The sequence below is a fragment of the Peromyscus maniculatus genome, chromosome 6 (assembly GCF_049852395.1).
Source record: "Peromyscus maniculatus bairdii isolate BWxNUB_F1_BW_parent chromosome 6, HU_Pman_BW_mat_3.1, whole genome shotgun sequence".
Classification (NCBI taxonomy): domain Eukaryota; kingdom Metazoa; phylum Chordata; class Mammalia; order Rodentia; family Cricetidae; genus Peromyscus; species Peromyscus maniculatus.
Genome location: NC_134857.1, coordinates 56,110,976 through 56,328,344, shown reverse-complemented (window position 1 = coordinate 56,328,344; position 217,369 = coordinate 56,110,976). Strand labels below are relative to the sequence as shown.

The 217,369-nt window shown below is 38.4% G+C and overlaps 2 protein-coding genes and 1 pseudogene across 3 annotated transcripts; 2 read left to right on the top strand and 1 right to left on the bottom strand.

Moving 5' to 3' along the window:
- Positions 1-13,696: 13,696 nt before the first annotated feature.
- Wdr49 (WD repeat domain 49) lies at positions 13,697-165,917 on the top strand. 2 transcript variants are annotated; one of them, XM_015990193.3, is made up of 18 exons: positions 13,697-14,094; positions 50,406-50,846; positions 51,386-51,562; positions 52,383-52,557; positions 64,590-64,757; positions 66,504-66,652; positions 87,708-87,941; positions 100,762-100,926; positions 107,896-108,011; positions 115,714-115,844; positions 117,986-118,084; positions 120,434-120,595; positions 122,415-122,602; positions 123,591-123,788; positions 129,688-129,863; positions 151,300-151,409; positions 152,749-152,895; positions 164,249-165,917. In XM_015990193.3, the coding sequence occupies exons 1-18, from the start codon at positions 13,906-13,908 to the stop codon at positions 164,377-164,379; spliced, it is 3,156 nt and encodes a 1,051-aa protein (XP_015845679.2). In that variant the 5' UTR covers positions 13,697-13,905; the 3' UTR covers positions 164,380-165,917. The 2 variants fall into 2 exon arrangements, with proteins under 2 accessions (XP_015845679.2, XP_076430384.1); XM_076574269.1 differs by lacking the exon at positions 13,697-14,094 and adding an exon at positions 49,898-50,259.
- On the bottom strand, positions 128,788-128,870 carry LOC121830678 (small nucleolar RNA U3; annotated as a pseudogene).
- Positions 165,918-171,851: 5,934 nt separating the features above from the next.
- Serpini2 (serpin family I member 2) lies at positions 171,852-196,629 on the top strand. The gene is made up of 8 exons (XM_006972659.2): positions 171,852-172,318; positions 179,094-179,324; positions 180,616-180,810; positions 180,889-181,081; positions 184,570-184,667; positions 188,581-188,667; positions 192,031-192,120; positions 196,251-196,629. The coding sequence occupies exons 1-8, from the start codon at positions 172,072-172,074 to the stop codon at positions 196,325-196,327; spliced, it is 1,218 nt and encodes a 405-aa protein (XP_006972721.1). The 5' UTR covers positions 171,852-172,071; the 3' UTR covers positions 196,328-196,629.
- Positions 196,630-217,369: the final 20,740 nt, after the last annotated feature.

Here is a 217,369-nt window from a genome sequence, read left to right as displayed (position 1 = left end):
TTGAATCAATTATTAATAAAGGTGGTTGTAAAATAATGATTTCCTAGCTCAACACTTTACTAAGAAAATGCCCACAGAAACCAAAACAAGGGACGCAGCTCTGAGATACAGTGCTTGCTTGCCTATGAGAGTGTACATTGCTCTTCAGGCATGCACAGTAGAGTAGTTAGGCTAAGGCCATGGTGTCCGTTTCATCATGCTTCCATTCCTCTTTTTTATTCCTTACTATCAATTCAGATTCCCTTCAGTTTAGTAGTCTGAGCTGTTTACACACAAGAAACATGTAACATGCTTCAAAACTGCTCATGTCTGAAATCCACCTGCAGGGATAGATTTTAAGTAATTGTTCTAGATGGGGTTAAACATGAGATTTTTCAAAACTGCCTCAATCATTTATAAATCTACCTAGAATTGAACTGCTGGGAAACCAATGGCCAATTCAATCTTTCAAATGCTTAGCATCATATTACATTCCAAATTTGAAAACTTCTGAAGTCCCAGTGTTACCTCAGTGAGTACTCACAGACAACAACACAGTGGGTGTAATTCCAGGCCAGATTTCCTCTCCAATCAGTCTTGTCTTTTTCAATTTCTCACCTGAACATCTTCCTCATTCTAAAATGCTACCTAAAGGTCACCACTTTTGTCCCCAGGCATGTATCATGAAAACTCTCATCTCTATAACCTAGCATAGATCATTTCCTCTGTTTAATTGTTCTTTCTTCTGGATTTGATCTACCCACTACCTAATCATCATTTGAGTGCTGTCATAGGTAAAGCTCACTCAATGTATCTTCCTCTCCTAGCCTTTCAACTGTAGACTAGGAGCCCCTGTGCACTCTTCCTTAGACACAACCTCACTGTGTTCTTGTAACAATGTACAGCAATCCCCAGCTTATCTCATTTGGTAGACTGTACCTCTCATGAAAACAAAGGCCAGCTTATTTGAATGAATCTTCAATCAATGTATAAAGAAATGAATGACTGATGAATAACCAAATAACTAATCCGTTCACTACGACTTAGAGCTGAAATGCCACCAAACTTCCAACACCAGAAGCAGGGAGTGCAGGGCTGAGTGTGGCTGAGCTAACAGATGCTTGAGTGACAGATTCATGCTTGGTCTATGTTATGATTTCATCCACTATCTTTAAAAAGTTCTGGCATTGTTTAGTTATGCTTTTTTATACTTCAGGGGTTCATGCAATGCCATGACACAGAACACAGCAGCTTTTCTTATCAGACAGAGCTCATTACATTCTTGAGCTCCCTCCTCCATGATTTATAATGGAAGTGCTTGGAGGAGCCTTAGTGATCCTCTGATTTAATTCTTTCATTTTCAATGAGAAGATTCTGAAGCCAGAAATATTAAATGACTCCCTTAAGCTCCTGCAGTTGGTTCCTGTCAGAGCTGTGCACCCCTCACTTAATTATCTTACTTTCTTAAATCTAATATCCCACTTGGTAAGTCTATAAGGCACATATCTCCCCTACTAAATTTTCTCAATAGATGGATGAGCTTGTTGCTGAGCTAACAGCCCCCTCCATCTGCAGTGGAGATGAAAATGTCATTAGCGCTCCTGTCGTCGTCGGCATCAAACATGTATGTCTCCCTACCTAACTTCGGAGTGTGTTTTTAAGGCCCTCCCAAAAGAAGCTCATGTTTCTTTAGACAGTGGTAAGAGTTTATCTTGAAAAGTAGAAAACTTAAATGCGTTGAGTAATCGAGATGCATTTTCTGTGGCAGCATTTGGCTGAGGCCGTGATTATGAAGCACCATCTGCACTTCGGTAGATGACTTCTCTGGGTACACTCACAACAATTGGATTTCGGGTGGGTTTCCAATATTAATTTTACAATTGCTGTTCCTGCTGGGAAGAAATAGAGCCCCGGTCCTCTGGGCATTTAATTAGAAACACTGTGTTCAGGAGCACCATGTTCTGGAAGAAGTATTTATTGTGGTGTTTTTCCCTCCTGGGACTACAGCTTTCAATCTTTTAAAGTGCAGTTTGCCTCAGAACTTTGGTTTTTACAAGTTTTGAATTCCATTTTATTGCCCCCTTTTTCTTTTCTTTCCTACACAGAATTTCTTGCCATAAACAAAGGTGAAATGGCAGCATTTTTCACATGAGTGTGAGCTGATGCAATTTTTGCTCTTCTTTTTCTTATAGTAAGTGGGGAGGAAAGCAAAACAGAAAACAAAGGACATGAAACAAAGGATGAGAAATAGATTTAAAGGATATATATATATATATATATATATATATATATATATATATATATATACATATACATATATATATATATATGATGGCAATCTACTGCTCTTTCTGTAACCTTTTTATACTGAAATTGCATTCAGTAAATAATCTTTCTATTTTTGTGTGTATACATGCTGTGTGTGGTGTGTGTTTATGTCTCTCTGTCTCTGTATCATACATCATTTCTATTTCAGTATGTTTTCACTTGAGTCTGCTCCATTTAGTGAATCCATGTGGAATTAAATTCCACATCTAATAAATATGAAAAGAGTATCAGATTTGAGTGATTCTAGACATTTAGGAAATCTAGATTCTAGGAAATTCTAGGAATTTGTACATTCTAGGAATCTAACAGGGTCACACTCTATCTGCCTATATTTATAATATTCTAAACATCTTGTTATTAAAAAATTAGACAGGGCCAAAAAAAATGTAAGAGCCAAATAACAGGGAAGAAGTCTATGAAACACTGCCTTATGGGTATGGCATGGCCAGGGTGCTCAACACCTTTCAGCAGCTGTGGTTGTCAGCATAGACCTTGTATAAGACTGAGGCAGTAAATAGTTATTGATGGGGGAGAGGCTTATGAGGCTACACCACACATAAGGAAGCTCAAGGCAATTTAGGGCTGCTGCAGAAGAAGAAAATCATTGTCTTCAGTGCTGTAGCTACTGTCCAGTTAGTTACTCATGCTCCAGTGGATGGTTTCATACAAATGCCATGTGAGAGTTCCGGGTGACTGTGAAAGCCAGAAGGCCCTGGGTGAACATTTTTCAGACAATAAGAGAGCACAAATACCAGACCAGACTACTATATCCAGCAAAATTTCCAACCCCCATAGATGGAGAAAGCAAGCTATTCCATGACAAAATAAGTTAAAAAAAATACCTATCTATAAATCCAGCCCTACAGAAAGTACTAGAAGGAAAACCAATGGACTCAATTTGCCTATAAAAATACACAGGCTAACAGAATGGGGATAAAAACAGGATCTATCCTTTTGCTGCACACAAGAAACACATCTCAACTTCAAAGGCAGACACTACCTCAGAGTAAAGGGTTGAGAAAAGATTTTTCCAATCAAATGAACCTAAGAAACAAGATAGTGTAGCTATCCTAATATCTAACAAAATAGACTTCAAACTAAAATTAATCAAAAGAGATGGAGAAGAACATTTCATATTCATTACAGGGAAAATCCATCAAGATGACATCTTGATTCTGAACATTTATGCCTCAAACACAAGGGTACCCACATTTGTAAAAGAAACTTTACTAAAGATTAAATCACACATCATACCCCACACATCAATAATGGGAGACTTCAACACCCCACTCTCACCAATGGACAGATCTGCCAGATATAAACTTAACAGAGAAATAAGGGAACTAACAGATGTTATGACTCAAATGGACTTAGATATCTCTAGAACATTTCATTCAAAGACAAAATAATATACTTTGTTCTCAGCACCTCATGGAAGCTTCTCTAAAAATTGACCACATACTCAGTCACAAAGCAAATATCAACATATACAAAAAAATTGGAATAACCCCCAGTATCTTAGCAGATCACCAGGGCTTAAAGTTAGAATTCAACAACAACACAAAGTACAGAAAAACAACAAACTCATGGAAACTGAGCAATGCTCAACTGAGTCACCACTGGGTCAAGGAAGAAATAAAGAAAGAAATTAAGGACTTCCTAGAATTCAATAAAAATGAATCCACAACATACCCAAACTTATGGGAAACAATGAAAGCAGTGCTAAGAGGAAAGTTCATAGTACCCCCATAAATAATTTGGAGAAATTTTATACTAGTGACGTAATAGCACACCTAAAAGCTCTGTGACAACAACAATAAAAAGCAAATTCACCCAGGAGGAGTAGATGGCAGAAAATAATCAAACTTTGGGCTGAAATCAATAAATTACAAACAAAGAGAACAATACAAAGAATCAATGAAACAAAGAGTTGATCTTTGAGAAAATCAACAAGATAGACAAACCCTTATCCAAACTAACCAAAAGGCAGAAAGAGAATATCCAAATTAAGAAAATCAGGAATGAAAAGGGGGATATAACAATAGACACTGAGGAAATCCAGAGACCATTAGGTCATGCATCAAAGACTTGTACTCTACAAAATTGAAAAATCCAAAGTAAATGGACAATTTTCTGGATAGGTACCACATACCAAAATTAAATCAAGACCAGATAAATAATTTAAATTGACCTATAAGCCCTAAGGGCATAGAAGCAGCCATTGAAAATCTCTTAACCTAAAAAGGTCCAGGGCTAGCGTGTTTCAGTGCAGAATTCTACCAGAATTTCAAAGAAGAGCTATTACCAATATTCCTCAAATTGTTCCACACAATAGAAACAGAAGAAACACTGCCAAACTCTTTTATGAGGCCACAGTTACTCTGATTCCCAAACTATACCAAGACACAACAAAGAAAGAGAATTGCAGAACAATCTCTCTCATAAACACTGATGTAAAAATACTAAATAAAATACTAGCAAACCGAGTCCAAGAACACATAAAAGAATCATCCACCATGATCAAATAGACTTCATAGCAGAGGTGCAAGGATGGTTCAACATACAAAAATATGTCAATGAAATCCACCAAAGAAAAAAACCCCACATGATCATTTCATTAGATGCTGAAAAGCCTTTGGAAAAAAAAAAATCCAACACCTTATCATGATAAAGGTCTTAGAGGGATCAGGGATAAAAAAAAAAAGTCCCTAAACACAATAAAGGCGATATAAAGCAAGCCAACAGCCAACATCAAACTAAATGGAGAAAAACCTCAAAGTGATTCCACTAAAATCAGGAACAAGACAAAGCTGTCCATTCTCTCCATATCTATTCAATATAGTACTAGCTAAAGCAATAAGACAACAAAATGAGATCAAAGGGATACAAACTGGAAAGGAAGAAGCCAAACTTTTGCTATTTGAAGATAATATGATAATATACATAAGTGATCCCAAAAATTCTACCAGAGAACTCTTACAGCTGATAAACAACTTCAGTAATGTGGCAGGATACAAGATTAATTAAAAAAATCAGTAGCCCACCTATATTCAAATGATAAACGGGCCAAGAAAGAAATCAGAGAAACATCACCCTTTGTAATATCCACAAATAATGTAAAAAAAGCTAGGATAACTCTAACCAAACAAATTAAATACCTGTATGACAAGAACTTTACCTTTTTGAAGAAAGAAATTGAAGAAGATATCAGAAAATGGAAAGATCTCCCATGCTCATAAACAGGTAGGATCAACATTGTAAAAATGGCAATCTCACCAAAAGCAATCTACAGATTCAATTCAATCCCCATTAAAACTCCAACAAAATTCTTCACAGACCTTGAAAGAACAATACTCAACTTCATATTCAAAATCAAAGAACTCAGGATAGCCAAAACAATTTTGTACAACAGAGGAACTGTAGGTGGAAGTTTCTGTCCCACCAGCAATTCCCAAATATCTCTCAGCTGATTCCCAAATAATTGACTTAGAGGCTTAATATTACTTATAAATGATAAGCTAGTAGCTCAGGCTTATTACTAACTAGCTCTTACACATAAATTAACCCATAATTCTTATCTATGGTTAGCCATATGACTTGGTACTTTTTCTCAGTGTGGCATTTTCATCTTGCTTCCTCTGTATCCGACTGGAGACTCCTGACTCTGCCCTTCCTCTTCTCAGAATTTTCCTAGTCTGGTTGTCCCACCTATACTTTCTGCCTGGCTACTGGCCAATCAGTGTTTTATTAAAACAATTTTGTAGTGGGCAGCCATTCCAGCTTTGATCTGGAAGTTCCAACCCCCATTGAGGCTTCGGTAACTGTCACACCTACAAGATGCACCACCCTCTCTTGGTTCCTAGACCCTGGACGCTAGAGGTAGACCGAGCAGAGTTCTCCAGAGAACACCTCCAGACTGTGCTATGTCTTCCTCAGACCCTGCAACCTATCTATCCCTTCATTTGTAAGTTACACCACTAAATAAACCTCCTTTTAACTACATGGAGTGGCCTTAATAATTTCACCAATATCTGGCGCTCATGTGGGGCAAATTCCAAAGGCCTGGGTGGCTCCCACCCTCAACCTCCTCCACGGCTGGCAGGTATCTAAACACCCCTCCCTGCAAAGTTCCATATAACCAGGGAATGCCTATAGTTTCACCAATACAATTTGAGTGACAAATCTTTACAGTGTACAAGCACATCCCACAGCATTTTGTAGTTTTCCTTGTTGACAGATTCAGAAAAGAAACTCATTAAGAGGTGTAAAATATATAGGGTGGAGAGATATTAAAAGATAATTTTGGTAATGCAAATTTGAATAGAAAATGAACTAGGCACAACCTTTTGTTCTCACCAGGATCTGTGGAGTATTTTCTCTGAATTTGTCAATTGTTAATAGACTAAACATTGTTGATGTAATTATTTCCTGTATATATTATATGTAGTTATTGTATGCATTGTATATAGTTTTCTTATATTAGTCATAACCTTCTTTTGTATTTTAGACAAAAAAAGGAGAAATGTGGTGATATTTTATTTGTGCTCTAACAAATAAAGCTTGCCTGAAGATCAGAGGTTGAAAATAGCCATTAGTTAACCATAGAGGTCTAGAGGTCTGTACAGAAAGACAAGAAGTGATATTGCTTGGTGGAGAGAGGAATATAAGGCAGGAGAAGACAGGGGCTTGGCCTCTTTTCAGTGGAGGATTTCATGGAGCTAGTGGCTGGCTGCTCTGCCTCTATGATCTTTCAGCTCCTAATATCGGCTTCTATGTTTAAATTATCAAGCTCATGCACTACAGGGTGGCATCACCATCCCTGAATTCAAGCTCTACTAATAGAGCTATAGTAATAAAAACAGTTTAGCATTGGCATAAAAACAGACGTCTGGATCAATAGAATCAAATTGAAAACCATGACATTAATCCACACACCTATAAACACCTGATTTTTGACAAAACCAAAATTGTACAATGGAATAAAGACAACATCTTCAACAAATAGTGCTGGCATAACTGGATGTTGACATGAAGAAGAATGCAAATATATTCATATCTATTGCCATGCACAAAACTCAAGTCCAAGTGAATCAAATACCTCAACATAAATCCAGATACACTGAACCTGATAGAAGAGAAAGTGGGAAGTAGCCTTGAAAGCATTGGCACAGGAGATTACTTCCTTAATATAACACCAGTAGCACAGACACTGAGAGCAACAATTAATAAATGGGACCTTCTGAAACAGAAGCTTCTGTAAGGCAATGGACACAGTCAAAAAGAAAAAATGTCAGCCTGCAGATTGAGAAAAAAATCTTCACCAACCCCACATCTGACAAAGGGATGATCTCAAATACATAAATAAGTCAAGAAACTAGACCTCAAAATACTAAATAATCTAATTTAAAAAATGAGGTACAGATCTAAACAGAGAATTCACAACAGAAGAATCTGAAATTGCCAAAAGACATTTAAGGAATTATTCAACATCCTCAGTCATCAGGGCAATGCAAATCAAAATGACTCTGAGATACCACCTTACGCCTGTCAGAATGGCTAAGATCAAAAGCACCAGTGACAGCTTATGTTGGACAGGATGTGGAGCAAGGGGAACACTCCTCCACTGCTGGTGGGAGTACAAACTTGTATAACCACTCTGGAAATCAGTATGGTGGGTTCTCAGAAAACTGGGACTTGATCTAGCTCAAGACCCAGCTATACCAGTCTTGGTCATATACTCATAGGATGGTCAATTATACCACAAGGACACTTACTCAGCTATATTTATAGAAGCATTATTCATAATAACCAGAACGTGGAAACAACCTAGATGACCCTCAAAAGAAGAATGGATAAGGAAACTGTGGTACATTGACACAATGGAGTATTGCTCATCATGACATCATAAAATTTGCAGGCAAATGGATGGAACTAGAAAAAATCATCCTGAGTGAGGTAATCAAGACCCCAAAAGACAAATATAATATTTACTCACTCGTAAGTGGATATTAGGTGTAAAGCAAAGGATAATCAGGGTTCAATCCACAACCCCAGAGAAACTAGGTAACAAAGAGGACCCTAAGAAGGACACACATGAATCACCCTGGGAGGAGGAAGTAGATAAGTACTGGGCAAACTGGGAGATGGGAGGGGATGGGGGATGAGAACATCAGGGCAGGGGATGGTCAAGTAGGGGGAGGGATGGAGAGGAAGAGAAATGAAAGAGATACCTTGATAGAGGGTGCTACTATATAGTTAGGGAGAAACCTGATGCTAGGGAAATTCCCAGGAACCCACAAGGATGACACAAGCTAAGACTCCTAGCAATAGTGGAGAGGGTGTCTGAATTGGCCTTCCCTGTAATCAGATTGGCGACTACCCTAGCTGTCATCATAGAGCTTTCATCCAGTGACTGATGGGAACAGATGCAGATCCACAGCTAGACACTGGGTGGAGCATCTGGAGTTCAGTCTAAGAGAGGGAGGAGGGATAAATTTAAAAAATATTCAGTTTAAAACAAATTCAGAGTATCAAGCAGACCACATCTCAGTAAAGACCACTGCAAATGGCCATTAGCTCTGCCTAATGCTAAGGATGAAAATGATTTTACAAAATGATAACTCATTTCACCCCTATACCTCTCATCATTCATTGCATTTTTGACTGATCTTGAAATACTGATATGACATTGCTCTCTGGGATAGCTTTGGACATTAGACCTTCTTAGGAGCAATGAAAACAGTTACAGAATCTCAGTGTAGACATGGCATGCCCTGATATAGATAAATTGGCTTCATTGTAATTTACAATTAAAATGTTCCAGTCCTGTACAAAATCCTACTACATCTCCACAAGGTTTCAGGAGCCTTTTCTTTTTTCTTTTTCCTTTCTTTCTTTCTTTTTTTTTTTTTTTTAAATTTCTCTGTGTAGCTTTGCACCTTTCCTGGAACTCGCTTTGGAGACCAGGCTGGCCTTGAACTCACAGAGATCTGCCTGCCTCTGCCTCCTGAGTGCTGGAATTAAAGGCGTGCACCACCACTGCCTGGCTCAGGAACCTTTTCTTTACGGTTACTAACTTGTGCACATAGTATGTTTCCATTATACATTTCAGTTTTCACTATAGTTTTCCATTAAAGCCTAGAAAATTATTCTATACGTTAAACAGTATTACCATCTTCATTGTATACAACCTAGCTGTGATTATAGGAATGAAAAGAAGAACCAAGACTTGAGCGTGACCTGACTCTGGATCCTAAGCACCTTCCACTTCATTGCCTAGTATCTACTTTCATGTTTCCTTCCTTTTAGTAAAGCTTAGTTCCTAAACTGGAATGGAATTTGCTGTGGCTTTTAGCAGGTTATTCTTTCTGGGAATTTGAAGGAGGAAGTGTATGGACAGGTATTTTGGATTTCATCCAGCCCTGGTGTTTCTTTGTTACTTGATGTGTATCTATGTATGCCTCAGTTTTTTTTTTTTCACTAAAATCTGGTAGTAGTTATCCTGGGCATAGCATGGGGCTTGCAAGAGAACTGGATGAAATGATATTCATAATGTTCTTAGTATCACTGCCCTAGTATGGTATACAATCTGAGGTTATATGTACTGGGATAGGAAAAAGATAAAACATTAAGTATCTTGCAGTAATATCACTAGGCCTACCCCTCACCTTATCTTTCTGAGAATGTCCTACAAGTCCTTCCAGAGGTATATTTTTAAGGTGCTTCTAAATTCTGCCAAGTTGACAGAATTTATGCACAGTCAAGACCAACCATCAAAATGACAGAATCTCAAATATTGTTTGTTTTTTGATCAGATTATGCCTCTTTTTCTGACTCAGTGCTATCTGTGCTCAGGGCCCTTTGCTGATTAGTAGTAACCCATAGGTAAGTTTTGCTTTTGCTCATGCTGTCCAAAGAATTAGCTCACATCACTGCTGTTGTATAACCGATGATCAGCTTTTTGAAGGGCAATGTAAGGTCACAGGCATTCCTGAGGTAAAGTCGTGTTTTCAAGGTGTTTTGCCCTAGTAGGGAAGAGAGACACAGACAGCTATGTTATGATATAGAAAAACACGGTTATTGCTAAAGTAGAAAAATAAAACAAAATGCTGTATTTGCAGAATAGACGGGGCAATTAATTGTACCTAGAAGATGATGAACAGAGGAGTGAAGAAATAAATGTTTACCCAAGGGCTAAAAAGATGAAGTTAACCACATGCTCCACCATGGCCTCTAGGGGGAAGCTGCTTTTAACTGCTTGGTCAGTGTGGTCATGTTGGGAAGGCATAGGTTTGGAAGACAAGAAGCTAGTGGGGAGGTAACTCTCTCCTGGATCAGAGAAGCAACTCTCTCCTGGATCAGAGAAGCAGCAGCAGCCTTGTCTTTGAACCATTTCCAATGAGGAGATGGGAAGAGAATTCTAGGTGAGAGTGAAGAAAGTTAGCTGTAACTCCAGTCCAAAGAAGTGGGCAACAGGGGGCAAGGAAAACAGAGGAGCATAAATTCACCTCCCTCCAGAGTAATTACAGGACAGAAAAAGCAAAGGGATTTGGGTATGGTCTGGAGTGTAAGCATAAAGCCACAGATGGGGCATCTGCTCAGTGGAAAGTCCCAAGATTTTAAAGGAAGCAAAAGCAGGTGGGTGTGTGGGTCCATTTGGCCCTTGGGTGCTCTATTGTGCTGGTGGAGATTGGCCTATCCCTGCAGGAGAAGTGAGCCATTATTAATTTATAAGTCCTTTGCCTTAGCAAAATATCAACACTGGACACATAGACTTCATCCTGTTTTTTCCTTATTGAATTTTAATTGATTCACAGAAAATAGCAAAGGAGGTCAAGTTCAGCAATTAAGAGCTTGGTTATGAATTTTACACGACTAAGAAAATGTAACCTGAAAATTACCCATACGACCATAATGAACATTAGAGCTGTTTAAGACTTTACTATCAAGAATGATTTCTGCTGCCATAATTTTCCAGAAAGACAACTGTGTGAATTGATTAGTTCCTAGCACAATTAGTTAGTTTCTCATTACACATTGCTGTCTTAGCAATGAAAACATTTAGAGATACATCTTTATGGGAGCTAAGTAGGCCAGTCAGCTTAATGGTCTTAGAATAATTAGGGAATTTTGCATCATCAGCCAGTGGGATACCTGCCTCTTCTGGTGTAGCTTTGCGGATGTTTTTTCTTTTCCCTCTTCCCTCCCTCGTTAGTATCTGTTACTGAACAAAGCCCAACTCTATAGAATATCACTATAAAATATTTTACAAACAGACATGGAACTGATCTAGCTGATATAAACCATTGTTAACTTATCCAATAAAGTGGTAGGCAGACAAAATTTGTTCCCATTTGAGATAGCTTAGTGTGGCATACATGATTGCACTCCTAAAAATGTTTTCCTAATGTGTAAGGGAGGCTAATCCAGGAAAGGTACATACTGTGGCTGAGGAGATTATTCCACTGTTAATGTCCTTGCTTTACAAACCTGAAGATTCAAGTTTGATCCTCAGAACCTAAACACAAGTTAGGCGTGGTGCACAAGCTTATCATCCCAATCCTGGATAGGTAGAGACAGGAAACAGAAAGATCCCTAGGTCATGCTGGTCAGCTAGATGACCCTATTTGGGAAGACCAAGCCAGGGAGAGACTTGGTCTTAGTAAAATGAAAGAAAAAACAGGTGGGTGCTTCCTGATGTACACACATATATGTGCACCCACACAAATATGAGCATGCACAAACACACACACAAAAAAGATAAACTTGTAAGTTCTCCCATTTGCCCTTCTGCATCTATGATATATTATCTGTAATCTGTAATGCCATCCTTTCCTCTGCACACATGTCTTCAGAGTCTTTCTGAACACAACACTGTAAGCAGCAAGAGGTTAGATTTGTCTTGAAAAACAAATTAGATAGATAATTGCCCCATTAAACTGTAAGCCTCACAGAAATCAGGCACTAGGTCTAAATAAACCTTATGGATTTTTGAACATATAATAAATATATGAATGAGTGGATGGATGCATGAGTGAATTTTTTTTTAATTTTTATTTGTTTTTATTTTATTGTTAGCTGTCATAGGAAGCTTGCAGAAAACCTCCTCTGTGTTGTGGGAATGGCTCTCAGCATGACCATGCACTGTGGAGCTCATAGACCCTTACAGCTGGACCAGACTCAAGGGAAGCCCTTCTGCCATGTTTTCATTTCAAGAAGATGAAAATAAGATAATAACCATCTGAAATACAAGGGTTGATGCTTGAGAACCACTATGCTGTGGTTCACATCTTACTAATTTCTCTATGTTGTCACATCACTCATAAAGTAGGAATAATGATACTGCATGCTTGGTAAAGTTGTATGGAGTCCAAGTAAAGGAAGGAGTGGAAATTTCCAAGTGTAGTTCCTGGAAAATGGACATGACAACTACTCCCAAACAAACAAAATCCCAAACAACACCAAGAACACAACAAGAAAAACACAACCACAGTAAAACAACCAGCAGTTACTGTTGGGCCCTGACCCCGTTCCTTGGGTAGCTGTTGCCTTGCTTGATGACCTTGATCAGATGTCCTCCCTATGCTAATTCCCTGCCGGTTTCATTTCTTCTAAACAGCTTACTGGAGGTTCCTTTCTTGCGCATCCTGCATATTGGTGTAATGCTAGAATGTAAAACATCTGTAGAGAACTTCTGCCCTCCTAGGTTCTTCCATTGTGCTGTAAGCGTGTATTTAAGGCCTCTTCCTTCTGTCAATAAAGGGCATTCTACTGAGACGAATGACCCTCTGTCTTGTCGCTGTTTTAATCCTCAGCCCCTCGCTAGGATATGGTGAACTGGTAGTAGTGCGGGCGCTACAAGTTACTGTTCCCCACCCCACTTCTCCTTTTCATGTTTATTAGCTGAAATGGGGATGGTAAAGATAGATGTAGCAATGTAGTAAAATTGTCTTTGTTTTCCAAGTAATGATATTTTTTCCTTTCTCTTACAGTTTTAATGAGTTGGAATATTTTCTGAGTTATCCTTACATGTGTACATGAATATTATAACAAAGGGAATATAAGGAGCAGACCTTTATTAATTAAAAATAAGATATTTTGTGAGTGGAAAGTATAAAGTTCTTTAATGTCAAGCTCTGTTCTTTGGCTAATCATATAGCCATGCTTCATAGAAAATATATTTTTCAGCATTGTCTTTAAATAATAGAGGACGTACCTTAATTGAAAATGAGTAAGGTGAACTAGTCTTCTAAAACATAACTTAAAAACGACATCAAACATTCAGACCTTCAGTTCAGGCATTGGTCGGGCACAGGGAGGGAAAGGGAAAGTAAGTTGGCTTAATGTTGGTTGCCAGGAAACACACAAACACACCAGGATAGAGGGAACAAACAACTCCACATTTGTTGGCAAGGTGGCCTTTGGGGGCAAGAACATCACTGGGTGGGTGAGTGGGCAAAATGTTTTTGTTTAAACATTTTGCTTCATTATATAGTTGGAACTTTCATTTTAAATGCTAGTCTAAGCTGGGCCCCTTTCCAAAGGCACCTACTGAAGGACAGAGCAGCAACAAAAGAGACAAACACAGAGGGTTGAAGGATGCTGAGGAAGGGTGAAGCTATCAGGGGTTACCCTGGTGTTGCACTTGAATTAAACAAGGGGCCACAGCCGGAGACAACATGCCTTGAAAAAACAGAAGGTGTTACTGTGAGTGAAGACTATGGCACAGGCCTCCTTGAAAATCAGCTCTGTGTGGAGGATTTCATGAAGATACAACAGGTCTTTGAGGTAAGTGCTAAGCTGACTGACCGGAGGATTTGGGCTGTTCACAAGGGGCAGTATCATAAAATGCACACTTTTGTTTAAAAATCCTTTAATAGCATGTCTGAGAGATAGCTAAGTTAACAGAGGATCAGTAACATAAGTCTGAAGACATGAGTTTGATTCCTAGCATCCATGTGAAAAGCCAGGTGTACAGGTTGCTCACTTAGAATCCCAGTGCTGGGGAACTGGAGACACAGAGTTCTCTGGGCCTCACTGGCCATCTATCCAGTATAGTCAGTGAATCAGCCAGTCCCAGTGAGAGCCCCTGTCTCTAAATATATGGTGGATGTCCCCTGCAGAACGATGCTTGAGACTGATTTATGGCTTCCACATACTTGTACGCATATATGTATATCTGTACACACACACACACACACACACACACACACATTTCAATATATTTAATAGTCAAACAGGGACTTGAATAGGGTCAGGTTCAGGCTTAATTAACATCAAGTGCTCTTGTAGCATTATCTTTCAGTTCTTTGGGACACATACTAACAATTTGAAGTTGATACACAAAAATAACACTATCAAAAAGTACAATTGATTATTGCGTATTTTCTTAGAATTTAATATACTTTGCCAGAAAGTAAAACATATGCTTACGAATGAGAAAAGTCAGATGATTAAATTAACCCTCCTGGTAAATAACTGTCCTTGTATTTGTTAAGAAAATAGAACTAAGAAAATGCAGGCACATATGTCTAGTTTGTGAAGTCTCACTTCTGCCTCCCTCTAAGTGACCCAGCCCGTTTCAGATCTGATATGGGCACTATGTTGGCCTATAATCCTACAGCAAGGGACCCACTTCCCATGCCTCTTGTTCTTTCATGCAATAATGCCCATCAAAGCACAATTTGAGGTTTTTGTTTTCATTCTATATAGAAAATAAACCACATGGTAACCACAAATGAATAATTTCCTCTTCCTTACCTTAGCTAATTAATTTGGAATTCTGCAACTATGTATAATGAATTAACATACTCCAAAGTGAAATTGGAAGTTTCAAATGCAGGAAGAAAGAGTGCCATTCAGTGCTGTGGAATTTAGACAGACATAAACCTCTATCCTTTCTGCTTCATTATGCTTGCTAAGATGTGATCTCGGGGCTCCACAAGCTCTTCTGGGGGTGCTTGAAGTGTCTGTATTCATTGGGAGCAGACATATAATGTTTTGGAGTTCAGTCTTAAAGTTAATAAAACATGAAATCGAGCAATGACACTGAACTCTAATTGGCATAGATTTTAACCTGTAGCTATCACAAGGTGAAAACAGATGTGGTAGCTGGCGAGATGGCTCAACAGCTAAGAGTCCTTTGTAAAGAAAGATCCATCAGAGGACCTGAATTCAGGTCCATGGCAGGCAGCTCATCCTTCTGTAACTCTAACTCCAGAAGGAGTGATGTCTCTGGCCTCTGTGGAGACATGTATATACACACACACACACACACACACACACACACACACACACACACACACACACACACTCAGAGAAAGAGAATTAAAAGTAAAATTAACTTTTAAAAGGCATTTGCTATTGAAAATGTACCCTAATAAACTTATCTGGGGACCAGAGGACAGATCCAGCCACTAGATTAGACACAGAGGCAAGACAGTGGTGGCACTTGCCTTTCATCCCAGCACTTGAGATCTCATGACTTTGCTACCAAGTATTTGGGAAGCATACACCCCTTTAATCCCAGCACTAGGAAGGAAGGAAGGTGGCAGGGTACAGAAAGGTAAATAAGGTGTGAGTAAACAGGAAGTCTTGCTCTGGAGGCTGAGGAGTTGGTAAGGTGAGATTGGCTGTGGCTTTTTCTGTTTCTCTGATCTTTCAGCTTTCTCCCCCCCCCCAACACCCCCCCCCCCCACTCCCAGCCCAAAAGAAAACCTACTTGGTGCTGCTTGGTATAACAATTCAGATTCTACCTGTATAAATATCAATCATTTCTGTGTAACAAAATCTATCATATTCAGCAGCACTGGGAATACTGCATTTTGTTTTTTTAATCTTTGTATATTTGCTATTCGTCTGATCCCATTTGTCTGAAAGATTCCAGTGTGTCCCATGCCCACTGCCCCAGATAAATTTGGCATGTTTTGATAGTCACTGCAAACATTTTGACAGCTTGAGGACAATCAAGAAAATATAACAGTAAATTATGACAGCTTTGGCTCCAGAACGAGTAGAAATGTGGCACAATTGTTCTAATGCTGAGAACACAAAGGATTTGAATACTGGGGTCTGTGAGAGTTAAGGTTTTATACAGTAGGCGTGTCAGGGAAACTGCTACTGAATATTGGGGCTGGGTGATATTTGTAACACATCAGTCTTGGGTGAACCCAAACCAAACCTCAACAGCCAAGGGAAGTTTGAGCACTTGTTTGTGTGGCCCCAAAACTTCAAATGACTGAACATTTATTTTGAAGTTACAAGATGGAGAAACAAGAGTGAATGGACCCAAAAGCATAAGAGCATGAAATTCCAAGCTCCCACAAGCACTGGAAATCTATGACACTTTTCCTTTTAAAATGTGCAGGAAGTTCATTCATCGTTCACACACTCAGTGGACAGGATGGAACCAAGCTGACGGCAGGTTCACAGCCAGGACTGACTGTGAGGAGCAGAGAAGGGGCAATGCAGAGAGGGCGACACATGGGATGGCTTCAGCTGAATCCGTCCTATCCACCTCAGCAGTGGGTCCATATACATACACAGAGGGAGTTGCTCCCAGGCATACCTGCAGCGCAGCACTGTAAAGGCTGGCGCGGAAGGTCCATTCATGGAAGACTAGGTCTCAGAAACATCAGGCTCTGCAACCAGATGCATTTAGCTTGTATTATGTTTGCTTGGTTTTGTTTTTTGTTTTGTTTTGTCTTGTAAACACTGCTTATTTGGAACAGAGAGTTATCACGGATTAGCTAAGATCCAGCTCTTTAAATACAGGCAGTGATTAAATGAAATACAGACTGGAGGCAGTGGTCTGAGGAGGAGAGCATCTGCCTGGCATGTCCAAGGACCTCGGCTGGGTCTCTAAGTACTAGGGGGAAAAATCACATTAAGAACCAGCCTCCATTTATCCTGGTGCTGGAGAAGTTTACACAAGAGCTCCTCAGCTCAGTGCCAGCTTGGGCTACAGAGTGAAGCCCTGTCTCAAAAACAAAGCAAGAGCCAGCGAGATGGCTTAACAAGTAAAGGCACTTGCTTGGAAACCCTAGAGACCTGAGTTTGTTCCCTGAAACTCATGAAAAGTAGAGAGAATCAATTCCACAAAACTGTCCTCTGACCTCCATGTGTGTTCTGTGGTCTATGCCACCCATATGCAGACAGACAGACAGACACACACACACACACACAAACACACACACACACACACAGAGAGAGAGAGACAGAGACAGAGACAGAGACAGACAGAGACAGAGAGAAACAGAGACACAGACAGACACAGACAGAGAGACACAGACAGAGAGAGTGACTGAGAGAGACCGACCAACAGACAGACAGACAACTTTTAAAAATGAAGAAAAAAGAAAAGTATAGCATGTTGTTATTAAATTGGCAGTGAGGCTCTGAGGACATGAGTTTGATCCCTAGTATCTATATAAAATCTGGGAACAGTGAAGCATAGCTGTAATACCAGTGCTGGGAAAGTGGAAACTTAATAAGTAAGGTGGAAAGCAGTTGAGGAAGACATTGGATGTAGATCTCTGACCTTCACGTACAAGTGCACACAGGTGTATGAGCACCTAAAAACACACACACATGCACACACACACACACACACACACACACACACACACACACACAAACAGAGAGAGAGAGAGAGAGAGACAGAGAGACAGAGAGACAGAGAGACAGAGAGACAGAGAGGCTGCTAAGCTGTGCTAAGCTGTTAATATGAATGGACATTGCATATTTTATATCAACTTCTAAGTGAAATATCTTATACCATAGTATTATTTGGTTGTAGTAGTAACATTTAGGGACCAAGTGAGTCATTGTGCCCATTATACAATGGTATAGATGAGTTACAATTATCACAGTGTTTGAGAGCCCACATCAGACCTCCTAGGCAGCTTTGCCACTTACAATGTTACCATGCAACCCAGTATCTCTGTGCCTGTTTCCTTTATCTCTACAATGGAGAAATGGGGGTTTTGTTGTGAGGTATAATTACTAAGACCAGTGCTTGCCTCACAGGAAACGTTCTCAATGAAGACTAGCTGTTATAATTTGATTAACAGAGGTTGAACCACATAACGTCTAACATTGTCTTGATTCTAACTCATGTTTCCTAAAGGAAGTCAAGTTTCTGAATCGGGTACTGTAATTTCCCCATGTTCTTTTCATTTATGATATGAAATGAGAGTTGCATGAACTAATCTTCACAGAGAGTACAAAGCTGTCATTTTCTCTTATTTCACATTTCTATTTGCAGACAAAAGGTTTTAATTGATGTCTTGATCCTCTGTGGAACAAAGAAGTTGAAAAGGTAGAATGACTACAAGGGAGCTTACAGTTTTATTTCCTTTCAAGTAACCACGTCAAATGGCTACACATCAGCCGGAAGGGAGGGAAGCCAGGATTATTCACAGAACTGAAAAAGGCCGTCATTCCAACTTTTCTGCAGAGCTTGCAATGCTTAGAGAAATGAGGTTTTAGGTGGAAACTCGAACTGTTGGGACAGACGCTTATATTATTTAAACTGTTTGACCTAATGGCTCAGGCTTCTTGTTATCTAGTTCTTACATCTTTTTTTTTTTTTTTTTTTTTTTTTTTGGTTTTTCGAGACAGGGTTTCTCTGCGTAGCTTTGCGCCTTTCCTGGAGCTCACTTGGTAGCCCAGGCTGGCCTCGAACTCACGGAGATCCGCCTGGCTCTGCCTCCCGAGTGCTGGGATTAAAGGCGTGCGCCACCACCGCCCGGTAGTTCTTACATCTTAAATTAACCCATTTCTATAAATCTATACCTTGCCACGTGGCACATGGCTTACTTGTTGCTTACTTGTTGCTACTCATGGCGGCTGGCAGTATCTCCTGAATCAGCCTTCCACTTCCCAGAATTCTCCTCTCTTTATCCTGCCTACACTATACTTCCTGCCTGGCTACTGGCCAATCAGCGTTTGATTTATCACTCAATCAGAGCAACACATTTACAGCATCCCCAGCAGCACAGTCTCTGGATATTTATATTATTCTGATATCAACCCATAGTTTGCATTTTCTTTAGAATTTCAAAAGCCAGCAATTGCATGAGAAAGAGTAGCTGTGGCTGCTGGTTCTATAAGAATGGTGAGAGGTGGAGATTACTGTCCAAGGGAATTGAGTTTTTTTTTTTTCTTTGAAAAGCCCAACAGGAACTCCATGTATGTTGAGCTTCCAAGACCTGACTTCAAGATGTCCAAGCACTGCTTTTTCCTGACACTTTCTATTGTGCACCTTGATGTGTCAGGAAGTTCTGCCTCTGCTCACAGCTGCTCCACTATCTGTTTGGTTTGGTGCCACAGTTGATTCAGCACACCTGGCTCCCTGGACTGAGTTCTGAATTCCTTCTATCAGCAACCATGTTTACTTCATCCCTTGGCTCATGCATTCTCGTCCAGGCTTGGTTCCAGTGCCCTACCTATTGTATGTTATTGTTTGCCCATGCCCTGCAACATTTTTAGTCCTTTTTGCCTTTGCATATGTGTATGTATGTATGTGTGTGCATGTTCTAGTGTATGCAGAGGCAAATGTGTGGGCAGGTATGTATGCACAGAGGTACATATAGAGGCCAAGGGACAACTCTGGCTGTCATCTCTTAGTCACTATCAATTTGGTTTTTGACAGTTTCTCAGTGCCCTGGTGCTACGCTGGCTTGCCAGTGAGTCTCAGGCATCCACAAGCCCAAGACAACTTTCTTTTGAGATGGTGCTATAGAGAACTAGATTTAAGTAGGATAAAACCTTCACTCATAAAATAGCATGTTATGTTGAGACTGTACAGGCTCTGTGCTCTTCTAACTTGGAGTCAATGCATAATCTGCAAATAAAAACTCCTACCATCAAATCGCTGCAGAGAAAGGCTTGAAGAATAAAAAGATAAGAATAAGCCATAACATTTTTTATTAGTTTTTCTTTCCTAAAGGCGTCTCAATGGAGACTTTTGAGAAAGTAAACAGGCAAAGCTTAATCTGTAACTCTATTATGTGGCACAAAGTTCATTCAGTAGGCACAATCAATTGTCACCTGCTGAACAAAAGTAGCAGGCCAGAGCCTTCCTCCTCCAGCTCCCTTGGTGGAATCAAATACTTATTTTTGATGGAAGCAGAAAATCAGGCCAGCTCTGCAGGTCCCCCTCCTTAGCACCAAGGTAATAATTTTGGAACAAATCCAACACTCCTACAGCTGGCAATTGAAATTGAAAGTGGCAGAGGAATTCTTTGGTGATTTTTGTCTGACTTGTTAAAATTTATGGGCAATGTTTGTAAATAGTGTCATCACCAAAAAAGTCAGGGAAATAAAGATGTGCCCTGATCTGAATGGAAAAAAAAAATGTGTCTTCTTGAATGCTATGGCCGTTGTATACAACTTGGTGAGGAGCTCTCGCATGGCTGCATCTTTTCCAATTTCTCCCTGTATTTTTGTAAAATAGAGACTTAGGGAGATGAATCTGGAACGGGGGAAGTAATAAAGTGTGTTTTTGGTGGACAAATGTTTTAACCTTGCTCTCTCTCTGGTCAGGCTGGAGTAAAGAAGGTAAGCCGTGGAGAAGTTTCTTAGCCAGGAGCTAGTAAGGAGACTATGGCCATTGCTTTCATTTGTCATGCAACTCAGCTAGACAGCCACATTGACAAATTTTATTAAAATTAAACAACAAAAATGAAGGAAATTGATAAAGAATGGTAACCTGTATAATTTTGATGTTTTATTTTGCTATGTGTTACCAAAGATAGTGTGCCCATAATGATTTAAGGCACTACCTACTCAGAAATAGATAGAAAATAGGAAGCCTTAAGTTGTCCCTTGTGAAATCCCAAAGCTCCACCTCATACTTGTTCAAGTACAAACCCTGAAGGCTTTCTCCCTGTTCATTGTATCAGAAAAGACAGATTGTAACTCTGTTACACAAACAAGGGATTTTAGTAGCCTCAGTCAGTGATGCGGTTCTAACAATGGTGATTTTCCAGGCACTGATGTTCCCTGCTGAAAACTAGCAGGGCCATTGTTTTCCTCGATTCTTCCAGTTGCCTTGTGTGTGGGCATAGTTCTCTAATTATCTTCACATACAACACCAGATTGTTACCCTAGCTTTCCTATAAGTTCTGTACTGCCTAGTTGGTGCAAGTTAGGTGTGGTTGTATACACTAAATAAAATGAAAACTTAATGGAATTAAAACATCAGTTCCATACAAATACTAACAATATTTAAAGTGCTCAGTATCCCCATGTGGCTACTGACTACCATATTGGCTGGTTGGAAATACAGCACATGTTATCACCATGGAAAGTCCTATTGGGTGGTATTGATTGAGTCCCTTCTTCTTTATATTTTCTTGTTCCCTTGATTTGCCTTACTTCTTTCAACATTTATATATCAAAGAGATACTTGTGGTTCTCCAAAATCCTGGAGAATGCAATGGGTCTCCCATGCATTAAATATTATGGGCCATATTGATTCAGGGCCCTAGAGAGACAGAAAGTATTTTCCTCAGTTCTAGTATAAGAACTGTTTCCCCATATTCCTTACCTAGGACAGGAAAGAATAGCATTTCACTTCAGGGGACTCTTCTCTTGCCAGTCAACAGACCTCTCCAACATGCAATACACACACACACTCACTCACTCACTCACTCACTCACTCACTCACTCACTCACTCACTCACAGTTAGTCCGTATTGGTACCTCCAAGGAGTCAGTCACGAAATCATCTGACAGTGGAACATTACTCAAAGTATGGCATGATCTTATTTTATTTAGTTGAATACAGGGCTATCACTGGGCTTACCAAATGCAGGTACTTTAGTTTAGATGATGATGATGATGATTAGTGATCATTATTCTGCATGGAGGGAGGACTGCCTAGCCAAATCTTGGCCATTATTCATCTATAAACATCAAATCTCAAGAACACCTTCTTTTCATACACAGGCTGGATTAGACCTGCCTTCAGATAGTTTCCAATACATTCTTTTTATTACTCTTTTCCTCCCTCTCCCTTCACTCCTGCCAGTTCCTATTGTTTGAATCTTAGATGATCTTTTAATAAAAAACCAAAAGGCAGATATCATGGTGAAAGCTGAAAGATCTGAGAAGCAGAGCAAGCCACAGCCAACCTCGCCTTGCCAACTCCTTAGCTGATCCTGTTTCCATGAATCCTCAGACTGAAAGCCTCTGAGTCCTCACCTGAAGTGGTCTCAGTTGAACTGCCTTAGTTTCTGTCTCTTCACACCTTATATACCATTTTCCACCCAGCTATGTCACTTCCTGGGATTAAAGGCATGTATGCTTCCCAGTACTGGGAAAAAAGGTGTGTGTGACCACTGCCTGGCTCTGTTTCCCGTGTGATCTTGAACTCACAGAGATCCAGATGGATCTTTGCCTCCAGAGTGATAGGATTAGGGTGTGTGCTGCCACTGTCTGGCTTCTATGTCTACTTAGTGGCTAACTCTGTCCTCTGATCCTCAGGCAAGCTTTATCAGGTACACAATATATCACCACATTTCCCCTTTTTTGTCTAAAATAATAATAGGTTATAACAAATATAAGAAAAACTATATACAATAAGTATAACAAGTATATACAAAATATACAATCAAGAGTTACATTAACAATGTCCAGTCTATAAACATTTGACAAATTCAGAGAAAAATACTCCACTATATACCCTATTTTTGTGAGTCCAAAATGTTGCACCTAATTCACTTTCTATCCTAACTTGTATTACCACCTGAAAACTATCTTTTGATATCTTTCAGATTTATGCATTTTACACATTTTTAATGAATTTCTTTTCTGAATTTGTTAACAAGGAAAATTATAACTATCTAGTCTTCAACTTCCTCAGATACCCAAGAAGGATATAATATTAACTGAGTAAGCAGGAAGTACAAACAAGCGACTTCCAAAAAATGTGAGAAATGACAGAAAAGCTGGCTGCCTGGACAGTCACCCAAGATTTCTCTGCAATGTTGGGGTATCCATCTAGCCTATTTGACAGACTCATCTGTGAAACAGGATTTTCTAAAGGACTTTTCTACCTTGTCTTGGCAAGGCTCAGTAGTCCTTTCTTTTGTGTCCTGCTTGTCCACTTTGGACAGCATACTGTCAGCAGTTGAGGCAAAGGTGTTTTTTTGCCCAGTGGCTAACTTTTGCCACAAAGAAAATAAACTCCATATAGCATTTCTTCAATGCCCATCATCTTCTCTGAAGTATATTGGTGCTGTGAGGAGCAGACATGTCTCATAAGAAAAGAATATGTTATTAAAACATTTAAAATGTCATATTCTGTAGATCTCTGAAATGTTGAAGATGACCTGTATATCTAAAATATATATTTGACCTTAAAAACATACCTAGTATGATTACAAGTTTGATTGTAATAGGTGACTAAATACTAACTTGCATTTCTTGATATCCTAATTAGTTGGTAATAATAACGTTCAAGGACTAGCAATTTGCATTACATTGTTAAGTGGGCTGTCTAGGTACAATATCATGAATAAGATTAAAAATATATGTATAGTATTTTCTAACAAAATTAATCTCAAATTTATATCATTATATAAAATTTGTATACAATATACAAAAATCCAATTCAATGTAAAATATTTAAAACTAGTAGCTGCTTTTTAAAAGTAGATTCAATAATCTACCTTTTTATCCTGTCATTTCTATATCCTTTTTTTGTAAAAACAAGAACCCCAAATCTAATTTCTTTTGCTTAGTTTTTTTTCTGACCATTAACAATTAACAATTTATAATCAACCATCATAAACAATGACAATTATCCATAACTCAATGAAAAACCAAAACCCACCAACCCCACCTCTTGGGAATGTGGGCATTGTGTTCTTAAAATTACTTCCTTCTGTCTTGGGGTGAAGGCATCTTTAGGGGATCCTGAAAAGTAAATTTTGGTTTAATTGTCAAGTCCTGGGAGAGTTAACTGTATCATTTGCCTAGTCTCTGCATAATGGGAAAGTGCAAGGCTTGTCTCAAGTGGTGTTTGTGAGATGGTGGCACTATCATAGTCCATGTAGAATCATCATTGTGGGATCACATTGTTTGGGAGCCCCAAACAGCTTGACCACATAGCTGCCATGAGAGGCTTAGAGGCCTAGATACAGTTTCTGGAAGACCCCACCCAGTGGGACCTGTATCTAAGGGGAAATACCTGAGGCCCAGAAACAACTTCTGGCAGGCAACACCTGGACCCAGGAAGAGCCATAAGTTGGCCCCACCCAGTGGGGCCTTCATCTAAGAGGAAATACCTGACATTCCAAACATTCCCATTTTCAGGCTGCTTAATGTATTGTCAAACAGAGTACCAAACGCCTTCCATTGTAAAAATGTTTCTCATTTTCTAATGTGGTAAAAAAACTTTCTTTAATTCTTCTCTTAAGAAATCCCAATTGACTCACCAGGTCTGCTGACAGCAGCAATTCAGATGATGGTGTGGCAGCAGCCCACAGAGAGGGCCCAGAGAAAGCCACGACCCACTGGGATGGGGGAGAATCCAAAGAACCAGCAGTCTGCACAGCAGAGTGTGCAAAAGCAGCTAATTGGGAGTAAAAGAGTTCCAAGAGCAGGCACAAGAGTTAGGGAATCCACTCATTCTCACAGTCAGAAATACCATAAAAATACTAAGCTGATATCTATAATGTATACATAGAGGACTTGGTGCTATCTATGGGTATAGGAGCACATCATTAGTAATTATTACATTGATTTTTGGACCATTAGGTCTCTGGGCTATCTAGTTTCTGGTTCTTAGTTACCCAAGTAGTATCAGGTGTGGGTTCCTTCTTATTAGGTGGGCCTTAGGTCAAATCAGACATTGATTGGCTGATTCCACAAGTTCTGTGCCACCAGTGCCCTAGCATATTTTCTGGCAGTACAGATCACAGGTCAAAGGTTTTGTGGCTGGACTGGTTTCCACATTTCTCTTTCAATGGCCTGAAGAGTAGCTTCCCACACTAAAGAGACTAGAACTTATGGGTGAAGGCTCCATGTAGGTACCAAGTAGACATCTCCATGGTTCATGGGTTTTGTGGGTGTTTTCCTTCCGCAACAGAGCTCTGGTGTCAGTTTGGGGAGAACAATCTTTTGTCTTAGCAATAGCTTGGGTTGTTTGGGTATTTCCATGTGATTGATTCTCTTGGCCAACAAGTCAACTGAATGCAACCCAGTCCTTCAGCTAGAAGCCTCACCCAGCAACAAGAAATGGTCTATTGAAACACCATATCCCCCATTACTAGTACGTATTAGGATCACCTTTATATTTTCCAGGAAGTTTCCACTGCATTAGGTTTTCACACCTTCCCCCCAAAGTCTCCCAGTTCCAGTTGTCTCTCTCCATAGTTTCCCCCTCCACCACAATTCTCCTAGCACCTGATCCCTACCCCCTGCTCCTATCACTACCTGACTCTAGTCAGCCAATAAAATCTATTCTGTGTTCTGCTCCCAGGGACATCCATGAGTTCCCCCAGACCCCTTCTGTTTACCTAGCCTTTCTGAATCTATGGAATCTTTGGGTTGTAGTGAGATTATCATTTATTTAACCAATAATATCCACTTCTAAGTGACTAGGCAACATGGCCATTTTTACCATGTTAATTCTACTGAACCATACATGTCTTTCACTTGCTTGGTAAAAGGTACCCCAAGATATTTTATATTATTTGAGGCTACTGTGAAAAAGGGTTGTTTCCCTGATTTCTTTCTCAGTTCATTTGTCCATTTAATTTGATATTGGCTATAAGCTTGCTGAAAAAATAAAGCCTTTATTATGTTTAGGTATTGTGAGACCAAAATGAGCCATCTTAGAAATAAGACCAAAATGCTTTCACCCTAAAATTAAGGCCTAAGATTTCTCCTTTGGGGAATAGGCCATTAGTTACTGAAACCAGTCAGTTCAGATTCCAGAAACCAGGAAGTGTAAAAGTACAGAGTCACAAGATAGTCACGAGGTAATGCCTGTCAGACTATGGAATGTCCTCTCCCTGGTTTCCAGGGCAACTGACCACAGAAATGCCTCCACCTGAGGGCAGCCAAGGAGAAATGGTGGCGGGCAACCACTCCCTTAGAAGTAATTTCTAGAAGTCCCTAGAAGCGAGCCAATCAGAATTGTACCTGTACTAGCACCCCTAAATGATGTAACCTTGTGACTTTTCCCTTTAAAAACTGAGCTTGCAGACAGGTGGGCACTTCCTCCAGCTTCCACTGCGTTGGATCTGATGGACGAAGTCCCTGCCTAGGCTTGTATTGCATTTGGATATCCACGATTAAACCTTGCTTTTGCATTCCGGCTTGCTCGTCCTTGGTGGTCTCTCTGGGGGTCGTGATCTGGGCACAACAGTATGTCCCTTATATCTCTAATCTCTCCTGGATTTTTGTCAGGAAGGGGTACTGGATCTTGTCAAAGGCCTTTTCTGCATCCAAAGAGATGATCATGTGTGATTTTTTCTTTCAGTTTGTTTATATGGTGCATTACATTAATTTATTTTGCATATTAAACTATCCCTGAATCTCTGGTGTGAAGCCTACTTGATCTCGATGCATAATTTTTTTTATACATTCTTGGATTCAGTTTACAAGTATTTTAATGAATACTTTTGCATCGATGTTCATAAGGGAAATTGGTCTGCAATTCTCTTTCTTTGTTGAGTCTTTATGTGGTTTAGGTATCAGGGTAACTGTGACCTCATAGTATGAATTAGGCAATCTTCCTTCTTTTTGTGCTTTGTGGAATAATTTGAGGAGCATTGGCATTAATCCCATACATAGTGCCTTGGTCTTTGTTTGTTTGTTTGTTTGCCAGGGAGACTCTTAATGATTGCTTCTATTTCACTGGGAGTTATAGGTTTATTTAAATTATTTAAATTTATCATTGTTTATATGATATTGATTTAACTTCAGTAAGTGGTATCTATTGAGAAAATTATCCATTTATCTTAGATTTTCAAATTTGGTGGAGTACAAGTTTTTAATGTATATCCTTATTCTCTGGATTTTCTTGGTGTCTGTTGTAATAGCCCGCTTTTCATTTCTTATTTTGTTAATTTGGATATTTTTCTCTCCGTATTTTAGTTAGTTTGGATAAGGGTTTGCCTATCTTGTTAATTTTTCTCAAAGAACCAACTCTTTGCTTTACCGATTCTTTGTATCATTTTTTTCTATTTTATTGTTTTCAGCCTTGCATGTGATTAAATTATTTCTTGCCATCTACTCTTCTTGGGTGAGATTACTTCTTTTTTTCTAGAGTTTTCAGGTGTGCTGATAAGTTGTTGGCATGAGATCTTTTTTTTTTATGCAGGCACTTAGTGCTATGAAGCTTCCTCTTAGCCCTGCTTTCATTGTGTCTCATAAGTTTGAGTATACTGTGCAATCCTTTTCATTGAATTCTAGGAAGTTTTAATTTCTTTCTTTATTTCTGTCTTGACCCAGTGGTCATTCAGTAAAGAGTTGTTCAGTTTCTATGAGTCTGTAGGCTTTCTGTTCTTTCTTTTGCTGTTGAAATCCAGTTTTAATATGTGGTGGTCTGATAGGTTATGGGTAGTTATTTCAACTATCTTGTATCTGTTGAGACTTGCTTTGTGACCAAATAAGTGGTCAATTTTGGAGAAAGTTCCATGAGGTACAAAGGAAAAGGTATATTATTTTGTGTTTGGGTCAAATTTTCTGTAAATATCTGTTAGGTCCATTTAGTTTATAACTTCTGTTAATTCCAGTTTTTCTTTGTTCAGTTTCTTTCTTGAAAACATGATCATTGGTGAGAATGGGGTATTAAATTCTCCTACTATCAATGTATGAGGGTCATTATGTAATTTAACTTGTATTAATATTTCTTTTATAAATGTAGGTTCCCTTGCGTTTGGGCCATAGATATTAAGAATAAGAATACCTTGGTGGATTTTTCCTTTGATGCATATGTAGTTCTCTTCTCTATCTATTTTGATTAGTTTTGGTTTGAACTCTATTTGTTAGGTTAAATTAAAGTGGCTGCACCAGCTTGCTTCTTAGGTCCATTTGCTTGGTATATCTTTTTTCCACCCTTTACCCTGAGGTAATGTCTATCTCTGATGTTGAGTTGTGTTTCTTGTGTGCAGCAGAAGAGTGGATCCTGCTTCCATATCTGTTTTGTTTGTGAGTTTTATTGGGAAATCCAACCACTGATATTTAGTGATATAAATAACCAGTAATTGTTTGTTGTGTCTGCCTCGATCAGCAAGGAAGATGCAACACCAGGCTCTTCTCCAAGCAGTTTATTCAGGAACCTTGAAACAATCTTCTGACCCTGGGGAAAGCCAACCCACAACCTAAATAGCTTCTGGGTAGCCAACCCCAATCTGCCATGTGGGTACTGCGGATAGGTCCAGGTACACGGAAGCAAGCCAAATCCTTAGCCTTAGCCAAATAAGGAGTTGTTTATCACAGAGAGCACTCACCATCGGGAGGGTGGAAGGCAGGGCCATCTTTGAGGCAAGGCTACACGCAGCTCTCTACAATTGTTGACTCCTATTATTTTGTTGTTGGTAGTTCTGCTTTTGGTGTGTGTGTGTTTCCCTCCTTTTGAGATTTTGCTAGTGTGAGATTATTTATTTTCTGTGTTTCCATGGGTGTAGTAAATCTCCTTAAGTTGTCGTTCCCTTCCAGCACTTTCTGTAGGGCTGGATTTGTACACAGATTTTATTTAAATTTGATTTTATCACAGAATATCTTATTTTCTTCATCTGTGGTGATTGAATTTTTTTTCAGAGAATAGTAGTCTGGACTAGCATCTGTGGTCTCTTAGAATCCATAGCACACCTGTTCAGGCCCTTTTGGCATTTAGAGTCTCCTTTGCGAAGTTGAGTGCTATTCTAATAGGTCTGTCTTTATCTATAATTTTGGTCCTTTTCTATTGCAGCTTTTAATATTTTTTCATTTTTTTCTGTATGTTTAGTGTTTTGACGACCATGTGACAAGGGGTCTTTCTTTGCTGATCCAATCTATTCAGTGTTCTGTAAGCTTCTTGTACCTGAAAGGCATGTCCTTCTTTAGATTAGGTAAAGTTTCTTCTATGAGTTTGTTGAAAATATCTTCCAGGCCTTTGAGCTGGGATACTTTCCCTTCCTCTAGTCTCATCATTCTTAGGTTTAGTCTTTTCATAGTGTCCCAGATTTCCTAGATGTTTTGTGTCATGATTTTTTTTTAGATTTAACATTTTCTTTGATAACTGTATTCATTTCTTCTATAGTATATTCAGTGCCTGAGATTCACTATTCTATCTTTTGTTTTCTGTTGGTGAAGCTTTCCTCTGCTTGAGTACCTACATTTTTCATTCCCTCAGTGTGGGGCATTTACCCACCACCCCCACAATTCCCCCGAGTTTTCTTGAGTGCGAGCAGCAGGAAATATTAGATAGAAGGATTTATTGCGGAGAATATTGCAGAGATAAACAGATAGAAAATAAAGGATAACCTCAAGAGGGCCTGGAACCTATTCCAACAGGCCCTGACTATCTCTGCCCCAGGGTATTTATAGAGACACCAAGGGGTGGAGCAAAAGACCTCCTCCCCCAGCACAGCCAAGTGCAGACCAACTCAGACACCTGCACTCAGGCCCGTGGTCCTAATTATCCTCTATGCGGACCTGCTGGGTAAAGCCATGAGGAACCCGAGAATGGTCTCCCCCACCTCAGTTTGTATTTTCTTCATTGATTCTCATTCTACTTTTAGGTCTTGAACAGTTTTATTTGTTTCCTTCAATTGTTTATGTTTTCTTGGATTTCTTTTAGGGATTTATTCATTTATTCCTAATTTTTGTTTGTTCTATGAGGATTTCATTACGGTATATATTCATTTCCTCTTTGAGGACACTTATCATCTTTATATAGTCAGTCCTAAGGTCTTTTTCTTGTGCTTCAGCTATTTTGGTATATCTAGGTTCTCTTGTGGTAGAATAGTTAGGTTCTAGTAGAGTCATATTTTCCTGACTGTTATTGTGTTTTTATGCTGGCATCTAGTCATCTGGGTTTGGGATGCTTTTATGTCTAAGTTCCGTTTATCCATTTTGGATATTTTGTTCCTTGGTGTCTATTTCCTCTCCAGATTTTCAGCGAGTGTGATGTTTGTTTGTTGCCAGATTTCCTGGTCTGCTCAGCTGGTGTATTCACAGGGAATGTCTGCTGATGTGGGAGGCTGGGATACTGGGATGAGTTGGGGGAGGTAAGGTTGGTGGAGAAAGTCTTTGTAATTTCTTGGGAATGGGGTCAGTGAGGAAAACAAGACAACAACAGGTTTCTTGTAACAGAGATGGGTATAAGATGGGGGACTGGATCTAGAGGAACAGAGGAAGTTCTTTTAGTCATTCTTATCATAGATGTTTTGATTAGGGAAAACACTATTACTTTTATAAATCGATGACTCAAGGTAAAGCAGTCTTTGGTCAGTGTGAGGGGATCTCAGCAAGCATGGGGAAACCATAGGCGAAGATAAAATTACATAACTTGAAGAGAGCGCAGAGTGTCTAAGAATGGACTGCAGGGGAATCGTTAAGGGAGCTGGAAGCAAAACACTGGTATTTTAAAGGAAATCAGAAAGTAGAAGAATGTTCTAGAAATAAAAGGAGGAGCAAAACAAACGAGAAAATAGTGTAAAGATAGATGTGGTAGTACATACAGGCAGTGGCAGTGTTCCTGTGATGAGATGGGAGGCAGGAGTCACTGAAAACTCAGAAGCCAGCTGGCCTAGAGTACACGGCACTGAGAGGGTGGTCTGTCTCAAATGAGGTGGGAAGTGAGAACTGATTATTCAAGGTTATCCTTTGATCATCACACACATGCCATGGCACATACATGCTTGAACTCACTCATAAAATCATGCAGATATATGTATACATATCATAATACAAAAACTAAACAGAACAAGCAAAACAAAAAATGGGCTCTGAAAACATGCATACAATTAACATTATACAGACTCAGCCTGTCATATTTAGGAATATATGTGATATATACATACATACATACATGTAATAATTTTAAAAGAGGTCATAAATTTAGAAAAGAGCAAGGTGGGATATTTGGAAGAGTTTGAATGGAGGAAATGAAAGCGAGAAATGATGTAATTATATTACAATCTTAAAAATGAAAAATGTAGGCCGGGCGGTGGTGGTGCACGCCTTTAATCCCAGCACTCCGGAGGCAGAGCCAGGTGGACCTCTGTGAGTTTGAGGCCAGCCTGGGCTACCAAGTGAGTTCCAGGAAAGGCGCAAAGCTACACAGAGAAACCCTGTCTCAAAAAAAAAAAATGAAAAATGTTAGAAGAAATAAAAGGAATCACAGCATCATTTCTCCTACCTTGGAACACTGTATTTTACTGTATTGCTCCCACTAACTATTCTGAATTCTGCTAATCATTCTTAATTTCCAATAATGATTCTTAATTCTTAGTGTTTCTTATATGTTTCTATCCACATATGTCCATGTAGATATCATATGTAACTTTATTTTACATTTAATGAGTTGTATTCTTTAAGGTAGATTGTTACATAAATAGCTGCTAATCAAGTAAAAAGAAACTAAAAATCATTAGGAACATGTTTTAAAGCTATAATCAGGAAAGAAGACTAGTTTTTAAATACCAAGTCACCAAAGATGACTGTGATGAGCAATATTCACTGTCAATAAAACTCAAGAAGATAGGTACAATTGCTCAAATTTTAAGTTGGCAAAACTTTTTTGTAAGATAATATCTATAGATCTATCTATCCATCTATCTATCTATCTATCTATCTATCTATCTATCTATCTATCATCTATCTATCTATCTATCTATCATCTATCTATCTCACATACAATTTTAGAACCAATGAATATCTATTTATATATAAGATACTCTGAATAAATTGGATATATGCATAGGAAAAGCATGTTCACCAGATTATTGATACACTACTGCTCATAAACTAGAATATTTATAATAATTTTAATCAGTGGATACACAGAGAAATAAATTACACTATACTCATATAATAGGTATAAAAAGAATCAGGCAGATCTATATATTTGTTAATACTTACTAATCAGTGGAAGCCTAGAAATTAACACATAATCATAATATAAAATTTTAAAATGTAAATATTTTTATGTATAGAGGCCTCAACTATGAAAAATACAACTATATTTGTAGTGAGATAAGTATAGCAAATGATTTTGTGGATAATTTGCCTACATCATAGCTCAGTGAAAAAAATGAATGCTACTAAAATGTCAATGCATCTTAATTACTCAAGATTCTGTGATTTCATTGCAGAATGCATATGTAACTTGCTGAATTTAAACTGTGATGAACATAGAGGCAGGGCCTTCTATAGGTACTTTGTCTAATCTTCATCAGCTTCTTTTCACTGAGTTTTAGCATTAAACAAGTGTGGTAATTTGAATGTGCTTGGCTCCCATAAGTTCACAGGGAGTGGCACTATTAGGAAGTATGGCGTTGTTGGAGTAGGTATGCCCTTGCTGGAGGAAGTGTATCTCTCTGGAGGCAAGCTTTGAGGTCTCATATATGAGGTCTCGAGACATGCCCAGTGACTCAGACTACCCCCTGTTGCCTGGGGGTCAAGATGTAGGACTCTCAGCTACTTCTCTGGCATCATGTCTCCCTACATGCCACCATATTGCACCATGATGATACTGGACTAAACTTCTGAAAATGTAAACCACCTCAATTCAATGTTTTTCTTTTATTAGAGTTTCCATGGTCATAGTATCCCTTGACAGCTGTAGAAACCTTAAGACAGAAGTTGGCACGAGGAACTGTGGAATTGTTACGATAGGCCAGATTGTATTTTTCTCTGGAGTAAGATGGACTTTGGGAGTTTGGGTTAGAAAAGCAGTATAATGCTTTAAGCACTGCTTAATGGGCCATACTAGTAGAAGCCTGGATGACAGTGGTGCTAAGAGTTATGTTAACTGTGAGGGCCTGGCCCAAGAAGTTTCAGAGGAGAAGAGTATTAATATGTGGCCTAGGGATCATTCTTGTGATATTTTGGTGAAGAATTGTGGCTGCTCTTTGCCCCTGTCCAAAGAGTCTGCCTAAGGCAAAAGTGAATAGTTTTGGATTAATCCCATTGGCAAAGGAAATCACAGAACAGCCTACTATAGACTCTGCTGTGTGGTTAATAGTGTTAACTCTAATGAAGATTTTAATGAAAAGATACAAGCTGAGCAAGGAAAAACACAAAATGTAAAATTTGAGGAGAAAAGGAGCACTAGGAAGTGAAATGGAGCAAAATTCTGTGTTCAAGGAGATAAGCAGATTAAGAAACAGAATAAAGGGCATGGTAACCTCAGGGCAAGATCCCACTCAGCTAAGTTCCCAAATTGTGAAAAGGAATTTAGTTGAGATCCAGGTGTGGTGGTGCACACCTTTAATCCCACCACTTGGGAGTCAGAGCCTGGTGGATCTCTGAGTTTGAGGCCAGCCTGGTCTACAGAGCAAATTCCAGAACAGCCATGCATAGGCAGTGAAGGTAACCATCAAAATCAGAAATCTGTTGAAGTTGTAATTCAAAGGTCTCTGAGTTCAAAGCCAGGCTGGTTACAGATCCAATTTCAGGTCAGACAAATTTAGGCATGGAAAACATAGCTGGTGAAGATGTAATTGAAAAGGGGGAACTGCAGAACTTTGCAGTTTTGGCCATGTGGTTCTGTTATTAGAGTCAAGAACAGAAGAAAGAAGTTACGAAGTATTCTTCCACTACTAAGAAAAGCTGCTGCGACCAGACAAGTATAAGAGGTGTCCCTGAATGGAGGCCTTGAGAGGTTTTTAAGTGAAGCTGTGAAGTTGAAGTCTGGATTGCCTTGGAGACCCCAAGATGTTGGAGATACCAGAGCCATGGGATACCTCCCAAGGAAAACTGATAACAGGGACCTGAAATAGCTCAATAGAAAGAAGTATGTTGCCGGGCGTTGGTGGCGCACGCCTTTAATCCCAGCACTCGGGAGGCAGAGGCAGGCGGATCTCTGTGAGTTCAAGGCCAGCCTAGGCTACCAAGTGAACTCCAGGAAAGGCGCAAAGCTACACAGAGAAACCCTGTCTTGAAAAACAAAAAACAAAAAAACAAAACAAAAAAAAAAAGAAAGAAAAAAAGAAAGAAGTATGTTGCAGTTGACAAAGCTGAAAGAATTTGGAGATCTGAAGAGCGTTTTGACATCAGACATTGAAATGCAGAATTTAGGGTTTGCACAGCTGGTTTTCAGTCTTTCTTTGGTGCAGTATTTCCTCACTCTGCTCCCTTCCCTGTGTTTCAGAATGGTAATATATATCCTGTGCCATCATATGTTGAAAGTATATGACCTTTTTAAATTTTTATTTTATAGGGGATTACAGTTAAAGAGATTACATGAATCTCAGAAGAAACTTTGAATTTTGGACTTTTAAACATTGTTGAAACTGTGATAGACTATGGGACTTTTGAAATTGGACTAAACACAGTTTGCATTATGGCATTGTTACAAGATTATGGGGGCCAGGGAGTAGAACGTGGTAGTTTGAATGTAATTGGCTTTCATAAGCTCATAGAGAATGACACTATTAGGAGGTGTGGCTTTGTTGGAGTAGGTATGACCTTATTGGAGGAAGTGTGTCACTGTGGAGGCAAGCTTTGAGGTCTCATATATACTCAAGCTATTCCTAATGACTCAGACCATTTCCTGTTGCCCTTGACCAACATGGTCAAGATGTTGGCTCTCACCTCCTTCTCCAGACCCATATCTGCCTACATGCCACCATGTCACACCATTATGATAATGGACTAAACCTCTGAAAATATAAGCTACCCCAGTTCAATGTGTTTTTTTTGGTAAGAGTTGCCATGGTCAAGGTGTCTCTTCATAGCAGTAGAAACCCTAACTAAGACAAAAAGCAACCACAGAGACTGACTTTACTAACTTTATTTAACAAGTGAGGAAACAGATAACCCATGTAAAGGGTTTATTCATATTTACTGGAGTTTTTTGGCTGATCCAGACTATTGCCTCAATTGATCTGATAACCAGCTTTTGTATCTTTCTTTGTAGTAAATATCTCTCATTGTTTCTTTGTTCAAATATATTCCTAATTTTCCACAATTATTTTTTACATTGTTGTTCTATATTCTTTGCCATCATTCTCTACTCTGACTTCTACGCCAAAGTTGTTATTACTGGTGTAATAGTCATCTCTTCTACAGCACATGGGAGAGGTTTATGAGGTACTCATATTCACATATTCTTTTACTCATTCATTTTCTCACACTTACAACTGACATTTATGGAATGGCCTATATGTAGCTATTGAAAAATACTTAAAATAAGGCCTTTCCTCAGTGAGGACTGTAGTGAAAGCAAACTTGTGTTACTTTGTGATTTTTAATTGGATTGAGAAGAAAACAGGATGGGGGATTTACTTGTCACTTTTTAATTACTATGATAGAATACCAGAGAAAATGATGCAAAGAAGGAAATATTTCTTTTGCCTCTCAGTTTCAGAGACATCAGTCCATGCTCACTTGGCTCTGTGTTTCTGGGTCTGTGGTGAAAAAGAAAATCATGGTAGATGGTTATACATGTGAAAGCTAATCACTTACTGATTTCCAGGAAGCAAAGTCTGTAAAACAAGTGTCTAGGGACAATACATTTCCTCGCAGGTGTGCCCACAGTGATCTACATTTTTTAATTAGGCCCCATCTACTAGTTTTCACCACCTCCCAATAATGCCATCAAAGTATGTACTTGTCAATTAATTAAGCTTCAAATGAGGATGAAGCTCCCATGATCCAGCCACTTCCTCAAATCTCATCATATGGCAAAGAATCCCTTTAACACATGAGCCTTTGGGGAACAGTTCAGCCTCAAGCAAGAAAGTACTTTCTCATAACAGAGAGGTCTCTCAGAAGCCTTCCTCAAGTGAGAACTATCCAGGAAGCCATCTGCAGGTATGGACATCATTCATTTAGGTAAAATGGGGGTTAAGAAAATAATTTGATAAAAATAAAAAAATACAAAGCCTTATTTTACCAAGGGACTATGAGGCATTGATAGATTTACTGATTTAAATCATAAATCACAGAATATTGCTGTGTAGCCCAGTTAGCCTTGAAATCCTTGTGTAGCCTGAGCTGGACTCAAACTCTTGACTCTCCTGCCTTAGCTTCCCACATGGTGATGTTGTAGATGTGACACCATATCTTGGCAGTATGGTGTATTTTGCTACCTATTTTCAGGGATCTAGAACTCATCTGCAAAAGAAAAGGTAATAAAAGATGAGACTGGAGGACCAAGCCACAACCACATCAGGAAGGACTTAAGGAACTGTGTTAAAGGGACTGAGCTTTATCTTGGGGGCTGTGAGGAGGCTTAGCACATTTTAATTATGGAAATCACATAATAAGATTGGTAGTTCAGAAACAACTATTAAGCCTGTGTGTTTTTACAATGTTGTGGGAATAGAAGTGGTGTTGGCAGTAGGCATAGAGAAAGAAGAAAGACCATTAGAAAGCTGGTGCAGGGGGTTGGCCACTGTAGAAGGGATTGAAGAGAGATTGAAATGATATTCAAAGCTGTGATGCACAGAACTTGTTGACTGATTGGGCATTCTAAGTAAGGTAGAGTTAGGGAACATAGAAGAAGAAATGGTTAATTGTTCCCTCTGAATTTTCTTTAAAATTTATCAAACACACAGAAAGCATAAAGATAGAAGCACATCTGCAGTAAAACAGTCTTTCATTTAAATTCAACAACTACAACTTTGATGTCTTACTTTTCACTTTATACACTTTTGATGTAAAAGGCTTTACCAAAGTTACCTAAAAGTAACTCAGGCATCCTAAGTAAGCCTTAATTAGCTCAGCATACACCTGCTAGAACACTATAATGCCATTTTGCACCAAGAAAGTTTAACCTCGTATATTACCAAACAAAATCTGTACTAGAATATCCCTACTCATCTTTGCAATATTTTATAGTTTATATGCTATTTTCTTAAACCACAGATCCAATCTAGGATCACACATTTGCTTTAGTTGGTCTGTCTCTGGTTTCCTTTAATCTTCAGGAGTTCTTTCTTTCATCTCTCATGAAATGGATATTTCAAAGAACTTGATCCAGTAGGGTGTTCTAAACTACAATTGGGGTTTGATTATTGCTTCTTCACTGTTAGATTCAGGCCCTCTAATGTTTGTGAAGACACAGCAGAGGATATATTCTGTGTACCTACCTATTGTCTGGCATAAGGAGTAATACCATAAGAGATGGGTAATCTTAGTTGATAACTTGATAAACACCCGGGGGATTAGTGAAGAATCCTCTAGGGGTGTCTGGAATGGCCTTTTCTAGAAACATGGAGATCATAAAGGTTCTCATCTAATGAATGGATCAATATCTAATGAAATTGTTATGTGGTGACATATATTATGGTGGTAACGGCTATGGGGTGGATGCTAATCAGAAGTAAATCATTGAGTGCATGTCCCTAGGGTTATACTTTGCTCTCTTTCTTTTTACTATCCTTTTTCTGCCTTCTGCACAACATGAAGTGAAAAGACTCTGCCACAAAATTCCACCATCAAGAGGTTCTGTCCAAGCATACCGAGCTAAGCAAATATAGATAGACTCGATGTTCAGATACTATGAGCCCAAACAAATTGCTCCTCTTTTTAAGTTTTTCTGTCATGTTTTGGGGCACAGGTTTGCCAAATATAGCATGTCAATCTGTGATTAAAGTGGGTTCACTATTGTTATCTACTACAAACACATCTGTTGGTTGAAACATTCATATTATATTAGGAAATTTTTCAGTAAACTTTCATTGGCCTGATTATTGCTTTATTTTCAATCATCTTTGCTAGAACCAGTGATTAGAAAATGGTGTTTTAAATGTTATCAATCCTTATTTATTCTCACGATGGCATTTGTTTATGACTGACTACTTTATCTCACTCTCTTCCTCTTTCACACTCATTTTATTTTATCTCGAGGAGCACCACAGATGCATGGGCTGACATTTCATATTAATACCTTATTATCCATAACCATCATTACCCTTTGTAATGGGCAACTTGCCTCAAATTTTGACAGTGGTCAGCTCCTGTATCTTTTTTTCTCTTTCTTTTCTCCCCCCCCCCCTTTTTTTTTGTGCGGGGAGGTTTGAGACAGGGTTTCTCCGTGTATCCCTTGCTGTCCTGGAACTCACTGGCCTTGAATGTACAGAGATCCACTTGTCTTTGTCTCTGCAGTGCTGGGATTAAAGGTATGTTCTACCAGTGTCTGGAGCTTTTTTATTCTTTTAATATTTCCTATCAATCTTTTACTTTTATTTTTCCAGCACAAGATGCCATTACTACCCAATACTTGGAGTCTGCCATTTTTATCAAGATGCCAGTTCTGTTTATTGGAGAACAGTATTTAGACAGTTATCATCTGAGACACAGTGTCCTTACCACTACAGGGATGACATTGTTTCTGTGCCTTTTTGTTTGACATAGCTAGAATTTATTTATACTTATTTGTATCAATATCGATACATCATTAATCAATAGATTTAAAAATAATGACTGTATAATATCTTCAGTTCAATTCCAACACCACCTGGTTTATTGTAAACTTGTAAATTATATGCTGGGATTTCAAGGTCCATGTTTTTGCTAGTAAGTGCCTTTTCTTAGATTAAGTGGAAATTGAAACCAACTAAGCCCATTGAATCAGGGGAGAGCTATGAACTTGAGCCAGCTGCATGGTCTCTTCTATCCTGTTGCTCACTTTCTCATGACTGACTGACTGTTCTTGGACAGATGGAAATTACAGGGGATGTTATAAGTGGATGCATCTGTTCCGAAATAACGTATTTTTTCTTCTGCTTCAAAAATGTTCACAGAGTTTAACAGCAAACCCTAATACATATTCATAACCAGCATGGTTTATAACCAAGGGAAATTGAGGCAAGTACAATGGAATGAAGCATGAGAAAGCAGCATGTTAATTTTAAATTTAATTATAGAGATAGAGGATGCATTTTTGATAGTGTCTGTTCACTCAACTGTAGTGGAACATTAACAAAAACTCACACTGACTACCTAACAAAAAATATTAATTTGGTGAAATGCTTTATAAAACTAGTGGGTCTCGAGCAAACAAGATTTAGACACCAATTTTGAACTTTTCATGTAGAGAGAAGACAGCATTGTTGAATCCCAATTGTGTGTAGTAAAAGCAAATAAAAAAATATAAATGTACAGACTACAGAAAAGGTTTCGATCTCTTTAAGACTGGTATTTATATAATGTCATCAAGCTTAAATACCACATGGTGTTTAATAATGAAGAAAAACAATAGAGTGGTGTTTAGGCTTCTACTACTTTTAGCAATTTAGGGAGCATGTGCTCCTCATTATTACTGACATATCTTGGCTTCCACTGAAATGAAAGTATTTGAAGAGAGTTTACCTTGTTTAAAGTTCATTCTGTGTGTTTATAATATTATTTGGCATGAAATGGATATTTAGTATTTGTTGAATGAATAAACAAATTTCTCCTTGATGCCTTATATGGTATATCTATCCTTTCATATTTTCTCTTGAGTGGATGGGTGGAAGAAAATCTTTCATCTAATGTTTTGACCTTTATTTTCAGGTTCTGGTAGCGAATACTCAACAATGAATGGAGATAATGAACCTTCGGCCGGTATCACACTTATCCATTGCCAGGCTTTGGCAGGAGAGAAAATATCTAGATTTTGACCAAACTGTATTATGATTTCCTCATAGATTTAAACTTAATGTGAATTCTAGTCTGTTCAGGTGCAAATTTATAAGCAGGAGAAAAAGTAAGAATTACGTAGTTAGTTATAAAGTATTGCTGTTATTATTACAGGGTCTTTTTCAGAATGTATGTAAATGAGCATAGTTCTAAAAATTATGTTTCATCATTACCTGATGAGTCTTAGTAAGAACAAGTCCCTACTTTGGTGAGGGCCTCAGTATAGATAAACTTAGGTTTTGCTAATAAGAATATAATTTTGTCTAATAATCTGGAAAGAGATTTGGCAAGGAATTTCAAAGACTAAGAATGTGTTAGTTCTATTCTTGGCTTGCCAGAACCTGCCTTCTCTTTAGGCTTTTCCCTCCCTTTAGAACTTGCCATATTCTTTCTGTTCCACTTCAGTGACTTTCCAGCCTCCCTACATGGCCCGGAGACGCAAATAGGTTATGTGTGCCTCCCCTTTTAGGCCCAAGGCTGTCTGCCAAAGGCCATTACTTTCTCCAGGGTCTGCCCCCCCCCTTTGGAACTTGCCAAATCCCAGCCATGGATTTTTCAGCCACCCTGTACTTTCCTCTTGTATTCAACAGAGTACTCCTAGCTTCCTGACTGACACAAGTCATTCCAATCAACCTTGAGTTACAGGAGCAGTTCACACTGCTATGATGAACTTTCTCCAATATCTTTTCCCAAGCCTTTGTCGGCATCAAGCTATGGCTGACATACAGAAGGTTTGGGAAATCAATAGTCTAACTCTGCTCTGAATTTGCTCCTTCCTGAACATTGTAGACACCTATGTTGAAAGAAAAAAGCTTTAAAAAGATAAAACAAAAATTCAACCAACCAATACTAGACATACAAATCCCAACACTGGAATAAAAATAACAGGAAAAATCAAGTAACATATTTCCTCCAAAACCATGAACCCCATAGTAATGGTTGTTAGTGAAAATGCCATCCTGGAAATAGGATTTAGAAGAATGATTATAACTATGTTAAAGCAATTCAAATAAGACACCATAGAAAGATCTAATCTTCAGATTATAAGCATAGAAGGATGCTATCATAGTGAAAGTGTAGAGAATATATATTATTTATTAAATTATCTAGTAAAGTCACAGAAGAAAATTCTCCAAGCTTATAGAAAGAGATGCCCATCCAAGCATATCAAATATAAAACACTGAAGACAGGATCAGAGAAAGGTCAAATCACTTATAAAGTCAGCACCATTAGAATAATACCTGGTAATACAACAGAAATCTTTAAAGCAAGAAGAGCTGAAAGTATATATTTCAAGCTCTGAAAGACAATGATGAACAACTCAGACTATTATACCCAACAAAATTATCCGCTAAAATTAAAGGAGAAATAAATACTGTCTGTGAGAAAAACAGATTAGAGGAATTTGTGAATTCTAAGCCCGTTCAACAGAGGATATCAGAAGAGACACTTCCATCTGAAAAAAAGGAAAAATATCCCCCAAAGGTTTCAGGGAATGAATAAACAATGTCAGGACAGTTAATCAAAAGCATTCTGAGAAAACACCACAAAATCAAGCAAGTGACAGTAATTCATATGCATCTTTAAGTAATGACTGTTATTGGTCTCAATTCCCCCAATAAACACATAGATTAGAACACTGGATTAGAAAGCAGAACTGATCTCTTTGCCGCCTCCAAGAAATATACCTCAATATTAACAATACATATCATCTTTGAGTAAAAAGATGGAAAAAGTTACTTCAAGCAGATAGAACTATGAAATAAGCAAGTGTAACTAGCTATTCTAACATCTCATATATGTGGATGCTAGCCACAAATCTTTAGATAGGTGTGCTTAAGGCGGAGTATTCCTAAAATCATAGAAACTAATAAGGAGCCATTGGGGACAGTTGCATCTCAAATGAAGGGGCATGGACTCAGGTTATCAATATAAAGGGGAAAACAGAACAAAAAGGATCAAATGAGGAGGATGATTAGAAGACTGGGTAGCAGAGGGATTATGAGGAAAGATTATTATTACTAAAACTATTTGAAGAAGTCATAAGGAAACCTAACACTATAGAAGTATCCATATATATATATATATATATATATAAAATCTCCTAATATATATGTTTACACATATCAAAGGAGTTTAAATGTAGGTACCCTATAACAGGGGACAAGTCCTCTCCCAGGTACCTTAGGTTATCAAAAAAAAAAAAAAAAAAACCACACACACACACACAAAACAAAACAAAACAAAAAAAAGCCCTCAGTGCCAGGTATTGGTACCTTTTTTCAAGTTTTTCAAGCAATGGGTTATTGCTATTGTTTACTTTCCAGAACTTGATGGTAAGACACTTTAATCCCAGCACTCGGGAGGCAGAGGCAGGCGGATCTTTGTGAGTTCAAGGCTAGCCTGGTCTACAGAGTGAGATTCAGGAAAGGCACAAAGCTACACAGAGAAACCCTGTCTCGAAAAAACAAAAAACAAACAAACAAACAAAAACAAACAATCAAAAAGACCCTATTGCTGAAAAATGACACATATTTGAGTAATAGAACATAAAAAAATAAAGTTGATGCTAACCTGGAAGCTTCATCCCCACTAGCTAGCTTCCACACTGTTGGGTGGTTGTATGCATATTACCAGGGGAGAAAAGTAATCAACAGCCTTAGTGAGCTGGGAACCCCGTGTGCTACAGTAATGAATGGCCTGGTAACATGTCTACTGGTGCAATAAGGGCACAATTATGGAAGTAACCAACCACTTTCAGCTTAGATTTAAGGTCTACCTTCCAAGATGAAATTCATGCCTTGTATAGAAATTCTGTGACTGCTTAGGTCACAGGGGAGAAGTCAATACTATTATTCTCCTCACTGGCTGTAGAAATAAACTGCCCCCACCAAGTTCTTACCCTTTTATCCAGATATTAGGACATCTCACTTCTCCTCATCAAGGAAGTTTTGTTTTGTAGTAGATCACAATTAATTCAGAGATCCATGACTGGTCAATGTGCAGAGAACAAGAGACTGGGGAGTGTTCAGTTCTAAATGGGCTGTCTATATCACCAGCCCTTCAAGATCAGGGTCATTGCAAAACAAGGCACAGAAAAATTGTCAGAGCCAGAGTAGACATCTGAAATAAATCAGTTTTTGCCAGGCATGACAGGGCTATTGTATACAGGAACTCATAGCTACTGTGACTGCAAGCTCCAAACCTACCAAAAATTAAATCACTCAGAAATCCCGACATGGAAGGGGAAGAACTCATGAAGCCACACCCCTAGCTAATGTTACAATCCTATTATTAGGAGGATAATGGCATTGGATTCTCCCCTATGACATAGGCAATCACTGAATTTCCATACAAGGCATGAATTCGGTTTTATGAGGCAGACCTTAAATCTAATCTGGAAGTGGTTGATTACTCCATAACATTTGTGCCTTTACTGCGTCAGTAGACATGTTACATTCCCAAGTGATGGCTGCTGGCAGAAGAAATGTCAAGATTTTTCAAAAATATGTTCTGAGAGGAACATGTTCCAGTATACTGTCCTACATCCGTGCCTGTAAAGTCAGAACCAAGTGAACTCAGTGGGTATAAAATCAAACAGGAAGTTGGAAGGGAAAAAGCGGGGGTGGGGGTGAGGGGTGGTGGATGGGGGTAGCATTTGGAGGGGACAGATTATGGATTTGATGAAAACCCAATGTGTACATGTAATAAAAATTATCATTTGCTACCAAAAATAATGTATAAATAATTTGTCTCAGAAATTCTGCTTCTAATACATTTTTTTTCCTTAAGAATTAATTACATAATTGATCTAAGATGTATGTATAGGCTTGTTTATATAAAACCAGTACTTTGAAAATAGTAGAAAAGTTTATTAATAAAGGATCCTTAAATTATCTATGTCTCCAAGAATATTGTGGTGGTAAAGATAAGTATACATTTTGGAGGGATAGCTTCAAAATATGAGATAAGTGGAAAAATAAAAATGAAAGATGGTTATCTACATATCTCTATTTGTACATGGCAGGATGCCATTTGTTAAATAAGATGTAATAATTTTGGTTCTTATGTAGAAAAAATGCAGAAAAGTGATCATTACAGGCAAGTTTAATAAGAATTAAAAATACACAATTTTTTCTTAGTGCTAAAAAGGGATGTCAGATTTCTATGGAAGAGAATATTTTAGCCAGGCAGTGGTGATACCTTTTCCAGCACTCAAGAGTCAGAGGCAGAGGCAGGTGAATCTTTGTGAGTTCGATGCCAAACCTGGACTAAGAGTGAGTTCCAGGACAACCAAGGCTACACAGAGAAACCCTTTTTCGAAAACAAAAAACAAACAAGCAAACAAACCAAACCAAACCCAAAAGAGTATTTTTGCAGTTTCACACTGAGGTTCTGAGCTCAGTTTTCATAAATATTAAAATAATATGATATTTATAATGTTCTTTATTGGAGAGATATTCAGTAAGACGATTTTATGAAGTCTAAAATTGTGCTGAGGGAGATAATCAAGAGGCATTCTTGAGTGTATCAGCATGTGTTCTGGGTGTTCTCAGGACAGAAACCAGAGTCAATACCTGGGTGCTTCCTTAGACATGGCAAATAAGTTTAACCATTATGTTGAGCAGAACAACTGTACCCCAATCCCATATAAATTTTATCAGAATTAGAAAATATGTTCTGAGAGACAAGAGCATTAATTTTTTAGTTCAAGAAGGCTTGACCAGATGCTAAAAGGATTAACAAAGATGTGCAAAAAATGTTTTTATTTTTAAACTTAAACCAAACAGGTAATGAGCAAACCATTACTAATGGAACCACCAAGGATGTCATACTTACTTCTATGCATTTTTATCAGGTTCATAAACTGGAGTAATTCTTTTCTTTCCTGAGTGCATGTTGGCATTATCAAATGTACAGAACACTTTTATGCAGCTGTTTTTATTACTTCAGGGAACATAGCTTGTTATTTATGCTAGATTTGTAATTCCATAATTTTGAATACACAACACAAAATTGCCTCTGTATTTATCAGATTTTTTTTTTAGCAATATAATACGGTTACTAGCTTGTAAAACACATACTGAAGGTCTGCTTTAAAGTGGTGTTTAATCAACAAGCAAGCAATATGGACAGGCAGTGAATGCTATTCTGCAGCACAGTGGTTCTCAGCCTTTCTCACACTGCCACCCTTTAATATAGTTCCTCATGCTGTGGTGACCCCAACCATAAAATTATTTTTGTTGCTATTTCATAACTGTAGTTTTGCTACTGATATGAATCATTACGTAAATAATTTTGGAGGCAGAGGTTTGCCAAAGGGGTTGTGACCCCCCCCCCATAGGATGAGAACTACTGCTGTAGCATCTTACAATAAAGATCACAATTGACTTCATTTTTTTTTATTTTATTATTATTATTATTATTATTATTATTTTACAACACCATTCAGTTCAACATAATAGCCACAGAATCCCCTGTTCTCCCCCTCTCGCCCACCCCTCCCCCCAGCCCACCCCCCATTCCCACCTCCTCCAGATCAAGGTCTCCCCCGAGGACCGGGGTTGACCTGGTAGACTCAGTCCAGGCAGGTCCATTCCCCCCTCCCAGACCGAGCCAAGTGTCCCTGCATAAGTCCCAGGATTCAAACAGCCAACTCATGCAACGAGCCCAGGACCTGGCACCAATGCACAGCTGCCTCCCAAACAGATCAAGCCAACTGACTGTCTCACCCGTTCAGGTGGCCTGATCCAGTTGGGGGCCCCTCAGCCTTTGGTTCATAGATCCTGTGCTTCCATTCATTTGGTTATTTGTCCCGGTGCTTTATCCAACCTTGGCTTCAACAATTCTCGCTCATATAAATCCTCTTCTTACTCACTAATTAGACTCCCAGTGCTCCACCAGGGGCCCAGCCATGGATGTCTGCCTTCAGATTCCTCAGTCCTTGGATGGGGTTTATGGCACCACTATTTGGGTGTCTGGCCATCCCATCACCAGAGTAGGTCAGTTCCTGCCGTCTCGCGACCATTGCCAGCAGTCTTTTGAGGGGGTATCTTTGTGGATCTCCGTGGGCCTCCCTAGCTCTCTGCTTCCTCCCCTTCTCACCTTCTCATGTGGTCTTCATTTACCATGGTCTCCTATTCCTTGTTCTCCCTCTCTTTTCTTGATCCAGCTAGGATCTCCCACTCTTTCCCTCGACTGTCGCCCTTCATTGTTCCCACTCATGACCAGGCTATTCATGTAGATCTTGTCCATTTCTCCGTGTCTTTTTTTGGGGTCCCGTTTTCCAGGTAGCCTCACTGGTGATGTGAGTAGCAGTCTAGTCATCCTTGTTCCACATCTAGCATCTTCCTATGAGTGAGTACATACCATATTTGTCTTTCTGAGTCTGGGTTACCTCACTCAGGATGATTTTTTCTAGATCCATCCATTTGCCTGCAAACCGTGTGATGTCGTTGTTTTTCTCTGCTGAGTAGTATTCCATTGTGTATATGTGCCACAATTTATTTATCCATTCTTCAGTTGAAGGGCATCTAGGTTGTTTCCAGGTTTTGGCTATTACAAACAATGCTGATATGAACATAGCTGAGCAAGTGCTCTTGTGGTATGATTGAGCATTCCTTGGGTATATGCCCAGGAGTGGTATAGCTGGATCTTGGGGGAGATTGATTCCCAATTTTCTAAGAAAGCGCCATATTGATTTCCAAAGTGGTTGTACAAGCTTGCATTCCCACCAGCAGTGGAGGAGAGTTCCCCTAGTTCCACATCCTCTCCAGCATAAAGTGTCTTCAGTGTTTTTGATCTTAGCCACTCTGACAGGCGTAAGGTGGTATCTCAGAGTTGTCTTGATTTGCATTTCCCTGATGATTAGGGAAGTTGAGCAATTCCTTAAATGTCTTTCAGCCATTTGGGATTCCTCTGTTGAGAATCCTCTGTTTAGTTCTAAAGCCCATTTCTCAATTGGACTGTTGGTCCTTTTGATGTCTAATTTCTTGAGTTCCTTATATATTCTGGATATCAGTCCTCTGTCAGATGTGGGGTTGGTGAAGATCTTTTCCCATTCTGTAGGCTGTCGCTTTGCCTTGTTGACCGTATCCTTTGCTCTACAAAAGCTTCTCAGTTTCAAGAGGTCCCATTGATTGATTGTTTGTCTCAGTGTCTGCGCTACTGGTGTTATATTTAGGAAGTGATCTCCTATGCCAAGGCGTTCAAGACTATTTCCTACTTTTTCTTCTAGCAGGTTCAGAGTAGCTGGATTTATGTTGAGGTCTTTGATCCACTTGGACTTAAGTTTTGTGCACGGTGACAGATATGGATCTATTTGCAGCCTTCTACACGCTGATATCCAGTTATGCCAGCACCATTTGTTGAAGATGCTTTCTTTTTTCCATTGTACACTTTTGGCTTCTTTGTCAAAAATTATATGTCCATAGGTGTGTGGGTTAATGTCAGGGTCTTCAATTCGATTCCATTGGTCCACATGTCGGTTTTTATGCCAATACCAGGCTGTTTTTATTACTGTAGCTCTATAGTAGAGCTTGAAGTCAGGGATTGTGATGCTTCCAGAAGTTGTTTTATTGTACAGGTTTCTTTTAGCCTTAACTTACCCATTTGTAAAATGGGTGTATCAGTATCAGTCATAGTAGCATCATACCTAAGTTTAATCAAGACCAGATAAACTATTTAAATAGTCCAATAACCCCTATGGAAATAGAAACAGTCATTAAAGGTCTCCCAACCAAAAAAAGCCCAGGACCAGATGGTTTCAGCGCAGAATTCTACCAGATCTTCAAAGAAGAGTTAATACCAATACTCTCTAAATTGTTCCACATAATAGAAACAGAAGGAACATTACCAAACTCCTTCTATGAGGCTACAATTACCCTGATTCCTAAACCAAACAAGGATGCAACAAAGAAAGAGAACTACAGACCGATCTCCCTCATGAACATTGATGCAAAAATACTCAATAAAATACTGGCAAACAGACTCCAAGAACACATCAGAACAATTATCCACCATGATCAAGTAGGCTTCATCCCAGGGATGCAAGGGTGGTTCAACATACGAAAGTCCATTAATGTAATACACCATATAAACAAACTCAAAGAAAAAAACCACATGATCATCTCACTAGATGCAGAAAAGGCATTTGACAAAATCCAACACCCCTTCATGATAAAAGTCTTGGAGCGATCAGGAATACAGGGAACATACCTAAACATAATAAAGGCAATATATAGCAAACCAACAGCCAACATCAAATTAAATGGAGAGAAACTCAAAGCAATTCCACTAAAATCAGGAACGAGACAAGGCTGTCCACTCTCCCCATACTTATTCAATATAGTACTTGAAGTTCTAGCCAGAGCAATAAGACAACATAAGGAGATTAAGGGGATTCAAATTGGAAAGGAAGAAGTCAAGCTTTCCCTATTTGCAGACGACATGATAGTATACTTGAGTGACCCCAAAGAATTGACTTCATTTTTAAAAACAGTTTTCAACTTTGTCTCTGATGGAGTGCACTTAGATCCAGGTATCTTTGTTTATACTAAAAATATGAGCCTTGAAACATTTAATCTATCTAAACTTTTCAGACTAAAAATAATTTAGTGAAGGTAAGATTGATGGGTTACAGCTGTCAAAACACCCACTGTAATTGTTTTTCAGAAAGCTGATTTAGTTAGTTAAATGCCTAAACAAATCTCTACTAACCAACTGATTACCCCAATCTATTCTCATACAATAGCACTTCAGATTATTTTCATAATGATGCTACTATGACTGATACTGATACACCCATTTTACAAATGGGTAAGTTAAGGCTAATCAATGAAGTAATTTGCTGATAATTCTTACACATGAATCAATGAAGTAATTTGCTGATAATTCTTACACATGAATAGATGGGCCCAGAATCAGATGTGCATGGGGGAGGGGAATGCTGAGGGCAAATGGCATTGACCATGGCAAACAAAACATCCATTTGTGTGAGCAGCTGTATTCCTTGATAACTCATACACCAGGTGTATCCTCACACTTTGACTCCCTCGTACGGAAAGGTGATTCCTTCATCACAAATCCCACCACCTGTATTAAGCTCTGTTCTTAATTAATTTACGTGTAGACAGCGGATTTGCCTTCTACCGCAAATTTCTTTGTAAACCACCCATCACTACTCACACGACTTTCCTGGTCCTTCCCAAGAAAGAAGAAGTGTAGAGAGTAGAAAAAACGGTGAGTCTCTTAGACTTATCGACAAGGTCAAGTGAGGTTGCCAGTCTGCTGCCTTCTAGCACCACCACTGCAACACAAGGAAGGGCCGTCTTCTCCATCTCCTGTGGGCCACAGTTTCCACACCCTCACCTGATGACTTGCTGTTTAAAATGGTCCCTGAATCCATTGGGGGAAGTGTTGCTGATATTCCCAAGCTCAAAAAATATTTGGAAATGCCAAAAATGTACCATGGCTTCATTCAAACTTAAATTACAATACTGTTGATCACAAATTCAGTTACGAAGAAGTAACAATAACATTAAATAAGGTGTCTTTCAGTAGAAATACACACCAAGTACAATGATATCATTAACACCTATGTGAATGGAAGTGGATAGATTTGTAGAAACATGACCTTGTCTTTCCTCTGGGAGCCATGCTTTAGTATCTGCTAACTTAGCGTTTGCAGGTACTTTATGGAATATAACTATGGTTACAGTGTCTTTTATAATACTATGTTACAGAGTATAGTTCTTACCATTGAATTGAAATTGTATTATGTTGTAGTTTTCCTGGCTCTATCAAAACTTTTCAAGGGTTCACCCATTCTTCTGTAAGCCACGATATTTGCTTTCTGTTGCTTCTGTAAAAGATTACCACAAACTTAGCTGCTTGCATATGCCATCTTATTGATTTACAGTTTGATGGGCAGAAGTCCAAAATGAGATTTATGGGGCAAACAAAGTTATTCTCAGGATTGCTTTTCCTTCTGAATTGATCCCTTGCCTTTTCCAGCTTCATGGCTAATGTCTCACATCTCTGCAATCCCTGCTTCTATCAACACATAGTCTCTAACTCTCCTGCCTCAACACTGTAATTGAGGATGCAGTTTCTAGCACTATAAATTATTTGTCTCACCTGCCAAAATCCATGTAAGTATAACACCACTCAAAAATGGAAGATGCTTTTCTTCCCATGCTGCAAGAATTGCTGACTAAGTTCAACCCCGATACAGCACAATGCTCTTCTCTGTGTGATGATTTTTCTGTTCTCTTTCTTTTTTTCTTCCCATTTCTAGTCCCAAGATCCAAGACAAACCATTTGTATGGCCAGGGAAGAATTCATACAGAAGATGACAGAGACTGTGGGTTGGGGCACAGAGGAAGAATTTGGAGAACTCTTTGACAAAGTGGATGTGGCCCGAGATGGCTTTGTTGACTGGGACAAGCTGATTTCATTTGTACTGCTATCGCTTTATGAGAGAGAGGAACGGACAAAGGCAACAGTGGTTCCCCAATGGAAGGATCTTGAATTCCTCCCAGGAAAGCACAAGGACACCATTCAGAAAGTAGTTTACTTAAAGAATTCAAGTCGTTATTTGACCATTAGCAAGGAAGGCTTACTAGGAATCTGGGGAGAGAACTTGAAGTTGCAGGAATCACTTCCTATCACGTCAGATGCTACCAAACTCAAACACCTCTGGGTGACAAGTTTGGTTTCTCTGGAAAATGTTAACAAGGTACAAAATCTTTATAAACACACTCTCTACTTATGAAAAAGATGAGAAAATTATGGGGGAAAGCCCCTGGCCAGTATCAAGTGCAACACCAGCAGTGACCAGAGAGCCACATTCATCTTTGGTGCCTCTCATCTTAGCTGGAGGGGATATAAGCAGAAAGTACTTGCCTTCCAAAGCCCTTTGCTTGGGTGTCTTAAAATTATATCACAGATAATGACTCATGTTTTTTTAAAATTTCTTATCTAACTAATTGACAATATTTTTAGGGATGGAGGGTGCTGGTGGATGTAGGATTGAAATGAGAAAAAAAGGGTGCTTGAATGCCTCTCACGATAAAAGTATTTGGTTTTGTTTTGATTTTTGGCTAAAGTCCAATGTTAGAATTAAATACCTCTGTACTATGTATACTTCCATAACACTGCTAACGACTCTCAGAGAACTACATCTCATTTGGAAATTAGATTTGCATGCTTGCTTTGTATAATAATTTCACTAAATCCACCATAAATATCCTTTGATTTTCTGCTTGGCTACTCTAGATTGCAGTGGCTTTTACAAGCAAAGAGATTTGTTTCTATGATCTACTGTCCAAAGAAGAATTTCCTTGTCAGTACAAACTGCAAGGCCTGAGAGGAACTCCCATATGCATGGATTACTGGCATAATCCTCTTGATCCCAAAGAATCCATCCTTTCTTTTGGGGATATAACTGGAAAGGTAAGTGAGAGGATGATAAGACTGCACAATAAGGATTGAATCCTCAAACTGTAGTGGAAAGTAGAAATTGAAATGCCTTGAGTATCACTTTCTATATTATAAACTATGAGGCAATTCTCCGTAGACATAGGAGGAATGAGTGATACTACCATCCCTCCTTTTAGTGATAAAATACAAACCTTCATTATGATATCCTTGTATTTATTCATTGTAACCACATTTCTCTAGTTTAAAAACTTACAAACTTTACATTATAAAATGATTAATGCATTAGATTCTAATATTAATAAATGTTTACTTACTATTAAATGTCTGAACTAACTTTCCATGGCCTTTCAAGTGAATTGTTTTGATTTGGGGGAAGTTTATTATCAGACAGCCAAAAGAGTGTTCATATTCTGTATCACCTAACAAAGGAATCGAGGCATCAAAGATGGAAACATTGAACCTGTGACACTGGACATAGCCATTTCTCCTCCTATTATGTTTCAGTTTAGATGAGAGGAATCATTACTTACTCAATGACACTGGAGTGAGCCTGACACTGAAGAGGCTTGAACGATCAATTCCCTTTCATGATTGTGATAGCTTCCATTCTGACTGTTGTCAATGGCAAGTCCCTTTTAAAATGAAAGCTGTGCTTGGAAACCACTTCCCCGACTGTGTAGTGGTTCTACTGTCACTGCCTGAATGCTTTAAGTAATATTGGAGAACACCTTCCTAACTCATGATCCCTTTCTTGTTAACCGTAAAGGACGCAGAACTGTTGGATAGATAGCACTTACACTGCATATGTTTGTTCCTCTTTCAATGATTCAAGGTTCAAGCAATTGTTTTCACGGCAGCCATGATTTCCCTTTTTGAACGGCCTGCTAATGCCTGTGACGATGAAGAAGCAACAATGACCATCGACTGGGCAGAGCTGCTCTCTGGATGTCACAAATGTTGTCACATATTACAGCACACACTTCATCGTGGAGACTGGGTCAGGCAAGGTACCGAATTTAAACAGCAATACGAGGAGACCGTCATTTTCAACTTCTACATTTATATTCTTTAATGAAAATGGTTCACACAGAATGTTTAATTCTAGAAACCAATAATTGGTTCTCTGGAGGTTTGGGCCTAGACTCACTTTATCCCCTGAATGCTGATGGGAATTACTTCTTTTCTTTCCTCCTAAAATTTATGCTTCATTCAAAGAATTCAGAGGAACTATGCACTCAGAAATCTCAAAAGACGGGAAAGTTGTCATAGAATCTATTCAGCTTCAATTCCACTCTGATCCTACCCTGTGTCAGTCATCTACACGCTGCTCAGGAAAGAATTTAATGAATTCCTCAAAAGGGCTTCTTTTCTTTTCCTCGTTTTTGTATTCTTATGAGAAACACGGTTTGGCTGTCTTCACATGTAATTTTTTCTTTTTCTTTCTTTTTTTACCTTTCATTTAATTTCACTGGCAATTTGTTCTATATATTTTAGACATTACTTTTATTAAATGGACATGTACTTTTAATTTTTTAAATATATTTTTATAAGAAAGCCCACTGTGCTTGCTAGTCTTATGTCAACTTGACACACAAACTAGAGTTATCTGAAAGGAGGGAACCTTGACAAAATGTCTCCATAAGATCCAGCTGTAAGGCATTTTCTTAATTAGTTATTGATGGGGGAAGGCCCAGCCCACTGTGGGTAGTGCCATCCCTGGGCTGCTGATCCTGAGTTCTATAAGACAGCCAGGAGGAGTAAGCCAGTAAGTAGCAGCCCTCCATGGCCTCTGCATCAGCTCCTGCTTCCAGGTTCTTGCCGTGTTTGAGTTCCTGTCCTGACTTCCTTTGATGATGAACAGCAATATGGAAGTGTAAACCAAGTCAACCCTTTCCTTCTCAACTTGCTTTTTGGTCCTCGTGTTTTGTCACAGCAATAGAAACCCTAACTAAGGCAATCACTTCATCATACTCATTTTTTTTTTCTGTTTTCTTTCTTAAGAGAAAGTGTCATTATACAGGACAGGCTGGGACTAGACATGTAGTTCTTCTTTTCTGCCTTCAAATTATAGATAAAGCTTTCTTTGTCTCTGTTGTCTCTGTCTCTATCTCTCTCTCTTCCTCCCTCTCTCTCCCTCCCCCTCCTTTTTTCCCTCACTTTTTCAATTTTTTATAATGTCTGAGTTCTTCTTGTCTAGACTGCATGTGTAGTAGTTCTTTGTGATAGGATTATTTTATAAATCAGCATTTATAGAATACTAGTACTTTCTTAAAACTCAACCATTAATACCATTAATGAGTTAATGATTTCATAAGTACTTTATTTCTTAAAAAATGAATATGATGATTCAGAAGCAAAGTGTATAATATCTGTTCTGATATAAAGAACCATGGTGATTTTTCTCATGCCAAAAATGTCACATTAATGAAAATTCACTCAAAAGAATAGAAATTAGCAATCCAATTGACTTGAATAATATCTAATGAAATTAATATTACCATTCAACTTTTTTTTTTTTTTTTTTTTGGTTTTTCGAGACAGGGTTTCTCTGCGTAGCTTTGCGCCTTTCCTGGAACTCACTTGGTAGCCCAGGCTGGCCTCGAACTCACAGAGATCCGCCTGGCTCTGCCTCCCGAGTGCTGGGATTAAAGGCGTGCGCCACCACCGCCCGGCTACCATTCAACTTTTAACATAATCTAAAGGAGGGATGGTCAAGTGTATCAACTGTTGGCTTCTCCAGCAGCTTTATAAGCTTTGGATCACATGTTCTTGTAACTGATCTTCTACCGTGTGGCCCCAACTCAAGTTCTATACAAGTGATACTATATTATGACTTTTTTCAGTATAAATTATATATTTGGTACATTCTATCCATCCTTTGATTTTGGCAGGATATTAGTTGGTGAAAAACAAAACTGGACATTTCCTGATCATGTCCTATTATGACAGGCATAAAATTATGTGTCAAATTTTTGTGATACTAAAATAAGGATCAAGGTACTAGAGATGAACTAAAGGAAGTTATTGGAGCTGTGTCTGAGTTAAGTACTATATGTTTATAGATAAATGAAAGAATAAATTATAAAAATAAAGCAGTAAGTTCTGAAATCTAATGTAGTGGGTCTTTGAAGTTTAGTGTATTATTTGGATTCCATTATTTAACAGTAACATGGATAAATAAAAATTAGCCTATAGTATGAAGTTTAGTGTATTATTTGAGTTCCATTGTTTTTTTTTTTTTTTTTTCGAGACAGGGTTTCTCTGTGTAGCTTTGCGCCTTTCCTGGAGCTCACTTGGTAGCCCAGGCTGGCCTCGAACTCACAGAGATCCGCCTGGCTCTGCCTCCCGAGTGCTGGGATTAAAGGCGTGCGCCACCACCGCCCGGCTGAGTTCCATTGTTTTATAGTAACATGGGTAAATAAAAAGTAGCCTGTAGTATGATCCTTTTGAAGAGGCTGAGGTTATATCAAGAGTTTCTGCAGATGAGTGATGTTCAAATGTTTTCTTCCTACTCAAGATCTACTGCAAATTCTACCTCAATTTCATTTAAGCATCTTTAAAATAAACCACTGTTAATAGCACAGGACCTTGTCCATGAGTCATTTGTCTCTTTGCTTGCAATACGAGATTGTTCTTCAGGTCAGGGTAAATTTGCTCCTCATCACATTTTCATCATATCATTCTCATCTTTTGATAAAAAATATGGAAGTAAGTCGGAGTGAAGTTTGTATCTAAGACCTAAGAAATCCTGTGTGAGATATGTCTCCTAAAATCACTGTAAACTAGGAACTAGCTACAGAAAAAAATTATGTATGTATATATACATACATATATGCACAGACACATCCCAATAATGGCTTTTTTCACACTGAAGAGACTGATGTTTGGTAGCTTGTCAGTTCAGGAGGCCCAATGTTTCAGCACTTTTGGTCTGGTGGAGAGGATTCCTGGAGAGCTAGTGGTGTTTAGTTCAGGGTTCAAATGTCAGTGAACAGCAGCAACAGTATAATGACTTCAATAGGTGAGATGAACTCACCAACACATAGTTAAACTCTCAGAGAGATATAAAGGCAAACAAGTAAAGCAGGATCTTTCCCTGGGTTCCCCTTATATTTAATGGACACCCACATTCAGGGTGGGTCTTTGTATTTCAGCAAATATAATAAGGAAAATCCCTCACAGGCCTGCCTAGAAATCATTCTAATTTAGATAAGCACTCACAGATATGTCTAGAGGCTTATATTAAGGGTATTCTGGGTCCTGTCAAGTTGCTAATCAGTATTAAACATTAAATATTTATCTATTATCTATTATCTATCTATCATCTATCTATTTATCATCTATCTATCATCTATCTATCTATCTATCTATCTATCTATCTATCTATCTATCTATCTTTATCATCTATCATTATCTATCTGTCTGCCTGTCTATCTACCTATCATCTATCTCTGTGTATAAATATATATATAATCTAATCATGCATAGCTACTCAGTACTAAGGCAAGGGAATCATAATTGCCTGAGCTTTAGAGTGAACTGAAAGCTAGACTGGGAACTTTCTGAGACTCTATCTCAAAATTAAATTGAAAAGAAGGCTGGTTATATAGCTCAGTGGTAAAATAGTTATCTCACTTACACGAGGCCCTAGTGCATCTGGGTATTCACACACAAAGAAACACATACATACACACACACACAGAAACATAATATCTCATGTATATAGGCACACAATTTATCTCACACACAAGCACATGTGCGTGAACACACACACACACACACACACACACACACACACACACACACGTAATTTAAAATTGTTCCCTTATTCAGTTTCTAGGTTTAAAACTCAACTGCCTGTAAACATGGAACTACTTAACTCTTAACCATTGAAAAGGGATCTTCTGAGATGTAACAATGGACACAAGCTTAAATGCGACTTTCTGTTTTCTAAAGCTCAGTTGTTCTAGTATGAGGAGAAGGGAGGAAGAGGAAAATGAAAAGGAAGAGAGGAGAAATGGATGACAGAGCAAACTGTAGCTCACCGGGGTTTGCAGCAGTCAAGGACAATGCTCACTGATTCCGAAGACATGCTCTGCCAAGGGCAGCCCCATGATGGCTGCATGGATTTGATATCCAGCACTGCTGCAGCATGGTTCGATATTCTTACAATTTCTCAGGCATATATTCAGTCATTTTCTTCTTAGGATAAGAGACTATACAAGTAAAAATAGAAACACAACTACAGAAATACATATTTAGCAAAACTAAGGGTAAAATACCTGTTATGTTGAAATGTCAGAGGGGAAATTCAGTTTTAGTTATAAGTATGTTAACATATGCTTTAAAAGGGAGTTAAGATTTTAGTATTAAAATTTTGAAGGAGAAAATAGTTTCATCTTGTCTGAGTGGTTCTATATCATTTAATAAAAAATAATTGCATTCTGAAATGACTACAAAATGAATGTAGATATCTAGGGCAGTAGTGGAGAGACTGTCCTGAATCCCAGAGAATTTCCTTTTTAGGAATGGTCTTCTATAGGGCATGCTTGAGAAGTTATTGTCTGAGAATGTAGCTATTAAGGAAACATGAGCCAGGTAGTGGTGCATGTCTTTAATTCTGGGATTCAATTTCTGAGGAAAGATTATATGTCTAATGTAAGCCTGGGATATACAGACATTTCAAGTTCATCCTGACCCATAAAGCATGATCTTGTTTCAAACAAACAAACAGACAGACAAACAAACAAATAAACAAACAACTAGTTGGGCTGTCACTCAGGGGTTAGTTCTTGCCTAGAAAAACCATAGGCTTTTATCACACCAAAATGTATTCTTCCACTTTGGGTCATAAACAGAAGGTGATAACCACCAGCTTATAATGATAACTAAATCATAATTGTTGCAGTAATTAATAGAGCTGGTGCCAGAGAATTTAAGCACAGACACCAGGTTGTGATTCCTTAGGGAGTCTTCATAATTGATGGGAATTAAGCTAGCAAGAGAAGCTGAATCTAGGGACTTGTGCCTGTGTTGCTCTGCTTCCCAGAACTGAAATCACTTCTAGGTAAAGGAGATTGCATCACTGAGTAGCTAGACCATGCTGTCCTTTTTGCCAGGAGTCATACTGTGTTTAAGGCAGTAGAAATTAGCTGTTAGCTGGTGACCTGTGTCTGAAGAAAACACTCTCTTCCTTCAGCCTGCTTATATTATACACACACTTCTGCCTAACATTCTAGAAATTTCTTATTTTAAAAGGTGCTTAGCAGTATAGATTTTGGTTTTAAAAACACATTTTGACTTTTAATGACAATGTAGACATTTGTTTCTTGTATTTCCTTTTGACATGATTGTTGCTTGGAGTATGAATAACCCTGTGGGTAAAGGGGGAAAGCCTTAGGGAATGGGACTCCAAGGTATGTAAAAAAAAAATGATGCCTCTTTATTAAAAAAAAAATTAAAACTGTCAACTGTCAGGATAACTTGGTGTGTTTACTCACATTACTCAGAATGAAAGCCTGAACCCTGTAGGAATTTTGGATTATGAATGACCCAGGTTTCCGCACTAATTCAGGGTCTGTTGCAAATGTAGAGTGGTGGATTCTGTCTTATCTTAAGGGCATTCAATAGCATTCCCTCACTTTGGGATATTGTTTTTCATTTTCAAATCACTTTCTCACATTAACTAACTGCAACTTTGGGGGGTCATTTTGACAGTACCCAGATAAGGACGAATGGCAGGTTCCCTTGATGCCTTCTTATTGTGTCTTTAATTTTTATTTCAATGTTTTTTTTTTCCAGGCAATTTATTTTGTTCTATTCATTCACAGTTAATACAGAAAATACTTGGAAACATTTCCATATAATGTTTGACACAGAAATCATCAAATAGAAGTATACAATGTTGACAGGAGGCAGTACATTTATAATTTATAACCCCAAATGTATTTATAAATTAGAAATGGAAAGATCTACAAATGAAATTATGAAGGTTCACCAAAGTCATTTAATCTGTCAGTTTCTCATTCATTTTTATGTCTTAATAATATTCTATTGTATGAATAAGCCACATTTTATTTCTCTCCAGTATTTGATAGCTATTTGAATTGTTTTAACTTTTTTACTATTAGCAATATTTCAATGTTTTTATTATTATCATTATCATTATTATTATTATTATTATTTGTTTTTTGAGACAGGGTTTCTCTGTGTAACTTTGCACCTTTCCTGGAGCTCACTCTGTAGCCCAGGCTGGCCTCGAACTCACAGAGATCCGCCTGGCTCTGCCTCCCGAGTGCTGGGATTAAAAGCGTGTGCCACCACAGCCTGGCTTATTTGTATGTTTTTAATTGAAATAGAATTACAACATTTTGCCCTTTTTTTCTTTTCTCCAGCCCCTCCCAGCTATCCATTCTCAACTTCCCCATTCCTCTCTACTCAAGTTGTACACACACACACACACACACACCCTAATGTCAAAAATAAAATAGGAGGCTTTTGTGTCCTTTTAAATCCCTGTGTTGCAAAGAAGTGTGGAACTGTTGAAAGTTAATATCTTATTGGACCAATAAGTAAATACAATAAAAAAACAAAGTTTGTCTTTTATTCTTAAAATGTTACATAAAATTAAAATATTTCTTCTAATTTTCAAACTCACCAGGAGTGTGAAAAACAAATAATTAATTTGTCCAGCTCATCTTATTCTATAGCTTAATGTTCTAGAGAGGTGTTCTTTTTTTTAATTTTATTTTTATCACAGTGTATTATTATCCCTACTACAATTAAAGAAGTGAGGAAAACATTTTTCTTTTTTAGGCAATTTGGTTTTAAAGAAATGGCTCCGTGGCTCTTCTCTCATCTTTCACTCATGTCTTCGCCCAGAGCTTTATAGTTCTACAATTTAATGAGAAACAAGTTATATCTTGATTTAGATGTGAGATGCAGATTGCTGAAGCTCCAGTATGTGACCTTGCCGACCCATAAATGTCACCTAGTAAGCTGCACGTTCAAGTCTTAGAACAATAATTTGAACACTAGAGCAGGATGAAGTTGTGTGCCTTACATGCCCCCCAAAACAACTGGGTGTACTGGGGAACATGTGACAAAGTAATTTTCTGGATAGGAAACTTTATTATAATCACATTATGGAATTTCTGAGGACTTGATGATATGGTTATAGCGCAATGGTTTGTATTTTTGGATCTTACAATATTGATTTTAAGTGCCATGCTATAATAATCTTAAACATTTACCATAAACAAAAGGAATATATCAAGTGAGTCCTTGAATGGTACTTCACACCTGCAGAATTTGTTCTTCTGATATATCTAGAAAAATTACCATCATGCAGCAGGTGAAATGCCCTTGAAATTAACTATTCTCTAACGAAGCTCAAAGCATTCACCTTTACATGAACTGCTTATTCCTTTAGGCCTCCCTCTCTCTCTTCCTCCCTCCCTCTCTACCTTCCCACTTCTCTCCATCAGTATCTCTTTTTTTTTTCTTTCACAAGAAAGAAATACAGTGGATGACAGAAAAGGATGGAGATATTCAGGAAGATAAAGGACGATGGTTCTTGTGGGGACTCAGTAGTAACATGAAGGAGTCAGGAAAGGGAAGACTGAAGTTCAAGTGGGGATTTGTTTGAGAGTGAGGCCACAGGGAACAGAAATGTAGCCTATAGTAAAAATCATCTGAGATGTGGTCCCGGCATATGGTGGCAGTGTGGCTGAATGCAAAGGAAGAATACAATAGAGGAGAAAAGGAGAACTCACAGTCAGTTCACTCTCTTCTCCATTTGTAATTTGCCACATGACCTGGAGCAAATTGAGTTTTGGAATGTCTATTTCCTCATTAGCAAACTTCAAATAACTTACACAATGAAGATTATGATAGACCAAGAGCTCCAGGCATGCTGTCTGGTACATGAGAAGGGTTCAGCAAATTACCTTCATCATTATAAAAATAATCCATAAGGCAAGGAAAATTAATAATAGAGGATGAGTTAGAAACAGACTGGGAACATGGACCCTCTTTTTCAGTAGGATCACTTCTGTGTCATGACATTTCATATCTAGTTATTCTATGTACCAGAGGGTGCTTCCCTTTCTAAAATTCTCTTCTGCATCTTGGCTTCTCTTTGTCTTGGAGAAATTGTGTTCAGTTCAACATCAAAATCTGATTAAATTTATTTGCATTAAATAAGTAAAAGCTAAAATGCAGTATCTATTTTGTGCTTTAATAGATAAAACTAATTAGTAAAATAAACGTTATGAATCACCCGAGGGATGTCAGGTATGATAGTACACACTTGTAATCTCAGCTCGTGGGAGTCTCAGATGCTAGTGTGGTGTGTTAGAGTCTAGACTGAGCCATATAGTGAGTTCCAGGACAACCTGAGGTACCTATCAAAACCCTTTTCCGAAAATCAAAAATGAAGAGCCACATAAAAAAGCAGGTGTGGAATTTTTTTTTCTATTCCAACATTACCTTGTCCTCAGAGGTTCATTGCCTGAGTTTCTCAGCTCTCTCATGCATGAATCATGGTGGGGAGGTTCTTAAAACTCTGGTATCTTATACACCTTTCTGATGGAACTATGGTTTTCATGAGATTTTAACTAAATATTTGCTCTCTGAAATTTAAGAGCTGTTGATTGGTCTTTTAGAGTATGAAGTAATGTCTATACAGAATTCCTTTAGAGTATGAAGTAATGTCTATACAGAATTCTTTCCAGCATCTTGTTATTTTAAGTGTGGTCCTTAGTGAGTATAAAGCAGCAGCATCAAGTACTATGTGAGTGATGCCCAATCTTAGGCTTGCACAGTGAGAATCTGCATTTTCACTCTAATCTCCCAGTGACTCCTTTGCATGCTACAACATGAGATGTCCCCATTGTCAAGGAGTCTGGCTCTGTAGACAGGTTGTATTCTGGCTCTGCCAGAGTCTAGCATTGAGCCTGGATCTGTAATAGTCCATGTTATACACTGGTACTCTGATTAGAGGATTAATACCAGAACTCCAGACCCAAATTTGTCATTTTCTGTCTTTAGCCTTATAATTAAACTTGTTTTGGTGGTTTTTCTTTTTCATTTTTCTTCATTTGTAAAATTAGAAGATAGGTTGAATTTCTGTGGGCTCAAAATTTTGGAATTCATATTTTTCCATTCTCCCATCTCAGAAATGGCATCACAAGTATGCAATGTCATGCAGTTTCCCTTGGGGGATTCTTAATTTTTAAATTAAAAAATAAATATATGTAAGTTTGTGTATCTGGAGTAGGTATGTGCACATGGGTACAGTTGCCCAAGTAGATGAGAAGAGCGTGTCATATCCCATGGATATGGAGTCTTGGTGAGCCATTAGACTTGGATGAAAGGAACTAATCTCAAGTTCTCTGCAAGAGCAGTAGGTACAGTTAAATGATGAGCCCTACCCATAGGTGATACTTAAATGTTCTTTTGCTAAGCATACATAACAGTTGATGCACATAAGAAGTTCCTCATTTAAATTTTGCTCCTTTAATACAAGTGAGGCGATTTGTCCCCTCATCAATAAAATTCTGTCATCAATAGATTGTGAAATGTCTTCAAAACACTGACTCATACATGATGTCTTTCTTTTTACTCACCCATGTACTATTCAATGTAGCAATTTACTATGGGATAAGGTATTGTCTAGTTATTTGATTTACATGTCCCTTTTCCTAAGCTCAGAAACACATGTATAAGGTACAGAGTGAATCTAGTTCTTCAGTCTCTTCATCACACCACAGGTGTTAGCAAATAGCAAGTAATTCTGAAGACTAGATGACATCCTTTGGGAAGGGATATCTGTAGATGGCACTCTAAATAGTTTCAATCTCATTAAATATAAATTGGTCATGTGAGATATTTATTTGCTAGGAAGACAGATATGAAATATATTAAATCAAGCCATTCTCATGTCAATATCAGCTCCTGAATGAATAAATTCTAGCTGCTTTCAGAAATAATTAACTCAATAGAAGAGGTTAGATAGAAAGGACTGTACTAGCTATGGTTCAGATTCCTTGCCTTTAGTAATCATTTGGAAATTTGTTTATATGCATTTATATAAGCCCATATTCTGAATATCTTATAAATAATAGATATTTATTTTTATAGTTCTGAGATTATGCTGTTGGTAGACATGGTGTCTGGAGAATGGCACTTCTTGAATTATAGATGCTATCTTCTCTCTGTGTCCTCTCCGAATAAAAGGAACAAACAAACTCCCTTATATCTCTTATATGAGGACATGAATCCCAGTTCCAAGGTTATAATTCTCTAATCACCACCCAAGGTGAACCCTTCCTATTATTACCTTGAAAGGCAGGATTCAATGTATCAATTTGAGAGGCTACACATACGTAACCATAGCAGTACCTGCTGAGGGTTTTGAAGACTGAGTTTTCATATATTTGAAAACAATTATTTTTATATTCATTTCTTTGTGTGTGACTGACTCTGTGAGTGAATATGCATGGTCTGTGAGTGCACTGTGGCATGAATGTGGCATCATGTGGGTTCTGGGTATTGGGTTCAGGTCATCAGAAGTAGAATCAAGCACCTTGACCTGGATTTAGCTGTCTCGCTGGCTCTTAAGTTCCTTTCAGTTTAGCTATAGAGTAAGTATATCGACTCAAGTATAACCAGTAGTACACTGCTGGAACTGAGCCAACAGAACGACAACTCTTACAGTGACAGATGATATGCACGCCTGTGTCACAGATTAAAAAATTAAATACATATGTAATTCATAGGAAAGCAAGCAGAGTAAGTCTTGACACATTTGCTCCAGGTCCACAAAAGGCACATTTGTGCCTGCACGTGGATGTTTTAGAGAAGAAACCCAGGTGTAGAGAATGTGAGCCTTTTATATGGGCACAGGACATGCATCTCCTTCTGCTCCCGAGAAAACTACTCTGGTTCTTCTGGATAACAGGCATGCCTGCCATTTCCTTCGAAGGGAGACACTATCTCTGCATTTTAAGGCTGTTTGCAGTGCGCATGTCTTTGAAAAGATGATCTTGAGTAAAGGGCAGCCAGTGCTCAGTTTCATTAGATGTACAGAAATGTTCCTGGTCCACTGAGAATTGTCTTCCTAGTCTGCCTCACTTGATTCTACCTAGCAAGCAGCAGGCAGAAAAGGCAGAAAAAAAAACTAATAAAAGCACTTCTGTTTAACAAATTTTACTCTATGTAAGTGACAAAATCCTTTGTGTGATGCAGTAATTTTATCTTGGTTATAAGCCAGAAATCTTGCAATTTTGGATACAGGTAATTATAATCTGAGCAAAAAGCAATAAAGGACCTCTGTGTGAGTAGAAGGTATCATGTTATATGCTGGTCAAGGAGCAGTTACTTGCCTTTGGGAGCTTGTGACTCTGATGAAAAAACAAAGCCCATCATGATACACAGTGTGGCTGGGCCGTTATTACATAGGAAATAGGATTTTGCTCCACAACATCTTACACAGGGTCAGCCATCTTGATCTGAATCTTAGCTTTACTTGGGAATTAGACCAGGTCTGAGTCCTGGCCCATCTACTCTTCAATATTCTAGATTGGTCAAATGTGCATAAATAATTGTTTAACCATGAGCTATAGCAAGCAGGTGCTTGTTAGTTCTTGTTTGTCTGTCTGCCTCAGGTCTGCGAGGAAGAGTAAAAAAGTAATGATCCCTTGCTCATTTTCTGTCTACAGAATACTCCATGATTTTTGTGATGAGTGTTGTTTTCTACTCTATATTCCATAAAAACAAACAAACAAAGCCTTAAGGTATTTCTAATGTAGAGGAAGGCCAGAATGGAGAATACGCTGTGGTTTCTCTTGCTATAAATTCATTGATTGGAGGGGATGGGTGAGTGAGCTGTTCTGAGTGCTGGGATGTATCATCACACTCTGATATTAATTATTATGTATTACTATATATTAAATAATATTTAATACATTATATATTTAAATATTTCTATTTTGCTAATATAAAAATTTCAAGATTCTTTTCTTTTTTTTTTTTCCAGTTACTTACAATGCCTCTTTGGATGCTTTCATTTCCAGTACAACCAGCAGTACCAATACTGTGGTGCTGGCTTGGAGAGAGAAGTCAAAAAAACTCCTTAAAATGACATCTTTCAACATTGCCCAGGGCATTCATGCTTTTGATTACCACTCTCGGCTCAATTTAATTGGTATGTAAAATAAATCATGATAACTATGAGGGCCTCATAAATTGTCTAGGATGCATATTTGTATGCAGGGAAGTGCAGCACCTTGTTGCTTTATTGCCAGGGAGACCAACTTGAGCAGCTCACATTTTATTGCCTGAGAATGTTTGATAATGATGCATATGATGTGCGGTGCGTTTGAATTACACTGGGGTGAAATATGAGAAAGCACCCCGATGCTTTAATGAGTCTTTTTATTGGAATTGGAAGGGGTGGAAGATGATATAGGGAAAGAAGACAGTTTGTACAGCATTTGCTATTCTGCAATCCTTCTCACACCGTCAAATGCTGCCCCCAAACAAATACATCACTTTCATTACTCACACACATGTGAGCACACGCACATGCACACACCCAGCATACACACACCTGCACACACCAGTATAACTGCAAATCCTAGACATTTTTTAGACTACAGTTTCTAATAATTTTTGTGAATTTATAGGCTATCATAGCTTCAATTTATTAAGGAAGTTGATGCAAAAGGTATAGGAAATATAAACTTTTCCAGGTGTTGATCTATTAAATGAAATACCTAGATATTCTGAAAGTTGATAATTTGATATATGCATAGGTAAGTTCAAGCATTATAAAACTGACATGTAGATCTGTTATTGAAAATTAATAGAGTAGTTATACAGACCACATATGGCCTATGGTGTGGGTCATACAAATCCACATCCAGTAGTTAGCATTCACAGGAAAAATGCTGGAGTTCGTTAAGGAAACAGACACTTAAAATAACCAATAATAATAGCTGATATAAAGTATCTTAAGGTAGGCCTGCTGAAAAGCAATGACTTCCACGAATACACTAGATGCACCAGAGAAGGCTGGAGAGGTTAATGAATTAATTTGGCAAGGACCCAAATATCACCTCTTTAACTCACTGGCTGACTAGTTATTCAGTTTCTCTACACTGATCTGTTTGGTACTTGTAGCAGTGCTGGGAAACATAAGTGCAGGTGCATAATCAGCTCAAGACCAAGAAACAACCAGAGAGTTAAATCGCATCCCACATGCTCACATAGTACCTAGCTTGCTCTTGAGATGGTTCTTGAATATAAAGGAGCCATGATCAAAAATGCCTGATCCCACAATAAACCAGAATGGAAGTATTGGTGATGCTTGGTGGCTTGTGCATACTTGATTATTTAAACAGTGGTAAAAATAACATGTTCCTAGTACTTTCACTTATTGACTTGTGAATATTTAGTTCTTTTTTTGTCCCCAATACCTGTCATGCTGTCTAAATTTCTTGTGTCCCAGAAATAGGGAATTTTAGGGCTTGGAAGAGAAAATGAATTCTCTCCAAGGCAGGCTGTGGGTAGATTTCTAAATGAGACAATCTTTTCTGCTTCTTTAGCCTATGCAAATGCCTGCCTCAAGGTCAATGATTCTCAACCTGTGGGTCATGATATCCTGCATATCAGATATGTACATTATGATTAATAATAGCAGCAAAATTAAAGTTATAAAGTAGCAAAGAAAAAGTTTTCTGGTTGGGGGTCCCCATAGTATGAGGAACTATGTTAAAGAGTCGCAGCATTAGGCGAGTTGAGAACCACTGCTCAAGATCAACCCACAATTTAGTTGGATAATGACAAGATTTTTCTTCCTTCAAGACAGGGTGCATTAATGTTCACATGTGACAAACTAATTTCAAAGAGATAATTAAAAACATTTTATTTTTTTTTTAATTCTGATTAGCAACGGCCGGCATTGACAACAAAGTTTGCCTATGGAATCCTTATGTCCTCTCTAAGCCAGTTGGTGTGCTCTGGGGTCACTCAGCTAGTGTCATAGCCGTTCAGTTCTTTGCTGAGAGGAAACAGCTTTTTAGCTTTTCCAGAGACAAAGTAAGTAACTCGACAAATCTAATTTTTCTACCTGCATTCCCAGTTCTTCAGGAAATCTCCACTGGGCTCTGAATCTCTCTGAGAGATGTCACTCATTCATACAAACTGGCTAATCATAACGTCTTGAGGAAATTTGCATTTGGAACAAGTATTGATTGATGGTTACTTCATAAGAATTCTGGGCAACTGGACAAAAAGCATTTCATTACATTTTTGTTCAAATCATGTATTCGTAGGTTTATTTCTTTTTATTTGGCACTCCATATGTCACATCTTAAGAGCATCCAGAGTTTTCATTCATTCTACATGGAAAAGAATGGATGCAGGGGCAAGAAAATGATGTTTGGATAAAATAGTGAAAAGATACAGTTCACTAGTACCACTTTAATATTAAAGAGACTCTTTAAATTATAAACTTAAGCTAATTGGAAATATCAAGTATATGACACATTTCAATTAAACGTCTGTTTGATGATCTTGATGAAATTCTTTTATCTATATTTGGAGATATTAGGGATCTGATTTAAAGCCTCCAACATGCTAAACACACAGTTTACCACTGAGTTATGTTCTCAGGCCTTGATGGGGCATTTTCAACACTGTGGAAAATGACCCAAGAATTATGTAGTCTAAATTGGATTATGAATACATTGTGGTATCTAATTAAGTAAAATTTTTAATCTCCAAAATGTTTGCCTCTTATGTATGGCGTAATTTCCATTTTACATAATTCCAAACTTTAAAGATTCAGTCAAAGCTATAATAGAGTGTTGGCTAGATGGATGGCTCAGTGGTTAAGAGGACAAAGGTTGCTCTTGAAGAGGACTAAGGTTGTGTTCCTTACATCCTCATGGTTGGGTTCACAACCATCCATAGCTCCAGTTTCAGAGGACTAATGCCCTCTTCTGACCTCTGCAGATACCAGACACACATGTGGTACATGTGCCTATGCACAGGCAAATACACACACACACACACACACACACACACACACACACACACACACACAAACACACACACACACACACACACACACACGATAAATTTAAAGATACTTGGTTATGAAGAGATAAGTGGATAATAAGTGGAAATAGTCTCTGAGATTGAGATAACTTTTGTTCTGTGTGAGAAGAATGTATCTGTGTTATAGGTGAAACTATTTGGAAACTTAGAAATTCATCTTCAACTTCTTAGCCGTACCCTAGTCATCCTAATTCTTCTAACTTACTTTTCTTTTTACCTATCATATAAATCCTCTTTCCCCTTAACATTACCACTCATCTACCAGTTCTTGTTTATTTTATCACCATACTCTGTTCATCATCTTGCCTCTTCATCTCAGCTGTCCTTGTTCTAACTTTAAAAATCTTGTCTTTGTTGGGCGTGGTAGTGCATACTTTAAAATCCCAGCACTTAGGAGGCAGAGGCAGGTGGATCATTCATTCAAGGTCCGTCTTGTCTACAGAGTGAATTCTAGCCAATCCAGGGACACATAGTGAGGTGCAGTGTAAAAACAAAACAAAACAACAACAAAACCAAAGGAACCCCCATCTTTTTAACTCTAAAATACTACAAACATTGCTTACCATGTCTTCTTACTGCAGAAGAATTTCCTTCCATTCTGCTAACAAAGTAGTTTGCAAGAAAACAAACAAATTGATGAATGAAAATCTTCAGTCTCTCATTTCTATCCTCCATTTAATTATCAACTCTGAAATTCTTTTTTTTTTTTTTTTTGGTTTTTCGAGACAGGGTTTCTCTGTGTAGCTTTGCGCCTTTCCTGGAGCTCACTTGGTAGCCCAGGCTGGCCTCGAACTCACAGAGATCCGCCTGGCTCTGCCTCCCGAGTGCTGGGATTAAAGGCGTGCGCCACCACCGCCCGGCTTCAACTCTGAAATTCTTAACCTTTTACACAAAGTCCTCCTCCAGTTGGCCAGCCTGCTTCACTTCTTTCTCTTCTTGTTTATTAATGTCACACCCAGGCTGTATTAACTTTCGACCTTTAGCATCATACAGTTTCCGGACACTACAACTCCACATTCTCCTGAAGTTTCCTGTCCTTGGTTACAATCTGATGGAGGGGTGTTTGTCAGCCTTCAGATCTTTTGGAGTGACTCATGTAGACGTGGGTGTTTCCTTCTGTAAACTCCAAATGCTCTTCCTTAGAACATTGTCATCATTAATTCCCTGCCTTGAGATGTTGGTATTTTTTTTAAACCTGTATTGTCAGTATCTTCCAAACCCTGACCTACCGTAGGGCTTATTCTGTGTCTACATGTTTCTAGCTCCAAGTGAAGAACTGTTGCGGTGGATATAAAGTAACAAAGAAACTCAGAATAAGACCTTTTAGGATGCCCTCCTGGGTTTAGTTGTCTTACTTTTTGAGGTCTTTGAACACTTTGTTCTGACTTCAATTATTGAACACTCTGCACTGTGTTTCTGTATTTTGTCTTTATTTTGACTTGAAGTTAATGGTTATTTGTTAAATTCCTTCTTATTGTTCCAAGGATCTAGTACATATTAATATTTTAAACTTGTGGTAGAAGATAATATGTAAGTAGTGTAACTCTTAAGTCAGTGTTAGTATTTTTGATGTTAGGGACTGTATTTTTCTTGGATTGTGCTATACATGTACAAGGTCCTCAATAAATTATAGTTAAGTGAATAAATCTGAACAAGACAAAAGTGAAACAAATATCAAATATTTCATCATTATGGAGCTCCATGAAAGGTTTTATAACCTTAAAGACAAGTTTAAAAACATGTATTTTGAATCAGGATTGATCGCATACAGCTGTGATCAATATTAAGACTACCTGGCCCTTTTCCAAAGCAGTTTTGTCCTTCAATTTTCACTTTGGTCTCTAAACTGTTTCATCATTATAAAGCTTGTCATGCTGTCACTCAACATTGGTTGGAATGCATTTCACTTTGATGAATGTATGAAAAGCTTACTCCTTATGTCTACAGCAAACAGCAGGGTTTTCTGTTACTGGGGTAAGCCTCAGCTTTATTGTTGCAAAACTCTTTTGGAATTTTTAGAGAACTGTAGTTAAACTATAACTCCAGGGAAAATGAAACATTGTATTGTTTTCTTTTTTATAAATATTTTTATTTTATAACTAATTTAATTTTACATATCAGCCACGGATTCCCCTGCCCTCCCTCCTCCCACCCCCCAGCCTTCTCCCCCAATCTACCCGCCCCCCATTTCCACCTCCTCCAAGGCAAGGTCTCCCCTGTGGAGTCAGCCCAGCCTGATAGATTCAGTTGAGGCAGGTCCAAGGTACCTTTGATTGGATTGTGCTACCATCGATCAATTGATAAATTAGAGGATTTGTGGATCAAAAAAGTCAGATCTAAATAACTTCCTCACAATATGAGCTTCAACTTTAGTTCTTTCAGGGAGGTTGTTCTATTACCACTTTTCAAGGGAGGATGAAACCATTTTATTCCTTTAAGACTTTGTATCATGATAAATTATCATAGTCCAATGGAATTTTATTTTGAACTCCTCCTAAGCTGGTGTTTTTAACATGTTAGTGACTGGTGAAAAGGTCCTGCTGGAAGCTGATCATCTGCTCATTTAAGAAAGAACTGTAAGGACAAGAAAAAGTTTCTTTGCTGGGGGCTAACATTCCACTAAGAAAGCTGGATTCAGCTCCTCTTTGCTCCTATCTGGTCTCTCATGGGATGCTAATCCTGATTTGGCCATCAGGATCATGTAAATTTTTAACTTAATCCTTTGTTTGAGGTTCTAATTTTTCCCAAATCCTGGCGTCTACTCTCTAGAAATATGGTTGGCAAGAGAAACACTGAGGTTTTATGTTGATTACTAGACCCTACCTATTGGTCTTGACCCATTCCAATTTCCATCTGTTCATCTGGCGGGAAAGGATTTTCATTTTGTTTCAATTGCACAAGGAAATAGCACAAATCTCTCCTTTAAAAACTACAAATGATAAAGATGGGTGGAGGGCAAAGTGGGAAACATCTTCTTTCCCACTTCTCCTTCAAAGCTCTTTCTCAGGAAATGATTATGAATACTTTATGTTCTTCTTACACAGTGCTATTCTATACATAATATATTGTTGCAATATGTTGTTATATGTTATTTTGTGTGTATGCATAGATACAAGATGGTACTTGTTATTTGTATACATGTGTATCATACACAATATATTTTTCACCATTATATTTTCCCAAATAAATTTCATAGAGAACATTTTATGAGAATATATACTTTATATATGTATATATGTATATATATATGTACAGTATGTATACTATATATATTCACTTTATGTCACTTTCTTTTCTTTCTTTTACCTTTCTATTTTATGGTATAGTTGGCAATGATTCCTTTATTTAATTACCAATCAATTTAAAAGGTATTGCTCCTAATTTATTTTTAGACCAGTAGTATTTGGTTTTACCCTAGGTCTCTAGCTATGTAGTCTCTGGTTCCTAGTTACCCAAGCAATGTTGGGTATGGGTTCCATCTCATGGAGTGGGCCTTAAGTCAAATCAGACATAAATTGGTAACTCCCACACTGAAGCATGAATCTAATTAGTCTTAACAATAAAAACCCAGAATCAGTTATCATGGTGAAAGCTGAAAGATCAGAGAAGCAGAGCAGCCAGCCACTAGAGACTTCTAACCTCTCCGAAATCTCAGATGAAAATGGGGGCAGGGATCCTATCTCTATGAATCCTTAGACTGAATGGGGGTCGAGATCCTGTCTCTGTCAGCCTTATTTTCCTGTCTCCACCTCCCAAGTACTGGGATCAAAGACATGAGATTCCAAGTGCCGAGATCAAAGTTGTGAGCCACCACCTCCCAGCCCTGTTTCTCTTTTAGACCGATTCAATCTGGTGTAGCCCAGGGTGGCCTTGAATTCCTGATCTTCCTGTTCCCTCTTCCCAAGTGCTGGGATTAAAGGTGTGTGCCACCACAGCCTAGCCTCTATGGTTAACTAGTGGTTTGATCTCCAGGCAAGCTTTATTTGTCAGAACATAAACAAAATATCACACAACATCACACAGTTTGTGCCATCATTGCCCTAACACATTTTGCAGGCAGGACAGATTGTAAAGCAAACGTTTTGTGTTTGGTTTGATGGTTATGTTTTTCTTCTGGTAGCCTGCAGAGCACCTTTCCATGTCATATACACTAGAACATGGGGGTGAAGATTGTATACAGGCCCCAGCTATACATGTCCATATTCAGTGAGTTGTGTGGTTGCTGTCTTTAGCAATGGGGTCTTGCTGTCAGTTTGTGGAGAGATATCCATTGCCTTGTCTAAAGTCTGGGTTGTTTGGGGATTTCCATAGGACCCCCTTGGCCAAAAACTCAATTGTATGAAGCCCAGTACTGGTACTGAAGGCTTTATTTAATGACAAGAGACATTCAGTTGGGGCTCTGTCTCCATCATTATTTGGAGACTTAGGCTCACTTTTACATATTATAGAAAGTTTCTATTGCACTAGGTTTCTATATTGCCCCTCCAATGCCCTTTAATTCTAACTGTCTCTCCTCTTATTCCCTCCCTCCATTTCATCTCCCCTTCCCTTTCCCACCTGATTCTCCCATTCTTGACTCCCCCACAAAACCTCGGCCTCCAGTCCACCCATATAATCTATTTACTCCTCCCAGGGAGATCCATGAGTCCCCACTAGTATCTTATGCCTAACCTGTCTGTGTCTATGGATTTTATAGCTTTGTTAACATTTATTTAATGGCACTTATTTCGATATAAGTGAATACATGGCATATTTATCTCTCTGGGTCTGGATTACCTCATTCAGGATGATTCTTTTCTAGTTGCATCTACTTACCTGCAAATTTCATAATGTCATTGTTTAAAGTACTGAATAATACTCCATTGTGAATGTACCACATTTTTTTAATGTATTTTTTCTGTTAAGGGGCACCTAGGTTGTTTCCAATTTCTGGCTATTATGAATAGAGCAGTAGTGAACATGGTTGAGCAAGTGTCCCTGTGATAGGATGAAGTGTCCTGGGGTATACGTCCAAGAGCGGTATAGCTGGATCATGAGGTAGATTCATTCCCCTCTTCCTGAGGAGCTGTCGTATTGATGTCCATAGCGGCTGTCCAAGTTTTCACTCGCACCAGCAGTGGGGTTGCCCCACATCCTCTCCAGCATGAACTGTCGCTTGTATTATTGACTTTAGCCATTCTGACAGGTGAAAGAAGGAATCTCATGGTAGTTTTGATTTTAATTTCCCTGATGGCTAGGGATGTTGAAAATTTCTTGAAGTGTTTCTAAGTCATTTGAGTTTTGCAAACTGAGGATTCTCATGTTTAAATTTTAATAATCTTTGTTTTAATTGAAAACAGATTCTTCTCTTATACAATAATCCTAACCACAGTGTCCCCTCCCTCCATTCCTCCCAGCTCATCCCAACCTCCCTTCTCCCCCAGATCCACGCTACCTTCATTTCATCTTCGGAAAAGAGCAGGCCTCCAAGAGACAATTGCCAAACAGGACCAAACAAGACACAATAAGACAGGACAAAAGCCCTTCTATTGAGATGGCACAAAGCAACACAATAAGAGGAAGAGTCCCAAGAGCAGGCAAGAGTCAGAGATACACCCGTTCCCACTGTTAGGAGTCCCACAAAACACCAAGTTCACAGCTATGACACCTATACAGAGAACCTGGGGCAGACTAATGCAGGTCCCAAGCTTGCCGCTGTTAGCCCATGTGAGCCCTGCTTAGTTGATTTTGTGGTCCCAGTTCTCCTGGTGTCCTCCATCCCCTCTGACTCCTATAATCTTTCTTCCCCCTGTTTCATGGGTTTCCTTAATCACCATGGTGAGGACCTGATGGAGACCTCCTATTTAGACTCTCTCCATATAATATCTGGCTGTGGGTTTCTGTACCTGCTTCCATCTGCTGCCAGAGGAAGCCTCTCGGATGACGACTGGACAAGGCACCAGTCTATGAGTTACCAGGATATCATTAGGAATCATTCCGTTCATTTTTTTTTGCTAGTCATGTTTGGTTCTACCCTCAGTTCTTCTCAGTGTGGACCTGTACCCCATTTTTAAATTTGGGCTAGTTGGTTTTTTTTTATATCAAGTTTATTGAGTTCTTTATGTATTTTGTATATGTGTGTATTAAGATGTGTAGTTGGTAAACAATCTTTTCCCATTCTGTAGGCTTCCAATTTGTCAGAATTCTGGGTGTCCTCTTCTGTACGGAAGCTTTTTACCTTCCAACCCAGTTTCCCCTCCATCCTCTACTCTCAGTCCCTCCCACCAGTCATCCACTCCTCCTCTATTTCTACTCAAAAAAGGGCAGGCCACCCACAGATATCTACCAAACATGACATATCGAGTTGCAGTAAGACTAACCATCTCTCCTTGTGCTAAGGCTGGACACGAGGAACAGGGTCCCAGAAGCCAGGCAGAGGAGCCAGAAACGGCCCCTGCTCCCACTGTAGAAGTCCCACAAGAAGACCAAGCTACAAAGCTACAACATATATGGAGAGGGCTTAGGTCAGTCCCATGCAGGCTCGCTGTTGTCAGTTCAGTTTCTGTGAGGCCCTGTGAGCCCAGGTTAGTTGGTTCTGCGGGTTTTTATGTGGTGCCTTTGCTTTGTCTCTTGCTCCTGAAATCCTTTTTCTTCTCTTCCATAGGATTCCCTGAGTTCCGCCTAATGTTTGGCTGTGGGTCTGTGCATTGATTTCCATCATGTTCTAGATGAAGCCTCTCTGACGACAATTGGGCGAGGCACCAATGTATGGTTATAGCATTTTGTTGCTGTTGCCAGAAGTGCTTGGTTCTATCCCAGGTCTTGGGTCCTGGCACTCCAGGCAGTGTCAGGGATGAGCTTCCTCTCATGGCATGGGTCCAATGCTAGACCAGTCATTGCTTGCCACTCCCACAATTTTTGCACCACCTTTACCCCAGCATGTCTTGTAGGCAGGACAAATTGTAGGTTGAAGGTTCCAGTGCAGAGTTGGTGTCTCAGTCCCTTCACTTAAAGTCTTGTCTGATTACAGGAGTTAGCCTGTTCAGGCTATGTAACCCCTATTACTAGGAGGCTTAGCTGGGGTAACCCTTGTTGATGCCTGGGAGTTTCCATTCTACTAGGATTATATATCACCCCAAAATTCTCCCCTTTTCAGTTCTCTTTCAGTACTCTCCCCTCCTCCCCCTACATCTGATGCCTCTTCTTTTTGTTCTAGAGCCTTCAGGTGTGCTGTTGAGTTGCTAGTATGACATCTCTCCAATATCTTTATAAAGGCACTTACTGCTTTGAACTTTCCTCTTGGCACAGATTTCCTTGTGCTCCATAAGTTTGGGTATATTCTGCATTCATTTTCATTAAATTCTAGGAAGTCTTTCATTATTTCTGCCTTGACTCAGTGGTCATTCAGTAGAGACTTGTTCAGTTTCCATGGGTTTGTAGGCTTTCTGTTGTTGAAATCTAGCTCTACTATGTTGATGGTCTGATATGATACAGGGAGTTATTTAAATTGTCTTGTATCTGTTGGTGCTTGCTTTGTGACTGAGTATGTGGTCATTTTTTGAGAAGGGTCCATGAAGTGCTTAGAAGATATATTCTTATGTGTTTGGGTGAAATATTCTGTAGACATACATTAGGTCCATTTGGTTTACAATGTCTGTTAACTCTGTTATTTCTCTGTTTAGTTTATGTCTGGGTGACCTGTCCATTGGTGAGAGTGGTTTATTGAAGTCTTCCACTATCAATGAGTGAGGATCAATATGTGATTTAGTACTGTTTTAGTACTGTTTCTTTACAAATGTGGGTGCCCTAGCATTTGGGGCATAGATGTTGAGAATTGAAATGTCATCTTGGTGGATTTTTCCTTTGATGAGTATGAAGTGTCCTTCCTTATCTTGCTTGATTAATTTTGGTTTGAAGTCTATTTTGTTAGATATTAGAAGAGCTACACCAGCTAGCTTCTTAGGTTCATTTCTTTGGAAAATCTTTTTCTAAACTTTTACTCTGAGGTAATGTCTATCTTTGATGATGAGGTGTATTTCTTGTATGCAGCAGAAGGACAAATCTTGTTTTTACATCCATTCTATTAGTTTGTGTCTTTTTATTGGGGGATTGAGACCATTGATATTGAGAGATATCAATGACCAGTTAATGTTGATTGCTATTATTTTGTTGTTGGTAGTGGTAGTGCTGGTGGTGGTGGTAGTGAGTGAGTGAGTGAGTGAGTGAGTGAGTGTGTGTTTGCATTGTGTTTTCCTTCTTTTGGTTATGCTGGTGTGAGATTATTGGAGTTCTCCTTCTGATACCTTCTGTAGGGCTGGATTAGTGGATTGTTTAAATTTGACTTTATCAAGGAATATCTTGTTTTTCCCATCTATTGTGATTGAAAGTTTTGCTGGGTATAGTAGTTTGGGCTAAAACCTCCGGTCTCTTAGAGTCTGCAGCACATCAGTTCAGGCCCTTGTGGTGATATTTTACTTGTGCTCTAACAAAATGAGACTTATCTGGGGATTAGAGGACAGAGTCAACCACCAGATTAGTTAGACATAGAGGTCAGACAGTGGTGGCATACATCCTTAATCCTATCACTCAGGAGACAGAGATCTGTCTGGATCTCTGTGAGTTCAAGACACATTTCAAATAGAGCCAGGGGTGGTGGCGCACACCTTTAATCCCAGCATGTGAGATCTCATGTCTTTGCTTGAGAAGGACACATGCCTTTAATACTAGGTAGTGATGACAGGAAGCAGAAAGGTATATAAGGTGTGAGGACCAGGAACTAGAGACTTTTAGCAGCAGTTCAACTGAGAACCTCAGGGGTGAGGACTCAGAGGCTTTCAGTCTGAGGATTTGTGGAAACAGGATCGGCTGAGGAGGTTGGCTATGGCTTGTTCTGCTTCTCTGATCTTTCAGCTTTTACCCCAATATCCTACTCCAGTTTTTTTTTTTAATTATAAGACCATTTAGCAATTTGTGTTACATCTTGCACCCAAGTGTTACAGACCTTCTGGCTTTTCTGGTCTCCTTTGAGAAGTCGGGTGTAATTGTAATAGGTCTGTTTTTGTATGTTATTAGTCCCTTTTTTAATATTTTTTCATTTTTTAATTATTAAGATATTTTCTATTCATTTTACACACCAATCACAGATTCCCTTCTCTTCCCTCTTCCAACCCCCCAACCCACTCCCTCATTCCCACTTCCTCTAAGGCAAGGTCTCCCATGGAGAGTCAACAGAGCTGGGTACATTCAGTTGAGGCAGGTCCAAGCCCCTCCTCCCTGCACCATGACAGAACAAAGTGTCATAGGCACTAGGCTCCAAAAACCTGACTCATGCACCAGGGATGGATCCAGATCCAACTGCCTGGGGGCCCCCTAAACAACTGTCTCACTTATTCAGAGGGCCTAGTCTAGTACCATGGGGGCTCCTCATCTATTGGTCCACAGTTCATGTGTTTCCTCTAGTTTGGTTGGTCATCTCTACATTTTCCCATCATGATCTCGATGTCCCTTGCTCATAGAATGGCCCCTCTCTCTAATCAGTTGGACTCCTGGAGCTGGGGCTGGCATCCAGCTTTGGGATCTCTGCATCTGCTTCCACCAGTCACCAGATGAGGGCTCTATGATGACAGGGTATTCAGCCATCTGATCACCAGAGTAGGCCAGTTCAGGCACCCGCTTGACTACTGCCAGTAGTCTAAGATGGGGTCATTCTTGTGGATTCCTGGGAACTTGCCTAGCATTCTGTTTCTCCCTCTTCCCATGATGTCTTCATTTATCATGTTATCTCTTTCCTTGCTCTCCCAACAATGACATCATGAAATCTGCAGGCAAATGAATGGAACTAGAAAATATCATCCTGAGTGAGGTAACCCAGACTCAGAAGGACAAACATGGTATGTACTCACTCATAAGTGGATACCAGATGTAAAGCAAAGGATAACCAAACTGCAGTCCACAGCTCCAGGGAGGCTAGCTAGCAGGGAGGACCCTAAGAATGGATTGCCCAGTGAAGGAGAAATAGATGAGATCTACATGAGCAAACTGGGGGTGATGTGGGATAATGGAGGGCAAGGGATGTGGGAATGGGAGGTTCGAGTACTTGACCCTTTCCTATTGCAGCTAATTTTTCTTTCTTTGATCATCGTATGTTTAGTGTTTTGATTATCCTGTGACTAGGGGTCTTTCTTTTCTGGTCCAATCAATTTGGTGTTCTGTAAGCTTCTTGTACTTTGATAATCAGCTCCTTCTTTAGCTTATGAAAAAATTCTCCTATTTTGTTGAAAATATTTTCTGTGCCTTTGAACTGGGATTCTTCTCCTTCTTCTATTGCTATTCTTAGGTTTTGTCTTTTCATAGTGTCCCAGATTTCCTAGATGTTTTGTGTCAGAAATTTTTTAGAGTCAATATTTTCTTTGGCTGATGAATGCATTTGTTCTATTGTATTTTTAAAGTCTGAGATTCTGTCTTCCATCTCTTTTATGCTGTTTGTGATGCTTGCATCTCTAGTTTCTGTTCACTTATCTACATTTTTCCAGTAACAGAATTCCTTCAGATTATATATATTTTTGCTTCTATTTACATTTTCTGGTCTTGAACAATTTTGCTCATTTCCTTCAACTGTGTGCTTTTCTTGGCTTTCTTGACATTCTTTAAGTGATTTATTGATTTCCTCCTTTTTCTTGACTTCTTTAAGGGATTTATTAATTTTCTCCTTAAAGAGCTCTATCATCACCATAAAATTGGTTTTAAGGTTATTGTGCTGCAGTTGTGTTGGAATATTCAGAGCTTGCTGTAGTGGGATGGCTGGATTCTGATGGTGACATATTGCCTTGGCTGGTGTTCATTGTGTTCTTAGATTAAAGTTTAGATATCTGGATTTAGAGTGATTATAGTCTAGGAACCTATTTCTGGTTTTTTCTTTGTTAAATGGGTGTTTTATTTTTCAGTTTCTGCTTTCTCTCTGGTCGTCTGTCTGAGGTGGCCTGTGGCTGAGTAGAGGGACTCAGCCCAAGTCAGGAGCTGGACTTCAGATGGCCTAGATAGCCTCTGGTCCAACAGGGGTTTGCTGCCCAAGTGAGTGGCTTGAGTCCTGGCTATGTGTGTGGCCTCTGATCTGGTTGGGAATCCTATGGGGTTGAGGAAGCTTGCCTGGCTTCTGGTGTTGTACAAGGCTTCTACCTGGTTTTCAGAGAGATGACCTGGTCTCTGAGCTTCAGGATGCGTGTTTGGTCTCTGGTGGACTAGGAGGCTTCTGCTGTAAATGTGGGCCAGGATATGGCAATGAAGAGAGGGGCTACTGATTCTTGCAAGTTACATTTGTATCCAGGTACTTTGCTGAAAATGTTTATCAGCTATAGGTGTTCCCTGTTGCATTTATGTGTCAAAGAACTGGAAAAAAGTAAGAGAGAATGAAGGTAACAGTTATGGTAACATTTAAAGATGGATATCAGAGAACAGGACTTAGTTAGAGAATAGTGCTCTTATTCCTGGGAAAAAGTGGTAAAAAATTTAAAATTGTTTATTCTTTTATAAATTCATGCACATAGTTTCTTTGACTAAAACCCTCCTATTCAATATCCCCTTCCACTCACACCAAATCCCTTCTTCATTCCTAGTTCTCCTTTAAATTTCATGTCGTGGTTGTGTGTGTGTGTGTGTGTGTGTGTGTGTGTGTGTGTGTGTCTGTCTGTCTGTCTGTCTGTCGGTCTGTCTGTCTGTGGGCCTGTCTCTCTGTGTAATGAGTTATTTGCTTGATGGGGACAGTGAACCAGGACCTACACCAGTGTGTTGTCCACTCCCCCTGCCACCTTTAACTGCTCCTCTGGGAGGAGAAACAGCTGTCACTTGATTCTAGGATAAAACCTGTGCTGATGAATTCCATGTCAACATTTTTGTGAGACTATATCCTGTCAAAGAAAATGCCCTTGAAGTGTCTATTGATTATGATTTTGTATATTACTGAAAGACTCAATTCTAAACGGAGCTGTTACATAAAGTCTTACTCAGGGCAGCCGTGCCCTGAGTAAGACTTATTTTTATGCCTAAGCCATGTCCTTTGGAACTGACTTCCCAGTGCCAGGCTTCTGCACTGCAGTCTTCAAAGCCCCCTAGCTGGACACATCCTCATGCCTCCTCTTTCTATTTTTTCCACACTGTTATGAACACTAGGAAGCCTCCCCATACATAATAATTTGAGTCAGCTTTCTCTCCCTCCTTCACTTTTCTGTCATTACTTGGAAATTATGAACCTTTTAAAGCCATGTACCTTGAATTAAATCTTATCTGCTGCTGACTCAGCTTTCAAAAATGCACTGAAAACAGTCTCTGTCTATCCACACATTTATTCATGCATCTCCATATTCATGCAGCTATTTATAAATGTAATGTTTGTAGTAAAAAGTGAAATATTTGTTTATTGGAGTTTTATTAGTGTCTATATGAATAATAGTGATTCTGCGTACCTCTGGCAGGGAGCAGAGTTCTGCTAAAGCCTGACTAAAAACAAAATGCTGGCCTACATCTTAATACAATCCTCACAACACACTTTCAGTTGTGATTTGGAAATATTTACATAATGGGATAAGCAATTTTACTATATTCTCCACACAACTGACATAATTCCAGAGTTAGCAACAGTGCTTCTATGGGAAGGTGAGGAAATGGATGGATAAAGTCACACATGCAAGATCACAAACCTGAGCTGGATTAAATTAGGATCCAAGTATCTGAAGTCTCAATGTATTGGCTTCTACCTCTCACACACATAAACACTATGGTATTTATAATCACGCACAATTAAAAAGTTAACAATTGACATGAAATGAGGTCAGGAAAGTATATCTTCTTCATCATGTGAAAAAAATAAATTTTGCTTTAATGAAAATAATATGTTCCAATTTTATAAAGGGGGAGATGAAATAAAGATCCCCAAGTGTGCCCTGACTGAGCATAAGTTCAAGAACCTGACTAATGTGAATTGGTATGGCCAGTGGGAGTTGTTAGGCATCAACATGTAAGTAGAAACAGCACGTGTGGATAAGAATTTAAATTTACTGAACCAATTGTTCAATCTGATTTTTAGGAATTTATCTATTATTCTTAGTAAAAAAGAAAACATAGTTGATAAATAATAAGATTACTATTAATTATATTCGTATTTTGCTGAGTGTGGTGATGTGCATCTCTAATCCTAGCTCCTGGGAGAAAGAAGCAGGAGGGATAAGAGGTTTCAGATCATCTGTCTGTACATATAAAGTTGAAGGCAAGCACGGACTATGAAAGACCCTATCCCAAATAAAATAAAACAAATTATATATTACATACATATATACACACTGTGTATGATGTATGTACATGTTCATGTATATGTGTAAATGTGCATGCAGATGTGTGTGCATACATGTGCATGTGTAAGTGGAGGCTGAAGGTTCACGTCAGAAGCATTCTGTAACTATCCACCTTATTTTTTTTTTTTTTTTTTTTTTTTGGAAGACAGTCTCCACTAAACTGGGAGGTCACCTAGTCTGATTGGCTAACTAGTTCCTAGAATCCTCCTGTCTCTACCTCTCCAGCTCTAGGATTACAGATAAAAGCTGCTATGCCTGTTTTTATGTGGTTGCTTAGCATCTAAATACAAGTTGCCATTCATGTGCTGTGTTCTAGTTTGTTTTCTGTTGCTTTGATAAATACCATGACCGAATACAACTTTGGTAGGGAAGCGTTTACTTGGCTTCCTTTTCCACTATAATTGAAGGCTATACTTCAATTATATACTATAAAATAAACTCAGGGAAGGAATTCAAGCAGGAATCTTTAGGCAGGAACTGAAGCATAGACTGGAGAGAGTGCTGCTGACTGACTTGCTTTTTTATAAAACCCAAGCACCACCCACAGTGGGCTGGGCCCCTCCCCTATGTCAATCAATCAATAAAAAAAAAAATTGCCCTATAGACTTGCCCACAGGTCAGTCTGATGGACATGTTTTCCCAGGTGAGGTTTCCTCTTCCTAAACGATTCTAATTTGTGTCAAGTTGACAAAAATCTAATGAGCACACATTGGCAAATCCTTTCATAGCCGAGTTATCTCTCCAGTCCCTAGCACACTCATTTTGAACTATGTCTTAATTCTATTTTAGAAGTTAATTGAACACAAAAGAAGGGAGAAATTTATGATCCTCAAATAATACCTGTACCATTGAGCAACATCTTTGCAAATGACTTGATTGAAGTGACTGAATTACTATGAGTTCTTTTGTGTCAGTAACAGGATCTAGACTGAGTATAAGCTAGTGGACGGTCATCATCTGGGTTAATGCCAAGACACATGATATTAGTTATTAAGCTGAGAGAAATATTTCTTGTTCACAGAGATTAGCACTGACTGGACCATAAAACCTCAGAGAACAATTCAGCTAGGGACAAAGGAATGACCTAGAAAATTTATTTTTAAAATAATACTCTCTGAGCTTGTCTTTAAAGATTCTGACTTAATTGCCTGAGAAAGTAGATTAGGAAAGTAGATAGTGCTTAGAAGATATAAGTTGTCTTTAAAGTCAAATTTAAGGTCCATTTGTATAGGAAACAATAGTGAAGGCGACTTAGAGAATTTAAGAAAGTCCCCATGCCCTCGGGCAGTTTGTAGGAACACAGGAGAGCAGTGCTTACATATTGCTGGCAGTATATTTCTGTTATTCCCTGATTCCCAGCAGAGAGAATACATGAAAAATTAAAAATGGAATTGGATTTGGTGGAATTGTTAATTGAGAGGGTTCAGGGTATCTCTGAGAAAAAGCAATAAAACTTGACTTAAGGCTGGGGATATAGCTTAGTGATAGAACACTTGTCTGGCAGGTGCAAAGGCCCAAATGATTTTGATAATTATATCAACAACAATTTTAAGGAGAATTAAGGACATTCCAATTAAAATGTTTATTTTTTTTAGTAGCATGAAATATTATGACATAAACTAGAAAGGCTATGGCTCATATGTTTTAAGTTTTTTTTTATAAGTTATATGAGTAACCAAAACAAAATCTTAAAGCCAACATAAATTACTTAAATAGCAAAATAGAAAATTGTTGTTAGGAAATTGTAGCCCATTTATACTAGTAAGTTATTGCTAATCAGTACTTATCTATGCTCCAAGTTATTATTTTGATATGAAATAAGTTTCTATTTCTTAGAAGGAGGACTATTTTCAACAAAACAAGATTTTGAACAATAAGGATATGAGCATAATTGCCATCAGAAATCATCTAGATGTGAATAAACTAATGAGTAGGACTGTTTGAAACAATAGTTTTTAATTCTTCTTGTATTTTTAATATACTTAAATGATTTATAACTTATAAAAGTTATAATTATAAACATATATAATTGCATATGCTTTATTGTAAAAGCATATTTATGAGTAGACATTTACTATAGAGCTAACAACACATTTAAAAAGGTTTATTTTTATTTATGTGTATATATTAATGTGTCCTGATGTGGGAAACTAACTTGAATCCTCTGCAAGATCAAAAGGCACTCTTAACTGTTGAGCTATATGTCCAGCCCAAAGGATCATTTTAAATATAATAATTAAAAGAAGAAAACAAGTTGTATTAACCATTAGGATCCAGAGATTCTTACCAATAAAGTCACAATTCTTGTGTGTGTGTGTGTGTGTGTGTGTGTGTGTGTGTGTGTGTGCGCGCGTGCGCACGTGCGTGTGTGTGTGTGTGTGTGTATGCATATGCATGTACCTGGGTGTAGAAACATGTATATGAGTGTACAGATGTCACATATGGTGTCTTCTACAATTATTTTTGACCCTATTTTTTGAGACAATTTATCTCACTTGAATTTGGACCTCACTGATTGGTTAGACTGGCTGACAATGGGCACAGGGATTCTTCCAGTTCTGTCCACCAGTACTGTGACTACAGGTATACAATGTAACTAACATTCAGATTTTTTATTAAACAATTTTATTTATTTTACATACCAACCACAGATCCCCCCTCTCATCCCTCCTCCTCCTGCTCCTTCCCCAACCTCTCCCAACAGTAGGCTGAGCCCCATTCCTACATCATAACATTCTTCCATTGAATTAGTTAGACTAGCTTATTTAAATGCATCTTTCTGCTCTTAAGTGAGAATATTTATTTTATAAATATTCAATACAGAAAACAATGAAGTAAATGTAATAAAATAGAACATTCATTGAACAATTACTGAAAGCTGGGTATTTGCCAAATGCTTGATATGAGTTTAATTCTCAAAGAACTGGATAAGGTAAGTATTACATTCACAACTCAAGAGAGATAGAGAACTTGCTGGAGATCACCTACTAGTAAGGGACAGAGTTGAGGGTGGAGTGCAGGAAGTCTGACCCCAGTTCCTCAGGTCTCTCTTGTAACTCTTTATTAGCCTGTGCCAAATCTGTAGCATAATGGATACCTCATTCTTGTACATATCCAGGTCACATAGTGTGAGTTAGAAGCTTTAGAATGAGCCATGAGTGAATGGAAGAATTAGGAAAAGAATTAATTAACATCTGCTGAAAGTAATCTTTCTTCAAACAAAGATTCAATGATTGTCCTCTACAGTCCACTGATGAATACATTTCTTGTACATATCTTGTGTTAAGTAACATATATATATATATATATATATATATATATATATATATATAAATATATATAATTTGTTTATACACGCACACATGAGAGAGAGAGAGAGAGAGAGAGAGAGAGAGAGAGAGAGAGAGAGAGAGAGAGGATGACATTTATTTTCTATCTATAGTAGAACAAATGACCAAATGACTATGGCTTAGAATTATATAAATTTACAGTATATTGTATGGTTTTCTATAGATTAGAATTCTGCCATGTTCTGTAAGGCTCTCACAGGGCTCAAATCTAGATGTTGGAATGGCTGTGTCCCTTTTGCGGATCTGGGGAAAATACATTTCCCTTCCTTCTATTCCAGCCTATTTCTCTGTCTGTCATTGCCCTATTCTCCACCTTCATAGCCAGCAACACTAGGAAAAGTCTTCACACTCCACTGCTGGGCTTTTTCTTTGCTTTCTCCTTCAGTATTTAAAGCAACACGTGTTTATTCTAGTCTCACCAAAATAATTCATCTTAATGTTTCAATCTTAAAGTCCTTAAAGGTTTTTTTTAAAAGATTTATTTATTTACTTTATTTTATGCATATGTGTGTTTCCCTGTATGAATTTATGTGCCCTATGTGCATTCCTGGTGCATGCAGAGGCAGGTAGGACCTAGGAGCCCTTAGAACTGGAGTTATAGGTGGTCGTGTGTGGCCAGGATTGACCTGAACTTGGGTTCTCTGGAAGAGCAGCAGCAGTTTTAACCACTGAACCCACTCTCTAAACCTAAATCTTAAAGTATTTTGTTGTTTTGCTTTCTTTAAAAAAATGAAAATAAGTTTTTTTCATACAATCTATTCTGATTATAATTCCTTCTTTCCTAACTCCTCCCCACCTCTCTACCCACCTAAATCTGTACTTCCTTTCTTGCTATCTCTCATTAGAAAACAGACATGTAAAAAAATAGAAGAAAAGTAATTATAAAATATGAGAAAATGAAAACAAATAAACCTAAATAGGACAAAACAAACAAATGAACAGTAAAACAAAGAGCCAAAAAAAAAAAAAAAAAAAAAAAAAAGGGCACAAGAAACCCAGAAAGATACAGAGACTAATACATTAGCAAACACAGAAATTCCATACAAATGCAAAATCAGAAACCAGGATATATAAGCAAAGAACATGTAGGGTAAGTAAAGAAAATGAAACAAAGGAAAAAATGTATAGACAGAGCACTGTGAGATTAAAAACAAACTAACAAACTAAACTAAAAACTCCAAATCCTCCAAAATACCACTGAGTTCCTTTATTGTTGGTCATCTACTGCTGCCCATGAAGCCTGGCCTTCAGAGTGGTTTGTATCCGAAGTGAGACCTCATTGGAGAACCGGTCTTTAGTTTGTGAGTGGTTATCAACTAGAGACAGCTTCTAGGTTAGGGGAGGGGGTTCATGTGCACTTCCACTCTCAACACCGAACTGCATTATGCCAAGATCTGTGCAGGCTGTGCATGCTGCCTCACTCTCTGTGAGTTCCCAGGTGCATCACTCCTGCTGGGTTCAGAAGGCCTTGTTTCCTGGGTGTCCTCTTTCCTCTCTGGCTCTTACAATTACAATTACAATTCCCCTCCTCCTCTGCAGAGTTATCAGAGCCACGAGGGGAGAGAAATTGATGGAGGCAGCCCATTTAGGACTGAGCACTCCATGGTCTCTCACTGTCTTCATATTTTACACATGTGGGGCTCGGTATTTATTCTCATCTACTTTGGCTGGACGGTTAACCGATGAAGACTGAGCAAGGCACTGATCTGCGAGTACGGCAGAATGCCCTTGGGAGTCACCTTGTTGCTATGTTCATTTAGTAGAATGGCAGTATTTCAGTCTTCCCATCAGTCCCTGGCCTGTCTAGTCTCCTTCTTGGCCACCCAAGCAGCATCCGGGATGAATTCTAGCTCATGGAGTGGCCTTAAATAAAATCACTTATTGGTTGGTTACTCTCACAAGCTTTGGGCCATTGTTGCACGAGCACATCTTCATTCAGGTCACTGTTGTAGATTGAAAGGTGTGTGCTGGGTTGGTGTTTACCACTCTCCTTTGCTAGCTGGTATCCCGTACACTAGCCAGTGGAAGCGAAAGCTCTAGGTAGGCCAGCTTGGCTTTTCAGTGTGCAATGAATCATGCAGGTGTTGTTTACAGCAATAGAGTGTTTTGCTGCTCTATTTGTAACAACCAGAAGTTGAAAACAGACTAGATATCCATCAAGGGATTAATAAAGACAATGTGGTACATTTACAAAATGAAATATTATTCAGTTGTTGAAAAACTGGAATTATGAAATTTACAGATAAATGGATGTAACTAGAAAAGTATCACCCAGAGTGAGGTAACCCAAATCCCAAAGGACAGACATGGTATGTATTTGCTTATATGTGGATGTTAGCTGTTGGGTCTTAGATAAGCAGGTTACAATCCATATAACCACAGAGGTTAGGTATAGAGTAAGGAGGGGGCAGGCTGATTGAATCGCCCCAGTAAGGGAGTGGTAGTTATGGATGCAAGAGGAGGACAGGAGTGGGAGGATTAAACATGGGGGTGTGTGGCAGTGAGGGAGGGAATATGGTGGGGGGCAGATAAAACTAAAAGCCATTTGAGGGGTTTTATGGAAACCTAATACAGTAGAAACTTCCTAAAATATATGCATATATGAAGATGATCTAAATGGAATCACCAAACAATGCAGGAGATGGAGCCCCAAATGACCATCTCTCTCTCTCTCTCTCTCTCTCTCTCTCTCTCTCTCTCTCTCTCTCGGTTTTAGTTTTTTTCATGACAGGTTTTCTCTGTGTAGTTTTGGTGCCTGTCATGGATCTCACTCTGTAGACCAGGTTGGCTTCAAACTCACAGAGATCTGCCTGGCTCTGCCTCCTGAGTGCTGGGATTAAAGGCATGTGCTACCACTGCCTGGCCCAAATGACCATCTCTTGTCACCAAATGAACCCCTGGATGTGGTTAACGGGTTTCATGTAATCAAGTTATTGGCAAAAATGGGTCCCATAGGAGCCCCCAATCAATCTAGGTCATTGCCAAAGCTATTGGGTACTCTCTAATCTTAAAGATCTTAATTCAACCACACTTGAAAAATTTGGAAAATGACATATTGGTAGGTTCTGGGATTCATGCATGAACATTTTTAGGGAAGACTTTTTTGCCTACTCCAAGCCTTTACTAAGCCTATACTCTGATCCTTGAGACTGACTGAACCCTCAATGATTTCCCTAGTAAAGCTTGTAGGCACTTTGGGTAGTCCAAACACCAAACACCAGTGTCCTAACTAAATTACAAAGCAATCAGTGCTGTAGAGGCAATGACCAGGGTCAAGAGAGCGATGGGAAGACACTGCTTGAAGCAGACTCGTTGTTGACTCATTTATTTCATTTTTCCTATTTGTTCCCTGTCATCCAGATTCTGAGACTCTGGGATATTCAACACCAACTGTCCATTCAAAGGATAGCTTGTTCTTTCCCAAAAAGTCAAGACTTCAGGTGCCTTTTCCAGTTTGATGAAACCCATGGACGGCTTTTCATCTCCTTCAATAATCAGCTTGCCTTGTTGGCCATGAAAAATGAAGCCAGCAAGAGGGTGAAGAGCCATGCGAAAGGGGTCACATGTGTCCTTTACAATTCCCTCCTGAAGCAGGTAAAGACATGTTATTCTCTGCTGCTGTCCTGACATATCCCAAAGCTCAGTGGTCACTTTCCTTAATTTAACCTAACCTAAAACCGAAGGTCATGGTTTCCTTCTGTTGCAAAAAGAAATTTCCTGATGAAGGGTATGGACTACACTGATGGATGGATATAAGCACCAATATTTACAGGGTAGTTAGAGATTAGATTAGATGTTGCTTTAGTAAAGTGGTAGATGTAGGTTCTTCCATCATGAGCAGATCAAAGACAACTACAACAGACATGCCAAAGTGGATGAGGGAAAGACTGCAAGGCTCTACACAAAGAACTACAGGCAACTAAGGAAAGCTGAGAGTGGGAGAAACAGTCTTCCTCAGGGAGGAGCCCACTATTTAATTATCCAATATCAGATCATCATTGTCAAAACCACATACACCAGTTACATTATATAGACAGAGGTTGTATTTAGGAATATATATTTTAATATATATGTAACAACAATTAATGAAAAAAGTGGCTGTGAATTTGAAAAAGAGCAAGGAAAGGTTTTCAGGGGAGGTTTGGAGTTCTGAAGAAAAGGGAAGGGAGAAATGATGTAATTATATCATAACCTCAAAAGTGCAATTAAAAAATCCAATGGTGAATCCAATAAACAGCACATGGATAGGAAATGATTGAACAGCCACATGCTCTAATGCAGTATGTGTGTGTCCAGGTGGACTGAAAGGGGAATTTCATTTTCTGCCTGTCACAAAAGCAGTCCTAATAGAGTTATAAGGAATCACAGTCTCAAGTCACAGTGTAATCATACTTATCTTCATTAACCTCTATTTCAGGTTTTGAGCCAAAACGCAGGTGAACCTAGTTACAAAATTTCCTTTTATGATCACCACCCTCTTGTATCCCCGTGGAAAGTTCTGAAATATGCATGAAATGTAATTAGCAGAGATCCATTTTTTCCAGCATTTTTTTTTTATAGCAGTGGCTCAAAGTGGCAGCATGGAATGTATTCATAAGAAAATTATTCAGTTAAATGTGACTCCACTTGGTATGCAGCACGAGTGTTGTTTGTCTCCCCACCACTCTAATGGCACTGCAGCCTTTGCTTATGGGATCGCTACCTGAATCTCAATGAAGCTTAGCTCTTCTGGAACCTGATGCCACACAGATCCTGGCCCTTCTTAGAGGACAGAAAAGTCCTCCAGCCAGGCAAGCTGGTAGTGGGGTCAGCTGTGAGTCCGATGGAAGGAACAGGCACCATTGGAGTTTAGTCTCCTGCCATTATCATCTCAGGCTGCACGGAAGCAACATAGTAGAAGTGATGCAGAAAGCGAATCTCCAGCCTGTGGCCAATTAAACAATAACTCCAACCCAGTCTTCCTTTCAAGGCTGGGGAAGCTCCTGCACCGGCTCAGGAACATGGGAAGCACTTTGTTAGTAATGAGCATTGGGTCATGTCACCACTACAAACACTCTGTTTTCTGGTTATTCTAGGAGATAAAAATCCCTGACAAAACAATTCAGTGTGAATTCCATCTGCACAGAAACATTCCCCCGCAAATATTTTGCTGAACTTCATGAAGGCAACTGGTTAATTTGGCTCCCTGGTGGCTTCTGAGAGCTGGCCGCATTTGTTTCCCAGAGAACATTCTGTTAATTGAGACTTGCAAAGTGAAATGCCATGTTTGTGTGTAGATCTTTAAGATCCTGTGTTGTCTAGCTATGAGATGAGCCACATTCCAGGGGGAATTCAGCTTGCAGGACACAGAAAAGAACTGGAATCTTTCACATGGGAGTTGAAAATAAAACCCAGATTACACAGGCGGGCTATAGAGACAAAGGAATATGCCCATGTACCAGACGTTGCAGGAAGTATCTGTGCAGAGTCAAGTGTATCTTTATTTGTTGCCATGTCTAACATCATAGAAAACTAAGAAATAACTCCAAAGAACATAGACCTGTGTATTGCATCAACAGCCTTTCCTAGATACTAAGCTAATGAAAAACATTTTCACATAACATCATAGAAATGCATTCAAGACAAGTACACAGAAACCTTATCCCCACAGTCCTTGACTAGTTACTACTTTAGAGTAGTTTGACAAAGCAGATAACATGTTTTTGAACATGTATCAGGTGTAAGAAGTGAAACAAAGAGTAGTAAGCTGTCATCCTTAATTGCCAGTCCCTAGTCGCTCAGGGAGACTGTTCTCTAGGGCAGGCCTAGATCGTACTCTCAGATGCACTGTTAGGTAGATACTCATCACAGAATGGAAAATGCAAGAAGAGAGATGAAAAAATGTGCAATGGTACCTTGAGTAGGAGTTGGGGGATCTTTCAGCAGTGCCTTGCAATTTAGCATGGGACTCTAAGAAAAAGACCAGCCAGAAGACACATCAGGAGCACTAGTGAAGCTTGTTATGCATGGTGGATTTATGGGGACAGATTTAGTTTGGGAGTTCTTATGGGAGCCTTGGTAGGCTACAGAGCTTGAAGCCATAGTATAGATGCTGTTCACTGATATTTCTGTTTGGTCTCAGAAAATAAAGCACAGACTCGAGGCCAAAATGTTTTTCATATAGTGATCTCAATCCCTGGGAGCCTGAAATCTTCAGGGAGTATGTGATGCCAAGAGTATTTTTCATGTCAGTTCTTTCACAGCTCTGCAGTCGAGCTTTCTAGTGGTACACTATGGGTGATGACATAATTGCTCTGGCAGTTAAGGGAATGTGTGCTCTCGTATTTTGTTTTAACAGTTAACACTTTAAATGTGCAATGCGATAAATGTATGCATATATAAATGTAAATATTTCTTCATTATTTATATTTATGTATATATTTTATTGAACACAAATGAAAGCCATTGTGATTCCACAATGATTTAGTTGTAAAGAGATCTCAAGATGAAAAGTTTTGAGAACTGGTGAGGTAGAAAGGGGGGGTTGTTATGCTGGGTGCATTACTGACCTCACTTGCCAAAATGTGTGCCTGAGAGGATTGAGGAATCATAACGCAGCACTGTGCCTTTCCAGGATTGTCTTGGTAGTGGCTGATGGCTGATCTCTTCAAAGCAAGCCCCTGCCTCTAATTCTGTTTACTGGAAAAAGTTCTCCCAGCTCCATAACTCTCTCCATGACTGACACTGCTTTGAGGAATCTAGTTTTCTTAGTATCTTCCTAGAATTCTTTAGTTTCTTGTTTGAGGCCTGTGCCAGGTGATGGATGTTAAAAAGTCCAGAATGTAACCCATTGGCCCCTACTCTCTATCTCCTTTTGTGCCATCTTGAAGATTTTTTGTTTTGTCTAAATTTGACAATAGCCTTCTCTTCTGTGGTCATTTTAGCATTTTACCCACATTTCAATGTTATTTCCTCCCAGCTGAGCTTCAGAGGGGACCTCACCTTGGCCTTGTATAAAAATAGCTTGATACATTTCTGAGAATTTATTTCCATGCCTTTTCCCCTTCCAACTCCTATCTAAGAGAAGGTGCTAAGCTGAACAAACTCTGTTAGAAACAGCTGCACACCCTTGTAGCTAGAGTTTTCCTGCCTGGCCCATGGTCAGGACAAATCTCTCTCATCCACCAGTCCCACAGCCACTCAGACCCAACCAAGTAAACACACAGAGACTTATATTACTTATAAGCTGTATGGCCATGACAGGCTTCTTGCTAACTGTTCTTATATATATAATTTATATCTTAAATTAACCCATTTCTATTAATCTAAAAGTTGCCATGTGGCTCGTGGCTTACCGGTATCTTAACATCTTCTCATGGTGGTGGCTGGCAGCTTCTCTCTGCTTCAGCCTTCCACTTCCCAGCATTCTCTTCTCTGCTTGTCCCACCTATACTCCCTGCCTGGCTACTGGCCAATCAGCATTTTATTATACAGAGCAATATCCACAGCACACCCTCATAGCCAGCCAGAAAGCAAGAGTGACCTGATGAGGAAAACCATGGAAAGATCTTAACTGAGGATGCTGAAGACAGTTCTCATAGTGTTTGAACAGATTTCATAATTGTAGGAAATTTTAAAAATATGCATTTCTACATGTGTTATGAAGTAGAATAGGCAAAATTTCTGCTTCATGATTCTGATCCTCATCTTAATAATGCATGTTCATGTGGTTTTACAAAACACAATGTCAATTGTCTTTTACCTTTTAATATATTTGTAGTCAAGTTAGATGTCACTGAACTTTGACATAAATAGTATTTACAATTTTATTAGAATAACTAACTTGTATAAGATATCACCTTCAACTACTACATGCTAATTAGAAGAAATTCAAAAAATTGCAGTGAAGCCCAACTAAGGAAGGAACTGAGGCTTTATCAACAAGTTTTATGATTATTTTGTGTGGAGACTATTTCACACAAATATGGTTGTATGACACACTTTTTCAATTCAGTAATGTATTGGAATATATTTCATTACACCTCAACCTAGAATTTCATCATTTCTTTCTCTCTCTCCGTGTGTGTGTGTGTATGAATATATGTGTGCGTGTGTGTTTGTGTGTGTGTGTGTGTGTGTTTCAAGGCCAGAGGTTGACACCTGCTGTCTTCTTCCACTGCTCTACTTTATCTATCTATCTATCTATCTATCTATCTATCTATCTATCTATCTATCTATCTATCTATCTATCTATCTATATCTGTCTGTCTGCCTCTCTCTCTCTCTCTCTCTCTCTCTCTCTCTCTCTCTCTCTCTCTCTCTCCGTGTGTGTGTGTGTGTGTGTGTGTGTGTGTGTGTATTGAGGTGGGGTCTCTCAGCGAGTCTAGAGTACACTAATTTGACTAGTTTTGATAGCCAGACTGATCTGGAGGTCCTTAGACCTGGGACTAAAGACAGGTCACCATGCACACCTATCATTTACACAGATGCTGAATTATGGTCCTCATGCTTTCACACTGAGCACTTTTAGCTAATAAGTCATCTCCCCATCACCTACCCAATAATATTTTTAGGAGGCAGAGTGTTATCTCTTAGTATCTGATTTTATAGATCCATTTTCTTTAATGATTATTTTGGTTTTATGATGTTTTTGCATATAAATATGTTCATACTCATGATTTTATTGCTTAGGGGAAATTCTTAGAAATTGATTTCTAGGTTAAAGTATGTCCACATTTGATAACTAGATACACAGCCTGCCTCTCAAATTTTAGCATTATCTACCTTCCAAGTGCACATGTATTAATCACATCTCTGGTCTCTTCAAGGGATTTGTTTGACAGTAGCCATCTGGCTTCCTTCAGTCTTCCCACCATCCATGTCTGGGTCCCTGCAAATGATCATAGGTCACGGGCTATGCAAATTTGCAGACTGTGGCTTGTGACTTTATTCAGAGTGGTGCTGTTTTTGAGTCTCACTCTTTCACAGGAATTCAGTCCCAAGTATTTATTAAATATTGAGCCACAGGCCCTGCCTTCCTTTATGCACATCTTTTTATTTGGGGGTGGGGTGGGTGGATGAGGATTGAGTTATCTGAACATTTCAACAATTTAAGTATTAATTCTCTCAGTAATTGTAAAATTGGAGGTAAGAGGCAAGGTAGAATTGACAGAAAGCTTTATCTTTGCCGTACATGACATGCCACACTTTCAGAACTTGTGTGCACGGCAAGATCAGTAATATTCCTTTTTGAACAGAACTGGGAAGAAAAACGAATGACAATATTCTCCTTGTTGCCCTATTGTTAGGCTCCAAAGGACACATTTTGTGTTAACACACCTTTTTGTCATTGGTCATCTCAAAACTGTAATTGATTATAAATCAGTCCTGAGACCATATGCTCTAATCACATGATAAAGGCATATGGTCTACCCCAGCCGTATGGGTTGCATTAGCACACGAGCTTGCACGCACGCACACACAGAGTTGCATGCTCACCTGTACACATACTTATTTTATTGAATGTTATTTGGGAGGAGTAACACTCCTATCAAAAGGACAAAAGATTTTATATATATATAAAGTGCCCTCTCACCTCCCTTTATCTATCTACTTAGTATTTTTCCTCTGGAAGCAAGTGGCTTTCTGGATTTGATGAGCACCTTTCAGGGTTATTTTATTCATTTTTATAATGTAAGTGTTGCTGCTATTGCAGTATATAAAATATAATTATAAGTTTCTCAAAGCTTGCTTATAAATGCAAAGAGTGGGGTGTCCCTGGTCATGACTGGGAGGGCACAGTGAACTGCTCCACTTTTTATTAATTCAAACAGAAGAGCACTTCTTTGGGACAGCCAAAGGATTGCCTTTTTTTTTTAAAATTAAATGTTTGCAGAAGGTTTTTTTAACTAGTAACTTCCCACCAACTCCACCCAGGAGGCCCAAAGGAGTTCTTCATGGGGTCCCGCATTGATGCTCCTCCAAAGGAGACCCACATGGTCCACATTTCCTGAGAGGCAGTAACACCTTGCAATTTTAGGTCCAAATGCAACCCATTTTGCCCTGGAATTCTGGTTCTATGAGAGTAGTGATAACTCCTTTGAGATTCCCAAACTAGACAGGGAAATGCAAGGGCATGAACATATCACTGGGTCAGGGCGGGATCCACGTATTATTTTATTATTATACAAGTGAGCACACACATTTATGTATGTATTTATGTATATATGTGTGTATGTATGTATTTGTATTATGTATGTGTGTAATATTGTATATATTCTGTTCTTTTAAATTATATATATATTTATAAATATATATATATATAAAAATATAAATAATTTAATAATTATAAGGGTTACCTGTGGTAGCAAACACCTTTAAATCCAGTACTCAGGAGGCAGAGGCAGGCAGATCTCTGTGAATCCAAGGCCAGACTTGTCTACAGAACTAGTTTCAGGACAACCAGAAATGTTACACAGAGGAACCCTGTCTCAAAAAACAAAAGAAAACAAAACAACAACAAAACAAACAAAAAATGAGGTGTTTAAGAATATACATTATATTACGTGCTTTTGTCATACATGGTGATGTGGAGCTCTTTGGGGTGTTCTGAAACCCTGTATACTGTCCACAGGCAGACTCAAGAGTGGCTCTTTCCCCCATCACACTGAGAGCTGTGTGTGCCTCCTTGCTACTCTTTGGAGGGTTTTTGCATTGCTGTCTCTGTTGCCTGAAATTCTTGTCTCACAGTTATCTGGATAACTCGTTCCTTCATGTCAGTTACGTCTTGCCTTGGATTTGAGCCCATCCAAAGTGCTCCCTTTGCTTCAGTCTCAGTACATTTCTGTGCAATTCTTGTGATTACCTAGCATCATTTTAATGCATTTTCTTTACGTCCTGTTTCTTTTTTCTCCCCATTTCTTCATTTACTTTCTACATCTTCACATTTTCCTCTTTCTTTCCTCATAAAAGGTAATACAGAGCCTTCCATTAATGTAAGTAAGTCTTCTATATGCTGCAGCCTTGCACATTATGGGTGATCAATAAATCCAAGGAATTAATATGAAAGAATAGCTACAAATTAACATAGGAAGAGGCAACATTTGATGAACAAAATTTATAGATGGAGAATGGTTGTCTTAAAATATTTGAATCCAGTGTATATGTTAGTTCACAGTATGTTAGCATTCTGCTCATCTCTCTGCTTACTGAGATCACTCCTCATGATTTAATGGAAAATGAGAATAAAGGAAGAAACCTGCTTCATCTTATGGGGCCATAAATAGCACTGACTAAAGAAATAAAATTATAAGCAGCAATTAAATAAAATGTCTCCATCCCCTGGTAGTCAATGGCATCTGCTGCTATCACTTTTGATTCCTGCTGTTACTTAGACCCCTACTTGGGATGCATATGAAGGATGACTCACTTTGCCTGCTATTTGTGGAATTGCAAGAAGACAATTAGGTGACATGGATATAGCTTCTGATTTCTTGAAACTGTCTGATTAGCTGTGACAGCCTTAGATGAGAGAGGCAGAAAGATCCCATATATTCCTAGACACTTAATAGCTCAGGTACATAAAATGGATTGTGTTCTTGTCAGAGCAGGCCTGCATGTGAGGCCCATTTGCTCTGGAATGTGGGGCTACTTCTGTTCTGCAGATGGATGGCAAGTCAACACTGGTTGAGGCTTACTCTGATAAAAGACAACCAGGCTTGAGCTGCATACTTAAAGAAATTTGCTGTAGTCAAAATGAAGCACACCAGTGTGTTGCCAGTATTTATTCTGGGCTTTATTACTGACAAAAGTAAGAAGCTAAAAATAAAGCCCCCAGTGTCCTGCAGTTAAATTACTTTCCTAATCTGCCAATCTACATTAAGTGTATTCTTCTCTTATTAAACATGAAATCTTTTCATGTGCATTGTTTTTCTAATTCTCCAATGTTGCCCTAGAAGTGTAGACTCCAGTTAAAGCAGGTTGTGTACTTGTGACATGGCAGATTTCAATGCACTGCTTTCTTGCCTTCAGCATAGGAAGGCAGATTGCCATATAATGGAATCAGACTGGCTCTCTGCTTTTGTCACAGCTGATTCAGATTTCATACAATAGCCCTAAAGGAGCAGAGGAATAGTGATAAAAGCTGATGCCTAGTATGCTGGAGCTCAACCCGATGGCAGGGGAGGGAGGGTACCATGCAGAAGGTGAGCATTGCTTATTCCAGAACAAATGTCTACATGGGTAAAGGAGTAGGAGTCTGTTAACATGGCTTTTACATGTCAACTTCCATGCATATTTCTGCTGGGGAATATTCATCTTTTAGTACTGGACAGCAGAGCATATAATACCTGCTTAATTTGAATAGAAAAAAAATCCTTCACAAGCTTTAGTCTTTTTTTAAAAGACCATTTTCACACTTTTTTCTTTTATGCTTTGAGAAAGTTGCATTTATTTAAAAAGTATGGAGTCTAAATTTCATAGAATTTATGTAACATTGTCTTCCAGACATTATGTGGCTACTTCATGACAGAACTTAAAACAGCTGGGTTTACCTGCCTAAGACCTGCATAAGACTTGGCCTGTCAATAATTCACCATGGGTGGAAGAGAAGTTTATGAAACCCTCCCTCCCCCCACCCCCCCACCCCCGCCCCAGAAGTTTTAGTTACTAGTTACTCGGTGATATAGCAACTGGTAAGTTGCCATCATTATTCAGTTAAAAATAATCACCCTTCCATGCTTATACAGGCAACTCTAATTAAATATTGTGCATAGCACACACAGACATACATGCACAACTCTCTCCTACATACGCACGCATGCACGCACGCACAAAGATGTGCAAAAAATGGCAGGAGGGAGACTTGCTTGAAGAAGGAGTATGTTAGGTGTGGAAAGGAGCTAAGAGAGAATAAGAGAGTAAAAGAGTGACTATGATCAAAACACTTGAAAGAATAAAACAGAAAATAATAACAGAAAATAATTATGTAAGATAACAGTAACAGCCATGACATATTTGAATTTCAGTGTACATTGAAATCTAGTTTCTAAAATTATAATCACTCATTGTTGTGGTAGCAGAAAGTTATATACTATATTTTCTTAAATTGATTTGAATTTGAAAGATGAATGGGCCATGATAATAGGCCAGACAAACGAACCTCAGAAGAGTGACATGGCTAACTTTTACAGCTTATTTGCAGCAATACCATATGCTGTAGTTAGTGATTTACAAATCGTAGCTTCTTTAAGCCCTCTTAACAAGGTTTGGGCTAGTTGTCGTAATTATCTCTGCACAACAGATGGGTAAAGTGATGCCTACAGAGGTTAATTAATATACTTGACCCTCATGCCCAACTTCAGACAATTAACTGGTGAAACAGTCAGACTTTAGCACATTTGCTGGAGAATCTGGGTGTTCAAACAAAATCAAGTGGAAACAGTCATCTGCTTGGGATGATAATGTATTAGGTCACAGTATTTCAAAGACATAGGCCATTCAGCTTTGAAGTTTCCCCCTAGCTTAATAATAATCTTTTATGTCATTTAAGGAATCATCTAATCAGAATTGTAACTTAAGAGACGAGAACAAAGCTTAACAGGGATCCAATCCAGATTCTGTTCTGTTTCTCTGAGATATCAACTTTACCCACAGTGTGTCACCTCTTCCAACCCCTCCTCTCCTTCCAGTGTTAGAATGACTCGGTTAGCTAAGACGCTCTTCAGTCACGATTCTAGTCGGCTCGGTGTGGTCTTCTTGCAGCCCTGCTTTGTTTCTGCTCTTCTCTTAGAGATGTCCTTATCAACAACAGCCCTTGTAGCAGTCTTCTCCTTTTCAAAAACAATGACATTTCTCTCATTTTTTTAAACTCATGAACTTTCTTCTTCAATAATTTCATACATGTATATGATTAATACACTCCAACTACTCTTGCCCCCACCCACTTTTATCTATATTACACTCCTGTTATAGGTTCTTCTGCTTGTGTGGTCCTTTACTACGTTCATGTCATTTTGGGTTTGTTTTGTGACTCAATCATAAGCAGAAATGTCTGTGTTACCACAGGTTTGGAACTTTCCACTGGATCACACAGCTGGGGACACACTGAAGGCAATGACTCCCTCTTTTTTAGAATTTGTTGGTTGCCAGGAGTTTATCAAGGAGAGATTGTGCCCCATGTGACCTCTTCCTCAATCCACAACTGACTATTGATAGCCCCAACATCCTGTCCAGGCAATCACAGCCGCTGTGAGATCATTATTTCAACGACTGTGTCCTAGTTTTCTGTTAACTCACCACAAGCTAGAGTCATCTGAGAGGAGGAAACTGACATGCCTCCATAAGATCATGCTATGGGTAAGCCCGTGTGGCATTTTCTTAATTAGTAATTGATGTGAGAGGCTGTGGTGGTTTTAATAAGAATGGCCCCCATAGGCTCATGTGTTTGAATGCTCATCCCCAGTTAGTGGAGTTGTTTGGGGAATAATTGGATGTGCTACGTTGTTGGGGGATGTTGCCACTGGGGGAGGGGTGGTCTTTGAGCCCACATTTAAGTGTTTATCTTTTATGAGTTGTTTTGGGCATGGCATCGCTTCACAGCAATAGCATATTGCTAAGAGATCATAACTAAGAGAGCAGCCCAGCCCATTATGGGCAGTGCCACCCTTAGGCCGATGGTCCTGAGTGCTATAAGAAAGCAGGCTGAGGAAGCCATGAGGAAAAAGTCAGTGAGCAGCAATCCAGCCTCTGCTCCTGCCTCCAGGTTCCTGCCCTGGCCTCTCTCTGTGATGTACTTGTAAAGCTGAAAAGTGAAGTGAACCCTATCTTCTCCAGCTTACTTTTGGTCATAGTGTTTTCCACAGCAATGGAAACCCTTACTGAGACATCTACTTTCTTTGTCCCTTCACATCCTGTGCTCTTGGCCTTCATTGAATTTCTTAATGCTTTTCAATCAGAGGCACTCCTCTCTTTTAAGCAAAATTTAAATTCCATGGGGTTCTCCAATCGAGTAAAGGTAGACCACACTGTGTCACTCTCACCTTGAGTGACAAAACTAGTTACAAAAGGTAGGAAACAAGAATTAACCACCAAACATCACTGGTAAAATCCTGGTCCCAATCATGTTTTCCAGGTTTGCAAGTGATCACTAGGATAATAATTTCAATAGGCTGCCATGTCCAGTTTTTTTTCTTCTTCTTTCTTTTTATCTTTTTTGTGCTGAGACTAGAACTCAGGTCCTCATGCTTGTGTGGCAAGCTCTTGTGAGCCATCTCTCTTGACGCTACTTGGAAGTTTTAATACATTCAGCTAGAGTTTTTGAAAGTAGGAATTAGTCACTCAAGTCCTCCTGTCACAGGCTGGATGTTCAGCAAGTGCCTGTAGAATGTATGCATGTGTTTATGATCACTATCGGTGTTAGCTTTCCTAACATACTTTAGGTTCCCTCAACACATATGATATGAAATATAAACTTTTCTCAATAAGTTTACATTTATAGAATGACAATGTGTAAACAGTAGGGACATACTTTGATTTCTCAAAATCAAGATATTACCCTACATAAATTACTGTCTACATATTCATGTGTTTATCATTTTTCCTTCATTAACTAGATCTCTACAGTCTCACTGGTAGAGTGGTTTGAACAAAAAATGCCTTACAGGCATTGTATACCTAGAGTGGAAAGAAGTGGTTGACTTGCCTCTATCGAACCCATATTTTCTCATTCTTATCACACATAGTCTTTTTCCTGCCAGTGCTTGTTCTGTTGCTTTCCTCCTGGTGCTTGTTCTGTTGCTTTCCTCTTGAAGTGTATATGTGGATTTATATTTAACATATACTCTTTGTTTTTAGTGATACATGAATAATTATAACACACACACACACACACACACACACACACACACACACACCACTCTGAGCAAAGAGAAAGAAAAGGACTGATGGCACAAAAAAAGTAACAGTTCCAGTAACTTGTTGAACCTAACTACTTCCCACAGTGTCATGAAGTTTTTCCTTTTTTTTTTAATTGCTACATCGAAGTAGATCACAAATAAAAAGTTCCTTGTTTAGTAAATAGTGTCACAGTACCAGAACTATGAGATTTGTCTTTCTTAAATAAACGTGAAAGATTTATGTTTATTGACAGTGAGGTATTAAGTCAAGATGGTCTCTAGACAGTCAGCTGAATGGTTGGTAAAGGAAGCAGATTACTGCCTTCTATGATAAAGAAGATCATGACTTCATTACTTCAGCTCTGGCCTACAAATTGAAATGTTATCAGCTTAACAAACAGAAGAAAAACATTATAAAAAATGTCTTTAACCACTGGGGGAATCTCAGCAGTGAAATTGCACAGGCAAGATATTTTTATTGAAATGAAAGTGGTTGATCCTGAAACTATATTTAATTTCTCCACTATGTTATTTTCTCCTAGGTAATCAGCTCTGATGTGGGGTCTACTGTTTCCTTCTGGATGATAGAAACCGGGCAGAAAATCAAACAGTTTTCTGGTTGCCATGGCAATGCAGAGATCAGCACCATGGCCCTGGATGCAAATGAGTCGAGGCTTTTGACTGGCAGCACAGATGGGACTGTAAAGGTAGGGCCAAAATGAGGCTTCTTCTACCCAGACATGAGGAGGTTAGAAGGATGTGTGGAGAGGCACAGCTAAAACTTTGCTTGCTTTTGCCTTTGTGGCCTCGGAAGAAGAAAGACAAGAGAAGATAAGAGCTAAATAAATCAGCCAATAATGAAGCTGTCAGAATGATGGATAAATGATTTTTTCTGAATAAATTATTTGTAAAAAGACACAGCTAGGCATACTTATTTCAGAAAGCCTTTTCTAGTGCATGATTACTTTTTGAAAATAAGAGGCCTGGATAATTTTCATATGCATCAGCTAACATCTCTAGTTTTCTTTCTTCTAAATTTATGAAATGAGGAATAGGACAACATAATAAAGTTTTTAAATGGCAGTAATATACTTTTTTTTAGCAAAAAGTGAATACTTGAAAATAAACATATTTAATGACTTGTATTTTTGTTATATGAAAGTACTGAGGTGGTGAGATAGGATAATAAAACTATAATCGTAATCATATTTCTTTTTCATTCTAAACTAACAGTACCTTATTTCTTTTAGTTTTCTTATTTTATAACTACCATATATTTCTTCTGTGAGGAAGGAGATAGTTTAATTTGCATCATGAGGAAATTTTCATGTAAAGCCAGACAGATATACTAGAAATTATGCCTACCAGAGACACTTCTAGCCTTGTGTCATGAAGAGAGCCATGTAAAGCGCCATGGTCGCCTTTGATTGGAGATGGCTTGTGACTCTGTGAGGAAACAGAAAGTTGTTTCTTGAATAAACCACATGATTCTCAAAGTTGTCATAACAGGGACAGAAAGATGCTAGACTACCTCCCATGGTGAATGGACCATAGGCATAGGGTGCCTAATTCATCCTGTTAAAGTGCAGAGAAGTCACAAAAAGCTACCTGGATACATAGAAACACTATCCTACAGCTAGTGGCAAAAGTTCAGAAAAAGCCCAGGCTGATAACTGTCAGCATGAAAAGGGACCCTGGGTGGGTTCAGCATGGAAATCTCTGTATATCAGTAGAACATGGTTATGCAAAGCTACATCAATGAGATGTGGATTGGAGGGAGATTGGTGTAGGGAAGATCATTGTTCACAGGAGATCTGGTACAACGTCTGAAAGTCGCTGGTCACACCAGTCCCAACAGGTGAAGTGGAATAAAAGAGCAACAACTGAGACTGGAATGTTAGGCAGGTGAAAGGAATCAGCCAATGCCTCATTACCCATTCCTAAAGTGTGAAACTGACGCAGAAATAAAGCAAAGGATAAAGACCCGTTTACACCTTATGTAGAAGGAAGTGGATAGAGTCTAGGGTAAGGCAGACCTTGTAGATACTGAAAAAATGATCCATGATAAACACTTCCTAGAATGCAGGATGGCTAGATCTTTTCAATATTTCTCCATGGGAATTATTTCAGTTGAGCGGATTAAGAGTCTTATCTAGAGGAAAGCAATACAACCTGGAAGCAGAACCCAGGTGACCCTGGATTCTCTGCAGAAACCTGCACATTTTAGAGGTGACTATGAATTAAGTTGTGCAGTGGCTGAAGAGATGGCTCAACAGTTGAGAATCACTTTTGCTCTTTCAGCAGACATGTACCCAATTTGTACAGCTGCCTAGAATTCTAACTCCAGGGCATCCTCTTCTGACCTCCATGGGTATCTGCACATGTGCACATACACACTCAGAAACACACATACATATAAACTCATACTAAAATAAACCTTAAAATTTGTTTAGTAGCCAATTACTGAATTTTATGGTGCATTTATTCTTGCCACAGTCACACAACATAATCTGAAGTCTAGCAACCTCTGTATTAGACATGCAAATTAAATATTGAGCTTCTTTGGTCATATTTTGTGAGGAAATAAGAATGAATGACAATTTGCAACTCCATTTATGATTTCAAGTCAGAAGCTGTATGATCAAAGAACTTACATCATGTTCCACTTATCATGGTTTTGAAAGATCTGAAAACTAATTAATCTTTGAAGTAATGTCTTCACAGAATCTGTTTTCTTTTCCCCTTATGATACCAATATTTCTGGTTTCTAGTCCATTTTTTTTCTAGCCTAGAAGAGCTATCTGTTGCTAGATGATAGACCACTGTACATGCTGGTCTGCTGTTATATGGTTCTGTCCTAGACATTAGTTTATATGAATATTCTATATAAATAATGATGTTTATTAAAGTCCACAAAATGTTTACTTCAAACCAGACACTGTTACAACCCCCCCACCCCCACAGTAGTACAAGGTCAAATACATATTTTACAATTGAGGACACTAAAACTCCAAAAGTTAAAGTACCTTAATGAAAGGTGTCATAGCTGTTAGAGTTTTGGGGCTAGTCTAGAAATAACAGACAATTCATCTCTTTTTGTGTACATGGAGGGTATTGCTGAAGATGGAACAAGGACCGTGCATATTATAAACATGTGCTTTAACTACTGAACAATGCCAGCCACATGATCCATCTCCTGGTGGTTATATCATATAATACAACTTAAGGCTCCTGATAATAGGAATCTGTTTGATTCAAAACTTTAGGGTTTATAAATAATGTTGTAGTATAGCCTGAAAATAAGACATTTCTCAAGAATTAGTGTGTCTGTGAGAGAGGTTTTCAGATGTTGAACTTTGAAGTCAAAGAGTGTATTGATTTTAATTTTGATACACAGTGCCAACTTGACCTCAGCATAATATTTGTCAAAAATGTTTCATCTTAGGGCTTCCTTCTAATTGCTGGTGACATACTGATTCCCTCTCCAAAAGTGTATCTTTTGGCCCTGTCAGTACCTCAGTGCCTGAGTAGAGAGTAGAACCACTGTTAGATACTCTTTAAGAATGGGCCTGGCAACCTCTGTCCCCAGGCAACTCAATCAGAAAAACACAGGAGACCTAGCACATGAGAAGCATGCTTTAGGCCCTGAATTAGATGTTTAATCCTTCAGCCATCCTTGAGGAGTATGGTTCCTATATCACACATAATGGAAGACAAACAAATAGGCAAGATTTCAACAAATTACAGAATATTCAATAGAGCAGTACACTGGTGCTCACTAAAAAATTACAGACATTTTTCTTCCACAGAAGCAATCGTGTGGTGGATTTCCAGCAGGTACTAGTTGGGAGTCTTTAACACATTCAGTTCCTAAACTATTTACACAGCATTTAGGTTAGAGTTTACAGACTGAGGGCTGAGCCCTAGTTGACTGCTCCATAATTGGAATGATGGTTGTAAGGATGGATTGTAACCTATGCCTCTAATCCATGTGTTTTAAATCCAGAGTCCTATGAACCCCTCCCTCATTGTGTCACACTTACTTTCAAGAGCATCTCACAGAACTAAAAAAAAAAAACCACTTCATTATATTTATTTAAAAATATTACAGATGATAGCCGGGCGGTGGTGGCACACGCCTTTAATCCCAGCACTCAGGAGGCAGAGGCAGGCGGATCTCTGTGCGTTGGAGGCCAGCCTGGGCTACCAAGTGAGTTCCAGGAAAAGGCGCAAAGCTACACAGAGAAACCCTGTCTCGAAAAACAAAAAATGAAAAATATTACAGATGATACAGATAAATAACCAGTTGGAAAAGCCTGAAGAAAGGCATATGGGCAGGGTCATGGGGCTTCTGTGCCTTCCTTTTGCCAGGAAAGCTTACACTCCCAAGTCTATCCACTGTTCACTGCTTCAGAAACTCTGTAATCCTGTTTCTTTGTTTATTTGTATTATAAATGCTTCATTGCTCGGGCATGATTAATTGCAACTCTACTCATTGGTGAACAACTAAAATTTCAGTTTCCCTCCCACAGATGCTGAGAGTTCCTCATTCTCAATTCTCCAAAGCCTTGAATTATCTTGTAATCAGCCCCTACTTTAAATCTACAAAGAAGTTTCCATTAATACATCATTCTTGTTCATTCTAGATATTTAAAGGACTTTGGTATCACAGCAGTAATAGATGCACCTAAATTTGAATTTTGAGAAGATTAATTATAACATAACCTACCAGAACTATATTTAGTACCAAGTAGATTTGTCTTATAGCTTTAGGGTTTAGTTCAGCTCTTCTCAAATTGTGGTTCAAGACTCCTTTGGGGGTCAAATGACCTTTTCACAGGGTCGCCTAAGACCATAGGAAAGTACAGATATTTACATTACAGTTCATAACAGTAGCAAAATTAGTTATGAGGTAGCAATGAAAAATGATTTCACGGTTGGCAGTCACCACAACACTAGGAACTGTATTAAAAAAAGGTTCACGGCATTAGGGTGGTTGAGAACCACTGGTTTAGTTCATCATGGTGGGGGAGGCATGGCAGCAGGAACACAGAGGTCCTGTCACATCTCCAATCAGGAAACAAGAGAGAACGATGCTGCAATAGCGTTTCTTTCTGTAATCCAGTCTAACGTCATGGTCCATGGGGTGGTATCACCACAGTAGGTTTGGGCCTTTCCACCTCAGTTAAAACTTTGGAAAAACCTTAACAAGCAGGCCCAGAAGTTTGTCTCCTAGGTGACTCTAAATTCCATCAGCTTAACAAATTACTCATCACAAGTCTATCCCTCATCAACTTAATACTCAAACGTAACAATTTTTTTGTGTGTGTAGTGCTGGGGATTAAACATAGGATGCTGTTCATGCTAAATAAGTGCTCTACTCAGCTTCTTCCGAGCATCAAAAATCATTCCACCATAGCCCTCAGTGGCTCTTGAACATCTCATAATGTAATGTGCATTCAGTTTATTTATGAGTTTCCAAAATCTTAGCAGCTCTAACATTATTCAAAAGCCCAAACTTCAAAGTCTCTTAAGAAGTTGATGAGCAACTCAATTTTTAGTTGCAACTCAAGGTAATTCTGAGCCCTGCACACACACACACACACACACACACACACACACACACACACACACACACAGAGAGAGAGAGAGAGAGAGAGAGAGAGAGAGAGAGAGAGAGAGAGAGAGAGAGAGAGAGAGAGTATACAATAACAAAATAAACATTCCCATTCCAGAATAAAGAGATAAAGGTAGAGCAAAGAATGAGTGGCCAAAGCAAGACTATAATCCACCCATCATGTCAAACACAAAATTCGACAACTTTATCCTGTGGTCATGATGGAATCATCTGGGCCCTGGCAGCTGTGGATAGTGCTGTCCCTCTCGTTTTTCAGCCTTAGCACACATCACTCTCTTTTAGTAAGTTCCACACCATGCATACAATTTTCTTCACCAAATCTCAGTTGGTTCTAGCACCGTTAACATCCTGGGAACTATAATGTAATTTAGGTTTCACCGTCACAGCTTCACACAATGACTTCTCAAAACCCTTTTACTGGGCATCTGACTCTACTACATATTATTGGGCTTTAGCAGCTTTCTGAAAACTTCGTGCAAGCCTAAATTATTAACTCTCATATTTTAAGTATCTGTCAATCCAGGACCATGTGGATGTTGCTGCCAAGGTCCACTGCCATCTTGACCTGTAGTTTGGCCCTTCTGCCACAACTATTGTGTCCTCCGTGTGTCTGGATGGCCAAATATGTGAATAAGCAACGTCAGGGTGATGGTTTCTAGTAAGAAATAATTTTGGTAGTATTTTCAGTCCAGGCTCTCTTATTATGAGTTAATTTTCATTTTTAGAAGTTGCAGACCGTGATGGTTGACGTCTTATCCTCATGCCACTTTTTCTGTTGTTTTTATGAACAACGTTGTTTATCTCTTTAATGACATTAATCTCTTCAACAATTATAGTTGCTTTTATCTCAACTGCCATGTCTGCAACTTTAACCTCACTCAAATCTCATTATACTCTGAACATGTTCACACTGCTTTGATCTACTTGCTGCTTTCTCATGGGTAAACAAGATACAAACAATACACAGTATCCATAGCACAGCCTTAATGCTATCTTCTGCCAAACAAACTACTCTATTTTTAAAATTGAAAATAGATTTTTTTCCACACAATCTACTCTGACCAAGGTTTTCCCCTCTCTCATCTCCTTCCAGATCCTCCACACCTTTCTGCCCATTCAACTCCATACCTTTTTTTCTATCTGTAGAAAATAAGCAAGAAAAAAAAAACTAGAATAAAATAAAACAAAAAAACAGAAGAAGAAAAAGCAGGAGAAGCATACACACACACATACGCACAGAAAGAGGCTAGTCATTGCTTTTAAAACTCAGCTCTTCTAGACTTCTCACGACATGAGGATTAGGTTTCAGATTCTTTGCCGAATTATAAGATGAATATCTTCTAACCCAGTCCTGTTCCTCTCTAACAGCTCATGATCTTGCCCTCTACTCTGCACATTTCTTTCAGCATTCTTCTCCTGCAAAACTCCCACAGCAGCACAGTAAGTTCTTACCGCATTCTAGACCATCGGTACCCTGCAGCTCCAAAGTTTTCCACACCTTTTTCAAAAACCAGTTCCAAAGGACTATTAACCACATGGTTGGTTTCATCACAGTAAGAGACCTATTCCTTGATACTAATTTTCTGTATTAGTTACTTTTCATGTTCCTGTGATAAAATACCTACCAGAGTGACTTTAGAAAAGGTTTATTTTGGGTCATGTTTTGGAGTACAGTTTGTCTTGGTGGAGAAGCCAGAAGAGGCTGGTCATACTAAAAGCGCAATCAGAAAACAGAGACTGATAAGTGCCCATGCACCATTCATTTTCTCCTTTTAATTCAGTCTGGGATCTCAGCCCATGGGATGAACCACTCACATTTAGAGTGGGTCTCTCCATAGGAGTTAATTCTTTCTGAAAACATCCTCAGAGTAAACTCAGGGATTTGCCTCTTAAGTGATTTCAAACCTCACAAAATTGACAACTGAGATAAACTAACACCTATATTTAACCAAATCATCCTATTGCACTGTGTCATTTCACATCCTGAAGATATTTTCGTCTTTCCATCTCAATGTTGATTTTCACTTTTCTCTTAAAGGTGTGGGACTTTAATGGATATTGTCACCACACCCTAAATGCTGGGCAAGATGGAGTTGTGGATATTTCACAGATCCTGGTTCTTAAGAAGAGTATCCTGGTTGTAGGCTGGGAGAGGTATGATATGCTTATGTAAATTGTCAGAAGGGAAAATGAGGATGCTTTTATTTGAATCAAAGTATAAAAGGAGAACAAAGAATTCTCATTTGGTTATGAGTCATTAACTTGTTGGTAGCCTAGGTAAGTGAGTTGGAATTGACTAGATACTCTGTGAATAAAATACAGTAAAATTACCCAGCTTGGCTGGCTAGGGCAAACATTTTGGGGTTTTCTCCTAGGTTGGAAATTTGAGTCTTTTTTAAAAAAATTCCCGATAAATATGTACTACCAGGTGGGGGTGTGGGGGTGTGGGGGGTGGGTGGCCCACACCTTTAATCCCAGCACTCGGGAGGCAGAGTCAGGTGTATCTCTGTGAGTTCAAGGCCAGCCTGGTCTACAAAGCGAGTTCCAGGAAAGGTGCAAAGCTACACAGAAAAACTCTGTCTCGAAAAACCAAAAACAACAACAACAACAAAAAAAAAAACCAAAAAACAAAAAAAAATGTACTACCATTTCTTAAATTTCCAAGTCTCTATTGTAAATCCAATAAACTCTTAGTATTGTAAATTGCTTCCCCCCAATTGCACAGGAAAACTTTCACTTTTCTTTTGATACATTTTCATACTTTGCATCTCCAAGTGTATCCACATCTCTTCCACAAACCAGTTCCAAAGGCTTATGAACCACAGGTTATGTTCATCACAGTAAGAGCCCTATTCCTTGCCATAGGAGAGAAATGGCTCCCTGACACCTGAGCCAGACCCTTCTCCAGTCAATGTGGAAATGCCCCTCACATAGCATACTCTCTCTGCCATAGGTGCACTTCTCTCACGCCATTATTAGGAAAATCATTTTGTTTTCTTTTACTTTTCTTGAGAGAACTAAGGGATCATAGATAGGGTGTTTCTATGTCATTGTATAAACATCAGGAAAATTAAGTGTGTTCTGTTTTGAGAATTTATTACTTAGAATTTTGATAATTTATGAAATATCACCATATTAAGTAACTTTCCTGACATTGTTTGTTTATATAATCATAACGTTTATGGTCTGAAGCTAGGGTTCAGACATTTTTAAATCAGCTATGTATGCTGGGTGATTTTTTTCAATCTTCGAAAAGACATTTTTTTTTCCAATCCTGAAATGATTATATGTGGACTAACTGTTTTCAAGGGCAGTTTGATGATAAAGAAAATGTAGTTCAGATCATTCCACTTGATATTAAAGACCAATTCAATCATCCTTAGCTGGAAGGACAAGGCTTCTTCACATCCCTGGGAGCAATCATTATCCATTATCAAGTTACAACTCTTCAGCAGGCTAGGGCTAAGAGGTCTACGGCTAAGCCATGGTTATGAATAAATTTAAGTCTCTAATTCCATGGGACGGTGAGAGTATCTTATCTAGCTGATCCAGCTTATATTCTGAACAGGCAAAAAAAAATGAATGAAAACAAAATTCACATACAGCATTTCTGTATATTTTTTTAAGATAGCCATAGTTAAAAATTAGCATCAAAGATAGTATTTCTGATTGTGAATAAGACAAAATTTAAAGTGTTTGATATATCAAGTTATTGAAAAGTGGCCTAAAGAAACATTTTTTATGTGATACACATTGGTGGACTGTTAGTTACTTCCTGCAAACTAAGGCAAGATTTAGGAAGACTAAAATGAAAGAAAATTAGTGCTCTTCCGTCTTCATCTCTATTTTTCTCCATCTTTCTCACACTTGTCAGTCTTGGGTCCTTTATCTGGAGATTGCATTAATGAATTATCAGCTATGTTATGCAACATTTATGGATATGGATTTCAAAAATATGTTTCCTTAGAGACAATACTTTAGGATGGATTTTTCTTGAACAAGATAGAGTCATTTCTACCATGCAGCTTTTAGCTCATAAAGCCAAAGGGCAATTGTTTGGTTCTAGCTGAGGATATATGGCCTTGAAACCAGCTCAGTATGATTCAGTGATTAACAAAGAAAAAGTAAAGATTGACAATCATCTTATCAGGCTTTCTGTAAAAATCCAGAGAGAGAGCCTCTTGGGTTAAAGTAAAACTTTAACTTCAGGCTCTATCTCAGGATAGAGATTGGTCTGATAATTATCCTCAGGATTGTGTAGAAATTGCTTTTATTGGATTGAGGCACCTAAATATACTAACTGGTTTATTTTGTTCCTGGTGCTGTGAAGCAGTGGGAACATTACATACATTATCTAATTTAATCCTTACCTTCATCTTAGTAGGCAGGCAGTATCTTCTGGAAACCTCTAACCTCTGACTTAAGCTGTTACTTCTAAGCTCACTCATCTACTTTTCTACCAGATATCTCTCACTGAAATCCAAGATTGAGCATGTTCTAAACTGAACGCATTGTTTAGTCTCTTCTCTGACATCATTTTCCTCTTGGATTTTGGGGTTCACTTCATGGCCCCAGGCATAGACCTCCACCATTTTTATTGATTTTTTTTCTCCAACATACAACCTAATTGTCCTAAGGTTTATTCATTTTATATCCTGAGTGTTTGGAAACCTGCATCTGTGAGTACTACATCTGTATTCTTTAGAGCATCATGTCTGCTTGGGTGAATGCTATAGCACTTTAATTTGCCCTTTCCTCCCCATTTCCCAATCTATGAGGAATGGAACAGAGCTGGTAAATACCTTCAGTGCCAAAGTGCAAGTCTATCTGACCCTTAAAATGGCTGAAAACTGGCTCATCCTAAACTTTAATTTTGTTCTTGGCAAAGTCCAAACTAAAAACAAAAAACAAAAAAACAAAAAAAAAAAGTTGCGTTTGAGGTGGAAAAGGTGAGAGGTAGAGTGTGTGGATTCTTGGGATATTTTAAGGATCACTGCCATTTCAAATCAAAGTTTTCAGGTTAGATTTTAAGGAAAAAGTGCCAAGTAATTAGTTTTTCAGTGTTTTGACACACAAGATCAAATGTCAAAAGGGCTACTTTTTGTAGAATATTATGAAAAGCATTTCATGCCTTGAGTGGTGCACCCTGAATATATCTATATCAATTTAATATGGGAATCTTGGTAAAAAAAAGACATTTGACATTGACAGTTTTGGCTTACATAACAGATATAGGATTGACCTATGTTTCTCACTCCCATTCTACACTTACCCTCCCCTTAACCTGCTACTAGACAGAGAAACTTAGAAATATATATACATATGACATTGTGATAGTAAACTGAATTTCAGATCTTTGAGTTTTTTTATTTATAGTATCTTCCTAAGCCTCAATTAATGATATTCATATTAGAATTATTATTTTTAAAATAGAGGAATAATTCTTAAACTGTGTTTGATAGATACTTGTACATTGCCTGTTGTGTATGAAATATTATTCTAGCATTGATAGTACAGGTGGAAACCTTTTTGTTTCATAAGTTTTTCTTTCATTCTTTTTACGGAAGAAGAGACAGAAAAACAAAAAGGAGACAAGCAAAAAAATATAGAACACAATGATGAATGTTACCAAGGAAAATGAAGAACAAGAAGGGATGGTGGACTCCAGGGAGAATCCTGGGGTGGAATGGTCACAGAAAGCTCTCTTTAAGCAGATGGTTTCCCTCATTCAGTTCAAGAAATGAGGATCCCTTGTTTCTTTGTACTTATAATCTAACTGAGGATCTTTGAGATACAATCTTAATCTAATTAGTGAAAGTGAATTATTCAAGAGGTCAGAAGGGAATTATTTCTTCACATGCAAGTTCCTATAGGACCTTCATGGAATATGAGTGGCTTGAGAAGATGGTGCATAGGATACAGAAACATGAGGCTCCCCTAGAAGGACAGAAGATACCTCAAAGGATAACGAAACATCGGGTGTAGCACAAATCTTAAAAGGTCTTTGCTGTGGGACGGTCTGTATGTCAAATTGCTCTGATTGATCAATAAATAAAACACTGGTTGGCCAGTGGCCAGGCAGGAAGTAGGTGGGACAAGGAGAGAGGAGAATTCTGGGAAGTGGAAGGCTGACGCAGAAAGACACTGCAGCCACTGCCATGACCAGCAGCATGTGAAGATGCCGGTAAGCCACCAGCCACGTGGCAAGGTATAGATTTATGGAAATGGATTAATTTAAGCTATAAGAACAGTTAGCAAGAAGCCTGCCATGGCCATACAGTTTGTAAGCAATATAAGTCTCTGTGTTTACTTGGTTGGGTCTGAGCGGCTGTGGGACTGGCGGGTGACAAAGATTTGTCCTGACTGTGGGTAAGACAGGAAAACTCTAGCTACAGGTCTTATTAAATAAGAAACATGGGAGCCCGATATTGGGGTGAATGCTGAAAGATGAGAGAAACCAAACAAGCCACAGCTGACCTCACCTTGCCATCTTCTCAGCCAATCCTGTTTCCATGAATCCTCAGACTGAAAGGCTCTGAGTCCTCTCCTCACCTGAATGGATCTCAGCTGAACTGCTGATAAAAGCCCAAAAGCTTAAAAAGCTTCTAGTTCCTGGTCCTCATGCCTTGTTTTGTTTACCTTTCTGCTTCCTGCCATCACTTCCTGGGATTAAAGGCATGTATCTTTCCCAAGTAAGATATGCGATCTCAAGTGCTGGGATTACAGGTGTGTGTCACTATGCCTGATTATTTCTAGTGTGGTCTTGAACTCACAGAGATACTGATGGATCTCTGCCTCCAGAATGCTAGGATTAAAGGCATGTGCTACCACTGCCTAACCTCTATGTTTAATATAGTGGGTGTTTTGTTCTCTGACCCCCAGATAAGTTTATTGGGGTGCACAATATACCAACCACAATCTGGAAATAGAACAATAAGATTTCGGTTTGGGCAAGATAATGTTCTTCAGTAACTTAACTCTGGATATGATTGACATTTTTAAACCTCCCTGTAAAACAATAGATTTGAAACCTTGTAATCTATTTGTACAATTCAGATGAGCATAGTACTTTATTTATTATATAATCTCTATTTTAATAAAATCTTATTTCTTCAATGTTGTGCAAAGAATATTACTTCATAGCTTTTTATGACCTTGCTCCAAAGCTCATTGAAAATGTGTGCGCGTGCGCATGCGCGCACACACACACACACATACACACACACACACACACACACACACACACACACACACACACATTGCTAAGAGGCAATGACAGAAGAATAGGGAGAAACAATTCTCAAGAAGGAGATTAAGTCTATATATTATTGGATCTGGAAAATCAGGCTTTCACATTTGAATTTTTTAATGTGAGAAATGGAAGCCCAGGAAGTATTTTTTTGTTTGTTTTGTTTTGTTTCGAGACAGGGTTTCTCTGTGTAGCTTTAGAGCCTGTCCTGGATATCACACTGTAGACCAGGCTGGCCTTGAACTTATGGAGATCTACCTACTTCTGCCTTCCAAGTGCTGGGATTAAAGGCGCGCACCACCACCACTCGGCTAGTGTTTTTAAGCAAGGCTTCAGCCTCATCTCTCGTTGTCTTCTCTCCTTTCCCTAGCATGCTTCTTTTTCCCATGTCCATGTCCATATATATATTTTAGGGTCTACATAGTAAATATAAATCCTCAACTGGACCTCCATGATCTGTGCTCTGGACTCCCATGGCAGTTAATCAATGCTGCTTGGGCACTTAGCACATTTCATTTAATGTTTTAGTCATTTGGGGCTGATTCTAAATGTTTAAGACATTCTTGCTTGAAGAATGAGGTGATATTAAACCCTCAAGAATGTAAATGTGAGTCTAATGTCAGGATGAGGATTTCATCTGGGGAGAGTAGATTTAGCAGCAGTGAGACTGGGTTGGGAACCTCTTACAGTTGTTGACCAGGGGTGGAGAGCTCTGTGCTAGGAAGCGCTAAGTGGTCATTTAAAGTGGAAATGGAAAGAATGACTATGTCACATTTGCATGATGTAAAATGTAAGTATTTGTGACCAGAGGGAAAATGGTACATGCGACGCTATAAAAATGGCCTGTAAACTAAATTCTAGAATTCAGGACAGTGTATGGAAAAATGCTGGCAACTTTTGATTTTTTGTGTGTTAAGATATGTTAGCAATGGAAGGACAATATGTATAGAACCTCTGACTGGCAAACTGAAACCATCCAATCCTGGTAAGCATTGTGGATGAAGATCAATAGAGAGCCATTTGTATGAACCAACATTAGAATCCATGCTGATACATGGAATCTCTGAATGAAGAGAGAGAGAGAGAAGGGAAACTGATAATATAGAACGTTAAGATCAAAAGGGTGAGAGAAAGAAGGGTCAAGAAAACGGAGACTCAGGAATGAATAATAAAGAGGGCAAGCAGAAAAGCAAGAACTGTGTACTGTGTTCTGTTTCTGGAGCATGATCCATGATAGTCATTCCTTTTGTTTTGAATAAATAGCAAGTAATATATAGATGATTGATAAACAAGCAGGTTACAAAATGTTGTGGAATCCGGTGTTCAAAACATCAAGGGGAAATGGAATGGGAAGTGTGAGGCAGTCAGTTTGAGTTCCTAATTGAATATTTTCTCCATGGATAAGCTTCTCATGGTTGGACTTCCAGATTCTTTTCCCAACTGTAGGAACTTGGATATCATGATTAAAAAAAAAGAGTGACATCTGCTGGAAATGGTTTACTGTCTACCTGTTTTCCCTCTTGGGCTAGTTTCCTGTCCTCCACTCCTCCATGTCACAGAATACGTGGGTGTGCAGCCCATCTGAGACAGGGGGTCTAGGAGGCCACTTTGAGACAAACTGGGAGAGGGTGGAGCCTGCCTCCACGGCCAGGCTCATAGCAAATGAACACTGGAAGCAAGAATTTCAAGGAGGAAAAGCAGCTTCTGGTTCACAAGTGAAGATGAACATTGGTTTGACAATTAAGTGGGGGAGGAAGAAAGATGTCAGGGAGGGGAGGAAGAATGAGAGACTCAAGCTATGGTAATGAATGGTCATTTGAAGAGAGGGTAGCCATGAAAAGAACGGGAGGCTTAATAGTGGTTGTCAGCAAGAGCTCAAGACACTGAATGGGAACAGGGCAGTGCCGATTTTCCCATAAACTGTCATCTACATTTTCTCATTCCCTCCTGGGCACCAGACTGTCTATCTTCACCATACTCTACACTTAGATTGGCCAGCAGTACCTCAAGGTTGACCTCTCCAAAACTGTTATTTCTATGTTTTCCATACCTCATACTTCTTGTGGATGGCAATTTTCAAACACTTTTCTCAAATGGCAACTTTTAAAGATAAAGTGAATTCTATGGCTACTGTAATTCTGGAAAATATCATAGGGATGATTATATGTAAACACCCTAAGAAGCAGCTTTGATTAAAGAAACCATATTGATTTAATTTAAACTACCAGACAATATTTGTTCATAGACCTAGTCTAGTGTTTTGTTATTATTGCCATAAAACTCTTAGTAGTTTCATATGAGGAAATTTTATTTCAGAGTCTTGGAAACATAATTAATCTGATAAATGGATGTATCCTTGGTTTTAACAGTTATGGGAGCATAATTAACCTTCCCACATTAAGCATTTATAATTTACCAGAGATTTCATGTAAGAATTTTAAAGAAACTGCAGTGGGCAGCTTACTTTATTATGGATGACAAGTGGTGATAACATTTTGGATGGTATAGTCTTTCAGACTTTTCAAATTGCACCATTCAAGTGGATAATGGCTACTCAATATCAGTACCGATTTTCAATTCACAGCTAAATTCTATATCATTTTACAGAGCAGTTACTGTGTTTCGACCCCAGAACTTCAATCAGTTTTCCATCCAGTCTGAAGAGTGGAAAGGGGGAATCCATCATCAAGATGACATCTTGTGTGCTGCATTTTTACCCCCGCAAACTCTTGCTACAGGTAAATTGAGTCTTCTCTGGACAATGGATTAGAGATAGTTTGTTAGCTTTGGGTAAATTTAACAAAAAAGACTTTTCTCAACTGAAAAGTGAATAGATTTCCCAATGAAGCCATCTTATAGCTCCTCTAAGTCCTTATTTCTATGGTAGTTAGGACCGCCAGCTTCCATGGCTATATCTTTGATTTCACACACTGGCTATGCTAATTAACTATGGATGATATTGTGACTTATTTAAACTTCAAGTCATAGTTCTGTCTGGGTACATTCTTGTTTTAAAGTATAGAGAGCCAGTATAATGTTTTAACATAGTGGTTGACATACAATAAACTCATTAGCGAACACTAACTTTGATTGTATTGTTCATTTTTCAAAGCAGTAAGGTAAGAATCATGCCTTGGTGGCACTCAAATCCTTCTTAATTAGAATATCTTAACTCTCCTTTATATCTATCTTAGATAACATCATAGGTATTTCATGGAACAAATTAACTCTTTAGCATAATCTAACTCCTAATTCATTCTAATGCCCTCAGTTATACAGGGAAAATGTTAATCTAAGCACTTGACTAATAATGCATTTTGGAGTCATAGTAGATAGTAGTAGACTTTCTGTGGGGAGCTGGAATCCACCCCCTTATCTAACAGTTTCTGAGCTAAGTAGAGTGCTCTGTCCAGAACAGTACAAAACTTAATATGTTTTTTTCTCCTCTTTCCAAATCTTAGGAAGTCACCATCTATATGTCTCACCCAAACTCAGCTGTGCTCTGTGCTCCCCACGTGCCATTGTCCCTCTGCTCAGTAATAGACTGTCCTCAGTGACCACCGAGTGTGCCATTTGGACACTGATATGTGACTTGTCCACAGCACAGGCTTGGTCATCATTTTTTTCTTTTTGAGTTTTTCTCTTGTTCTTATGAAAACAAAACAAAGGAGGAACAAATGACTTCCTGTAGGGAGAATTGTAGAGCTGGAGAAAACATTTCACAAAGAAATTAGATGAAAGAAATGCAAAGAACTCTCTCTGTTACACAAATAGTGTAGGAACAGAACTCTAAGAATTTACACTTTGTCAATATCTGCCTAGTGCTTAACACCACTGGACATACTTTTCATTTTTAAAATTACTACATAAGTACATAAGTACAATGGTTAACCCAATCTTATAGATGAAAACATTTTGGCATCAAGATGAGTTAATATCATATGTAATGATACATAACTAATAATTGGCAGAACCTGGACTCAGACTCTAACTGTTTAACTTCAGATCTTTTATTCAGAGTGATTTATTAGAGTAAAATAATATAGCTAATTGGCTCATATCCACCAACTACATGGGTTACTTTATAAATATTAATATTCTACAGTTAATAATATATCAGGTGTCATTATTACTCATGTCTACAAAAATGAAGAATACCTACTATCTACAAGATTTTATATAATACACATTGATAATGGCTTCCTTTTGTTTCTGTCTCCAAAAATAGAGAATGCTTATGTTAGACCCCAAAATCTAGGGTCTCAAGTGGGCACCCCAAGAACCCAGACTCCAGTTCAGTTGATGCAACAGCATGAGGATTTTATTAAGCTTCTATATAGAAGGGCAAACTCTGCTCCTAAGAGCAAGAGCCTCATCTTACTGCAGCCCCATAAGGGCTTATAAAGGAAAAACCCACAAAACCCATAAGATTACAATTCCCATACAATTTCGTTTCACAAGATCATGGTCTGATCACAGAGTGGGTACAGTCACATCCGCATGTACATTCTTCCTGAAACCTCAAGGGGGGTGTATCAGGGCGGGAGCGGAGTTTACACAAAGGTCACAGTGGTCCTTCCTGGAACACCTGCAACTATCCCAGTCACAGTTGAGCACATCTCTTAACAGAAATCTTTTTACGTTGTTACATTGTTACAGGGGTGGTTGAGTAATGGCTGAGTCAGGTTGCCCTTGGAACTAGTTTTCTTTTTAGTTCCTGGGGCTTGGGGGGGGGTGTAAGCCTGAAGGGTTAGGGTCTTTCACTTACTATTTGCAAGATTTTATATGATCCACAATGATAATGGCTTCCTTTTGTCTCTGCTTGCATGTTTCTATACAATCACCTGATAATTTATGTTCTTTGCCCTGACTCCTGCAGGTAGCTATGATGGAGAAATTGTTCTGTGGAATAGCAGCACCGAAAATGCTCACCATGTCCTTCACCCTGATTACCAGAGGCAGTTAACATCCAAATTAGGTGAGTGCAAATTTGAAACTGAAACCTTGTGGTGTGTTGTAGTACAGTAGGCCTGGCTGTTTATGTATGCCCCTTATGCTGGGTACACCTGATTTATAGATGACTGGCTGTAAGCTCCAAGGATTAGTGATAATGTAAGAAGACTCTTAAGACTGCCTTGGCTTTACAAATTATCTAGCACTCCACTTTTCTCTTTATGCTAAATCAGCATTTTTGTATTATTGACAGTAGGGAGCAGGACTCTCATTTTTATTTAGTTTCATTTTAGCCAATAAAACTTGCGGAATTGCCTTTGAGTGATCTTGGGTATCCTTTGGTAGGAAAATGGGAACTCTGCTTACTTGACTGGCTGTTCAGCCTCAGTCTGGAGCTTGTATTAAATATTATGCCACCTGGATATCATAAATTATTCCTCACTTTAGAAACTCGTCAGGAGCATTAGACAGGAGTATAATATATTTTATATCAGTTAGCAGAGCACATGAATATTTTTACTTCAGTAAAGTGTCTCCACAATTGCCTTTCATGTTTTATCTTAGTTTCTTTAGAAACTAAAGGTTTTTCTTTAGATTGGTTTCTTTAGATAATAGTTATTTCATTCCCTATGGTCGAGTTAGTTACTATTGTCTCAATTGGGTAAGCTCATAGAGAACACATTTTGAAGTACTGGCTACTAGATGCAGTGTGTGTGTGTGTGTGTGTGTATGAAAAGCTGAAGAGTGATTTATTGGGAGTAAGAAAACCAATTTAACAATTTAAGATTTTGAGGGATTATTTGGTTACTGACACAAAGCTTTGACCTGCCTTATGTACAAAGAACTAACTTCATTAATCTCAACATTCCAAGGAGATGGTGTAGTTCTGCCTCTTTCTCTCCATTTGCCTTCAAGAAAGTACTGTCTATATTTAGAGCATCGTAACTGTGGCTACCACTAAACACATAGAGAAATAAGACAGAGAAAGAAACAATACTTGTATTGGTTATTTTCCTATTGCTGCACTAAAACAACAGGTTAAAGGCAATTTATAGAAGAGAGAGATTATTTACATTTATGACTCTAGAGGATTTAAGTAAATAAGGGCAAAGTGGAGGCAGGGTGACAGAACACTAGGCCAAGGGTTTACATCTTCAACTGCAAACATGAAACAGAAAATTAAATGGGAATGCATGTAGCTCTTCAAAGTCAAAGCTTGCCTCCAGTGACATAGTCCTCCAGCAAAGCCAAGCTATTCCCAGACAGCACTACCAACTGGGAACTAGTATTTAAACATTTGAGCCTGTGGGTGACATTCTCATTCAAATCACAATACCCAACTTGTGAAAGACATTGAGAGCATTGTTACATTCCTCCTTCTCCTTCTTGGATGTGTCTGTGCATGTGTGTCTGTGTTGATTTAAGTACCTGTGTGTGCACAGGCAAATGGAGACTGGAGGACAAAATCACCCACCATTCCTCAGGAGCTCTCCACCTCAGTTGCTATGTTGTTCTGTTTTTTTCAGACAAGGGTTCTCACTGGTCTAGAACTTTTGAAGTAGACTGAGCTACTGTGGCTATTCAACCCCAGGGATCCACCTGTCTGCATCTCCCCATCAGCACTGGGATCCAAGTGCATGTTACAATACCCTTCACTTTAAAGTGGGTTCTGCAGATGGAACTCAGGCACTCCTGCCTGTGTGGCAAGCACTTTACCAACTGACTTATCACCCCACCCAGAACATTACTATATTTTTCACTTTGAAAACTTGAAGGTATCTCTCATAGGGATTTTTGCAAAACTATTTGAAAACTATCAATTAATTCTGTTATAAACATTTTCAGTTTTCATAATATGGCCTGAAGATGATAGAATTATATAATTAGACTACCATCAGGAATGTCCTTTCCAGAGTAATTCACTAACAAATGGAACCATTAAAGAAGATTACTTAAGTATGCATATATTTATTCATTTGATTTCATGTTCATTAAATTCTTGCAAGATAAGCATTAACTAGAATTTCATGCTGTTAGTGACACATTTATATTGAGACCTCTGGAATGTTAACAATGACTAAGATATACAGTTCTAATTAATTCATCACAAGGGAAAACACAGGAAGTGTGCCTGGCATATGCAGAGCAAAAATGAAATCAAGCAATCTTTTCAGTTGAGGTAGCAGACGAGAATAGTAGGTGGCTTGATATGTGATATGAGTCAGTAGGGAGCTGACTCAATATGTGTTGTGAGACTTGATGACATCATCTCACCCAAGGCCAGGATGGAGATGGTCTGTTGTTGTTCAAGCATGCTGGTTTGAACAGAAGATGTTTCTCTTCCCCAAGAATCCTGTTCTTTCCTTCATCACAGACCCAGAAGCCCAAAAGCTTAATACCAAGAGGAGCTGCTCAGCTCAGTGCTTGGCACAGCAGGCCACCCTTGCTACCCAAAATTTTGAGAGTGACACAGAAGGTAATAATGCTGTTATGAAGCTTTGCTTCCTTGAAGCAAGAAAGAACAATACAGTAACAGGTAAAATATATGTTTGTATTTGCCTTTTTCTATTTAAGAAAGGAAGCAATAAAGGAAGTTCAATCTATTTTATTTGACTTTGTGTAGCTATCAAGCTTGCCCTGGTTCATGAAAAACCAGGGGCACTTGGACAGGAAGCTTATTCTGGGGAAGGTGGTGAATGGATCTGCCTAATAATTTACCCATTGTCTAGTTTGAGATGAAAGCAAGAAAAATTCCAACAATTATTTCATATGGCAAACAATTGATACCAGTGTTTCAGTCATGACATGTAGGTGTATTAGAAGGGCAGAGGGCATGGTTAGATACATGTTACAAATATGTGAGTCAATGTGTAGGTCCACATGTATCAAAGCTAATCATATCTGTTACTGCATTGAAGAGGTACTATACTGAGGAGGTTAGAGATTGGACTCAACTGGGAGGTTTGAATGGACTGCCTATACCAACCTGGTTCACGTCCTGAATATTCTTTGGGGATGTTTGGCCCTTCTTTGCTACTTGATTTTTATTCACTATAATAGGTCAGAGTCCCATTTGAATTTTTGTGAAGAGAAATACTAGCATTGGTGATACCCTGTGACTATTTGTGGTGAGCTGCTAGTGTAAAAAAAAAATTACAATGTACCTACTTTTGTAACATGAACTGAATGCAGCTTACATCTTGTTCTACAAAATCTAACATAGAGAAGATTCATTGAATTGTCACCTAAATTATATTTTGAGAATTATTTTTGTGTCTGTGTAACATTAGGGATCTAGATAGATATGAGCATTTTATATGTTTGGAAAAAGAAATGAACACATATGAGCCATAGTTTGTATAATCACTTTTCCACATTGAATTTTCAACTGGAAAACCTGTGAGATATTTATATAAAATTCACCATCAATAAAGTTATACCTCTACTTGTTTCAAAAACCTAATTGAACATTTAAGATGAATTTGAAACTGATTACAAAACTGTCATTGTTCAAAACATAGTTATCCTCACATTATGAATATGAAACATTATCCTAAAATTACTCCATTTCTGATAACTAATTCTTCTCAATGTTAGGTTTCTAAATTGTTCCTACTGAAACAGATATACCATAACTTCCACCTTAACTCTATTGTTAATGGCCAGTACACTTATGTAAAAATGGAAAGCCATCTACAGATTTATCGAATAATAAATTTACCACAGAGGAATACTTTCACAAAACATTTTGTGTAAATGGAAAGTATAAATGGTTAGTTCCAGATCTATTAACAACAACAAAAGAGTTCCACAAGAGCTTATAATAAAATTCCTGATGAAAAATTTAAAAATGAGCTCATATATAGAATCCATGATTTGCTGCTCAGTAGAGAATCAATCTTTACTGACATGAGTGCATACATGCATGTATAAGGGTTGTTGCCTCTTGTGTACGTGTCCAATGGCTTATTATGGAGAATAAGTTTTATATTTTTTCAGAATAGTACCATAATGTTTAAATTAGTATTTTGTAAATTTATAAAAGAAATAAATTAATTTTATTAAAGTCTAATGCAAATAATATCAATGTAATGAATGAGTAAAAGAAAACCAAACAGTGGAATATTTTATATAATCTGTGTCATTAATACTCCACACTAATTCTTAATATTACAGCAAGTGCCTCATAGAATAATTGCCATTTTATAATTTGGAGGGTCAGAATGGTGCCCAGGATAGATCACAGTGATGCTGACTCTCCACTCTCATATGCTCCCAACAGGGTGATTCAGTAGGAGAAGCTGCTTTGGGATTTCTGGGTTTATTTTTCTAATTTGGTTTCCCATGTGTAACAGGAGGTGCCAACCTGGTGTCATGTGGAGCATCTGGTTATGTCAGGTTCTGGGACACATTCAAGAAAGAACTTCTGGCTGAATTTTTGGCTCATGCTGGAGTTGGATCCATTATTATGTCTACTGATAAACAAAATCAATACCTTGCCACTGGAGATCCTGATGGATGGTTGAAAATCTGGAACATAGAGGTAAACGGAAAATATTCTCACAGCATCATCATTACTTTTCAGCACAACATCTAATAAAAAATGTATTGGCTATGAATCACACCTTGTCTGTTTCCTAGATAAAGGAGGAAATGCTCTGTCCTGACTATTTTAAAGAAACCATTTGCCTGGCAGTGATGGTGCATGTCTTTAATCTCAGCACTCAGGAGGCAGAGGCAGACAGATCTCTATGAGTTTGAAGCCAGCCTGGTCTACAGATAGAGTTCCAGGACAGCCCGGACTACATGGAGAAACCCTATCTTAAACAAACAAACAAACAAACAAGAAATGATTTGCATAGTTTGAGCAGAGACAGTTTTAAAATAATCCACATACACATGTATACACACACACACACACACACACACACACACACCAAAAAAATAAATAAATAAATAAAAGCAAAACAAAACAGAATTTTCTCAGTGTCGAATCTTAATATGCAGCCACATCAGCTGTCCAGTGTAGAAGTACAGTCTCATCAGTACTTCACTGTAGCACTGTTGAGACATGAACAGCTGGATACACCTTCTATAAAACAAATTCCAATGCCATCTAGTGTGCTGCTCCTTCATCTACTGTTACCAACATCCTAAGGTAATTGACATAATAACTAATTACCTGCTTCATTAAAAAAAATAAGATGATGCAATATTAGGTGTCTCCATGTGGCCAAGCTCCCCTCTATCAGATACCGACTTACGTTTTATTTATTTTTTTAGTCTCTGACCCCCTCTCTCTTTCCTGTTCTCTTTTCTCAAGTTCATCATTTCAGTGTCAAGATTTTATCAACATTAATATCTTTGTTTCTAACCTTTATCATCATGAGCTCTCTCCTGAAGGTGACCCATAGGTTATCATTTCTAAATGCACCCTCCCATTTCCACATCAGGCTTCTTAAAAATTGACATTAAATAACAATTCATTTAATATTTGAATTTTTTAAAATTTGGATTTTTTTTTCATTCAGGACTATTGTACTAATTCCACTGAGATCAAAATCACCCAGTCTCCACCTTTGCTCAGATCATTTCAGCCTCATGAGGATCGGATAAGTTCCTTGCAGATGTGTGAGCCAGGCGGTCATTTGATTATCATTTCCTCCTCTGTAGACTGCAGTATCTGTGTGACTGGACTTTGCAATGCTCCTTCCTTAATCTTTGGTCAGGTATGCACATTCCTTCTTTGTTATTCTAGAATTGACTTGACAGTTAGTGTGAATATGCTAACTCCATGGAAGTCTCCTCCGCTGTCTGCAGTTTACTAGTTATGAATGGCCTGATGGGCCATGATGCAGCTGTAACTCTGTTCTCACTTTCCCTGACTACCAGTAACTGCAGCCAGCTCCATGAAGGCACGGGGGGTGGGGGTGGGGGTGGGGGGGGGAGGCGGGGAGCCCGTGGAGGGCAGGAGGCACATGTTTTTACAGCTGGCCTGTTATGTGCCACGAGAAAGGAGAGAGGGAGAGAGACATAATATGGGTCCTAAAGACTTGAATAATTCACCACATAAGCGGGTCGCTGATCAATCAGGGCTGCAGACAAGAACTCAGGAGCCTTGTTTCTCCAAACAGTCCCAAGCAGGGGCGGAAGTGGGGTTTGTTTATTTATTTATTTATTTATTTATTTATTTATTTATTTATTTATTTATTTAGAGACAGAGTTTCTCTGTGTAGCTTTTGGAGCCTATCCTGGAACTCACTCTGTAGCCCAGGCTGGCCTCAGACTCATAGAGATTCACCTGCCTTTGCCTTCTAAGTGCTGGGATTAAAGGCGTGCACCACCACCACCCAGCTCAGAAGTGGGGTTTATAAGCACAAAATCGTAAACATTTTTTGCCAAGTTACAGTCACAAATTTTACCAACTAGAAGTCAGAATAGGGATTTTCCTCGTGTTTTCCATCATTGTTAACTGACATACAGTGCAAGCATCTCAGTCCAACCAATCAGATTCATTAGTTCTTTCTGTCGTTAGGAAGAGCCACAATGTTTCTAAAGAATGAAATATAAAAATAATGACTATTTCTGTGGTTTCGGGAGGAGGTTGGTGAGCCATCGGAAAGTTCTCAGCTCCCCTATGGCTTTGGAACCTGAACTTTATTTCACCCTACAGCTAAAATGGAGTCTGAAGTCAAAATGGCAGCACTTAGGCTGAGATTGCTTGCTCCCTTCAATGTGACATGGGAAGCTGGTTGGTCTTGATGGCTCAACATATTTATTATAGGATTTTTTAGAAAAAAATTTCTGAGTTTCATCCCTAGAGCTCCAACAGATCATCAGCTGAGCCTCCCCTGCTCACATCTCCTGTGGATCCTCCATCCCCCTTTTACCCCATTATCCCCACTAGTGTCTGTGTCTTGGCCCCCAACTCCAGCAGTCATCTCCTGCTCAGCTACAGGCCATACCAACCCGAAAAACAGATAGGCTGCCCACAGACCTTCTCTGCTCTCTATACTAAATAAATCAGGGTTGTCCCTAGAACTGCAACAGATCACATCTCCTGTGGATCCCACAGACCATACATCCTCTCCTAGCCTTCATGCCCCTACTCATGACTCTATACCAGCCTCGAACACCTACAGGTATTACCTGTGAACTCACCAGCTGAGCAGGCCAGGAAATCAGGCAACACACAGGCATCATACTCTCCAAAAATCCAGAGAGGAAACAGAAACCAAAGAACAAAGCATCCACCAAAGAGAAGCCCAGAAATCAATACCTGGACATATAATCATCCCAAACCCATATGATTAGATGCCAGTATAAAAACACAATCAATAACAGTCAGGACAATATGTTTGTCCTTGAGCCCAGCTATTTTACCACACCAAGCCCTGAGTGTTCCAACATAGCTGAAGCACAAGGAAAAAAAAACCCTTAAAACCAACTAAATGAAGATGATAGATCTCCTGGGGCCTATGCTGGGACACTTTGCTCAGCCTGGGTGAAGGGAAGAGGGGACTGGACCTGCCTCCACTGAATCTACCAGGCTGAGCTGAATCCCCAGGGGAGTCCTTGCCCTGGAGGAGATGGAAATGGGGGGTGTATTGGGGGGAGGGAGGGTAGGAGGAGGGAGGACAGGGGAATCTATGGCTGATATGTAAAATTAAATTAATTATAAAATTTAAAAAATGTTAATTCAGAAAAAAAGAGAAAATGAATAAATCCCTTAAAGAAACCCAAGAAAATATAAAAAAAAATTGAAGGAAACTAATCTGTTAGAGATCAGAAAATGAAAATAGAGGCAATAAGAAAGCACAAACAGGAAATTATGGAAATGAAATATTTATGATTTTGAATAGGAATTACGGAGGCAAGCTACCCCAACAGAATTCAAGAGATGGGAGAGAGAATCTCAGACATTGAAGATACTGTGATAGTTTGTAGGAGGGTGGGTTGGGAGGGGGAGACTGGAGGGGCAGGAGGAGGGAAGAGAGGGATCTTTGATTGGTATGTAAAATGAAAAATTTTTTTTCTTAAAAAAAAAAAAGAATCCCAAAACAATGCCCAACAGAGTAAAATCTCATGGAAAATCAATCTGGCTTAAAAGAAAACATCTGACCTTGTCAGCATTAAAAAAAAAAAAAAAGAAAGAAAGAAATAAAGGAAAAAGAAAATGGCCCCCAAAGACACAATGGGAGTGGCATTATTGAAGGTGGGGGCTTGTTGGAGGAAGTGAGTCACTGGGGTGGCCTCTGAGGTTTCCAAAGCTCAAGCCAAGTCCAGTGACACTCTCTTTCTGCTGCCTGCCCATCTAGATGTAGAACTTAGCTACCACTCCAGCACCACGTCTGCCTGCATGCTGCCATGCTTCCCTTCATGAAAATAATGGACTAAACCTCTGAACTGTAAGCCAGCCCCAATTAAATATTTTCCTTTGTAGGCGTTGCCCTGATCATGGTGTCTCTTCACAGCAATAGAGCCCTAACAGAGACAGAAGTTGCTACCAAGTACTCGGGTGGTGCTGTGATAGGCTGAACAATGTTTTTGTTTGAAGGAATGTGGAACACTTTGGGACTTTGGACTAGAAAGGGGATTTGGGCACTTTTAAGTGGGACTTAATAGGCTATACTAGTAGGAGCATGGAAGAGAGTGGTGCTGAGGATGATTTGAACTGTGGGGCTCCGCTCAAGAGGTTTCAGAGGAGAAGAATATCAGAATGTGGCCTAGAAATCCTTCTTGTGATATTTTGTCAAACAATGTGGATGCCTTTGCCCTTGTCTGAAAAGTCAGGCTGAGTCTGAGTTGAAGAGTACAAAGTGATTGAGTTTGGAGAAGTATTTTAAAAATAGCCTAGTGCTGATTGTGTCCAGTGGTTATTAGTGGCAAGTCTCATGCAGATCTGTAATGAAAAACAGCAAGCTGGGCAAGGAAAAATTCAAAATGTAGAGTTTGAAGAGAAAAAGGTCACCAGGGAAGTATAAACCAATTAAAGAAAAGCCTGATGTTAAGTGGAATAAAGGGAGTGGTGGCCTCAGTGGTAACCCCACCCAGCGAGCTACCACCTTATGATAAGGAATTAAAGAAAAGTGAAAAGAAAATAATGAAAAGCCAAGGCTTCAACATGGTGATGCATACCTTTAATCCCAGCAATTGGATGGCAGAGGCCAGCAGATCTCTGAGTTCAAGGCCAGCCTGGTCTACAGAGAGTTCCAGGACAGCCAAACATAGACAGTGAAGGAAACCATTAAAACCAGAAAACTGTTGACAATGTATTTGAATGAGGAGGCCATGTTCTAACCCCGGCAAGCAGAAGAACCTGGCAGCTCCAACCACATGGTTCTAGATTTAGAGGTAAGGATACAAGAAATGCATTATGAAATCTCTCTGCAACTAAGGAAAGTTGTTCAGGCCAGGCTTATGTCAGGAGTGTCCCTGCACAGAGGATCAGAGAGGCCATTGTGTGAATCTATGAAGGTGAAGCTTGGAATGCCTTGGAGACCCCAAGGTATTGGAGATGCCAGAATCACGGGATACTTGATAAAGAAAGCTGCTAGCAGGGTGTGGAACCAACCTAAGAAGAATAGGTCTGTTGCCGTCAACAATGCTCTAAGAAGTTGGAGATCTGAAGAGGGTTTGACATCAGACATGAAGACACAGAATTTGGAGTTTGCCAGATGGTCTTGCTTTGGTCCAGTGTTTCCTCACTATGCTCCCTTTCCTCCCTTTTAGAATGGTAAAATATATTATGTGCCGTTATATAGTATATATATGTGATCTGCTTTTGATTTTGATTTTTTAGGGGATTATGTTTGAGAGGTTGCTATGAGTCTCAGAAGAGATTTTTGACTTTTAAACAGGGCTGAGACTGTTAAAGACTATGGAAACTTTTGAAGCTGGACTAAATGCATTTTGCGTTATGATATGACTATAAACCTATGAGGGCCACATAGTAGAATGTGGTGGTCTGAATGAAATGGCCCCCATAGGTCCATAGGGAGTGGCATTGCTGGAACACCAAGCCCACCTGATGGTTCTGTGACACACTGTCTTAATTAGGGTTTTTATTACTATGGAGCTATGGAGAGACACCGTGATCACAGCAACCCTTTTATTTATTTTTTTATTTTCCAATACCATTCAGTTCTACATATCAGCCATGGGTTCCCCTATTCTCCCCCCTCCCACCCCCTCCCCTTACCCCCAGCCTACCCCGCATTCCCACCTCATCCAGGGCAAATCCTCCCCCAGGACTGCGATCAACCTGGTAGACTCAGTCCAGGCAGGTCCAGTCCCTTCCTCCCAGACTGAGCCAAGTGTCCCTGCATAAGCTCCAGGTTTCAAACAGCCAATTCATGCAATGAGCACAGGACCTGGTACCACTGCCTAGTTGCCTCCCAAACTGATCAAGCCAATCAACTGTCTCACCTATTCAGAGGGCCTGATCCAGCTGGGGGCCCCTCAGCCTTTGGTTCATAGTTCATGTGTTTCCATTCATTTGGCTATTTTTTTTCAATAATTGAGTAAAACCAAAATTTATTATAAGCCACAGTTGTCCTAGGGACCTCCATGCTATATATATAGCCTCTATGGTTCTATGGGTTGTGGTCTGATTGTTCTTTATTTTATATCTAAAATCCACTTATGAGTGAGTACATACCATGACTGTCTTTCTGGGTTTGGGTTACCTCACTCAGGATGATTTTTTCTAGTTCCATCCATTTGCCTGCAAATTTCATGCTTTCATTGTTTTTCTCAGAGAAACTTCTCTAGTAATGAACTATAGAAATGATCCCTGAAAGTATAGTCTTAACAGCAACTCTTATAAAGAAAACATTTAGTTGCAGTGGCTCGTTTACAGTTTCAGTCTCCTAACAACATTTTGCTATACTTATAAATCAGTCTTGCTTACCCATCATCGGAGATGCTTGCTCTGCAGTTGGTGGGAACAAATACAGAAATCCACAGCTGTGTAGAGAGTAAGAAACCTTGGACCACTCAATCATAAATGAGTTGTCTCCATCAATTCCACCCATTTGGCTCAGGGAACTCTGCAGAACAAGAGGCAGAATGATTACAAGAGCCAGTGAGAGTGGAAAATACCAAGGAAACAGTGCTTCCCAAACACAACAGGACTGAGGCACATATGAACTCACAGAGCCATTGCTATATCAATCATCATAGGCAAAGCCCACAAAAACTGCCACAGCCATTTTTTCCTGGAAAATTTAAAAACTGGATTTGTTTCTGGGGCCTTTTTAAAAAATTTGGGTGAAAAAAAATGGTAGAAAAAAATTATTATAAAAATTTTGACAAAATGTTTTTTGATAGTTTTATCTTCTTTTGCTTCAGGTACTAAAAGTATAATGGTAATCACTAATCACTTGTGTGGTTCATTATAATTGCATTATAAGTTTTGTTTCTTTCTCATGATGTAGCTCATGTTCTACCCTTGCAAAAGTTATATACATTACGTGTATGTGACAAGACTAAGATCACAGCTGGTCTTGGTCATTTTTGTTTGTAAATGTCAGTGAGAGTTTATTTAATAATCTTGTACAGGTTAAATGCTCATAAGTGATACATGAAAACAAATTTTATGAAAATAAAATAGATTTTCATTTTCAGGCAAGCCATTGGGATATTGAAAATTATTTTTCTTTTCCTAAACGAGATAGTAGTTTAATAGAAAGTAAGAGTCAAGAGGAAAGCATGAAAATAAATCCTTTATTTTCTAAAAAGGAGTCATGCTCAACAGAAGATTCTCTACTTACTGAGGAAAACAAAGATATTTCAACACACATGTAAGTACTTGTAATTATTATCTAGATGTGAAGTCTTAATAAGACATGGCTACAGTTGGACCTAACTTCCTGTGGTGCTCTGTAGCTATCCAATGGCAACCTCATACTTTTTCTTAAGGTTTGGAGATTATTGAGGATTTGTGTGTGGTGTGGACATGTTCTTAGGGCTACTTATGTATTTTATTTCTTGCCTCCATTAATTATTATTCCATACCCTCCCTTCATATTTACATTCTCCATCTCTGTCTCTGTGTCTATCTGTCTCTCCATCTCTCTCTCTACCCCCATTGTCTCTCTGTCTCAGTCAGGTAATCCCTGACAAGGTTTTTATATGCAACCCAGGTTGTTCTTGAATATCATTCTGCCTCAGTTTTCTCAGTACTGGACTGCATGCATTTATTTTTTTTAATTAAATTTTATTTATTTATTTCACATCCCAACTGCAGGTTATCCCCTCTCTTCTCCCATCCATTCCCCTACCTACCATTCCTCACCGTCCACTCCTCCTCTGTTTCTGTTCAGAAAGGGACAGGCCTCCCATGAGTAACAACAAATTATGGCATATCAGTTTGCTGTAGGACTAAGCACCTTGCAATAAGGCTGGACAAAGCAACCCAGTATGAAAAATAGGTTCCCAAAAGCCAGCCAAAGCATTAGGTGCAGCCTGTGCTCCCACTGTTAGGAGTCTCACAAGTAGACCAAACTACAAAACTGTAGGCCGATTTTTCTGTTCCACCAAACAGCTCCTCAGTAATAATGCTGAGACTTCTGAATTATGAAAGCTTGGCCAGTAGCTTAGGCTTGTTTCTACCTAGCTCTTACAACTTAAATTAACCCATTTCTATTAACCTGGACACTGTCATATGTCTCATGGCTTTACCTGGTCTCTAGAATTTCTTGCTTCTTCTGCATCTCCTGGAGACTCTGCCTTTCTTCTTCCCAGTGTCCTCTGTGTCTGGCTGTTCCACCTATACCTCTTGCTTAGCTAATGGCTGTTAAGACTTTTGTTAAACCAATAAGAAGTTGTTTTGGCAAAGAATATATCTTCACAGAATACAGAAAGATTATTCAACAACCCCCCCCCCCGGCTTTTTGTCTAAGTAAAAAGGAAAGGGTGTATACTCTAACACAGTAAAACTATATATATTAAGAACAATTATCAGGTAAGAATTACATTCACAGTGCAATGCGCAATCCATTTTTATTTTGCAGTTTTGGAGAAAATGCTCCACAATTTATCCTATCTTGGTGAGTCCAAAGTTCTTTACCTAATTTACCTTCTGTCACAACTTAGGATAATTATAACTATAATTATCCAGTCTTTAACTCTAACAAAGACCCCAGAAGGATTCAATATTACCTGAGTAGAAAGGAAGTGCAATGCAAGCCACTTCCAAATTACAGAGACATATTGCTGCCTGCCAGTAACTCAAAGTTTCTCTGCAATGTTAGAGCATTCATCTTTGGCCTACAGGCCTATAATATCTGACAGATTTTTTTTGTGTGTGTATGTGAAGCAGCAATTTTTTAAGGATTGTCCTACCCCGTCTTGGCAAAGTTTGACAGTCACTTTCTTTTGTATCCTGCTTGTCCAGTTTGGACAGCATATTGTCAGTCATTAAGTCAAAGGCAGTTTCCTGCCCATTTTGGCTATCTTTTGCCACACAACAAGTAAATTCCATATGGAGGTTCTTCGATGCACATCATGCATTTTTGGAGTAAATTGATGCTGCCAGGAGCAGATGTGTCTCACTGTCATGAAACATTTTAAATGCCATATTCTGTAGGTCTTTGCAATGTTTGAAGACTATCTATGTATCTAACATATATCTCTGTATGACCTTGAACACATACCTAACATGACTATAAGTATGGTTATTATAGATGACTATTAATATGTATTTCTTATTTATGCATTGCATTTTAAATGAGTTACATAAGCACAATACCCCAAACAAGAGTAGAAACATACCTACAGTATAACAAAAGTAACTTTAAATTTGTTTTTGAATAAATCAAAATCCATACCAATGTAAATTATTTTGAGATTAATAGTTGCTTTGGGTATTAAAATAGATTCAATAATCTACCCTTTTCTCCTCTCATTTCGATATCCCACCTTTTTCTTTTCTTAAAGAGATCCCTGAACCTCCTTTGAATAGTATTTTCTTGACCATGACCAGTAACAACTTGCAACCTACTCCTCCTCCCAAAACAAAGACAAACATCAATAACCCATCTTTTGGGAATGTGGGTGTTGTTTTCCCTAGACTGCTTCCTATTGTCTGGAGGATGCTGGAATCTTTGGGAGAACCTTGAGAATATCAGGATAATGGATAAGTGTTGACTAAAGTAGTTTGTGAGGCTGGCCAGTATTTTCAGGGGGTCTTTCTCAACCAAACCTGGTCATCTTCAACCTTGAATGAATCCAGGCCTTTTGTTTTCTGTGGGAACAAAAGCATAACCTCTTCCCCAAAGCAACACATCTTTTAACTTCCATTTTGAAGTCAAGACATTTTTAAAAATATGTAAGTTAATTTAATCCAGCAGCCTCTATAATTTGTGTCTAAACAGCTATAGCTCATTCATCAGCACTCAAAAAAATTTAAAGACAACACAATAACATACAGCATCCAGACTCTCTGTTTATTTTCCATCTTTACATGGCTTTTTTCTTTTATATTACTTTACTCTTATTTTTAAGGACTTTATCATTTTAAGCTATTTTTTATTCCTTTCCTTCTCAAGCCTATGTATACTTTTAAACACACTGTAACCTGTTTAAAGGTTTCTTGTGTCTGGATCTGTCTTTATTGAGCATCTGTATTGTTCTCTGATCACATGAAATAAATCTTAAACTGCCCTGACAGCCTCCAGTGCATTAGTGCACGGTGCTAGCACATGGTGGCTGGTGGCTAGCTCCATCCTGCAGGTAGCTGCTGGGAGACATGTCTCTGTATTGTGTTGAGATGAGATTAGGAGGCCATGCTTGCCTCCATTTTTATGTCTTTTGAACCTTTCTTTAAGATTTTTTATTGGTTTTATGTTGATATTCATGGCTGTGGACATCAAATGTCACTTGTAGGAGGATTTTTCTGTCGTGCTGACCAGCTTCCAAATAATGATACGGAGACTTCTTATTAATTATGAAAGTTTGGCCAATAGCTTAGGTTTGTTTCTAACTAGCTCTTAAAACTTAAGCTAACCTATTTCTATTAATCTACATATTGCCACATGGCTTGTGGCTTCACTTATCTTCCATCATGTCTTGCTCACTCTGTGTCTCCTGATGACCCCATCTTTCTTCTTCCCAGTGTCATCTGTATTTGGATGTTCCACCTGTGCTTCCTGCCTAGCTAATGTCTGTTTAGCTTTTTATTAATCCAATAAGAAGTCTCATTGTCAAAGACACATCTTCACAGTGCTCAAAAAGATTATTAGAGAATACACAGTGGCCCAAGTTGTTCCCATGCAGTCTCCCTGGTTGTTGTTTCAGACTCTTAGCTCCTATAAGACTAGGTTAGTTGTTTCTGTAGGTTTGTTTGTGATATCCTTGACACCTCTCGATCATACAATCCTTCTTCCGCAGGATTCCCTGAGAAGGCTAGTAGTTCGCTGTGTGTCTCTGCATCTGTTTTCATAAGTTACTGGATGAAGGCTCTTTGATGACAACTGGGGTAGTCACCAATTTATGAGTGTAGCAGAATATTGTTAGGCATCATTACATTGACATTTTTTCTCCAATTGTGTTTGGTTCTATTTTAGATCTCTGGTCCACCCATTCTCTGGGTCTTGGAACTCCATGAACTCCATGCAGTGTCAGGAGTGGATTCACTCTTGTGGCATGGGTCTAGGACTGGACTAGTCATTGGTTGGCCACTCCCACAATCACTGAACCACTCTTATCCCAGCACATCCAATAGACATTACAGACTGTTGGTCAAAGGTTGTGTGGCTGGGTTGGTATCCCAATTTTCCCAAGAATTCTTGGCAGACATTGATTCCTAGTCTGTGTTGTCTAATCTTTGTTTTTCTAAATATTTTTTTTTTAATTTTAAATTCAAATATAATTATATCATTTCTGCCTTTCCCTTTCTTCCCTTTTTCCCCTCTCCAATTCATGGACTTCTTTTCTCTTATTCTTGTTACACTTCTATTTCTATTCTGTCCTCAACCTAATTATGAGAAATAGCCCCTTTCTTTGATAATAATCAGTTTTTTCTCTCTTTCTTTCTCTCTAGATATATCTTATATCATCTATTTTTATTATCTATCATGCAGAGTTCTATTTATTGATCTGTCACATATATATCATCTATCAACCATCTCACTATCATTAATCTATCTATCTATCTATCTATCTATCTATCTATCTATCTATCATCTATCATCTATCATTTATCTGTCATTCATCAAACACTATTACCTCAGAATGTTTGTCAGACTGTACTCCTATTTTTTGGTAAAATACACAGGAATTTGAGCAAAAGAAGTTTCAAGAGCTTAATTCTAATTATATACCACTCTTTTTAAGTTTCTATCTTACTTTTGTTGATCAGACTTATCATTTCCCCACATTACTCAGGGAAACTCTATTCTTATTGCCTACTTACTCTTAAATGCAAGGAAGTTTCAATATTTATTTAGCTTTATTTCCTGTATTATTCTTAACTTATGCTCTCATAATTTCACCTTCTATTCGAAACTATCATATTTGAGAAGATAATTCTATCTATTCTTTCTCCTATAAAATTGGAAGTTTACCAATATACATATATATTTGGTTTATAAAATTTTAATTAAAAGTACCAAAAGTTCCTCTATACTCCTCAGTCTTGTGTTTGTACTGAACAGTTGTTACAGTTGACGAATAAACATTGATATTGTGTTGCTCATTAAGCTTCATAGTATAAGGCTCATTTGTTATGTGTTACAATTTCTGTGGTTATTTTCCTTCTCTATCATTAGCTGTAAAACCAGCTTAAAGCATGTAATCTGTATGCTCTTGAACTCTGACTGGTTCTTGCATTTCTGAGTCCTAAGGCCTGATCACAATGTACCTATATTTGGGAATGCCACCTTTCTGGAATTAAAGAAAGCTTCTCTATCTATTTGAAGTCATCTAAAGTCTTGTCTTTTGTTTCTTCTTTCAGACTTAATTCTTAGGTATCTTTAGTCTTTCCCCCAGTTACTTATCTACCATCCCTGTGACTGAACTTAGCACCTACTGGTATTATGCTTTCTTCGTAGCATTGCCTGTCCCATAATGACATATAATTAAGAGTTATATAGTGAACAATCCATACAGGCTAGATTCTTTCACTAAGGGACACACATTTAATGTTCCTCAATATTCACAGAAGACTTGATAGTTCATTTCTTTTGACTCCTAAGTAACATAAATGAACAATTCATGTATTTAACATCAAATGATGTCTTGTTTAAATCACAAGTTGGTAATCACATAGAATAAAATTATAAGTAATAACTCCACTCTATTTGCATGGATCTATTTCTGAACTTTTGATCTAATTGTCTGTTTTTACCAACATAGTCCTGTTTTAGTTATTGCAATTGTATATTAAACCTTGAAGAAAGGTACAGTTTGTTCATAGTATTCTTGTTTTATTCCTCTGTATTCTTTTGGCTGTTCTGGTTCTTACACCTTTTCATAAAAACTTCAGTCACTTTGTTCACATTCATAAAATACGTTTCTCGAATTAAGATTGTGGTTGTTATTGAAATGTAGGTCAGCTTGGGACAAACCAGTATCATTCTTTCTACTCATGACCATCTTTATATGGCAGACTATTGCAGGGGAGTCAAAACACATCCCACTGGCCCTCACAAAGTGAAACAGCAAAGACTGAAGTAACGATTGAACCAAAGTACAATTTGGTAAACGGATAAGTTTTTATCAGGATTACTAATGGAAATACGGGTGAGAGCTAACATGCAGAAGGGTTGGCTCAAAAAAGTAGCTGTGCCTTGAAAAAGACTGTGCCAACACAACCCAGGAAAGCTGCCATACTTGCAGGCCACTGGCCAGGTGGAAGAAATATCTCTGTTCGGATTTACTGGTCACATGGCAACTGTTTATTGCTACTATCAAGCTGGGAGGTACCATCTAGAATCCTGCAAATTTCCACTTTTTGAGACATGTGACCTTTTGTTTACCTGGAGTCACTTGAGTCCTGCCCTCCCAGTGGAGGGAATATTTCAGTTCAGAAGACACTTCTATATTACAGCATCTTTCTATTTGTATATGTCTTTTAAAAAGATGTCCTTCTTTAGAGTTTCACAGTTTTTCTAATAAAGGTATTTTCATGTGTGTTTTGGTGGAGTATACTTAAATATTTCAATGTTTGTGCTAGCATAAACGGTGTACTTCAGCTTCAAAATCCAACTTCTTGTTGATTATATATAACTAGATTTTATTTTATTAAAAATCAACTCTAGTATCACTAAGTCTTGCTATAATAGCTTATTATTATTTCCAAAAGTTTTTTTTTTACTTTTTTCCTTTATAGACAATGATATCATTTTCAAGCAAAACTATTTTTATTTCTTTTTCTCCAATCTGTACCTATTTTCTTTTCTTTTTATATTAGCTACAAATTCTTTAATCTGATGTTGAATCTAGGGAGGATTTTACACATTGATTTCTAAGTGGTGTACAAGCTTTGCACATGTACATTTGAATAAATCTCACTTGACTATCACATATAATTCCTTTTTATACACAGTTGGATTGGCTTAATAATGTAATAATAAGGATTTTGAAAATACATTCATGAGGGAGATTGGACTTTAGTCTTCCTGGGTCTCCTTTTGGCATGAGAACTTTGCTGCTGCCTAGAATATGTTACTAAATGTTCCTTTGCTCCTATTTTTGTGGAACAGAATTGGTATTTCTTGTGACTTACATGTTTTCTAGAATTTACTGGTAACACTGTCTAGGAAGCTCCTCTTTGGAAGGTTTTTATTAATTCCGTAAAGAACTATTATATGCTTATGAAAAGCAGTGCTCCCATCATACACTGTAGCTGGAGTTTTCTCTAGTCCTGCCTGGCCCACGGTCAGGACAAATCTCTCTCACCCGCCAGTCCTGCAGCCGCTCAGACCCAACCAAGTAAACACAGAGACTTATATTGCTTACGAACTGTATGGCCACAGCACGCTTCTTGTTATTTAGTTCTTCTATCTTAAATTAACCCATTTCTATTAGTCTATAAGTTGCCATGTGGCTTGTGGCTTACTGGTATCTTACATCTCACTTGTCATGGTGGTGGCTGGCATCATCTCTCTGCCTCAGCTTTCCACTTCCAGAATTCTCTTCTCTGCTTTTCCTGCCTATACTTACTGCCTGGCTACTGGCCAATCAGCATTTTATTTATACAGAGCGATATCCAAAGCAATACACATATAATTGCAAAGCATAATCTGGTAGGCATTTGAACTTACTACTTAACGAATAAAATTCAATCATTATTTACTCCAAATATGAAAGAAATAGTGCTTTAAATTGATAAGAAAATTGTTCTATAAATTCTCATTATGTATCAATTGAGTGGTACTGTCTTTTATGTTGACCAATAGAATATCATCCACAGCACAAGCTGCCTTTCCTTCTTCCCTGCCACTCACTGATATGTGTATTTTCCAGTCATTGAGGTTAAGAAATGGAGAAGGTAAAGAAGAAGAAGGATAATGATCGAATCATAGTTCTCCAGGCTTAGCACACAGGCAGAGTTTGAGCTTTAATACAGGAGTACATGCATATGGGGGTTCTTTGGTGGCCTCCACAAAGGGATCTTTGTTTTGAATGTTTCAGACTGATGCACCCATTAGTAGTCTACTGAGATAATGCACATAAGGTGTATTTAGATTACAGCCTGTGCACAATTTATGCACTTGTGTTACTTGTGCACTGCTTGTGTTAATTTCTGTGTAGCCATAGGAAGTCCATACAGACAAACTTAGAGTCATACATACTCTACTGTGTTCTCCTTCCTGCTTAACTGCTGAGCTCCTACCCACAACACTGCCTAGGTACCTGTTTATGTCTTAATGAGATGTCAATCCACTGCTACCCTCTAATGTCATTTCAGGGCTTATACTTTCAGTTTGTTGAATGGTCAACATGAACTGAGGCTCAAATAAGGGAATGTGCTTCACTTTGTGGAAGTAGGCATGAATGCACACTGAGTCTCCTGTGATAATATCAAATTTGTGTTTGTCTCTTCTTCAATGTGGTAGTGGGCACAAGCATTACAAGATCTGTTTTGAAGCAATCCCTTTAGGTGCAGTGGGTCAATACAAGGATTCTACTGCATCACTTTGGAGCAAGGGAGATAGTTATTTTTTTAAACTCCCCATTAATATTTTTGCTTTTCGATGCTTTCAACTTCTGACGTCAAGACAAAAGAAAAATGTTCTCTTTTTGAGAACCTGTTATGCTAAATTGAACTTTGGTATTTATTCTTCCATCTCTTTGAATTGTAGCTTTCCAAAATGTCAAGTAGCAATTTATTCTCCAGCAAAGGACATTTTTGATGTAGAAATAGATCATCGCCAATATATACAAGCATAGAAGGCAGAGAGTGGAAAGACTTTGCCAAGGATAAGATGCTTCCCACCAACTCAGTTTGGAGATGAGAAAAAAAGGTTAACTGAGGTCCACACAGCAAGATCACGGTTCCTATTTTTTCCATATCCCTGAAAGAGTCAATGTAAATATTATATATCCCAGCCAACATGCCAGTTTACCGTTTTAAAAATATATTTTCATTTTATTTATTAGACAGAGAGGGGGGAGATAGAAGGAGAGCGGAAGACAACAGAGAAAGGCAGAAAGAGAGACAGGAGAGACAGAGAGATGCTGTGAAGTAGAGTTCAGTGTGAAATGGTTAAGGTAACACCATCTTGTCCTGACTCTGTTTTATGTCTGCCTGAATATTTCACAGCTTTCCACACCCCAATAGCATCAACCATCTTAGCAAGCATTCTGGGACTGTCTGTAGCCCTGACCATGGTCCTGACATACTAACTAGAATAATTGATGGTTTTACAGGCTAAAACATAAAATAACTAAGAGGAAGTGTAAATCATAAAAACGGTTATGCGATATCTAGAAAATGCCGCTAAGCTCATCAAAAAGAAAGCGGTTATCTAGACTCCCTTAAACACCGATGTAATTAGTTGTTTTCTTTTCTTTTCTTTTTCTTTTTTTTTTTTTTTTTTTACTTAAAACTGCTATACATATGAGCTTCAACACCAAGAGCAGCTGAGGCATGAGACTGCTCTTAGTTGTTGGCTGATAAAAAGATTCATTTACATTAAATTTGTTTAATTAACATAGTTGTCCATAAATATCTCATGTATATCATTTGTCAAGGGAAATTTTTGGGAGTCAGTTCTTTCGTTGCATCAGTGATTGAACCCAAGTTGTCAGACTTGGGTGGCAAGTGCCCTTAGTTGCTGAACCATGTTGCAACCCTTAGTGTCCCATTGTTTATGATAAATTGTGCTCCTATAAAAAAAATCAGTGTTTTGAACTTATTTTTAACCTCTTATTGGATTTCTATCTCATTTTGTTCTAAGTCTTATCACTCCTAGACACCTTGTTTTTATGAAAAATAGTGCTGATAGGTTTTAAAATTCATGGATTTTCCTTAAAACTGGAGTTTTGTTTTCTCTATTTGGTCTTCCAACACTGAATGTGTGTCTGAAGGCCACAGACAATTTCAGGATAGGGAGGCACAATTTTATCAGCTGTGGAGCATGCTTTTCAAGGGAAAAAAATCACATAAGAACAACTGCCTATGCTCTTTAAAATTCTGCTTATTCCAGATAATTGGCTTGTGATAACTTTGTGATTGTTGTTATGAGACAGCATATAATAATGTCATTTAGGAATTATGTGGTAAGTGAAAGAAAATGGTTACAAATACATTCTTACAATTGACTGGTTGGTTGCATTCCTTGATTCTCCCAGGAATGTGACCAGGGCTGTGACAATAAATTTATCAGCTGTAACTTGCCGGTTGTAATTTCTGGTAATTTCTACAGATTTAATAAATCCATCCCTTTCAGCCTTGGAAAATTGCTTTTTGAAAAAAAATTTTCTGAAGCCCAAGCTCTTTTGCTTAATTAAATGAGTAAACACACAGAACTGACTAGGCTAGTTTCTGTCCTGCAAAAGTACAAAAGAAAAATAAGTGTGTTTGAAAACATGAAGAGAGTTGAGGAAACTTTCTTTTTGATGACTAGGTAATTGCAGGTGTCAGTAAATTTAGATGAGAGGAATGAGACAAGAAAGATGGAAAGGGACAGAAAAGGTATAATGAAGCAATAAGGAAGAAGCATGAAGAATTAAATAAGTTCTATTTTCATCTGAATGCACCCAATTGTTTCCTCTGAAAAAATAATTTGATACCTATTACATTCACGCTTATACATGAACATTTGGCTTCCATAACAATTAAAATATTGCATGAAGTCATGTGTGAGAAGTAGGTAGGTGGTGAGAAGTTATCTTAAATGTAAATCTTGAAGATGAAGATGAGTGGAGAACTTGAACAGCTAACAGGAAGGTCTTAGTGCTAAGTTAGCGATGGATACAGAGAAACATCTTCTCTTCCCTTTAATTCTGCAAAACAAAAACAATTGCCATTAGTATCAGTCACCTTTTTATTGCTGTGATACATCATGACCAAGGAAACCTATGGAAGGAAGGGCTTATTTCTGCCTTACAGTCCCAGAGGGATGAGAAACATCTGAGAGCTCATGTCTCCAACCACAAGCAGGAAATAGAATGAACTGAGAATGGAACGAAGTTCTTAAACCTCAAAGGTCACAGCCCAGTGACTCACTTCCTCCAGCAACTCCACACCTCCTAAGTCCACCCAAACAGCCAAACAGCATCACCAACTGGGTGTAGAGCATTCAAATGCCCAAGAACATGGGGTTCGTCTCATTCAAATCACCAAAACTGTTTAAAAATGAAAAAGCAGTGGAGGAACAAATAAAGGGGTGCAACAGGAAACAAGAACCATTATGGATGCACAGTTTTTTTTTCCCTAAGTGATAGCAGTAGGTGGTGTTGGCACTCTGTTTTAATAAGGGGTACCATTGCTGTGATGAAACCAAGACCAAGAGTAGGTTGAGGAGGAAAGGGTTTATTAGGCTTACACTAACACATCGTAGTCCATTGTTCAAGAAAGTCAGGGCAGGAATCTGGAGGCAGGACTTCGTGCAGAGGCCATGGAGGAGTGCTGCTTACTGGAATATATTCCCACAAAGGGGGATTCTGTGCAAAATGAAACATTTAGGCAGTATATCCTTAATATATATTTTCACCATAAAAGTAATACATTTTTTCTTTACTAAGGCCACCACCCCAAAGTGGTTGGCCAAGGTTTTCAAAAAAAAAATTGGAAAGAGAATTTTGGATGCACATTAAATCAACTACATGTCACTCAATTATTGTGCAAAGTGGTGATAATAAAAATATTAAATGCCTTTAGCAATATTTATTTAGTAAATGAAATTACTTAAGACCAGTGGTCCTCAACCTTCTTAATGCTGTGACCCTTTAATACAGTTCCTCATGTTGTGGTGTTCCCAACTATAAAATTATTTTGTTACTTAATAACTGTAATTTTGCTACTGTTATGAATTGTAATGTAAATATCTATGTTTACTGATGGTATTAGGCAACGCCTATAAAAGGACCATTTGATACCCCAACCGGTAGTGACCCACATGTTGAGAATCACTGCTTTAGTCCTTTCTGTTTTTGTCTTTTTTTTCAGAGCTGAGACCCAAACACAGGGCCTTGTGTTTGCTAGGCAAGCATTCTACCAGTAAGCTAAATCCCCAACCCATAGTCCTTTCTGTTTTTAATATGGCCACTTCTCGTATTGCCTGTGTATTATTAGTGCATACAAATATTTTCAAAATTAATTGAAATGCAAATATCAATGGGGGCTTAGTATGTAGATTTAGCGTACACACACACACACACACACACACACACACACACACACACACACACCAAAAATACAGTAAGGGCTGGGGAGATAGAACCATGACTAGAATGCTTGCTGTGAGAAAGACCTGAGTTCAAATCCTCAAAATCCACATGAAAGCTGGGTCTGGTTCTATGCACCTGTAACCTCAGTGTTCCTACTGCAAAGTTGGAGAGACAAAAGAATTCCTGAAAGTGCTCATGGGCTAGCGTGCCTACTGTTGGTAGCAGTGAACAACAAAAGGACCCTGCTGCAAACAGGGTCACCTTGCTAAAACTTCTGTTTAATTCTTTGGTCTTTCCCACAGCTCATTCAAAAAAAATAATTTCTCTAGCTTCTCAAGATTAGATACTGTTGTTGCCATTAAACTGCTCCCATAATATGCCTTTTAAACATATGACATGTTTAATATTCTTTAGAAATTTTATACATATATGCATGTATTTTAGTTACAATCACTCTCATGCCTTTCTCCAACTCTGCTCAGATCCACTACCCATTTGCACTGTTCTTCCCAATTTCAAGCCCTCTTTTCTTGTTTCATTTTTTTTAAATAACCCATTAAGTTTAATTTTGTGCTGCCTATATACTCAGATGTGTGATGCCTTGTACTGGAGCACAGCTGATTTACCAGGGACACACCCTTAAAGTAAACTGACTCTTCCTCTCCCTGCACTCATCAACTGTCAATAGTCTCTCAGCTGGAAGTGAGGCCCCTTAGTTCCTCACCCAGCCACACTGGAGTGTTGACTGCCTTGATCTTGTGTAGGTCTTGTGCAGGAAGTCATCACTGCTGCATTTATTTGTTGTCTTGTGTGTGCATGCACAAGTGTCGCAGTATGTGTCTGAGTTGGTTCTCTCCTTTGACCATGTGGGTTCCGGGGATTGAACTCAGATCTACAGGGAGTGACAACTCCCTTCATACACTGAGCTAGCTCATTGGTCATCCCTTGATATCTTTTTGCTGTGGTTGTTGTTGTTTGGGTTGGTTTTTTTTTTTTTTTTTGTGCCTTTCGGAGTAGGGGTTGACTTTGAGATAGAATCTCACTGTGTAGTCCTAGCTGGCCTTGATCCTTGTATATAGACAAGGCTGCTATCAAACTAACAGAGATCATTCTGCCTCTTCCTCCTCAGCCACCCTACCCAAGATATCTTCCTCATTGTTTTAAATTGGATTTTTTTTGTTTGTGAATGTGAACATTTTGATATGTATACTGACTTCTAATAATTTAATAGCGAAGTTGAAAGAAATATTAGAAGCATATTAGATTGCTCCCAGCAACATCTTTAATACATTCAGCCATTCTTTGGAGAATCTCGATGAGATGCACCCATGCAGCATCTTACATGCTCTTCTACTTAATCACTATTATTGATGAGACAAATCTGTCCATTTGTATGGCACCCATTCATCAATGTTCATTATGGTTCTACAGAAATAGTAAGCAATTCTATTCCCTCTTTGACTATATGTCACATTTCTCCTTTTGACCATCATTTTAAAAATTACCTTAGAGAGGGATTAATTATAAAGAACCAGGAAAAAGTCAGTTGAGAAACGAAATAGAAATTTACATTGACTTCACAGTGATTTTCATAAAGCAGAAGCTGCACTCTACTATTAGTGTTCCTTATGCCCTTGCAATAACAGGGCACTGTGCTCTATCATTATTAGTAAGTAGTTGACATTTAAAATTGTATCGCTATTGATTACCTAATTATTTTGGCAATAGATGTCAAGTTAGAAAGTAAATTAGAAAATCAATAGACTTAAAGAAAAACATATAAAAATATTAACGTTCTATTTTAAGTTAGTAATCATCTGACATAAAAGTCTCCAATGACTGACAGCCAGCTTTTGCCAACAATCTGTGGTGATAATTATCATATACTCAAATATGAAACATAAAGACCTATTAATTTTTGAAATTTAAGTCTTCAAAACCCTAAAGGAGTATGCTATCATTTGGGGAGTGAGTCATATTTCTTGATGTTTTGTCTGATCTTTCTGAGAATTACCAAGAGTACTAGACCATGCTAGAAAGTGGTGTGGAACTCTCTTCTTAGCATAAAATCATATTGTGTTGTTGAATAATATAATAACCCACATTCATTGAGCTCTTATCATGAATCATTAAGATGATTTTCAGCTCTTTTTTCTACTTAAGTCATTAATTCTCACTATACTTCCAGGTGAGGGATGTTATTTTATTTCTCTTTTTTTCAATTTTTTTATTATTTTTTTTCATTTTACATACCAACCCCTGTTCTCCCTCCCTCCCCTTCTCCAACTCCCCCCACCTCCCCCCATCCCCTCCTCATAGAGGGTAAGACCTCCCTTGAGTAGTCAACACAGGCTGGCAGATCAAACTAGGGCAGGACCAAGCCCCTCCCCGCTGCACCACAGCTGAGTAAGGCATTGCACCATAGAGAATGGGCTCTAAAAAGCCAGTTCTTGTACCTGGGATAAGTCCTAGTCCCATTGCCAGGGGATCCACAAACACATCAAGCCACACAATGGTCACCCACATTCAGAGGGCCTAGTGTGGTCCCATGCAGGCTCCCCAGCTGTCAGCCCAGAGTCTATGAGCTCCCACTAGCTTGAGTCAGCTATCTTTTTGGTTTTTCCCATCATATACCTGACCCTCCCCACCTCTTGCTTCTATAATCCCTTTCCTCCCTCTTCAACTGAACTCCAGGAGTTTGGCCAAGTGCTTGATTGTGGGTCTCAGTATCTGCTTCCATCAGTCACTAGATGTAGACTCTATGATGACGATTAGGGTAGACACCAATCTGAGTATAGGGGAAGGCTAGTTCAAACACCCTCTCCACCATTGCTCTGAGTCTTGGCTGGGGACATCCTTGTGAGTTCCTGGGGATTTTCCTAGCTCCAGATTTCTCCCCTTCCCCTTAGTGTTCCATTCTGCCAAGATATCTCTTTCATAGCTTTTTCTTTCTGTCCCTCTCCCAATTTGGTCATCTGGAACCTTCATGTTCCCACCCCCCATCACCTCTCCACTATTTCCCCCTCCCAGTTTACCAAGTAGATCTTAACTCTTTCCCATTCCTAGGATGATCCATGCACATCCTTTTTAGGGTCCTTCTCTTTACCTAGCTTCTCTGGGGTTGTGGAATGTAGACACAAATTTGCTTTGTGTCTATTATTTACTTATAAGTGAGTACATATGGTATTTGTTTTTCTGGGTCTTGGTTACCTCACTCAGGATGATTTTTTTTCTAGTTCTATCCATTTGCCTGCAAATTTCATGATAATACTGGTTTTTACCGCTGAGTAGTACTCCACTGTGTATATGTGCCACATTTTCTTTATCCATTCTTTGGTTGAAGGACATCTTGGCTGTTTCCAAGTTGTGGCTATTACCAATAATGTTCCTATGAACATACTTGAGCAAATGTCTTTGTAGTGTAGTTCAGCATCTTTTGGGTATATGCCCAAGACTGGTATTGCTGGGTCTTGAGGTAGGTTGATTCCCAGTTTTCTGAGATACCACCATATTGATTCCTAGAGTGTCTGTACAAGATTGCACTCCCCAAAGCAGTGGAAGAGTGTTCCTCTTTCTCCACATCCTCTCCAGCATAAGTTGTCATCAGTGATTTTGGTCTTAGTCATTCTGACAGATGTAAGATTGTATCTCAGAGTCATTTTGATTTGCCTTTCCCTGATGGCTAAGGATGTTGAACATTTTGTTAAATGTCTTTCTGCCATTTGAGATTCTTCTACTGAGAATTCTCTGTTTAGCTCTGTACTCCATTTTTATTTGGACAGTTTGGTATTTTGATGTCTAGTTTCATGAGTTCTTTATATATTTTGGAGATCAACCCTCTGTCAGATATGGGGTTGGTAAAGATCTTTTCCCATTCTGTAGGCTGCTGTTTTTGTCTTATTATTGACAATGTCCTTTGCCTTACAGAAGCTTCTCAGTTTCAGAAGGTCCCATTTATTAGTTGTTGCTCCTAGTGACTGTGCTACCTGTGTTATATTTGGGAAGTGGTCTCCTGTTACTTTAATTCTCATTTCACATCTGGGGGAGTTGGGAAGAGAGAATCAAATATCTACCCACAGGATTCAAACAGACATTCTAGTTGCTGAGCTAAAACTTTCCCATTATGCTATGATACTTGCCCAGCATGTATCAGATTAAAATGATGACGAATTGCTCTCCAGTCACCCAGTATCTTATGAAGCACTTCCTATAGCAGAGCCACTACCCTTTATTTTGTTTTTATGCCTAGTAGGACTCTGGAGCTTTTGTCACAATTATTACACTTCCTGTCTACATCCAGAGCAGAGAGAAATTGATGTCCTGTCGGTTGAAGCCATAGCGCCCCCTCCGACATTACAGTGTAAAGCCTTTTTGAAGAAAAAAAAAACACAAAAAAATTTATTTAAGCCTTTTCTTGTAATCCTCTGCTTCATTATTTTTATCTGTGCTCCTTCTCTTAGGAATATTCACCCCTTTCTAGTTCTCAGTATATTTTCATGATAACCACTCTTCTGAATGGTAGATATCAGTGGAAAGCAAACAACAGGTTCTTGGCCTTAGGGTATGTAGATGATTTTGCAATCTAGCTTTACATAGAGATGCCCTTTGCATTCAAGGTTTATTAGCCTAATCCTATTCTATATGTAATCATTTAAGTAAGTTAATCAATATACTATAATCCTGGAAAGTTCTTTTATTTTTTGCCTGCTTCTGTCTATCTCTGCATGAGACATTTTGTTTCCTACAAAAGATAGTTAATTTAAATTATACCCAATGAGGATGCAAAAACAGTTCAATAAGGGTAAGAAGTCATAATACTTTGAGGAAAGTCAAAGTCTGGCATTAATTATTCAGAAGTGAGACCTTCCTTTTGATTGCTTTTGCAGTCAATTTATGTATATGATACTTTTCTAGTGAAATTGTATTATTAATCCACTAGTTACAAAGCTTGCCTATGTGGCAGCCTACCTTCCATATATTCACTACCAAATTCCTATTGTTGCAGATTTCTTTGCAGTCTTAAAATGCTAGATTTAGTGTGTGAAACCCAGAAGTGGCTAAATAATATGCTAGTTTGGAAAATATTTATTTTTATTATTTTTCCTTATGTGTGTGTCTGTGTTTAGTTTTGTGATGATGCATATAGGTGTGACAGAGGCCAAAGGTACTGTGTTCTCCTGGAGCTGGAGTTACAGGCAGTTGTTAGCTACCCAACATGGGTACTGGGGACCAAACTGGGGTTCCCTGCAAGAATAATATGTGCTATTAGCAGCTGAGCCACCTTTCCAGTCCCGATAATATGCTACTTTTTATAGGCAATGGCCTATTGTGAGGAAAACAAATCCAGTTTTGCTGGGAAAAAAACTTTACATCTCCCAAAGTTTATTTTCAGAGAGCAGAGCTCTCTTAGAAAGTGTGTGATTCCAAAGGGATCTCTCATAGATACAGGAACACTCAAGAAATAGCACCCAAGTTTTTGCCTCACCTCTCCTAAAGTATGGGTTGTTTGGTAACTTGCTTCTAAAGAAAAATTATATTACAGTGAGTAAAGAAAGCTTGTTATTAGTGTGAATTTGACAACATAATATTCCCCAGGTGATAAAGGTGAATAGCAGCAGTCAGGTGACAATGTATATCTGGTAGAATGTAATCAAGACAATGCTTCACCCTTGTTGCCTTCCTCCCAATGACCAATAACTACAGTGTAACCACATGAAAAAAGCCACTCAGGTTCAAATTAAGGGTTAGTCTACTAAAAACATGGCAAGTGCTCCTTAAAACTGTCAAGATTGTGATAAACAGTAAATATGAGAAAGTGTCATAGGCTAGAGAAGGCTCAGGATTCAGATACTTAGAATTTTGACATTACAGAAAAAGGACATTAAGGAAAAGCAACACTAATAACACTAATAAAATTTAGAGTTTGGTTAATTAGGTGCTAATATTGACTTCTAAAATAATTTCTTAAAATTTCCTTTCTGTATTTGTAAGTGCCTGTGTCTTTTCCTAAGTTCATGTGCACCATGTACCAATAGCAGCCCATGGGGGCCAGGAGGTATCAGATTTCCTAGAACTGGAGTTACAGGTGATAGTTGTATAAAGTGTAGACATGTCCACTCCAAGGTATGGTTGAGAGGAAGGGTTTTATTATAAACATAAGGAAGAGTCCATCCAGAGGCATCTGGAAGAGTCTAGATCAGGAAGAGAAAATAGTACACCGAATATGGCCAGCAGACTAAAACAGGCCATGAGATGAAGAGAGGAAGAGAAGAGATGACCAAGAGACAGAGACAAGAGAGAAGGTGCCAAGAAAGGAAGATGAAGACCAAGAGGTCGCATGGCCAAAATAGCAGGGTTATAGAGAAATGAGAAGCTAGGGGAAAGGGAAGCCCATGAGCTGCAGAAACTTAGGGTAGGGGCTTGAGTGAGAAGAGCTAAGAAGAGGTATGATGCCAGTATGAACTCTGTAGGAGGTGTTTGTGATTCTGAGAGAGCCTTGAGGCCAGGATGTGTTTGGTATGCTAATAGGTACCACAGTTAGCTGTTCATCCCATTTCTTTTGGACCTGACATTCCAGCCTTTTTGTTGATAATAATAACATAATCTCTTCTGTAACTACTTCACAGTTCAAAGTAGGGTGCCTGTTTGTTGGGACTCAGGAAGGTTGAAATGCCAGTCAAAGGCCAGGAAGGTAGGGAGTCAGGCAATGGCCAGGAAACATCTGGTTCACTGTTTGTCTTGCTGCCCAGGTTCTCCCAGGTTTCAGCATGTATAAAGTGAGGCCATGCTGGCATCAAGGTAGGACTGAAGGGAACATTTCTATTGTAGATCTGAGGAAGAGTATCTCCAGAGGCATCTGGAAGAGTTCAGGCCATGGAGAGAAAGTAGTACATTGAACAGGGCCAGCAGACAAGACTTGAGAGGAGGGGTGGGAAGAGGACGCACGTGCTACATACACACACACACACACACACACACACAGAGAGAGACAGAGAGAGAGACAGAGAGACAGAGAGACAGAGAGAGACAGAGAGAGACACACACACACACACACACAGAGAGAGAGAGAGAGAGAGCACAAAGAGAATGCATAGCTGAAAAGACAGTGTTACATAGGAATGAGAAGCTTGGTAAAGGGAAGGCCATGGGCGGAGAAGTTTAGGGTAGGGGACAGGGTTAGAAGACCTGAGAGAAGCCACAGGTGATGTGATAATGAGAAATCCTGGAGGCCAGCATCCACTTTGATATACTAATAGGCACCACAGATAGCCATTTATCCTGAGTTTCTTTTGGAAATTTCTTTTTAGAGTAGTGAGCTGGCATACGGGTGCTGGAAACTCAATACCAGTCCTCTTCATGAGCAGTCAGAACTCTAAATGACTGAGCTAGCTTTCCAGGTCCTAATATTGCTATCTTAAAAATGTAGTAAGTATTAATGTAAAACATCCAAAAAAGGAAAACAAAATGAGTGAGGGCTGTCCCAGAATTCTGTGCCATTGTCATGACTTTTCTATAAACCTAAAAATACTTTCTAGAGTGAAAAGTTTATTAATGAGTAAAAAAAAAAAAATCAGTCAATAAATTCTTAAATTATGTAAATTGCATCTGATAGTAACATTGAAGGTGATACACAGATTGACTTTACTTGTATTGATACTCCAAGCTGAGTTTGTGAGATACTGTAAAATAGAATAGATGAAGAAAGGCAATAAATTGACATTTGTTGAATAGTATCATTAGATACTTCGTGGAACTTCAAGCCATTGGACCTCTTTCAAAACGAGAGCAAGAAGGTAGGAAAGATAGCTCAGTGGGAAAAGCATTTGCTAGTGTTGTAGAAGACTGGAGCTTGTTTCCAAGCACTACATATGGAGAGTGTAGTCTCAAGTGTCAGGGAGAGCCGACACTTACCCTGTTCTCTGTGGGCGTCTGCATGAACAATCACGAAAGCCCCCCCCCCCCCAGTTCCAAAAACCAAAGACAACCACAGAGTTTTCTTTATATAGAAAGAAAACTGAGACTGTGGGTTTAAGAATTATCTCATCATTCTATAGTTACAAAATCTGTAACAGAATTGGGAATAAAAATTATCAGGTGGGAAAATGCCAACCATGAAAGGCTAGAAGATATGGGGAAAGGATGCAGAGTAGTAGGTCAGCAAATTCTCATCATTCCACATGACTTGAGGAAGGTGGGCATTTCCAAATCTGGTGCTCCTTACACACTCAGAGGGACTTGGAATCAGAAGTTTTATCTGTTAAGCTAGGCATCTATAATAGTTAGTGTTAAGCATCTGAAGATCATTTTCTCTTCTCTGCCAGTGTTGTACAGTGATATAAAACATTTCTCCTCTTATAGTAGTCAGAGTTCTCTAAGGGATAGAACTTGTGTGTGTGTGTGTGTGTGTGTGTGTGTGTGTGTGTGTGTGTGTGTGTGTGTGTGTAAATTATTAGAGTGGCTTATCAGCTGTGGTCTTGATAGTCCAACAATGGCTGTCTCCCTGCAGAAAGGTCAAGAATCCAGTAGTTGTTCAGACCATGAGGTTGGATGTCTCAGGAGTTCCAGTCTGATGATGGAGTCTCGGATGTTTCCTTGAGAGCTGCTGGTCTTCAGTGAACACTGTAAAACAAAGAATTAGGTCAAACCCCAGTAAAGGAATGCCTCAGCAGCAGAATAGATAAATTTGCCACTGAAAATGAGAGCAAGCAGGCAAAATACAAACACCTCCTTCTCCCATATCCTTTTATATTGGATACCAACAGAAAGTGTGGCCTAGATTTAAGGTAGGGCTTCACATATCCAATGACCCAATCGATAACAGTTTTCACAGGTGTGGCAGCTGCTTGGGTTTTAGTTGACTGCAGATGTAGTCAAGTTGGCAACCAAGGTTAGCCAGCACAGCTCTCCACCTTCCATTTACAGGAGATTCTGTGTGCATTCCAGCTCTTTTAGTGTTTTCTTATAGGTATATATGGAAACTTAAAAATTACTGATCATTTTTGGCTTTTGGATACTATAAGAGAGGAGCCATGGTTTAAGAGATGCTGACAGATGACAACAATACTTGCTTTTCTGGGGTCTTGTCACCTAAGCACAAGGCAAAGGAAGTGTGAATGTGTTTCTGTGAGGTTTTTTTGTTTTGTTTTTTTGTATCATATTCCCCTGACTTCACAGCTACAGAAGATTCTTTCTTTCCTTTGTATTCTCTCTACTCTACTAACGTCTAGGGCGGGGCATTTTATTCAAGGCAAGGCTTCATTAATTTAAGCAAATGTCCCTATCTCTACTTACAAACACAGGAAGAGATATGCTTTTTGCAAACATAAGTTATATCACCATAGCCAGAAAGTCTCTGTCTATCCTTTTAATTATTATTATATTTTAATTATTTTCTTCCAGTGTCAGATCATCAGAAGAAATAAATTTCAGTCTGGAATATAAGAAGAGAAATATCTATAAGAAAAAAACACATAAACCTTGCCATCGTGAAATTATACAAAAATCAGCCGGTAAGTAATTGCTATTGACACAGTAGAGAATGACATTTTATAGAACAGTGTGAATGGGACAAAGAGCTGTATTGTCCAGCAGGAATGTTCATTTTTCCTTAATAAATATAACGAGTAATCCTATGGTCCTCATCTGATGAAGGAGGAGGGTAAGGCTTGGGCCTACTAAATAGCACACAAGGTTTCTAGCATGCACAACAAATGGTGTTGACTGCTCAGCACCCTGGCTCTCAAAGAGTGTAGGTCTAGCACCATCAGCATCATGGAACAGGTTAAAAATGTAAACCCTACTACATGCATCCTCTTTCCCTTCCTCAAAAAAAATGAATAAATCAGAAGCCAGGTGGTACATGGTGACCCATGGTTTACTTAGCTCTCTTTGTGTTGATTCTGATGCATAATAAAGTTCAAGAACCACGGGCTTAGGGTCGGCCTTGTAGAGCGAGTACAGTATGATAGTAGAACCGCAGTTCCTGCCTCCACAGAACTATCAGCCACAGAACATAAAACCATTTCTTCTATTGGCATTTATTGATTTCTTTTTCATTATTCCCTTGTCACATGAAGCAAAAACTTTTTTCAATTCATTCAAAACTTGGCTTTTAATGTGTGGCTTGCATAAATCCTTTACTTCTTCATGGGCAAAATAAAGAAAATGCTGCTGTGGAATGAAAAAGTACCTGTCAATTCAAAATTTAGATATTTTGTTCAAAAAACACTGAAAAATGTATTGCATTTCACAAAGGATATAATTTTCTTGGAGATAAAAGAGAAATTGAAGCCTTTCCAAAACTGTAGAATACTCATTTTCTTTTCTTTCTTTTTTTTTACTAAGAATTTTTTTTATTCATTTTACATACCCATCACAGATTCCCCCTCTTCCCTCCTCCTGCCCCTCCAGCCTTTCTCCCAACCCATCCCCCATTCCCTCCTGCAAGAAGATAAGGCCTCCCTTGGGCAGTCAGCAGAGGCTGGTACATTCAGTTGAGACAGGTCTGGGCCCCTTCCCCTGCCTCAAGACTGTGGGAGGTTTCCCACCATAGGTAGTGGGCCCCAAAAAGCCAGCTCATGCATTTTCAACAGAATAATGTAGAAAAATACACAAAATGCAAAATGAACGAAAAGGAAGTCTTGGGTTCCTCCTTGTCCTTTGAACAGAAAGGACCCTGGGTTTATTTTCAGCTGAGCTTAGAGGATGTGGTAATCACTGCAGCTGCATCAACTGAGTGATAAGAAGGTTACATTTTAAAAAGTAAATTTGGAAATGCATTAGCTCATTTCAAAGAGTTAATGACATTGTCCTTTTCCTCTCTTCCTTCCCTTAAATTGCCATTTGAAGGCATCTTTAGGTCCTTAAGCCTTAGAATGTTGAACGAGCTGCCTGAAGTGAAGCAACCTGAATTCCTTTTAAATCCTGACAAATACTTTAAGGAAGAGCCAGAGGAAGATGAGCCCCAAATTCCGGAGCTTCCTTTGCTCTCTGAAAGTAAGTTCTCAGTGTACCTACAATCTCCACTCTTTCTTCATACAGTACAATTAAAGGAAAATGAAATACAGTAGAATAGCACAGAATCAACACATGTGCCTTGTAGGTTGCCATGAAACAAAGTGTAGCGTGGTTTGTCAAGATTTACAGCTCTGTGCTCTCAGCAAGAAGAGCCAACAGGCTGCAGTATGTGAAATGGATATTTCTATTGTGTCGCTGTTCTGAAGGAAGACTGCCTTGGATGCTATGAATCTGTCGTAGATGAGTACCTCTCCTTCCCAAATAACCTTCATTTTCAAAACTGATACCAGAGATAGAAACATCATGAGATTCTAAAGATTTAGAAGAGAGTCTCTAGCAATCTGGCTCTGTTTTTCCTTTGCCTCTATAAATAGCGGCTACTTAAAGTGCATTGTCTCAGAGGCTCCAGCTGCAGTGCCGGGCTAATAAGAGAGGACAAGGAAGCGTAACTGGAAAAAATGCAAAGGAATGATCTCTGAGGATTTCCAAATAGCATGTGCACGGGACTGCTCTATTTTTCAGACTCTTCTAGCCTTTGCAGTCTGTGAGCATTTGGAGAATAAGATCTGTACAAACATCTTTCCCACAAAAGGAGCCTTGCGGGAATTCAGGCAACACAACCTGAGACTGGGTGAGGAACTGAGAAGGCATCTGGGCACTGTAGGGGCTCTCATTTCAAATAATCGATGGAAACAGAGTCTTTTCAACGTGCGGTACTGAAAGGAACAGAGCTACATGGCAGTCATCTGAGACCCACAGTCTCTAAACTTTCCCAAAGTCTGACATAGGGTTCAATATTCTTCTTAACAATACCGTTGTAGGAGGCAGTTGTTCTCTTATATCCACACTTGGAGATATTTTATAGTTATCATCGTGAACAATTGTCATGTCTCATTGCTGTACTTTCCAATCTTCTGTTACCACATTGCTGGTCTTTTCTTAAACTTCCTCTGTTCTAAATTTGCACTCATTTGCTTATTTTCTTGAGCTTTTTCTGCTCATTTCTCTTAGAAGTACATAATCATAAACTTTAAGCCTTTAGGTATATGGAATAGGCCTTCCAATCTGTAGTCCTGTCATTTTTCATTAGGATTATCTAACTTTAAAAAAAAAAAAGAACTGGGGAAATCTGTCTGAGGGGAATTTGCTACAGACTAGATTTTGGATCTCCAGAATCCAACTGTTTGGATGGGTATGCACAGTTGTAGCCTGTAATCCTAGCACCCAAGAATTAGGAAAGTCAGAGAAAGAGAGAGAGAGAGGATCCTAGGGGAAGCTTGATAGCTAGGTTAACCTCCAGGGTGAGCTGTGGAATCTACTGGGGCTGGGTGGAAACATGATGACCAATGTAACTCAGGGAGGAAAGGGTTTATTTAGCTTATGTTTCTGAATCACAGTCTGTTGATGGAAGCCAACGTAAGGATTCAAACTGGTCAGGAATATGGAGACAGACTGTTGTTTACAACAGTAATTTTACAGCTCTGATCTGCTCACACTGGGCAACCTTGGCTCTTTTTCTGCTATCTGCTTTACTCTTGGTTATTGGTCACACTTTACGACCTCCTTGTAAGTCTTGTCATGTGTTATTCAACAGAAATAGTAAAATCTTTGTAGATATTGAAGTGAAGCCTATTTAGTTCTGTAAAGAGAATGATGGTCAACTTGTGTCAATAAAACTAGGAACTGTGATAGGCAGTTCTGAGGTGCAGTTTTTACTGGACTTAGGGTACTTTTGATTTAGAATGCCTGAGTTAGACTTCTGCCCTTTTAGATAGAGGAGAATTGTCCTATAAATCTCGCAAGACAGTATATTTCTTTGCTTTTTCAGTCTACTGAATAGTCTCCCACCCCTACCAGTGTTCAGAGAATGCAAAAGGGAATGTTGGCTAAAGCCACTGGATTTCTCTGTACTCCCTACAGAGCTATCAGAACATTTGAGGCAAAGTATACACCTCCACCTCAAGACAGGGTCTTGCTTTGTAACCCAAGCTGGTCTTAAACTAACTATGTAACCCAGACTGGCCTGAAAGGCCTAATTCTTATCTTCTTGAGTGCTGGGGATATTTCAGGTTTGATCATACCCAGTACAAATCTGTCTCCTACAAATGTCCACATATGATGTAAAGAATATCATATCATCTAGGAAAGGTCCATGCTGTTTTTCTCTTTAATTAATGTGTTCATCTTTGCTTTCTTCCCATGCCCTCTGATGACTATAAGAGAATTATTTGTCATTTACCTTACATTCTCTTTTGCTTTATATGAGAATGATAACTGTCCACTGCCTACCAGATCCTCCACAGAAACAAAATTCTTGTTGAAAAAGAAAGAGGAAACTTACTTGATCACATTCCTATTTTAGAAGACTTTTTAGGAGCAGTGTGGAGGGTGATATAATGTGGCTAGGTTGAAGGCAGCTTAGTTTAATAGTTGAGATGTGTGCAGTCCATCTGTCTTCCATGCTTCTTCACTTTGCCTTTGAGTAGGAACTTGCATATGTGTGGAATACATCTCTTATTATTAGTTTTCTCATCTGTCATATCCGGATAATGATACCCATCTTGTAAAGCTATGAGGGTTAATTACAGCACATGACAGCACATCCCAATCACTTATCAAATGTTATATTACAATATTTAAAAAAATAAGAAAACCTTAGAAAATAACTAATTTGAAAGTGTTAAGTGTTGAATGAGAAGGATCACATGTCCTGATCAGACCTGATCAGAGACATATAAATATGACTATCAAATTTCAGGTTGGATAACTATGCCAAAGCAGAAGGTCCCCAGTGAGAGAGGAAATGCAGATGAAGATGGTTCAAAGTCAGGGGAATGTCATTTTCAGGATTTGGTGAGAGGAAGTGTCTGCCGGCCATCTAGGAAGACAACTGGCCTTGGTAGGCGGGAAAGAGCAAGCGTGGAGACTGAGTAGCAGCACAGCTAAGAGACACTTATTTTAATATTAATTTAAAGTTCAGCTTTTTCTCAGCTGATTTTAATTGCAATATGTGGACAGAACAGCAATGTGGGCCTTTAGAAATGGACCTCTGGAGAACATAAGTATGAGGTCTTTAGGCTCAGAGTTATTACCCCCAGTAAATTATAAAGTAATAATTATTTAGGGAAGCATTTCCATTTATAAATGGAATAAAACATGGAAACAATAGTGAATATTATTTGGCAATTGTACTATAAGAAGCATTTTCCCCAGGTACTCTCAATGTTATAAACTATAACTTTGGATCATGGGACACTTTCAAACACTGCCTAATCCCCTGTTGGCTTTTCAGTCTTAGCTACTGGGCTTTTAATATCCTTTTGTATTCTTTGTAGTTCTTTTTCAACTTGAAACATCTTTAGCTTCCAAGTTGTTCCCAGTGGATTCTCAAACAGCATGGAATCCCCCTTTTATATGCTGTATTCATAGTGCTTAGAGCCAGCGCACAGGGTCAGGTTTACCATAAGAACCATTCATACTTATTCTTTGAATCTTTAAAGCTCCCATTGTAGAAAATGTGTTCCATCAGAAACACTTCAGGTAAAGTAGGTTTTATTATTATTGTTGTGGCCCATCAAGACAAATTACAAACAATAATTAAAGAGATGATTAAAGAGATGATTTTATTCAGGCTATTGTAATGGGAAGGACTCTCATTAAAGAGGACCAACTCAGAGGATTAAAAGGAGGCCTGTGCTTTTGCAAAAATGAAGAAGACATCTGTGAGTCTTTGAAAACAATGAAGAAGGATAGAGAGGGTTGTGTCTCAGTAATATGAGAGCAGTTGGTGCTTTTTTGTGATTAATTGTTTCTGGAGCACAAAAGAACAATGGGATTTATTACCTATTTCTGCTTTTCAGAAGCTCAGAATCAGGTAAAATGAGTGTTGTCAGGTTCTGTTTTGTGGATGATGAATGAGTGTCAGTTACTGCTGAACAAGCCAGAGGAGGCCAGAAGCCTTCTGGATGCAGTGAAGCAAGATCTCAGCAGCAATCGCTCAGGAATCCTTGTTGGCGTAGCATTTTGTAGGTGAGTTTTTCTGTGTCCAGGCAGTTTCTTCCAAGTAACCACAAGAGACTTAATATAAATCATAAATGCTTGGCCGATAGCTCAAGCTTATTACTAACTAGCTTTTACAACTTCAATTAACCCATTTCCATTAATGTATGCATTGCCACATAGCTCATGGCTTTCTTTACCTGTCCTCCAGCATGTCTTGCTCCTTCTGTATCTCCTGGTGACTCTACCGACTCTGCATTTCTTCCTTCCAGCAGTCTCAGTTTGGCTGTCTCATTTATATTTCCTGTTTGGTTGCCCGTCAGTCAGTTCTTTATTAACCAACGAGAGTAATATGTATTCATAATGTACAGAAAGATTATTCCACAGCACTTTTTGAACCACAACTTGGGAGGTAGTGGTTTTGGATGGCTGAAGCTCCTAGGACATGGATTCTCACAAAGCAACCTAGAGTTTGGTGGGTCTGGGCTATTTGTATTAAGATTTTAGTGACGTCTTTGGGTGTTGATGAGGGTTTGGCATAATTGCAAAAGTTAGTTCAGATGGTTGTAGCTTGATAGGGAAAGAAAAGAACTGATAATTAGTAAGGATAATTTGTACAGGGAAATCAGCTTTAGCATAACTTAGATACAGCCACCCAAACTGCTACCTTTAAGGTAGGAAGGAAGTCAGTCCAATCTTTACCAGACAAGAGAATTACATATCCATCACTAATCTGCTCTGGTCAGCTTCCTGATGCTGTGATGTTTGATGGCATTCAACATAGGGAGATAATATTGGCTCATGGGTTCAGAGGTTTCAGCTCATGACTACTTAGCTTTGTGGCTCTGAGCCTATGGCTAGGGAATGCATCAAGGCAGGAAGCATGTGGCAGGGGGAAGACTTTAGTTAACTGGACCCAATAAGAAAGTCAGGAAGGGCAGAAGTTCAAATATCTGCTTGTAGTTCAAGTTACTAGTGACCTAACTTCATTTCATTAGACTCTATCTCCTAAAGATTCCATCCCCTAACAGTGCTATACGCTGGTGGAAAAAAAAAAAACCTTTAACAAATGACTTCATGAGTAATACTATAAATCAATCCACCTGCAAATTCACAAAGAGGCAAAGTAATTCAAGACCAGTGAACTCAGCCTGATTCTGACGACCTTCAAGGGTGTTTAGGATAAAATAGTTTTCCATGGAAGCACAAGATTGTTCTCTATGGCTTTTACAGTACAGATATTATATATATATATATATATATATATATATATATATATATATATATATATATTTCTTATTCAAAATCAGTTTTATATATAAATACTTCACAGTATTCTATAGCTTTTTTTGATAAGGTAAATCCATCATTAAACTCAGAAACACCTAATGATACTTGTAGTCTATAAATTATCTGAATATGTGAAAAAGATATTCTGGGGCTCAGTGGGAAAAGGCACCTGAAGCTTACCCTGATGACCAGAGTTTGATCCCTGGAAAACACAGGGCAGAACCAGAGACAGACTTCCATAAATTGTCCTCTGACCTTCAATTGCACAGTGTGGAATGCATGCACCTGCCCACCCAAACACACGCATATGTACACAAAAATAAATAAAAACGTAATAAAAAGATATCTGGAAAAGATAAACAGATAATGACCTCTATAGACATTATTAAGAATCATGTGATGATTGCCACTTTAATCCATCTCCACTTTTTGAGCCTGTTGCTATGTTTTTTTTAATTGAATATAGATTTTTTTTTTATACAATACATCGAGACCACAGTTTCCCCTCCCTCCACTCCTCCCAGCTAATTGTAACCTGATTCAGGCTGAAATTGACCAGGGCTTTGACAATGCTCACCTAGAACTTAGATGGACGAGTTTCATTCAGGACATCACAAGGTGAGAATAATTGTTAGAGGCCGAGTCACAGTCCCTGGCCTTGGTTGAGTCAGAATGCATTTTTAACAAGTGATTCTCATGTCCATCATGCACACTGGATTTAGACCAAGAATTGTGAGTGAGATTTAGAATGCGGCTGGAAATATGGGTGAGGGAGGTTTTCCGAAATGACAGATTATCTGCAGCTGGTTGGTATGCACGGTTTGCATAGAATCGTACATTTTTCAGGCCATCTTTAGAAATTTTGCTATTGTTGTCAGTCTGATGAAGTTGCCAGTTAGTGGGGAAGGGGGAAAGGCCAGATGGCAGCCAATAAACCAACTCTGTCATTGGTAAGTCAGGACATCATGTTATTTTAGTGACAGTGTTTCTCAGTTCTTCACAACCAGCACATACTTCATTTTCATCACTTTAAAAATACTTTGTGGTTGTCATTATAGAAAATGTTGTCAGACAGCCAACTATGAAATGATGTGGTGAGTGGGTTAACACCACAGTTTTCTGAGTAGGAAAGAATGAGTGTGAATGGCTCCTGAGAACAATAGATTTTTATTCTAAGATTTATTCTTATTTATGTGTGTGGTTATGTCTCTCTGTGTGTGTATGTCATGTGCCTTTAGAAGGCAGAAGAGGCCATTGGATCTCCTGGAGCTGGTGTTACAGGCAGTTGTAAGATGTCTAAGATCAGGACTGGGAACTGAACTCAGGTCCTTATGAAAGAGCATCAAGAGGCCTTAAGTGCTGAGACATCTCTCAAGCCCATAGATGCCACTTTTTACTTTTAATTTTATTACATGTTTCTCTCTCTCTCTCTCTCTCTCTCTCTCTCTCTCTCTCTCTCTCTCTCTCTCTCTCTCTCTGTGTGTGTGTGTGTGTGTGTGTGTGTAGATATATAGAGAGAGACAGAGAGAAAGAGAGACAGAGAAGCAGAGACAGAGAGAACATGTATATGTCATGATACATGTAAAGGTTAGAGGGCAACCTGTGGTAGTTTGTTCTTTCCTTCTATCATGTGGGTCCCCATGGTCATTCTCAGGCCTTTATTTGGAATCAAGTGTTTTGGCCCACTATGCTATCTCAACTGGCCCTACATTTGATTTTTCAGGGCTGACATTATGGTTGAATACATGAACATACAATCATGTATACTACAAACACCTACACTTTTATCATTATTATTTTGCTCCAGTCTTCACAATGTAAGGATGCAAAGTGTGAGCACTGAGCAGCACCCTTTTACTTGTTTATCAGTTCAACAAGTATATACGTATATATGTAATATACAAATATATATATTTGAATGAATATAAATCAAATGAATGCAAATGGTTCCTAATTACAATAGATTTTTATTTTAAAATTTATTCATTTTTAAATTTTTTTTATTCATTTTACATACCAACCACAGATACCCCTTTCATCCCTCTTCCTGCCCCCTCTACTTCTCCCCCCATCCCCTACTCCAACAATGTATGTTCTCCCATGGAGAGACAGCCAAGCCTGGTACATTCAGGTGAGGCAGGACTAAGCCCCTCCCCGCATTATTAAGGGTGAGAGCAAGGTGTTCAGCCATAGGTAATGGGATCTAGAAAGCCGGCTCATACACCAGGGATAGATTGTGATCACACTGCCAGGGGCCCCTCAAATAGACCCAGCTACACAACTGTCTCCCATATGCAGAGGGTATTCTTACTTATGTGTAGGAGTATGTCTCTCATTTGATTGAGTTGCTTCATTGAATTTATCCTTTAGCGGAGAGAGGCAGTAAACAAGTTTTGAGGCTTGAATATGAAGTGTTCTTTTGATGTATTGAATGTTTGGTCCTCAGATGGTGAAGCTATTTTGGGGAGGTGGTAGAAATTTTAGGGAGATGGAGGAACATGTCTTTGAGAGTTATATCTTGTTTCTGTTCACTTCCTCTCTGCTCTTCTACTGAGGTGAGTAACTTTGGCCACATGCTCCAACCACTATGCACTCCCTCCCACAGACCCAAGATCAAAGGAGCCGATGAACCAAAATTGATGATCTCTTCCTTAAGGTTTTTTTCTCAGTATTTGTCACGGCAATAGGAAAGCTAACATTATAAGTAAATAAGTCAGAGAGGATCAAAGCCTGTGTAGTAACTAAGTGCTGTGCAGGAAAATGAAGCAATGTAATGTAGTACCCAAATTATCCAGAAGGGGGCTCTATCCCTATACAGATCCCATGCAGTGCCCAAAGCACCCAGAAGAAGCCTGACTGGATGGGCAGTCCCACAGGTTTGCATGTCAGGCAAATTCTGAGAGATGGAACCCACAAAGGCATTGAGGCAGAATAGTCCAAGCACTGTACACAGAACTGTAAAGCCATTGAGATGGAAGCAAAATTGATGTTTGTCAAGGGAAGAACAAACGTTATTGTATCTGGAGGTAATTGAGAAGTCTAGTACAAGAACAGATTGATAAGCATGTCAGGGATAACTTCATGTGAGACTATGGTGCCCAGGTAGGGAGTTTCGTTCTTTGAAAGTCTAAAGAGACGCACTCAGAAGCTTTCAAGATCTATGTGACCAATGAACCAACAAATAATGGTTCTTGCTAACCCTTCTGGGCAAACTGTTCTCCAAGATTTTAAACTGTGTAGCCTTGAAGACAGTGCTTCAAGTTCCTAAGTGGGTACAATGCAAGCAAGCTACTTTAAAATAAGCCATGCGTTTGATGGACACAAAGTTTCTTTCTTTGTTAGGATTATTCAACAGACATCAGCCCCAAGTCATAGGGACCATGAAAAATTCACCTGTCTGTCTTTATGATCTCTTGCAACCATTCTATAGTAAACAATAGACTCATGGCAAATAGACTAGTTGGAACTGAATTGGGGAATTAGAACCAGCATGGTCCTATATTGAGTAGGGGGTGGTTTGAGGCAGTGTGGGGTGCCCAAAGCAACCACAAAATACATAGAGCTCAGTCATAAGGGAAGATGGACACTCTTGGCAGAGAAATTTTTTCTTTCTCTTAGGAAAGATTCAGTACTGCTTTTATGTCTTCCAATTGATTAAGTTGGATTCGCCTAAGAGATTTAGAAACGCTATTACTTGCACCTGGAAAACAAATTCCTAGGGACTAACTGGTAGCTTGAGTTTAGTCAACATACGTACAAACATACATAGAGGCAGAAATTCATCACAGTGATGCTAAACATTTTTTTAGAATCCTAAGTAATGTCAGTAAGTTGCTCATGTTTTCTTACAACTATGTCCTCCAATTGCAGTCCTGCTTCTATCATCTCATACAAAGGTTGAGCACCAAGTGTCTCTCTCTTCCCGGATGATCAGCTGTCTGGGTCCCACTGTCATCTATTTCTAGGGTGCTCTCAGTTCCTGTGAGTGTTTTGTTTGTTGGTTTGCTTTGTGGCTTGTTTTCCTTCTCTCTGAGCTGCCCCTGCTGGTGCTGCTGGTGCTGGCCTTCTTCGACTCCCCATTGTGTAATTTTCTTCTCAGGTAACTTTTGCAGTCTCAGCGACGGGGCAGTGTTCGTCATATTTTGTAGGCTGCAGATTGCATTTTCCTTTTGAGTTTTTTATGACAATGGTCTTTGTTTGCAGAATAATTTCCCCTCGTTTCTCTTCTTGTTATCCAATTTAAAGGCTGGAAAGGGAAAGATAATGAGTTTTATAGCCATGTTTGTACTACTAGTAAGGAGTACTTTATTTATTATTGTTTACTTTTTCTTGTTTTGTTTTGTGCTTTTATCTTATTTACCATATTTTATTTTACATTTAATTTTTGTGGGGGAGTATATGATGGTGTAGGGTGTCTGTGTGTGTGTGTGTGTGTGTGTGTGTGTGTGTGTGTGTGTGTGTGTGTGAGCACGCACAGGCAAACATGTGGAGGTCACAGGACAGCTCCAATGTCAATTCACTCCTTTCACCTTATCACTGAACACATGGGACTGGCTTCTGAGTGTTCTCCTGCCTCTCCCTCCCCTTTCACTGTAGGCTTCTGAGTGTTCTCCTGCCTCTGCCTCCCCTTTCACTGTAGGAACAGCAGGGTTATAAGCATGCATTGTATATGCATTATAGACTGCATTTGGTTTTATGTGCATTCTGGGAATTCAAACTCCTATCTTCATGTTTGTAAAGCAAGTCCTTTATCCTTTGAGTCATCTTCCCTGCCTAAGATATTACTACATTATAAAGTTATTTAGTATCCTTTTTTTCTTTTTTTCAGTATTCTTTGGCTGGACATTTAACATTCTCATTAGCCAAGCTTCAGTTTCACCCCATGTTGTTTTGTCTCCTTTACTCTTCTATTGTGCTGAGTTATCCCATTACTTGGAAAGTAGCTTCTCTTTTTCTGCCCTTGCGCATACTTTACTGTTTCTAGCTGACATTTCTGTTCACCGTTGTCAATCTTTCTTCATCTCCATCTTCATGATAGGTAACTAAAATCCTGTCTGCATTTCCACATCTTCATCAAATAAATACTACCTAAAGCTGTACCCTAGACCTTACATATTGTTTTACATTCTTCATTTATTTATACCTGATTTGTGTAGCCTGCTTTCTGTTAGCACCCTATTCTAATGTTTATGCTATTTATGGTGCAACCAGCATACATACTGTTTCTGCTTTTAATTAGTTCAAAGAAGAGCTTATGAGTTATTCATGTTAGTTCCTATAGGCTTAGCACAAAACATTTGTATAATGTACTTCCAGTACGCACTGGTTAAATGACAGAGTTACAATGGAGGCCAAAATTAGTTCCTTGAATACATGGCACAATTTCCTCCTACTTCTTGCTGTGCAGTATCACCAACCATAGAAATAATTTGCTTCTTTCTTTCTTTTTTTTTTTTTTTTGAAGCTACAGATCCCTGCACATCAGAGTGTTTTGTAAGGATGTGATTGCAGATGTATGTGTTTAGTCATTCAGACAGTCAAACTGTGTTTTGATTATTTTAATTCTCTTATTTCAATACAGAATAATTTGTTCTGGGCTTTTTACAAGCCCTTGATGGCTGTAAAGTAGATTAAAAACAGAAACAGAAAACACCAGCTTATTTAGTCCTCACCCTTATATCACCAATCTCTGTCATCATACACAGAAAGCTGTAGGACAAGCTGTGTGTGTGCATGTGTTTGCGTGTGTGTGTGTGTGTGTGTGTGTGTGTGTGTGTGTGTGTGTGAGAGAGAGAGAGAGAGAGAGAGAGAGAATCAGAGACAGAGACAGAGAGACAGAGACAGAGACAGAGACAGAGAGCGTTAAATTCAAATAAAACTAAAATGAGCAGAAGCTTAGAAAAGAATCTCTCCTGTACATTCTTGGTCCTAGAAACTTAGTTTTTTACACAAAGAAAACTTGATTGATTTCGCCCTGCTATTTCATTTAACTGGGACTCTTACTAAATGTAATTTTCATGTCATGTTCTTCATCATTTTGTAGCTTTGAAAGCTGTATTTGATGAGAAAAACCTGTTCCCCAAAGGAATTCTTGATCATGAAAGACAAGACAAGCAACTGTGTCAAGAAACAAGTGGTGAAGTGAAGATAAAAAGAAATAAGAAGCAATTATGATCAAACAAAAAACAAACACACCACGGTGACACGGAACACTCCCATAAAATGCCAAGAAGCATCCAGATTCCTTTCCTCCATTACTTTCGATGTAAATGTCAAGACCCTTTGTCTTCAGACTATGTGTTTGTTCTCTTTGTACTCAGAATCGTCCCGTTGTCTGTATAAGCTAAGAAGGGATAGAAGAAAGATTGGTTTAATGGGGAGGATTGACGATTGGTTCTTATCTATTTCAGAAGAAAGTATTCTACCTAGGTGCCCCTGCAATTGCCCCTGTAGCCAAACATTTACAATGTGTTTTATTATAAAATCTTCATTAGCATATATAAAAGACTAACAAATTCATTAAAAATCATATAAAATTTGTCTGTTTTAATGTTCTCCCTCATTATAATGTGTTTTTCCTTAACAATTTTGATACTGACAATTAGATATTGATAATAACAGCATGTTGTGTTCTTTTTAAATACTTTAAAAATATTCTTTTAATATGTATATCTTTAAAATTTTAGCGTACAAATTTATGGTGTACAGTGTTAAAATTCAGTACACATTAATAATCAAATTGGGGTTGTCAACATTTAAAAGTCATTAAGTATTTTCAAGTAATTTTGATTGACATGTGACCATTGAACACGTGGATGTACACAGTGAGGTTAATATTTCAACACATATATACAATATGTAGTAGTCAAATCAGGATAATCAATATTTCCTAGCAATCATTTTAGATTTATGTTCCTTTTCTTATGCCCTTAGTGGGGTATTGATGGGAGTGATCTGCTTCTGTATTTGAAAATGGAGTAGCATATCATAGCCAAACAGGTAATAGTCTTGGAAAAGAAGCCAAGTGCCTGAACCTTCATAAAAGCATCACTGTCCACGAAGAGCCCATAGGAAATATTTAGTTCTGCAATTTACTGATTCTCCTTGGGACAAACTTTTCTTTATGTACATCATGCTCCAGGAAACCAATATTGTGATTTTTTATTGTATCCTCCAGAAAAATTAATGTTAATTTCCACAGGTTCAGTTTATTTGGATATATTTATATTTTAAAGATGCCTTTGGAATAGCTGGGCTGTAAAACTCTAGCAATAACACATGCTAATAAATAATTAAAATGCATTGGATAATTGTGATCAACAACCAAAAAATTCTATCTATTTACATTTTAAATCTCATATGCAATTCTTTAACATGTATCTATTTTAATGTTGTCTAATGATTAAATATCATTGTTGGAATTATAACCCTGCTCTGCCTATTTCTAAGTTTAAGGCATTTGTATCCTCACTCTGTTCACTTTTTTACAGGATATATTTAGTGACATTGGATTTAATAATAGATTTTTCCAGCATCATTAGAGAAAACATTTGGTTTGGGAATGGGTGGAGTGGAAAGGTTTTCTGACAGAATTAACTTCTGTATGTGACTAGTGAGTCAGATATTATAACTCTTATGTATATGACTTTACCTTCTCATTGGATGGTAGTACTATATGGCAAAGATACAGGAGGTGGGTTTTTTTTGGTTTTGGTTTTTTTTTGTGTGTGTGGGCATGTGCACACAGAAGCACCTATCTGTCTATCTGTATGTGTGTGTTGAGGTGTTTATTTGAAAAATATTCTTTACAGAATATAGATAATATGTACTGGAATCGTTCTGTGTAATAGAATGTAGCACAAATCTTAAATGGTCTTAATAAAAACAAATCCAGGGCCAGGTATTGGAGTGAATGCTGGAAGATCAGTAAAACAGAACAAGCTACAGCTACCTCACCTCACCAGTTCCTCAGCTGATCCTATTACCTCTGTGTCCTCATTCAAATGGGTCTCAGCTGAACTGCTGCTCCTTACAGCCTAAAAGCTTAACCAGGCTAGTTCCTGGTTTTCATGCCTTATATAACTTTCTGCTTTCTGCCATCATTTCCTAGGATTAAAGGCTCACTTCCTGGGATTAAAGGTGTGAGTCACCATGCCTGGCTGTTTCCAGGGTGGCTTTAAACTCACGTAGATCCAGATGGATCTCTGCTTCCCAAGTGATAGGATTAAAGGTGTGAGTGCCACCATTTTCTGGCCTCTATATCTGTCTAGTGGCTGTTCTGTTCTCTGACCCCAGATAAATTTATTAGGGTGCATGATATATTGGGGAACCCAATATCACCAAAATAGAAAGCTGCAACTTGACCTCAAATGATTCAAAAATATTATATGTGTATACAAAACACATAAAGACATCTGTGTATGCACTCATGTACCTAACTCTATCATTGAATTACTATCTATCTATCTGTCTATCTTTTCTATTGATCAAGGATATATGGAGTGTACAAGTGTAGCAAATGGTAACAGTTGGAGAAACTGAAAAGGAGAACATACAGATAGTAGATCTTTGTACTATACAGGCAAATTCATGTAAATTTGAAAATATTTCAAGGCAAAATTTTAAAACTTAAAAAATATTACTTTGAGATAAAGGATTCATTTAGATGTTCAAATGGAAATAAACCATCTCACAGGGAGATTGCAGAGAATTTTTACACTGAATGGAATGCTTGATTGGATAAGCCATCATTTCAAACCAGAATAATGATTTATGAGTCATAGGTTGATGATAGTACAGTGAACTTAAGTCAGAGACACATTCCCAGAAATTTAAGGGGTTATTAAGATGTGAAGGAAACTAATAAAGATACCAAATCCTTTGTGGCAGCTCGTTTCTCCATATACATTTGTCTATACATCCATGAGGGCATGCATCCATTTCTCCATTCCAGTTATAGAGGGAGAGGCAAGACAATTTGTTCACATGTACACAGGAAAATTTCATCTTGTTTTCAGCTTTCTCAAGTGGATTCACAAATAGCATGATGGTTAATTATGCTGAGATTGAATGAGCTATTATTTTTTTAGGTGTAATTTAGAAAGTCTTCTGATAGGCAAACCTTATTTTTAACTCCTGATTTTGTGAAGAGATTAGTGTAATATAGTCTGTTCCATATAGACAGACTTTCTTTTTGTAGACTATTATGTCTGCAATGCTCGATGCTTTATAGAATACTAATTCCATCCATTATAAACTTCATGTCCTATTCCATAAATATAATTAAAAGGAGCTGTCTCAAAGTACAGTTGATAAATTCAATAGGTGCTTTAAAGCTCTGAAAGTTTCTTTTGCTGTTACCACTTTTAATAATTTGACAAAATATACACAAAAGGAAAAATGAATGGCATTTAGCTATTACATCTTACTATTCTTTCATACTTTATAGCATCTAATTGTGCTAAACAAGTAGCAGGGTCTTGCCTGTCAAATGCTAATAGACTGGAAAATTATAAACTGTTTCTGAAATTAACATTTAGACGCAGTTATTTAAGAACCATTTTTCTAAAGTGAAAGGAACTTGTCATATTAAAATGAGATGTGTTATGATTTTCAGTAGTTGTTTGTAATATGTACATCTATACCAGATATAATGTAACTCTTTTCTTTTTAGAATATGTTCCTCTTATCACTTAAAATATATGATGTACACTGACAGAATAATGAGATTAATTTGCAATCAAGTGGAAAAATTAACTTCTAGGTTTTTTTGTTGATGAGTACATAGTATATATTTTGTGTTTTTAAAGTTTGGAATTAAGTATATTTTATTTGAAAATAACTATAAAATACTAAGAAAAGTGATGAGATTATAGTGCTAGCTCCGTGCTATAGATGACGCTAAAATTTGTACAAAAGCATTTCAAGTCTCATTATGCACATATTTCTTCTATTCTCTAGGGGCAAAATGCAGATCTGAAAAGAAGAGATTTGCGAAAGTATTTAAATGATGTTCAGTAATATTTTATGGACAATAGTACTTTATTGACGACTAAAACATCTTAAATGTGGAAGCATGGTTATTGCTTTTTCCTCCAGAAGAAAAAGGACAATGCATATTTTTGTTTGAACTACTTTAATTTAAGTTCACTATAGAGAAATCACACTGAATGGTCTAAATAAGACAGAGTGGCTGTCTACTCCTTTTCAAGGCAGGGAAAGAACTAGTTGTTTCTTGGATAAATCACAATATGATCAGAATTATGGGCAGACACAATAAGTTGGTAGCTAAGGATGCGAGTGATTTATGGTTGCTGGTGCTACTGCATGGGTGGAAGAACACTGGCTGATAGTCTTAGACATTTTGACTGTATTTATGTGTAGAACACTTTAGAAAGTATTGTTCATGTACTAAACAGCTCTAGTTTGGAAAAATGTTTATAGCATCATTAAATCTAGAAAAAAACTTTATGTTAGAAAATATAATGTTGGAAGAAACCCCGAGATTTTAAAAAGAAACACTTGGGAATGCCTTTATAGTAAAAAATACTGTTTGGTAGACTAAAATGTAGGTCAGTGGGAGAGCTGTTTGTCAGCATGGATAACAGTCCTGGTTCAATCTTTAGTGCTGAAAAAGTAAAACCTAGCTAATTAGGAGATGATGGCTTGGCCTAGTCATAATGCTTCTCAGGTCTGTTATTGAGTCCTGACCCTGTTAAATCACTGAAAGGTATTAACAAGGCCCAAAGTTTAGGATAAAAATTTTAGAGATGTATTTATTTTAAGATGGTATGTACATTTTATTTCTTCCCCATGGACTTAACCGAAATACTGTTAAATTTGGTGATCAAGAGTGACATGTGTGCTGCAGTGAAACCACACTAAATTTTCCATTTCTCGGAGGCCATAATGAATGATATATGTATTTAATACCTGCCTGCCACTGAGATGACTGAATGGAACTATGAAAATGAGATAAAACCCATTGAATTATGCATATGTTTTTTATTGATGGCTGGATTGCAGAGGAAGTCATGTAGAATGTTAAAATTACATATAAGTAACCACAATATTCTCTATCAAGTTACCTGCAGTTAATAGTGGTTTGATTTTTTTTTAAAAAACAGAATTTGGTAAACTAATAATTTTAATCTAGTTTTTTTCTTGTTAAACATAAAAATACATTTTCAACATCTATACTTTTTTTTCCCCAGTAAATTAGAATGAGACTCATAGACACAGGAAATGCCTCTGACAAGTGTGTAGAAGTGATGAATTGTGGCAGCTGTGGTGTGGATGTGATTTGGCTTTCTTCTTTTCCTCACAAGCATTTTGAAGTATTTGTGATGGGTTGAATTCTTAATCTGGCTTGGAGTCCCATGAGAGTCCATCACATTTACAGTATCGGTCACCATTTCTCGGATTGTTTCTACTTTTAAAGGAAATGAAATAACTAATTAAACAATAATATCACTTAACAATTTTAAGTCTTACTGTTCTCTTTCTTAATTCATTCACACTGCATCATTGATCATTAACTTGATCACATAACAGCATAGGGCACACCTGCTCTGCTTGGGGAAGAATTAATCATGCAGTGTTCCAGGTAAGTGCAGTTGGCCTTCACTGATAAGGTGCTTCATATATGAGGGTTTCCAGTAAGTATAGTTTAGTCACAGCTCTCCAGTAAACAACTAGAAGTTAATTCAAGGTGAGTACCTTGAAATTAAATAGTTTTGAATTAAGCAGATATACAATAACATGGGCTCTGCTTATTGAAGTACAGAAATGGCGCTTAATTCATTTTCATGCAGGAATAATATAATAATTTAAAAAAATAAAATGTTGCTTTCATTTGTCTTAAAATTGTTTGATGTTGTAACTTATTAAATGCCTAGAAAATTAAAGGTAGAAATGGCAACTTACAGATGTAAATTTTTATTAGGAGAAGTAGATGTATGAATGTTATCTTAATACCAAGACTATATTACCAGGGAGAGCTACATTGTTCCTAATAATATTTATTATTTCATTGTTGGCCAAATGCATAAAGATACATCTAATGAATTCCAACTTGTTTGAAAGATCCCGATAACATTTTGATGACTTACATAGATGTAATTAGATAATTTTGTCAGAAATAGTCTGAGCAATTGAATATATATGTACATATATATTCATAAAGAACATATATTCATCCATAAAAAGTTCAAAGCCAAATATATATACACATATATGTATATATACTCACACATACATACACACACGGATCAGAGCAAAATATGTAGACATTCATTTATGTGTAAAACTTCTCTCATGAAATGATTTTTACTGTTGTGCTTCCACAAACTAGTATTATATTGATTCAATCCTTAACAAATCATTTTCACAACAATTTACATCTGTATTCATGCCTTACCAGCATTATTTTCTATTAGTTGCTTTGTATTACACTTTGAGATTTTTGCCCTTTGTAAAATCTATGTTTACATAAATTGAATTTTTCTATTTATACTTAAAAAAATCTGAAGTACCAAAATAACACCTTAGAGCTTACTTTTTGAGGCTATTTGATTATTTTTTATCATTATGCCTATCAATGCTTCTTAGTAACTCTTAACCTATAACTTTAAGAATGTAGTATTTCAGTTCTTCAAGACTAACCGCACTATTCTAAAGGCTTTAGTCTTTGCTCCCATTCGAAGGTCACTTCCTAGCCGCCTATTAATAGTTATTAATATGTATAATTTTTCAAATAAAATTAACATTACTGAAACTTGTGAGAACTCAACATATCTATTCTACAAAGCTCACAAAACTACTTCAACTGAAGGTATAATCAGATAGTTGACTTTCTTGTAATTGTCTCAGTGGACTTTTTATGACAGGGGCAGTCTTATGACTGGTTATGATTTTCTACTGCTACTATCCCTATAGTTGTTAATTGTTTAGTCAGAATGTTTGAAGATTTCATTCTTTGTTTTTACTTTACCATTTATATTTGACTGTCATTTTGTTTATTTTAATCTTTCTTCATTTTTTTTTTTTTTTTGGAAAACTGTGAAGTAAGAGTTGGGACATTTTCTCTTAGAAGCAAGACTCATAGAATATTAGAAAAGCTGTTGTTGGGGTAGTCAGAATGCTATGTTGACCTAGAATGCACTGACTTTCCAGCTCTTGGTCTAAAACCCTTTTGAAGTAACCTGAACACAAGTTTCCCTTGAGTCAGTTACAAATGTTCCATTAAAGTCATGGGAAAATAGAGAGGAAGAATCCTAAAGCTAGTTAGAACTGATGAAAAAAATAGAGAGGAAGAATCATAAAGCTAGTTAGAAATGATAATATTCTATGTAGTGTTTTTTTGTTTTTTGGTTTTTTTTTTTTTTTTTTTTTGAGACAGGGTTTCTCTGTGTAGCTTTGCACCTTTTCCTGGAACTCACTTGGTAGCCCAGGCTGGCCTCGAACTCACAGAGATCCGCCTGCCTCTGCCTCCCGAGTGCTGGGATTAAAGGCGTGAGCCACCACCGCCCGGCTTTTCTATGTAGTGTTTTACCGTTGGATACTCAAAGTTTTACTCAAAGTTTTTCTATGTAGTGTTTTACCGTTGGATACTCAAAGTATATATTATGCTAGCTTTTGAAGGAACTTATTACAACCAGTAGTATGAGGGCTTCTCCTATTGCACGATGCTTATACAGCAAATGCCATGAAGTAGAGGCTATCTGTGGTAATAGGACATACAGAATATTCTGTATGTGTATGCATTTGTTCAGGATAGTCTAATAGATGGTAACTCTTCTATTAAACTCACCATGATAAAGTCTGTTTTGAAAACAATACATTTTAAATTAATACACAGAAGTCAAGATGGATAAGATCACATTGTGGAGTTTTCTGCTGTTTTTGTCTGGAATTCAAGCTTCAAGAACTGCGGCTCAAAGAAATGCTGAGTTTGCAGTGGATCTTTATAAAGCTATTTGTTTCTCTCACAAGAACAACATTATATTTTCCCCCCTTGGAACAACTGTGCTTCTTGGAATGGTCCAACTAGGTGCAAAAGGCAAAGCACAACAGCAGATTCTGCAAACCTTAAGGATGCAGGAATCCTCAACAGGTGAGCATCTTACGTGTACCTGTCTATAGATACAGTCAGCTTTAGTTTAAGGATATTAGAGAGAAGCTCAGATCATTGAACTTCAACAGGTGAAAAATAAGCTGAGAGCATACCAAATTATGACCAACAGATAATTATAAATGTATATTTTATTCACTCCTGATTGTTTCCTTTAAAAATATGTAGCAAAAATCTTTATTAAGAAATTAATGCTTATACAGAAATAAAATTCTCTGTATGTCTGTATTTTTCTCTGAACTGTTCGTATACTTCTGCTTATTGATTTTAGTATGATAGAATGGATTCAAAATAGCATTGTATTTCATTTATTCTTGTAGAAAGGGCATTATTTGCTCAACCCTTCTTCAGTAGTAGTTTCTCTCTCTTCTCTCAGAAAAAGAATGCAGTACTTCACCAAGAGACCATGAAAAACATCATCTAATTTATGAGCTTGCTTAGTAGTTTTATAAAATGGTGGAAGGAAGCTCTTAAATACTCCGTCAAATTTTTTTTTTTTTTTTTTTTTTTTTTAATGCGGGTGGTTGTTTTGGAGTCCCATGTGGGCATCTGACATCAAATTTGGACCATCTCCCTGGCCATCTGGCTTATGCTGTCAGTTCATAGTGGTCTCAGTATTAAGCTTTTTATATCACTATCACATAGCACATCCCAAACATCAGAAGAAACATCTGGATTTTTATATCACTATCACATAGCATATCCTGAACATCAGAAGAGACATTTGGATTTTTATATCACTGTCACATAGCATATCAGAACATCAGAAGAGACATCTGGATTTTTGATTTAGGGGTTTAGTTACTACAACCATAATTAATTTTAGTATATTTTCCTTAGCACAGATTATCTGTATTTAGGAATTTGTTTTCCTGAAAATATGGCAGGGCATCCATTGCTCCATTTTCAATAAAAGCAATTTTGTACAGAAGTAGTATTGCTAATAAGTTAATTGAGTTTTCCTTTGTGAATGATGTATAATGAAGATACTGTAGTCATCTTGATTAGTTTCATCAAATCCAAACACACCACTCTCAGAAATATTACATGGTACCCCTTTGAAAAGTAATATATTGCTTATGAATGCATGATTCTATGATAAGCCATCAAAATAGGCCTCTGAAATTAAATTCCAAGATGGATACATCTTGGAGGGAAACATACAAACATGCATGTCTTCAGAATGGTGGGATGTGAACATAGAAATATTCACAGTAATAATAATGAAGTACCTTCAAACACGGTTGTAGTCTATCAGCCACTGCTATGCATGTCTGATGCAAACTAGCATGTAATATCTATAATCACTCCATAAGATGCATATACCTCTGCTGTGCAAAACAAAACAAGGGTTGAGTATTTTGTCTAGTGCTCTTTCCCAAAACAATGTCGTGAGACTCATAAGAGCAATTTCATACTTTCCTTGTAAGAGTTTATATAGATGGCAAACCAGTGAGCATAATCTGCCAAAATATTTCTGCCATTCACACTTTAAGTAACAGAGAGACACATATGGAGGGTCAATGATAAAGAAAAAGAAAGTTAAAAGGCAAAATAATGAAAATAAAGTCTGAAAGATAAAAGTGAGAAAAGAAGAACTGAGAGAAGACACACAGTTAAGAGGCGAGAAAGAGTGAGATAGTGAATGACAAGGAGATGGAGAAACGTCTCCACAGTCTGGAGTGAGACCAGTAAATGGGATTAAGAGTGGAGTGAAGACCGAGACAGCCAGCAGCAGGCAGTGCGGGCAGAGGTATGTGGAAACTGGAACAAAGGAAGACAAACCGAATCTTGTCATTATTGAAAGTTGTCACATTTTGTTCATCACATTTTACATCACATTTTGATTCCTGTATCCATGTATGTATTCACATGAGCATACCTGTGTGTGCATGTGCATGTGGCAGACAGAGGTTGAGGTCAGTTTACTTTTTGAGACAGGACCTGTCACTAACCGTGGAGCTAGACTATTTCACTAGACTGATTGGCCTGCAAGCCACGGGGAGCCTTCCATCTTTATCAGTTCTGGGATTACAAGTACACACTGCAACACCAGCTTTTTTAAAAAAATATTTTTATTTTATAATTAATTTAATTTTACATATCAACCACAGATTCCCCTGTCTTCCCTCCTCCCACCCCCCAGCCTCCCACCCCCAATCCACCCCATTCCCACCTCCTCCAAGGCAAGGTCTCCCCCGGGGAGTCAGCAGAGCCTGGTAGATTCAGTTGAGGCAGGTCCAGTCCCTGCCTCCCTACACCAAGGCTGAGAGCAAAGTGTCTCAGCATAGGCCCTAGGTTCCAAAAAGCCAGCTCATGCACTAAGGACAGGTCCCTGTTCCACTACCTAGGGGCTTCCTAAGTACTTCAAGCTAATCAACTGTCTCACTTATCCAGAGGGCCTGGTCCAGTTCCATGGGGGCTCCTCAGCTATTAGTTCACACAGATCATGTGGTGTTTCCACTAGTTGGGCTATTTGTCCCTGTGCTTTTTCCAAGCTTGGTCTCAACAAATTCTTGCTCACACAATCCCTCCTCTTTCTCGCCAAATGGACTCCTGGAGCTCCACCTGGGACCTGGCTGTGGAGCTCTGCATCCGCTTCCATCAGACACTGGGTGAGAGTTCTATCATGGCAGTTAGGGTGCTCGGCCATCCGATCACCAGAGTAGGTCTTTAAATGGATGTCAAGCGTCAAACTCAGGTCCTCATGTTTATGCAGCCAACATTTTTTGAGCCATCTCCTCAGCCTCAATTTTTGCTTTTTTTTAAAAAAAATAGTGTGTTGAAATATAATATAGCTTGATTCTTGCATATTTCAACATCTCCTTAGACTTAATTTCTTAGATGAATCTCATTAACTGACTTCACTGCTGGCTCTGCCCTTAGCCCCTCAGTAATTTTATTCTTTAAAAAGACTTATTATTTAAAATCACATGCATATGTATGTGGCTTGTGCATGAATGTAGGGGCCTAAAAATACTAGAAGAGAATATCAAATCCTCTGGAGATGAAGATATAGATTGTTGTTAAACACAAAATGTGTTTGCTGGGAACAGAACTTGAGTCCTATGGAAGAAGAGCAAATATTCTTACTCACAGTCTTCTTTCTAGTCCCTCCTCCTACACCACTGATTTATAAAATATGCTATTTGTTGAATTGTCAGTCTTGATTTTTCTTTCCTGCTACCAATATGTGGTCCTTCCTGTATTATTCCACATTAATATCTGGCTTATTCTATAGGGCCCTAAAGATGCATATAACTGCTAGCATACTTGCAGCACTGAGGTTCCCAAGGTGCAGAGTACTTACACGTTACCTAAGCATCAAAGTTTCTGTCCAGAATATATGTTCTTCACTGTGCTGAACACTTGATAATGCTCTGAAAAAAATGTAATTGATTAGTCAAAGGATGCATTGGAGATATTTCTATTTTATCATTGCATCATGAAAAGAAAACCTGGCTCTGGGATGCAGCTCAATATTAGACAGCCTGCCCAGCCTGCTTAAGGTACCAGGTTTAATGCCCAGCACTACAAACAAAGGAAAGAATACTTAGCAAGAATTTCAACTCTAGTTCTACAATAACATTCCTTGTGGTTTTTCCCAATCATGTTGCCTATCAACTTTCCTTACATCTATGAATATTAGATTCCTTACTATTAAAAACAGGGTTTGGATTATGGGATTTGTGTATCATTTGCCTGAAATAATCCATAATTTCAGTCTCTTAGTTTATTTGTGTTTGTGAGTGTACATGAATAGACATGAGGACTTGGAGACCAGAAGACAGTGCTATTCTTCAAAGAGTGCACAGTTTTTTTTTTTTAATTGGTTTTATTTTAAACTTTCTAAACTCTCTCCCTCTGTCTCTGTCTCTGTCTCTGTCTCTGTCTCTGTCTCTCTCTTTCTCTCTCTCTCCCTGCCTCCCCCCACGTGTGTGTGTGTGTGTGTGTGTGTGTGTGTGTGTGTGTGTGTGTGTTTGCATATGGGTAGGTGCACTTGAGTACAGGTCCCTATGGAAGACAGAGGTGTTGGACCCCATGTTGCTGGAGTAACAGATAGTGGTGAGCCACCTGACATGGGTGCTAAGAACTTAACTCCAGTTCTCTGCAAGAGTAGTATGTGCTCGGAACCAGTGAACTATCTCTTCAGCATCCCTCATCCCTCACATACACCCTTTTTTGTGATGGTCTTGGACTGACCTGGAATTTGCCACTAAGATGTCTGGACAGTGAGTCCCAAGGATCCATTTGTCTTTGTCTCCACGGTGCTGAGATCATAATCATGTGTCACCATGTCCAGCATTTTTCTTTTCTTTTTTTTTTATGTTTGAATTTAGGGTCAGACTCAGGACCTTAGGATTTAGTGGAGGAATGCCACTGACTGAGCTACCTCCCTAGGCCCTAGGTCTACTTTTGTTTGTGTGTTTAGATCACATGCACATATAATTCGCCTTTGGATTCTTGACATCAGGAGAACAGAACCAGTGCTAGAATTTTAAAACATTTTCTAAGAGGGCTGGTATACTCAAACCGATTATCCCCATTATTGGTTGTCTTTGGTTCTATTTTAGGAAATTAAACAATTTTTTTCTCATTCCTAATTAGGAGCCATGCATATGTATCTTTTTCAATTTGTGTAAATGAGGTCATTAACCTGTAAATATAATCAAGTTTATCAGCCCAATATTTTTGTAGTCTCCCCGAAACATGTGGTACTTGGTGATAGTTTTCCATTGATCTAGGAGCCCAGTGATTTATTAAAGGTCAGCTCTTTGTCACAGGTTTTTAGACCTTAAGTATATGACATGATTCTATTTGCTCTGGCAAATGAGGTACAGCTATTTTTTTCTCTTCCTCTCTGTTTTCCCTAACATTCCTTTAAAGGTGTCCATAAATTATAAATGCCCAAAAATTACTTTATAACCATCCACTTTGTCTCTGTCATTCATTCTTTTGAATAAGCTTTTGTATTTTTACTGAGAGTCATCTCTGTCACTGCCCAGCTGCCATTTAAAGCTTTATATAGCAGTGAATACCATGTTCCAGAATCTTTGCATAACCAAACAAAAGAGTATAACTTTCTCCATCTCCTTGTATAAAGAAGTCCAGGGTTTTTGGGAATCATAGAAGTCCTCAAGTCTAATAATATGAAATGTATTTTCATATTTAAAAATCTTTTATGCATTTGTCTCTGTCTTCAGAGAACCTGAAGTTTCAAATATAATGCAATGCATTTAGCCTGGCTTCCTGCATAGATGGGCAGATTGTGCCTTTTTAAAAACTGCCGACCAAGGAAGTGTCAGAGACCAAAGCATCACTCCCAGTTAGGAGGGCAAGATGCAAAGCATGTGGAGGCAGCTCCCCAGTGTCAGCTCCATTATTCACACAAAAAAATATGACTACTAGTTTCATAATTAAACCGTGTGTACTCTCACACTTTATCTCCCTTAGATACTTTTAAAGAAGTTTTCTGTAATACTTGTTTTATGGTGTGTGTGTGTGTGTGTGTGTGTGTGTGTGTGTGTGTGTGTGTGTACATTCCTCTCTGTGTGTACTTTTGGAGATTAGATGTCTATGCTAGGTGACTTACTCTATTAATCTCTACCTTATTGTTTAAAACAGGTTCTCTCACTGAACCTAGAATTCACCAACTTGCCTATACTGGATGGGCAGCAAGCCTCAGGCACCCTGCTGCCTCTGCCTACCCACTGTGGGTATGACAGGCATGAGATGACCTCCCTAGCTTTTATGTTGTGATTGAATTCAAGTCTTTTGTCTTGCACAGAAAGAAAGTTACTGACTAAGCCATCTCCCCAGCCCCTCAATAATTCTACTCAATGAGTATGTTTTAATGGTGAGCTGTGATTAAATGGAGATTAATCAAATGCTATCAACTTTCAAGTTACATAAGTGGCATTTCAGTTTTTACTGAAAATGTAACGAAAGCCCAGAAATAACATGTTATAGGAAACAGTTTCTGGCTTTATGACTGAGTTCTAGGATAAAGTCAGAAGTACATAAAAATGTTTGTAGCATTAGGAGATACCTAAGAACTGATGGAAGGAATCATCCGAGCAGACGAGATTCAGAGCCATGTATAGCACTAGGGTCAGAACCACTCAACAATAAATAATCAGCTAGTGGTAATTATTTTAGTTGATTTTTACCCAGTAGCTATTGTTTGGATGGCTACTTTATTCCTGCAGACAGCCGAAATACACATAGATTCCTGAATCTGAACAAATAGGCACTTCTGATTTTTACACAAGCCTAGTGATGATTATAGGGCTTTTCTTGTAAACCTTGAAAGCTGGACAGGTGCAGTTCTTCAACAAACAGCAATCTCTGGAAGCTGAAATAATAGTAACATTGAAAAACTGTTCATTAGTGTCATATCTCCACTAATACTCAACAGTTCCCTCTCAAAGGAGGGGTCTTAAATGGAAATTTCCTGTTATTGAATGATCTAAATGTGATTAGAAAGTTGGGCCTTCCTTCAGCCTGTATAAATTCATAATTTTGTTCTGAAAAAATTAAATTCACATGATCATTCTTTGTCCAGTATCATTGTTGATTTTTCTGCAAAATCCGTATTTTATAGGAGGCAAATGTTCAAAATCTTTGTACTGATTTTCCATAGTTAGTTAGGTCTCAGCATGGAAAACGTGACATGATTGGGAGCATGTGGCCAAATTAAGAAGTTACTGTTTTCATGTTGTTCAATGTGTGAGGAGACGTTATAATTATTTTGCAGGAGAGGAATTTTCTGTGCTGAAGTCACTCTTTTCGGCCATCTCAAAGAAGAAACAGGAATTTACATTTAATCTTGCCAGTGCCCTCTACCTTCAAGAAGGATTCATTGTGAAGGAAGCGTATCTCCATGGCAACAAGGAGCTTTTTCAGAGTGCTACCAAACTGGTGGATTTTCTGGATGCAAAGTCTTGTGCAGAGAAAATAAGCACCTGGGTCGAAGGCAAAACAGATGGTAAAGTTTCCCATTTTCATAAAACTGCTGTTTCCTGTTGGATTCATGACTTTTAACATCCCAAAGTAAAGAATGGCTCGGTATTTCCCATTCTACTGTGGATCAAATGGATCAGATCCTCCATTTCATTTTACTGTTATTTAAATTAACACTAGAGAAACTCAGAACTGCTTTGAAAAATATATTGATTCATGCACTAATTTCAGACAGTCCCCTATTATTCATGGGAGAATTTTAGCAGTACTTTTTGTTGAAGTATTGATTTTTTTCTTAGGTGTGGAAACAGGAGGCCTATTTTTGTTCAGGAATATATTAGATATGTCAGTTCCAAATGTCACTTTTCCAAGTATACTGTAAATATTTTAGTTGATTATGTTAATGTTTAAAAATAATGCTAACAATCTTATCATAGATATGCTAATATAACCTTTAGAACCAATGCAGCAAAAATTACAAAGTCATTAAATAGAGGTTAAGGTCAAGATAGATTTGAGTTCAAAGTTAGAACACTGTGCACTTAGGTTCTTTTTAAACTTAGGCCACTACTACAATATTTCAGTTATTAGAAACTTGAATAACCATGTATGTGATATAATAAACATAAACCAAACCCTTAATAGTATTTTTATTTGATTATGATTATGTTGAAGAAATTTATGATTGTGTGAGTTTCTATTTACATCTTCATAGGCAGATTCAAACACAGATTTGAACACATTGAGACTGTGACTCAGTGGTGAGGATCAGAATGTATAGGGATGTGAAATAAGGAAATAATATTGTTATAAACAAGGAATTGCTTACTGCACAGAGAAATAAGGTGAGGAGAGATTGGTTGTTTTGAAAATGACAATCAGGCTAGCCACTGGTCACTGGTTGCAGCCATGAGAGTAATAAGCTTGGTTGGAACACTGATCTACTGAATCTGGTTGTCCTGATGGGCAGTTTAGCCCTTAGGTCTGAATAACACTGGTAAACACGTGGTAAAACATATTTCAATTCTCCTCTTCTTGTCTGAGGAACAACTTATGGATATCATCTCAACGGAGAGTTCATTACTAGCTCTGTCCACTTTTTCCTAGAACACCCATTTCTTCTTTCCTGGTGTTTCTGTTTGTACCCATTTCTTAGGGAAGAATTTAGCAACATTTCCTTTGGCTCATGCTAGATGATAGAATACCCTGTCAAAAATAGCTCTGTGCAAGACATTTTTGCTTTGGTCTGTTTTAGTCAGTTCCCTTGAATCACTATTTAATTTTTCTCCCTATTATGTTCTCTATTCTATTTATAGGAAAAATTAAAAATATGTTTTCTGAGGAAGAGTTTGGCCCCCTGACTCGTCTGGTCCTGGCAAATGCCATTTATTTCAAGGGGGACTGGAAACAGAAATTCAGAAAAGAAGACACAGAGATGTCAGATTTTAGCAAGAAAGATGGCTCAACCGTCAAAGTTCCAATGATGAAGGCTCTGTTGAGAACAAAATATGGTAATATGAGAAACTACATATATTAAACTATAGCTTTGATAACTGATAAATATATTTAGTGAGTTTTATTTGTTTCAGGTTATTTTTCCGAGTCATTCATGGAATGCCAGGTTTTGGAATTGCCTTACAAGGCTGATGAGTTTAGCATGGTCATCATCCTTCCCACAGAAGATGTGAGCATAGAAGAAGTGGAAAAACGAATTACTGCTCATCACATCCAGAGATGGTTCTCTGAGCTGCATGAGGAGGAAGTGGAAGTGAGCCTCCCTCGGTGGGTCCTCACACTTGTGAAGCAAGCACATTATTCCACGAGCCAACTCCCAGTCTCTGAATTTATATTTTGGCACTAATGCAGTATTTCTGTGGATTTGGTTTGGTTACTTTCATCCTTAAATAATCCCGGGTTCACTAAAGTCTATTATGTACACAACTGAATTTCAGATAATAGGATAGAGACCCACAGGGAGACATCAAGAGGTTTTAATTCCCTCCTCCCCCATTTAATAAAAACCCTCAGTGTACAGGAGAGGGGATTAATGAGACAAATTCAGAGTAGTGACTAGAAACCAGGAGCAGGTCTATCTTAGCACAGGAGTTCAGATTTTCTGCAGTTTTTTTTTTTTTTAACCTATGTGAGACCTTTTTTAACCCAATGTTCACACATGGGAGCAAATTCCATGTGTAAGGCAAACAGACAATGTTTCATATGATAAATATTCTATTTCATGATAATTTAACTAACTATTTATCAAACCAGCATTTTTGTTGCCCATTCCTTTACTTTTAGCTGATATTCCTTTTATAATTTCAGTTTAGGGTCAAGGTAGATGGGAGATGAAACACAACTATGATGAACAATGACTCGCAGTGTATATATTGATCAAGATCATGGTTTGGAATTATAGTGGAATTACATTTTGAATGGAAGACAGAAAGAGTCAACATGTTAGCTTTGACCCAACTGGACCTGAGTTTAAATCATATCTCTTGTCTATATCTTGACCATAAGCTTAGAAATCAAATTTCTTATGAGTGCTTTCTTATAGTTGGAAGTTTTTCTATGTTTTGGCCAGCCAGCGGTAAAATGAAACTTTAGACTCACAAATAGAGCATAGATAGAATATTTTCTTTAATTTTGCCAAACACAAATAGACTAGATATTGTAACTGTAATTCTTGTTCAATAAGTGTTATGTTATATGTAATTTTACTATGTTAAAGTTAAAACCTTCCTTTTTGATTAGACAGAAAGGGGAAAGTGCTATGGGATGTCTTTCTGAATGCTGTGAATATGTGTTGCTCAGATTGGTTGATAAATAAAACACTGATTGTCCAGTAGCCAGACAGGAAGTACAGGCAGGGTAAGCAGACGAGGAGAATTTGGGGAAGAGGAAGGCTGAGTCAGGAGTCACCACCCAGACACAAAGGAAGCAAGATGACAAGGCAGGACTGAGAAAAGGTACTAAGCTATGTGGTTAAACATAGATAAGAATTATGGGTTAATTTAAGTGTAAGAGCTAGTCAATAATAAGCCTGAGCTAATGGCCAAGCAGTTATAATTAATGTAAGCTTCTGAGTGATTATTTTATAAAGGAACATGGCATTACAGAGCTGGGTAGGACCAGAGAAACCTGACTACACTTTCTTCTATGACAATGCTGACTTCCTACCATTTTTGTAGACATTAAAAACTGTGATCTATATTAAGTGACTAACCATGGAAGTCCTGCTTCATTCCCCTTATTCTTGGCTGCAATAATTATGGATAATTAGATATTGGCCTCAGATTATGCTTTTATCAAATGAATGAATGCATTTCTATTTCTGTAGGTTTCACTGGACTATGGTATGAGCAGGACTATTATTTAAATGACTTTCTAGTGATAATTATACATTATTAGACATTGTAATAAGTCTTTAGTATTCTTGTCATTATCCTAAAATTGTTGGGCTATTATTCTAAAAATAGTAGGTATATTAGAACATATAGTTTCTACCTTTATTGCTATTCAGTTTAAAGAGTATGATAAAAAGAATAGTTTTAAAACAATCATATTTAATTTTTTCCAATAGGAAATTACTAAGAATTTGAAAATAGCATCATAAAACTGCAGTTTTCATTAGTAATAGATTTTTAGTTTGCGCATTCCCCACAAACCCTGTTACCTAGGGCTTGGAATGTCTAGCATATTACAAAATACATCCCATTTTGTTAGGAAATAATTTTAGCTCTCTCCCACAGGGTATTCATTATTTTGAAGAAATACAGTGAAGAAATTTAATCAATACTCATCAATTAGTATTATGGTTGAGTTAGACTTATTTTCCATCAAATTTCTAGCCCCCAACTTCAGCTTATGTGTCAGATCCAAGGTCCTCAATCAGCTGTGTACATATGTTGAGGCAAGTGCCTGTTAGGGTACAGACATAGATCTTGAGGTAGGAGTTACCAGGGAATGTCACTGATAAGTAAACATGCATTTCCCTAGGAAGTCATATTTTCTCCTTTTTAAAAAAGTTTGTGATCTCTTTTAAAAATGAAAAAAAAATTCTCTAAGTATCTATGAAATAATATTTAAACAATACTATGAGATTCAGTACCTGTAACTGTCTTGGAACCATGGAAGATCTACACCTAAGAGAATCTCTGAGGTTCTCTGATTAGTGCCTTCTTCATGAGTGAAGGACTCAAGTAAGCTGGATGCTGTACTCTCAATTTATAACCTGATATCAAAAGCACTGTTCAGCTTTAGTAAGATGAATTGCTGAATGGTCTTATTAATAAAAAACCTGGAGCCAGATATGGGGGTGAAAGCTGGAAGATCAGAAAAACAGTGTAATCCGCAACCAGCCTCACCAATTCCTCAGCCTCCAGAGTGAGACTTCCTGTTTACTCATGCCTTATATTCCTTTCTGTGCCCTGCCATTTTCTTTCCTTCCTAGTACTGGGATTAAAGACGTGTATGCTTCCTAAATACTTGGTAGCAAAAGCATGAGATCTCAAGGGCTGGGATTAAAGGCATGTGCCACCACGCCTGGCCTCTTTGTCTAATTTGGTGGCTGGCTCTGTTCTCTGATCCCCAGATAAGTATTATTGGGGTGCACAAATAAAATATCACCACAGGTTGTCTCCCTGATCTCACCTCTCTCCCCTTACCTGATACATCTTGTCCATTTTACTCAGTTCCATTCCATGATTATCCACATGAAGTTTCCACTTAGACATTAGGAATGTCCACAAAATGAATAGATTCACAGAAAATGTGAGAATAAAGAGGAAGGATGGTGAGACATAAATGCCTCTCTGAACATCAGTAGCCAACAAGCTTCCTCTAGGAGTGTTGACTGCTCACTCCTGCTTGCTCATAGTGTTGTGAGCATGTACCAGGGCACATCTTTGTCAGAAAATCTTGAATACAGAAAATTGTTAGAAGGAAGCTTCACACTTCTATCAAAGATGCTAAACAAAGAAACAACTACAACAACAAAACTATTTTTCTTTTCGGGGGGGGGTAATTGTCACTTCAAAAATCATTCTATTCATCATTCCTACCAACAATATAACCAGGAAGCAAGTTATTACCAATGTGGAACCAATTAATGGAACTATATAAAATGATGTGAGACATAAGAACATGAAATTGGGTTGGTGAAAGCCAAAGATTCACAATATTATCTTTGCCAATCCACTCACGTCTCAAAAAAATTTCCTAGAAAATGTGCACAGTGTTTTAAGTCATTTTTGTTCATTTTGAAACAGATTTAAAACGGAGCAAAAATTAGACTTCAAGGAAGCATTATATTCCTTAAATGTAACTGAGATATTCGGTGGTGGCTGTGACCTTACTGGAATAACAGGTATGGTGTTGATAAGTAATTTTTATATGGTCACATTGATTTTTTTCTTGGAATTTTATTATCAGCTGATCTTAAAATGAGAGAGCATCAGTCCCAGCAAGCATATACGTAGTGAATAAATGTCATAACTTGGATGAACCTCCTATTAATATGCACTGTATCTCCCAGGTATAAAGTTTTCCTTGCTGTGGAATAATGCTTTTATACACTGGTTTAATAAAATGCTGATTGATCAGTAGCCAGGCAGGAAGTATAGGTGGGATAAACAGACAAGGAATATTCTGGGAAGGGGAAGGCTGAGTCAAGAGACGCCAGCCTCCCATCCAGGGAGCAGCATGTAATGGCACACAGGTAAAGCCATGGAACACATGGCAACATATAGATTAACAGAAATGAGCTAGTCAGTAGATAGCCTGAGCTAACAGCCAAGCAGTTTTAATTAACATAACCCTGTGTGTGTTTATTTGGGTCCGAGCGGCTGTGGGACTGGCGGATGAGAGAGATTTGTCCTGACCACAGGCCAGGTGGGACACAGGAAAGCTCCAGTTACATTTCCCCAAAGAAATTCAGAAAGCATTTCATAAAGTTGGATAAATATTCTTGCCATACTTATGATAAAACTACGTAAGTAAAAGCATTATGTCAGCTTCTACTCTGCCCCATTTCTATTTCCTTCCTAATGATGGGAATCACACCTTGATGTCTGTCATTTAAGCAGGACAAATAAATCTCAGATGGAAAATCTGGTGGTATTAAAGCATGCAAAGCTTTGGATGATGTCCATAATCAGGAATCAGGAAGGTTACTGTGGACAGAGCTACCTGCAGAGGTCCTTGGGATGACAACAAATAGAGACGGTTGTTCATGCTGACATGTATCTAGGGAATTATGCCTTGTTGGGTTCCTTACTTCCACAGCTATGCCAGACATTCTTTTAGTTCTTCAGTCCTTGAAAAAAACTGACAACTGAAAAAAAATTAACTGAAGAGAGCCATACACACTACACACACTTAAAAAAAAATTTCAGCAGAATTGTGATGAGATAGACTTGCCAGTCTATTTTGTATCACCATATAACATATAGTAGAAACACTTTTTGGACTTTTATGTAAATATCTAGACTTTGGGGAAATATTTGTCCATTTATCCGCTCACCATTCAGTTAGGTGCATGGGTGAGATGGATAACATCTCTGAGTGAAGGAAGTGGAATCCGTTCATAGGTGCCAGACAAAGTCGTTATCACCTTCGCACATGACACAACTACTTGTTTCCACAGAGACATTAGATCTGACTTCTTACAAATCTCTATAGTACCAGCAGGCACAGTCCACATTGAACACTCCAGTAAGATGCTATTTTAGTGCACCCTGGACCAAAGTCACCTCCACAACCCATAATCACCAAGCACTTTTCAAGCATTTCTTCCCCTTTACCTTCTTCCTGGCCCTAGGAATCTCACTCAGTGTACCTTAAGCATTTAAACAGCAACTCACCGTTCAAACTCCAGCAATTTGTAGCTTCCATAAACCTTTTACAAGATGATTTATGAAAATACTTCCAAAATGCTTCATAAAATAATTTGCGCAAAAGAATAACTCCAAGCTGAGAATAAATGTCTAACATTTTCTGCCTTTTTTTCCCCTCTGGGGTTAGCTATTTGAATTATTTTAACGTTTTGGTCCTGCCTCATTGACTGAACACTGACTGGTAGTTATCAGCATAAGCAATTCAATGCTATATTTGCTACTTTTCAGAGCAGTGACCAAATGCCTGCTGTAAACAAACAAAAGAGGATTCTGAATTGGAGGATTTAGCCTGGTTGTTTGGTCCTCTAGGCTCGGACTAGACAAATGACTGCAGAAACATTGGTAGAGGATCTAATTTATCACATCGAAGACAAGAAGCAGAGAGAGGGAAAAAGGCAGGAGTGGGGATACGATCCCCTAAAAACACAATGGCCAATTTCTTCCAGTATCATCTACTTCCAACCTAGCTGAGGGCCTAGCTTCCAACACAGGAGACTTGTGGAAAGACACTTATCTAGGTCACAACACTTGCTATGCTTTCTTATTTTTGTATAATAAAATTTTACCAAAATGTAATGTGAACTAGTCTAATATTAGTGGAACAATTTCTACAAGAAATAGATATTTTATGCTCACATAGTTCAATAATTTGGAATATAATATGTACGTTTGAAACTTTGGGCTTCAAATATGACTTCTTACCATGCTATAAGCTCCTATGCCATGTTCAATAAAGACTTATGTTTTAGGCATCTCCACTTTCTAATCTAAGTGAGATCTTATGTCATATATATATATATATATATATATATATATATATATATATATATATATATATATATGTCTTATAACTTTGGGAAAATAGAAGAATTTAGCACATGGAGAGATGGCTTAGTAGTTAAGACTACTTCCTGCTTCTGCCAAAGACTTGAGTATAGTTACCAGCACCGCAGTCAGGCAACTCACAACTGCCTGTAAGTCTAGCTTTAGGGAATCTGACACCCTCTTGTTGCCTCTCCACACAAGGACCTGCACACACACACACACACACACACACACACACACACACACAGAGAGAGAGAGAGAGAGAGAGAGAGAGAGAGAGAGAGAGAGAGAGAGAGAATAGATAGATAAAAATAGAACAATATTCAAATTTACTTAAACATCTAGAAAGCAATATTCTAGAGTTCTTAATTTAACAATTATTGACTTGTCTTTTCATGAATATTTAAAAGAAATGATAACAAAGACAAAGATACCAATGAGTCTATAGAACTCTTGTTCATTGTTCTAAGCTAGTGTGTCTCAGATTCTTTTCCTAAGCTTTACTGCAGGGGCTGTATTTATAAGACCAAACACCTCAGCCTAATGACCTAGGAGCCATTTGGACTAATTCCATTGCTAATCTGGGTGAAAATTTTCACCTCTCCATTACCTGCCCAGGCTATTAAGTCACTAACTGTGTGCTTTATTTGTGAATCCTGTCTTACTTCAGGGAACTATTGAGGAGAATTTGTCTAGGTGACTCATCCTGAGTGCCTGTCTTATGTATTGGAAAATCCACACTGAAACTTTGGCTTTCCCCTTTCTCCATGTTACAGGTTTCTGTCACTGAGCACACTCATGTCCATTGATTTAAGTGGTGTCTGTAGTAAACCAACTTTGTGCCAGATAGTTTAAAAACTGCCTCTCTTGACTCTGAAGAAGCTAGATATGTTTGGTCTTGCAAAGCTGACTTGACATGATGTTTACTGCATGTCTTCACTTATTAAGAATTTCCTTGTAGGCCACTGTGACAGAAACATTTCATATCGTTTCTACACATGGGTGAAGAGGGGAACCCTCAGAACACATGTGTAATAGAGCAAATGTAAGACACTGTCTTACACGGAAACATTTATCCAGTTTTTAAAGAGCACAGCTCAGAAGTGATTATTTGGACAGATGACATAAACTACTTTAGACTTTTTTGACCTAACCAGTCTTGAAGGAAAATGGATTTCTTTTTAATGTCAGATCAGAACTGAATCTATAATTTAAAAGACAAGTTGGCTTTGAGGTCGATCTTTCAGTCTTTCTGTAGATTGTGGCAAAGTGAAAAGCCCCCTCTGTCCATTCAAATCTCCCTCATAGTTGGGTATCTGATTAGAGGGTTATACTTTCAGTCTTCACCTTTTATGTCTGTGCAAACTTGCCCTATCTGTCTATCTTTTCATGAATTTCATAGTTAAACCTAAGCACACTTATCTCCAGAAAACTGACTACATTGGAGAGAGTTCATTTGTTCAATCATGGTTTCTGTATATTTGAACATGTAATTATTTGAGGACCAAGTAGTAATGGCTTTGATTTTAACTGTCAAATAATCCTTCATGTTTTCATCAGAGTCATCTGAAGTCTACGTCTCCAGAGTCATGCAGAAAGTTTTCTTGGAGATAAATGAAGACGGAAGCGAAGCTGCAACATCCACAGGTAAAACAAATGACTTCTTGAGAAATGACAAGGATGGTGGGCAGGGTGGAGGCTTGGGGTTGTTCTGCCCCATTAGGACTTTTCTTTTGTCTTCTGCTGTATAGAGATAGGAAGAAAATGGTGCTTGTGTATGTTGTACATACATCTTTTCCTCTATGCATAACACAAAAGAAAATTATTTGATTAGCAGTTCAACTTCATCTATTGATATTTTCTTATGTGCAAATTGTAAGCACTACCAATTAGCCCAAAGCATCTGGGGAGAAAATGTCAGGACTCAACTATGAAATCCTCATGGTTAAGAGTGCTCAGTATTACTGTCTTCTTTAATATCATTCTTAATTATATTAACTTAGTGATCACCTTTCTAATTTGATTCTTGTTATTATCTCAGTAGTAGTGGCTCAAAAACTTAGCTGCATATTAGAGTCACCTGGATAGTTTAAAAGAATTCTTTGATCTGTATTGCTGTAGATGAGATCCAAGCTCTAAGATCTCCTTAAATTTCCCGAAGTGATCCAAATTCACAACCTAGGAGAGGAAGCTTTGACTTGGGACTTACAGGCTGCCCTAAATACCACACATACAGTAGATAGACTAGCAGCAAGAGTTTTGCCTAGGGACTTATTAAAAGGGTCAAATTTCAAGTCTCATTCCAGACTTTCTCAGTCAGATTCTAGGTGTCTGAACTCACTAGTTGGTTTGAGAGTACACTGAAAGTTAAGAATAACCTCTCTTCTGCACTTCATTGAACAAATGTTATTTTGAATAGTAACTTTGTTGTATGTAAATAAAGCTTGAAAAAACAATTGGTGGAAGCCTTGAAATGAACTAGAAACAAACAAACAAAAAGAATTAGTGGCTCTCTTGTTACTCTATGTTAATTCCCCAATACTACTTGGATTTAAAGCATTAACCAATGCTTTAAAATGTGCATCATTTAAAGGGTATTGTTGAAAATCACTCCCAAATTCTATTTATTTATTTATTCATTCATGTATTTTCATTTTACATACCAACCACAGTTCCCCTTCCCATCCCTTCTCCTGTTTTCCCCCACTCCCCAACCACTCCTCCATAATGGTAAAGGCTCCCATGGGGAGTCAGAAAAGCCTGGTATATTCAGTTGAGGGAGGACCAAGTCTCTCTCCCCTGCATCAAGAGTGAGCAAGGCATCCCACCATAGGGAAAGGGCTCAAAAAATTCAGCTCATGCACCAGTGATAGATCCAGATCCCACTGCCGGGGGCCCCTCAAACAGAGCAAGCTACACAACTGTTTCCCACATGTAAAAGGCCTAGTTTGGTCCCATGTAGACTCCACAGCTGTAGGTCTAGAGTTCATGAGTTTCCATGAGCTTGGTTCAGTTGTCTGTGTAGATTTCCCCATCATGAACTTGACCCCTCCTTGCTCATATAGTCCCTCCTCCCTCTCTTCAATTGGATTCCCAGAGTTCAGCCTGGTGCTTGGCTGTGGATCTCTGCATCTGTTTCCATCACTTACTCGGTGAAGGCTCTATGATGACAGTTATGGTATTCACCAATCTGATTACAGGGATAAGCCAGTTCAGGCTCCGTCTCCACTATTGCTAGTAGTCTTAGCTGGGGTCATTCTCATGGATTCCTGGGAATTTCCCTAGTACCAGGTTTCTTCCTAACCCCACAATGGCTCCTTCTATCAAGATATTTCTTTCATTGCTCTCCACCTCCACCTCTCCCGCTCCGTCCTTCCCCCAGCTCAACCATCCCTTTCCCTCATGTTATTTCATAGTGATACATAGTACCATGGATTTTGACATCTAGGTGGGACACACTGGGCTATCATTACCATTCTGCCATCTCTTGAAGGAAGTTGTATTGCTCTGTTCAAGAAACAGAGGTTGCAGAAGATGGACTCTCTCAGTCCTCGGAGAAACCAGCGCTATGTATTCGAGGTTAATGGCTCATGAACACAACATTTCACCTACTTTTACACAATACTGAATGAGTTCCCATCCATTAGTGAACAATCCTTTAATTATATTAGTGAAGGAGAAGGTCCTGAGATGTAAAGTCACTTGCCTGGGGTCATGCTGTTAATTGACAGAATTTGAACTGATATCAGGTTCCCTGGTTTAAAGCTCAAAGCCATTTTGCTATTGCACAGTGCCTCTCACTGTGAGGCTAGAATTCTCCAGGAGGAGGATTATGCACTCATTAGGAGATGGTAATAGAAGTCAGCAGATATCCTGATGAATCATGCCCCAGAATAGCCTCAGAATCTGACTTTGAAGGATGTACTCTGGGGGTTGTTCACGAACAAGCGAGGAACAAAAAAGTTTTCACTGAAAATGAAAATGGGAGCAAAATTGACTTTACTTTTCTGATTTATCTCAGTAATTCAGATGTGAAAAATCCACAGGTAATTTGGGTGGCATTGTCATGGTTATTCTGTATGGAAGAGTGGCATTCATGTCATTTTTGTAAGATTGTATTTCATTGTTTTTTTCAATTTTGACCAATGCATGTTGATTTCCCCCCCCTTGGGCCTGAACAAAATTTTACAGGGACATTGAAAGTAAGATGCAGTTTACATTAGGCTAGAAATGCATTTCAGAGACCAGGGCATCAAAGGGGAGCTTCTCAGGAATTGCCATTCTCAGATCTCACTCTAGCCTACTCAGTCAGATCTGAGATGAATAGAACCTGAGATGAGTGCAAACACGTTTAATCTAGGAAAAACTTTGGCCACTGAAACTTCCCATGTTACTGACAAATGCCACATAAGCTCAAATAATGTGAATTATTACAATAAGTAATTGTAACTCAGCAAGTATCTGTTCCTAGTTTTTTGATGAAAGTCATATACACATATATAATGCATATATACAATATATATATATATATAAATGTATAATATATAAATTTTAAAAGCTCTGAGCTCACAGAATAATTCTGGAAATGTAATGTAGGTAGTTTTGAACCCAGATGCACTTTATTGCCATACTTCACAGCTTGAAGTATGGCAATAAAGTGCAAACATGTCTGGAAAGAAATTAAAAGGTGAAGCATTTTAAGAACAGATCATGTAATGTAAATAGTGGGCAGAAAATTACTATTGAAAATATGACATTTTGCATTGCTTCCACTAAATTGAATCTAGTATTTGGTGTTCTTCCTCATTGAACATAAATGTGAAGTCAGAATGAATTCATGAATGGTCAAATATTTAGTCCCATGCACAGTGATTGAAAAGTAATTACAAATTTCTTTGCCTTTAGGATATATTACATCAAAATCCATTTGTCTGTGAAAACTATTGCAATATATTTTTTACGAATTTCTTGAGTGTGAACATCTAAATGACTGCTGTCTCTGTTTCATAGGCATCAACATCCCTGCGATCATGAGTTTGACTCAAACTCAATTTCGAGCAAATCATCCATTTCTGTTTATTATGAAGCATACCCAAACAGGTAACTCTTTTTAAAATTTCTTAGCAGGTAGTGTTAAATTAAGCTGTCAGCTGTTACACACGTATCTGAAACCATGTTTTCTTTCAATGGGCGTTTGCTCATTGTATTTTGTACTCCGGTTATGGTATTGTAAGATATGATGAGAGTTCGAGATCGGGTAGCGCTAATATGGCTTCTGGCACAGCTGTTCCATGTGTTCAGCTAGCATCACTTCCAGCAGTTATTTGACTAATAGGGATTTAGAAACTCAGAGAGAGAAGAGTTAGCTTGCATCATACCATACAATTAAAGACTGGTAAAGTGGCAAATGAGGTTAACTTGCTGTGATGCCACAATGGAGTGGATGGAAATTGGGAATTGTGGAGTTATGTACAGAGAGGCTCATAGAGGCTCCGAGAAGGAAGGTGGGACCAAACGTCACTTCAGACCTCCAGAGGATTCACTGAGGCATAAAAGGGGGTGTGATGGTACAGTTGGCTGTGTGGCATAATGTCAGAACATGGAAACCCAGGTTGTCCTGATAGATTGTCACCACTTGTTCTTATGAAAATAGCTGCCAGAGTGTGAAAACACTGCAGAAGGATCTTTAGGGCATCCTTAGGATTCTAACAGCAACAATACCCTGTGAGAGTCACAAAACACAGAAGAACAGAGGGTATTTTATCCAGCCTGGAGTATACTAGAAAGCTGTGGAGGAAATGTCAATTCCTCTACACACTGTGACTGAGGACATGGTGGCAGATCTCTGCTCACATTCCAGCTCCATTAACAAGTCAGCTCATGTTGCTCATCATTTTAAGGTATATATTTCTGTTAAGTTAGAAAAGAAATCAGTATTTAAAAAATAACCTAAAAAAACACATAAAGCTTATTTATAACATGCTTCCTAGTACACAGTAGGCTCTCACTGAAAAGGAATCAAACATAAATAGCAATAAGCAAAGGACAGATAACTGAAAAGTTTCTGTAAACTGGTTCATAAGGAAAAGAGGCACAGTTAATATGTGACTCTGAATTTGTTAGGTTAACTAAAGGTTTTGTTACTGGCACTTTCTTATTAAGAAATTTTTTATTCATTTTACATACTAATCACAGATTCCCCCTCTCCCCTCATCCCACCCCTTCAGCCTTCCCCCAAAACCCACCCCCATTCCCTCCTACAAGAAAGTAAGGCCTCCAGTGGAGAGTCAGCAGAGCCTGGTACATCCAGTAGGGGCAGGTCCAAGCCCCTCTCCGATGGTCAAGCTACTGGTATTCTTAAGGGTTACACTAGTCTCTTTGTCTAACTCTAATACTAATATTAATATTAGTCTAATACTAATACTGGTATGAGTGTTAATACTAATGTCTAATACTGATTCCAGTGTGAGAACTGAAACGGCTTTAAAATCACTGATATTGTATTAAGACAATTTCAATCCCAGTAGTAGATGTCATTATTAAAATACATTCTGAATATGCTATTTGATCTATAAAACTTTAACCATTGAACAATCTTCATTTTTTATAACTAGTATATCTAATTACTGAGTATGGACAACAGCAAGAAATGAGTCTACACTGGGCAATATTGTATATGCAAATGACATCTAGAATGATTATATTTCCTTAATTGATGATTTGTTCTAAGGCAGTGTAATTTCATAATTTTATCTTGTATGACAGCAGTGAAAATTTAAAACCCAAAAAGATCCATATACTTGTTTATTTGTGATAATGTTTAACAATTAAACCTTAGCAACAATTTCTATGATTATTATTGCAATGAGGCCTTCTGAAGCAGGGTTATTCCTTTAAAGTATTGCTTAATATAAACAAAATCTCATATATTAGGAGGTATGGGCTGTGACATAAAATTTAGAATAGGGGCTGAAGAGACTGTTTGGTGATAGAGAGCAGTGGATGCTCTTGTAGAGAAGCTGGGTTCAGATCTCAGCATACACATGGTGGCTCACAATTGTCTTTAAATCCAGTTCCCAGGAATCACACCCCCTTTTCTAGCCTCATATACACACCACACACACATAGTACACATACATACATGCAGCAAACACTAATCCACATTAAAAAAAAAAACTTTTTAAAATCTTTAAAAATTAGGAAGTGCTAGTATATTAAAGCAGTTTGCATTTTGTGATTTATTTATTTTTATCTCATAAATGAGACATGTTGACTTAGAAGATCATGAAATGGCTTAAGCTTTACCCAAAGTATGTATATTCAGTTGACAGTTTCTCAAGTATGTAGGCAGATGACTTTAGGTTTGTACAACTAATTTTTAATCTGGATTTAAAATTATCACATACTCCACTTGTAAAAATTCTTTATGTTATTTGGATTTTCATACTAAGTGGGTTGTATATTGCAGTATATTTATCTGCAGTTGTTACAGTTACAGGAGATAAAGGACTCATTTGCTTTTCAAAGCTGAGGGAGCAGAACAGTTCTATAGACTTCCAGACGAAAATTGAGAAGGATGGTACATGAAATGCACATTTCTGAGGAAGTAGTGAGTCATAATTTTCAAGCTGACATTACTCCTCAGACAAAATTTATTGCATTAGAATTCTTCACTCGAGCTGAAAGAATCAGCAACTTGAATAATATTTATGAATAAATAAATTGGAATCTAACCATATGTTTTGGCAATGCTGTGGATTTTAATGTTAGGAGTTATAAACTCCATCTGATGGAGAGCTAGAGTAAACATTTTAGTTAAATAAAGAGGACACCTATGTAAGAAAGAAAGAAAACATAAGTGGTATTGACTCTTGTTCCTACCCTGTACTTGCATTGCTCTTTTGTTAAGAGACGTTTCACTAACCCTCAGAACTCTGTAGTGACTGTAAAGACTCAATTCAAAGTATGGTTCTCTATGGCGAAATGAACAGATGGGGAACACCGGGACAAATATTGTTTGTGAAGTGTTGTACACTGCCATGTTTAAATTTTAAATGATGTTTTTACCTATAAAAGTGACTTAAAGAATTCCTCCCAATTTCTGAGAAGTTTTTTAAGCCAGAGCATTATGAAGACACAAGTTACCGGTGCTTCCCATTGTGACTAAAAGCATTATTCATCCTGGGAAAGGTGCATCCTTATCGATCAGAAAACTAGGTGTTCATTTTATTTTTTCGACATAATTTTGCAATTTTGAGGAAAAATATAAAGAAAAACATCAGTTTAAGATTATAGCTCCATCCATGTTATTAACACTCTTAATACTGTGTCTATCTCTTCTTGAGATTATAATACAATTATAGTATTTCTTCCTTCCCTTTCCTCCCTGCAAACCTATCCATTTACCCCTCCTCACTCTCCCTCAAATTCATGTCTTTATCTTAATTGAATGGCAAGGAGTTAACTAAGCATAGGACCTTCCTGCTGTTGTTTCAAATATATCTAACTGCATTAATTAGCTTTAACTGAAGCAAAAATTATTTTACCACTTTTTAAAATTAACCTTCATTATACCTGCAATTAAGAGTTTATGGTGGTTGTCATTGACGCTCCTCCACTTCCCTTTCCCAGGTGAAATGCAAGGTGAATAGTTTTGATGCAACATTAATTCCTAGTGTGTCCTCTAGTTCTTTTGTCCATGTCACTGCTGAACAGAGAATGGATGGAAACAGGTGTTTGCATTTGAATTTGATACAATATCATTTTGCTGAGCACTTGAAAGTACTAGTGATATGAAAATATTGTCTTTAGCAGTGAAGTATGCTTTGATTCAGAGCAGAAGGAGTTTTGGGGAACTGCACTGTTAACCCGAGGCTGTTATTCTGTGCATAAAAAGATGGCTGCCAGTTCTTCTGACTTGAAGCTGCACCGTGCTCATCACCATTTTATTATGCTGTGATTGCCTGGTTGGGTTCTATATTTAGAAAAACTCTCTCAGGAAAAACAAGATTAATGCATTTTCCATGACAAACTGTTGTAGGGTTTTATTTACTTTTCAAACTACCAAAAATGATTAATAATGATCTAAGTGTTTTAGACAAATAGGGAGGTTCTTGCTGCCAGATTTCACCTGTAGAGAAAAATGAGTAAAGGATTGTTAAATCATTAAGAATATAATTATTGTCTTTTTCTACAAAAATTTCTAAATCATCTTTTTTCTTTTTTTCTAGAGTCAATTTTATTTATGGGAAGGGTGACTGATCCTGATATCCAAACAGTGAAGGGGAGAGATTTAGATTCACTATGAATAAAAATCATGGTCTCCAAATACAAGACAACACTTGGAAAATGGATGATTGGTGAAATGTCATCATTTTGAAAAATTTCTAACATTGTTCTGATTAAAACTGTGCCTATAAAGTAACTGAAGATGGATATAAATCTTTTTCTTTTGATGTTTTTCTAAAGCACTGAGATTATATAAAACATAAGCAAATCCTAATCAAAAAATCTAAGATTTTTCCACATTGAATTTATGTGGGCTGATAGTTCCATTGTGAAAGTGCCTGAAAACCTAAGTTCAATCCAGAACCCAGGTTTAAAAAAAAAGAGAGAAAAAAAACCAGCCAAGTGTCATGGTGTGCTTATATTGTAGCATTGGGGAGGTAGAGCCAGGCTTTTCCCTGAGACTCACTGGGGAGTCAGATTAACCTACTCATGGAGCACTAAGCCACTGAGAATCCTGTCACAACAACAGAAAAGGTAGAATGTGTCTGTAGAATGTCTCACTAGGTGCTCGTCTGTCTTCACAGGTATGTGCCAAATGCACACATACAGAAACGTACACCCTCCCACACACAAACATGCACACACATATACACACAAAATTGTATGTAGGATACCTAATGCAAAGACTTCACTCTCAGATTCCCATTCATGACAGTTTTATCTAGACCTTAGAGGGGTAAAATCAGAAAGAGTCTACATTGTGGATCCCTCTCTAACGTGTGATATAGAGACCCAGTGTAGAGACAGTGTAGGAGTTTTGTGTATTTTACTAATCTTGTTATTCCACATATCTGTCTTTTTAATAGCATATGAAATTTATTATCACTTTTCCTACTGATTTATTCTATAGCTATATGTGGAAGTGAGAAATGCTGAGAACTTTGAAAAACCTTCTCAGTTTTTTAGATAAAAATGGCAACCAAAATAATGTGATTAGAGAGGATGACCTTCCATAATTTTTGAATATCTAGCTAAGGTAGCATTGGAACCAAGATTGCCCTCCATAAAGAGCCTTTCTCCTTCCTTTCTCCACCTTTTGACCTCTTATTCCCCGCCCCCATATAGTTCTGTTTCTATTTGTAATCATATGTATTTATCTATACATAGTATTTAGATTCTGCATATGAGAGAAAACATGTAATATTCACCATTCTGAATTTGGTTTATCATACTTAACATGATATTCTCCAGTTCTACCCATTTTACTGAAAGTGACATAATTTCATTCTTCTCTAAGGCTGTTTAAATTTTCAGTGTGTACACAAACCACATTGCTTTTATCCATTTGCTCATCTATTGAGGAACATTTAGATGGATTCCATTCCTTTGCAGTGTGTGATAAACAAGGATGTACAAGTATATCTCTGCTATACTCACCTAGATTTCCTTTTTTAGGAGATTAAAAAATGGAATTAGTCGTCTGAGTGTGTGTGTCTGTATGCATATATGCACTGTGTGCGTGTGTGAGTGTGTGTGTGTGTGTGTGTGTGTGTGTGTGTGTGTGTGTGTGTATGTGTACACCAACAGAGGACAGAAAAGGGAGTGTAGTTCCTGGAGGTAGAATTACATATGATTGTAGCTGTCTGATATGGTTGCTGGAAACTGAACTCAGGTCATCTAGAACAGCAGCAAGTGCTTGTAATCACTGAACCATCTTTCCTGTTCTATGATTTTGATTCTTAAGGGAGGGAAAAAAGAAACACACACACACACACACACACACACACACACACACACACACACACACACACACACAGAGAGAGAGAGAGAGAGACAGACAGAGAGAGAGAGAGAGACAGACAGACGACAGACAGACAGACAGACACAGAGACAGATAGAGACAGAGAGACAGAGACAGATAGAGACAGAGAGACAGAGACAGAGAGACAAAGAATGAATCAGAACAGGAAAAAAGGTGACCAGTGAGATAGTGAACACAAGCAGACACACCAGTATGAAAACACTGTAAAAACCATCATTTTGTCTAATTGCAGAAGGTTTTGAGAAGCTTGGTTCCTGCTCTCATTTGCTTGACTGTTGCTGAGGTAATACACTGTGCTACAGGATATAGCACATCATTGAGGGAAACCAAGGCAGTAGTAGCCTGGCGGCCAGAACAAAAGGAGAAACCATGAAGGAACACTGCTTGCTGGCTTGCTCAGCTAGCCTCCTTTGACACGCAAGGCCTACCTGCCTAGGGATAACATGGCCCACAGAGGGTCTGCATGGACAGCACAGCCCACAGTCATTCAAGAAATATTCATTCAAGAAACTGTCTCACAAACATGGCCACAGCACAACCTAATTGAGGCAATTCTTCAGCTGAGATTCCTTCTTCCCAGTTTTGTCAAATTAACAATGAAGCTGACCAGGTTGGTCTGGTACTCTGAAATCTATTATTAGAAGAAATAAAATATTGCTAAATTTCAATCAAGCTTCACATGTTTCACAGGTTTTACCATTTTTATGCTAATGATGGAAAATACCTTTTCATTTGTTTGTCATGGCAATTTCTTGATAGAGAGCTTAATGATAATAGCTACCCACATTGAACCCTAATTATATGTCAGGCATTGAAACAGGTAATCTACGCACATTATGCTAAATGTACTCAGAATCTTAGGAAACAGTATTACTTGGCTTCCCAGTGGAACCTATGACTCAAAGAAAATAGTCAATGGCATAAAACTTTTAATACAATAGATAAATTTGGTCTCATAACTCTCTGATCTAGAAGACTAAGCCTTTGAAGAAGGAGAAAAGTGTTTTTCCCTTTGACCTACATAGTTTTTACTTTGGACTTTCTGTATAATAAGTACAGTAATAACAGAAAATAAGCATGCATGTTCACATATACTTCATGTGCATATAGAAAACCTCATGTAGAAATGAATTCATTTCAAATATATGATTTGAATGACAACTTATACATGGCATCTTTGACAAAGAACAGTAAAGTTTGGGAAAATTAAAAAATGAGAAGAGTCCTGAGTCTGTAAGAGCTGACATGTTGTAGGAAGGCAGGCATATAGTCCACAAAGGCTAATTGCTAAAGTGTGATATGCAGGTATCTGTAATGCCTTCTCCGGTTTGGATGTGTTGAAAGCAGTCTTCTGTGATCAACATTTGTCCTTCCTGACAGCAAGAGGATGAGGTTCCTTCTGAAAATGTATTTTTTGTCTTTAAGGTAAATGGAGGGGAAGCAGAGAGCTTTCCTTGTGTCTGCTCTGAATTGCCTTGAGTTAAAAATACCCCTCCCAACAGTATGGCATATTTTGATGATCAGCATAAGGAACTGAGCTCAGATCCCAGACCCCACAGAGAATGTGTAGGGTGTGACTGTACAGTAACCCTAGCACTGTGGGGATGGATGCAGGAAAATCACAGGGGCTCGATGGCCACCAGCCTAGCTCCAGGGCCAGTGAGCAACCATGTCTGAAGGGAACAAATTGAAGAGTGGTAGAGCAGGATATCTGAGATCCTCCTTTCAACTCCTATGCATGCACAGGCACATGCACATACCTGTGAACATATATCACACAAATACACACATGCAAAACTCATGCCTATGCATACACACATCACATGCATAAATATCCAAAATAAAAAATAAATACACTTTGCCATTTCAAGAAGAATATGAACTCAGTTAAGAATGAATTTTTTTTTTCAATGAAGATATGGTTTGGTTTCTATTTCTTCTGTATTACTAGGATCCCAATCTTTTTCCAGGATCTACATTTTAGGCTGATTTAGGGCTTTAGCCACTAATTTCACAAATATTAATGAAGCTTCTGCAAGGCTCTAGGCATTGTTCTGGGCTCTGGGATATACCAATGTACAAAGCTAACATAATCTCTAGCCTCAGAGAGCTGAGATGTTGTTCCTGATTGCTAACAGACAATAAGCAAGAGGCAAATGCAATAAGAAGCCAACTTCAGATAACAAGATGAATGGCCTTAATGAAAACAGCGATTAGGAAGCAAGAGAAACTTTAATAATTGAGATGCTGTAATTAGGTGAAGCTAATTTTAAGTTCAAGAACATGCTTTTTAAAAACAAAGTACATTTGCTTTTCTTCAGCAAAATTTACTAAATGTTTGCCTCTAATTCTCTACCATTGAGCCTTATCTATATTGTATGGAAGTTTGATTATTCTCTTGCTTAATTTCATTCTCTTTACTGGTGTGTTATTTGGTTAAAAAGTGAGACTTTTAGCTGCTAGGGAAGAGAGACAAGCTTTCTGGGATGGGTTCAAGTTACATATACCCTCTTGACAGAAGCACTGAGGGCAATTCACTTCCAAGATTAGCTCACGACCCACCCTTTCTTTTTATTTTACTTAAAGTTTTTTTATTTTTGTAAATTTTATCTACCATCTGCAGTTCCTCCTCCCTCCCCTTCTCCTGCCCTCCACCTCCCCTCCACCCCATCCATCATCCACTCCTCAGAAGGAGTAAGGCCTCCCTTGAGTAGTCAACAAAATCTGTTATACCAGGTTGAGGCCAGGCCTAGCTCTTCCCTCCTACATCAAGAAGTAGGCCCTCTGAATGTGGAAGACACTTTCAAGGCTTGATCTGTTTGTGGGGACCCTGGCAGTGGGCCCAAGATGTATTCCAGTTGCATGATCTTGCTTTTTGGAGCCCATTCCTTATGGTGGGATACCTTGCTCAGCCTTGATGCAACCATCCCTTTCAATTTTAGTGAACTCAGTAGTTCAAGTATCCCTATACCATGATTTGTAGCTGGAGAGTTTTCTCTCCAGGACCCGCAAAACCCCGGCAGTCCGACAGTCCACTTATAAAATAAACACACAGACGCTTATATTATTTAAACTGTTTGGCCTAATGGCTCATGCTTATAGCTATCTAGTTCTTACATCTTAAGTTAATCCATTTCTATAGATCTAAACCTTGCCATGTGGCTCGTGGCTTACCAGCGTCTTCACATGCTGCTTGTCATGGTGGCAGCTGGCAGTGTCTCTCTCTGCCTTCCTGTTCTCTCAATTCTCCTCTCTGTTAGTCCCACCTATACTTCCTGTCTGGCTACTGTCCAATCAGTGTTTTATTTATTGACCAATCAGAGCAACACATTTGACATACAGACCATCCCACAGCAATGAAGGTTAAAATATCTGAAATATTTTTAAAATATCTACCATTTCATTAAATAAAATGAAAATAAAAATACTTTTCATTGTCAAGAAGCTTTTGAAAACTTTATAGTTTGGAAAAGTACATTATCTCTATATAAATATCATTAAATTAATACTCATTATAAACATCTACTATATCATACATATTCATTTAAATCACCTACTGTTTTCCCCCAAAACATTTCTTTGGCTGTGAGTACTCCAGTGGACACTCTGGAATTGACTTCTCTTGACATATAGAGTTATAATTCAGGAGAGATTTTAGAGACATCTGTGGTATCAGGCAATGGGGGTCAAATAAGGAATAATTAGTTTGGGGGGATAAGGTTTATAGAATTCTCCTGAATTAGATAAACAGCTAGAAACCTTTAAAGACACAGAGAAAACTGCAAGTGGGTATCAATAGAATTCTGTATTTTAAACCTGTTAAAATGATAACTCCTCACAGTGTGTCCCCAGAACGTTGAAATTTACCCCAGGAAGGACCCAGAAGAGGGGGCCAGCCTGAGACTGGCTTCTGCATTGGTGGAGAGGTAGGTTGGTCTTATTCTGTTTGCTTGCTAAAAGTACATTCTCTTGTATACCTCTTCTCCTCATCCTACCTCAGCTGCTTATGTGACCATCTCTAACTTTGAGGCATATGAGAAAAAAAATCTAAATCTAGTTTCTTCTGCCTTCTTCTGTCTCAGGTGACCAGCCTGACAGCATGCTATTGAAGGAAATGGATGAGGAGACACTTGTCACTGCTTAACATTTTGCTTCTTGGCTTGTCACCTCAATTCTCTGGGGCTTCAGTGTCCTGACCTGTACAGAGAAGAGTTAGAGAAAGCCTACTTTATAAACAAACAACAACAAACCTTTAGTCCAAATCTTGGACTGCTCAAACAGAGCCTCATCTTTGGACTAATGCCTTTGAGTTATTAGTGTTATAAGCAGTATTTTTCTACAAAATTTAACTTCCTAGAATATTCCTTTCACTGGGATTTCTTGGTCCATTGCATTATGAATATTTATAACATTTTCCTTAGGGGTTTAATATCTATTAGCAATGCCCCTATGATGCTAGGATTTGAACCTAGGGTATTATGCATGATGGAGTACCCTACCCTGTGCTATGTCCCCAGTTTTCTTTCTTTCTTTCTTTCTTTCTTTCTTTCTTTCTTTCTTTCTTTCTTTCTTTCTTTCTTTCTTTCTTTCTTTCTTTCTTTCTTTCTCTCTCTCTCTCTCTCTCTCTCTCTCTCTCTCTCTTTCTTTCTTTTTGGTGTTTGCTTTGTTAAAACAGATATTTGTTTGTTTGATTGTTTTCCATTAGGCAGGGACATCTAACTAGCACACCTTTATGTCCAGAGTTTGCCCATGCAGGTCAGTGGTCACTATGCTAGGAATCTTGTTTTATCTCCCATTGCACTTAACCGACAGAGCATTGTAATTGGTTCTTAGCAGCAGATTACTAGTAGAGGTGAGTATGCCCCCTGTGTGCCCTGATGATGAAGAAACAAAAACACTGCTCTAAATGCTTTCTTCTGCATCTTGATGCTACTGTGCAAAGTGACCCTGCAAGCCATATTTAGAAGATAGCAGACCTGATGGTTCTGGTTCTACAGTGTGGGCTAACACCAAACAAGAATACCTACATCAAATGGTGGTACCAACAGAATTACATTTTCAGTCCTATCTGGGGGATTATATGTGCCAATTGCCAGTGCTCTTTTTGTGCCTTTAACAGGGTGTTTCATGTAGGAGAGCAAACCACAACCATCAACCTAGGTATGGCAGGCCAGAAAGGATGGGAGATAGCTCAGATGTGAAAGTGATAAAATTTCTGCCTATGAAAACATAAAATAGACCACATAAATACTGTCTTAATATCTATCCAGAAACTATACTTTGTATCCCTTAGATATGGAAAAATGGTGGACCCAGGTTCTAGCAGTGAAATAGGAATCTAGAAATGATAAGTGTCCCATATGGCTGCATTGGTGAGAAAGCAAGCTTGCCTATTTTCTCTCTTATTTTGGCCACTTTGTTAGTGGACATCAAATTAAGGGTGACTATGGAAATCTCACACAGCAGAAAACATAGGATGTATCAGCAATATGAATCACGTTGATCCTGTCATCTGAATCACCATACTGTGAACTTTCACTAAGACCAACAAATACACAGCATGGTTCCAGGTCCCTGGGTTTAGGTAGCATTTAATGTGTATTTGTTGCCCTCATATTTGAAACACAGTAAAATAACATTCTGGAATCTTTGTTTCTTTTTCTTTTTTCCATTCTCCCTAATTCTGTGGCTATGTTCAGGAACAACATTCTACAACATTTCCTCATGCAAATTACTCATCTCTATGACAATAATGTCCTTCCTGTAAACAGAAGAAAATACATAGAAAACAGAAAGCTCACTTGGGATACATTTTGGGCAGCCACATATGGCACTTTTGGTTGAGAATAATTTTTATTTTGTAATAAAAAAGAAGCAAACTTCACGAGTGTGTGTGTGTGTATGTGTGTGTGTGTGTGTGTGTGTGTGTGTGTGTGTGTGTGTGTGTGTGTTTCTGTGTGCACACACCAGCTGTAAGTTGGCATCCCAGAACTTGACTGGTACAGATTTTTGACTAACAAACACCTATGCTTACTTGTAAAAGATGATGACGTTGTCTTGCTAATAATATTTAAAAGCATATGCGCCACAGAAAATTAAAAAAACTGATTTGACCAAGTTCTTCACAGGCATTTATAAAAATTGAAACAGATTTTTCTTTGGAATCATTTAATTTTACATGACTTATGTTACCTTATTTGTATTCTTTTATCCACAAAAACGTTCAGAAGAAAATTTATGAGAACGTTTCCTATTTTGTGAATAGTAGCAACATGTCTAGGGATAGATTGCTATTTCTGAGTAACATAGAAATCTTACATAATCGGTGAGTCTTTCACACCTTTAAAAATAAGGAAGTTGAATTCTGAGAAATTAAGGAGATTTTTTTCTCAAGGGCCACATCTAGGGAATGGTGGATTTGGCATTTAAACTTTGAATCATTGGCTCTAACTTTTAGCTACTTTTCTCAATATGGTGACCTAACACCCAATAAGAGGCAACATAAGGGCAGACAGCCTTATTTTGGGGCACAGTTTGAGGGGGTAAATTCCATCATGGGAGGGAGTGCATGTTAAGGAAGGCAGAGTGGCAGGAGAGAAGGCAAGTGGTCACATTGCAGCTCCCATCAGGAAACAGGAGGAGGTGCAAGGCTGGCTTTACAAATCTCTCCATACTCAGCCTTGGACCCCAGCTCATGGGATGCTGCTGTCTCTAGTCCCTGCTCAGTTAACATCTTTCTGGAAATGTCTTCACCGACATGCACAGAGTTGTGTGTTTCCTGGTGGTTCTCTATCTAGTCGGGCTGACAGTGAAGATAACCATCTCACTACCGCTCATTGCTTAGTAGTCGCTCGCACACTTAGTAGTAGATTTACCTGGTGGGCTTGCACAGTGGCTCAGTCCCAATCCCTGCATTCCTCATTTGATGGGTCAGATTTGGGACTCTCAGCATTTATATTTCTATTTGTTCATTCATTAAACAGATTCTTCATATAATACATCCTGACCACAGTTTCTCATCCCTCCATTCCACCCAGCTCCCTTGTACCTCACCTCTCCTCCAGATCCACTCCCCCTCCATTTTCTCTTTAAAGAAGAATAGGACTCCAAGAGACAACAGCCAAACAGGACAAAACAAAGTACAATAAGACATGACAAAAAACCCTTATATCCAGGCCGGACAAGGCAATCCAATAAGAGGAAAGAGTCCCAAGAGCAGAAAAAACAGAGACACATCTACTCCCACTATTAGTTTCCCAAAAACACCAAGCTAACAGCCATAACATATAACCAGAATGTGATGCAGACACATACATGCTGGTCTGTGCTTGCTCCTTCAGTCTCTGTGAGCTCATATGAGCCCTGCTTAGTTGAGTCAGTGGGCCATGTTTTCCTGATGTCCTCCATCCCCTCTGACTTTTACAATCTTTCCTCCCTCTCTTCCTCAGGTTCTTCCATCTCTGATAGGAGGGACCAGATATCTGTTAGACTCTCTCTCCATATAATGGCTGGCTGTGAGTCTCTGCACCCACTCCCATTTGTTACCACAGGAAGCCTCTCTGATGATGACTGGATAAGGCACCAGTCTATGACTATAGTAGAATATCATGAAGAATCATTTCTTTTTCTTTCTTTTTTTTAATCAATCATATTTGGTTCTACCCTAGGTTTCTAGGCTATCCAGTCTCTGGTTCCTGGCTCCCTTTTGTACAGTGGGCCTCAAGTTAAACCAAACATTAGTTGGCCACCCCTACAAATTCTATACCACCATTGCTGTAGCTCATCTTCAGGCAGGACAGATTGTAGGTTGAGGATTTTGTGGCTGGATAGGTGTCCAGATTTATCTTTCCATAGCCTGCAGAGTACCTGCTCACTCAAAAGAGATTAGAATGTAGGAGTGAATGCTCCATGCAGGCACCAGCTTGACCTCTCTACACTCAATGAGCTCTGCAGACGTTGTGGTCTGCAATGGGGTCCCACTGTCAGTTTTCAGAAAGCAACCTTCGGTCCTAGCAAGACCTGGGTTGTTTAGGGAACTCCAAGAGACTCTCTCAACCAACAACTCAACCAAGTGCAAATCAGTCCCACCACAACAAGCCTTCTCTGTCTGCAAAAGATGGCCAGTTCAGACTCCATGTTCTCCATTACTAGGAGTCCTCACTAGGGTCACCTTCATAGGTTCCAGGAAATTTCTACTGCATTAGATTTCCACATCATCCCCCAAATTCCTGCCTATTCCAGCTGTCTCCCCTGGCCCTCTCTACTTCCATCCTCCTTACAACTGATACCTCCCACTCCTGTTTCCACAGGCCCCCAGTCTACCCACAAAATCTATTCTTTTTCCCCTTCCCAGGAAGATTAATGCTTACCTTTCTAGAGCCCTCCTCTTTACCTGTACTCTCTGGGAAGGTAAATATGGTATGTATTTACTTATACATGGATATTAGTTGTTAAATAAATGATAATCAAACATTTATATTTCTACAAATTTATAGGAAATGCTGATTTGGGTGACTGCCTATCATGTTTTCATATTCACTGAATAATACTTTACCTTTTCTCTTCTATGACCTTTTTAAAAAAATCTATACACAGAATGTTCTAACAATAAAATAGAAAAGAAGCTATCATATTCAATAAAGAAAGAAAATGAAAACAGATTATGTAAAGAATAAAAAGGAAAACGGTAAATAATTTAAAAAGACAACCGCTCTTTAGTGCATGAACAATAAAAGCAAGGTTCTAGTCAATACCCCTAGCCTTTTACAGTTGCATTGTGCGTTTGTAGCCATCACTCATCTGTGCTTGGTCATCCAGCACAGCTCTAATCTTCCACATTCAGTGACTGTCTAAGATGCTTACCTTGCCAGGGAATATTTTTCATTCTTTCTTATCAAGCCTATCTGCACACCTTCTACAAGCACTATTTACTCTGAGTCCCAATTCAAATATCTCTTCAGTTAAACAAGCCATCAATGTAGTCTTAAAACCCTCCTCCTGTGTCATTATAGTTCATTGTATGAAATGCTTATGCTGGAATGAGCTTAAAACAAATTCTGTCTTTTTAAACCTGCTCTTCAACAAAGTCTTATTTTTCCTGTTTCTCATAGGAACCAACACCTGACAGGTGCTCAATGAAGGGTCATTGGATTAAAGTTGTCAAAAACAAAGTCTGGTCAAGTTAGGAAAAATGTAAAAGTTTAGCTTGATGTAAAAATAACAAATTGTGATGCCAGGGCTTCACGGAACAAGAAGCTCACCTCATGGCTCTGTGACACATGGTCTTAATTAGGGTGTTTGCTGCTGTGAAGAGACACCATGGCACCAGCAACTCTTATAAAGAAAACATTTACCTACCACAGATTCACCCCTCCTCACTCCTCCAGCCCCCCCCCCCCCGCCCTCTCCCCATCCCATCCCCCATGCTCACCTGCTGTGGATATTGCTCTATATAAATAAAACACTGATGGCCAGTGACCAGGCAGGAAGTAGGTTGCCAGGCAGGAAGTAGGTGGGACAAGGAGAGAGGAGAATTCTGGGAAGCAGAAGGCTGAGGAGGGAGACACTGCAGCCACCACCAGGAGAAGCAACATGTAAAGACTCTGGTAAGCCACCAGCCACGTGGCAAGGTATAGATTTATGGAAATGGGTTAATTTAAGATAAAAGAACAGTTAGCAAGAAGCCTGCCATGGCCATACAGTTTATAAGTGATATAAGCGTCTGAGTGATTATTTTATACGTGGATTGTGGGACTGCGGGGCTTGGGGAACCTGGAGAGAAGCCCTCCAGCAACACTCACCCCCACCCCCTTTATTTTCCAAATAAAGGTCTCCAATGGGGAGTCAGCAGAGCCTGGCACACTCAGCTGAGGCAGGTCCAAGCCCCTCCCCACTGCCCCAAGCCTGTGCAAGGTGTCACACCCTAGGCACTGGGCTCCAACCCATGCTCCAGGGAAGGGTCCCGATCTATGTAAATAGAAAATTTCTTGGTTACTAAAAAATAAATAAATAAGGAAAAAGAAAAAAAGACATTTAATTGAGGTGGCTTGCTTACAGTTTCAGAAGTTCATTCCATTATCATCGTGACAGGAATCATGGCAGCATGCAGGTAGACATGGTGCTAAATTCGTAGCTAAGAGTCCTACAACAGGCAACAGGAAATCGACTGTCTGTCACATTGAGCAAAGCAAGAGCAAGAGACTTCAAAGCCCATTCCCACAGTGACACACTTCCTCTAAGAAAGCCATACCTACTACAAGGCCACACATGTTAGTAGTGCCACTCCCCTTGGGAGGCATTTTCTTTTGAACCACCACACACACTTTATAAAGCATAAAAATTCTGCCCACTTTAATGATGGGTTGTTATATACTAATATATATCCAAAGCCAAAGACTCAGTGAAGCTAATTTGTCTGATGGTGATTGGTTTGCTGAATTATGCCTAATAAGTACATACAGTTTATGGTTTATGCTTTCCATTTATGTTTAGAGATACAGAAATCAGATTGGCTCAAAGTGTGATTATGCAGCTATGGATAATTGTCCACTATTGTGGTTTAATGTGACCCCCACTTTTTTCTTTGACAAATAAAAGCTTAAAGTTGTTCTGCCCAGATTAGGACCCCCAATGAGACCACTGAAGACCGAAGATGTCCAGAATGCAATAGCAAGGTTTAATTCAGCACACATGTGCATAGTTCAAGCTGGCAGGGAACCCTTGTCCACCACACCCAACACAGCGAGGCAGGGAGGAGAGTTCCTCTTTCTTGGGGAAGTTAGTTTTTATAGGCAAAACCCACAAAATTCCTTAGAGGGGAGGGGGTTAGTATGGGTCTATCCTTGATTGGTCCAGTTTTTCCCGGGCCTGGATTTTGTCTTATTTCAGCTTATCTGTGTGCCCTGTCAAGAGTTTTACAACCCATCTCCAGGGGTTCTGGTCATGTTATCTCTGGAGAAGGGCATCTCATGGTTAATTGGTCACCACCAGACATCCTGACTTTGTTCTTTTGGAAACACCTGACTTCACCCTCTCCAGGAAGGGGGAACTGACTCAGTTCTGTTTATTTTAAGATATATCTTTTCTCAGCTCTTTTGGGTTTCTGAGGGAACTGTGTCTGGGCCTTTGGTGGGGGGTCTTTCAAAAGTTACTAGTGTGAGTGCCTGTCTTCTTTATTGTTATGAAGTGTAGACAGCAAGGTTGTAGGTAATTGTATAAGAGAGGATGAGTTTCAAATGCCACAGTAATCCCCCAAAATCTGACTCTCCAACTTCCCAGAAAAAGAGCTTGAGAAAATGGCAGGAACACTCTTCTTTGTTAAGTAAAAGAATTCTGGGGATTGTCAACCCAGTGCAGGAATAATGGTGTTAGAATACTAGAGAATCAAACACAGTAACTGTCCCTACGCTGTTACATTAATACTAGTTTTACTAGTGGCAGTTATCAAATCCACATTTCTAAGTCATATGGAAGCAGAAATGGGGAAGCTACACTTTTCCTTTAGGAGATTCTAAAAAGCTCTACATGGATGTAGCAACAGTGTTTACCAATAGTATCAGGCAGTCCTAGTTTTCAGGGCTAGACAAACACTATGCTGAATGTGATCAGTGTTACATCAGCTTGAGAGTTTTCAAATGCAGGTGTCTGGCAGACATCACACACAGCAGATCTCTGCCACAGTGTTCAAATCTATACTTCACCAAAATAAAAAACTGGGGAAATTTCCTAATATTTTGTTCATAACACAAATTTTTAACATCTTGGCCATTATTTTTCCAATATTTTTTTCTCTACCTAGTTTTCCTGCTTTTTAATTATGTATATGGTAGATTATACTGACTCTTATCATAGGATCCTAACTTTTTAAATTGTTTTTCCTGTTCCATGGATTGTATAATTTACATTATAATATCTTACAACTTATTAATATTTTATGTTGGATATAACTTGTATTTAATTCTAATATTTATTATGTTACAGTTTTGGAGATTTCATTTTGTAAAGACCTATTCAGGTGTTCCTTTATTGTTTATTTTAAATTTTAATCTATTATTAAACATAGATCCTTTTCTCATACACTATAATCTAAATACAGTTTCCCCTCCCTCTACTCCTCCCAGTCCCCCCCCCACCCCTTCTCTCACCTTTTACAACTTTGAAATTTATCTTTTCTAAGTCTGTGAGACAAGCACAACATCAATATCATTTTGAGGTCTCTATTAGTATTGACTGACTTGGGGATTACATTTTTCCTCGTGTGTGTGTGTGTGTGTGTGTGTGTGTGTGTGTGTGGTGTGTGTTTGTGTGTGTGTGTGTGTGTGTGTGTGTGTGTGTGTAGAGAGAGAGAGAGACAGAGACAGAGAAAGAGAGACAGAGACAGAGAGAGATCATTAAAATAATTTGTTAGTTGATTACATATATGGTATATAATATATAGTATATATACATATATACACACATAGTGATTTTGTTTGAGTTTGGAACTAATTTTTTTAACTGATATTATGTAAGCATTCTGAATTTTGATATTTGCCTTAAAAGAGAATTTGAGGCCTTTTTACTAGCCAGTGAAACAACTTTCAGGCCAGGCTGATGCTTGCAAGATAAAAAGTAGAAAATCTGCTTATGTACAAAAAAGAGTAACATGAAAGGGGAAAATATGCCTAGCATGTAAATGGTTAACTTAAATAAGAAGTTCTGGAAACCATTAACCAAAATTCAATTTTCTTCTTATTAAAGTAAATATTTATTTATTTTGCTTTATGCCTATTTTCTCACCTGTGTCTACACTGGTGTCTCTAAACATAGAACTCAAAGAAGTGGTAAAACCAGTTTTCCCTTCATGACCTCCATAGTGCCTTCCTGTGTTACAGGGCCTCTTTAGAAAACACATTCTCCTTCCTCCTTTCAGTTGGCTGTGAGTGACCACAAAGGAGAAAAAAACAATTACTGTACTCGCAATAAACACTGCATTTGGCATGGAATAAAAATCTTTTGAAAGCTAGACTGTATTTAAACCAGTGTACTCTGGTGCTTTTTCAAAAGATTGTAGGAGAAATCAATTAAATTATCTAGAGTTCAGCAAGGATAATTTGTGACTTCAAATGCACAGGCTTTCTCAACTATCCCAAATCTTGACATACATTTGGCTTTCACTGATGGTTTGTCTAATTCTATACTTTGATTTTGATCAAGACTCATTAAACCAGCAGGTTAGAATAGAAATATACCAAACAATATGGTTTGAGTCTTTAATACTCCTCATAGTTTCATGTTTTGAGCTGGCCCCTTGAGGGTGACTGTGTTTGGGGAGATAATGGAACCTTTGTGTAGGGCCAAGCTGAGTTACTTATGCCAGTATGGGTAGGCCATTAAGGACTATACCTGCTTCTGTTTCTAGTCTAGCTCTCTGCTTCTCTCTGCCATATGTAAGGAGGGCTGGCACACTTTCACTGCATGTACTCTGCTATGGCGTTTCCCACCATGACGAGCTGAAAGAAACTCTTCTTCCCTTGTCTGTGTTGTTTCTATCAGGTGTCTTGTCATGAATGATAGACCAGATCTGAAAAATGCTATAATGGTCCAGCTACATTCTAAGGTTTATCCATAAAGAAATAAAGTGGGTAATCTAAAGGGTTTAAGGAAAATCCATTGCTAACTTATTTATTTTATCTAAATGATGATGAGCACTTAAAATAGCCCATTATATGTGTCACTCTTTATAGATATTTAAATTTTGATGTGATCAAAGTATTTTTATATTAATATATTTAAAATAGAAATATGATGTTTTTTCCTTCAGAATGTTTGATATAGAATATTTCAAATATAAAAATTTAGTTGGCTAAGTTAAATTATACAACAAAAATAATTTTTAAGAAACACATTAATTCTTTTAGTTTTGATATTGCCTATCAACACTTATAATTTTTTTATACTGTCTATCAACACTTATAAAAGTTTGTATGAGAATTCTTGAGGGCACTTGATACTCTATGAAGTCAAACTGCCTATGTGATAATTTTTAAAGTTGTTTTTCCAATTTACCCTTCAGGCTCTTATAAGTAACCAGTATCATACTATAATGCCTAGCAACAGATAATGCAGAGAGAGATAAAAGGCCATGACTATCTTCTACTGAAGAGGAATTAAAGAGATAAGAAAAATTCAAAGACATGCTACTCTTCTGTATGATATTTTTTAACTTTGAAAATGGGATTTAAAAATGTAATGTATTTAGATTATATGTTACTACTACTTTAAAATTAATTAGCATAAGAATGTTTTATATTTGCTTTCTTTCCTAGTATAACAAAAGTATTTGGAATTCACAGTGATTTTTTTCTCCCTTTTCTGCTATTTAAAGTAGAAGTATCATCTTTTTGATATTTCTGGATTACAAGTTTCACAAAATCAGAGAAAGACAAACTTTCAAGTATAGAAATAGTCCACAATTCCCAATTTTCTGAGAAAACACCATGTTGATTTCTGAAGTGGCTGTACAAGTTTGCTCTCCCACCAGCAGTGGAGGAGTGTTCCCCTTGTTCCACATCTTTGCCAGCATGATCTGTCACTTGTGTTTTTGATCTTAGCCATCTGACAGGTGTAAGATGAAATCTTAGGGTCTTTTTTATTTACATTTCCCTGATGGCTAAGGATATTGAACATTTTTTTAGCCATTTGAAATTCCTCTGTTGAGAATTCTCTGTGTAGATCTGTACCCCATTTTTTATTTTTTTTAATTTTATTTTACAATACTATTCAGTTCTACATAATAGCCACAGATTCCCTTGTTCTCTCCCTTCCTTCCCCCTCGCCTTCCCCCCAGCCCACCCCCCATTCCCACCTCCTCCAGGTCTCCCCTGAGGACTGGGATCGACCTGATAGACTCATTCCAGGCAGGTCCAGTCCCCTCCTCCCAGATTGAGCCAAGCGTCCCTGCATAAGCCCCAGGTTTCAAACAGCTAACTCATGCAATGAGCCCAGGACCTGGTACCACTGCCTAGATGCCTCCCAAACAGATCAAGCCAATCAACTGTCTCACCTATTCAGAAGGCCTGATCCAGTTGGGGGTCCCTCAGCCTTTGGTTCATAGTTTATGTGTTTCTATTTGTTTGGTTATTTGTCCCTGTGCTTTATCCAACCTTGGTTTCAACAATTCTCGCTCATATAAACCCTCCTCTTTCTCACTAATTAGACTCCCAGTGCTCCACCCAGGGCCTAGCCATGGATGTCTGCGTCCAGATTCCTCAGTCCTTGGATGGGGTTTCTGGCCCAACTATTAGGGTGTTTGGCCATCCCATCACCAGAGTAGGTCAGTCCCAGCTGTCTCTCAACCATTGGCAGCAGTCTTTTGTGGGGGTATCTTTGTGGATTTCTGTGGGCCTCTTTAGCTCTTTGTTTCTTCCTTTTCTCATGTGGTCTTCATTTACCATGGTCTCCTATTCCTTGTTCTCCCTCTCTTTTCTTGATCCAGCTAGGATCTCCTGCTCTCTTTCCCTCGACCCTTACCCTTCATTGCTCCCACTCATGTCCAGGCTGTTCATGTAGATCTCATCCATTTCTCTGTGTCTTTCTTGGGGTCCCGTTTTCCAGGTACCCTCACTGGTGATGTGAGTAGCAGTCCAGTCATCCTTGTTCCACATCTAGCATCCTCCTATGAGTGAGTACATACCATATTTGTCTTTCTGAGTCCCTCACTCAGGATGATTTTTTTCTAGATCTATCCATTTGCCTGCAAACCTCTTGATGTCATTGTTTTTCTCTGCTGAGTAGTATTCCATTGTGTATATGTGCCACAATTTATTTATCCATTCTTCAGTTGAAGGGCATCTAGGTTATTTCCAGGTTTTGGCTATTACAAACAATGATGATATGAACATAGTTGAGCAAGTGCTCTTGTGGTATGATTGAGCATTTCTTGGGTATACGCCCAAGAATGGTATAGCTGGATCTTGGGGGAGATTAATTCCCAATTTTCTAAGAAAGTGCCTTATTGATTTCCAAAGTGGTTGTACAAGCTTGCATTCCCACCAGCAGTGGAGGAGAGTTCCCCTAGTTCCACATCCTCTCCAGCATAAAGTGTCTTCAGTGTTTTTGATCATTAGATTATTTAGTTTGTTGTTGTCTAGTCTCTTGCGTTCATATATATAATTTGATATTAGCCCTCTGTCAGATGTGGGGTTGGTAAAGATATTTTCCCATTCTATAGGCTGCCATCTTGTCCTATTGATGGTGTTCTTCTCTTACAGAAGCTTTTAAGTTTCATGAGATCCCATTTATTAATTGTCATTCTTATTGCTTGCACAAATGATGTTCTGTTCAGGAAGTTGTCTCCTGTGCCAGTGTGTTCAAGGCTACTCTCTACTTTTTCTTTTATCGAGTTCAGTGTATCTGGTTTTATGTTGAGGTCTTTTGTCTACTTGGACTTGAGTTTTGTGCAGGGTGATAGATATGGATCTATTTGCATTGTCCTGCATATCAACATCCACTTCGATCAGCACCACTTATTGAAGGTGCTTTCTTCTTTCCATTGTATATTTCTGGCTTCTTTATAAAGAATCAGATGTCCATAGGTGTATGGATTTAGCTATACCACTCCCAGGCATGCACCCATAGGACTTTCCATCCTCTCATAAGGACACTTGCTCAACTATATTCATATCAGCTTTATTCATAGTACCCAGAAGTTGAGACCAACCTACATGCTCCTCACCTGAAGGATGGATAAAGAAAATGTGGTACATTTGCACAACAGAGTATTATTCCATTGTCAAAAACAATGGATAAAATTTTTAGTCAAATGGATGGAACCAGAAAAAAATCATCCCAAGTGAGGTAAACCAGACACAGAAAGATAAACATGGTATATACTAACTCATAAGTGCATATTAGCTGCAAAGCAAAAGATAATCATGCTACGGTCCACAGACCCAGAGAGGTTAAGTAACAAAAGGGGGTTAAGGGTGGATACAAGGATATCTCTGGAAATTGGAGATAGAATAGATTTTTGAAGATCAACCAGGGTTAGGTATGGGAGGGGTTAGGAACAAGAGGTATCAACTGGGTATGGGGAGAAATACTAGGATAAAGAGCTGGAGTTGGAGGACATTTCAAATGCAAAGGGAAAACCTAGCGCAACATAAACTCCATGGAATGTACCAGAGTAAGACTCCTAGTAATGGAGGACGTGGAGCCTGAACTGGTCACCTTTTGTTATCAGGTGGCAAACCCTCAAGTGGAGGGATTGGCAAACCCAGGCACAAAACCTTTGATTTACAATGTGTCCTGCCTGCTCTGGGACTAAATCTTAGCAGAACTGTCACCAAAGAGACCAGAGAAATTTTATGCAACAACTGATCGGAGCAGATGCAGAGTCCCACATCCCAACATTAGGTGGAGCTCAGGGAGACTGGTCCAGGAGGGAGAGGAAGTATTGGAAGAACCAGAGGGGTCAAGGACACCAGCATAATAAAGCCCATAGAATCAAGTCACTGGGTCCAAGGGGACTTGTGGAAATCAGGGAGCCTATAAGGGCCTAACCTAGGTCCTCTGCATATATATTATGACTGAGTAGCTTGAGGTTCATGTGGGATCCCTAATAGGGAACAGAGGCTATCTCTAGCTCTTTTGCCTACTTATATGACTCATTGCCTCCTACTGGCTTGCCTCATTCAACCTTGATGCAAGATTATGTGCCTGGTCTTACTGTAGGTTGTATGATAGATGTACCTGGAGGCCTGCTCTTTTCTGAGTCAAGACAGAGGGTGTGTGGGTTGGGGGAGAGGGAAGATGGGAGGGGAAAGACTGGGGAGGGGAGGGAGGCAAAACTTCAGTACAGATGCAATGTATGAAAGAAGAATAAAAAAATGTTAACAAGATCTAGTCCATGTAACCGAAAGTTTTCACAGCTGTTGTATATGTTTATATAATCTTCAATGACATAGGACAGACATTATTTTAAGATATAAAATAAATAAAGAGTGGAGTTGTGAATCTGCAAAACCAGGAGTATCTGCTGTTGGGGAAGAGGCAGTTCACAGCTCTACCCTATGGGTAACTGCTTCAAGTACTCTAGCAACAGACCCTTTTCTTTTACACCAGAGAAGAAAGGATAGCAATAAAGTATTTGTACATGACTACAGAACAGATAAGAAAGACTACAACATAGGCATAGGGAAGGCCTTAAAAACTCAATGTAAAATTTTCTAAATGTCTTTTTCACTTATGGGTACATAAAGACATAGGGTCTATTTTTAGAGATCATTTGTTCACAAAAGGAGAAAATTATTTAGTTCACCAAGTGTTTGCAGAGGTCTTTATAGGGTAAACTAGAAATCCATCAATGTTTAGTCAAGATTTTTGCTTACAAGAAACTCTCCCATGCTATACAAGAAAGAGGAATTTGAGTATACAGAGAAATCCGATTAGCAAAGGAGAAAAGTACACAGCTCTAGGAGATACCACCCCTACTGGTAAGCAACACACTGATTACTCAGAAAGTTAAGTATTTTCTTCCTTTGCATAATATTATGTTTTTCTTCTTTCCTTCTTTTCGGTGTCTTAATAAAATTGATTTATCTTTGAAGATAGTCTTTGTAGCTGCTTCATGCACATGGCTTGATAGAACCCATGTGAGTTCCCATTTTATAAGCCAATAGCAGAGATTGGCTAGCACAATTCAATGTCAACTCCAAGGGTTTAAAATAATTTGGCTGGCCTACCTTGTCATATATGTCCACCTCTGTTCAAATTAGAAATTTCCTGGAGGATTTGGAAGGCATTAATGCTGTTTAATGTTGTTTGGCATTTTCCTCTGAGTTTAAATCCTTCAGTATCAGAGAAGACATAGGAAATAAAAGGGAAGTGAAACAACAGAATATTTTAGAATAGGATATTTTCAAGAATGTTCCAGGAGGAGAAGGGATGAAACACAGCAGAGAAATTCCTTAAGACAGGAAGTAAACAACTCAAAATAGCTCAGGAAGTTCCTGAAACTGGCAAAATTCACTTAGCCTTTATCTCCCCAAGGGTAATAATTGCTGAGAGGTACTCTCAGACAAGCTGAACTGCTTGGGAGAGGCTCAGACTGAAAGCCTGGAAAAAGCAGTGACCCTTCAACCAGCCTACAAGAAACTCCCTAGTTGAGCTGCCTGGGATAGGATCAAACAAACAGAGCCATCTGAAAAGCACACTCTCCAGACTGTTGAGCTGCCTCTGAGTTGTGCAATGTGCTCCAGGTGTCCAGCTTTTGTGAACAGTCACCCATGGTGGGGTGGGCTTTTGGTGATGCATCTGTCT

What these genes read in the sequence shown, in the direction of transcription:
- Wdr49 (XM_015990193.3), top strand. Translation starts at nt 13,906, where the DNA reads ATGCTGAGGAAGGGTGAAGCTATCAGGGGTTACCCTGGTGTTGCACTT. An exon ending in TGGAGACTGGGTCAGGCAAG is followed by an intron (nt 52,558 to 64,589) that starts GTACCGAATTTA and finishes TTTTTTTTCCAG; the next exon opens with TTACTTACAATGCCTCTTTG. An exon ending in CTCTCGGCTCAATTTAATTG is followed by an intron (nt 64,758 to 66,503) that starts GTATGTAAAATA and finishes AATTCTGATTAG; the next exon opens with CAACGGCCGGCATTGACAAC.
- Serpini2 (XM_006972659.2), top strand. Translation starts at nt 172,072, where the DNA reads ATGGATAAGATCACATTGTGGAGTTTTCTGCTGTTTTTGTCTGGAATT. An exon ending in GGTCGAAGGCAAAACAGATG is followed by an intron (nt 179,325 to 180,615) that starts GTAAAGTTTCCC and finishes TTCTATTTATAG; the next exon opens with GAAAAATTAAAAATATGTTT. An exon ending in GTGGAAGTGAGCCTCCCTCG is followed by an intron (nt 181,082 to 184,569) that starts GTGGGTCCTCAC and finishes ATTTTGAAACAG; the next exon opens with ATTTAAAACGGAGCAAAAAT.